The sequence below is a fragment of the Python bivittatus genome, unplaced genomic scaffold, assembly GCF_059951505.1.
Source record: "Python bivittatus isolate LINGU-HERP-01145 unplaced genomic scaffold, Pbiv_v1 ctg000220_np1212, whole genome shotgun sequence".
NCBI classification, from domain to species: domain Eukaryota; kingdom Metazoa; phylum Chordata; class Lepidosauria; order Squamata; family Pythonidae; genus Python; species Python bivittatus.
In genome coordinates this window covers 38,203,791-38,447,583 of record NW_028277048.1, presented here as the reverse complement: position 1 = coordinate 38,447,583, position 243,793 = coordinate 38,203,791, and the positions used below count along the sequence as shown (strand labels likewise).

Sequence of the window (243,793 nt, the reverse complement as noted above, 5' to 3'; positions counted from 1 at the left end):
AGTTGTGATAATGTCTATTTCCCATTCAGTCATCCCAGTAGGGCCTCCATAGAAAAGATTCCTTTAATTAAATTGTATTTTATGTGACAGGTCAAGTGGTTTTTGTCCCTAGAGGATAAGAAGTTTGCTTGTACTGAGTCAAGAGACCATTGGTCCATCTAACTCAGTATTGTTGGCATATGGTAGTGGCTTTCCAGGGTTTCAGTCAGAATTCTCTTCCAGTTGAAGTCAGAAATGCTATAGATTGAATTGAGACTTTTCTGCACACATAGCATGATCTGCACCATTGAACTATGGGCATAAATCAAACTATCTATTTCCCATCCCCAGATGGAGACCAGAATGCAAGATCCTGATTTTATAATAATATATATAATCTTCTCTTTAACAGGAGCATATTAACATCCGCAGACATTGTCAGAATATTTATCATTAGAATAACAATAATAATTAATAATAACAATAATAATAATAAAAAATGGTAGGAGAGGAAGAGTGAGGCAAGTCTATAGTACACAGTCCTGTGAGGGCAGCATAGCCTTTTGGAGACTCCACTGCCATGTCGTTCAAGTGCCCCCTTCCATATTTACACACTTGCCTGGCGTCCACACCCCCAGCTAAGCTGGAGGGAAAACAGTGCATTGAACACAAAATTAAACCCATCAAACCCTCACCTCCCACCCACCCCCTCCCCAAACCTGCCTTTTTGACTTGTTTGTTCCTTTTCCATAAAACTTCCCATCAGAAATACATTATTTACACATAAAATAAATAGAGCGGTAACCTGATTTGTGTTTGGCCTGCGGCAAACAGTCAGAGGTACTAGGGAAAGTATGGCTTGGATTCAACTCTGTACAGAACCGTGTGGGGAACCGGGATCAGCCTGCAACCCCGGCATGGCAAAGCCGGGCACCTTGCATATTTCAGGGCCTTGCATCCAACTGCCAGGAAGTAGTATAAGGAGACTGGCCCCTTCCACTGTCCCTTGGCCCTTCTGCCCTCCCCAATAGCCATTTTCTGGCCCTAGAGCAGTGGTCGTGTCCCACAGTTTCAGCACAGGACAGGCACACCATCTGCAGTTACAAGCCGGCCTGTAGTGGGGTCATAACTTCCTGCCAGGTAGTAAAGATCTTGCCGATCCTGGTATTTCTTGCTGCGGGTCAGCTGCTCATAGTGTTCACGTTCAACCACCTGGCACTTGTGAGAGATGGTCTGGACATCATTCTCATCCTCATGGCATGACTGGTACAGCGCATTCTGCAGAAAGATCAGAAAAGGTATGAAGAACAAAAGTGATGACCTGGCTCCACTATTAATCCTTTGCAAAGACTGGTGTCAGCCAGCAATTGCCCAGCATGGTGGAAATTTGCCACATTCCACACACGAATGGAATTACAGACTTGTTGGATCAGGTATATTAAGTCCACCACTTTATTCTCATAGTGGTCAACCAGGTACCTACTGGAATTCAACTATAGAGCATAAAAGCAAAACTGGTCTCAGGCTCTTGTTCCCCCAAAACTGGTCCTCAGAAGCAAGCTGCCTCCATACTGCTGAACTAGTATGGCTGACAGACACCGACAGTCTCCATTAATTGGTTTATCACCTTTCAAGCAAGCCATATTAGTGTCTGTCACAATATCTTATAGCAGTAATTTTTATCATTTGCCTATGCACTCTGTCAGGAATAAGAGACAGATACTGCAGGACTCTCACCAGAGTTTCCTCATTTTGAGCTGTATTGGGGGGGGGGGGATGGCGGCTGAACCTGCAGCTATTTTTATTTTGTGGGATAATCTTGGGTTTTAGTATTATGATAGAGGAAAACATCTCCTTCTCCACTGTCTTCACATCAAGCACAATCATATTCTTACCTCATTTCCTCCTCTCATTTATTTTCTCTTATAAATTCCAAACACTTAAAATTTCCCTTATAGGGAATTTGCAGAGTGGTATGCAAATGGTTCTCATCTACAAATCTTTCCTTGGTTGTGACCCAGTTGGAAGCATTGACCAAGTAAACCAGAAAACCAATTAAAATTGATGTGCATGTGTGGCGTTGGGGGAGTTCACCCAATCTTGTCAGAGGATGCTGATGTCTTGTTAGTCTTGGCTTTTCCCTTGTAAAATTGTACACGTTGCAGTAGGTGAAGCAAAGGTAATGTGAGGAACGAAGGGAAAGGCAATAGAACTCGAAGCACTAGTTCTATATGCTTCGTTCCAACTGAATTCAAAGGGACTTACTCTCAGATGTACACAACTATAGGCTGAGAACAGTAAACTCGGACGCTGCTACTAAGGAAGAGATAATAGGTTCGTTCCCCCCAAGATATGTCCTCCATTGCTCCTTTCTGCACTCTTGTAACCCAGGCAGGGTTAGGCTCACAGGAACAACCTCCCTTTTACAAGTACCACAAAATCAACCAAGCAAACCCCAGAGTAAATGAGTAGAAACAAAGAGAATCCGTGGCCAAGGCAAATTACCAATTCCACTCCCTAGGCATATCTAGGGATGATTTACTAATGAAAGCAGCGGTGTCCGTTTGAATTGCTATAGATCAGAGATACTGGCCGCATCATTTAAGAGGAAGATTCTATAGAAGACCCTGCTGTGGTCATTAAGGGAAAGCCTTGTTAATTACTGCAAATCATCCAGTGATCTATCTGTAGGTCCTGATTTCTGTTCTGCTCCAGCTCATTATGCCTTTTGATCCAGCACAAGAGGAGACCCCTGCTTGCCTCCCCCTCCACTCCATTTCCTGGTTTCTCCCCTCACCTTGCCGTCGCTATGTCGCTTGCCCAGCTTTGTCTCCTCAGGATGGTAGAACCATTTTACTTTGACAACCATGTTGCTGCCCCAAGACTCCCACATGCTTTCAATGCGGCCAATGTAGGGCAGGTGGGGTCGGCCAGCTGACAGGAAAACAGCACAGTCGCCAATGCGCAGAGTCTCCTTGCCCCGTACAATTGCTTTGTAGAACAACTTCCGTGCTTTCCCCTTCATGCCACGACGCTGTAGGAAAGGGACAGAGCATGCAAAAGCAGAATAAGCGGCAGCCCGCGTGACACCCAGGGTGCCCCTGCCTCTTGGCTGTAAGGCCCTTGGAAGATCCTCGAGGGAGTCTGTGGGTTGCCATGGAAACAAAGCTCTCCAAGGGGGAGCCTCCAGATAGCAACTGAGCTTAACTAAAGCAAAACCAGGCTCTGCTACCGAGATCCCAACGCTTTTGCTTGAGGAGGCCCGAGAGAGGATAACCAATGAAACACAAAGGGGGTTGCCCAGTGCCTCGTACATCCTTTATGAGGTACTGTTGTCCTCAGGGGATTTACTGACATGGAGTGCAGCCCAGGACTAAGACCCACAGAACGTGTCTGGCGCCTCAAAGGAAATGGCCATGCCGACTGTCCGAAACAGCAAGAAGGGGAGCCCACTGCATCTGCCACAGCCAGGTACAGCTGCAACAAACGGCCCCTGCTCTGGAGAAAAACGATTCAGAAGAGGCTGTTAGTTGGGAAAACTCTTCCATCCTGCACTTGCAGCACGTTTACAGAATATGGCCAATGTTGGAAAATTCCTGTTTAAAACAGGGAAGGCTGCTGAATATCAGCTACTAAGCCATAGACCTTGTTTGAACAATCACAGCTTGGTTAAATAAGTCAAAATATGAACAACCCTTCCTCTCCTGCACACAGCTTTATTCCTTTTTTTAATGCAAATGAGTGAATAAACAAGCCTGGAAGTGCTAGCTAACTATGATTTCCTTTTTTAAGGCTTCAAGACATGGTCTGAAGATGTTTTCCCAACGCCATGAAGGTTTCCATAATAGGAAATGATAGCTAAAGGAAGATTCCTTGGTTTGTTTTCTGTTCAAAAGAGGCGCAAAACAACTACATGCAAGAACACAAGGCTCATTTGTATCGTGGGTGCTGAGCAATTCTGAGGAAATGTGCAGCTGCTTTAAATGCATGCACATACGAGCACTCCAGCGTGCTCTCAAGTGCCTTCCTGCATATGAGTCCAACACACTGCACAGCCCCAATGTTTATAGAAGAAGCAAATCTGCTTGTTTTCAGTGGGACATCCTTCTGAACAAGGATGCTGAAGACTGGAGTATTAGCATTTCAATTAGCCTTAAAACAATGTGAAAACAGGAATTCACAGTTCTTTTGTCAACAACTAGAGAAAGGGAAATCGGTCTTTCCTTTCTGATCAGCAACAGGAAGAGAGTCTGAAGCTGGGAGGAAGCTTCCCAAGTTTAGCCTCCCCTCCTGTCAAAAGTCACAGAATGGCTGGGATCAATAACCAAATGCATGAATCACTTCCTTCCAGCATTTCCTTCCAGCTCTGTCCCAAAAGTTCAGGCCAAAAAGCTTCCAAACCACCTTCAACAGTATCATCTTCACTAGCAGACAAAGCAAATTCAAACAATTTCCCCTGGCTTGCATTATGTAGTCCAGACCCATCACGTGGAATCCTGACATTTCCCATACCTGAGTGGGGTTCCCAGACCATTTCCAAAGCTGGCGTGCTGGCAGAAAAGCAGAGATCTTTGGCCGGTTTTCCACCGAGGGCAGCCGCTGCCGGCGGGAGAACTCTTTGGCTTTAGAGAAGCTCAGAGTTTCTTTGCGCCTGAGCTTGCTCTTGGCCCCAGTGCCAAAACACCTCTGCAAGGTGCTGCTCTTTGAACGCAGGGCTTCAGACTGAGCCAGCAAGGCAGGAACTGGGTGTGTAAGACAGGTCTGCACAAGCAGTGTGGAGTCCTCATCATCGGAGCTATAGGAGGAGTCCTCGTTGTCGGAGGAGCAGAGGCTTGAAGTGGAGCCTGAGCCAGAGCTAGAGGAGGTGGACGATCCAGAAGATGATGATGAGACGGAAAGCCGTGTCAGAAAGCGGGACGGGACGCTGCCTCCCAGATCATCCACCTCATCTTCATCCATGTCTGAATAAGAGCTGTGACAGTCACTGTCACAGTGCAGCCCATACTCAGTTTGACCAGTGTATTTGCGTAATGCCAAACCCATAGGCAGTGTGCTCTTCTTCTCTTTGATCCCCAAGGCTGGGTGAACATAGCCATGGCCAGGCAGTGACCCAAAGTCCTTGTCACTCATCAGTAAGGCCTTGCAGTTTTTGTTTTTGGGTGACGTCACACCCTCATGATCCAGCTTGACCAGATATTCACCACCAACTTTCCTACGCCCACCCTTACCCAACTCAGTGTCCAACCGTTCAACTTTCTTGGCACGCAAAAGCTTCTGAGCACAGGGCAGAACCAGGCCAGCATTTCCAAAAGCAGAGTAAGAGTTGGCAATGCGGCTAAAAGAGTCTGAGCCAAAGCCATTTCCGAATATGGGAGCAGCAACACTATGCACAGGGAAGAGCACCTCTTTGGCCCGCAGCTTTTTGCTGCCACCATTGAGCTGGAAGAGGTTTTGCCGCAGGGCTGTGCCCTTGCTGGATGTCTTGCGCTTGTTCTGGGTCACAGCTGTCCAACTTAGCAGGGGGCTGCTACGACGGCTCAGGAAGTGATCTCCAGGCTGGGCTTTTGAACTTGAATGCAGCATATCAGATTTACCTGCAGGGAAAGGACAGGGTTAGAAAAGTACTGGTTAGGGCTGTCACCTGGGCTATGGAACTTGTTCAAATCTGCATATGCCCTTCCCTAAACAGCTTCTTTCATTTCTTATGGTTTGGAATTGGCAAAACAGATTGCAGAAGGGGAAGCCCAGATGTTCTTAGGCCTGATCCTAACCCTTTCCTTTTTTCCCAGGTCAAGCCCTTGATTTCTCTGACCCTTCAAATTCCATTTTGAAACTAAAGATGTTACATCTCTGGAGCAATTATGATATAGATGACAGATGATAGGTAGGTAGGTAGGTAGGTAGGTAGTAACTACTTAAACCAAGAATTCTACATTTTACTACAGATCATTCTAACTGTGTAGGATGTTTTAGTGGCCAATAGAGGATGTACTGCTTTCACTTTAAATGGATTTCATTTTCCCTTAATGATATGAGCAATTAGCCAAGTCTGATTGGTGGATCAGTGTTTTATCAAATCCAATACATGATCCCTGAATCCAGGCTGGAATCAGCTGAAGATGTATGAAAAAGAAATAAAATCATTTATTGAAGTAGTCATTGTGAGAGGGCAAGGAAATGGTTTTGAACAGTTATGAAAAGAGGTTGATTCAAGGCAATTGTAATTTGAGAAACAGTGAAATGCTGGTGAAGAGTTCACAGGGACTTGCTTAAATATTTTCTTCCTTGCTGCAATTGATTATTTTCCCTTAAATGCGTTCTAGATCTTCTGCAATTATAGCTTTAATTTCCTTGTCTACGTTTTCTTTAGACATTTTCCCATCAAGTTCTTGTGGCATATTGGATAGGATCTTGAACCTGAGAGCCAGATAGGTTTGTATATTTTGTAGCATTGTAGGTTTTTGGGATTTTTCTGTTTCACTGTTAGCAAAACTATGTTTTTGCTAATGTTCTGGTTGTTTATTTAATAATTTGGGGGGTATGGTTTTGTCTTTATTATTTGTTGATAGTTTCTTAACCAATATATACATGTGTACATAATAGAATATTGAATTTTGCATGACAATTTGTTTTTACATTATATTTTTCATTTGTCTTCTTTTTTACTGAATGAGGATTTATTCTGGACTGGAGATGCATTTTTTGTCATTTCTGTAGGCTGGAAACTGCTTTGAATACAGCAATTAAAAAGGCAATATACAAATTTAAAATAAATATAAAACCCAGTTTCTGACCAACTATAATTCTCAGTATATGATCCTGGACCAATCACATTCTAAACTGAATTAAGTTCACAGGCTTCTGGGAGAATAAGATAGGATGATAAAGCCCTTGAAAGAAATACAAGAGAAACTGACTTACCAGCCTTTTCTTTGCTGATCATCTTCTTACTTGTGCTTTTGGTTGACTCAGAGACTTCACATCCCTCAGCACAAAGGCTTGGTGCTGATTCACTGGAATGGGGAACATCACTGGAAGACCTTTTATTACGACGGCAGGAGGTGGAGACTAATAATGCAGGAGAAGGCTCTGTGCCTACAGAAGAAGGATTAAGTTAGAAGTGTCATGGACAGATTCAGATGAAAGATCATTGTCTCATCTCATTTAGATCTCACTTCCCTCTGACTTCTACTTTTAAGCATATTCCTCTCTCTAGCCTACATTGTGGTGAAATATTCTCTGACCCACAAAAGATTAACGCTATAATAACTGTATTTGTCAGTTGTTAAGATACTACTTGAGTGCTTCTGCTGCATCAGACAAATACCAATCTCTCTCTTGAAACTGCTAAATCATCTCCCTTTGCCTCACAAGCCTTCTACTCTGCTAATATCCACATGAGACTTCCCCACCTGAGATGGGCAAAGTCCTTCCCACTCCATTGCACAGAATGTTAGATACACTTTTGCGTCCAAAGAATGGCCCTTAGAATCTTAGGTAGTTTTTCAGGTAATTTTTAAAGGATCCCAGCAAAAAAGTACAAAATAGAATTACCAGTAGATAGGCTAATGAGGGCTAGGAAAGCATGGTAGCTATAATTCTAGCATTAATCCATTCAAGCACACTTACACTGGATTTTGAAGTCTGGTGGCAACATGCGGATATTAGACACTGCAATGTGGCCAGTGTCTCCATCATCAAATTCTACTAACACTGACTCTGCATCCTCCTCCTCATCACTTGAAGACCCTGTGGGCAGAAACTGTGTTACCTTTCAGGCCAGCTTCACTGTAACTGTGGAAGAAGCTCTGGCCCACTGATTTGGTTGTCTACAGTATACTTGATTCTTCCCCATTATGAGATCACTATTTACCAGTTTGCTCACCTCGAATGACATTGCCTGGGTAGAGGCAGCGAGACTTCTGGCTCCAATAAGCGCAGACCCGGGTGCCAGGTGGGAGGCTGCGACTTGACTGTGGCTGCACATCTAGAACCTGGAAAAAAACCAAGGGCATGGTTAGCATATACAGTAGGTCACCATGTTCGTAGCTAGACACTGAAGAGATTGTCAAGTACCAACTTTAGTGTATTTTAGGTCATTGTGCAATTATGGTTACAATTAAGCTTGAGCAAAACCAAGAAGAATTGCAGACTGCAGTGGTTTTGTTCCTTCCTTTGGCATCTGCCCTTCTCTCATGATTACCAAACAACTACTTTCACTTTTGCCTTTTGCCTAGACATCATTGAATGTATCCTATTTTCTAACAAGAAGGTTTCTTGCTCCCCAAACTGTATGTTCTCCAGATATTTTGTTGGAATAAACATTTATTAAGAGTATCTGCAACCAAATTCATTGTCTTGCTTTGTATGTTTTATTTTGTGCAATGGGTTGATGTGCTCTGTGCAAGAACTTCTTGGCATTTGACTACATCTGACTGTAAGACTGCCTCCTCTGCCAAAGGCTACATCTGGGAAATGGGAGCCCTGCATCTCTCTGTATACTTAATGTGCAGTATGATCCACAAGTGAACACACAGAAGTGTGTATGAATATCCTGTTCCCCAAAACACTCTGGCACTGAAAGCAAGAAACTGGATGTGACTACAAATCACACAGGCTCCATGATTGCTCTCACCAGCTGTGAGGCTGCTGGAGAATCAGTTCTGAAAGACAGGTCAATTAGAGCAACTTGATCCACATAAATGTACATCATATTGTATTCTTCTCAGAATGTGTTTTTTTCCCCCCAAACTACCTAATCTCTACTATCCAGAAGGCATGATCCTTCCAAGTTCTCTCATTACAGATAGTCCTTGCTTAACAACCATTCATGCAGAGACCCTTCAAAGTTACGATGGTGCTGAATGAATGGTAGTCACGACTGGTCCTCAAAGTTACAGCCATTGCAGTGCCCCCATAGTCACGTGATCAAAATTTGGGTGCTTGGCAGCCCGCCTGCATTTACAACTGTGGTGTGTGCTTCAACTCTCCCTACCCACTAATTTCCCCCCCATCTCTGCCCTTTTGGCCGCCCTGCACTCTGCCCCCTATCCCGCCATCCCTTGCTGCCTCCAGCTGACCCTCGCTGTCTTCTTCCTCCCACTGCTGAGGTGCACCCAGCCAAGACAGCTGCTGACCCTTCACAATGCCTCTTAGAGACCTTCATGATGCCTCCAGAGGCATCATGAAGGGCCAGCAGCAGCCTCAACCACAGCCAGCTGGGGGTGGCAGGGGTAGGCAGCAGCAGTGGAGTGCACAGCAGCCAAAAGGGCAGAGATGGGGGAGAGACAGGCAGGTGGGGGGAGTTGAAGCAGAGGCGAGCATGGCAGGGCAGTGGAGCCTCGTCTGCCGAAGGGAGCTTGCTGGGCCCAGCCAGGAAGGCGGCAGCAGGATGGAGCTGGCAGTTTGCGCAGGGCAGGAGAAGCACGAGATCCTTGCCTAACAACCACAACCAGGACTACCGTCACTAAGCAGTATGGTCACATGATGTTTCACCTAATGACCACTTTGCTTAGCGATGGAAATTCTGGTCCCAATTAGGGTCGTTAAGCGAAGACTACTTATAAAAACAAAGTAACCTTATGCCCAATATCTTGTGTAGCTAATCCCTGCACATTTGCAAAGGAAAGCCACACTCAGTAGGTATTACTCCCAGCAGAACTGAGAGTCCAGCTTCTCTCCCCCTGCCCACCCCACTGCCAGCCTGATTAATCACAGGCTATGATCTACTGAGACTTACCGCCTCCTGCAACAGCTGCTCTTGGGAATAGATTCTCTGTCTATTCCCTCGCTCTCCCTCAATGACAATGCTGTAGCTGTGGAACAAATAAGTGACAAGCATTTACACAGATGATGACCTGAAGGGATAGAAGAGAACCTAGCTTGGTTAATTTTGATAGATGTTTAACAAGATGTTCAGTTCTTGATTGGCAGGAGCTAGGCTGTTGTTCTTCCCTTTTCAGCCAGCACAGTACAATAAAAGTGCATAGTGCTGACTATTTCATTCCCAGATCAGTAAGAGTGTTAGTATATAAGTGTTCAAACTTTAGGAAGAAAGAAATGTTACACCACTGTATTCTCCAGATGTGCTGAATTGTAACTCCCACTTACCGAGCCACTGACTGAGAGCACTAAATAGTGCTAGTACACAATTTCATATATATTTACTCATGCTCTTTGCCCTGAGTCTCACTGAATTTAGTAGGATTTACTTACAGGAAACCCCCCAGAGAATTACATTGGAATATTTTTCATGGATCATACTTTAGAACCAGCAAAATGCTTTGACTTCCATGCATACTACAGTTTCCTTTTTGTGATGAAAGGCAATAGCTTGCCCAAGATCATAAAAGAAACTCATACAGAAGAGGAATCGGAATGCAAGTCTTTCCAGACTCAGTCCTTGGAACCAGATGGACTCTTGAACAAATCTATTTTTTGTTCTGATTAGTGGAAAGGGGAGGAAGAAGGCCCAAGATCTGCACTGTAGAGTTGGGAGAGGATAGGGCAGAGATCACCAATTAACTCTATTTGCAGATGAGGAACATGAATGATGAATACTGCAGTAGGTGCCTTTGGGTTTATTACTTTAAGGAAAAAGTACCTGGGTTTCTTGTAATCAGTTACTGTAACTGTCTATAAGCATTATATAGAAATGGGATAATAAGGGATAGATGAGAAAGTCCTGGAATGTAGAAAATGTCCACAATTCTAAATAATGGATTCATTATACAGTATCAACAGCAGTGGAGCCCCTTGATATTGAAAAATCTCTCTATAGTATCCTTTGTCCATGTTTATGGTTAGGTCCTTACATGTCAGGTGGCTGCAGACTCTTTACACTGCCAGCATAGAGCAGACTGTCCTCTTTGGGGATGAGCACACGCAGTCCATCCTGGAGATCTTCTTTGAGGATGGTGCATGACTGGGCTGCAAGCATAAGACAAAGCATGAATCTACAGTTAATTCTCTTCCTCATTTGTTTGTATTTGCAAACTTCATGGAGAGATCAGAGCTTGAAGAATTCAAGCCTGAAATAGGGACTATACTGCACCTTCCAGATTTGATCTGCACAACCACTCCAATCTTCTGAGCTACTCTTATCTTGCCAAGGATGCACTTCAGAGTTCACTTGGGCAGCTGTACAATCCCACTATATTTCACCTCTAATACTTCTTCTCATCATTATCCTTGTGTATTTTTGTTCTTAACTCCTGCTATGCTTGACTGCTATGGCTAGTGGTAGTTCTTTCACCTGGAATTCGCTAGGCCTTGTCAATTGCTCCACCAAAGGATAAACTTTGGTCCTGGTGTGTGCTGAGACTTACCAGAGGTCATATCTTGCTCTGTGCCAGTGGGTGGCATCTCTTCCTCTTCAGAGAAACTGCTATTATCATCAAACTCAAAATGATCCTCGATGGCAAAACTCTCCATCAGCCGACTGACTGCCCGGCCTTTGCACTGCGAAGCAAAGCAAAATGTATTTTCTTGCTTTACAAAGGCATGCCTCTTACGCACAAGACAAATGTTAAACTGGCTAGGACAGGAATGGATTATACAAGAGTATCCCACTGCCTCAACTCATTCTTAGTTCACAGCATCACTCTGGCCTTTGACTGAGGGGCTTGGCTTGGAATAAAAGGAGGAGGATGCCATGCCAATGACATTTCCATGTAGAATCTATAGGACCCCAAAATATAATTGTTTTTTAAAAATTAATAGCCCACTTGTAGAAGTTTTCAGATAAGAGGACTGAAATCTCATGAGATTTCAGGGATGAAATTGCTAAAATTTCACAGAGTATGTTGATACTGCATTTCAATTATTTTTTTTAAAAAAATGTTTTTCGCCAGTGCCAATGCACAATGATGCCTGAAAAATATCCTGAGCCCTGAGGAAGAGAGATCACCTGCTTGCCTCCTTTATTCTGGATAATAAAGGTCAGCTGTTTCTGACCTATCCAAGACCTGCACTATAGCAGTTATTTATAATTTCCTACCTGCTTGCTGACCACCTTGTTCTTAACCTTAGACAGCTTCTTGCCCTTGCTGAGGATGGCCTTGGCATTGCGAGGAGAGAGGGTCAGTGCACCATTCTTTCTCTGCCCAAAGTAAATAAGGATAAAATAAGCAAATACAAAATGCTCTGGACAAATATTTACTATACTACAATGTACCTAAACTGACATTTACAGCTGGAAGAAACACCCCTCTCCTCTTTCTTAGTGGCACTTATGATATCAATTACGTTTCGCCAAAACTGTTTTGTGGAGGAAGGCCTGCTGTTACCCACCACATCCCTTCTTGACTCCCAAAGCAGATAATCCCAATCCTCCTTCCCTGAGGACCATATCCAGCCCCTCTCTCTGCCCCAGCTTACTCTGAGAGCTGATTGCAGTACTTTGCTCTTGCGTGTGGCTTTCTTGAGGCGTTCACTGCTGAGCTTTCCTGCCTCATCACGGTTCGCAAAGGAGCGGGCCTGGCTGCTGGGGAAGAGCCCCTCATTGGTGGCTGATGTCCCAGGTCCGCAGTGAAACTCCTTGGCCTTGCTCTTTAGTTTCTTCTTGCTGGAACTCTCACAAGATCCTGCTCGGCATACCGGCACCTTTTCCAACCTCCCTAAACCTGGCTTCACTGGCCGCCGCTTTATTTTTACTTGGCCTTCAGGACTGGGGATTCGACAGGGCCCTGGTAGATCCAGAGGTTATAGCAATGAAAAAAATAGGCAAAGTAGAGCATGAAAATGCCTCAGTGGATAAAGCCAGTACTTTCTTTGCTTACACAGGCTGCCTTTTAGGCAAGTATAACATGAATAAGCTTATGCAAACCTATTTTGGGTAGACTCTTATCAATTAGCAATTTGTGAGCCTGCCCAAAGTCATCTTTTTTTAGAAAAAAAGAGTTGTGGCTCAGCATGTAATAGCAGAATCTGGCTCTTATAGATCCCAAATGCCCCTTTAGCTTAGAGGATAGATACTTGGAACAGTAGGTTCCAGGTAGATCTTTCCTTGTCACCTTACGTCCACCCTCAAGCACAAATCAAACAAAATTATATGATAATAGGTGGAAGGGCTAGATATCATCTCAGCCATTTCTTCACAAGGTTCATGAGGCTTCATTCCCTTCCCTTCCTCAATTTGGATAAATTCAGCAATTCACCAAAAGAGCTTTATTTCTTTTCATTCCATTACCTAGCAAACCCTGCCTCTCCTTTTTCTTCTTTGCCTTCTGATTTGCCTCCATTTTCACCACGGAGGAAGGAGAAGGGCCAATTACAGCAGGATTCACTGTTACATGCATGGGGGAGCTGTTGTCACTCATCAAGTCATCACCACCACCACCACCATCGTCACTTTCATAGTCTCTGTGGTGATTGTCATCTGTAAATGAAAAGAAGAGTCAAGACAAATTCACAGCTAGGGGAAATGAGGACCCACTTCAAGATTAGGAGAGGATTCTGGTACTCTGCTTCATCGTTCCAATGTTATAGTGCACGTATTTCTGCCATTGAAGTAAAACCAAGGCCATCACTGCATTGTTCCTAAGGTCAATATCTTAACATGGAGCTATCAAGAGAATGAAGCATGCAATTGAGGTTTTTTTTAATTAATCTTTGCTGGTAGTGTATCAATCCACCAGTTAGGATTCACTGGCTTTGGGTATTGCTGCAAGGCCTGATGTATGAGGATTTGGTAAAGCTGGATTGGTATGATGTGTAAGAATAGCAGAGGAAAGATTACTGAAAAATCCAACCAACAAACCAAGAACTCTGAATATGTTTTGGCTGAGTTACTCTCTCCCTCTACGTCAACCCCACAGTTGAACTGGCTATACACCCCCCTTCCAATCGTGGCTTCTATATCCTGATTCTTGCCCCTTTGACAATGAGTCTTTGTTCTTTTGGCTTTGGGGAGTGGAAGCAGGATTTCTGTCTCAGCATTGCCTTCCTGATAAGATGCCCCAGGAGCTTCAGGGGAAGCCATAAGCCTGCAGTCAAACAAGAGCGGACATTGGCCCCAGTAGAGGACATCATGTGCAGCTATTTTTAAATTCCAGAGCTTCCTCTGCTTGCCAGCAGGAAATATGCTATGTGGCAAGCTCCTCACCAGAGCTGAAGATAAGAGCTTTGCAGAAGGGTGGATTCGCCTGGGAATGGGCCTGGGAGAAGCTAATTGTACTAGCACTTCCTCAGTGGCATGGTGGAGAGATGAATACCTGGGAGGCATGTTACTGGCTGGGAGCTCAGAAAATATCCACTGGACACTAATCCCCTTTCTGCTATGCAGGTAAACATCAGTTGTCCCAGGGCCCGAGTGCTCTTTTAGCAGCAATACACAGAACACGCTCACAACTGCAGTGTTACGAATAGCGTCTCTTGTTTCCCATTATCATCTTTCCTTCTCAAGTGCCAACCCTTCCCTTCAGTCTGAATCTGTACCTGCATCAGCATTCCCTGTACTAGGCTTGGCCTCCAAGGGAGTGAGATCCTGCTGTGGGTATTTGGGAGAGGTTGCTTTGGAGCTTTTGGTTCGAGAAAGCTTCTTCTGGATACGGGTGCAAGGGATAGGCTCTTTCCGACGGAAGGGGCCAATGCTTGTGGGCAAGACTTTGTTTTTGACCTTCTGCTTGAGATGGGAGGCCTTGTGCACTACTGTGGAAGCCAACTTGTTTTGTGAACCACTCTTCTTGCAACGAACCTTCTCCTGCAAAAAAAGCAAAAATGTTACCACTGGTAGAAAAGGTACAGTATTCTTACTGTCTGGCATCTCCCTCTTGCTCAAGGAGGGAAATATACGTTAGAATCAGGAAGTTGGAAGAGACTGAAAAATCTTACCTGACTCTTTCACCGACAGGGAGGACACTGGATTCCCTATAACTAAATCTTGTCTAATGCTGTCTCCAAGGAAGGAGATTCTGAACCTTTTATCAACTGCTCTGTTGGCAAGAAAATTTTACCCTTGTGATCTTATCTGCATACACCTAGTTTCTATTCTGTACACTAACAAATACTTGTAACCATTTTTCTTTTAAGGCAATAAATACTTGAAGACAGTGACCAATGATCTCTGAGCCTCCTGAGAAACTTAAGATCAAGTATTATTTTTATACTTGTTTATTTAACAGTTGGACCCCACAAATTCTGTAGCGAGGTAAATAAGTATAACTCATCTTACTAAACAGTGGGGGAGAGGTGTGCCATTAAATGTGCAATAAAATGTAAGATGTAAAAGTTATGAATATTCATCTCACATCTGCTAAAAGAGCATCTGCCTATCCAGCTTGGTTCATTTTAGGAGCCTAAATCCTCATAGCTAATGTGAATATGACCATCTGATTGGTTTTAAAACCAGGGAGAGAACATGGCTGACTTGGTTTTCCAAAGATAGCAAGCTATTACTTATCCAAATGCAATGTAGACAGAAAGATAAAGTTATTAAGGTATATTCACCTGGGAACTTTTGATGCCACTGTAAGTTGTTTCTGATATTTTCCGTTTTTTCTTCTTGGGCTCCCCCTCGGCCCTCAACTCTGTACACAGTAGGGATAAGCTGTTTTTTACAGACCTGTGAATGGAAAAGAATGCACAAGTTGGAGAAAGCCCCATGGATGGATATCCAGTTCATTTCTGTGCAGGAGAGGAAACTTGTGCAGATGAGGTATACAGTTAGAGGAACATACAGGCACAGGATCTAAGCATTCTTGATAGAAACAGCCCCCAATAAATATACTGCATACCTCTAAAAAGACCTGATCTCTTTTAGTTCCATTTGTTTAAACGTCTATATTTCAGGCTGCTAGATCTCTATTTACAGCCATCCATGGGCAATCTGATAACTATGTGATGGGTATACATTAGATATTTACTCACACATATTCTGGGCCTATAAATAAGCAGAACTGGCTCCCACTGTTGTGGGGATCAATATCCATTATTATTATTATTATTATTATGGTGATCTTTTACTTCCAACTAGATATACTTTCTCCTTGTCTATGGATAAGGAACTTCTAGATTGATCATTCTTGAGATACCACATCACATAAAGAAACACTAACCTCCCTGTCTGTCAACATACAATAATATGTTACAATGAAGAACAATAAAGCAGATCCATACTTCAAAATTCAAATCCCAAAAAGTTGGGATAGTATATTTTCATCATAACAGTAGTCATAAACATTTCCCACATGCTATAAATCATGATTTTGTTAACTAATGCATTCTGTCTTTCTACTCTGATGAACTTTACAAATTGCCCAAATAGCCCTTCTTCAGAAATAAATAAGTATACCAGTTTAAATGCCCTTCTTTCCATTTTCAGAGTTAGGCCTTGGAAAATGCTGTCATGCTTAGGAGTCAAGCATTCTTGCTTTTCTTCATTCACTGCCTTAACTCACAGTGAGAAGTGTTGTAAGATCTGAATGAAGAAAGGAGGAGTTGAACATGACAGCACTTTTCCAGGCCTAACTGTAAAAATGGAGAAAGTAGCAATTGAACTTGTGCATTAATTTATTTCTGAAGTACAGGTATTTGAAACAAATTGGAAACCTGGATAGTTTCTAAAAGTTCAGCATAGAAGGATGATATATTTTATTTTAGAAGATAACGAAACAATTAATAATAGGAAGGAAGGAAGTTATGTTTATTGTTAGTGCGAAAACATACCACTCCATCTTGTTTAAGAATTGGATATTGAATCTGCTTTACTATTCTTCATTGTAAAGTATAATTGTATAGTCACAAATACCATTTTGTCACTTTGTATGCTTGTGAATTTTTTGTTGTGAAACTACAGGGTCTAAAAGCTCAAGCAGTATGTTCCCTCTATACTGGAGATAGGACTGGGCGTACACTAAATACTGCTTTGGCTGGCTCCAGACATTCTCACAAGATTTGGAATCAAAGTATACTGTCACAGAAAAATGAAAAATATTTCCATAAATATTACCAAGTATGAGCTATAATTTTGCTTAATTTTTCCCTCCTCCTGGTAACTGAGATGCAGATGGGCCCAAGGGCTCCTGGATCTCCTATACTTGGTAAACTTCTCCTTTCTCCCTTTATATCTGACCCCTGCACAGACATCATTTTGGAGAAAGTTTACCATGGGTGGGCACCCTACAATCAGTTTTCCAGTCATGACATTCTCTGGGCAGACTGTTATGACTGTATGAGGAAATGTGCTACTTAGTCACTTTTGTAGGGTAGTAATGGCCTGTCTACCCATCTAGGCCTGCTTATCTCCCACTTACTTTCTGGATGCATCCTCTAGCTGCTCCTCACTTATCCTTCATTCTTTTATATACACCACAGTCCACATATTTTTGGTCAGGGGGACACATTTGGCTTTAACAAGTTTACATAAAGAACCCTGTTTATGTTAAAATGTGTCTACCTTGCACAATGCACTGTAAGATGAAACTTGGAAGTTGCCTGATAAGAGTCAGCCCGAGAAGTTACTGCCTGAGGCAAAAGATAACAGACACATCCCAACTTCACAGACTGACTGGACTGGTATATACTGGAATGATATTTTCCATCACACCTGAGGTTCCAGGTCAATTTGAAAGTTCAGGACAGGTGATAAGGCATATTCTGCTCCATTCCCCACCAAGGGGAAGCTCCAGAGAGCTGAGGGGAAGTGGCTGGGAGGCTTGCCACTGCTGGCTCACCAATATCTGCAGCCTGTGGTAGTTGCTTAACTCTGCCTAATAGTAGGGCAAACTCGAGCCTTGATCCTCAGGAACTGGGAGTTTATTTTTTGGAAACAATGTGAACATGGTCTACTGCAATGGTAATCCCTTAAGGTTGTAGTACAGTATATGAAGGGAATGGGCTGGGCAGGTGTAACTTTTTACAGCTTGGTGCCTTTCCCTTGATGCCACTGCCTTAAGGCTTGGTATTCACAGAGATTCTTATTTCTTCTGACTTTCAAACACAGAACTCGACCCCTCTTCCTCCCATCTCTCAGGAGCAAGAGGGCACAGCAGGAATGCACTGCCAAAACATCTGGTTCTATTGAATTTTACTGCTTCCTCAGGAAGCAGCTTGGATGAAGATGGAATTGTGATAGCTGTGGAAAAAAAAGGAGAACAAATTTCTCCCCACACATATAAGAATAGTCAGAATTACTAAACAAGTGTGCACAGACATACATTTACTCTTTGCTTGATCAAGATCCCACATGAGGCAGCTCACCCATTTTTGCAGAAAACTGTCCCTAAAAATTAAACTGCAATTTTTGAAAACATAAAAAGTGAAGAATTATATGGTGCAGTATCCCAACTCTTTCTAAAGAACAAATAGATTTCCAGGATTTTCTGTGGCACACAGAGACTCAAAATAAACTGGATCTCTTGAAACACTGCCCTGTAATGGTAGATCCTTACCAGAATGAATGTTCCCACTTGGCAAATTATACTATTTTTAGAGAAGGAATCTGAAGCAAGCCCTCTCTTATAGATCGCCTACCGTATAGAGAGGCTCACATGGAGAAGATGTTTCTAGGGGGATAGCCACATAGTGATGAACTCTCTTGCTTAGAAGAGGCTAAACAGATCACAGAGCATTGAGCAAACACTCCTTTACATATTTCTCTGTGGGGGAGGAGGAGAATATGGCATAATGCTGTATCCCTCCCACATGTCCTGTGGCTGCTCTAAGAAAGGGAGGAGACATTCCTAGACTTCTCATGCCTTCCAGCAACTTTTTGGCTGCTGCTTTTGCTGCAGCTCATTACTTCACTAGCTATGGTGGGGGTTTTGGGACAATCACCCCTTTCAGCTGGGCTTGTCACATTTTACATGCAAGGAGACTGCCAGGGGAACGACAGGGTAGTGCCTATTCAGGCAGCTCAACTTACAACCCCAGAAGTATTGCCCTGTTTGGGGCAAGATGCATTTCCGCTGATGTGGTTGGAGAGGTGCAGGTTTTAGGTACAGACACCAGTGGTTATTTGTGTTGGAGGAACCAAGAATGTAGGAGAAACATCAGAGTGTGTGTGTTGCTTTATACATGCAGTGGTAAGGTCTGGGATTTTGGATGTAAAATTTCCCATAGTTCCACAGTGCTGAAACCCATTATTTGATAAATAAGTAAATGATACTCACTGTGCTATTTACTTCCTTCTCTTTTCTGGATACTAACCATTTTTTTCTACTAAGAAAGGGAAAATGTGGTGGGGGAAAATTGTAGAGAATTCTGGAAAAATAAGGGGCAGAGGATAGGTTGTTAAAGGGAAGGACAGGGATACGCAGTTATGGCAAAGGACTGCAAGAGGTAGTAAGTTATCTCATCTTGACCAAGCCACATCTCTTTTCTTAAGTTTATAATGAAACTCCTTGCAGATTATCACATGTGATATGAGTAGGAAGTCAGGGATCACCATAGTTTCTCAGCATATATATTCCAGGCCTATGTATATCGGCATATAGGATAGCTTGAGTCTGGCCTGGCACACTGTGCATTAATGAAATGAAAAACTCTGTACCACAGAATCCAAAGCTAGTGACCTATATACAGTAAGTCATGCAAATTGATCATGTTTTGTGTGATCTTATTTTGTATAATTTATTCAAGAATAGTTGTTATTTTACATAGTTTTTCTGTTTTTGCTGTTCATGGGGAAGAATGCAGAGCAATATAGCATCATGAAATCCAGTTCCTACAATCACTGCAAATCTTGCTTCTAGGATATGCATTACTCATAGAGTTTGAAGTCTATCTTTGCAACCTAAGTGCCAGAAAGTTGTTTTTTTAAAAACAAAAATATGAGCATAGGAAAACTAAAGGTCTGAAACATAAGATTTTGCCCTTTTGCACTCTTATTGAATCCTAGCATACCCGAAGTCCTTTTCTTATGGTAGTTGCCTCATAGGCCCCTCATACACTATAGGGTTCACAAAATCTATAGAAGGTAAGATCCAACATTCCCGTTACTAGTACATTGCCTATGATTCCACTTCCAAACTCTTCCTGTTTCTTCAGGGTCATTGTGTAGCCAGATCAGACTGGCTTAGTGGAAAGGATGGGAGTAGGATTAATCCCATCTGGTGTATTGAAAGACAAATGAAGGGATATGTGGCTTGATATTGAGAGAAAGAAAAAAACAACAACCTGGCAACAACAGCCGATTGTACTAAGTTGCAATCAGCCCAGATAAGGAAGGGGAAGTAGAGAGAGGTAGTTACTCCCAATGACAACAATTACAAGGAATTAATTTTGGACTTATATGGGGTGACTCACCTTTTGACACCTTCTAAAATATTGACTTCACATTGCTTTGGCACTGCTCTTATAGGTGTCCTCCTGGCATAGTAAATAGGAAGTGAATTAGCACTCTGAAAGCTTTCTCCACCCCCCATGGCTGGCTGGTTGCCCATTCTGACCTCCTATGCTCCCCAATCCTAATTGCTCCACTCTAGCACCCAGGTTCCTAAGAAGGGCCTCTTGTTTGCTCCACCCTGGGAATGCAGCCCAGGATTTGAAGCTGCACAAACCCCATCTTCCCAAGGCAGCCTCTATTCACACTCCTCTCTTGGGCCTTGCCCCTGTACCCTCAACCTTTTGGCCCAGTCTTGACCCTAGAGCTGGTGCCAAATTCCAATTTGGCAGCTGTAGCAGGAAAGGAAGGAGGGAATTCCCTGGTTAAGCAGAGGGAAAGGGAGGGAGCGGAGCACCCCAAGGGCCATAGATGGGAAAGAGAAATGGGCTGGCTTAGGAACAGCAAGCGACTCCAGGCTACCCATAATGCCAAGTCCCCAGCTTTTGCACCTCAGCATACTCTGAAATAGGGAATTACCATGGCTCAAGGCCACAGCTCTGTTCCGGGGAGTGGCTGGAGGGAGGCAAGCTTGGCAGATATCTCAGCCTAGCGTGGGAAGTTCAAGAAACAGGAATGTTCCCGATAGGAAGGAGGCCAAGGGACCGGGCTTGCAGCTGCTCTGGAAACACGTGTTGGTTCAGTGAGGCCAAAAGCCTCCACCTGACACACAGGGAAGGGATGCCATGATGGCTAGGAGCCCTGACTTGGCACCTGACCAAGGAATCCTTTGCCATGGCTGTTTGCTCGGGCAGGTTTACAGGGCAGACATACAAATGTGCAAATGTAAAGGAGCAGAGCAGGAAGTAGAGAGCATTACCATTCAGGTGAAGATTTAAGTCTGAAAGCAGTATATGTATGCCAATTGTTCTCTGGGAGCTATATGATTAAGGGACTCTTCTGTGATAGTTTGATCTCTGACAAAGGGTCAGCTTGACAAGTGCTCACATGTGAGCATTCAGAGAAACGGCTGTATGAATGTGCACTTGCTTTATTGCCTTTTGGAACGACATCTTTCACATTGAACCTATTTTGGCACATCAAAAAAAGCATCAAATGCTAAAGCTCAGAGACTTTTGAAAAGAACAGAGCAGGTGATACCTCAGACAGGCATAATTTCACTTGTGATTAATTAATGCAAAATAATCCATAACTACAAAGCTTAGAAAGTTGGAGTGGAGGGGAAATTAAAAATAACATGTAAATCCTTCTAGAAACTATGGCCAACTAGGACCAAGTACAGAAAATAATAACTTGTCAGAAGCCTTCAGTTGGTGGAGCAGCTATTGACCATATTACAGAGTATGATTTTTCTCTCTTTTCTGCTATGGTCCTTGACCAATCACATTTTTAGCATATTTTTAAACTTTGCAAAAAATCTGACCAGAGACCACAGCAGGGTACAACATGTAATCCAATGCCTGTCAGATGAATTGGACTACACTTCCCAGCCAGTTTGTCTAACTTTAAGACTCATCGGCACAACCCTTTTTCCCAGGTGCAAAGACACCTTGCTAACTGTTGGTGGAGGATATGCCTTTGTCCTCAACCCATCCCCAGCCCACCACAAAGGCAGCTTCTGCTCCTCTTTCTGTGCTCCACTTCCAAAGTCACATTTTTCACTTCTGCCAGTGCAAGTCATGCCAAGTGGTCAGCCTGCTGTGAATTGTCAGGACTCTTCCTACTGTCAAAAAGCCATCTCTCCACTTCCCTTGCCAGCTCATGGATGGCAAGCAAAGCAGGAAGAGGAGGGAAAGCAGGGTTTTTTTGGGTGCAAATTCTCCTGGCATGAAAAAGATTCACTTATCCTCACACAAGAGAGAAGAGGAGGAAGTGAGTCGTCTATTATCAGTTCTCCGATCTTTGTGGGATTAGGGAGCCACAGCAAAGAAACTATTCCCGCATCTTTCCACCTGCTCCCATTGTCCTGCCTCCTGGTGCCAAAAAGACCTGCTCTCACAGTGGAAAGTCTGCTTTACCCCAGTGATATCCTCTGCAGAATCACTTCCTCCTGTGGCACAGCTGCCTGCCCTGCCCTGCCCTCCCCCATGGCTTAGGTGCTGCTGTCCCTAAGCTGTGGGGAGTTGTGTTTTATGTCCAGCCGTCTTTTGGAAGTTGGTTAGACACATATCACTTTGATGTCCCAGTGCTATACCAGTGCATTGGTTAAAATCTCCCCTTGCAGCTTCAACACCGCAGAGCCAAGCTGTCTAGAGGCGTTACTGGCTGTACCACAGGGGTGCTCTGTTCTGTGGTACAGCAGCCCCTCTCTGCTACTTCAGGGCTACAGTGCTAAATGGGGAGAGGGGCACATTTCAAACACATGTCCAGTAGTACCCCTGCAGGGAATGTGGAAGGCAGAGTTGTTATCTCTGGGTGCAGCAGGCACTGGGAGTAGCTGCTTTTGTCACTCGCCTTCCTGCAAGATAGGATGAGAAGTTCCACTTCCTGTGGCTGGTGTGGGTCTTCCGGGCTGTGTGGCTGTGTTCTGGAAGTTTTGTTTCCTAACGTTTTGCCAGCACCTGTGACTGGCATCTTCAGAGTGCAGGAGCACAGACAGGAGCAGTTCTCTCTGTGCCCCTGCTCCTGTCTGTGCTCCTGCACTCTGAAGATGCCAGTCACAGGTGCTGGCGAAACGTTAGGAAACAAAACTTCCAGAACACGGCCACACAGCCTGGAAGACCCACACCAGCCATCGTATGCCGGCCGTGAAAGCCTTCGACAATCCACTTCCTGTCCTTCTTACCTCTGCTCTGACTCTGTGACATCTTATGGAAGATGGAAACAGGGACCAGGCCTCTTTCTCCACCACCCCTTTTCTCACCATGGGCAAAAGGAGAAGTACGTAGAGAGATTATGAAGGTGGGGGAAAGAAGCAGCAAAGCATGGGTTGTTTGGTGTCAATTCTCCAGTTCCACCCACGGGATCAGAGAACAGGCATCAGGAGATCCACTGGTCTTCTACTACCAGTAACTGGCATCAAAGGAGTACAGGTACTCCTCATTTAGCAACTACAATTGAGACCAGCAACTTGGTCATTAAGTGAAGCAGTCACAATGTTACAATTTTACTTCAGCTTTCTTTTGTTTTACAGACCTGTGAGGATCATAAAAGCAAGGATTGGTTGCAAAGTTATTTTTCATCACCATCACAACTGTGAATGGTCACTAAACGAGGCAGTTGCTAAATAAGCACTACCTGTATTCCCCATCTCACACCTCATATCTTTCCCCCTGACCTTATCTCTTGTGGACACAACCCCGATTCTCCTTCACTGCTAAGGCAGAATTGGGGTCCAAAATGTGGTCAGTGCTCCTTAGAACCAGCATATTTTTATGCTGGCTCCCATCCTGGATAACAGCACTTTGAATGCTGTTTTGGAATCACAGAAGCTCCTATTTCAGCTTTTAAAGATTTACTGGCAAACCCATCTGGGTGGGATGATTTTTGGACTTGTTCAGAAGTGGGGTTAAAACGCAAGGGAAGTGGAGCTTAGTGGAGCCAAAGCTGGGACTGTCTTCCCAATCAGCTAAGAATGGATTTCCTTTTATATTTAATTTTGCATGAATCCACACAGCTTTTCAAGGTTTGGAGCGAGAACAGGGATTGTACTTTCCCCCCAGGATAAATCCACATAAAGGACTCAGGGCGGAGAGGAATGGGAGAAGGCAAGCAAGTTCTCTAGTGAGTCCTGGAAGGTTTCCATGAGCCATATGGTGGAGCCATGTTGCAACCCAAAGCCAACACTAACTGCTTTTTTTCCCCCTGTAACCTTCACTACATTTGCTAATGTTTTGTGACATAAAACCTAGAGATTAATTTTTTTCTTCTGTCTTAATTGAAGGAACCATTTAGTACAGATTTAACTATTATTACCAAATCATCAGGATTGATGCAGCGCACACACGCGTGCTCCAATCATGTTTGGACTAGCTTGGAGGATTTATGCAAATGGGCCTGCCGGGAGAGGCAATTTGTAGCAGAGAAGGACAATTATACAGGGCCCGTGAGTGCGGGAATGACTGTGCCGGGCGGCTAATGGATAATCATAAAGCGCCAGCAGCAATGAACACCACTGCAGCGTGACCAATGACTTTATACAGCACAGATAAAGAGGCTTTTATGCAACACTGCCTTCCTTTTCAAAGAGGGGCAATTCTTCCCCCAGAGCAGTGCAGGAGGCAAGATAGACAGGAGGCAGGGGAGCACAGAGGAACAGGCATCTCTTTAGCCCTCTTATTCTTCCAGATCTCGATGACCACGATGATGGGTACGGGATTCACTGTGTTTAGTACTAAAGTGCAGTCACCTCTGGGGTGGAGGCAACAGTAATAGCCAAGAACAACAAGCAATGCTTTGATCACAACATATTCACTGAACATCACCACCACCACCACCACCACTTTTTCTCATGCCTCTACCCAGTGTGGTCTGTAATTATTACACTACAGAGATCTGGGAGTCCTCTTTTTATAGTGTACAAATACAAAAAAGTACTATAAAGAACACTGGCACTATAGAGCCTGTTTGATGTAAAAAATTAGGCTGCCCCCACAGCTCAAAAAAAAAAAAGAAAAGAAAAGCTTCAATGTCTAAAATGTCCCTTAACACATACACACTTTCCCAAAATATAATTAGAGATCCCCAGCAACATACATACACAAATGCAAACAGACTAATACTTTGTCTCACTCACACCATTGAGCCTGGTAAATATATACAGAGCAAACACCTGTAAAGTGGATGGTGAGGAAATTTTAAAAAGGAAAATGAAGGATAGAGACAGGTGGCTAAAATCTTTCCTGTCATGGTCACTTTATCGTGCATGCCCCTCTTTCCAGCTAAGCTGTGATGTTGAAAATGATTCCAGTTGGAAGGGGGGGAAATCCAGTGGTACTAGGATGAAAGGGAGGAGGCAATGATGAGAACTCATTGCCTTATAGTCCCATTTGTTGATCTGTCTTTGCAGAAATGCACACAGCAGCACTTCCATTCATTACAATAAGCACACCGTTCCATATACAGACACTCCTTACAGCATCTACTGGGTCCCTCAAGCTTTCAAACAGACAGGCAACGTTGTACACATCTATAGTGCTTTCCCCAGCCCCAAGCGCCATAAGTCATGCCAGATCACTCACTTGACCTTCCTGCTGTCACTCTTGCCCATCGAACCCTGTCGCAATGAACTGAGTGTGCTGGAGTGCTTGCGTTTCCTAGGCCGCCCCGGTCCCCGTCGAGCTGGACTCCGGGAACTCTCCTCTCGCCTACAGGTAATAACCATATTAAACACAGAACAAAAAGACAGGAATGGCCCTGCTCCCATATGGTGAGGATTTTTCTGGATGTGGGCACCAGCCTAGTTTATATGGCAGGGAAGCTCTTTGACCAAGAGGATCATTTGCTGGTTTGGCCTTCAGATCTACAGTAAACAGACCAGCCTATAGATTCGAAGTTACTTCACCCCCTTACCATTCATGTCATTTTTGGTACCATTTTGCTTTACCCACATTCCTTCTCGCAAGTAGGTCAGGTGCTTATCCTAGAAACCTGTTGTGAAAACTGAAGAAGGCAGACACTCACTCGTGGTCATGCCGCCTCTGCAGTTTGACCAATTCCCGCTGTTTCTCTTTGTAGCGTCGCTGCAGTTCTGCTAGGCGCATGCGCATCTCCACTTCCTGTGTATCCAAATTCTCAATGGCTGCTTTCAGAGGGCAAACCTGTGAGGAGAGAGGAAAAGCCATCTCAGCTGCAGAGGAAAGCAAGAGGGGACAGGGTGCATATTACGCTTTATCCATGCTTTCACTTCTGATAGTTATACGTCCTGAGAACTATTTGCACTCTGGAGCTGAGGAAGTAGATTTAGAAGGCCAGTTGGTTCTACTTATGTGCTTCTAGGATGACCTTTAAAGGACTAGTCCAACGATCTTCACTTATGTTCAAGTGGGAGCCATTTTGGCCACCCAACACCTTCAACTACTAAGAAATGTAATTAAGATAAATTCATTTGAGCGGATTTCTGGAATTCAAAACAAAATTATAACTCAGTTCTCTCCTATTGTAAATTTATCTTTTTTTCTTCCTCTGTTTCTTCCTATTGCTGATTAACTTTTGATAATGATTTGATTTATCCCCTTGCTGCACACACAAATATTCAGAGATTTTCAGAAACTTCCCATTCTCTTAATGGACATTCTTGTCATTTAGGAACTCAAGAAGCAGCATATTAAGCCCACAAAATACTGCTGAACTGTAATCAGTTCTCAAGACTACCCAATCGGAAGCCTAACATTCCAGCCTCCATACATGCCAGCCAGCTAGCCAGCCAGCCTTCCCTATTAATACAATTATCAAAATCAGAGAGACTGACCCTGCAAAGCCAATCCTTCAAAGTCCATTAAAACAAGCCTTAATGATTTCCCCCCACTCAAACAAACAAACAAGAGTGGGAATAAAAAATACACCACAGTGCTTCAAAATCTTCCACACATTCGGTTTTTGCTTGTAGAATATAACAATCTGATTCTGTTGTCTCATCCATTCTGTTGTTTCATCATTCTGACAAAATCATGGCTTGCTCTGGATACCTCTATCCAGAGCAAGCCATGATTGTGTCAGAATGATGAAACATGCATTGTAATGTCACACCACAAGCTCCACTCCATTGCATATGACTGTAACACATGTACAAAAGGGGAGGGATTTGCACTGTGACTTCATGATGAATGTTTCACCATTTAATAATATTAAATTATTTTTAATATTTATATAACACTATATAATATTTATATAATGCTATATAAATGTGATAAATAAAAAAATAAAAATAAATTTGCTCCCCTTGCCCCCACCCAAAAATGAGACTTAAGGGACAAAAGAGAAGCCCTCAAAGTATGAACAATTTACCAGTGAAGTCTCAGTTGTTAGCTGTGGAAGTTGAGATCCTTCATTAAATGAGATAGTTGAATATTTTTGGTGGTATACAGTAGCAGAGAGCACATGGCTCAGGAACACACCACAAAACTATGTCCAGCTACGAAAGTGGAATGCTAGCGGGTTACCTTTCATTCCACCAGCTTCATCATTCATCTTGAATGCAAGAAACTTACAGGCTTGGTCTTAGGAGTCCAGATGTATTTCCGTCGGGAGACCCGCATGCGAGGGCGCAGATTCACACATGGTGCGGCATCTGCCAGACTGAGAAGGTCAGGTGGGCTGCTCTCAAAGCCAGCAGCTTCAACAAGGGCCCAGGCAGCAGCAAGGGTGGCTAGACTTTGCAGATTGAAGGCTGCCAAGTCTTCATCCAACACTGTGGAAAAAAGAAAAAGATACAGTTGGAGAAAGTCAGTTCTCATCCACAGAACAGGTTATTACAGTAATAACTTATTAGCTTACATTTCCCACCTAGGGCTTTCTATCTTACCACATAAAAGGAGCCAGTCACATTCAGAGCTTCCAGGCTGAATGTGCTTCCTCTCACATCTGCCTTCTTGGGGTGCTCCTAGATACCTCCTCTATCTATCGTAAGATGTTACTTAGTTATGGCTCCTTTTGCTGCTTAGCAGATCTTTGCATAGGAAGGAAAAAGGCAGAAGTAGCAGAAGGAAAACTGAGGAGGGTTGCAAATGAAAGGCCCTGTAAAGAGGACCCTCAAACTATTTCAACTAAATAAATAAAATAAACAAAAAAATAAATGCTTCATCTTGTAACACCTCTGAATTCATATGCAACCCCTGGTGACTGGGTGAAGATGTGTGTCCTGGGCTTCTGTGTGTATTTGGTGGTATCTCACAGTCTAGCCCCTCTCTTAGAAAGGCCCTCTTTCCTCTTCCCAGCCACACCGAGCTGCTTTTCCCCCTCTACTATGAAGGGCTGAGAGAGTGCCGTGATACAGAAAAGGTTGGCTGGTAAGCTACGGTCGTTTGAGGAGCAGGAAGCTCTTCACAGACCACAGCTTAAAACCATCATGCCCCTGTTTGTGTCTATTCAAGGCACACATCAGAAATCCTTTCAGGCAAAGTTGTTAGGATGCCACATGCCTCAGCCGGAGGCCTGAGCAGCCCATCTGCGCCCAGGGGCAGCAAGCAGAAGTTAGCATTGTCAGAATTTAAGGAAAGAGGGGCCTCATGAGATAGCATCAAAAGTAGGAGGAGTTTTCAGGAAGGAGGGAAACGTTTGCTCAGATGGGGAGAGTTGAAAGGGCAGCACAGCTACCTGCCTCTGCATGAAGATATGCAAATGGAAAAAGGGTAACCATGGACATAGATTTAAAAACTGCAGTATGCACGTGTGGGTGTATCTCTTTAAAGACTCGTACACTCATACACCTCTCCCTCATGGGTTGTTGCTCTTTGTATACAAGCGTATCTGCTTGTGAAAGTGCCTGCACACACATATGAGAAGGCACATAGGGGAGTCCTTGTATGCGGTTTCCGTTCCACTGTGGGCAAGAACGGTTCTGGTGCGTGAGCAATAACCGTTGGTGTACAGATGAAAAGCACAGACGTCGCTTAGCCACAGGGGGTGATAACCATCTGCATATGTGGGTTGGTGTAAACCTCGCCACTGGGGAGGCAGGAAGTAGGAGGCTTGAAACAGCAGCAGAAAGGTGTAGGGACTAAAAAGGAGGACTTTCACTACTCAAATGTTATTGGATTGTTGTGATTATTATTAGCATTAGCATGACCATTATTATTCGTAAGCAGAGAATGTGAAATACTTCTCTAGAGCTAAGACATTCTAAAAACAGGAGACATCAAAATAAAACCAGGCTGGTAACAGACCAGGTGAATGTGTTGTTCCCCAGGTTTCCAAGCGTACAAGGCCTCATAGTAATAGGCCAGTCTAGGATGCTTATAATAAGCAAGCCCCATCCGAAATTAATTCACAATTCAGAATCCCACAGGGAAAATCCCCCTGCTTTCTACACGCAGTATACAGTGATGGACTCCAAGGTTCTTGCTTTCTAAGCTTTTAGAATTAAGAAGGATATTGTTTCTGCCCCATCAGCAGGTTCTAGGCAAGTGTAACAATTCTACCATCTGACCTGATTTCATTTGATTGTTGGGCAATCCTCCAAATTCAGCCTCTAAGTGGGAATTTACTAGATTCCCTAGTGCTAGGCTTAAGTAGCCTGAGGGACAATTCTCTCCTTGCTAGTGAAAATTTTGAAAGGTGCACTATTGATTTGTGGGACTTCCAAGGACTGGGCATTCAAAAGAGCCCATATTGCCGTAACATGGTATATCTAAAACAATGACCTGCATGAGTCTGTGTGCCATTTTTGTTTATATACAGTAACTCACAGCTTCCAATTATTCATAATACCAGAGATTATGCAATTGGTAAATGCTGGCCTTGTAAACCCAGCTGGGCTCAAAAGTCAGAGTGAGACAATAGGGTATCAGTGTACAGGGTGCTAAGGAAGAATACAGTTTCTCTGTAGAAAGAAGTAGGGAGCATTGAAGAGGCAGTAGCTCCTGTCTGAATAGTTAACCATCTCTCAGCCAATCTGGGTCATGGTATGATTAGGATAGATATGACACAATCTTTGATCTATTTCTCTCAAAGGGAAAGAGGAAATTCCTTTCTAACCAGTTGTGTACCTGAGAGCAATATGTGATGATCAGATGTCTAATGGAGGGATCTGGAAGCTATAGTTGTAGTAGCAGATATTCTCCATCAATGATGGATTGGACTAGGTGACCTTTTGGGGACTTCCAGTGAAGACTCATGGCAAACTAGACATCCCTGATGGAGCAGGGACAACACTGAGGCAGAGATCAGCGGCCAGACAGCGCACTTTGCCTGGCAGAGTCTCTCTGGAAGAGATTGTGAGATCGCTTACATGTACTCCAGATAGCTGCTCCTCATGAGTAGACTATAGGAACTGAGGTTTTTGTGGTCGACTTGTGAATCGAGTGGCTGGGAGTCGAGAGATTTCAACCAAGCTCAAGCCATAACGTAGCCTATATTAAGAAAGTCCGCTGAGCCTAATTTCTTAATCACTTTTGGAATTACTTCTTAATTGCTTTTCAACTATTAGGAACCTTCAGATTGACACGTTTTATAGCATTCACAGGGTGAGTTTCCTTTAATCCTTAGTGAAAGAATTTTTAAATCTATAAGTTTTAAATTTATAAGTGTATGTGTGTGTGTGTATGTATATATATATATATGTATGTATGGTATGTATGTATGTATGTATGTATATATATATATATAGGAGTAAACAGCAAAAGGGGGATTAGAATATTGATTTTGGAAAGTTACAAATGGACTAAGGATCCAGATGGTTTTGAAATAAAATTTTGAAATTAATTATAAGAATGCTTCCCATGGGAAAATGCTGTTGTTTTGAATTCTTAAAAAAAAAATATGATAGGATGGAAATTTGAACGTTGGACACTAGAGGGAATCAGAAGGAACTAAAGATTACAATTAAAGGAGAAGAACACTTAAGTTTGACTTACTAACGCAGAATGGAGCAAAATACGTTAACACCAGATGTATTCGAGGATACTTGTGAGCAATGGATCCGGAAGTTAATCTTAAAAGTATCTGCCATTATAGGTAGACTGTGTTTAAAAGATGTTATGGAACAAGAACATGTTTTACTGGACAAGACTGAGACTTGAAATCTGAAAGTGAATTTAAAATGACAAGCTACAAGAATGATATGGAAAAAGGTGTTACATTGGATATACAAATGAAACCGGCTGATGTCTTAATAATTAAAATGGATATACAAATGGCAAACCAAAAGTGTGGCCTATAACTTTCTTGTATTGGATTTACAAAAGAAACCTGTTAGAGTTCTGAAGGATTTTGTGAGAAGGGACAAAGAAAAAATGAAATGAAAACAAGCTCTAGGACATTATTTGAAGGGATTTAAGATCAAGATTGTTAAAAGTAAATGGAAGGAATATAAAGTTGGTTTTTTTGATCAAGGTTAAAATAAATATGTTGTTATCTCTGGTAACCCTTAATGGACTTTTGCTGACCTGGACTGAATGATGAGGCTTTAAGGATTTGTTTATAGGTAAGAGATGAGATATGGGAAGAAGAGATCATTTGTTGTATTTTAAGAGATGATAAGTTATGAAAATTGTTTATATTTGTTGTGTTGAAGGGGGAAGTAATTTCTTTATATATTTCTTTTTTTTTCTTTACTATGTTCTTATTTTTTTTTCTTTTCTATTTTTCCTTCTATTTTTTTCTTTCTTTTCTGCACTATTTTTCTTTTTACTCTTTTTTTTCTTTAGGTTGCATTATTTTTTTTAAATTGTAATGTTTAATAAAATTATCATTAAAAAAAAGGATTAGGTGACCTTTTGGATCCCTTCCAACTCTACAACTCTGGATGGGGCTATTTGAGTAACACCCTATGGGAAGGGAGAACTATACATCATGCATTTGAATCTAGCATTTGATTACCAACTGTTCCATGCAACACTGAAAAGCTAATGGAAGGAAACAGGGGAGTAGGCCCTAGCATGTATACAAAATCATCTATTATATATCCCAAGAGGACAAATTTGGACATTTTTTTTCCAAGGTCTGGGAAAAGATTCTAGAACTTCTGGTCCCAGTCCCTAGACAATCCTCACATCATGAACAAATGTTCAACTTCCAGTTCATTACCATGTCTTCATGCAGTATTCCTTTATCAATTCCATGCTGGCCAGTCAGGAGGCAGCATTAGAGTATGGGAAAAGGAGCTTCTCATTCCTTTGTTGACATTTGATATCTGGCCCTGCCTTTGCCTCAGATGGGAGGTGCAATCTTTTGAGAGGCTGCCTCATGAGCTGAAGAAGCAAGCACTCTTTAGATATCAATAAAAACAGGTGCCAAGAAGTAAATGCTGATTTTTCCACCTCACTGTTCCCTGCTCTCAGGTGGAGGGAAGGAATCAAGACAGGATGACCTTTTGTTTCCTTACCTGAATCACAGTGCCGCTGACAGCGTTCCAGTTCAGCCAGCTCACTGAGCAGGGCAATGCCAGGAATCCCTGAGCTGCATGGAGAGGGCAAGGAAAAGGAAACTGCAGAAGATGGGGATTCCAGGTCTGGGAGTTCACCCAGGTTGATGCTGGCAGCAATAAGGGCATCCAGGCCATATGGTGCTACCTGTACATCAGTATGTGTTGATGGGTCATCTGGTAAGACAGCATTGCTCTCAACCTCCTGACAGCCAACTTCCAATGCTGCAGCAGGACTCTCTTCCATAGTCATCACTTCTGGGGAAGGTCCTAGCATGGCAGCATCTGACCTAGGCTCCTCCTGATGTTCTTTTTGGGTAGAATCCAAGTCATTTGAGTTATCCCTGACCAGCAGGGAGCAACTTGGAGTATCCTTAATCATCTCTGTGGAGCTTGGTCTCTGGGGATGGACAAGGAGATGTGGAGGGTGAGCATGGGTGGGTTCCACTTCAGAGTCCCCAGTCCCACTGGGTGGGTTAGCTTCTGCCTCGCAGCGTGGCTCCTGCTCTGGTGGAAAGGTGCGTGACTGTTCAGGCTCAGCTGCTGTAGAAACAGTTTGCATAGTGTCAGGATCAGCTGGGTCCCGGGGAAATGGTGATGCATAGCCCAGACCAGCCACAGGGTAGGAATAACCAGGGGGAAGATCTACAAAGAGAAGAAGGATCCCAGAGTAAAGCATGATAGGAGACCACACCACACAGCTGATTATCTCTCCAATCCATGCCAATATCAGTCTCAAATACAGAGCAATACTACCCAACACAACATTCATCTTTCTCTATGGACTGCATGACTACTTCCAAAAATTCTGTTTGTGCTAAATTACTCAGATTCACACGATGTATTCTGCCTGTTTTTGCAGAACTGTCAAGAGAAGAGAAGAGAAGAGAAGAGAAGAGAAGAGAAGAGAAGAGAAGAGAAGAGAAGAGAAGAGAAGAGAAGAGAAGAGAAGAGAAGAGAAGAGAAGATGCTGAGATTGAGGGAAATTGACTTTGAGGAAGGAAAATCCAAAAACAGGGACCAAAAGATGCTGAGGTCCCGATCTGAACAATGGTAATACTCCACAAGTCCCTCTGATTTCTGAGCCTACAATGCATACAGGCAGCCTGTGTGCCCATACTCCACCCTACTCTCACCTCCACTGCTGCTGCTGAGGATCAGCTGCAGGGGGAGTTTAAAGTGCACCGCTGCTTCCTTACACCCAACAGTAGCAGGGAAGCGGCAGTCTTCCACGTGCAAAGATCCCTGTTCCTCTGATAGTCAGGAATTGTTAGTAGGTGGAGTATACTTTGGTCTCAGCCACCTTAGGAAGGTTCCATCTCTATGAAAATTAACATAATCCTCCAAGCTCAAAAAGCTCCCTGTTTCTGCCACACTTGTCAAGCCTCTCTCTACAACCACAAGGTTTTGTATTTGCCCTATTTTGAACAACTTGGAACAACACAGTGCTATAAAACAATATTGATCCCTGGAGCCATGCCTTATACATTCCAGAACACTTACTAACAAGTAACCAACCCTTTCTTCAGTGTGATGTTAATTGAATTTAACTGTTGGATTACAGAAATATACCAAATGTTTGCTAGACCATTATTATCACTATTATTATTATTATTATTATTATTATTATTATTATTATTATTATTATTATTATTAATTTATTGGCTGCCCAACTCCAGTGGAATCTGGGTGGCATACAAAACTAGAGAAAACATAAAAACAGCTAAAAACATTAAATCAAACAGACAGCCCAGACTAAAATAATCTAATAGACAGCACAACCAACAAAACAGGGCCATTTCTCATCCCAGGTCTCAGCCTGCCCTGAATGAATCTCTACCTGGTTCCAGTGATTTTGGATAGTCCTGGGCTGGCCGCCCTTCAGGCTGCTTGTCCTCAGCTTCAGGACCCGTAGAGTTCTGTGAGGGCACTGGACTTACAGCAGGGGAGCGTGGCACCACAGCAGGGCAGACAGGTAAAGTGCAGGGTCCAGGGCATTTGGGTGGGTGGCAGCATGAAGAGAGCTTGACTGAGCAGGCAGCTGCCGGGGACAGGCCCTTTGGGGGTGCGTTTAAGGCAACTGCTTTGTGAGATGGTTTGAGTGGCTTTTCAGGACTTGGCAAGTCCAGCTCAGGCAGAGGCTCTTCAGGCTTCCGCTGTAAGTAGGTGAGGGAAGAGGAAGAGATGGATGGTCAATAAGTGCATCAATCCTCCATAAATGTCACAGACGGCAATAAACTCAATAATCGTGCTATTAGTATGCAGGTCTTAGACTTCCGTGTGGTCCCAACAACCTATAACCTAAGGGACTGACTCATGGTCCCTGACTATGTCAGTGTACCCTTTCACTCTCTTTTCTCGATATGCCTTACACAACACCACGTTTGGTATCATAGCCAACGTGCAATCCTATGCTTAGGCTGACTCAGAGGTCTTTTGGAGATTGTATCCCTCCAGAGCAAAAACAGGAAGGACAATTTCAATGAGCTCCACAGGGAGTCAGATACATTTGGGATGAAGGCTAGCTTATGCTTTCTACTCTACTGTCTTGGACTGTGCATGCAGGGACTGGGTCTGGGCTTATATGGCAAGTAAGCAGAAGTCTGCCTTAAAAGCATTCAAGTTTTGCAACAAAAAACTTACGCAAATTCAATAAATAGGGATCATTTTCTCCTCCAAAATTTTTAAATTGCTGCTACTCAATATGAAGATGAAGACCTACATGGAGAGCAGAAATCCAGTTCCCTGAACCTGGCAATTTTAACTAACCAGCTCTCTAACATTCATGACCTCTTTAGACATATCCCATAATTTTTCAAGAATATCTTTTTGGAAACTGGATGAACCAAACATACAGTATAATTGCATCAAAGGATCAACACAACACAGCATACATTATTTTGTTTTAAGTCTCAGCACAAGGTCTTAAAAGTGAGACTTTGGAATTAGGAAGCAAGTTCTTCCTCCACATATGATATTGGTTTCCATCATCACCACCTCATGAGTAGAAGCAGGATGCTGACTAGTGTAGATCTCTAGCCAACATCATTTCCTCTGAGATGAACTCAGGAGATAACTTTCTCTTTCAGGATCTGGCCAAGCACTACAGTTTGAAGCTTAGATGGGGTTTCTCATCATGTCCGATTGACTGGAAGATAAGTTCTCTATGTATTCATCTTGTCTTGCACATATAGGTGTTTTGTAAATGGCTAAACTATCTTAAACAATTACCTTCCTTCGATAAATCTATGTGTGCCTGCGCCATCCTGTGATCTGGACCGCATGGAACAATCTATATTAAAGGAGTTGTATGGTGGTCTGGACTATCTTGGAAAGAACAAGATTAGATCACAGTTTGCTTATTTATTATTTTAATTCAATTTATATGGCCACTTGGTTGACAAATAGCTCTGGGCAGCAAACAACAAATTAAAATCAGCAATACAAATGTCAATAAAATCCAAAATGCATTACAGCTGGGGCAGCACAAATATATCGACATCCACAACCCCCCAGAAATGGGCTCTCTCAACTTCCTAGCCCAATGTCCTGGGAAAAAGCCAGGGTTTGGATACCTTAAGGAAGATCATTGGTCTAATTGCTATGCTCTGATTATCCAGATGCTCATAAAGGTTGGGGCTCTTTGCTGTTTTTCCAAGTTGCCGGTAAGAGAGGTTACCAAGAGGTGACTTCAGTAATGCCATCTTTTCACATGCCTACCTGGCTGTGAGTGTGCCGCTGCACTTCCAATGCCTGTGCTGCACGCTGCTGCTGTTGCTGCTGCTGCAAGGCATAGAGTTCTTGTTGACGCAGGAACTGAGAGCGGGAGTAGACAGGGAGTTGTCCTGTGTGCTGCAGGTGAGAACCAGGCCCCCGGCTAGGATACATCGATGACCAGATAGATGCCTGATCCATCACCTCAGCTAGAGAGACAGGAGAGTTAATCAGAGGAGTAAACAAAGCCAAGAGCCCCTGCTGCTGCTTCTTACAAGAGAAGGTCCTTTGCCCGCAACCCAGGGAATATGCCACCGCTAATTCCTTCTGGCTTCCACTTACCCAGTGTGTGGGGGGCTCCATGGGCTGGAGGCTCAGAGGGCAGGATAACTAGCTGGGCAGGTGGCTCCTGTGATAGAGGGAAGACGGGTTGCATGGCACTGGGCATAGAAGCTGGGAAACCAGGTGGCAGGTTTTGATGCAGAGCAGGATGCCCGATGCCTGGAATGTGTTAGGAAAGAAAACATTTTTGTTGAGATGAGACAAAGCCCAATGTACTCCACCCATGTGCACAGCAACCCCATATTCTCCAGGGAAAGGATAGTTTTACAGGGACAAGTTTTTGCTTGTTCATGTTTCTCATCTAACTTCTCATAAGCTGAGTGTGGATTCATCACATGGAACAACATAGATAACCTATCGTTGATAGATTTTTAGCATCAATTTTGGAGTTAGTTTTAATTTGTATTTTTAACTTTTTATATTCTTGTGTTTCTTTTTACAAGGGTGTTAATTGCTTTGAGTACTCAACAGAATAGAAAGCCAAGGTATCAAGCAAATAAATTGGTGGGGTGTGTGTATGTTAGAAATCAAGAAGAGTGTTGCTACCTCCACCTGTCTCTCCCTTGCAGTCAGCTGAGATCCTGGCAGGAAAGTGTCTGTCTGTCTGTCTGTCTGTCTCTCTCTCTGCCTTTCATTATGCCCCTGAAGATGGCATATACAGCAATCCTTTCTCCTATTTTCCTCCACAACATCCACCCTGTGGGGCAGGTTGTGTAGTGAAGAAATGACAGGCTGTAAGACACCCAGTAAGCTTCCAAAGCTGAGAGTGAACCAGAATCAGAATCTCCCCAGTCCTAGTTTAACATTTTAACCACTTCACCACACCAGGTTAAATCACTGGATAGAGATGAATACAAGAATCCAGAGGGCTCATTCTGGAGTTTCTCTGTATACGTTATACAATTTTATACAGGAAATCATTTATGTCTATGCAGGTTCTTGCTGCACATTCATGGGATTGGATATATTATGATCTATACATTACTGCAGATTAATTTCCATATAGACCATATAGGTGAAACAGCCCAGAGTATTAGTTGGTCTGAGTAGCAAAGTTGCCCTTGACCCCAATAGTAGCTATATTTAGAAATTAAGGTCAGTTGAGATCTCTTATTATCACCCATTCAAGCAAAGCATAGGAAAATGGCAGCCTCAGAGCTTCTTCTTTGTGGTTCCAATGCTCCATACCAACCACACCAATAAATTTTGGATGTGTGATTGGCCAAAATCGGTGGCATGGATTTTCTCATCACAAGACACATGGAAACCTAATGTAAGGTCTAAAATAGGTATAACTCTAAAAGCAACAATACCTCCCACTCTCATAAAATTGGGAAATACTGGAAAATTCCATTCTTTCCCATGTGTATCATTTGCTCTGTCCGTGCACTCTGCCCACTACAAAATGTTATCTCTGTTCTTGGCCATCTAAAGATTATTCATCTCTGCAGAAAGCGGTAATAGAAGGGGGTGGAAAATGTAAGGGATGGGATACAACAAGACATGTTTTTGGAAAAAAAGAAGAGGTACCAGGAAGAACTAAACTGGACTGAAATCCGTGGGAGATCTGGGTTACAAGTGGTAGATCAGGAGTGAAGGCCTTCCAGGATAGGTCAGCAACAAAAAGAGCAAGCCCATGCAGCCACAGCTTAGATAAAATTCCAGTTTTGGATACAGGCTGTAAAGTACACATTTACTTGACTGACCATATGAATGTCCACCCATCCAAAGTGAAGGGCTGCGTGTCCGGGGCAACCAATGTGTATGAGCAGGATGGGTGTGGGCTGCTGGATCTCCTCCCAGCTGGCTGGTCTGCAATGAGGAACTGCCTGCAATCATCAGGTGAGGGGTAAGGTCTCCAGGACAACTGCTTGATGGATGAATTCGGGCAAACTCCACAAGATCTTTGTTATCCCTGACAAATTAGAAGCACAGATAAATGAAATGCAGGTCAGCTGGGACAAAGAGATCCCTTGACCTGGCCAAAGAATTACAGTATAGACCATCATACAGTACTGTAGAATTATCTTATTATCTTAAGCTTTCCAGTTAGGAAATGACTGGATTCCAGAATAACAAAAAAACAAACAAACCCTGGTTCTCATAAGGAAAGCTCTATCATTAGATAATTTTAATGCTAATTGAGGATGCCAGTGACAGCTTTTCTTCTGGGATGCAAGTAAGCTTTGCTAAGTGCCCTCAACTGGCATGCCCAGTCTAATTACAAATTATTACCAACCACTACCAAGACAGTGTTTAACACCCCTTCCCATCTCCTGTAGTTGGGCTGAGAAGGCCCTTACTGAAGCAGGAGGTCTCTCCCCGCAAGCCCCAAACGCTCCTCACACAGCCGGTTCCGTTCCTCCTCAGCATCTAGATCGATGACGTGCACAGGCCTTGCTGTACCAGCTGTGAAAAATAGAATGGGAGAGTAAAGATTAATAGCAACTTCTGGCAAAATGTTCAGGGATGGGAGTGGGGGGTATCCCATGCTCCTGGTGACATCAACAAGTATAGAGAGTAAAGATAATGACCTTGACAGAAATATGCAAGAACCATGATCAAGGCAAAGGGACTAAAACATTTTTTAAGCTCTAGGAAGCAAAATAATATTTGGAAGTGGCTCAGGAAGGCGCCTCCCTGATTCACTGTGGTATAAGAAGGGAGAGAGGGAGGGGGAGATACAGCACAACAATTCTTGCAAGATTCTGTTACTATAGCCTCTCTCAATAAAGGTAGCATTAGTCTTCCTGGTCTGGTCTATCAAACAGAGCTGACGACAAAGCCCAGAGGAAGAAGATGCACTAGAAAACAGGTCACAGCATGTCCCTTTCACACCCATTCTGCAGCTAGATGGGATCTGCACAAGAATGAAGATAGGGGCCAGGACATAACTTCCCTCCCCAGCCAAAGTCTTTGGCTAAATTCACATGCTGGAGATTTAATTTCCAGAATAGGCGGCCATGAATGAGTGGGAAGGAACTGGAATATAGTTAATAATTGGCTTCAGATTGAAGCCCCTTTCATATGTCCAGCATGAAAGGGGCTTCTTGCATCAAAGAGGCCAAGGTGCTGCACAGCTAGTCTCACCCCTGACAGACCTGGTTTCCTCCTCCCTAACATACAAGAAAGAAGAGAGGATCCCTCTTCAAACATACATACCACAGAGCACTTACAGTACTTATGTTCAGGGGGAAACAGGAAAAGGCACACCTATGCCAATGCTTGTGTCTCTCATAGTAGAGAGCAGTGGTAGGATTATGCAAGGAAGCAGAGTTTATGTGGTTGCCCCCCCCCAAATGACATGGTTTGTAAAACATCAACTGCCTATTGCTTCATCCTCTAATGTTTACCTTTGAGACCCATGGCAGTCCGGCCCTGCCGACTGGAGCTAGATCCATAGGCTGGCTCTGGCCGACTTAATGTATCCTTTTGACGAGCCACAGCCACAGCAATGCCCACTGGAGGCTGACGCACCTCACCATCTCCATGGCCAAGGTCATGGTCTCTGCTGCGGGCACAGTCTGAACGTTCCAGGTCCTGCTGTCCCTTAGTCCCCAGGAGTTTGCCCCCATCCTGATGAGCACAGCTGCCCTTGAGGCTGCCCAGCCCCACAAAAGGAGCCTTCTGGCCCACAATAAGTGCTTGGTTGCTGTATTTGAGCAAGTTTTTCATGGCTGACACTTCATCAGGGGGTGTCTGCATTTCCTGCGTGAGCACAGAACCCTGGGTCATGAGCGCAGCCTGCTGGAGGCTGCTGCTAAAAGGGTCCAGGTAAGAGCCTTTTCTCTCCTCTGCCATAGGCAAAGGAGGGCCCTGGCCCTGAACTGGCCATGGTGGCAAGTGGGGCCCACTGTAGCCCAGAGAGCTGAGCTCCATTGATTTGCGCTTGGATTCTGCATGAGTGCCTGCCTGCTCCATCTCTGTCTGCAAGTGCTGCTGGTGGCGGATGCGAGCCACTTTCTGGGTGCTGGGAACTGGCGGCTCCTTAGGGGCCTTGTCTAAAGTGCAGCAGGACTGGCTGAGTTTACACAGTGTCTCTTGGGAGTTGGGTCGGGCACAGTCTTGAGGTGGTATCATCTCAAAATGTCCACTCTTAGGTTGGTGGGGCAAGCTGCCAAAATGGCTGTCGGAACCAGTGCTATTCAGATACTCCAGCCCTTTCAGGCGGGTGCTGGGATTCTGTGGCCAGTCCAGCCTCCGCTCCACTTTGCCTTCTGCTTTGAGGTGAGAGAAAGGATGGTTTCCATAGGTGGGGGGGTGCTCTGGGCCCACCTCGTGGGGGCGTTCTTTGCCCTCACAGGGCTCAGAGGGCACCTGGAAGGAGCGGCTCTTGTCAGTCAGATGGCCTACCGAAGGCACAAAAGTGGCCCCACTGATCCGTAACTCCCGGCTGGCCTTGTCCTGCAGAGGACACATCCCATCTGGGCTGGAATGAAGCTGCAGGCAGGGGAAGCTGCCCGTTGTCGTGCTCAGGGCAGGGGGCCCAGCAGGCAAACTGGATGGGACAGTGTAGGAGACCGAGTGGTGCAACATTTGTCTTCGCTCCAGGCACTCACTGTAAGACTGAGGCGGCTCATGGTGGCCAAGTTCCTTGGCACAACGGCTCTGGGCACCAGCATGGCGTGGTAGAAGGCCTCCACCACAGCTGGGGAGGACAGCTTTGCCTGCGTCACCATTCAGTACCTTGGAGCTCAGCAAGCAGGAGGGCAGGTGTTTGGGCCGGTTGTCACAAGGGCCCCGTTGGGGAACCCCTTCCTTGCAGTTTGCTTCTGGTGTCATAGGCATCACCAGCTTGTGCCGCTCCTTGGCCTCCTCCTCAGCTGCTCGCTCCTTGCTCTCACCCTTGGCGCCTTTGTCCTTTGACACCACAAAACGCTCATAGTCTTTGTGGCACTTCTGTCCATGCCCAGCCTCCCGGTCCCGGCTGCAGGAGCCAATCGGATGACCAGGTGCTGCCCGGGCAATGCTGGGGAAATTGTGATTGGTTGAAAGCAGTGTAGGTTGAGCTGGAAGGTTCCGCAGGTAGAAATTGTCTACAGAAAGAGGGAAGTGATTAAGAAAAGTCTCCCAGACAACAATATGGCATAGACCACAACATGCAACACTGCAATCCTAAGAATACGCCAGCAGTTCTAATTGGCCATGCCCTGTGGCACAAAGTAATGCTGGGAGTAAAAGCTCCTCAGTTTGCAGAGGCACACTTATAAAGCAGTGGCTGAACTAGTGAATGTCTGGGGCCCACCTGGAAGACTTGGAGTTGGAGCTGGTATCAGACACACTTTAGTCCCAGAGAAATCAGCTCTTTTGCCTCCCTTCCCCTACTTTCTCTCTGCAGCTGCCTGCTAAATCTGTGTCCTTGGTAAGATAACAATTACACCATGGTTCTCCTGTCCCTTGAGGCAGACTCAGAAATACCATGTCGTCAAACCAATACTTGCCTTTCTGGCTTTCATAGAAACGATGCTGGCCATACAGGACATTGTTGTTTCCATGGTGATCCAAGTGGCTCATGGGAAGAAAAGTGGATGCTAAGCTCCCAGAGAACCTCGGGTAACCTGGAGCTAAAACAAGAGGCATTGAGGAATGACAGGCCAATGTCACAACACAACAGTCACAAAGCCAAGTCACTAGCTGGGCCTTAGTCTGATCTGTCTCTATGCATAGGTTGAAAGAGGATTGCTGGGGTGAATTCAAAGCCCTTTGTCAGATTATTACTTTGGCTATATTAATCACTGCTAGGTTTCAAGCAGCAGCAGGCTATGGGATGGACCATGGCTAAAAGTGTTGGTACTGAAGCAGAAAACTCCTCTGATGCTAGTTTGGCAGAAGGATCTCACAAAGCACAACTTGCAAAAGAAGACACCGGAAACAACAGCTACCAACTGAGGGAACAAAACACACTATTCCCTGATCATAAGAAACCCTTGATGGATATTGATCTCTGGTTTCTTCATAAAACTGAGGAAGCAGCTCTTGAATATCAGCTCCAGGATTCTGTAGAAAATTGTGTCTGGTACATAACAGAGAAAATAACATAGGCTAACAGGGCTGGGGCTGTTGTGCCTAAATATATCAAAATTCTGCACCCAGATGACTAAAATTCTGCAGACAAAATAAAATTATGCTCATGCATATATTTGCATCAATTTGCTCTTCTTGAAAACTTCACATTCTCAAATAACCTTTTAATGTTTTGGCAAGGGCTGAAGTGAGAACAGCTTTACTAGGAGGGGTATACACATGATGGCGAAGAGCACCACAAGCAAAGAACAAGGAGTAATAGAAGGACTGAAGATCACAACCTAACCACTGCAACTGCTGCTCTCAGTTCCTGACATAGTCTAGAAATGTAGCTCTCTGCTTAAAATATTAAGTGGAAAGCCAAGAATCTAGCTCATATGATCTGATGCATACCTGATTCCATGCCTGACACTCTAGCAAAAACAGATGAAATCTATATAGCCACTGACACCACTATCCTTACTAGAGTCCATCTTCTTGGCTTCCTACAGTCTTGTTCTGTTCTGGTTCTAGGTCAAATGCTGCCACTAAGGTTTCTATTTGGAAGAAAACAAGGAAAAGTCAAGAATGCTAAGATACGCATGACTGAAATTGTGGTCTCAAAAATGAGCTTTTGATCAGGGCTATCCACAGGGGTGGGGGGGTGTTCAAAAATGTCAAGATGGCAGCTGCAACTGCAGTCTTGAAGCCCCATCCCAGCTTTACATGTGTTGTGTGTAAAGAATGAAGGAGCTGAGACCAATGCTCAGCCATTCCACAGACTTCTTGAGCAAGTTCAGATCAATACTTCAGCAAAAGTTGCAAGTCAGTTTCATTCCCCATTTTGCAAAAGGAGGGGAACTAGTGATTCGCCTGATATTGTAAAGATCAGCACAGCAAGGTGTATTTTAAAAAGGGAACAAGCAAACAACAACAACCAGAACCCCTACAACCAAAAAGATAGGGAAAGGGTTGCTGTTACATCAGTTCAAAAATTGAAATTACCTCTTGCTGAACATTTTAAAAAGATACCGAATGATAGGACTGGCTTAAAAAACAAAAAAAGAGGTTGATTGATGTTAGTAAAATTAAACTAGAAACAATACAAATAATAATAATATTATTAACAATATTAAATTCCCCAACAAAGCTGTATTTGTTTCATTCATTTGGAGAATACTATATGTGCATTATTGAGAAAGACTGGAAAATGGTATCACTTTCCAGTATGGTATACTCTTAGGAAGACGAGGTTATGTTTTTTAAAATAGTTCAACATCTAAAAACACATAACCTCGTCTTCCTAAGAGCATAAAGCCTGAACACAGAAAACAAACCTAAGTTCTACACTGAATGTGTCCACGTGTGCGTGCTTGCATATGCACGTAGATGCACATATACCCCCAACACAAAACATGTGCACTGCCAGAGGAGCAGTCAGAGAGTGAGCAAGATCCTCATCCCCTCAGATATATTACTGTAGTTGAATCCAGAGGAACAGCTCCTCCCCCCGCCTCCACTTGTGACTCAGAGCTTCCCAGGCTAGAGGCCAAGCAACGGCCACGAGGACAGAAGCATCAGGCCAAGTCCTTCCTTCTCCGAGTTCCTCCCTAACTGTCCTGTTGACTCCTCTTTTTCTGTGGCTCCTTCACAGCAGGATGAAGGCAGCCTTCCCTGTGCCTGCCGGACTAATCTCCCCAACCAGCGGGCCGCTCCCCACTGCTTGCAGCTCTGCTGCCCCACCCCCACTAGACCGGCTGCCCGTCAGCATCATGCTGACAGCATTGCCTGCACCCCGCCCCCAGCAGACCCGACATGCCGGAAGCTAGCTGGCAGCCGTTCAAGCTAGCAGTCGGGCTGGTTGCCAGGGCACGGTGCCAGCAGCACCTTGCCGCTCACATTTTAACTTTCTGCATCTTGCAAGGAGGGAAAAACGCTGGGGGAAGGGCACAAGAAGAGGCCGCCGCTGCAGGAAAGAGAACGCACAAGTGCATTAAGAAAACTAAAAATAGTTGTATAGCCACCAGCGCAGCACAGTGGGAAGGGGGGTGCTGGGGTTGGGTTGGAGAGATCAGGAAGAGCAGCGACTTGGGAGTCCAAAGGCTAAGGGTGGGGAGGCAGGCTCTCCTGGGGCTGAGGGGCATGGCTGAAGCACACAGAGAGAGCTTTAAGTTCCACTGATAGGCAGAGAGGGATGTGGCAGAATAACTGCATTTGGGGACAGCCCGAGGAACGCTGGCTGAGCTGTGGAAAGGGAGGTCAAGCCCAGAACAACAGGAAGTTCCAAGAGGGAAGTGAGGCCTAGCAACCGAGTGGGGATGGGGACGGGGCATCCATCTATCTACTGCACAGGCCAGACCTGCTGCACATTCATTCTCCAAGTCCAAACACTTGGCCCAGCGGTCCTCTAAGAAACAAGGAGAGAGAAGAGAGAGCTTTTTGAAATATTTTCAGGGTTCCCGAAGCTAAAACAGAAAAGGAAAAAAAGTACCTCAATGGTAAAGAGAAACTGCAGGTAATTCCCTGGATCCCCTTATACTTACCAACCTACCCGCTCCCTCTCCAATGTGCTACCAGCATAAATCAGAAAAACAGCTCTAACTCTAGGCTGTGTGAAGTTAAATGGAGCTGTTTCATGTGTATGTGGTCAGGGGATGGTGATGGAAAAAGGGACTCCAAAAATCAGAGGGTCTCCTACCCATCCACCATATCAAAATGCCTCAGGGTGAGCATTTGTCAAGTCATTTTTATTTCTACTTCAATCCACAGCCTTCCCTCATCCCACTGGATTTTCTTCTTGCTATCTAACAATAGCCAGAATGCCAAGCAACTGAGACTTCTTACACCTGAATTCTTCTCTCTACACAGTCCTCTTTCCTAAGAAAACTGTAGAACAATGGGAAACTACGCTCATAGGGCAGGTTAATGAGATCTCCTCTGCCATTGCAGTTCAGGGCTATGTCTTCTATTATTCTACATATTACAGAATATTGACAATTTCAGTTCACTTAACATTTTTTAGACTGAGCCAGTGCCAGTGACTGTGAAGATGGTCAGACAGTATCTGCAAAGGCTCAGGCATCTTGAGATCTTGCACTTTTACATTCCACATGTCTACCCATCTGTCTTTTATAAAGGATACTTCTGTCTAAGACTATCCTTATTTAGAAATTGTACCACCTCACACAAGTGCCTCCACCAACCCTCTTTACCTTCATGTGAATGGGAGAACCAAATTTGAGAGGTGCCGGAGTGGGGGCCATGGAAGGCAGGTTCAGATGGGGATGACGCCGGACCTGTAGGATGCGGGGGTGCTGCTGAGCCCAAACTGCTGCTCAGGAAGCTGCCCATAAAGGATGAGGCAGGTGAGTTTCCCATCAACCCACTTCCTGCTGGATGCACAAAAGAAGGAAAGACAGTGTCAGCATATAAATGGACAGCATGATGCTCAGCAACCTCCCCATAATTATGCACATTTAATTAAGATTTTAAAAATCCTACTTCTGCATTATTTTGCACATAAAATAAATGAACATTCATCTCTAAGCAAAAATATATAATAGCATCATTGATACTTTTGCTTAAAACCCTAGCTGATTTCAATCGATCAAAAATTCTGTTTGTTTTAGGCACTGGGTTTACAGGAGGGAAAAGAACACATTCAGCAGATGTATGGCCCTCCTACATGCCCTCACACAGTGTCTAGAAGCATAAACAGTTTGCCACTCAATCTGGCAGCTCTGATGGGCACATATTATCTGGTTGCTGTTGGCTTGGGGAAGAAGTTGGCATTAATGAGAGTGCCCACAGAAGACCTCTCTCAGTCTCAGGCTGGCTAAGTCTTCCAAGTATGCCACATCCATGAAAGCAAAGGATAGGAGTGTCATTTTCTACAAATAGTTGTACATACATAAGCTTATCAGGAAACAAGTGATAGTACATATGTAAGTCACTGAGACTAAAATGCGGGTAGGAGCAAAGAACCCTTTGGAATACATGCCTGCAACCTTGTCAGCACTCACATTTCAACTCAACACCAGGAGTTTCAACACGAATGCATAAGTCCTGGAGGGCAAGCTAATGAGAACAACCCATGCACAAGCCTACTGAGTTCTTCCACTGCCATTCCAGAATGGTCTCAGTATGAAAAAAATTAACCATGGGAAAATGAACTGGGGGAATCAAGTTCTCCACAAGATATATTCAGAAACCTAAATGCAAGAACTATGAAGCTACGATATAGAAACTCTACATTGCATACATACATCAGAAAAATGGATTGGGGGGGGGATCCCGTCCTTCAATATTCTGAACCACTGAACCTCTGATTATGAAACTTTTCACTTAGTTTAAAGACAAAGAGTCTTCCAAGTTTCTTGGCAAGTAGCCCTTGCCTGATTTTGTAGCTCCATGAACTCTTGTTGCAATTACTTACATGTATCCTAACCCCACTTCCGCAATGCAGCTATCCTTTTGATATATTAATGAGACACCTGACAATTAGTTCTGAAAAGACAGTGGAGGTTAACTTGCACAGCAACACTATTGCTGTGCAAGGGGTTTGTTCTTTTGTGAGTAACATAGTGTGGGAACATTGAACTCATGTGAGACTGGCTAGTTCCTTCAGGGAAGAAAATGCAGTTCATGGAAGAAAGCATGTGATTTCATATATTCCTGTATTACATTACTCATGCAAGTAGACTGCTTATGTAAGTTTTTTTTCCCCCCAGTTTGTGATTGTCAGAACAAACATGAACTAAGAAATATCCATAATCTAGAGATGTCATCTGGGTCTCCAGTAACAATTAATCATTATTATATCCGCCTTGTGCAATATAGCAACTCCTGGAGGGAAATCCTTCCCTGATTCTTCTGTTTTCTCCACCTCTAATGTACCACAGGAGGTAAAGACTGGCCAGACCCACAGATACCAAAATATGCATTAAGTGTGAATGGGTATGCCCTAAGTTTGGTAGGGTTTCTATGACTTAAGCATCAGCACAAGAAGCAGACAGTCAGTGCCCTTTACATGCTGGTACCCACAAATTTCTATTTGTCACAACACTGTTAAAAATATGTGAACCTGCTAAAAAAGGGGGGAAAAACAGTAACCCTGTGACTATGCAAGGGATCTTACATGGCCTGCTAATAGAGCAGTATGCTATCTATGGGCAATGGGCCTAGATTTTTAGTCATTATCCCTAGGTATTTGACGTGGGCGAGTGCCTGATGAAGCATCCAACCAAGAAGCAGGAAGTTCTCACTTTAAGCCAACCCACGCTCCCTGGCTAATCCCACTGGGATGCCTCAGTGATGAGTATGGGGATGTGGTTACACAGCGGGGCCAAGGCCACACCCCACAGCTGGGGAGGAGATGGGAACTTAGGCACTAGCTAGGAAAGTCCCTTTCTGGATGCTGTGAAGTAGCCAAGTCAAATCTGAAGGGCTCTGTGTATGCCCAGGCTGGTGTTTCTGGAACCCATCACCACAGGTTAAGCAAAGAGATGGTGACAACCAAGAAGATTCCTCTGAAGCTATAGAATCTGCCCTTCTGAAACAGCCAGCCCCTGCAGACTTCCTTTGTCAAGGAGCATTCAGGTCTGAAGCCTTTATAATGCTCAGAAGAAATCACAACAGACCTCCTCCTTCCCAGGACACCTGTCTCCTTCATGCCTAGTTCTCCATCTCTATCATTGCCCAGGCCTGTAAATTCCTTTATGACCTCATAATTCCAATGCGGACTTGTTTTACAAAGCAGCCTGACTTGCTTTTATCCTTGTACCAATGTTCCCTCTAAACTGCACCCATGCAGAGGCTGTTGTGCACCCGCATGTGGGACTCAGTCTCCCGCTCACTGTCAAAGATGACACACTCGCGAAGTATATTTTTACAAATGGGTAAGCAGAGAAAAGAGAGAGAGAGAGAGAGAGAGAGAGGCAGGAGGATGGGGGGAGAAGAGGCGTCTCACACAGAAGCTAGGTGGAAGTCTGCAGAGCTTTTGCCAGCTTCCAGGCCCAAAGAGGGATTGAGCAGCAGTGGGAAAGAAAAGGGGAAGCAAAGGAACGGGGCAGGGAGGCTTTGTGCCCAGGAGCCATGTTGAAGCCAGCCCTGCAGTAGATCAGTAGTCTTGATTTTTAAAAGTTTTAAGCTTCACTATAATGAATCAGGGATGAAATGGATTAAAACATTGTATTAAAATTAGTTATTCCTGTTTAACTTACTTTTTAATATTTTTTGAGATGTATATTTTATGCAATGATTAGATTTTCAGTTGAATCAAAATATGTAACCTTGTTTTTTGTTTTTTGTTTTACAACTTGGGGAGCTTATACATGTAAAGTATATTATGCACTTAGCTGCCCCCTCCAGCCCAGGGTTGCTGCCCCCCACAGTCTGGGGTTATCCAGGTCAACCCGACGGCTGCTGAGAATACATCATGAGTTGTACATCTGCTTCCCTGGCTTAGAGGCAACGTTGCTCTGGACACAGTTGACCTCTCATGTATCCTGTCCCATGAAATTCAATCTACCATACATTCCCAAATCTACTTTGTCCCTTGAAACATAGCATTCTGTCTCTCTCTCTCACACACAGAGTGTAGTCTCTTCCAGATATATTGTCTATACATAGCTTCTTATTCCCATGTTGTCCAATGGCCAATGAGATAATGGGGCGTGGCTTCCTTGCAATCCCATGCACAGTACTCTATAAGCAAAACAGTGTAGCTGCACCTGCACAACGCTGGTTCCAATCCCACCTCAGCTATTAACAACTGGGTGGCCTTGGGCAAAACAAACCTCGTAACTCCCCCCACCCTGCCCTTGCAAGTTTGGCTGAAATAATGAAAGAAATAATTAATGGGCACAATTTTAAAAGTACAGGAAAGGAATCAGAAATGGCAACTTTTTTGTGCATACCAAAAACAACCCCAAACATTTGAAAACTTTTGTGCTGAGTCCCACTTAAGAATGTGGTTGATACATGGGAAAGATTCCTTAAGATTAGTGGGCATATTTTACCCAACTTGTGAGAAGGCAGAAGATGTCCATGAGTATGGAGGAGAAGAAAAAGGAAGAGGATTTAAATTTCCCTTCCTAGCAAAAGACTCATATATTTTCTTCCCTGTACAGGTCAGCTTCAAAATGTTGTAACTAATCCTGGAAAATGGAGCACTGAATCCTCTCTCTCTCTCCTTTATTTTACATACCCCTATTTATTGTATACTTACTATACACATTCTTATTGGAACATATCTCCCCAAATCCTGCTGTGCTGCCTCATCATGGCAGGGTGTGTATGTGTTCCTGGATGGGATGAGTGAAGAATGCCCGGAGTATATGCCAAAAGTATATGCTCCCAGCAGGGTCATCCAAGGTGTGAAGGTCATCCCAGCTGCCCAGCTAAAGCAAACAGTCATCTATATTGGGCAGCAGTGAAGCCAAAGCCAAGATCTCAGGAAGGAACTTAATAAAGAATTTCAGAAAGCTGTTACAAAAGACAAGAAGCAGTATTACAACAACCTCTGTAAAGACACTGAAGAGGGAAACATACATGGAAAAAGAAGGAAGGTCTTCCAAAATATCTCTGAACTCAGGAGGTTTCAGCCTCATATTGCTTTGCTAAAGGATGCCAATGGACAGATCTCCAAGAAGATCAAAGAAAGATGAAAGGAATATACTGAAATTCCATAGGTGTCAATATCCATGATACTTAGAAGATGTTCTCTACTTACAAATACCTCTAATACTAGAAGATAAAGTCAGATCAGTGTTTTATCTATGCTTTACCAAGTCAGAAGGCTACAGGAATTCATGGAATATCTATAGAAAGATGGCAAGCAACAAGAAGAAGAGTCAGTAAAGGTTTTAACTAAACTACACCAGCAAATTTGGCAAACAATGAAGTGGCCAGCAGACTGGAAGAGGTCAATCTCCATACCAATACCAATACCAAAGAAAGGAGACATAACTGAATGTGCAAACTATTTTACAATATCCTTAATTTAACACACTAGCAAAATAATGCTTAGGATCACCCAACACAGATTAGAGCCCTACATGGAAAGGGAGATATCAGATGTTCCAGCTGGCTTTAGAAAAGGCTGAGGAACACGAGACATTATTATTAATGCACAATGGATAATTCAGAAAGCCAAAGAATACCAAAAAGAAGTCATTATTGTGATTCATTGATTATAGAAAGGCCTTCAATTGTGTCAATCATGTCAAATTGTGGAATGTGCTTAGAAAAATGGGAATCCCAGAGCATGTCATTGTCCTCATATGAAAACTATACATAGGTCAGAAAGCTACAGCATAGACAGAAAATGGTGAAACAACCTGTTCCAGGTTGGCAAAGGGATGATTCAAGGCTGTATACTCTCTCCTTATTTATTAAACTTATGTGCATAATATATGTTGAAAATTTTAATAAATAAATAAAAATAAATAAATAAATATTGAGGAACACTGGATTGGATGAAAATGAGCATGGTTTTAAAATTGGGTAAAGAAACATCCATAACCTATGTTAGGCTGATGACACTATTCTGTTGGGTGCACAGTTGAAAGACCTGAAGGACCAGATCCTCATGGAGAAAATTTATCTGTGAGGTCACTAGGGGTCAACACTGACTGAATGGCATATAATAAATCAATCATTTGGAACACATGAAACTCTTCTGATAGAAAGCCCTTCATCCTACCTTTGCATATTTTCAAAAGATATGGTATCCCAGTTTTTGGAATAATTTATTTCAAGCCAAGGATTTCATTGTTCATGATGATGTCTTTATATTAATATATTAAAATATTGCTCTCCCATCTTGTTCCTAATGTTTTCTATGTCGAACAGGGTAGCAATATTAAATGTGATGATTCAAGAATTGATCAGGAAGTTATTCTTTTACTTTTATTTCATGTCAATTTTTTATGTCCTCCCACTTACATTTCTGGATGTATGTAGATCTGAAGGTCTAGGTGAAACAAGAAATAACAATACAGCTGATGACTCCACTCCTGGAATTAGCAATCTAACTCTCTTGCTCAGTTTGCTGTAGTTGAGCTGGTCATATACTGCTTGTATACTGGCAAGTTCATGCAGAATTGCTTTTGTACATGACTTTCTTTGCAATACAATGCTCTGTCTGTGTTCATCTCCATCCTGCAACATTCCATCTACACTGATTCTTTTTTTTTTTGAATTTTTAAATTCAGTTATTTAATTTACACTAAGGTTCTTTTTGAAACTGAGACATTATTGTATGACAACTTGGCTAAATAAATAAATAAATAAATAAGTAAATAGGCTAAAAGCACAATTCCGTATATTTGGGAATGTATCCCATTGAATTCAGTGAGGTCTGGGTTTTTTAATTGGCTTGCCCAAGCCCACTTAACACAGTGTTAAAATGTTATCAAGTAGCAGAGATTAATCTTATTTAAAATACATTAAACTGCTTTTCAATTAAGTATTATTGTGCAAATTTTTTAAAAAATTAGGTATTTTAAAACAACCAAAAATATAATTTAAAAAGTCAAAGGATAAAATGGCATCAGTAGAAAGGCAATAATGAAAGTATGTCAGGGAAGATACAGGGGGACAGTGATATGTTACTGTACTGTCAAAACCCTGTCTCTTAAAAAGATAGGGAAATATCACTAAGGAAATTTTTATCTATGGAAATTACTATTGTGTTCTTTTCAAATAAAAGTTGGTTTTCTGCAGCTTGCAGAAATGGGAGAATAGAAGGGCACTGATTTGATTATAACTTGTAAAACAGGAGTGAACAAACTATAGCTATTCCAGACTGAACATCTAGTGAAGGAACATAGCTAGAAAATGCCATAAATTAAGTCAACAGCACCAGACTTATTCCTCTTGATCCTGAAGGCCAAATGCCAGTAAACACACTTTTAAATATGATTCAGGGAAAATGCCGTTTATGGAACTACAGCCAGATTGCAGGTTCAAGGTCACGACGTAGTCCTGATCTTCTTTCCTTACACTCCTACCAGACATCTACAGTAGTGATGTAACAAACACTCAATGATCAAAAGCTCTCCCCCATCATCTGGCTACAGAGAATATGTTTGCATCCTCCTCTTCAAAAATCAGCTCTATTTACAGTCCTAACTTCAAATCAGGTAATTGGCTGTCATGCAGTCATAGCTGGTCTACCCACTCGGCCCCACAGTCTCAGACCACCCTACGTTCCATGGCCCACAGGTTCTTCTGTGGCCGGTCAGTGCTGTTTCAGACAGCTGCAGCAGCTACTCTTTCCTCTGCTGTTCCTCATCCCCCCTTCCAGCTGTGTGGCATACTGGTAATACTTCCAGGCCAGGCTGTGTTACTGAAAATAATCCTTCCCCTTGCATTAGGCCTCACAAATCCTGATGCCATCTTGGGGCAGAACAGTTGCCCTTTCATGCTAATCTGCCAAGGAGACGGGATAAATAGGAAGGAAGGGAACAGTTGCCGTTTCCAGACCAAGTCTATTTGAGAAGCCTAGTGCAGCCTTTTGGCTTGCATCTCCCTGAGAACAGAGCCCCGTGCCTCGTCTCTCTCACGCTTGCCAGCATTTCCCAGCCTGTGAGTCACAAAATGCTGGCAGCTCCTGCTCCCCTGACTCTGCAGCTGATCAGCCCCTCGCCAACTTCCCACCCCTTTCTCAAACTGCATCCTTCTTAGGTTGAGCCTCTCACTCTCTACTTGGAGCTCTCAGCTCTCATAAACTGTAATCCAGATTTGGGCAATTCCATCACCCGATACATCTGAATATTAATATTAATAACAATACAGTTTAAGCAGGAAAGTTTGCTGGCATAAAAACATGCTGCCCACACTTAGAATCCCTGTTGGGCCTTAGCAATGAAGCAGAATGACAGTCCTATCCTCATTACATGTAGCAGTGGAGAGGGAGGGTAAGAAACACCTCCTTTGGTGGCAGTTACCAGCAGCAGACAAGAGCCAGTTTGGCATAGTGGCGAAGGCATCTGGCTAGAGACCAGGAGACCATGAGTTCTAGTCTTACCTTAGGCACAAAGCCAGCTGGGTGACCTTGGGCCAACCATTCTCTCTCAGCCCTAGGAAGCAGGCAATGGCAAACTACTTCTGAAATTTTGCCAAGGAAACTGCAGGGACTTGTCTCTCATGTGTCGCTAGTGGGTCATGCAGAAGAACCCTTTGCGTTATTTTTTATATTTGTGACTCCAGGTTTTCAAGACCCCACTGTCTCAAGAGGGGGAGTGGGAAGGTTGATGCTGAGAAGTGCAAGCAGCAGCAGCAAAATACAAAAGTTCTGTAAATGAAAGACAATGTCTTGAATCCATTCATCCCTGAAGAAGATCTATGAAGGAGGAAATGTAATGGCACACATAAAGTCTCTACTGGAGATCCTATGACCCTATGTATGAGTAGGGATGGAGTGAATGGAGAACCTCTCCATTAGTATATACATTTTCAAAGCTTCAAAAGAGGGGAACTAACTGGTTGGGTTGGCTTGTTGAGGCTCAAGTACAAATGTTCCATTTTTTTTCTATATCTACTGTGAATTGCTAATTGTTTGCATTCCAAACTGTTCTGGGATTCAGCACTTCAAGAAGAGAAGCACCAGTCACTTAACAATGAGGACATTTTACATGCAGTCTTTGACTATAAAGTTTGCCTGTATCACATAGAATTCAGGTCCAGTCCTACTAATTCAGTTTGCTTTATGTAATGGATTTATTACAAGTTGTGGATAACAAAGGCAGAGAGAAGGGTGTCTATGAAAGGAACATTCCTTTACATACAAGAAAGGCTGAGAGAGCAACCAGTTCCCATGTCTTTCCATTGCTTCAAAACTCTCTTGTGGTTTCAGGGAATCAGATCTCTGTGGGTTCCTCTCTACAGGGGGCTTCACTCATCTCTGGCCACTGGAAGGCAGGAAAAGTAATAATCTGTGTCCTAATGAAATCCTCATAGTAGCAGACGAAGCTCCAAAAATCTTAGCAAGCAAATCATTAGGACTGGGAGCAATGCCATATAGCACAGTCTGTGGAAAAACTGAGTTGTGCTGTTTTCCTGGTCATTCAACGAGTGGCAGAAAATGGGAATTTCCACTTAAAAGAAGAAATATCTATTTCCTTCTTTTCCCACTGGGCAGGAATTACTATAATCTCTTTCATAATGTCAGTGTGTAGAGGCTGCAGTAGCTGTCTCAAGGACAACAGAGTATCTTAGCCAATAGCTTCATAGAAGGACATGCAATTGCATTCAACATTCTGTCCACCTCAGTGTATTTTCTCCTCTTTCATGCACAATATTCAGTGTTCAAGCTGAGACGTAGAGGGATCAAGCTGGTTTGGAAACTGTAACTCCAATCCTAGGGTCAAACTACACATTATTTCAAAGCAAGGATGAAGAACCCTGATACTGTTCAACTCCCAGCACCCCACAGTGCTTGTTCTGCTGCTTGGGGCTGCTTGGAATTGTTTAGCACCAACTGGAAAGCCAGAGTTTTTCCATCCTCTTTTAAACACTTCCTCAGTAGCTGCTGCTGTCTCCCCCCCCCCCCAAAAAAACCTTTTTAGTGTAAAAGTAAGTTTATCAAAACCTTATGGATGCTTTGCTCCATAATATACTGTAATCCCAATTTGGATTGGAAGCTCTGTGCATGCATTTTGCATTGAACAATGCAATTTGCATTGAACAGACCACTTTTTGACATTGCTGGACTACAACTGTAAGAGGAGAATTAATGTCTCCCTACACTGCACAATATGGATTAGGTCCAGTGCATATACTTTTGAGAGAAAAAAAAAGGACAGTTGATGGCTACATCATTAAAGTAGTATATAGCTTGACTTCTATAATTACAGCTACTGGTTACTATTATTTAATGATTAAGAAAAAAACATTTTGCAGAAATTTTTATTTACAGGTGGTCCTCATTTAGTGACAATTGGGACCAGCAACTCAGTTAAGTGAAGCGGTCACTAAGTGAAACTGCAACTGTGCTTATGATCTGACTTCAGCCTTCCTTTGCTTTACAAACCTGTGAAGGTTGTAAATGTGAGGATTGGTTGCAAAGTTACTTTTCATCACCATCGTAACTGTGAACAGTCACTGTACGAGGCAGTCACTAAACAAGGACTATCTGTATAGCAAAACATTCACTAGGTACCATCAATGGCATGCTTCATTTTTACTTCATATGCTGTAGTTTTAAATTCCTGATGTTGCAGACAGATTCCTGGGCTAAGTAGCAGCCCTGGTTATCACAAAGGTTACATATTCAAAATCAAAGCAGATGGCAATATAAAAGGAAAAAAGAGTTCATAAAGAGCTGTAACCATCAATAATATAACCAAAACCAACTTTCAAGATGGATTCACTCTCAGCATTAAGCCATCATGTGTTGAATAAATCACATTGCACTAAACCAGCCTTTCCCAACTTGGCTGAGAAATTCAGGGAATTGCAGCTGGGCATCAAGATGGAGAAGGTTGCACTAAGCTATAAACTAATGTTTATAAGCCATAATGGCTAGATTACCATGCTAAGTTACAACCAAACAAATCATATGATCACTTAGCATGGTGCATTACCCCAGCCTCAGATTCCCAAGGTTACCACCCTCGTTTCCTTCTTTCTGACTTGGTTTCCTTAATTGTAATGCTACTCTTCATGGCAAGGCAACACTGAGTATTTCATGCTGCATAATGTGAACAAGGTGTGCTGCCAAAAAAAAAGTGCCTGAATAACACTAAATGTGGAACCTAGCTCAGCTTTGGAAGAAGAAATTCAAATTTTCTTTTGAAAGGACCTGAAAAGACTTCAACATGAGTCCCAGAGCCTGACCTGCATGTAGACCTACTCCTCAGAAGCAAAATTTCTTTCTTTCTTTGGATGAGAGAAAGATACCCCACCCAATTTCTAGATGAAATTAAGTTCACAGAGATACATTGCTGATTTCTGTTCTAGGCAGGTTTTTACTAACCATAAAGAGTTGAAAATCTTTTGACCCTGGAGGCTTACAAATAAATACATATTGAACAAAGGGAAGATATACAGTAAATGGAATGGAACCAAGTGCTAGTATCTGCACATTGGTCAAGCTGGGAGCAGCTCTGTGGAATAAATACTAATAGAGAGGATTTCTCTTAAAAGTAGAGATCTGTCAGATTCAACTGAGCAGAAGAACAGTGTTCCCTCTCCCAAGCAGAAGCTGGTTCAGGCAACCAGCTATGCTCTGTAGCTAGAGGCGAAGGAAGAGAGCTTCCTCTGAGATACATTTTGTGTTTGGAAAAGCCCTGGCTACAGAGCTGAGCAAGGCCTTTGTTTGACCTGCTTTGCTGGTTTGTAATGCATGCATTAGGCTAACACACCTAACAATCTCTTGTTGTGAATTAGCAGAGCCTCTAGTGAATTATATTTAAACTAAAACAACTGGCCCCAGATGGGATACTAGATGGATGCTCATTTCTACCCTTAAATTTCATTCTCTTACTGCCTCCCATTTAAAACCTTCCATACACTACTGAATCCCAAAGTCAAGATGGGCCTTGTCTTTTGTTTGTTTTCCCCCAAGACATGAGGCTGAAGTATTCTTCCAGTCCAAAGCCATACGACTCCTTCATCTTGAACTGGTGCTTCTTGATCTTTCTGCCTTCCTACTTTCTGAGTGAGGAAAATATGGGGAATGTTAAGGGATGATCCCCTGATCATCAGAAATGTCTGTGGCTTTTGGTGAGAAAGTGATACTACAAAGCCCTGATTCTGAGATTCATCAAACAACTCAACTTACCCATTCTGTGTGAAAGGGCAGAGAATCATTTGCATTGATACTCAGAGAAAGCCTCTGGTAGTGAGATCCTCTTATGCTACATCCCCACAATTCTCTACCCCATTTATACACAAGCAAAAAACCCCAAACTCCAAGATGTCTATCATTTCAGATATTGTTGCTCCAGGGTGCTCTTTAGTCTGAGACTCTTACTGGGCAACCCTAATGAGGCTTCTGAAGGGGCACCGCCACTGCAATCAGGTCATTAATGAACAAGGAGCTAAATCCAGGTTGGCCCCACTTGCTCCAATTTACCAAGGCAACTAAATCAGTTCCAGGAGCATCAGCTGAAACAGCATATGCCACATATTCTCCACAGAGCTGGCCTTGATTGCTGTTACTGCAGTAAATAGCATCTAGCACTAGTCTCCAGACCCATCAGTCTGCATAGCTCACTTTTTTGGCCATCAACCCATCCATTATTCAGTTTTCTTGGTTCACAGCACATCTCCCTCTCAGCTAAAAAAAAAAAAAAAAGGTAGTAGACAACAGGTCTCCTGCTCAGACATCTGTGACTCATGTTTTTGGTGTGGGTTAGTGTGTATGGGGTAAGCAGAATGGTTTCTGGATTCTTTTCAAGAATATTTAATCCTGTTCCTGTCTAGAAAAGCTTGACTTTGACAACACGTGGCAAAAGTATTACTAAACGGAAATACAAAATAGGGGATGTACATCTTTCATTGGGCCAACCTTTGAGTGATAAAATAACAATTCAGGCAGCAAAAGAAAGGGAAGAACAAGCAACTCTGCCCTCTGATAATATATGGATCAAAACAGTTATAAATGCAACTGCTGATTTCAGACAACCGAAAAAGCTGTTCATCTACAAAACTATGAAGTATTTACAAGATATGGCATGTACACATACACAACTCATATGTCTCTAAACTAATTAAACACTAGGAGGAAGAATTTATTTGTTCACCAAAATGCAAAATGGAATGGCTATAAACAGCAGAGGTTCCACGGCTCCATTCATATTCAAAAGTGCTAAGTAAATCCTAGGGACTATTCTAAAATATTGTCCAGTGATATTTAAAGAACATTTAAATTGGTTTGAGATATCAGAGTGGATCTGTAGGTTGAATGTGCTGGAGCTGGCAAAACTACATGAAGTTTGCATTCCAAACAAGCTGTGACCTGAAGAGAAGCTGAAACAGAGGAAATCTGGAAACTGAACAAAAGAAGGGAGATATTAGGTTGTGCAACCTTTCGGATATGAAGGCAAAAAGGGGCTTTGGAGTGCAAGGAGGTGCTCACGTAGCACTTGTCTGTGACTCCTCAGGCTCCTGTGGTTGCCTCTCTGCAGCTGTTATGCAACAGGAAAAGTCATGTTTTGTTTAAAGGGTTGCAGACAGGTGCAGCGTGTGTGCCCTGCGTGCTCTGAATTCCACAACCTCAGAAGATAGGTGCATGTGCGTTGGGGGGGGGAGACATTGCAATGTGTGAACAGAACCAAGATGAATATACTGTAAAGGGGAGGGGGCAAATTGGAAGTTTTTCTTTTTATTTCTTTAACTGTGGTATTCCTATTTCAGTTTTTACACTATAGTTTTTGTCTGTTACCCACCACAAAATAACAAGAAACAGCACTGTCAGTTTTCAGCACTCACAGCCACAAAAAGGGCAGTTAATAATTGCCTCTCGCCCCGGGGCCACAGTTATGCACCCCACTGTAGAGTCAGTTCCTGTAGCGGCTTGGGCTTTGCTGTATTTATGCTCCAATATGGGAAGAAAAGAGAAGTGGCTGGAAAGGTGTAGCATAGCCCAGGACACAGGTCAGAGGTTATGCAAGATGTAACTGGAAGAGCTGGGTGAGAGGACCTCACCCAACCCCAGCCTCAGGAGTATGTGGGAAACGTTTTGCAGCTCCTAGTCTGGTTTCAGTGGCTGGAGAAGGAAACTAAATTCTTAGAAATAAGCCTAACCCCACACAGGGGCTTTGCTGGGCAAAGATGCAGCATCTAGAACAGGCTCAAAAAGCATCATCCGTTCCAGGCTCAATTGCAAAGATTCCTTCTTAGCCTACCTTCAGAGATTCAGGGTAGATCCTCTTTTTTTGTTTGTCCCACTGCCAGTACAGACTGCTCTCCACTTCTCAAGTGCAGGAATGGATGACATTGTCCTCCACTGATGCCCAGCCCATTGCAAATGCATCCCCTGTCCTCATTTTGAAGCTCTTAAGCCCTCCTGAGTAGATTATCTGAAGTGTTTCCTTCAGATCTAGTGTCGCCCCCAGCTCCAATTGGCTACTACTCCTGGCCCACCCTCTCCTTTCCAGCAGCTGATCACTGGCTTACGTGCCCATTTTGTCCTGGGCTGCTGGTCCTCTGCTGGCTGACAGCTACCCTTTTTTTGTTCATCTGGAGTTGATCCACTGATAGCCTGTTATGCCAGTTAATTTTCCTCACCCGTTTTTTCCCACCCCCTCTAGAACCTCATCACTCCATTCAACCCTAGACTGAAGTGAGGAACAATCAATCAGGTCCTGTGGTGGTCATACTCCAGACTGAGCACCAACCTAGCTCTGTGGTCAATCCACTGCAATCCAGACCAGAGTTTTTAAAGATGGGATATCCTATCATCTGAAAGAAGAAGAGCTTCCATGCCAAAATTGCCATAGATTCCTAGATATTTTAATACATCAAGTTCCTCCACACCTTCCCCACTCCTCAAAGTTAATACTTTATTTCTAACAGTCTCTGAACAATAGAAGCATTTCCTATGTGTCTGTGCTTAGAGATTAAAATCATATCCCACATGTTCAAATACATAATTATTTCACAAATTCCTGTTGAATCCTGGTGATGAAAATAGATTCTGGGGCTAGGCCCTGGCCTACCCAGCTTATATTAAGCCCTTCACTGGTTATTTAGTGCACATTTCTTGCCTCAAAGAAATGATGCATGCATACATATCTCTTGTGTGCCCTCACAATGAACAAACTATCCACCTAAAAGCCTGTCCATGAATGCAAAACCAGAAGTATAGCCAATCGTATATTACATCAATATAAAATTTATATATAGTACTGGCAGTAGAAGAGGGAGACTGCATTTAAATGGATGATGCTAAACAACAGAGATGCAAAGCTGAGGATAGAACAAAGTTAACATATGAGGAGCAGGAACCCTGAAAGGCTAAATACATCTCACCTCTTGTAAATATATCTCATACAATCTTGCTTAAGTATATTTCAACAGTCCTCAGAGGAATGCCAAGAATCGTGATGTACTTGATACTGTGAAATAAGTAGGCTTTTTTTTTTTTTTTTGCATCAACTATTGGATTGCTCTAGTTTTATACAATGAAGGAGACAGGCAAACCGACTCACCCACCCCTAACCATCAAATGCAGAGCATGTATCATTAGAGGAGATTCTCAGCTTTTTGTACTCTGAAAGTATTTTCTCCCTGCTTCTTTAGAGAAGGGTGGCTCAGAATAAGGAATCACTTGGCCACAGGGGTCTTTAATGAATTACTAGTACAGGTCCGTTTTCAGGCTCACTTAATTAGGCCCTACTTGAAAGGGGACTACCTTTTCTCTCTCTCAGAGCAAACTCTTTGGCCCCTAAGACCTGCCATAATGAGTCAGGGAATGGCTATGTAGCAGGCTGTGCTAGTGGGTGTAATGAAGGCAAAACTTGGCTCTAGTGTTAACAGTTATTAAATTATGTTATTTGGAGGAAGTTTTATGAAAGGAAAAGGCCTGAGAAACAGCCCTATATCTCCAAGCAAGTACAGAGGCCAGTTTGAAGCCAATACATTACATGCTTCAAATATCAACTTTCGTATATCACAAAAATGTATCTTAAGAATGGTTTACTGGCTTTTGTTCTTAAAAAATGGGTATTTTAGCCTAAATGCTTTTGAGCATATATCAAGTATAACTCTTTTTCCTTTGTTTTTTATTTATTTTTATTGCTTTTAAAATAACAGAAAAAGAAAAAAAAAGTACAAAGGTAAAGAAAAAACCGAAGTATATCGTTATAACAATTAACAGTTACAATTCTATATCTGCTTATCTAATGTAAATTAATATATACATACTTGAAAATTCTTTTTCCTTTCTAAAGGCAATCAGCCACTGAATATTTCTTTAACTTGTATACATACATTGGAAGATTAGAATACAATCAATTGCATAATACTTTAGACTTAGGTTCACCTATCATGTTAAGCTATATGTGTGTGAACCCAGCTACTGTGGTTAATAAATCCTACTTTATGGTGTAGTATATTGTGCAAACCCAGACAACTGTACTCAGTTCAATATACCATGCTGGACTAAACTATGGCTTACTAAATACAAACCAGGTCAAGAATCACATGAGAGAAGTGTTTTTATTTGTTCCATATAGTTTTGATAATGATGGAGGAGAAAGGTTAGTAAAATTCTGGCATGTTTGTAGTCAAACCCATGAAACAGTTTTCTTGAAGTACAGAATTCATGGATGGTTGTGAGATTTGAGAAGTTAAGTATGAATTTAAAACATTTATCCGAAGAGGAATGTTTAACCTTCACAAAAAAATGGTATAAAAATAAGTACAGCATTTACCCTAAACATTTAATATACAAACAAAAAGAAAAAAAGAAAAAGAGGTAATTATGGTGTTTAAAACTCACAACTTTAGCATTTATAATTCAAGGTTCCAACACACATTTGGGTGTGATTATCAGACTTGCAATACCAAGGCATTATCTGCTTTATATACATTTAAATTGCTCCTTTCTATGCTCCATGTAAAGAATTCCTGACTTTGGGCTCAAAGGGCTGACAACCTCTGTCAAGTTCTTATATTAGCTGCGTAATTAAATAAGTGATCCCAAGGTATTGGAAAATTAATCTATGAATTCTTTAAAGACCAACTATTGCTAAATGAAGGATGGGGACAAATGAGTGGATCACTAGTACCTTTATGGAAAGTTACCAGTTTCAGACTGGTAAGTGCTAGTGATAATATAGCCCACGTGCACGCATGTGCGCACACACACACACACAGGCTTGGTTTCTTGGCAAACAAGACTTGTTAGCAGCCATCAAACTTGCATTATGTACCCCTGGCATAATTCAGCATCAGGATGCCGAAACTCTCTGCAGATACACCGCCAGTTGTGCTATGTGCCCAGCTCTGGATTATGTAGCCAATTTCCTGCATTCAAAGGCACGTGAGAAGTTTTTACCTTTCCAAAACAAACAAATCATAAAGATTCCCCAGGCACCAACATGCTCTCCCAATTCAGATGCTTTCCAATGAGACCCTTCTGTGTTTATATACCTGGCGCTGTGAGAAAATACTTGAATACAATATAAACACTAACTGTCCAATTATGCCCCCTTTTCTTCTCTGGCATGGGGCTTTCGTCAGCCTCAGAACTCTTGTTTCCTCCCTTCCCAGCCTGTGAATCTCCTCTGAGAGGATGTCTTAAGCAAGGTCTATAATCAATGCCCAGCTTAATAGCTGACACTGGCAAGCCTAGGAGAAAAATAGCGTCAAACTGGCCCGAATTACTGGTAATTAATTGTAATTGGATACAAACCCTCACTAGGTCTTTTCAGACTGTACACAGGTTAGTGTGGAATTTTGATGTGTACATTTCAAAATTCCTCCCAGCCACATTAAGGGGTGCAAAGGAAGCCTTAAGCTCAGAAGTGTGATGTGTTGAACCCAATCCATCAGTTCCTTCCATAGCACAGGGGTATCTGGTCTTATAATAACATCATAACCCAATTTTAGAAAGGTGGAGGTTCCTAATCAGCACTGGGATCAGGTTTTACACTATTGCTTCTCTCGTATCCATTTTGGTAACTCCTGCTCAGTGTCAACATGAACTGTGCTCTGACTCAGTTCAAAATTCTGTAATAAGAATACTCAAATTCTGCGATCTGAATAATATAAATCAATCTGAATACATTCACTGATTGGTCAGAATTCTTCTTCCAGAATTCCCATTTTCAAAGGGGATGAAAACTGTTCAACAATATGCTCAAGGCAGCAACAGGCACAGGGGAGGGGAGACAGAAAAGCATTGAAATGGCAAACAGGTGGTCAGCAAGATAAAGAGAATGGCAAACCAACGGGGCTCACGCTATGGTAAAATGTTATTTGCTTGTTTGCAGTGGTTAAGCAAATCACAGTTTATTGAACTGTGTGATCCCCAACCACAACAATTTGGGAAAAGAACAAAGTGTTAACTCAAACTTTAAAGCTTTGGCACTTGCTGACTAATCTCCAACTCCAGTAATTCCTTTGTTTTTTGCAGCTTCACCAGACATATCCCATTAGCTATTTGCAGCAATTGCCAAAGCTAGAACTTGATTTAAGAAGATAGATAAGGCTGCTAATCCGATGGCACTTTACTGGACCTATGCCACATTATACACAACAGAGTTTGTTTTCAAGGAAGTATGTACAGGATTGCAGAGAGTTTCTTAAGATGTCAAACACAAGATTGCACATGAGTATATGAGAACCTAAGGTAATCGGAATACATGCATGTGGATCAGAAATCCTTTTTGCTCTTGTAGAAGGCCACCCATTTCAGCAAAAATAGGAAATACCAGGTTGCTACCATTTCCTCTTCAGGGTTCTTCTTTCTTCAACAGCTAAGGATGAAAAATGTAGCAGGTAATATTTCCTATCATGCTAATGCAATGGTGGTAGAAACAATTACCAGTTGAATGTCCACCTACTGTACAAAAGTTGCTGGATAAATTCTGCCCATTGTGACTATCATTAACTGGAGGGTCCCCACACTGGAGAAGACAGGTCTGAGCTCCTTTTTTTTTTCTTCCTCCTCTTAATTTCCTGTTTCTTTAAACAATTAAGTAAGGATTCTTTCCTCAGTATATTGCAAAACGTAGCATCAATGCTAACACAAAATTGCATCTCTATGGTAGTCTCCACTTGACTGTGGTTCTGGCTTTTCCCAAATTTCCATACACTCCCTTGTTAGGCAGCCAGATTACTTCTGGGAAGTCCAACGATCCCTAGAGCAGGTTCCTCCCTTCAAACAAAATGTTCCCTGGATGAGTAATTGCGTGCAGGGGAACTGCATGGGTAATGTAGCAGTGGGGAAGAGGTGACCAATGGAGGCCAAAAGGCAGAAAAGACATTGTGCAAACACAGTATGAGGTGGGCCAAGGGAGCCACTGTAGAGCACTTGAGCAGTTGGCTGCAGTTTCTCTTAAGTTTCTCCCTAGTTTCATCATGGATGCAAGACTGAAGCCAACAATAAGATACTCACTGCCTTATACAGGATGTTGCTATTTGGGTAAAGGTTTGTTGCATAGGATGCAGATGTTTTGTTTTATATACAACAGTTTTTTTAATTAAATGGATGATATCTCCTGGAATTGCTTAGAACAGAGTGATCTCTGAAAAAAGCATCTAATCATTTAATATTAGGCTGTGGTAGCAGATGCCAAGGCCATGAAAAGGTTGCTGGAAAATAAAACACATTTGTAGGAATCTAAATCATTTTTAGGGCCTGCGAAAGATCTAGTTTCAAATCCTAGCTTCTTCTTAAAGTCTTCTGTGTAAACTTGGTCAAGTTACTTTCTGACTTGGGACACTTGACCCCAGGGTTTCTCAAAAGTTTGCAGTACTGAAACACTTTAAAATGATAAATGAATCAACACCCCCCCCATCACCCCAAATAAAATGATTTCATTAGGATTAGAGTTGGGCAAGAAATAAATATACTACTTACTTTTAATCATTACATTTAATCTATATATTGCAAGAACTCTCCAATTTTGCAATAGTGTAACTGTGGACTTGTGCAGGCAAATTGAGGAGCAAAACCCACAACAAGATTTGACAATGCTCCCACTTTAAGTGTGAAAGCCTGATCAGTTTTCTTTTTCATCTGCCTTTTTACAGCAAGAATGGGCAGGCTTTCGAGGACCAAGGCTCAGAGTGGACAATGCAAAGTGGGTGGAGCCAGGATTTTCTGAGTTTTTCTTCTTAGGTTTGTGGTGATGGTGGGGAGTTAAAGGGCCTTCTTTGCTTTTTAAATCATGTAAATCCTATTTAAACCATGTAAAGCCTCAATAATGTTTAAGCATTTTCAATCTCAGAATGGCAGGAAACTATTGCACTAATTTTTAGCAAGTGAGTTCAGAGTTGTTCTGGATTTCAGAAAAGGTGTTCAGGGCTCTGGGGTTCAGGTTGCTACATGCTTTCTAGTAAGGGGCAATTTCATAATTATAATTTTAACAGAGAAACGTTTTTGTAAGCTTATTTAAAACAATGTGGAAAGAAGGATGCTCAGCAACTGGAATGCCCACATTCCTCATTTTCCCATTTCCTTGAAGGACCCCACCTTTACAATTTTGAGAGAGCTGGCTATTTAAAAGAGCCCAGTTACCATGCAAAGGGTGGCAGCATCAGGATAAGATGAAAGAAGACAAAAAACAGAAAATAGCAAGAAGAAAGATTGGAATAATCCAGCAGAGTGGCAGCAGCTGGATGGGGCCATTTGTGGCAAGAGATAGTAGAGACAGAGCACCACAAAGGACATCAGCCGAACTCCATCAAGGACTCAGGTGTGACAGAAAGATAGCCCAAGTGCTAGCAAAGTGACCAGAAGCCTGAACACTAGCAAGACTGAGTGGCCCAGAGCACAAGTTCCCTGTAAGCAGCAAGGCAGTGAGATGTTCAAAAGGCCAAGACACAGGCATCTTAGAGGCCAGGGGGATTACATTTCAATGAAAGGCAGACCAGACCATCTGCCACTCTACGAGCCATCAGAAGGGCCCAAAACTGCAGCTATAGCCTTCCAGGAACAGCTAAGAGACAAATCCAGCTCTCTGTCCGGCACTCAGGCATCTGTAGCCATGCAAATGACTGTAAGGTGGCTTAAGCTAGGGAGAGCTCAAGGATAGCATCTGCCTTGGGTTTTATCATTATGCTGTTTTTCTTTTTTGTCTGCTTGTTTGGCTTTTGTTTTTACTGGACTCTGCCCAGAGTCCTTCAGGATTAGGGTAGATTGCACGCATTGTTAAACAAACAAACAAACAAACAAATGCAGCTCCAGCAATGGAACTTTGGAAGCAGCAGAAGAGGACATGCACATAGCGAAATGCACCTTAACGGGATATGGACAAGGTCGCTTCATCGAGTCATAGCAAGGATGAATAGCAGCCATGACCCATCTGGAGAGAGGCTATAAAAACAGGGCCAGTCCTTTATGTAGTTCCTAAATACATAAGAACATAGCCTGTTGCTTCAAACTGAAAGCCACCATCCATCTGACAAATAGAATATGTAGTGATTATTCCAGAAATATTACTGTGTCTAAAAAGAAAACAGAAAGAAGAATATTCTGAGTAAGACTAAAATATGAAATGTACTTATGGAAGGAAAGAGATGCCTGTCCGTAATATCAATTTGCCCTTATGGAAAGCAAGGTAAGGAGATTCAGAGTGACCCATAATGAGTTGGTCTGTTGTGATGAAGTCACTGCAATGAAAAAGGAAGTCTTTCAAGAGAGCAAGTAGTTAACCTAAGTGGCCATTAGGTTCAAAATGTTGAGAGATAAACATTGATAAATCCAACAATACATTTCAGGTCAGAATAGGAAGGTGAGTGGGTACATGTGGAACAAACCTTTCATAAAATGCTTCAGCAATGAGTCCAAATACAGGATCACTCTCGAGGAAAAGCCATATCGTGGCAAAGTTATGAGGTAAGCATTTTGAAAAAAACAAGGTAAACTATCCTTCTTCAACTTCAGTAAGTAGGACTGAATGCAATAGGTATTGAAAATGATAAGATCAAACTATTCCCACTCAGCAAAAGTGAGGAGCAGTGCCATTTGGTTGCATATGTCTTTCTCACAAAGTTTCCTCATCTGCAAAAAATCACCGTCTACAATACTGAATGTGGAGGTGGTCTGGGAGTGAATCATCCACACTATGAGTTTTAAGGTCTGCAGGTGTCAGCTCTCCAAGGTAGGCCAGGTCAGGAAAGAGACTCCTCAAGAATGACTGGAACTAAACTTAAATTGATACAGGCTATCTTGAAAGCCTGACTGTGTTCTCTTTTCCTTCCCTCTTATACCCCAGAGAGTTAAGGCAGAGACAGTTTGAGTTTTTTTCTAATGTTTTCTTCTTTTGCCAGGCTTAAAACACGTTTTTGCAACTGTTGCCACATAGTTTCTCCAAGGTAATCTCTATGGCTCCTCACAACAGGTCTGGATGATGGATCCAAACCTCAGAACAGAGAACACAAGTTCAGAACCACTACAAGGTGGTTGGCCTCATATAGCGGAAATAAGGAAATTGTTCTGGCAAGACCATTGATATGTTACTAGAATGCAGTTCACATTGTCCTTCTGGATCTTCATGACATCCTAGTCAGGAGAATGAAAGGAAATTTAAAGAAGCAGGCCTGCCTAATAGAAGAGGAACAGATCCCCATGAACTGAAGCCAGAACCATTTTTGCTGCCGTACTTGCTGCACAGTCAGTTGTTGTTGGCCATGAAGAGATTCATAGCCAGAACACCCCACCTGCAAAAGTTATGAACCACTCATGGGAGATGGATGACAAACCTCAAGTAACTTCCATAATTTCTATCATGTGGTCATGTGATCATGCAGTCACTATCTTTTTGGAATAGTGTATTCACGTGTATAAACAGATTTATGGGAAACTTTTTAAATGTTAAAAATGTTGATGTAATGTTGAACTATATACCAAAGCTTGGGAATTTGACTGTTTATCAGGAATTATGGTTGTATCAAGCAGGAGGATAGCTAAAAAGAATGAATGGAAATATGATATTATTCCAGATGTCAAGGAATGGTTGCCAGAAATGTGCGATTCATTTTTTTGAAAAAGGCAATATTTTCTACTGATCAAAGGATGCAGCAATATGTGTTACTATGGCAGAGATTTTGTGGTATCTTACAATAATATTTTGTACTGGTCATATTACAGTAGTGAATTCATTAGTAAACCAGTGACTACTGATAAGTTAAAAAAAAGTAATTTCCAGTGGATTGCCTTTCCCAGCAAGTTGAATTGCCACCAAAGGAACTGTCCACACAGCATACAGCACACCAATTCTAAAAATACATCATGAGGTTTAACAAAGGAGTTGATCTCACACTATCTTGATTATTGGCTTATCCTGTAAGTGTAGTATTTTCTGATATTATATTCAATATAGTAGGAAACTCTTGAATGCCCAAAATGCCTTAAATACACCCAGAAGCAAAAGCTCATTCATGTAAGAACCAACTCAGTAATAGACCACACATCCCAAATCCAAAGGGATTGGCAATGAACTCTGCAATCTGTTATAGTTGCATTAGTAGTAATCATTATGGACTGAGATGGTGAAGCAATGGTATCCCTGTTATTCATAACAGTTCGCTAATTTTACAATGCTCTGCATCAGGTGCAGTGACCAAAGACCAATGCCAACTGGTACCGAGCATGGGAAGCACAACTGGCATAAGCACATCCAAAGGCAAACTTAACTGGGGTAGCCAATATATGGCTGAGCAACTAGAAATCCCAATGAATTGTTATCTAGCACCAAGAAAAGACCAGCTAAATGAGCTGGATCACTAGAGCCTTATTCCAAGGAAGGTAGGTTCTCTTTCTTTTGACATCTAGATCCATGCCAATTTATTTGATAACTTGCAAAGGAGTGTTAGACTCTTGATAGCTGACTATATTGAAAGCAATATTCTCTTAAGAGTTTTTTTCAGATTGGTCTACAAATCTAGGCATACCTACAAGCCGAGTTTTTGATGTTCCCTGGCAAGACTGTGCTTAAGATTCAAACACTAGCAACCAGTTAGCCAGATAAAGACATATACCATCTTGTTTGGTTCTATACATTGACTCTACAGGATAAGTAACCATCAGAGGGGAGAGGTTTGCTCTCACAAATACAACCTATTGTTGTGGTTTCATCCATTTAACAAAGAAACTGGCCCGAATGAAGGAAATGAATTTAAAAAGTCCATTGATAAGACTGCGCTAGAGAAAAGATACAACATGCTATTATTGTGATAGTTGAAAACAAACCAGGAACTGTGCCTAATGCATACATGATAAAACATAAGGTTTGGCTCCCACTAAATTTTGGAAAGTCTGAAAAGAGCTTTACATAAGCATAGAATCCATTGATTTGAACACCCTATTTCACTCCAATTATATTAGTTTTCAATTATAATTCATGGCCACTGTGAAAATCATGGACCTGACCTAAGTCATTGAGGGCCCAACACATACCAGAGGTCACACATTAGATCTAGTTATTGTCTCAGGGCGAGTGTGACATGATCTGCAGGTGGAGGACAGCTGTTGGGTTCCAGAGGAAGGGTGTTGGGGTTTTCCTGAGAATCTGACATGCAGTTTGATTGAGCCCTTAGTCTCAGCCTGGAATGGGCAGGTAACAAGGCCCTTGGATCAGATTATTCCTATGCAGCCTCTCTCTTTGTTTGATCCCAGAAGATTCCTTGTTTCTCCAAGGAACTCTGGGAGATGAAATGACAAAAGAAATGCCTAGATCCTTGTTGGAGGAAGATAAAGAGTGATGAAAAAGCTGATGTAAAAGCCCATGTACAAATTTTGTTTTTTTATAGTTTTTTTTTACTTGTAAGCCACCTAGAGTCACTTGTACAGTGAGATGGGCAGTGTATAAATTTAATTAATAAAAAATAAAATAAAAAAATAAATAATTAGGGATTTTATTATGGAGATAAGAGCGATAAAACATTATTTTCCCCTTTTTGTTGCACAGTCACCCTCCAGGGAGATGGGTAGCATACAAATTCATTAAATAAATTAATTAATTAATCTGCAAGTAGCCATTTAGCAGCCATTTTAGGGTAACCCATTTGTTGCTGGCAAGGGACAGGTCCCAGGACCATCCAGTGAGCTGCAATGAACTTTAGGGATCTAGCAGATAAAGTCACTCACATTCGCTTAGAGTTGAATTCTGACTGGGCAGGCCTATTTGAGGTGACAGAGGAGCAATATTGCTTGATTAGCTGGGGATTCTTATCATGTGACTTCTGAGGAAGTGAACAGGGTCCTAGGACTGTTGGCCTGGCTATTTGTTAGTTAGATCCATGTCCCTCCTGCTAAGTGAAGGTCTTCAAGGAGGTTGATGTGTGCTTGGGTCCATGCAGTAGTGTTGGGTTCTTTGAAGGAGGTGGTGGTTCCAACTACTTTGAAGAAAGTGGTGGTATGTCCCCTCCCCAAGAAGCTGTTGCTGGATGATTTTTTGTCCAACCTCCCTTTCTGGGGATGGTTGTTCAAAAGATAGTCAGACTGCAGCTTCGTAGGGCCTGAAGAAACAGGTTCAGTTGGGTTCCAAGCCAGGACATAGTACAGAAACGGCACTGATTGTGCTTCTTGATCACCTCTGGAAGAGTTGCAAATATCCTGGCTTTCCTTGATCTGCAGGCTCAATCCTAGCAAGACCAAGTAACTGGGGCTGTTAGGGCCATCCATGTCTGAAGAACTTCCAGCTCTAGTTCTGGATAGAGCTGTACTTCCCAATTTGGGACATGTGCAACTTGAGGAACCTCCTGGACTCTCAACTCCTGCTTGTTCAGCAAGTGGCAGCTGTGGCCAGGAAGTCTCTGCACAGATCCACTTGTTCATGGCTTAGGAGGTACTCTTTACATTTATTTATGCTTGGTCACCTTTTGTATGGACTACTGCAGCACACTCTACATGGGGTAGAATGAATACTACTCAGAAACTGCAATCGGGCCAGGATGTGACAGTACAAGCAGTAATGGACATGCCTTGGTACACCCATGGTAACACCCCTGCTTTGTGAGCTCCACTGGTTGCCAAGAAACTTCCAGATGCAGTTCAAGATGCTGCATTTATTACCTATAAAGCCCTAGACAGCACAGGCTCTGGTTATCTGAGGAACCATTAGCCTGCCATGGTTTCTGCCAGATTCAGGCTCAATCCTAGCAAGACCTAGTAACTGGGACTGTTGGGGCCATCCACGTCTGAAGAACTTCCAGCTTTAGTTCTAGATAGAGTTGCACTTCCCAATTTGGGACTTATGTGTATTTTTTTCTCTGATAAACTGTTTTTATACTCAGTTTTTATTGCTGTTTACTGTCTGGAGTCTGGTGGCCTTGGTATACATATTATTTATAAATAAATATTTTAAAATTATTATTTCAGAATTTGGATATCCTAAATAATCAGTAGAACTGGCTCACAGTAACAACCTGCACTACCAGATTACTATGGGATTGTGAGACCTTGGTTCTACTTTAACATTATTGTTATACTATAAATTCCTTTATCTCTTAAGACTAAAATTCTATACGTGTTGTGATACCTCTTAATATTACTGTTAGTTTGTTGAATCACCCTATGACTGGGAAGAGAAAAATACATGCCTAGTCAAAATGGGTCAACCTATCCTGAATGAAAACAAAGTTTTCCCCAAATCATATATATGGTGTCCATTGCTTTGCTTTTCAAAGGTGCAAAAGGCTTCTGCTTTTAAAAATGAATGTGACTTATGATTCCTGGTCCCCAGGACTCAATTTCCCATCTGTAAAATCACATTAAATATCCTTTGGACATGAGCTTAGTTGGAAAGTAATTTTAAGAAAGGGGGAAAAAAAGGGTTAACTTTGCATCACAGACTACTGTATTTTTTAAAAAAATTAAAGGTGTGTATAAACACACACACACGTTTATATACATACACACAGTACGTACACACACACACACACATATACACATACATACATACATACAAAGAACAGTTCCTAATTTCAGCCATCCATATAATTAGCTTGTAACAGAGATATTCCTATTCCAATTTTACAGAGAGAAAATACTAAGGTTTACTTAGAAACAACTAAGTCAGTTCGTAGCTTGATGGATTGGAATCCAAATCTTACCAAATCAAAAGCATTGCTCCGGTAAGCCCTCATGTACCTTTCCAGTAGTTTTAAACTACACTAGATGTCCCCTCAAATAGGTTGGGCTTCTTTCTGGCTAAACGAGGTAACTCTTCAATAAGTGGAAGAGTTCATGGAACCAAGTGACAGGAACGCAACAGGAGGAATAGAGCCCACAAAGACGGCCCACTCTATCTATAGGGAGAAGGATACTTGAACAGGTTTAAAGCCTAATGCTGCATTACGTTGACTCAGCATCTGTCAGGTTCAGCCCAAGAACCACAATGAGTGGTTGTCCAGTGCAGTACAGTTCCTTTATTATTACCTATTAGACAGAATCTCGCCAGACTAAACTTATCTACAGCTACTAGAGAATATACTCCCTGAGGGTCTACAGAGGAGCCAGCCTCATCCTCTTCGTTTTCCCACAGTCTTGTTGCGGGCTGAGGAGGTGCTTGCCCTTGAATGTCTCTCCCCCCTCCTGACAACCTTGAAGCTCCATTCCAGAATCTTCCCTGCTCATGCCATCCATCACATCATCTTTATCTATATTGGATGCTCAGAGGTACTGTCTTTTCAATCCTGATACAGGTAGTCCTTGACTTACAACAGCAATTGGGACTGGAATTTCCATCACTAAGTGATGCGGTCATAAAGCATGAGAGGAGGAGAGAGGAGAAAAACAGTAACTAAATGAAAATGCCAGTGACTCAGTTGACTGCTAAAACAATCCAGAGATGTATCGCTTGGTGGATTACTTTGGAATTAAAAACAAACAAACAAACCATAATTACTGGGGGAGGGGCTAGGGGATGGAAGCAATACCAACATTAGGAAAAGCAGTTCATTTCCACAGCTTTCTCAGATGATAACACTATGTTTTATTGAGACAATCTCTTTAAAGTTTTGGCCCTAAAAGTGTGAAATGGCCTGCAGCGACACCAGCAATCTGCCAGCTCCCTTTGCAAACAGTTTAGCAGGTGCAGTAATAGGAATGGAAAATCCAACAGTTACAAATTAGCACCCAAGTAGCATTGTAAGACAGGCTAGGAACCCTCCCGCCCATACCTCCCCCAACTCATAAGATCTTTTAAAGTATTTCCTTTTAAGCAATGCCTTTACCCCATGTAATCTTACCCTGTCTTGCTTAATCAATCTATCTATCTTATAAAGCCCTCTGACATGCTGAAATATCCAAAGAAACATCCACTTCATCAGTTTATGCAAACAGAACAAATCTCACTTGGCTTCTCCAAATATTGATTATGCTTCCTAATTTATAGCAAAATAATAATGACAACAATGATTACAATAATAATAAAAATAAAATTAGAAGAAATAGGGGGAGGTGACCAAGGCAGGACAAACCATGGAACTAGGGTATCAGTGTGGGAGAGAATGAGACCGGAAAAGCAGTTGGCAACTGGAAAATAAATTGCAACCTAATGAATATTTCGTAATAAATTATGGGTATCAAACCAGAACAAGAGAGGAACACAAATGTAGAGACAGAATAAAATCTCTTCCAGAGCCTAATTCATACCACCCAACCCAGTAAGGTAAAGTAAGCTTTGGTATAAAAATGGAAACTCCTCTTGGTGCTTCTGGCTGGCCACCAGGACTAAAGATTGATTCATACTCTGCAAGAGCAAATCTGGGTGTGTAAACAAAGGTACACATAATAGGGGACTAGAGCAAATCACAACTCATAAACTGATTGTTTACTTATTCATTTAAGTAAACCAATACTTGGTTCTTTTCCTTTTTTTTTTAAGCTGGCAGACTTCCAAAGCACTTTCAATGAAAATCCATCACAAGATATAACTTAAGTACTTCTAGGAGCCGTGAAAAGAGGCATGTCATACAAATCAGTTTGTCTATACAGGGTTTTGGGACCATGCATGTATTTATCAATGTATGTGTCATATTCCCTTTCCAATTTCAGGTACATCTTTGTAAAAGGCTAAATGGTAGGTTTAAAATATAGTTTATAAATAATTATGCCTTTTAATAGAGCAGGACTCTAAAACTCACAGCCAAATCAAGTTTTCTGCAGCCTGCAACTACTTTATAGGCACTGAGGATGCAGCCCAGGTGCAGAGGGCATGTAGATGTACAGGCACTCCAGGAAGAGGAGAGACATGGCAGCTTGCCTTGGCCTAACTCAGCAGGTCTCCTAACAACAGAAGGGCTTGGTCAATCAGCTGCACAGTTGATGTTCTGAGGCCTCTCGTGCCAATCAGCAACTGCCTGCTTCCAAGCTCTGTGGTGGTCCTGGACTCCAGAGAGGGGGAATACAGGGGGAGGATGAGACTTGGCCAGGGAAGATGCACTGGGAGGCTGGGGCTGCCTGATGGATGGAAGGAAGGAAGAACTGGGAGAGATGGGTGTGGCTGCCCCACCATGAGGGTCTCTCTTCCAATGAGTGGGAAAAACAGTTAGCAGCCAGGCAAGGAAGACCTCTGCTAGGCGGAAGGAAGGAAGGAAGGAAGGAAGGAAGGAAGGAAGGAAGGAAGGAAGGAAGGAAGGAAGGAAGGAAGGAAGGAAGGAAGGAAGGAAGGAAGGAAGGAAGGAAGGAAGGATTACCAACACAGTGGTAAAACCAAATACTGTTCTGCTGGCTAATGAAAAACGTTTTGCCAAGTAAGTGGCCAAAGTGAAACAGCTCTGCTTTGCAGCTCTGTTTCACATAAAGATCTATTTCACGGCAAAGTTTATTTCTTTACTTATCTGTTCATGTTTAATGGCCATCCTCATACAGCACTTGGGGCAATTCAAGTTTGAGAACCTTTGTAACAGATAATGGTCATCCTCATATACGTTCATAACATAACTACCCATTATAAATTCATGGAACAGTGAAGGGGACGAGATTAGACTCCTACCCTGCATTCCTGATTATCTTCTGTTTATTATACCACCAAACAGTTTGAAATCTATTTGTAAAAAACTCAAAAGAAAAGGAAGCATTAAAAAAAAATGGGGTCAAATGTCAGCTTCCTAAAGTGTGTTGGAACTGCATCTCCCACAAGTCTGGGAGTTGCAGTCTCAATACATCTGGAGGACACCTGGTTAGGAAAGGCAGGTATCAGATCAGGCTTACTCTCACCAGATGTTCTCCTGCTGCATCCAGCAAGGCCATATCATGTTGCTTGGAGATAGTGGGACTGATATTCCAATGTATCTAAAGGGCACCAAGCTGAGGAGAGTGATTTAGATTAGGAAAAATCCATATTATGCTCCTACCTGCCCGCCTTTGCTCAAGCAATTATATAACAACACAACTGATACAGCTGGATAAACACCTCTGTCTGAATTATATGACTGTTCCCAGGATCTTTTTGCATTTACTGGAGAAACAGGGCAGAGAAATGTTCTCAAGAAAAATCCAAACTTGTCCTAAGCCGTCTTCCAAGATCTTACCCAAAATATACCTAGAGGCATGAAATTATCTGTTTTGCTAAACACCATTGTTGGTTAATTACATGACTATTTGAGTATTATGTAAAAATCTTTGGAAATATTACCCAGACACTAACTGAGCTGTCATGATGTTGCAATACCTATTTAAAACTTTAGTCACCGATATTTATTTACTACATTTCTATACCATCAATAGCCAAAGTTATTTTCATAAAATATCCAAATATAGGATATCTTATTTTTTAAAACAAAAAGACTTGCAAAAGAAAACCAAAGTAAAATCCGTTGTCTTAGAGAACTTTGAATAGCATAGGCAGCCTTTTTTTCCAAACTGAAGATTTAAAAACTCTAAGAGAAAACAAAATCTTCATGATGGCGGTGCCATGCAACCTTTCCTGAGAGTGTATTCCACAACTGGGGTGCCACTAGTGAAAAGGTCCTCTCCGTTTGGTAGGAGTCTATGGAGACAAGCCTCTGTAAATGGTCTGTGTCACACCAGGTTAAAATGTTACACGAAGCTAGAATACAAGGCAGGATTACTACTGTGATTACAGCTACAAGAACCTATAACCAGGAATACAAAAGGCTGTCTTAGGTTGGAACATTTTTTTTGTTACCCAGCCCAGTCCTGCCTACTCTGGCAATTGCTCTTCTCAAGCAGAGATTGTCCCCATTATCTGACTCCTGATCCTTTAAATTGGAGGTGCCAGGTTGAAGCAGGGACCTTCTGTATGCAACACAGGTACACCTGGTCACTGAGTTATAGTCTTTTCCCATATTGGCACAGTCAAGACTGGGAAAGTTTTTCAAATGACAGACTTCAAATTTTGGGAACAGCCACAAAATGCCAAGCATATGTCTTGAACATGGAGTAAGATGGAATTCTCTGACCTGTTGCAACTAGGAGTGCTACTAGATTTGGGGAAAAGTTTAGAGGACAAAATGGCTGCCATGGAAGGGGGAATCACAAAATGGCTGTCAAAATTTATGACTGCATCCAAACAGAAACTTCATGAAAAAAGTTAAAAGGCTCATATAAACATAGCCCATCAGTAAAGCACTAATGTCGTCAAATGATAAACCAATCTCCTTTAAGTAAAGTATTTTAACATTCCCCCAACCATTTCCCCAGAACAGAAAAAATAACTGTAAATTATTCTGCCCTAAAATCCCACACCAAACACCCACTCACCTACCCACCACCACCCATCTCTTCTTTCTCCATCTCTTGAATCACTCAAAAACATTTTATCTCTCCCACACACATACTCCATCTTCTCAGTCACAGGACACTGCACCTCATTCAACCACCACATAAACACAACCCCCTTTGTCCATCGTCCCCCATCCCCAGACTGCTCCCCAGTTGCTGCTCATTAGCTTCTCCAATTGCCTGCTGGCCTCTTTAACCCCTTCTAGCTCTCTTTTGGTCTTTCCTCTAGCTGCTTTGTTGGTTTCCCCAGCCTTATCTGTAACATCTCTGGTTTGTTCAATCTGGGCCACGGGTGTCCCCAGCCCTCCCCAGTTCCTCAGTTAACCTCCCAGCCCTCCAGATCTCTTCTTCCAGCCTTCAGTGTCCCTCATTCATTAGCTGGATAGAAACTGCCCTGCCCTCTTCCTTAACATGTATCATGTGGAGGCCCAGAGGCATTTCAGGAAAAGGAAAGGGGGGGGGGTTGGTTGGTGTGATGACTGGCTGGCAAAGCTTTGCTGCTTCCCAGCCATTAGTTTATTGTTGTAAAATAATGTTCAAAATAAAAACTAAATCAGATAGAACAGGAGGCTTTGGTGGGTATCCACAGAAGTCCCAGGTTTATCATGATACTTTTCAGAAATGTAGTTAAAGAGCTGAGGTTAATACAACCTGTGTATTTGCAGCCCGGGAAGATAAGCTTTACTTGGTGTCCTTGTTATATTGCAGACCACTCTTTAGCCTTCTGTACACAAGTCAGACTGGCTGCGACTTTTTATCAACAACCCTGTTTCTTCACAAAGGAGGATGTCAACAGAAGAGGGCGCTTGACCCTTGGAAGGAAGAGAAGCCATACTGAGGAGCAAGAAGGCGGGATCAAGCTCTGACTAGACGTCACCACAGATCACCTTACTGATATGGTGACCAAAAAAATCCACTTTGCACATGTTCAAAAGCATCTCATTATTTCTTTGCATATTCCACTGAGCCCTTTCCTCACTTCTGGTCACAAATTAAACCAAGTCCCTGTTCAGTTTAGATGCTGCTGCGGTTGAGTGTTCTGAATCTTCCCTCCCCACATTAAAATTTCAAAATACCACAGGTCGGTAATGGCTGCAGCAAACATGCAGCAGAAGGTAAACAACTCCAATAATGGCCCTTCTTATGCCCAGAATCTTTGAGACATACAGTTAATGACAGGAGACAGAAGCCCCTATCTGTCACAGAAGGAAAGGAGGCTTCCAGTTGGCCACTTGACCCAGCACTTCAGTTGCAGCTGAGGGATCAATTTCAAACTGCCTCCAGGGAGATCTTTCCAGCAGGGACTCTTGTTCCCCATGCATGCATCCTCAGTGAGGGACCAGCTTAGCAGTTCCTTTAATTAATGGTCTGCTACAAGTAGGGACAATGTGGGATCTTTACCATTCCAGTGACCCACTGCTGAGATACTTGGCCTGCTCCTACTCCCAGTCAGGGTCTAGCTCCTTCCTCAGACAATACATGGACTCACTAAAACAGTGAGACTGACATGGCATGACTCCAGTCCCCTCCATTGGCAGTTCTTGCCATTCTTGTCTCCAAAGAGGGCTATATCCCCTTCAGGAGGGAATAGCTTCTAACAGACATTTGTCTGTCTATATAGATTTAAAGATTTAGACCTCTGAGAATTATTTCGATTTTCACTATAATTACATGGGTCTAACTGGCTGCTGGCCAGCAAGGAGTGGTGGGCTCAGCCAATACTTCTCTTCCTAAAATAAACTCTGAGGGAACCTTTGGGACAGAAGGAAACACAGACACATTCCCCTGGTGCCACTCCTAAGATCTCAGGCAAAGGAAGCCAAAGTCAAAACACCAGCTTGGGTAACGACTCATGATACTTCCTTTCAAATATGCAGTAACCAGAGCTAATTAGCTATTCCGAACTTTCCCTGTCATTGCTGCATGATACCAATGTTGCGTTTTCCCCTCAATGTTGCTGAAACCGGGGGCTACACCCAATATTAGGCAAGACGACTTCTGCTTGCCACAGCTGGACTTCCCCTTGCTCTCTTCTCCCCTATGGCTGCTGCCAAGTTGCTCTGGAAAGTCCCCCAATCTTCTGGAGAAGATATGGGGGATGCCCAGGTGGTGCAGAGAAATGTAATGTGTAAACTAGACAAACGCGGCTACAGGTCCAGCGATGTTTAACCTGCAATCACATATTTTATAGCTGTGATGGTTATAGGCATTACTGCAAGCTTATATCCATTCTTGCTGAAATGTCATTTTCCTTTGCATGTCTGTGTATTTACTAAAGATATTCAAAACCGTTTGCTTTGCTTAGATGTGAAATTCACTCCGCGAACCAATGCCATTGCAGACTGAAAACAGCCACTGTGTAACACGGCCAATGGCTTGTATTGCCTTGCCCATTCCTACAACACAGACCAGGAAAGTGAAATGGCATTTAAAAAGTTTATTTTTTATCACCTTTCTGTTTCATAATCAGAAGTTCTACCCCCACTTTTTAAAAATGTAACTTATTCCTCCACTTCAGTCCCAAGTGTGTTTTATGCAGGGGTTGGATAAGGGACTTTCTGTTTATTTTGTTTCTGTTCTGTTTCCTGTTAGGACCTCCTTTTTAAATATCCAGCAAATAGGAAATAAATTCCACAGAATTCTCCCTGTATTATAATTTAAGTTTAATCCATATTGTTATGGCCCTAAATAAATGCTGTAATATTGAAATGCAGTTCAAATTTGCTTGACGGAGTGCCAGAAGCACAATTAAAATGTTATCCAATGGGTAATCACAACCTAGTCTGTACGTTATAAGTGCCACTTGCAATCTGTCGCCTTTTGACAGAGGAGGAGAGGGAATGAGGGAGCGGGAGAGAAAGAGAAAAAATGCAGAGGATATATCTAATCCATGGCAAGAGCTAAAAACCTAAAGCATATTGTAAACTCCAGTAGGGCAAAAAATATTCTGTACAGAATTTGTGTAGCAACAAGCTAAGTTAGAGAACAGTCTTTTTCAAATACCTTTTCAATGCTCACGACGACATGAAAGAAGCCAAGCTGGGTACCACACGCACCCACTCTCTCTATCATTTCATGCATATTTTTGTAGTTTTTAAAACCCGTTTGAGTTCAGTAAGATAAAAGATATATCTATACATTGATGCAGTGTGTACAATTTAAAATTGGTATGAGTTTCCAACCTGAAAACCTTCAACCTAAACAATCCAAGAAGCAAGACTATCATCAGTGAATTAATATGTGGGACTGACCTCAGACTGACAAAGCCCACTTTGTGATGGATCATGTTCCTATTTCAGCTAAATGGATGAGTAGTGTTCCCACTGAGAGGTGAAGCTGTAATCTTTAGTGGCATCCACAAGAACATTAAGGAGCTTGGCCATCAATTATCATGCAATGATGTTATCTAGTATTGTTTTGAAAATCTTACAACATTTGGGGAAAGATAGGTAATCAATTCTATGATTCTATTATATGAATTTTCCTAAATTATAGGAAAGATGGTAGGGCTCTGCAATGCTTCAGATTTGATTTCAAAATATTGTTCGGAGCATGGGGGGGGGGGACTCTTTAAAGCAGCTATGTCATTTCCTAGGATTGCAAGGCATCTGTGAAGGGCAGCCACATGATCTTGGGTTAGGACATAGCTGCTTTAAAGGGTTGAAAGTAGGGTCCACATATGTGTTCCTACACAATAATTGTTTTCATTATTGTTTTTGAAGTGCTACACAATCCAACTACAGTATGTTTATTTGTTCCATTGTAAAATAAGCAGCATTCTTACTCCTAGAGGAAAGGAATCAGAACCCTAAAATTTTCACCTATCTCATATTCTACTTCATCCATGTGTATCCTCTTGATATACGTAGGTGCCTTGCAACATTTGCATAATATCCTTATCGAGGTGAAGAGATGAGTTTTTGTCTGCAGCCTTGACTTTTAAAGATTGGTGTAATCAGGGGATCTTGCAAAACCCCCCCACACAAAAATGCTCTTTATTTGTATTGCTAAAAATTAATGAAAAATGTTGTCGGAATAACAATACCTTTATTATTCTTCTATTATTAATAATATTAGCTTTATTATTAGAAGAGTGAAAGTAAAAAAGCATACTTCTTTCCATTTGTTTCAATTTGATCTAATTAGATAGGATGAATGGTTTCTAATTCACAAGATAATAAATAAACAGTAAGAGTTTTGTGGTACTTTGCAACCTATTCCAAATCTAAGAAAAATGGGCTTGCTATAGAATTGTAGCATTAGAAGATACGCTGTAATCTATATGTTAGTGGTTATGTTGTTATCATCATCATCATCATCATCATCATCATCATCATCATCATCATCATCATCATGCTTGTCCTCCCAGAGGAATGGAGAGGAGATCTTTAATATCCCAGAGGCTTCTGAAAATAAGGGAAACAAGATCTAGCCTCAAACTACATCTTGAGTTGAGAAATAAAACTAATTATATTAATGTTTATTCAAGAGTGAGGGCAACTGATGGGCAAAGCAAACATCTAAGAGTCACTGCAATTTTGCATGTTGCAAAATGTAAAGCTTTAGAAGAGTAATATATAAAATGCCAATAGGTTTTGCAAGACCTAGAGATTCCAGTAATTGGCATTCTGAAATGGGCCATATCAGAAGATGGCTGGCAACTCATGCATCAAGGACTGAGAGCCACCAGGGCATTCTGAAAGCTTTGGAATTTCTGCTGCTGAAAGCCAGAAAAGTGAACGTTATGCACTCTAGAGATTTTTTTAAAGTTTAGTTGTTTAGATTTTTGTTTTTAATAAAGCTCATCTTACAAACTTCAGATAATTCTCACAGCTGTGCTTCTTCAGATACAGGCTTCCAGGAATAATCTGTGGTGTGCACTTGCGTATGGGCACCTGCCTTAAACAGAGACTGCCTTTCAATAGTCAGTAAGTAGTGCTTATGCTCAAACTTTTGGGTTGTAGATTATAATGATAATTACGTAGCCTCCAACCTTTATTTCATCTTGCAGTAGGGTATCATATCTAATGAAAATAGAGTATGTTCATCCTGTATCTATAAAGTTTTCTTACATGGGTTTCAGCTTGTGATTGTTCCCTCTTCACCCTAGGTGGTATAATTCACACTCTGCAAGGCCAAGTGTAAAATACTGTTACTGTGATGCTGGTAAGTTTCACACCTCCTTAGCAGCACTGTGAGCCAGCACAAAAAGGAAAGGCACAAGATCTTTTTTTTTTTTAACCTTCTATCCCCATTCTTTTTGTGAATCTATACCCCCCCCAAGAATTTCAGAATGAAGACAGATGTTTTCTTTGGGTTAGCACATCAGGACCTTATCCATTGATTTCCAGAAGTAATGGAAATGCGCAGGAAAGGTGCAGAAGAACTTTCAGGGGAGGATGAATGTTACCACCCATTATTGCCTAAAAATTTGATCCATCAGGCAAGACACTAAGGAAAATAGAAATTGGTTACATGGGTTGAAAGGGAGAAGTTGGCAGGCCAAAACCCACGCAGGAGCCCCTGGTGGCCTTGGATGCTTTTGGGATTCTACCCTGAAAAAACAGACCTTCTGAGAGCAGGGTGGTGCTCCAGGGCTATATTCCCTCTCCCTTGCTAAGACTAGCAGAAATAAAGCAACCTATACAACCTAAACAAATCCATAAATGTGTGTGTGCATGCACATACACAAAGTACGAAACCTAGCCCTTCATGATAGCTTTTTGATGCTCCCATTTCCCCGACATGGCACCTTCTAGGTGGAAGTTGCAGCACCCAGACTTTCCAGTCAGCCTGGCTAGGGGCTGTGGAGCTCACAATCATAGTTTCTCCAGCCCATTCTGTCTCTGCTGTTCGGCAATGCTAGCTGGTTACTCTGGAAGCTGCATTCATAAATATTCTGGAAAAGGCTGGACGTCGGAAGGCTGCTGTTGCTTAAATGCTGTCAATGGCCATATCTTCTCTTTGCTTATATTTATTGCTGCCTGCAAGCTAACAATATAAGCCAAAGATGGCCAACTGGCAACCCAAAGATGCCTAAGGAATTTTATTTCTCTCTTGTGGTTCTGCCAACATGAGAATCAGGTTATAGTAAACCATTTCTCCATGGCTGTTTTCATGGACAGCCTGGCCACAATTCGAGAGGGGAGATAATAAACACTGAGACACCATTCTGGTAATGTGGTAGCCTTTGCCAGGGTAGAAGTTGGCCATCCACAGTGTGGGCTACAAGCAAACTGCGTTGTCACTATTATTTTGTTGGGCTGTACAAGACAATTGGATAGTGTATGCCAAATGCAATTGCGTTTATGTGTTTGGCTCACTCATCATTTTTAAATCAAAGCCAAATCCTTCAATATTTTAACGTAACTTTCTCATTCGGTAACTTGACATGGGACCAACTTTCTGGGAAGCATGGGTTCTAGGCCTGAAAGAAATTCTGCAAATTCACAGAATAACTGGTGAGAATTCAGGAAGTTCCCAAACTTTTAAATAAAACAAATATGATGTTTCCTACACCTTAAATAAAGACCTCTCTGAAGCTTGGAATCAGGACACTTTTAATAAGTTAAATTTAACTTCTGTAAAAGACTTTCAAAAAAATGTCTCATCCTGCAAAGAGGTACCTAACTCCAGTGGGCGGCTCTTGCTTTCTCCCCTCCACCCCCAAATCAAAGTCTCACGTGGATAAGGGAAAAAAAGAGAATGGTTATAAGAAATTACCAAAACAGAATGTAGGTAATAAAGCAAAATTTATAGGTATATGCTTTCCAACCACCAGTAAGATAAATATTGGTTTTATTCTATGAATCCACTTCAACTTTAAGAAGGGAGCTTCTTCATTGCTGTGTTATTTGATTACACACAGGTAGATGAATGAAAAGCAAAATACAAGTGCATAAAGTATAACCAGATTTGGAACAGGGATATGTAACTGGGAAAGAATGCAGATACAAATGAATTAGAAGAAAACATTGCTTATATTGAAAACAGAGGGAATAAAAAGGAAACCAGATTTTTTTTCTCTCCTGAAGTACTTAATGGTTCAAAAAAATTATATAGGCATGTGTATAATATTGGGAAATCTGCTACTGGATTTCTTAGATATTTCTTTTGCTTTAGCAGAACCTACCTACCTACCTACCTACCTACCTTCCTTTCCATCCCATCCCATCCCATCCCATCCCCAACAGAATCTTGCTGCAGTTGGTTCCACAAATTAACCATACTTTGGAACACAGCAGTGGTGCTGGGTGTAAAGTGAAGATAGGAATGGGGTATGATTAGCATAATATGCTATAGGGTAAATTTAATTTGCCTTAATATGGACATTTTTGTCCGTGTTTTGAGTAGGCATATTGTTTTCCATATATATGCAGTTATATTTGAACTAACTTAGCTGTTTCTTTGAAGAGAAGGAATTGCTGCAGTAGGAAGAGACAGGTGGTTGAGAATGAGCTCAACTTAAAACAAACAAAAAAAAAAACTGGCTAAGATTTGAAATACAAAAAACAAAAAAAAATCATTCCATCTCATCAGGGTAAGTCTTATGTCTAAGTAAACAGGTATATGAGTTGTTTGGGAGGAGTTTTACTTTTAAAGGTGGCCAAAAACAGGTAAACAAATAGCACATTGTATATTTCATAATCATGCTAGACACTACAACTGAATATGCTACGTTATAGTTTATGTCATATAGATAGGCAAAGAAAATGTAAGTTTAATTTAAATAGTAAATATTATATTTATTCAAATTTGCCCCAAAATTTCTTTTCTTCTTTGCTGGGGAGAAGGGAGGAAAGAATAAAAAGCTTTTCAGTTCAAATTTTTCAGAAGCATAACATCTTTACAAATAGATAGAATCTCAATATCAGCAATATCTATATGGGGTGGAAGGGGGTGTTGTATTTCAGATCAGCCTTTTCTAATCTGGTATCTTCCAGAAATAAGTTGGGCTACATCCCCCATCATTCTCTTCCCAAATGGTTGTTGACTATACAAGCTGGGAACGATGGTAGATAAAGTCCAATAGAGAGGGTGCCAGGTTGGGAAAGATCAATATAAACAAAGGGATTCAGTGGAAACTTTGAATGTTTGCATTTTAAAAGCTTATGAACCATGCTTTATATTTATTTATTTTTATTTTTGTTTTAAAGATATAACAGTGTAGGTAGATATAGATGAGGGAAAATTTACCTGTTTACTGCTGACACACATACACATGTCCAAAAACTCTGATCAAGCACATACAGACAGTTGGCAGGCTACATTTATTCAAAGCTGAGCATGTCCTTCAAACATTACTAAGTATGAATTAAATAATGTTTGCCTATTTCTGATTTGTAAATTTAAGAGGAAAGTTAAAAGGAAAAAAGCAGATCCCAACTTAATGATCTGGGCAACTATTCTGTCAGTTTGAAGTTGACTTGATCCAGGTGAGCAGGCAAGTTATTTTCTTTAAAAAAATACCTTTTGTTGTATGTCTCTGAGCTTACACATTTGCAAAACATGCAAACATCAGATCATGTGTTTTTTCTCATTAAAAGAACAAAGGAAATGAAATTAGGATCCAGGATTTTTTTTTAAAAAAATGTGCAAATCCCAAACAAAATTTTAAAAAATCATCCACCACAAATGTGTAATTTCATGGACATCTATTCCTGTCCTTTCTATTTTCATTTTATTTCAGAAGATGAATGGGAAAAAGATCCATGCCCCTACTGGCTGGTTAGGGCTACTTGGGAGGTGACATGTGGGTGGGTCCAGGTGATGGTGAATTCATCCTTGAGGGAGGGGGTGTTCCCAGCCACCTTTAAAGAGGCACTGGTGCACCCCCTCCTCAAGAAACCATCACTGGGTCCCACCATATTGGACAATTTTCATCCAGTCTCCCACCTCCTCTTTTTAGGGGAGGTGGTTGAGAAGGTGGTGGAATTGCAGCTCCAGAGAATCCTGGAGGAAATGGATTATCTGGACCCTTTTCAGTCAGGTTTCAGGCCAGGATTTGGGACAGAAACCACACTGGTTGCACTCATGATCTCTGGTGGGAGCGGGATAGGGATAGTGCATCCATCTTTGCTCTTCTTGACCTCTCAGCGGCTTTAATACCATCGACCATGGTATCTTTTTGGGTTGACTTAGAGAGTTGGGAGTGGGCGGCAGAGTTTTGTGCTGGTTCTTTTTCTTCCTCCAAGGTCGATCCCAATCAGTGTTGATTGGGAGCAAGAAATCCAGCCCGTGACCCATCTACTGTGGGGTGCCGCAGGGTTTGGTACTCTCTCTGCTCCTCTTTAACATCTACATGAAACCACTGGGTAAGATCATCTGTCACCGTGAGATGAGGTATCATCAATATGCAGATGATATCCAGTTATACATCTCCATCCTGGGTGACCTGAGTGATGCTGTGACCATCCTTTCAGTGTGCCTGGAGACTCTGGGGGTCTGGATGGGGTGCACAGGCTTCAGCTGAATCCTAATAAAACAGAGTGGCTGTGGATTGGAGGCCCCTCTGTATCCAGGAATTTACCATCTTTGGTTTTGGACAGGGTTGCACTGCCCTAGACAGACCCAGTGTGTAATCTGGGGGTCCTCCTAGACTCATGACTCCTGCTCAAGGAGCAGGTGGCAGTCATGGCCAGGAGGACCATTGCCCACCTTCGTGTGGTGTGCCAATTACGCCCTTTCCTGGATCAGGAGGCTCTCCACAGTCACGCCCTGGTCATCTTTTGGTTAGATTACTGCAATGCACTCTACATGGGGCTACCCTTGAAGAGTATCCAGAAGCTACAGCTGGTTCAAAATGCAGCCGCGCAGACAATCTTGGGTGCCCCAAGGATGGCACACATAACACCTCTGCTGCAGGAGCTGCATTGGGTGCCAGTTTGCTTCCAGATCCAATTCAAGGTGTTGGTTATCATCTTTAAAGCACTACATGGCATGGGTCCAGGTTACCTGAGGGACTGTCTCACCCCCATCACATCAACCTGTTCCACCCAGTCAGGCAGAGAAGGCATGTTGTGGACCCTGTCAGGAAGAGAATGTCGGCTGGCGGGGCCCAGGAGGGGAGCCTTCTCTGCCATTGCCCCGGCCCTTTGGAATATTTTTCCTCCCAAGGTGCAGTGGGCCCCTACCTTCCCAGCTTTCCAGAAAGGCCTAAGACCTGGCTCTGCCAGCTTGCATGGGGCAATAAAAGCTCTAATCAATCCTTGGGGTGGCTAGTCCCCTGATGACGCTCCCTGAGCTACTCGCCAATTCCATCCATTCTTGGAATTTATTATTTAAGATTGCTTTATATTGTATTTTAATTGATTTTATCTTTTCTGTAAACCACCCAGAGTAGCTTTTTAATGAGATGGGCAGTGACAAATTTGATATATAAACAAATGAAATAAAATATATCAAAAAGGCAGTGTGTCTGAAACCACACTTTAAAATATTCATGGAAGTTACCAGTCCATCTATGAATCTCTTCAGTCACTATGGGCACAACATGTTGGATGTAGAAAAAATCTAATTAAGTTTGTGAAACAACCTCTCTCTTCTACCTTCTACTTACACAGGACAATCCCAAACTCAACTTCAGTGAATGGTGATTTTCAAGTCTACAACGTAGCTCAAAGAAAGAGAGAAAGATGAAGAGACAGATTGTGAACATTCCCCTAGAAGTTACTTCTTCTGCCTGATGCTGTGCATGTCGCCTCTGAAGTAAGTGTCACTAGGTTCAGGAGAAGCTGACTGCACAGGACTGAACCCTGAATCTTGGCAAGTTAAAAAAAGAAAAGAAAAAAAACAAATGAGAAGACATATGTAGCCAGTAAATATTGTTCCCTGGCATAATTATCAAATCTGCTGTAACTTGCTATTGCTTCAGGGTTTTTATATATATATATATATATATATATATATATATATATATATAAATACACACACACACACGTACATGCACACACACACAAATGCACCCACTTTACTATTAAGATACTTGCATCAGTTTGAAGGACACCATTTCAACACAAACATTTGAAATGAAGCCCTGATATGGATATCAAACCATCAGGCTAAGGCACATCCAATACTCCCAACTCTATATTTAATTTGGGAAAAATCAGAAGCTGGAGTTAGGGTTATCTAAGTCTGTTCTAGCTATGGAAATGTCCTCAACTGCATCACCCATCAAAAAAGGATGTAAGAGATTAAGAAACTCAGTGGACAGTAAACATTTATTTTTGTGGAATTTTAGGATGTAACTCTCCTTAATAAGCTCTGCTCCAAATGTCTGGTTTCCTAAGGTGGCCAGCTAGAACGCTGCGCATGGTAATGGCATACTTCATTCATGTTCACAAGCAGTTGGTATTGAGAGATCTGTGCCAACACCAATGGTAGCATGTTTGGTGAACACCGAGTATGCTCCAGATGATTTTAGAGCTTACTCTTCATTGAATGGTAGCATCATAACCATATCCTATCAAAGCCATTCCCACAGAGTATCTTTTGCATACAAGCTTTTAATTGTTTCTCAGCATGGAAGAACACATCTCATGCATACAGACATCCATCAGAGGCCCTGGCAATATACTTCAGGAACCCATTCCTCACACCTCTCCCTCGCCTTCTCTTTCCCCTCAGCACAGAGGAAAGGATCAAGGGAAATCTGCCTGCCAAAGATGAGTTCACCCTTTTTCAAGAGACAGCTGAGTCAGCCCTCACAGAAATGAGCTGTCATAAATATGCTTCTGAAAAGTACATTTTAAAAATGCTGCAATACCAAGATGTTTTAATATTTAATTAGAGTATCACCACACTGCACATGGGCTCTCTCATTGCCTGTGTGCATGAATGCATCTGTGTCTATCTTCCCACAATACACAAACAAAACCCACACAATATGAAGTTGAATCTGAACAACACTTCTGAAGTGTTGCAGAATGAAGATATTCTCAGTGTTCAGGAGAGATTTTTTGTTCTGTTCTGCCTTGTTTTGCCAGAGCATTTATCTACTCATTCTCCTTCTGGATTTTTAAGTATTCAAGTAGCCTTGTAGTAGTATAAGCTTCCAGTGCTCAATCCTCTTCATGTCCAAGCATAGCCCTGGGATATGGCATTATTTCGAGAAGTTATCCATCATTGCCATTTATACTAGAAAAAAGCTTCGGTGTGGTGATGGCCTCTTCCTGGTCAAAGGCATGCAAATGACATTGTCTGCTGCTTCTCAGGGCCCAATCATAAAATTTGCTTAAAATGAATAAGAGAGTCTTCCTTTTAATGTTACATGACATTTGCGCCTATGGTCCCTTCAGTTTAACTCTGACATATTGTTGGATATGTTGTGGAATAAGTGATTTTTCAACTGCAGCTAACAATGTTGAGTTTAAAAACTAACTTGTCAGATCCAAAATTTTGCTTCCCAAAAGCTCTGGGAAGAAGCAAGACAACACGGAGAAAATCATGTCTTGTCTATCATAGCTAATGTTCCAGGGGTACTACCTCTGAAAATGGCACTTCCAATTAACTATCATAGGTAATAGACAGCATCCCCTAGATCAGTCTTTATCAACCTAGGTTGCCCCAAATATTTTGGTCTACAATTCCCATCAGCGGCAATATAAAAGTATAACCAAATATCAAGAGTGGGTGGAAGCTGTTATTTAAAACATTTAGGGCAACTCAGGTTGAGGGAGGCTGCCTGCTATTTCCCTGAAACATTGCTTGTTCATGTTAAATTCCTTACCTGAACCTTATCTAGAACAAGACGCACTGGGGATATTTGCTCATGATTTCCTCGTTGCCCAGTTCAATTACTGTAATAGTTGGGGTTGCCCTTGAAGACCACCAGGAAATTTCAGCTGACTATGAAGTTACAAGCACCTATATGTTTTTATTTTCATGATTTAACATAATGCATTATTTATTATTATTTTAATATCTGTAAACCACCTAGAGCCCATCAGAATTGAAGCAGGGGATAAATGGCAGAAATAAATAAATAAACAAGCAAACTTCCATCAGATTAATTTCATCCAGCCTTCAGCTCAACAATTGAGATGTATACTCTAGTTCCATATTTTCATCCCCTTAATCACTGCAAAGAAGCTTCCACATGCCCCACTTACATAAAGAAGTGTATACAGTTGCAGAATAATTTTTTTACCCCAGAGTAATATGAATAACTTATCTCCCCTCACTCATCACAAGTTTTTAATGAAACTGACTTGTACTACCAAAGCTATCTTCCTTCCCTTGATTTAACAAGCAACTGAATGCTTCAGGAGCAAGCTATACAAATATGGAAGTGTTTGTTATTAAATTAATAATTGTTTATTATAAACATTTTAATAATGTATTGCGTATTCTGCTTCACTGTCTCTCTACTGTAGGCAAACATACTGCTTCAGATAATGGATTGGATTATGGCAGGGATGGGAAACCTTTTGCTGGGCAAATGCCACACTTATCACAGGAGAGGGCTTTAGGTTGCAAGGTGAGTGGCACACATCACATATGAAGGTGGGTTTGGGGAGGTTCATTTTTTTAAATTGAGAAATGTCAGCTTTGGGTTTCATGGGCTTCTCCAACTCAAAATGTTAGGAAACTGTACTTTAAAAAACTAGAACTCTAAATCCATTAAGCAGATCCTGGTGCAAAAGCATTTATTTGAATGAGAATTCTTAACCCAGAAATTTGAGTGCTTAAACCCAATGGAAGTCATGTCTTTTTACACAAAACTCAACACCCTGTAATCCAAAATATTTTTCCTTTCAGCAGCATAGTATAGAAGTCATTTTAAATTACTATTGTTAAACTGGGAGCCCGAAACTCTTTTTAGAACCACCCAGTGATCTACCAGTAGATCCACATTTACCTTCTGCCACCTCTATTGTACATCAAATGCAACTGGTTGGACTTTCACTATGATAATGACTCAGTTTTACAACAAAACCTTGATAATCAGAGCTTTCTGTTGCTAAATCAATGGCATTTTGGAACAAAGCCATAGGCTTTATCTTCAACCAAATTTTAGGAGATAGTGATGGTCACATAAAAGATGACCCAAAATTATTCCTACCTATCCCACTAACCTCTTGCAGAGGCAAGCAAACAGCAACATGTGCTAGATCTAAATAATAAAACTAACAAGCTGGCAAAATTATACAACTGTAATTCTACAAGACTTGTGTTTCTCAGTGTTCTGTTTTCTTTCGGCCTGACATGTGCCTTTACCTCCCTCAACCACCCTTACTCTCATCCTTTTTATAATCTTCAGAACAAATGCCACTAATAAGGAGAAGACAAGTAAAATCTCAAATTCTGTTTTAACTTTTACACACATCTATTTTCTCTCTTTTGAGGAGGGAGGGTGAAGTGCACAATTCTTTTTCTGGGGAATCTGCTATACTGCAAGAGGGAGGGAGATATCAACATGTGAAAGAAGTACAAGAATGGAAAAATAGACGAGTGTGTGCTTTGGGGGAAAGCTCCTGCCAGGATGATAAATAGCTAACTGAAACTCCAAGCTTGCTCCATAAACAATGATGGGTGATCATCTCACACTGCAGCTACCTGGTTTTAACTTGGAGTGTATGCATATTCTCAACCCATGCTTCTCTAACAACTAAGATGAAATCTTAAAGGATTTTTTTTTTAAGTTTAAACACAGCTTGCCTCAAGGTCTATTCACTCCCACCCAGGACTGCTCTTGTTTCTTTTTACCGTGCTCAATGTCCTTGCATTGGAGATACCGCTGCATTGCACTATAAAAGAGAGATCAAGGGATCCTGCCTCTCAGAGCCACCACTAGTCTCTGGTGACATAGGCCCTCTGCTGCTGTTCAAGGTCTTCAAAAATTAAAAGCCACAATTCTCCCTCTTAATATTTTAGAGCAGGATGCAATCCCACCAGTTTCAGTCCTGCCAATTTCCCAGTAACATCATCACCTCACCATCCATTTAAGCGGCTTCTAATTCCAGTTTGGAATTCAATCCATTGAAGGGGAGTCAGTTGAAACTTTGGCACTGAATGCAATCATTTGACAGGCAAAAAATTTTTAAAAATTACCAGGAAGGTTTAGCCAAAATAGAGCTGACATGATCTCCTCCTTGTCCAGCCATTTGCTTACACACTTGAGACTGCCTGTGCAAAAACTCCTATTGCTTCTTATGCAAACCTCTTCCCAGTAAAGCAATTTGCTGCTTTACCCACAAGTATTATTTATTATTATGCTGAACAGAAAGCATAGTTGAATATATAGAATAAGAGCACTGTACATGGTATTATGAACAGTAGCATCCTATTTCTTTGTATGCTCTAGAGGACATCCAAATTGTAAGGATAATCAGAGCTTTGGAGAAAGGGGTGAACTATTTACATGTAAGTTTTGTTAAAATGGAATGATATACTCTTATCTACTGTGAGATTTGACAGTCCTGAGCTTCAGCTTTGAAAATGGAGATGTTCTCTTTACTGCACAAAAATATATAAAAGGGATAAAATTCATTCAGGTATATTAAATTTCCAATTCTTAGGACTCTGTCCTTATCCTGGTCTTTCTTATTTATGTGTTCATCCAGAGCACTGAAGTGACATTCTAGAATAAGGACAGACACCCCAGTAAGAGTATCAGAAGAAATCTATAGTAAATTTTGCTAATTTATCCCAACTAAAGTTTAGCAGCCTCAAGGCTTCTGCCTTTATATGATATCCCTCTATCTATAAGGTGATTGTGGGCTTGCCGTAATAGCCCTTTTTAGTCACTTGAGAGAATTTTAATTGCTCAAAGGCTTTAGTACTAGTATGTGCTATTACTATGACATTCTAATTAGATGCATCAGCTATTTCAACTGTTTTAAAAGAATAATCAAAACTTGGCCCTGTAGATCTGGAAGCAGAAAAAGTGTCTTGTTTGCTATTTTCACAAATTTTCCAAAGGAAAAAATATCAGGAGAAAAGTTATATTGGCCATAAACTTCTCAGGAGTATACCGTTGCTATATGCTGGAAGCTAACATTCTGAGCATTTAAGGTTAGAGCATATGCATCAGAAGCAAACCTTGAATTTTACCTCCATCTGCAAACTCTGCAACTATGATGTGCAAGATTTTTGTGTTTTGGCTTAAATATATCTTTTACAGGGAGGATTCTTTGCTGTTTAGCCCAGAGACCTAATATTAATCTTTCTGGCTTGCATCCAGTTGGTATCCCCTGGCTTATAGAAGACTTTTGTACGCTGGCTTTTGCAGCTGAATGGCTGCAGGGGGAATCACCAAAAACCATGCCTCTCTTCCACTGCCAAAATTTCTGCTAAATCAGAGCATTCCATCAGCAGAGGAACACCATATATATCACCTGTATACCACCCCATCTACAGGCTGTATCAGCACAATATACAGTATTCTCTGGTAATATGATCTGAATGCATCAACATTAATGGAGATTTCTTAGGTATTACACAAATCAATAACCCACAAATTAAGGCAATTCAATTCAAAATAACACTGCATGTAAGGTTTATTTTGGGGGGGGAATTAGGGACTTGGAACATGAAGAGTGGGAAATGACTGAATGAGTAAACAACTTCAATAACATTACAGAAATAAGAATCATTGAACTACTGTATTCAGACTTATTTATTTTTAATGTTCTCCAAGTATGAAACAGAGCATGAAAACAACTATCTATAGGCACACAATCAAGTTTTATGGGCAATTCTGATCAGTTCTTCTAACTTCACCTGTACTTTGATTCAATATTCATATCTCTGGTCTGAAATCAGTTAAGTACTTAATATTTAGCAGAAATGGAAACTCCGAGAGAAATTTATACCCACACACACACACACTCAGAAGAGTTATAATTCAGATGCCAACTTGCACTCCTGATTCTGATAATGCTCTATGCATTTATGTGTAGAAGTGCAAGGGAAAAACTGTATAGTTTGTGATAACCCCTGAATTACACATCAACAATGAACAAGGCCAAGGGAAGTATGCAATTTTGCATCCTCAGGTGACTGAGTGACTTCAAGCTCATCTAAATAGGAGATATTGAGCTACATCCTTATTACATAAGCAGAATTCTGCCAGCACAAGACTTTATCTTGTACAAGGCAGGTAGATTTTGTCTCCTGTGCAATAGTGTCAAGATTTCTCTCTCTCTTGCACACACACACACACAGAGTTCCATGAATTACAGTACTACAAAGCCCTTTCTGATGTTCACCCATAAGTCAAAACTGATGGTTTTATTCTATTATTTATTGGGAATTATTGGTGTTAATTACTTCAGTCTAATTATTACATACCACACTTTAAATGCAAGTCTCCCCTACACATTGCACATAACACTCTATCTCCTAGTTTTACATACCAAAGGCAAAACATTGAAAAGAATGCAATGTGTGACATAGTAAAGTAAGAGGGAAGCAGCATTCACAACTAACAGGATTGCCCTCTTTCTCTCATGCATGCATACACATCTGCATGTGCGCACACATGCATACACTCACACAGGGACAATCCATAGAATCAGTTTGGTACATTCAATAATCTCAATGCTTTCCTGTTTTAAAAGCACCCATCTTGAAAGGTCTACTCTTAAAATGGAGGAAAAGAAAAATGTTGGATTCTTGGCTCTGAAGACCCCCAGTTTAATGTGTAAAGGGCATTTTTGTGAATGGGTATTGCATGGAGAATTGAAGGGTGAGGAGAGGAGCTGTGCTTTCACATTATTTATGCGTGCAGTCTGCGTTAATGGCATATGCAAGTTGACAGCATACATCCTATCAACTTGCTGAAGTGTATCTTGATTGTTCAAACACACTCTTAAAGGTGCCCGATCATTTATCAAATTAAAATAACTGTGCTGTGTTCCAAAGGGCTTGGAATATCTAAATTGTATGCCAGCATTCCTGGTACCCCCTACATTTCTACATTTCACAACGAATCCTACTTTCCGAAGCACTGAAGATGCAAGGCGGATACGTGTGGCTGGAGTGAAGAAAATTAAAGAAGGGGAAGGAAGGAAGGTAGGAAGAAAATAAGACTTCCTCTCCTCACAACTTCCACCTAACCATGTTTGTCCAGAAATAGGCTATTTCATGATTCTGGTTTGGGGTTGTTTTTTTTGTTCCCTTCTATGTCACAAACTTCAATACAAATCTATTAATCCAGCAGGAAATGATGGACTCCAGAAGCCTGACCAATTAAATTTAGACTCATGAAAAGTCATGAATAGCTTGGTGGCTAGTAAATTACAATTTTTATTAACTTGAACAATATTCCTGTAAGAAGTAAGTAGTCTCTTTCCCATGAATGGTACTTATATAATTTATTTAACTTCATGGGTCTTGCCAAAGCCTTGAACATTTTTAGATCTTTCTGTTCTAGGATTTGGCATTTCTTTCTTTTTTAATATAAAAGTGTGACTTTCTGAAATGATATTTTTAGGCTTCTGCTTGTTATTTTAAACAGTCTTCCTTGTATTTGGATTTGCATATGTTGAGCGCCCTCTGCTCAGGGTTAGGCCTGTTTTGAAGATGCAGTAGTATAAATTTTGCACTGGAACAATTGCTTTGCACATGGAAATACAGCTATGCCTCTAAATCAGCATCATAGTCAAACATGCACACACAACCTAGTTGTTCCTGTGGAAAAAAGATCTACCTTTTATATGAATAATTAGACATGATGGTGGAGCAATTCCCAGTGGGACAATGTACATTTCAAAAGTGAACTTTAATTTCTCTGTGTGTGCATGTGCGCGCGCTCACTCATGTACAACCACAACTGCCTTGCGTAACCATGTGCGCCTTGCCGTTCTTGTGCAAAAGATCAGCACTGGCAGTTTCTAGCTGTTATCTCTGCATTGCCTTTCATGTCTCATGCTACTTGTCATTTATAAGTAAAGATGGTTAGAGTCTTTAGAGCACACCTTTGAACAGTAACTCGTTTAGCACCTACTCAATGAGAGCAACTGTGTTGCAGAAACAGCCACTGGTGTCATAATGAAGTATTTACTAAAAATTATTTTTTAAGTGGTGTGGGGGCCTAGGAGGAAGAATAATTTGGAAGTGGGGGAGAATCTTCTTTAGACCCTTCATCTCTAAAAATCCCTGGTCACTCCCCCTTACTTCATTTAATGATAACGAAATCTACTTGAAATTCTAATACTCTCCAAAGCCCCCCCCCCCCGCAAACCTAGAATTACTGTGTCCATTTTCATTCAAACAAAATGTCTGAGATCTTTTGCCATGCTTACTGAAGCCTATGTCCATCCTGGACGGTCATAATTCTTCCTTCTTTTTAGTTATCTGGGCTGGCAACCTGTATAGATGGGCAAGCTATTTCAAATATTTCATTTCCAATTTACTACCAAAAAAAAAAAAAAAAAAAGAAACCCTAATAATGTGTATATACATAGTTGGTGGGATGGAATAGTTTTTGGGTTTTCCTTCCACTATCTTTCTTTGGTAAGATTCTTGCTTGCATATGAAAGAATCAACAGTAATGTGAAAATCCAAACAGCTTCAGGCAGGAATAATGATGAATAATACTGCTAATTCTCTCTCTCTCTCTCTCTAAAATTTTCACAGCTTTGACTTTGGACCATCTGCATGGGAGACGCATGTGTGCGCACGCACACACATACACACACAAATCTAATGCACAAAAAAATAATGAGACAAAACATTTTAATTGCACCTTTTGTGACAAGGTTACTAAAATAGCACTTTACATAAAATTTCTACGGTGGGATTATAAAACTATCAGCACTCTGCTATAAGAAAAACAATTTGCTGAACATTAAAAGCTAACTTCAAAAATTCAAGGTCTCTATGGCCAGCTTTAAAAAAGAAACTGTTCAAGGGTAGGGATAGGGAGGGTACAAGTTATCTCCATAAGGAGAGAATTCTAGGGAGGAGGAAGTGTTAGAATGCATGCTTGATCAATGAATGTATGCCTTGTGGAATTTTGTCTGAGAACACGTAAAAATTAAGTCCTTTCTTGTACAGCACTTTGCGTTCCAATCTACTCCCAATGGATTTGCTTTATATCCGGCCTTCTGGAGCTCTGCTTTTAACATGTTTTGCTTCTTTTACTTCCTAAAAACGTTTGCAGGTATCTACAATGCAGGCTACAAAATGAGCAAATCCTTCCCAACTATTTTCTTTAACAAGTAGCCTTCACATATTTTAATATATCATGAATATCTTGAACCAGGGCCTTCTCCTGCATATCTTCATTATATTGATCTACGTTACAGAGATCATAAACATTTTGGCTTAGGAGACGTTAGTCAGCCACTCTTTATATAGTAACAAGAACAATAATATAAAAAAAATGGCTGCGATTCACTGTAGTCTAGTCTGTGTGTTCAAATATTTCAACCTCTGGTTCTGGAGAGGACTTTTCCATATTATAATTGTGCATCAGTGTCAAGATATCATCAATAATTTATTCTATTTATTGTCAGTTTGCTTCTTGAATGTAAAAGAAAAAAATGTGTTCAACTAAGCGCATGTTCTAAAAATATAAAAGATCACAGCAACAATTTAAAAAATAATATTTCTAATTATGAGCTTAATAAAAAGTCCTATTTAAAACACACACAGTGGAAGAAAAAAATTAGAAAGCATAAAACAGATCAATAAAAGGATTTCAAATGGCTTGGAAGCAGAAGGCGTGTTGAATCCAGACTATGGAATAAAAGCAGAGTGATTGACACAAATCATACTCCTCATCCAATTTGCCCAGGTTTGCATTTTAAAATTCCTTTCTTTTTTGTTGCTGAATGCAAACAGATTTTTTAAAGATTTCACTCTAATGAGCATCTTCTATTTTGTACTGGGCAGGTAAGTAGGTAGAAGAAAGGTAGGTTAAAAAAAATAAAACTACTAAAACTCTACAGAATTATGATTCATTCATTTTGAATAAAGCACAAAGTATGTGTAGCTTGTTGCATTTGTTAGGAATTTTTAAAAACCTCATTATGCTAAAAATTAATTAATAACTTGCAGCTGGATATGCCATTTAAAAAATAATAATAAATGTCTGCACTCCTGTTTGATCATTTTTATCCATTCTGGTTTATCTCATGCCATTCTTTTTAATCCATATACTAATTGTAATCCCATTAAAGCAGATATAATTTTATTATCATTCATAGTTTGTCAAGCTAGCAATAATGATGGCTGTTACTGCTGAGTTTAGAGAAAAATAAAAACTGTCACACATTTTCCTCTTCTGATGTTTAAAGTAACTTGTAAACAAAACTTAAGTGGCTGTGTGTGGTTTTGTAAATCTAAGATTAAATCCATACTTCCATAAATATATATCCCATAAACAGCCTGTACACGCAAATGAAGGTACATACTACATTGGCCGCAGAATTTGAAAAACTCAACCATATGAGAAAACCCTTAAGGACAGAAATACATATAGTGCCTGGGTTAAATAGAGAAGCTAGTTAAGTTACACTGGAAACAAAGTCAAACATTCATGAAGAAATAAAATGCTTCTAATACCAAACTATTTAATCCAGATAGGTCTTTTAAAAATTCAAAAACAAATGCAACAAGCCTAGATCAGTCCTGTTAAAACACAATGAATCTAAGGCATTCTGAAGCATAGACAGAATCTTAAAAATTTCACCACCTCTCATTCAGCATGTATTACTTTTATTGCGAATTTTTGCATTCCAGCTTTGAGGTGTATGTGGAGGGTGAAATTGTTGCTATTGTTTTGGTATTTCCATATTGATATATAAAACCTTATTCTAAATGGCTGATACAGATCTTGCTTCCAAAAAGATCTTAAATTAGGGATGGGCAACTTGAAATCCTGAGCTGCTTTAGCATACAATGGCTGTCCCATTTTGTGCATGTGTTCTCGCTAATGTTCTGCAGTCAACACCTGCTATTTTGCACACCCTCCCCGTCCCAGGCAATTAATTGATTAAAAATGGATGCCATGGACAATCTCTAAAGAACCTGGCACATACCACCTCCCTGATTTTTCTTGCCAAACATTGTGTCTTCAGCAAGATACCACGAGCACTTGTTAAAACTAACACATGCACTGCAAACCCATTCTCACCCTGACACTTCAGGGCTTTATATAGAAACAGGATTTTCTAGTCTTATACCACCCGCTCTATTAATGCTCACCCTGCATATACAGCTACCCCTAATCTGAAACAGCATAGCCGGCTCCTGGGTGCTCACCCTTCCCGGGCAAATAACAGCCTTTTTGTTCAGAGAGAGAGAGAGAGAGAGAGAGAGAAAGTGCCTTGTTTATGCAAAAGAATTTCTTAAGGACGTTAATGCAGAAAAAGGGTTTCACCCGCCCCCCCCTTCTGTGGCTTTCCCTTCAATCCCAACAACTAAGGGGCAAATGGTAGGGGGAGGAAGCTGGAACAGCCTTTATTTTAGCCCTCCCCGACTAAAAAGAAAAACTCCATCGGGAGGAGGAATTTGGGGACGTGGGCCTTAGTATTTTGCTCCTTACTAAGATGAAATATTCAGAATTACCAAAAATACAGTCTCTTCTTCTCACACATGCCCAAAACAAAGCTGCGGGTGTCCTGGGAATTTTGAATTCTTAGCCGGGGCAGAAAGGGTCACCTCCACTACACTTCTGAGCCCCCCATTCCGCAGAGTCCCCATAAAGGACTTGGGAGGAATGGTTTCTTCCTTCCCTTTCTCTCACCCTCCGACCCTATTAAATCACGAGCAGGCGGCTTTTCCCTTGCTCACACGCGTGTATCTGCTGACGCAGGCCACGGGACAGATTCTCCGCCTGCTAAGACTTTCAGAAATTATATCGAAATGTATTGTCCAAGGAGCGAAGAAGAAAAAAAAAACACCACTAGGCAATTAAAAACAAGGTAGCAAAAAGGGGCATTTGCAAAGCAGAGCCAAAACCTTTCCTGCTGGTGCGCTGCTTCCTGGCTATTTTTATTCTCCCTTCGCAGCTCCTCTGTCAGCGGTTCGCGTAATTCTGCACACTGATACAACCGTAGCAAAGATCGATCTGCTGCAATATCACCCTTTTTCCCCTTTCCTTTTTTTAAACAGCTCAATCGGGCGCCCCTCCTTCGGTGCTCGCGACCCCTCCCTCGCCACTCTGCAGTCAGGGCGCTCGAGCCTCCCCGCAGCTCTCCAAGGCCCCTTAGATCCCCTTCGCTCCTTTAACCCCGGCGCTCCGCACTGACCTGTGTGCGTAGCCATGGAGATGGGCGAGGGGAAGTATTTCCCGGGCTGGAAGTGTCCTCCGTGCTGCACTGAGTTGTGCCCGGCGGAAGCGAGGCGGCTGGAGCTGTTGCGATGGCCCCTCTCGGCCAGGAGGGGAGGCGGGGGTGCGAACTCCCGTCCATCCATACCGGGGCTGCACTCCCACAGCCGAAGCCCCGGCAGGGAAGGGGCTGCGGGGCGGCCTTGCAGCGGGCGGAGATTCGCCCCCTCCCCAGGAAAGGAAATCTGCAGGCCGCAGGCGCGGGGAAGGAAGGGCTCCCCTCAGCACGAGGCTAATCGTATTCCTCCAAGGGGCCTCCGCTTCTCGTGGCACCGGGGATCCGGCCTCATTCTCTGCAAGGGAAAGGAAGAAGAGATCAAGCGCGTGAGGAAGCCATTGGGGCTGGACGGACGGATGGACGGACGGACGGACTGCGGGCGCAGTACCAGAGGGCGAGAAGCGGCGGCCCCGTCCTAGAAGCCCCGCTGATGGGTGCCCCCCAAAACGAGGCCGTGGAAACAGACCCCCGCCTTCTGCGTCTCTTCCTTTTTGCCGCCTGCATCCCTTTGTGCGAACGAAGCAACTGGTTTTTATGGATTGCATGGCGACCACCAGATTTAAAACAAATACATCAAACTCTTCCAAAATCTAGGCTGAAAACAGAAAATACAGCAATGCGGCGCTTCTAGGCCTTGTAGTTTTTATCACGACGGGGGAGGGGAAGGGGGAGAGATAAGGATAGAACTGACAAAGCGAGATCCGTACGGATGAATACAGGAGCAGCGCCTCCAATGTAATTCGGGACAGCGAGGTGGTTGGAAGAGGGAGGAAACTTGGAAGGAGGAAAAATAATACATTGAGAGTGAAGTTTTTATTTGCCAGTTGTAGTTCTGTTCAACTATGTTATTTATTATTTTGAACTGCTAAATGTTCTCCAATGACTACTACAATCATTTCCTTGCTCTGGTATCTATCTGGGCAAACTAAATCTTCAAATGGATGCTTTTAAAAATGTTATGATGAGGCTGGAAGGGATGGAGGGTGTCTTTCAGTTGCCCCCCCTCTCCCTGATGTAAAGTGTGATCCTTTGCTTTAGATGTGTGTGGGTGGGAGGGACCGGGATTATCTTTGGTTTGCTGGCTTCCCAGTTTACAAACCAGTTGCCTTGATGCAATCCAAAAGAACGCCTTCCTTGCACGGACCCCAGACGAGGGGAAAAAAAGAGCTTGCTGTGCTTCAATTGCTCAAGCTCAGAAATAAATATTTCACTGCAGACACTTGAGTGGCAAAGTCCTGCATTCCTCCTTCAAGGGCAGGGGTTTAAATTCTACAACTGTATTCTTAGACAAAACAGTTATGTAAGGTTCTTCCTGTGCATTCATTCCATTTACACATAAGGGGTTTCTGGCTTAGACCCAATGTGGGTAACATTAGGCCAAGAGGAGGGGGGGATAAAAAGACCTCCCCCCCCCCCTTTTTTCCTTCAGATTTACCAAGTAGGACTGTGCTGCACTGAAAGATTTCCACTGCCCTTTGGCTACAAAAAATGTGCATCTCCCATATAAACAAAGTCACTGAGATATTAATGGGAATCTAATGCATCTACAGTGGGGGAAGGAGGGGTATCCAAATTATTTTCTTCCTATACAGTGAGGCAGCTCATCCTATATATCTGTTCTTACCTGGAACTCTTACATTGTCTGAAGGATCCACAGCCCATTCAACCCATAATGAAAGTAACTCCATACTGAACGTGCTTACTGGTTAACAATCCAGGAGAAAGAGAAAAAACATTTGCTTACCTTAATGTGCCATGATTAGAACAATGAAACAAATTTTTATTTACTGAATACTATTTTAAATAGTTAGATGCAAAGCTTTTAACTCTTAACATTGCTCTACTACTTCGTGTTTGATTTAATCTATAACTGAAAACAAGGTATTAAATGACTACATATTTGCACAGCGGATAAGATTACACATGCACACATACACATGTGTATGTGTGTGCGCACATAGGTACACAAAATAGAGGAAAAGAGAAATATGGAGAGCTTTCTATTATAAGTAAATGGAACCACTATGTACAAAAAGACAAGTTTCTTTATTACTGGAGATTTTAATCATCTGCATATTAGCAATATTTTATATTTTGTAATTGGGGGAATTATAAGAAAAATGTGTACTATCATCACCTCCCCCCCCCCAACAGTAAAAATCTTCCCAGAGAGGCAGCAGAAAAAAATAATGAGCTGGAGGGAGGAGGTCGTGGAAGAGTTGAAGCCTGGAAGACAAAAGCGAAATTAGCAGCTTCAGCAAGTTTGGGTTCGATACATCAACATGAAGGGAATGCTGTGTGTTGGTTTACCTCTCCTCCCCCTTCTTCTTCTTGAGATTTTTTTTCTATATATGCATATTTAAGGGGGAAAAACCTGTACCCGACTGAAATAAACCAGCCGATTGGAAATCCTGATTACAGGCCGGTGGAAAGTTTTGGTATTAGCGTTCCAAGAATGAATACTCGCTACCACGTACTGTGCAGAGGGTTTGCTCTAAGGTCGTGTCCATTTTGGCAATTGCTAGAGTCGAAAGAGGAAAACTGAAATCAGCCTTTCTCCCAACTGGTAAACGGGCTGAAGGGCAGCGCGAGGACCTCCGGATCCAGTCGTCAAAAATGGGGACTTGAACGACCTGCCTTCGATCTTCCTTGGCTTCTCTTCGGCGTGGCCGAAATTAAAAAGACGATTCTTTACAGTATAAAGACGCGTCGCCGACGAGAGTGAGGTACGTTACTTTAAAATCAATCGCCGAACCTCGGACTTCCAAAGGAACAAAAGGACGATGTAAATTTGCACGGTTCGGTTCCAGTGAGCTACGCCCCCTCCCTTGTTTTGTTTTAATTGGGCAAGGAAAGAAACCCGGGGGGGGGATAGAATAATCCAGCTGTAAGTTCTCTGGTCAATTCTACTGAGTCGCCGAGGTTTTGCGCGGACTAGAAATATGTTCTACTCTCCAAGAGGTGGACGAAGAAAGAAACTGAAGATCCGGCAGAGTTCAAACGCTTCGGCGCACTGCTCTCGGGCCTTGTCGGAAAAAACAAAAACGGTGAAGAAGCCTCTACCGTGCTAAATCCTTCTACAGCCCAGCAAAGATCTCTCGAGAGCGGCAGCCATCAAAAGGGTCTGCCGCTGCTACAACCTGAGGGCTTCCACTAGGCAGCAGCATGCTAAAAAACCTCAGAGATCTCTCCCAAAATGTGGGGTTTTTTCTCTCCCAGCTAATACATTTTGAACAATTTTCTTACACATCCTCTTGTTTGCTTCCCCCACAATCGCTTTTTTATTTTGCAAAATAATAATTATTGTCATTAATGAAAAGGAAGCTAGGCTGAAGTTGTTTCAATATATTGAGCTAAGCAACAAAGCCACCACCCAAAGCGTTCAGTGCATTTTAAAATCAAACGATTATTACAATCATTGCAAACAGGCAGAGAGATTAAAAGAAAGAGGAAACCGAGAAACAAAAGCGTGTCACTGAATTATTCAGTTTCCAGAAACCTTTTCCGTCCCTCAAAAAGCAACTACGGTTCGCCGTTTTAAACTGAACCCAAACAAGCAAGATGGATTTTCTTCCTTTTTAATTTTAAAAAAGCCTTATGATGCATCCTAACCGCATGTTTCTCTCCACGGCAAAACAGAGTTATCTTACTGTGCGGAAGATCAGTATACTTGCGCACACCCCGGTGGGTAGATAAAATGCTTCTTTTCTTTATTGTTTTCATTTTTCGTTGTAATTCAGAACCCTTAAGAGTTCAAGCATTTTCTGACGCAGATCTTGAGGATTCAGCAGGAAGGAATCAAATCCATAAAGATCTTCTATTATGATTCATTTTAAAGAAAAATGTAGACTACAAATTTACATGCATTCCTTTTGCCACAATGCCTATTTGTTTTCCTTACAAAGCAACCATTTACAGTTCCATTTAAAAAAATGCAGACAAACTGATTACAATTTCAGGTAAGAAATGTGTGAACAATCATAGATTTTGTTAGCACTACCCGGAGCAGCGCACAAAATTTCCAGGAAATAGGAACTATTTAAAAATAAAACACGAACATGCATATATCTCATAGGTTAGCATTTTGCTAGAAACAATATGCATCTCCTTTTCCAAAGGAAGTTTTTTTTTTAAGGATATTCAATTTAGTTGAGGAATGGATACAATTGTTACATCTTTCAATAGCCAGGTACTTGCATTGCTTTAAAAAATATATACAAGGATATTTTTTTGGCAGCAGTGATTTTCCTTATATATATTAGAACTGACCATTGTGAAGATACAGATATTAACAATAAATAATTTAACAACAAATCATGAACGTTCAAGATGCTAAATAAATTTTAGTTACTTACTGGAGGGAGGGGTGTTCCTTTGCACAGAGGGAACGCAATACAATTAAATCTGTGAGTGGGACTTTGTTGTATTCCTATTGGTATTTGCACTGTGCTGACTGTTGCACTGTAAATGCACTGGCTGCTGCTCCTTGCAGAAAGGAAAAAAGACCCTGTCGCGAGCTTCAGCTTCCCCAGCCTCGCATCTCAGTCCTACAAGCAACTCTCCCTGCATACTAATAAGCTCGTGCCACTCACTCAGGGTGAGCACGCTCGCTGATTGGACGCCTTGTCCTCCACGGTAATAAGCTCGTGCCACTCTCTCTGCGTAAACAGGCTTCCCAATAGGTTGGCGTGGGGCCAGGGAACTGCCAATCAGAGAACAGCAGGACTACTACTCAATCCAATGGCGCCTAATTCAAGTCCCTACAGTTGCGCAGCTCCCCTCGCGCAGCTTCCCTTTGCTTAGCTGAATGGAGATGCGTAGCAATGCGAAGCGGGAGGGAGGAAACAGAGAGAGAGAGAAAGAGAAGCTTTGCAGAATGGGGAGGTAGGGAGTCCCACTAGAGAGCCGCTTCAGCTCATAGACCTGAACTCACTCACACCAATCAGCTGGGTAGCGAGGGATAGTTTTTGGTATTCCTTTCGCTTTGATAAATTGGACAATGCGCTACAACTGCAAAAGTGAGAAATCACAGTACAGATCAGGACGTGAGAGACTGCGTTGCCTGCCCTCCGGCAGCTTTTAAGAGTTACTTGACAAACGAAATACCAAGAGATTTAGAGTGGTTTAGGTCCTAAGTATGCTGTTATAGTTCACTGAGTCTTCAGCGCCTGTGGATTTGTCTTTAAATAATTCGAATACACAAATCGCTTTGCCACCACCTGAACCGGGAGTTTTGCAAGCTCAGGAAAGTCCCTTTTCTGAGTTCTTGCTCACAAACACGTGCAAAATCCTCTGTGGTTTTCAAAACTGGAGATTTATTTGTAATCAGGTCGTTTTTTCCTTTCCCTTTTTGTCTCCCACGCTTCACATCTCCGTTAAGACTCCCTACACACACCCCACCTCCGCCGTTTGCACCAATATATGCCGCTCTCGGTAAATTGCCATTTTTCTTGTAAATAGGACAGTCATGTTCACGTTTCCTACCTGTATGATATCATCACTCTTAAGACCAATTTTAACCAGAAGCCTTCAACCGACTTTGTACCGGCAATTGAGAGGTTAACCGCATAGGCTTTAGTTTCTTCCCCCCCCTTCAGTCTTTCCTTCCCCACTTCCAGGAGACGCCTTGATTGGTTGGCAGTCCCCCAGCCCGCTGTCCATCACCCAGTGTAAACAAGGCGCTGATTGGCTGCTCGCCAGTCCGCACTGGGCTGCCTGAAAAAAGCAATTACTGGCCCCGCGGTTTGCAGGGGGCCCGGGGCTGGTTTGATGAAAGGAGATAAGCTGGGGACTGTTTCCAGCACACACACACCCAATACACTCCCCCCATCCCCCGAGGCAGAGCCTACCGTCCCTTGAGCCAAAAGAAGGTCAAAGAGTGGAGAGGATCAAAAGGAGTAAAGAAAAGGGGAAACGGACTGAGTCCCTATTAGCGATTTTGAAAGTAAAGCCATTCATTCAAGGCAGGTTTGGTGCATCGGTCACCGAAGGGATAAGGGGAGGGGGGCGGATTGATGATCGGGGACTCCTCCCTTTACAGAATCGGGGACTAAGGGTTCTCGGTGGTGCAGTAACGAAGGATGAGTAGAGAAGCCAGGAAATGTATCGCAGTTAAAAGGGACAGGGGGGACAGGGAAGAGAAGGATGCGAGAGAATGACGGGGAAGATGCAAGCCGAAGAAGCTTCTTATATGTCTGAGTAGAACATGATGCTCGGGAAAAGTCGATTTCATATGCCCCATTGTCTTTACAGCCTCGGTCCAGAGCTTCACAGATTTCAGACAAGTGACTCAACTGGATCCATCTTGAGTGTGCAAAACTCTACTCCGGGAGAACGTCCTGCTTTGGCACAGGCAGAATCTACAGCGAAGCTAACCAGGAGAAATGTCAGTTCCAGTGATCGAAGGAGATTGAAGGATGTGTGTGTGTGTGTGTGCGTGTGTGTGTGTGCATGCGCGCCCGCGATGCCATGGCAGCGGTTGGGAGGCCCAGAATTCTCTTCAGCCCCCCTTATACTCGTGATTACGATTATTTTTAAAAAATTAAAAGGAGCCTAATTGATTTAAAAATGCAGAATAAATCAAAATAACCCGTAAGAGATATTAGATTACAATGGACCTATTCATTAACTAGAGGGGTGAATTAAATTAAAAAGCAGTGAGTGAATATGTGTGTGTACACTCCGTGAGAATGTGTACGCCTCAGCTGAGGGAGAGAGGACTTGCATTTTGCAAGATGATGATGATGGGGATGGGGTTTACTGAAGCACACACCCATTGAATACCCAGAGGGGGGAAAAATGATCCCAATCTGCCACCCACTATGTCCTGGTAAAATATTCACAGTTTGGGTCAGCCCCTTCCAAGTGGTGTTTCTTTCTTTTTCGTTTTTCTTTTTGGTTGTTAATACTATGCTGCTGTTTATATCAAATTGTTAATGGATTAATTATTGTAAGTAACTGTAGATACATATAAGCATCTACACTTCACAGACTTGCACCCAAGCCAGTAAGAGAGGGTCTTCGAACAAGAGGAAGCCCTGAACATGCTAGGCCCCAGTTACTTTACAGATATTTTAGATACATGGAGACCCTGAAAAACATAGATGTTCTGCTAATAAATGTACGTTCCAAGAAGAAATTACAAGCATACAAATACAGAATTTTAAAAAACAGGCGAGGGCATATATAATTCTGAAAGGAACCCTATTTGTGGCCAGAGGGAGAGAGGGAGCGGTTCCTCGAAAGGCAAGTTGAGGCTCTTGAATTGCTCTCATAAAAAGTGACAGTGGAGAGGGAAGAACTGAAAGCAAAGGCGCTTTTCAACTCACTTCACTTGGAGGTTGGGGAACACAAGGTGCCATCGGGGGACCTACAGGTTTCAGAGTGGAGATTTGAAATAGGAGAGGCCATTCGGCAGGCGAAAATTAAATGGGGAAAACGACACTCGCGACAGCAAATCCAATACATATACGCATACACGCGTGAGAGAACGATAAGGCTCTGTGCCTGTATGTGCACGCACGTGTGGTGGCCTCGAAGTCTTCAACCCGCCGATCTTTCTGTTTATCTAGGCCCTGAGCCAGAGCATCGGCTGGTAGGCGTGGGAAGGGGTCAGAAGAGATGTGGTTGGACCTGTCTGCAACACAGAGAGTGGGCCTTACAAAAAGTCATAACGCTGGGATGTAAAGTATAAACGTACACACATACATGCTCCCATAAGGGAAAGTCAAACTTCACCCCTAAGTTAGGACAGAATCTAAAAAACTGTGGGGCAACTTTTGATTCATGTGGATTCTTCTGGGGGACAGGAGCAACGGTGCGACCGAACTTCTCTGCCTAGATGATCTTAGGCGGTATCTTCTGAAACCCAGAGGAAGAATGGGAACTTGGAGTTTTCATCTCGTCATGCTGACTTAACTGTTTCTTTAATGTGCTCTGTATTCCCATCACTGGATTGCCTTTCTGATCCTTCTTAAATTCTCACTCACCAGAAAATTTCTCACACAGTTAGACAATGGCTTCCTAGTCATATCAGTCCCTCATCCTGACCTCACCTCTGCTTCTGTGGACCGAGAACATGCCAGTGTCCTCACGTTGGCCCTACGACAAGTATGGGATATATTGTACAAGAAATCCTTGCCAGTTTCCAGGGTTTTGAGTGTTAACCTTGAAGTCTCAAGGAAGACTTTTAGTTCCATGTCTGTAAAGCAAGAGAGGAAACGCCATCTCGGGGTATTCTGTCTTTTTCGATAACCGCTTCAGGTAGCACAGAAGAGAATTAGCACTGTTCAAATGTTACAGACAAACTGCAACATGTGAATGAGAGTATCCTGCTTGAGCCTAAACATATTTGCCTGGAGTAAGTAAGGCTGGCTACTTTGGGCTGGATTTATTTATAGTAAATCTTGGAAAGAAGCACAACAGCAGGATCCTTATCTCATTTACTGGGAAGTAAATGCCGACTGGCTGGGAATCCCTTCCCAGGTCAGCAAAATCATAGTGCCAGTATCACTCCAGAGGAAGTCACTTGTTTTGGGTTTAGGACCACAGTTTTAAAAAGCAGAGATTGGGTCTAAGATGCACTGAAATCGTAACTTTTCCCCAGGCAGATGTGGCTGGCTTGTAGGAGGTGGCAAGTTAATTCTGCTAGTTTAGGGCGCAAGTCTCCATGATGGCCCGATAGCAAACCCTGTTGCCTTCAATAGGTTTTATCCAGTAATGTACAGGAAGGCTGCATGACCAAATACTACTTAGGCAGATTTTCACCAAAGCCAATCTTCTGACTTTGAAAAGGATAGATTTCCTAGCCATAGTGCACAGGATTGCTCCTCTCGGTAAACATTTGGCAGGAACATTGATTCAGGACAGGACTCCTTTCACCGCCTTCATGGGGGGAGGGGTGGTGTTATCAGTTTGTTTGTTTCGAAGTGAACGGGGAGGCTCGTGAAACTTCCAAGTGCAGAATGCTACAGTAGTTCCAGAACTCTTTTGTTGTGAGTTGGGGCGGGGAGAGGAGCGGTTTAGGGGCCGGGCTGGTGTTCGTTCTTTCAGGTGGTGTTTGGTCATGAATGCGCCAGGTCTCCGCGAAAGCAGCAGTTGCCCTGCAGTGGTGAATGGATGGAAGGGTAATTAATGCAAAGTGAGTGATTGCTCTTGAAGAAGGCCGGTCCAGCAAAGGGGATTGTCCCTGGTCACCGAAGCATCGCATGATTGACACTCTCTTTTCTGTCTCCCAGCCTAGGGTAAAGTACCCCAGCGCTGCATATTATCACCGGTTTAGGCCCAGAACGGCAAAATCTCAGATTGTTCTAAAGCTTGTTTTTATTTTTATTTTAAGATGACTATATTCAGTCTAATTAATATTGAACTAGGGAATTAAGTATTACTTTGTTTGAAAATTAAAAACAAATGCAGTGAACACATGAAACCAAAGGTCCCAAATTAAGAAATGGGGGTGGGGGGTGAGAGAGAGAGAAGCCAAATGTAGGCAAAGAAGGCAGAGACGGTCCTTGGGACAGATGAAAGCAGCTGAAGAGAAAGGAAACTGGGAAACTGGCCTTGGGTTGGTTTAATAGATAGATAAATTAGCCACTCCGTACTTCTTGTTCTTGTAACCCTTTTAAAATTTGGATTAAGGAACAATCTTTGGATTCTTCCTTTTTAAAAAAAGTTGGAAATTAAAAATTCCATTCACCCCCAATTTATTCTTCACATTTAAAAAAAAATGGAAGACGACTTTAGATTCTGTGGCTATTGATTATGTTCTGTATTTTGAAAGCCCACTTCTTTTGGCTCTGCAGTCTCCTTCCTTCCTTCCTTCCTTCCTTCCTTCCTTCCTTCCTTCCTTCCTTCCTTCCTTCCTTCCTTCCTTCCTTCCTTCCTTCCTTCCTCCCTCCCTCCCTCCCTCCCTCCCTCCCTCATAACTTTAGACAGGAGTGCTGTATAAACCAGGGGTCTGTTGGCAAATTACCAGTAACTCATATTCTGCCTGCTCACTTACACAAAACTGGCGATAGGGAGGGTTTTTTTTTAAGGCAATCATTTTGTATTCCTGAAGTGAATGGTGCCACCCGGAGGGAGGGAGGGAGGGAGGAAGGGAGGGAAACTCCATGGAGCTTTTTGATAGGCGGAGGGACATTGTCAGCAGAGGTTAGAGCTTCTCCCTTTCCACTATTTTTTAAAATCTGTCCAGGGGTAACAAATGTTTTTAATTTAACTGGAGCAGAGCATCGGTATCTCTCTGGCTTCCTCTACAAGAGGCAGAAGATAATGCAGTTAGAAATAAATATTTAGAGTTGCATTCAGAAAAATCGCCTGACCCAACCCTACCATCCGGTGTCTGTGGGGGGGGGTGCGTGCGCATGCAAATGGTTTGTTCGGAGGCCCCCCCTTAAGCCACGCTGCTTGGGGGTTTGCAATGTTTAAAGTGTGGGGTGGGGGAAGGTTAAAAGTGTCCCAGGTTCAGGGTGAAGCACTGAGAGAAGTGGATGCTAGATGTCAGGTCACCGAAAATCGGTCTGGGCTCTTCTTGGGGGATCATGCTCTGAGCCTCTTGCCCTCCCGCGCAAGTCGGTTTGCGTTCAGGCAGTGGGTGCTTACTCAGAAGTAAGGCTTGCGTAAGCTTGGCTTGCTGTTTGGCCCGGTTTGGTGCTTGGTTCCTTGGTTGATCTGAACTTTGCTTATGCCGGGACACATTAAGAGGCTTTGGTTCCCCTCTTACGGCGAGACTGAAAAGCCAACCTTCCCCGCCCTTCTTGGTAGAACTGAGGGTTGGTCAGCAAAATCCCGCCTGTTTTTTAGAAAGCGCGCGAGCTCTCAAGGAACTAGACTAGAACCAACTAAGCAAAGGTTCTGCTAAGACACACTGTTTTCAACCATAAAACGTGACTTTGGAAACCGTAAAGTGGATCTGGAATGGAATGATCCAGAGCGGGAGGCGTGTGAAGCACATTTCCTTGAAAGGCAACCCAACTTGCTTTTCAGTTTTGTTTGAATCCACCAGACTGACTTTCTAGGCAACAACTATGTGCAAGATTTGGGTTTGGTGAGCGAACCATGTTTCCTAAGGAATGATTTAGAAGAAAAGGCTTCCGAACCCCGTCCCTGCTCTCAGACCTCTGGCCGTTGGATCCTCAACCTACAATTTAAAACTAATCGGTGTAACTGCATTGGATTTAGTCATCCCACCAATGTCTCCTCACTAGCAACAATTCCACTGGATGTTGTTCGGGGACAGGGATCTGTCTGAGCTCTCTTAAAGAGTATTCAGTTTCCACATTATTCAGGACTATGTTCAAGATATATTTTCCTATTTTTGTAAATATTTACTCAGTGACCAATTTATACCTTCCAAGTTGTAACTAAAAGTACAGGGAATGAGATTCACCTAAACTCCAGCTTTTAAGCAAGGTGGCATGGAAAAAAATAACAGAATCTCTTCTTAATTTTGTTCAAAGTAGCCAACATGGAAACATTCTTTTCATGTCTAAATGAATATGCAATCATTTTAAATTCTCAGACCTCAGCTAACCTTCACACTCTGGGGAAATGTGTTAAAATATTGCAATTTAATATCCTTCCATCTGGAAAAATGGTGTGGGGGGGGAGAGAAGCAGCAGCAGCAGCCAGGGCAGGAGGATCCTCCCCCAGTATGTTAAATAAAATTATGGATTAACGCAGCACGCTAAATAATTGCCTAATAAGGGCTAGGGAACGCAAATCTTTACATTTGGGTAATTGTATGTTGGATGCCTCGCTTAATGCAATCGTTTGGGTCAGGTTCATTGTTCCATATGCTATTTGGTCAACGAGCAAATTAGAAACAATTTCTTGGCTTGAAAGATTTACTCCTAATTTTTCTAGCATACAAAACATTCACTGGAAATTGGGAGGTGGCGGCCAGGAAGAGGAAATCCGTCCAGTTCATACTCGTGTTCTGGCTGGTGGGGGGAATGCAAAGCCTAAATGGCTCCTATCCTAAATTTACACGTGTGGGTGCTGCGTTGTAACAAAAGTGCAGCTTGCGGCCAGGCCTCCAGGCCAATTGCCGGCTCCAACTGAAAAAGGATCAGCCGAGATCTGCTACTCTTTCCACCAAGCAGCAAGAAGTCAGTTAAAGCAAGGGACAACCTTGCGATCCCTTGCTCGCCATTCTCCCCCTCCCAATCCTTTTCCTAATGGGGGAAGGGAACCAAGCACGTGCTGTGCCTTTGCTGCCAATAGCCCCGTGCAAACATGCCCTGTTTTCGACGACTACTGAAAACACAACTTCTGGTCGATATAGAAAGTGAGAAAAGAAGCAAAACCATCTCCCCCCACCTGCCCCATTTAAGCCAAATCAACTTTGGCCTTCAAAATGCTTCCTACTGGAGCGAGGTGGGGGGGAGGGTAGGGGTGGAGCAGAGAAAAGGAGAACCAACAGAAACCCTCTTCCCACGGTGTAGCACAAGCTTCACCTGGCTTTGAACCCCCCAAAGCCGGACCCGCTTCCCTCCCACCACCCAATCTTCACGGACTCAGTTTTGGGAAGGGTGTTGTTTTTGTTTTTCTCAAGAGGACCCTGGCTGCCTTTCCTAAGGCGATCCAGGAGGCCTGCTCTCTCACCAGTGGGGCTAAAGAGGATCGCCCTTCCCTTGGCCCAGTGTGAAAATCCAGCTTTCTTCTGCCAGACCTTCTTGCCTTGTGTCGCGGGCCGATTTTGGAAAACTGCCCCCCCTTTTTCCCAGAGGAAAAAGGGAAATTCCAAATTAAGGGGCGCTTTGTGAGCTCCCTCAGAGCAGGAAAAACTCTAATGCTGCTGTTGCAGCCAAAAAGATAAATCTTGCCTTTAGGACAGGGTGGGGACAGTTTCTTAAACAGAACACCTTTAGCCTCAGACAACCACCTTTTATTGCGCCAGCTCAGGAAATCTTTCTCTTCCCCCTGCAACCCCGGAACACCGTTCTCCCCCTCCCCATTAAGGGGCAGTCCAGCCCATGGTTCCATTTTCCAGGAAGGGACACCATTTGGTATGTGAACTGGCTTTTTGCGAATATCTCCGTGGCTGCACCTTTGAATACGCTTGGACAGAAAGCAGAGTTGCTAACTGCTCTTTCATATCCTGGTTCCCCCCCCCCCCCAAAAAGTCCTTTTAGTAACTTCCACAGAATAAATACCAAAACCATGCAGCCGGGAGCCAATTCTTTTGATTCCTGACTCTCTCTTATTGTTATTGTGAGGCTACGGTTCCAGAGGAAGTTCCATCAACTCTGGCAAAGGGAGGCTGAATTAAAAGCAGAGTGTCATCCCTAGATCTCTTCGAAGATCTACGCTCCCACTCCCAAAGCAATCCTGTAGTCTAAATTGTTCAATTGTCATTATTATTACTATCATCTTACTACATACTACTCTTATCATCATCTTCATCATCATCTTGCAAAGAACGGCTGCAGTTTTTCATTGCCTGAAAAAGGTTGTTTCTCTGGCATTCCAAATTGACCCCCATGGGGGATGCCAACAGGATAGATCATTTTATTTAATCTTGTTTCTACCCTATTATTCCCTCAAAGGAAAGCCGGCAAGGGCCAAGAGCATTCAAGAGGCTTCTGTTCCAAATGGTTTTTCCTCCAGATTTCTTAAGTCCAGTATTAGCCCAAGGGAAAAATTCAAACCTTTTTAGAATTCCTCCAAAATAATAATAATAATAACAACAACAACAACTACTACTACAAGTATAGGAAGATGAAACCTGGAAAAGTTAGCTAGTGCAAGAAGAGGGGGGTCTTAGCAGGAACAAGGATTGATTAAAGCAGATTCTGCATATCTTGATCTGGACAGTCCAATCAAAGTAAAAAAGAAGGGGGAAGGATGTGAGAATGGGAGAATCCCAAATCCGTAGCTGTTTTTTCTGCTGATCCTACCAGGTCAAGGTATCTAATTGGTTAAATTCCTCTTACCCCTCCTCCCAAGACAGATGTATTTATTTTTTGCACTGAGGTATTTAGAATGAAGCAAGATGGTCCTGGTCAGGGAAGGGATCCTCACCCAGATTCTTTATGTACCAGGAGAAACTAACAAATTTGTTAATCAAATAAATCTAAACAGATAAAAGTTTATAGTGACAGACAAACCAATATTGCAAAGAGCTTACTACACATTTTAATCTTCCAATAGCAACTGTGTTCCTGCCTGTGCGTTGCACACAGCAAAGAGTGATTTTTCAGCAAAGAAAGGGTCAGTCTTTACTCAGATAATGACCACCTATAATTACAGAGGATTTTTTTTGTCCGTATCCTACAAACATATGATATTTATACACCAATCCTCACTAGAGTTTCCACTGTGATTTCTCCCCAGTCCCTTGAAACATGCACATTTATTAGTTGCAAACCTAGCAGTTTATTAATCACACCCATACTTTCGCACACGCTAGTGCACAGACACGCTTTATGGTAGTGAGATGTAACCAGTCGATCTAGTGTGGATTTCTCTGCCCCAGCCTTTCTCCCTCAAAGCAAAGATTTTAAAAGTATCCAAGAGCTTCCTTTTCAACCCCCTAAACCTTTAGTTAAAGCCCTGTTAAATGCAGAATTGTAATTTGTAGCTAAATATATCCCAGTGTGTTCACACACTGAAAGTATAATTGAATGTGTTTGTTGTGTGAGGTTATCAAGGAACTAGCCCATCTGGGTTAAATTAAAGCAAGCTTAATAAACGATGCCAGGCCTAGCCAAATCTCTTTTGCTCTTTCTTTCCATTACAGGGATTGGATGAAGACAGATAGAACATTCATTCCAAGGAATCCTGGAGTTTCTTCTGCAGATTGGAAGTAGACATAGTATTTTGGGCAACCATTATTAAAAGGGAATTATGAATGTTATTTTCAGAACTGAAATAAGCCCTTTTCCCTCCATATTTTTGGGAGCAGCAGAGAATCCCTGCACCTTAGCATGAGATGTACTTCTACAGATGAACAGATATTTGCACACATACACACACACACACATGCTTTTCTCTGTGCCCCCACCTGCAAATATAGAAACATTCATACTCAGATCACGCTTGTCATCCACCATCCTCTTTATAGCCAAGAGACAACATAATCCAAACAAGATTTAGGAATGGGTATGGTGTGTGTGTGTGTGTGTGTGTGTGTGTGTGTGTGTGTGTGAATGAGAGGCCGTTTTCCCGCAAACATGTTGTGACATGTCAAAAGGGTGCCTGTTTTGATAAACACATAATTAGTGCCAGGATGTGTGTGTGCAGCTGGGTAGAAAGGCATAACTTAGATAATAGCCACGGCAGCACATATCCAATCGGAGTGGATTTACAAAACGGAACTTTTAAAGCGATCATTAGAGCCTCTTTGGCTGAATGGGGGCGAGCCGGGTTGGTTGATGGGGGGGGGGGAGGAAAGGGGAAGCATAGAGGGAAACGTGCCGCACACGCGAGCGCGCGCACACACAAAGAGAGAGATCGAAATGCAAAATAAGTAAGTGCAAAAATACACGGGGAAATTTGGGTGTTTGTGCGAAAGAAACGGAGGGAGGGAAGGAGAAATGCTTGATTTCTTCGGAAGGCTCAGCCGGACAGGAAATACTGCTTGCTGGGAAGGATAAAACAGCCTTTTTTCACTCTCTGCCTTGTTCCCTTTGGGTTAAATGGGGAGGGGGAGGGGGAAAAGGTGGTTGTTGATGCCTAACTACTTTTATTGTTGTGTAAAGTGAAGGCCCTGAGGTGAAAGAGTGCGCGCGCGCGTGTGCGAGAATCTGTGTGTTTGTGAGAGAATCCGCGTGTGCGCGCGTGAGAGAGACAGAGAAGGGGGGAGTCGCAGCGAGTGTGAGGCGAGACCTCCGCTTCCCCAGCCGCTCTGCTGCTATTTAGCAGGCAAAATCCCCAGCCACTCCTTCTGGTTTTGTGGAGGATCCAGAGCCTTTGCAAAACCGTCCAGTCGGACTGTCCTTCTACGAATGCTGACCAACCGAAATCCCAGACCACAAAAGAGGGAGCAAACTTTTGAGCTTCCCAGAACTCTCCTCGGGGCCAGGAAGACCTCCATCCCTTTGCCAAAGGGCGCCTTTCGCTTCATCTCCATCCTCTTCCAGAGTCGTGTGAGCGATTCCGGAGTCCCCGCTAGCGCTGGAAGTCACCAACCGAGGGGGAGAGACGCCTGGGGCGGGGTGAGCGAAGCTTCTAGAGACGGCCCTCATCCCACCGGTGCGCCGCTCTGTAAAGGACGACTCGACCACGTTCCTTGCTTGGATCCCGCTCCCCGTTCCTGGCTGGGTTCTCAAGGGACTGGAGGATTGGACTGGAGGAAAGGAGACCCTGGGGTGGGATTTCCCTTCTCTCTTCCCCTCCCTGCTTAAATGGCGTTGAGACCGTGTAGTTCCCCAGAGCTGAGCTGGACTTTGGGGAGACTTGCTCTCTTTTGAGGAAAGTCTAACACGCCCAGAGGATTCAACACTCAGGGGCCAGAGGAAACAGGAAGAAGCCGGCCAAGAGTTCGGATGCAGGCTCCTACTACTGACTTTACATCTCTGCATTTTGCTCCCCGCAGTCCAACCTTTTCCTCTCAATTAACTTTTAGCCCGCTTAACTTCAGGGCCCTATAATGGGAAAGGCCAGTGAGGGTCTTGCGGTGGTTGCTGGGGAAAGACGAAAAGCCCCTAGAATGCAGTCCTGTGGTGGTGCACACCACCGCTTGGCCAAAGTTCCGGGCGTTCCCGATTTTCTCTCTCTAAAGATCCTGGATTCGGTGGAAAGAGAGGGCACGTGTGTGCGGGCCAATACGTGTTATTTCTGAAAGCTTTGCCAGTTTCCTGCTGATGAAATGTTTGTCCAGCTCTCTCACTTGCCATTCATACACCATTATTATACTAGTTACATTACATCATGTAAATCTCAGTGGGGGGGATTTTTGATTTTGCACGTTTTCCTACTTCAAAAACATGATATTAAGGCAGAGGTTTTGGGTTTGCAGATGACTTTCCAGACTATACACCCTCTTCTCCCTCCCAACCCCCAGAGGGAGGAGGAAAGTTATCCATAATTTCCGCCTTGGCCCCCTCCCTCTTTTAAACCTCAGGTAATAAATGAATGAAATATTGCCTGTAATTAACCCGAGAGAGCCAGATTCCATCCAATGCTCAGGACAGAGAGCGATTATAATTTTTAAAAATTCTTCCCCTTCCTCATAGGGTATAGAACAGAATTTTATTTTACATCCTCGGTTTCAAGAACTATAGTAATGGAAGTTGGGGAAAGAAGCTATAGTAAGGGGAGTATGTGAATCAGGGAGAGAAGAAAGGCACAATTCGATCCTTCCTTTAGGAATAGAGGAAGGCTCCTTTTTGCTTTAGGCTTCTTAATTTCCGCGAACTTCCTCCCTTTGCGCCCCCCAAAAGAGCTTCTAGTTTCCTGTTGCAAAGGGGCGGAAGAAAAAAAAAATCAATCCCCGCTCTCGCCGGGCCCAGAAAGAGCACGAAAAGGCAGGGAAATTCGTCAGTTCCAGGCTGGCTTTTGTGCTTTCTTTTGGCCTCTGCAGACAAAACAAATCCCCGCCTCTGTCTTCGCGAGGGAGTTCCTGCGACCGAAGAACCAACCCCACCGACTTCGACTCCCGCTCCATGCGAGGTGGAAGGAGCCCGACAAGTCTTTCCCCCCTCCTCGCCAGCCCCCGGCGGACCCCCCATCCAGGTCCTACTTGGGGCTCGGACCCAGGACTTAAAATCAAAGGGCTCCTCCGCTGTACCGGCCAAAGCGAGAGAAGACCGCTGCCTCGCTTCCCGTTGGCGCGAAGGCGGCGGAGGAAGCCCGCTTAACGCCCGGAGCGGCAGAGCTTTCGTAGCCGGAGAGGAAGTCGCCTGCTGCAGACCCAGAGCACGTTCTCCGCCAGCCATCTTCCTTGCCTTCTTCCCGCTCCGACCCACGCCCTCCTTTTTCCTCTTAATCCTCCGGGAGGGGAAACCGTCTTCTCTTCAGCTTCCCGGGCTCAAGCCGTTCAAGGAGCAAAAGGTCCGCGGGTAGGTTGGGGAGAAGAGGAGCCTCCATCTTCCTTGCCTTCTTCCCGCTCCGACCCACGCCCTCTTTTCTCCTCTTAATCCTCCGGGAGGGGAAACCGCCTTCTCTTCAGCTTCCCGGCTTCGAGTCGTGCAAGGAGCAAAAGGTCCACCGGTAGGTTGGGGAGAAGAGGAGCGAGCGGGCAGGCCTGGAAGGGGGATTTTCCCAGCGCCGCATTCCTGAATGGGAAGGGCCGGCCGTCTGGAGCGGAGAGAGGGGATCCCTTCCCGCATCTACTCACCGGCAGGGCTTGCCCCCATTTTGAAAAAACCAAAACTCTGAGAACGATCTCCTGATCATTCTTGGGGATCACATTGTTATCAAAGCATGGAAGGGGGGAAGGAGGAAGAAGGAGACGAAGCGCTTCCTTGTTACGGTTTCCTTGAGAAAAGGTAAAGGCGGCGAAAGGGACCCCCGGAAACCATAGAGGAAGAGCAGCAGACAAGACAGACCCTTCCTGGCTTTCCCAATATTCTTGGGGCCCTCTCTTAAGTGCACCCGGGCGATAAGGGCCCTCGGGGGTGCTGGGCACGCGCGCGCCAGAAAGCAGCAGAGCAACGAGGGCGGGCGGCCTTTGAGCCACCCGACAGACCCAGAAATCCGGGCGCCTCCAGAAAGATCTGGAGCGGAGCGCGAAAAGGCGGCCCTGCGAGCTGCTCTAAGGGACTCTGGGCGAGATGCTTCCCTCTTCCAGCAGCACCTAAAGCTCAAGACAAGCGGGGCCTGCTCTTTCGCTCCCTCTTTTTGTTAACGGAAAGTCAATGCCTTTAATTAAAAATCGTTAAATAAATCCATCTCTTTACTAGCACAAATATACTTTCTGTACCGAGTTTGCAAAAGATATCGACAGAAACTCGAGCGGCAGGGTCCGGAGATAGTTTGATTTCACAGAAGAAAGGAGGGATGGGGAGCAAGAAACAGTGCTTTATATTCACACGCATCTATGTATCAGGTTCTTTTAAAAAGAGAACTATTCCTCTTTATACCAGCATATACGGCTTTCTCCTTTTAAAACGATTTTTCCTTTGTATCTTGTTTTTCACAGGACGGTCTTATGCATGTTTACTCGGAAGTAAGCCTTACTGTCTAAAATTAGGCTTACACCAGGATTGGTGTGCTATGAGTTACAGTATAAAGCTGCTTACTTGCAGTGATATTTAATAAAGCAGATCCGGGGTGGGAGTCAGGTTTAAAATATGTCTTGGAAATATTGCATTTGTGACTAGTAAACCAGGAAACGGGTTTGAAAGGATTTTTTGCAGGAAGCTTAAGATCACAGTTTTAATTGTACAAAGAAGGAGATGGCAGCAGCAGATGACTTCCCATTTGATGCAAAGACAATCTTTGAATATAATCTTTTCTGCAAGGGGCAGCAAATTCTATTTCACTTGGGCTGCAATTCTTCTGATTTCTTCAGAAGGTAAGTGGGGCACCTCGAATTTGAAATTTCCAGGGCAGGAGGCATTTGAAAAGCAGAAAAACATGGAGTCTTAAATCTGTAATTCAAATTTTTTTAAAAAATCAATTCTAAACTAATGCTCTATCCAGGAGCCTGCACTCTTTGATTTCAGAACTGTAACAAAAAGGGTAATTTATTTAATTATTTGCGATTATCTGTGATTTGATGGAAGCCTGCAAAAATATGTGGGTAAATCCCCAACCATTGGATTTCAAATATATTTAAAGATAAATGAGGTGATATCCCACTGGGGAAAGATCTATGAGGCTTCATTACTTCTTTCTTTAAAAAAATGCTTAGAAAAGTATTGTATATAAATTCTTCCTTCTCTTTAAGTACAGTGCTGTAACTTGGAAGCAATAAATTTGTTTTCAATTAATACATTTTTAGAGTAGTATTAAAGTAAAAATGTCACAAATAGCATCTTGGAGTAAATGCCGAGCAAATTACGTTTAAAAGAATAGTACTGTATTACTCTTTTTTTTAAAAAAAAAATCCCTTGGAAAGAAGGATTAGAAGCGATGCGGGTTTTCAGCAACAAAGTCCAAGCAGCATATTGAGTTACATGAAAGGAGATAAATGCAAAAATCACCCCAGGAATGGACTTGCTGTAACAAAACTACGTGCAGTTGTGGGATGGAAGAAAAGGCGACATTTTTCCCACTTTAGAATTAAATCGGCGGAAATGCTGGGTCCTAATAAAAAGGGATATCAAGATAGACAATACATGAAAAGAGAAGAGAGGGGAACATTTCACGCATGCAAACAGAGCAAAATCGGACGCAATAATTACTTACAGATCGCTGCTTTCCTGGGCCAACGTTCTGTTTTAACACACCACAGAAACCAAACAATCCAAAGGAAACACCAACCTCCCGGCAAAAAAGTAAGGGCGCCCAAATAGCAAGGGCGCCCAAATCCGAGCCATGGATTGAAAAAACGCTGTCTTAGAAAACGGGCGAGAGAAATACTCGCGCGCGCCTAATATGTTAAAAATCTGCTTTTCTTCCCCTCGGCTCTCTTTTCCCGGAGCTTCCCTTGGCCGTCTCTGCCTCTGGAAAGCGGAAACTGAGGGCGGCTTTTGCATGTGCGCGCCGAGATCCCTGCTCCCCCACCCCTCCTCCCTCGGCCGCCGGGGTGTTTGAGAATCTGGTTTTACGACGACGGCCCCGGCTCTGCCGCTATTATGAATTTCGTCTTTCGTCGGTAGTATTTTGCTCCAGCTCCAAGGTCCCCCCTACCTGCCCGTGTGGAGTAAATCCATTCAATTAGGGCACCAAGACGGAGCTGGAGGCTCTATAATCACAAATTTATGGCCGGATGACGTGCCTCTCTCTCCCACAATGGAGACCAGTGACATTAAACAGAAAATTGATGAGAGAGAAGCGAAATCTAATCTCTTCTTCCCACTTCTTCCACGCCATCGCCGCTGCCGGCTTGCCTTTTTTCCCTTGTTTGCGGAGGGAAAGGCGGGGTGCTGCTGGTGATGGTGAGAAAGGATTTTCGCTCGCTGTTGGTGGCAATGGGTGTGAGGAGGGGAGCGGGATAGTTTAGGTTCCCTCCCGAACCAAATGCCGTTCTCCCCAGTGTTTATTCATGACCCGTTCGCGATCCCTGTACAACTGAGGCAAGTGTTGGGCTCGGGGAGATGAGGATCACCTTAGTTCCAATTTTCTCGCCCCCCCCCCCGCCCGAGGCCGCCAGGGGCTTTAAGGACTTACCTGATTGGGCTCGTGCTTTTTAGTGCGGAGTTGCATTTTCTTCCCGGGCAAGAACTACTGGTCGGGGTCGCCTGCTTTCGGAAGGCGAAAAGCAAGGGCTCCGCGGCTGTGCCACGCTTTGTGGGGAACAGAAAGGAAAAGGAAGCCTTCCTGGGCAAACCGGGGAGTCGGGGGGTCTGCATTTCACCCCGGCTGCATTCCGCCGTGTTCGGAGAGAAGAACTACCTCGACATCCAACCCGCACGCACAGCACAGGGAGAGAGGGGGAAGGGGGCGGGCGGGGAGCCCTCGCAGGATCTCTTGGAATCAAGACAAAGTAACGTCCCTGTTGCAGCTGCGAACGGCGCGGGGGAGGGGAGGAAATCCCGGCTCCTCCGCGTTCCAAACAAGAGAAGGAAACCGAGACTCACAGTTCTCGGGCTACTTCCCCAAAGTGGGTGCGCGCGCGGGGCTTGCTCCGAGCCCGTCTCTAGTGCCGCGCCGCCGCCGCCGCCGCCTTCCAGCGCAGAAGCCCTCCGGTTCTCAGTCCCGGCTGCAGGCTCCTCTCCATTGCATCGCGCTCTAGCCCGCAATGTAAACCACCTACGACAGCTGCGAGAGAGCGGGGGAGGGGGGCACACGGGGAGGGAGAGGTACACTGTCCAGAGCTTTGCCATTTGCCTTCAACTTTTTGTGTGTGTGCGTGTCTCTCTCTCTCTCTGTCTCTTCCCCCCCCCCCATCTCTTCGTCCTTGTCTGGAACAAGTTTACAACTCCGCTGCTGTTCCCGCGCCTCAGACATAATAGCGACCGAGATGGATCTTGCGTTCTCGCTGAGTTTGCATTTTTTAAAGGAGCTCCCTGGTCTTCTCTCTCCACCCCCCCCCTTTCTGTTTAAGCCTGGAAGGTCACTGACCTCACAAGGGTGGAGTGGGAGGGGGGAACAACCAGCAGGAGAGCGCATGCAGCGTCACAGTCCTGGCCCCCATTAGATCTGCCTTTCATCTCGCTTATTCTCATCACATAGGCGCACGCACACACAAGCAGAAAGAAAGAAAGAAAGAAAGAGTTCGGTAATACAGATCTTTTTCTTGGGTTATACTGTATATTAAGGGCAACCTTCCCCAACAGAGGCCTCCAGGTATGTTTGGAGGATAGTGATAAACAGGCTGGCTAGGAATTATGGGAAATATAGTCCTGACATATAACACTCTTGCCTTGTCCTTCTTATTGGTCCCCTAAGTTTGTCTTTTCCACACAAAGACAGTGAGAAGGTGACCCATGCTTTCCTTGCATTTGAAAAACCCACGTATGATGCATAGTCATTCAGAATTGGATATACAAGTTCTCTTCACTAGAAAAGCCCCATGAGAAAGATGCGATGCTACAAGTAGTAGGGGAGCCTTCCGCAATCAAAGGGAAAGCGTTTCAATTAAACTCAGCTCCTGGCAATTTCACAAACATGTCCAGGCTGTCTTCTGGCAACAAGATAGAAATGCTTTGCAGCTTCTTTCTTCTGGGATGTTTTGCAACTTTCCAATCTAGCCAACAGCCCTGGAATTCCCAGGTGGTTCCCTACCCAAGTGCCAACCAGACTGGACTGCAATGACCAAGAGCCACCGTTGGCTGAGGACGTTGGCTGCTGCAGTTCACTAGGTCTGGCCAGTGCCTAGTTGCAGAAAGCAACTAACAAGAATTACAGAAAGGCCTTTCATGGAGTACAGAGTAAGAAGGGTCTCAGTGAGGAACATCCTTGGAGAAGTTGGGATTCATATTGGATAACACACTGCCCCAGCTGCATACAGTGTTCAAGCATGCTGGTGAGGTTTCCACATTGTTCCAAGTCACAGTTTAACCATCTTTTGCTGAAAAGGCTGCCACTGGCAAAAACTTAATACAACGTGCTAAGCCAAGCTATTCAATTTTTTCTGGGCTAAAGGATGGATTGGGCTTTTGAATGGAGGGCTGGGGGCCACATTCAAAAGGGAATGGATGGGAACATGACAAAATGAAATTTGATTGAAAATTTAAAAAAAAGCTCGTAGGGTTACTCTCTAGTCATCTGTTTGATCATTTTCCTCTTCTCTCACATTCTGGAGGTCTCAAGGAATGTACCCAAAGTTCAGGGGTACATACAGCTGGGGGCCTCAAATTGCCTACTCTTGCACTAAGTCATAAACTGTGACTTTCCAACTCCAATATGTAAGTCAAAACCTAGCAATAGCATGGCTTAGCAGAATGTGTAAACCTAGTCTATATTTGCTTAATTTCTTAGACTGTGCTCCTGCTTGAAAAAAGGTTGATAGTTCTCTGTCCCTTTTAACCTTCTCCCTTCTTTTCACAGTCAGCAGTGCCTAGACAAAGAACTATTTATTAGTACAGGAGAAGAGCCCCCCTAAAGCATGTGGTTGGTTGGCTGCCTGCTGAGAAGCCTGAGTAGACAAAGTTTATCTTTTGTTTCTCTAAAGGCCTCCTCCATTGAATCCTTTCCACACAATAGCATAACTGATGAACCTAGTTAGTGCCTTTAACATTCCATTATAAAGTGGTTAGGAAGGTGGGTTCAGCCTTGAGATGTGTTCCTGATTGGTTGGCTTAGTCCATTACATCACATGTGAAACTTTGCCCTGATTGGGCAAAGTAACACTCAGTATCCTCAAAGAAGCTGACTTACAGTTAGCCACCATGTTTTTTCAAATTTTGGAAGCTTTGGAAACAATTCCAAAAAAGCGCTTCAGACCACATCTGAGCACAGTCCCTCTCTGTTATTAATAAAAGCAGCCATGTTTTTTCAGGGTTCCATGAGAGCCTGAGAAAAGATGTGGCTGCTTTAAGAGTTGTATTAGGGAATTGAGTCATTAAAACAGCATCATCTTTTTTCAGGTGTGTGCCAAAGCATGAACAGTGAAGAGTAGCTGTACTTGTGCAAGATCTGGAGTGCTTCTTTGGAATTATTTTTGAAGTGTACCCAGTTTAGAGAATAGTGCTTAGAATGAAGGACAAAAAAAGGAGGAGGAAGAGGGCCAGTATAACAACATCTAAATGATCTCTCTCCAGCTATCCTTCCTGCAATGAACTCTGGACAGATTCTGAAACCCATGCATTGATGCAAGCAAGTAATATGTAATTAATTTTGGTATGCTGATTCTATTGATTTTATTTGGAACTCTCTGTAGGTGATTGTTGCCTTCCCCTGTTTTTCCAGTATTCACTTTTCCCCCCAATGACCTTTTGATATCTAGAGATTAGTTGCATTGGTTAAAAAGGAATTGCCCATGAAGACCTTCCCCATGTACAGGACTACATAGTTACATAGGACTCTTCCACATGGCAATGTTAAAGAGCTGTTGCACAAGCTGTCAGGAAAGGCTGCTGATATAAACACCTACTGCTGCACTTCCAACCCCAGCTTGGCCTTTGTAATGAAGCAGAATAGGAGTTCTGTCCACAAGAACTGTGTGTGTGTGTGTGTGTGTGTGTGTGAGAGAGAGAGAGAGAGAGAGAGAGAGAGAGACCTCCTTTAGTACCAGTTACTGGGAGCAGAAGATCCATGGGTCTTCTACTTATGGGTCTTCTACTTAATTCTCCAACTTATGGAGATCATTCCATGGAAGTTGAGAATGGCATCAAATAAGCCATTCTCTCCCACTTCTCTCCCCCTACTTTTCCTGCCCCATGGCAAGAGAAGCAGGAAGGGAGAGAGAAAGGGAAAAAAATGTTTTAATGCCAGTCCTTCCAGCATCAAAAGATGTGCTTTCCCCATGCTTTACCACACAGAAAAGCCACTTTCTCAATCTTCACTTTGCTTCCCCAGACACTTCTCCAATTGCACAGAACACCTCCATAGATTAGGAATTGAAGAAGGGATGGTTCACCCTCTCCTTAAGAAGCCATCACTAGAGTCAGTGGAACTGGACATTTTTTATTTGGTCTCAACCTTCCTACTTAGGGAAGGTTGTTAAGAGGATGGTAGGCTTGCAGCTCCAGAAGATCTTGGAGGAAGTGGATTATCTAGACCCACTTCAACTGGTTTTCAGGCTGGACTATAGTACTGGGATGACACTGATTACACTTACTGATGATATCTGCTTGGGACAGGATGGGGGTAGTGCACCTGTCTTGGCCCCCTTCAACTATCTTTTACTGGCCTTTAATGCCATTGGTAATGATATCCCTCTGGACCAGCTTAGGGGTTTGGGAGTGGGGGCACAATCTTGCAGTGGTTGTCCTTCCACTGAGGCCAGTTGTACTTGGTGTTGGTGTTGCATTGCAGAGTGCCTCAGGGTTTGTCTCTCTCTCTCATCTGGGTGAGGTCATTCATTGGCACAGGTTTAAGCATCATCAGTATGCTGATGATACAAAACTGTATATCTCTGCCCCAGGCCTTGCAAATGATGCTGTTAAGGTTCCTTCCTACTTCTAGATGGGGAACAATGGTTTTAACTTAACCCTAGCGTGACTGAATGGCTGGGAGTTTTAGAGTTCCCCAGACCTGGAGATTTTCCATCTCTGACTCTGGATGGGGCAGTACTCCCTCAGACAGAATTGGTGCATGATTTAGAGGTCCACTTGGATTGATAGCTCTTGCTCAACGAGCAGGTGGCAGCCAAGGCCAGAAGGTTTTTGCACAAATCCATCGTGTGTGCCAATTGTGCCCGTTCATAGATCAGGAGGCTCTGCTCATGATCAGTCATGCCTTATTCACCTCCCAGTTGGAGTTTTGCAATGTGCCCTGCATGGGGCTGCCTTTGAAGAGCATTCAGAATCTGCAGCTGGTCCAGAATGCCATGATATAGGCAGTTTTGGGCACACCCCAGTATGATCCTATAATACTACTGCTTCATGAGCTGCACTAGTTCCCATTAGGCTTCCAGATGCAATTCCATGTGCTGGTTGTCACCTATAAAGCTCTGTGGAGCCACCTGTCTCCAATTGTCTCTGCCCCTCCCACCAGATCCAGCAGGGTGTCCATGCTCTGAGTCATCTAATGGGACCCAGGAAGCCAGCCTTCTCTGTTGTGACATCAAGCCCTCAGAAGCCTCCCCCATAAGATTCCAATGGTCCTGACCCTGTTAGCTTTGTAGAAGGCCTTGAAGGCCTGGCTTTTCCCTCAAGGTCAGGATGTTAGTTGAGCCTGGTATATATTGTGATGAGCTGTGAGGTAGTTTATTAGGAGCTTTGGTGACATTATATTATTGTTTTATTTTATATTGCTATTTTATACTTTATGTACTGTTAGCTGCTCAGGGTCACTAAGCTGAGATGGGCAACCATATACATACTTTACATAAATACAAGGTAGCATAATTATATTATCCTGGAGACCCCTTCAAGGAAGGAAGGAAGGAAGGAAGGAAGGAAGGAAGGAAGGAAGGAAGGAAGGAAGGAAGGAAGGAAGGAAGGAAGGAAGGAAGGAAGGAAGGAAGGAAGGAAGGAAGGAAGGAAGGAAGGAAGGAAGGAAGGAAGGAAGGAAGGAAGGAAGGAAGGAAGGAAGGAAGGAAGGAAGGGCAAGGCTTTCAATTACCACCTCTCATAGTTTGTAATTCTGGTGCACTACTGACATGTTTATATGACACAGAGAGCCAGTTTGGTCTAGTGTTAGGGCTCCAGGCTGGAAACCAGGAGTCCATGAGTTCTAGTCCTGCCTGAGGCATGAAAGCCAGCTGGAAGACTTTGGGCCAGTCAATCTCTCTCAGCCCAACTCACCTCACAGGATTCTTGTTGGGGAGAAAATAGGAGGAGGAAGGAGTATTAGGTATATTCGCGGCCTTGAGTTTTTTATTAAAAAATAACAAAGCAGGATAAAAAAAATCCAAATCTAAAAAAATCTATGTTCCTTTCCTACAGATGAAATGTATGTTGAAAGTAAAGTGGGATTATTCACACGAGCAGGGACGTTACAATCAGCCTAATTTTGCAGTGGGACCAAACTGGAAAATTAAGTGCAATATCTCTTGCAATCAGTGCAGTACCACTTTCTAGTCACTTGTTTTCTGCAGTTTGACTATTTTACTTCAATTGCATTTGAGTCCATAGACTGCAAAGGCCAATATGAAGTTCCATTAAAAACTATTTTCATTCAGGTCTGCAAAGTCTCTGAAATTCCATTATAAGGCCTCTGGAATAAGCGAACTTGATCACTAAGGCAACTAGATCACTACTACCAGGAACTGTTGAGTGGAATCCAGTGCCTCTCAGCATTAAGATAATCCTCTGAGATGTAAGCTATGCTGCTGTGCAGGATAGCCTAGTGTCTGACTGTACCAAGAGATGAGGGACTGGATTGACAGATTGAACCAAAGATTTGATAACTTTTTTCTTTACTCATAAAGGAGTCTAGCCAACAACAGTAAAGAAAAAAGTTATCAAATCTTTGGTAGAGCACAGCCTGCTTGAGGTGGGTGGCGCCAAAGCTAGCAATGGTGGAGCCAGAACATGAAGTGGGCAGGCACATTTTCTTCTTTCTGCTACTTCAATTTCTCTTTCTTTGGTTCACAACTTCATAGGAAATAATGTCAAGAGGCATAGGTTGCCCATACCTCCTATAGATACTTTCTTCAAAAGGTATTTATACAATAGAAGAGAATGTATGTAGCTTAGGGTTGAACTGTGGAGTCCTTGGGGTTCTCTGAGCTTGGTTGTTTTCTTGCAAACGTTTCATTACCTGGCTAGGTAACATCTTCAGTACTAGAAGGGAGTGGGGTTTGCTCTCTGTTTATATACAGTAGCTTGCCCTGCCAGTATTGGTGGGGGTGGGGGTTTACCAAGAAAAAAAAAACCTACGCCCCTATCAACACTGGCAGGGCAAGCTACTGTATATAAACAGAGAGCAAACTCCACTCCATTCTAGCACTGAAGATGTTACCTAGCTGGGTTACAAAATGTTTGCAAGAAAACAACCAAGCTCAGAGAACCCCAAGGACTCCACAAGTATTTATACAGTCTGAGGTCAGATTTCAGTTCTGCCTTCTTACTTCCCTTTGTGTACATTTTGTTTCCTTGACCTTGCCTAACTTTACTGTTAAATTCATTTCTGCCCTGAAGATTTCAATTTCTATCCCTTTGCTTTCTAGGCTCTGTTTCAGTCTGCAAGGATAGTCAAGAATTCATTTCTGGATCTCCCACAACCTGTTGATTCATTCACAGTGTACATTCCTCCAATGTGGCTATATTGGTACCTGTCACATTATATTCTTACTGAGCTACTAGGGAAACATTGAGAGAGAAAGCGTATGACACACTACTGGATAGCTTAGATTTTCAGAAATGGAAGAATGTCCTACCAAGTAGCACCCAGCCATTAGATTGGTTGCCTATTTTGGCCTGTGGAAACAGTGAACTGTTAAGTCCCTGATAGACCCAAATAGAGGAATGGGGAACATCTGCTGAATGAAAGGCTGAAAGTCACCCAATGAACATCTGTACCTGAGGGTAGACTAGATCCTGGGTCTTAACCATCATACCATATACTGGAGCATCTAAACATTTCAAGCAAAGCCAAAATGCTCATATTAGTTCCACTTGTTAATCCTCATAATGTCTAACTAACAACATTATGATTTAGTATGGTGCATGAATCCAGCTTTTGTCTTTAGAACATGACAAAATGTTCCATTGAAATAAAGGGTTGTGATGTGAGGCAAGGAAAGAAATGGTTCTGGGTACTATCCTCTTATTTAGCATCATGGCTTTTTGCATAACTTCTGTGCAGTGTCTTTGATAATATTTCTTGTCTTATCTTTCACATGTTACTTACTCTCTTTCTGGCCATTTTGGGTGGCCCATTTTCAAAGTCAGTGTTGGACTATGCCTGGTACACATAATGTTTTCTGAAGCCTGAAAACTTGATATAGATGCAACTGTTAAATTTCAATTGAAACTAAATCAAATTCATGTTCTGCTAGGACAATTAGTTAAACAGCATTGAAATCTTCTTCTTATTTCCATTTAATCTAGATGTGACCTGAATTAATCCAGACAGTGCCTAAGATTATTACAGGAACTAACCAGAAAAAGGAAAAAACTGGATCATTTATTTGAAACCCCATTGATGGGAATTTCTTGTCTGGGTGTTTCTTTTTTAGACATAAAGTTTCCAAGAAGATAGATTGCTGTAGGGACTCTATAACAATTCTCTACTTCCCCAAAAAGTCTGTTGGTGGTATGAGATGGGAGTGTAGGAACTAGAAACTTGAAATCCTCTACAGAACATTTATAGCATTTTTCTTGAAAGGCAGTAGAACATTGTCCTTTTCTTTCTGCATTGCTGGTATTCATTTATAGACTCAAGGCAGATTACATGCAAATTTTCCCACCTAGTGCTGTCCAGATGTGTGGGTTTCCCAGGGATGCCTCACCATACCAGCTAGGAATGTTGGGAGTTGTAGCCCAACCTTACCTGGAGGGCACTGAGTTGGAGAATGCTAGCTTAGAATGTGCTCCACAGACTAAGGAGAACTATTTTTAAATATGCTTTGTGTATCTGATAACGTGTAGTCCATAGAACTTATTAGTGATAATATGTTTTTTAATCTTTAAGGTATGACCAGATTCTTTGTTGTTTTGGTTGCAAAGGACTAAGCTGGCTATCTCTCTGGAAAAAGTTCAAATCCTTGTTCAACTGAAAAGGTTACTAGACTTGGAATAAATCAGCCAGATACTGGTGACAACCATCAAAATAATTGTTTTGCAGAAATGCTGTTGGGAAAATATTTTTAAATTGAATTTTTCTCTGGAATAGGTATAGATGTGTTTTTTTAAAAACATACTTTTGTTTCTAGTTAAAATCACTATTCCTAGGTCCTCTGAGTGTCTTAATGATAGAGCTGGACAGGTTTCAGGTTTGTTACATTGACTATATTGTGCTTAACCAGTACTAAGGTTTACCAATCAAAACTAGGAGAAGTAGAAATAACTTGGAATTAGGCAAGCATAGCTTTGAACATATTATGAGCCTTGAGATTTATTTCACCACCAGTACTGGACTGAGCTCAGCTTGCAAATGTACCTCTCTAGTTACCATAAAGTCTATTTCAGCCGTCTAATTTGGATGGAATGGTTGTTGTCATTGTTAATTTGCAGCTGAAAATGTGCCCAACTACTACAAATCATCCAGAAATCTACAGGTAGAGTGAAATTTACCTTTTCCTACACCTTTGTTCCATTATATAATTGAGTTCTTCTGCACCTACTGCTGGTGTGATCATATTCTTTTGACCTGTGGATGAAGTGCTAGAGCATAAAAGCTCTCATTGCACAATGCCAAGCCTAAATTGGATCTTCTGTGCCCCAACCCTATTTCTACATGCCACATACAAATAGTGGGATTAACATGGAAGGCTTGATCTGTGCTGGCAGAGACATAATAAGTGGAGAGTCCAGCTGATCCAGGTTAATATCTTACAGCAACTCCAAATGTCTAGTTTGTTATACTTATGTGGGTGGGTGTTGTATTTGGGGCGCCAGGATTTGGGGGGGGGTGTTGGCTTTTATGTTTTTCCTGTTTTATTATTGCTTGTGAACCACCCAGGGTTATGTTACATAAGATGGGCAGTTTTTAAACGAATTAATTAATTTCAGCAGCACAAACAATGGCTGTGTTAAAGCCAGAGCTAGGATGCCTAAGAAGCCCAGAAGGGCATCCTTTGTTATAAGCATCTCTCATTTGGGAGATACTGTAGTAAACTTTTCAGAAGAAGAGGCCAGGGCATGTATGGAACCTTCTCCTTTGGTGACCTGGCAGAAAGATCCCTTGTTGCTTTGCATTTCCACCAAAGGCTAAGAAATCCAGTCTTTTTGGGAGATTCCTCACTATGTAAGTTGTACAAGATAGCTACAGGAGGGGGCCAGCCCTGCCTCCTGGGGATGGCCAGTTAAGACCTGTTCTCAGCAGTGAGGCTCACGGGGCACCTCTCGTGATGCTCATATAGGCAAACTTGTTCAGTTGTGCAGGCTTGTGAATCCTTCCTGTGCAAACTGTGCCTGCCATTGGGGTTCATTCTCAATTGTGCTGTTTTTGTGCTGCTGCATTTTACATTTGTGTTCTTGTGGGCTCTGAATTAAAAAGAAAATCCTTTAATTTCCATTATTGATATTTATTGGTAAGCTCCATCTTCATTTCATTTCATTTCATTTCTTTATTGTAATGTTAAGTATGTGAAAGTGGACAGATGAACTTATTACTGGGCAGGGTATAACTTGTGGCCTCTGGGCTGTCTGCTTTTCCCAAAGCTTATTTTACTTATTTATTACAAAAATGTGCACGTCAATCGATTCTAGGCAGCTGATATAAATTCAAAATGTAAACACCCCACTTTAAAATAAACCACATTAAAAAAAATAGGCAATTTAAATCACCAGTAAAAACAAGACTGAGCAAAATGAAAACTGGTCAGTGTGTTAACCTTAGGTTCAGAACAAATGGCCCAGCAAGGCAGCCTTTGTCACCTTCCTAAGTTGTTACTCCATTGTGATTTTTAATGTGACAGAAGGAAAAAATAACTCAACGTCTGATTGCAGAGTAATCCCATGAACTATATTTAACGTATGGAAAGATAAATATAAGTGAAATCAAATTAAATGTTGTTTCATCTCAGGAACCCCCACTGATTTCTGGGGTGTGGTCCCAGCATGCCCCTCAAGGGCTGAGTTGAGGCTTCAGCCCAGAAGAGTCCAGTGTAAAGCCACCTGATGAATAGCTTTATCTTACACATCGCCTGTTGCCAAATTAAAATCTTTGTGCAACACACTAAGGTTCATTAAGTTTAGAATATTTTCTTTTCCCTTCCTAGTTTCTCATACAGTGCAGAACACTGCTGACAACTCACTTTTATGAATAATTTTTTATTTGCACGTTTCTCTTTCTCTCTCGCTTTTAAATGAACTCCTGCAAGTGATTCTTGTTAGAAAGATAAATGGATGGGAAGGTTGCCTGTGAGTGAAAGGACAAGGAGAAAAAGAGTCCCGTGAAGCTGGAAAACGGATGGCAAAACTGAGGGAAACACTATCTGTCAATAAGAAGGACAAGGAAGTGGTATTCCTGCCTTGGGAATCACACCAGCAGTAACAGGCAAAGTCTGAAGACATGACCATGCCCTTTGTCTCCTTCCTGTATTTCAAAACCCATGTTGTAAAAGAAGAATCCAGGCTCTAAGTGAAGACAATACACTTAAAGAGGCTGAATTTGCATAGCATATTCAAGTTGCAAAATATTGTAGGTGACTTTGCGGAAGTCATGCCAGTGATCAGAACCAAGCTGATCTCTAGGCAGTAATCACCCTGTTTGTGAATTAAACTGGTACCCCTTCCTGTTTCCTTGTCTGGTTGAGCCCCTGCTGTTGAACAGTTTGGAAGGTTGTCAAACTGTGTAGGCCCAGAATCTCTCCTGGAGTTTTAGCAGAGGCAAGTCAGTGTAAGGCTCAGAAAGATGAACGAGCCTCCAATGAATTTCGGGAGTGGCACTTTCATGCATACATATATAGAAATGCCCCTTCTTCATCGTGGAGCATAACATCTCTGGACACAAGCACTTGATCTTTCAAGGTTGCATTTGTTCTTCTCATTTAGGTACATGTCCCTGTTATTCTCGTCTCTGATGAAGAATCTGATTTTCTGAAGGAAAGTTGGAATTTTTGCAGACATGATTGCTGAAGGCAGGACTACTGTGCCCTTAGTAATTTCTCCCCTGCTGCCTTGCTATCCTGTTCCCACACCCTGCACTATCCAGCTGGTGTTCTCCCTTCATATTTGCTTTCAATCATCTCAGCCTTGTCATAATATTGGAATTCTGCAAACCTCTAAACATATTAATTAGCTGGAATTAGGCAAGTCATTTTCCCACTGCTTCAATTCCCTATCTGTTAAAGAAGGAACAGACAGAAACCTAGGGGTATTTTAAGGAGAAAGGACAAGGAGAACTAAACGGCACTCTCCTTAAAGGCAGTCTGATATATTCTTACCTAGGAGTCAGACAAGGGGACGTACTGAGGAGTAAACCCACACAGAGGTAAACAGTGAAGTTATGAACCGTAAGCACATTCCTATCCTTATCTACTTGAAAGCACCCTTTGCTGATCTTAGAAGGTCTTACTTCCCTGAATTAGGGTTGGCCCACTAATGTGCTAAGGTGACTGTGCTCAAAGAAGCAATGCCAGTGACGGTTGATGCGTCTTTACCCAGGGGGAGGCGGCTTCGCTCCCATTGAAGTTAATGAGAATGGAGCAGCCAGGCTGTACCTAGAGACACTGCCAGCGTTCATAACTTAATGTGAACGCTGCACTGGCTTTCCTCCTTGCACCCAAATCATATGGATTTCCTATGTGGCCCATCCAAACTTTCTGTTGATCCTCACGGCAGGGCTTTCCAGCTGGGAACTGGAAGGCCAGACCAGTTGTTTCAGGGTCTCCGGGTGGCGCCCTGGCAAAGTGAGGAATAAGAGATTTTCTGCTGGTGTTTTTTGCATATAGCCCTAACTCCTTTCTTTTCTTGATATTAACTGTCCTGCTTAAGCATTTCCTGCTGACACACGCAAGCCGAGTTTGGCAGCATCTGTGACCTGAGTTTTGGAACAAGGGTTGTGGCCCCAAATGGGGGTCAGGAAAAGAAAAAAAGAACCAACTTAACGCCTATTAGCCACTGCCATTGTATCAGATGTGTTAATAATCGGGTTTGCTAATGCAATTGCTACCACGACGGGAAAATCCGACTGGAAAATGTATTAGAGCAATTATCCCTCTTACTACCTCAGCCTGGTGTAGCATTAATATTCAATTTTGATGTGGAAGTCCTATTATGTTAATGACTTTTGTGACAAAAGTCGTTAATGTAAGACTTTTTTTCCTGAACAGCACAGCGTTAGCTAGGTTGAATACCAACGTGACATTGGGTAAGTCTAATGAGATAAAACAGAAACATACCATTGGTGCCCCACGCAGTTTCTTAACGTATTCCAAAGATGCTAGCAAGAGCTGCCATTACCTGGCTACAATGGGGAATGATATACACTACAAAGTCAATAATTCGACAAGACTCTGCCTTGTCTAGTGAGAGCTCCAGTTCCTCAAAACCACAGCCTGTTATTAGCATCTCAAATAAAAGCCTGTGGCAAAGGCAGTTTGTTGCAGCTCTATGATTATAGAAATAGCCTGTCCAGTTGTACTACAGGGCTGTTTAATTTGGTGTCCCTTGGAGCAAGGCTTACAAGCTGTGCCTCATTACAAGACATATCAAGCTGTTTCTTTAACCCCCAATTTCTGAGCCTCCTGCGTAAGTGTGCAGGGCACTGTTCTAAATTACAGGTGTTCCAAAAGCTGAATCAGGAAAGGAAGTGATAGATAGGGAACCTTGTAGATAGCTCTGAACTACATGTTAGATTGGCCCATTAGTCATGGCCTGCCATTCACTTGCCCTGCCCTGCCCTGCCCTGCCAATGGAGCCCAACACTATTTTGGATGGATGGATGGATCTCGCCCTTTCAGAAATTACTACTGAGGTAGGTATAGGGTGGGGCTGGGGCTACGCTGATGGGCTTCATTATCCCAAATAGACAAAGCCAAACTCTTGAAGGAGAGGTGGAAGTTTCTCCATGAGATTTAAACAATGGTTAGCCAAGTGTTGAAGTCAGACTACTTCCTGAAGCAAAAACGGCTGGGAATTCTTCCAGGCTTTCAGTTTTTAGTGGACATGGAATTACTTGCCCCAACAGATTGGGAACCCGAATTTGGTTCTTATATTTAAGGTTGGTGAAGACCAGCTTCATGGGAACATTGGCCATCTTTCCCTCTTGTCCTCCTTACTTCCATCTGGAAATCCATCAGGTGTGACGTATTGTGCTGGCTTGATGGTCACAATCACCTAAATCCTAAGAGCAGGAGCACCATGAATTCACATATCCTACTGCAGCTCTCTGGGAATCTAGGAAACCATTTTGAACCAAGGTTTGTTCTTTGGCCCATCTAGGTCAGGATTACCCGTTCCAGTGCTGGTAGGCCAAACTGGCTGGCAAGGATAGGAATTCAAGTCCAATAAATTTGGAGGACAAGAGATTGGGGAAGTTGCTTTCCAGGGTTTCAGATAAGGAGTCTTTCCTCACTAAGAGATGCTAAGGACTGAATGTTTGCTGGAAAAAATATGTTCTACCAGAGGAACCAATAGCCTATGATCCATTTCTGATTTTTGTGTGTGTGTAAGAGAGAAAGAATAATATAAGTTTGTAAGTAATCCAAGCTTGCACTGTATGCATACATACTTGTGAATATGTGTATTGGAGTGATCAAATGGGTATTTTACTCCACTGTTATGGCAGTTAAAATTAGCTGTGACCTCACTGGAAGAACAGTGCTGCCCTGAACTTGGAGAGATTCATCACATTATGTCCTCCTCCACACAAAAGTATTCTTGCTTCTTTGCTAGAGGAGGAAAAAAAGTGGATGGTGGTTGCAGAACCAGGATCACCTGAATTCTGGTTTCAAGCAGCAGACTCTTCAGTCAGCTGGCAAGCCTGGCCTCTGCTAATACTCTTGGAAGCAGCTTGACAAATGGATTAGCGCACAAGGTACAGTAAATAGTTTTGGAGGATAGTGCTAGATCTGAATCCAGTGATTTTTTTTCAGATTTTTTTTATCCCACCTTTATTATTTTTTTTTATAAATAACTCAAGGTGACGAACATACCTAATACCTCCTCCTATTTTCCCCACAACAACAACCCTGTGAAGTGAGTTGGGCTGAGAGAGTGACTGGCTCAGTCACCCAGCTGGCTTTCATGCCTAAGGCGAGACTAGAACTGACAGTCTCCTGATTTCTAGCCTCATGCCTTAACCACTAGACCAAACCGGGTCTCCTTATTTTATTTATTTATTTATTTTTTAAACATTGGAATTTGGAACGTTGGAATGGATTGTGGAACATTGGAATGGATAAAGACAGTTACCTTATATTTAGAACATTGGTCCATCCAATTCTGTTTTGTCTATTTGCCCTGATTTATAAGAACCCTTTGGGATTCATACAAGGCCGGAAAAGACTCCTGTCCAGAGAAGTCCAGGTGGGAGACTGCCAAAAACTGAACCTTAAACCTTTTGCCTACACCATGTCTGCTCCACCAATGCACTAGGTATCTCCTCCCCTTGAACCTAGCAAGGCATTTTAGGCAGGAATAGCTTCCACTATTTGAATGATGACTCTGCTTTCTCCTTCCTGCCCTAGTTTTGCATGCCAAAGTGGTGGTGGTGGTGGTAAGGATGGTGAGAAATGGCATTAGGATCCTTCCCTGTCATAAGAGTGCTCTCCCCTATGTGATAAATGAAAGAAGCCACGTGGCATCTAGATCATCAAAGAAGAAAATTTGGGCCTATGGAGAACAACCCATTACAATGTAAGCCTTATCAGAATGAATGAGAAATATGCAAGGTCTCCCAATCGTATGCTTCTTTGTCTGTTCCTTTCAACAAGATGTAGTGTGGGCTGCAGAAATTATTAGTGGAATGAAGACAATCTTAACTGATCAGCATAAATATTTTACTTAGGCCAATTGTTACTTCAGTATGGAAACCTAGCCTTTAAGAAACCCAGTTGCCTTACTTGAGCTAGTATTTGGTGATCCTGTATAGCAGCATTTACCAACTTGGGCATTCTCTAAGTATGTAGACTTCAACTCCTAGAATTCCCAGCTAGCATGGCCTCTGGTGAGAATTCTGGAAGCTGAAGTCCATATATCTGAAGGATGCCTAGGCTAGGGAAGTCTGCTACACTTTGGAACCACCTCTGGGAACAGCTTGTTGCAAAAGAACAATCCTGAAGAATTTTAAATGGAATAAAGGAAGAGAAGGTGCAAAGGCAGTGGAAATAACTTTTAGGTTTCTAGAACTGTTTGTGATAAACCACAATGATGCCAAATTGATGCCAAATTGATGCCACACATGCAGTGACATCATCATGAAAATGTCACCATTACATACTCATAAGTATGTAACTCTCTGCATTTGTATCATTATGTCATTTTATCATTTGTCTCCCTTGCCCCTCCCAAATACCCATGTGACTTTCTCTTTCAATTACTGATCCCAGTGATAGTTAGCAGTGAGTAATCAATGCAGAACGTGGCTCATGGACTCCCTTCTAACCATGCCCTTAAATTTCGATGGCACAATTGCTGAACAACTGTGGCTTGGTATGCTGCCATTTTGCTATGGCAGTTTATATATGACAGCCTGGATGGGTGGCTGGGCAGATCAAAGATCTCATGTTGTATCCACAACATCACTGCTACGATTCTCATCTGATGTGCAAATGTAATGAAACAGGGAACAAATCAATGTGAAGTCTCCCGCCACCTTCCCCCACTGCCTGGCTATCTTTGCTTGTAGTATGCTTCACTGTGCATCTTTCCAGACATTTTAAAGGTCAGTGTCACCCATGCAGGTCTGGGAAAGTTCTGAGCGGTGTGGCAGAGCGAGGATAATGTCCCCAATTCATTATTCTGACTCAGGCCCTTTTCATTTCAGCATTGAACCATCTCCCCCGCCCCCCGCATAAGTCTCTTCTATTCCTGCCTCTTCTTCATCTTCGGGGTTCTCCTCCCCCCAACCCCAAGAAACAAAACAGATATGTGTAGCCGGTAAGATGAAGTGCTCTCTGCTAACGTCTGCTGAGGATTCTGCCCAGAGGGCTTTGGCAAAGAGACTGCGCTGAAGATGCTCCGAAGGAAAAGAACATAAATGAGTTTAAGAGACACCTTGATTTATTTCTGGAGTGGAGCCAGAGGGTGAGCTGGGAACTGGGAACTTAGGCGTCTGGTGGGAAGTTGAAAGGGGGGCATTGAAGACTGGGGAGGGACAGATGGTAGCATTTTTCTGTTTCCAAAAGTATGTTTTCTTCATGATTGGGGTGGGGCGGGGGGAGAGAAGCAGCAGCAACAATCAGCCACGAGCCTCCTTTGACCTATTTGAGTCTCTTTATTCACTTGTCTGGATTTTTCCCAAAATTATCCCAGGATCATATCCATCCAGCTGGAGGCCAACCAATTCTTCAGTCTAGTCCCTGCTTTTAGCTGCTGCTGGAATTGCCTTCCACAGTCGCTGCAAAAAAGTCAGCCAGCAAATAGGCAGCCAGGGTTCTCCTGAAGGAAAGGAGAAGAATGTCGGCCAACAGCAAACTAACCAGTCATGTGTCAGATCCCATTTTTCTCTCTGGATGCACACAGAAGTGCTTACAAGAGCTTTAGTTTTGTGGGGACAGAGCACCATCTTGCTGGAAGAGGGATTAAAAAAGGTGGGAGGGTCAAGACAAGTGTCCTCCCATGTTTTGTTCATCCTGTGATGATTACTTGTGAAGATAGGTGTTTCTTTTCCCCTTCCGGGCAATGCCTGCATACTGAGTAACTATTGGCTCATGCAAGTCTTTGAGTCAGAGTATTAGGTATGTGAACTAAAGCAGAAGTCCACAACCTGAGGCCTGCATGCAGCCCACCCAAAGATTTGAGTGCAGTCCCATAAGATCTCCTGAAGTTGCTATCGAACTGTGGTTTTTAAAGTGACAGAAGGGAGAACAAACCTTGCCTGGAAAGCAATTATCTTAAACCACCTTTGAAACCGTTCCAATACTTTTTAAATGTGAATGAAATGATACAAAATTGATTTTTGTCCTGGCTCCACCTACTACTTTTTTGCAGTGCTATCCCTAGCATGCTGCTCAAAAGCCAAGTGTGATCCTTAGTCCAGAAGACATTGTAGACTCTAGGTTAAAGGAACAAATACCATAAAAATGGGAGGGGGATGACCTGTGCTGTTAATACTACTCTTTTTAAATGAGGCATCAAAAGATAGCCACCACGTATAGCATGTATGCAGCTTACTAATGGATACACTCCCCAGGAGTGAATCTTTGAATCTTCCTGAGAACCTTGGTCGACTATTGAAATCCTTGGGAGAAGGAAAAGGGGATGGACATCTGAGCCATAGTCAGACAGTACCGCTTATTGGCAGCTACTAATATCCTGACTGCTTTGGGATGGCTCTACATGATGAAAGCTAAATGATTCAGCTGAATAACAATGGGATGCATTTGGTATATAAACTTCAGGTCTCTTGCAACTGTGATCCCACACTGTTCCTGGTCTTCCCAACTATATAATTCAAGACCTAACATACTTCAACATCTGGATGGCCTGTCTCATGCAGTTCTGGGGAACACTCAGTAACCTGTTGCCTCTGTCCTAGTACAGAAGTTTGACTTACAAAAGCAAAATGGTGGGAAGAAGTTGGCTTTTCTCTGGATCTTTATCTCAAACATTTTAGATAAAAGGAAACCAGTAGAAGAGAGAGCCACACTAGCAAGTTGCTGCAGTTTTGACTTGTGATTGAACTGAAGCTGTAATTGAGTCATCAGCCCCAATGAGATTGCTTCCTAATATTTCTTCAAATAAGCAAGAGAGGAGATATAGAATTTCCATAGCCCTGTTCCTATTAGCATGCAGGTTTTTTTACCTGTGTTGCTTGCAAATTCCCACCAGTGAACAAATGAACATCAAGGAAAGATCATAAATCGTACAAATATAATGTCTGCATAGACCTGTTAGCAAGGGATGTTTGTTTATTGTTCTTAAAATGAACTTATCAGTGAAATGGTGAAATCAAACCAACACACACACAAATAAGCTATAACAGGCCAAATATTTGAAATATTCTTTTTTCCTCTCCTCCAATACTCAAAACAACATAAGGCAAAACTCACATGCGCTGACTCCTTGGTTAAAAAAAAAAGAGGACAAAATAGAGTCTTAGGAAGTGATGGGCAGATAATGTACTGACGTTTGGAACAAAGAAGTGCATTCCTTTCTGTAAAGGACATTTCTCTTCTGGACACTCCTCCAAAATGACTACAAGAAAGGGCAAAGTTTTACATATAATATGTGTAAGTTAATTTCATTTAGAGACAGAATTTTAAAAATATAATCAATATAATCTTTACATGGTAGAGAAGAATTCGCCCAAGTGGGCTGCCAGCTCAAAAGCTGATAGGCAACTTCAAGGGTCCCTGTCTTTCCCTCTTTCTTAGATTAGATTTGCTCTGGACAACCCTTCATGTAGGGGTGTATTCTGTTAAAAAAAAAAAAGGATATATGGATTCCCTGCCTACTATTACTCAACAGAGGATGTTACACATACTGACTTCTTGCATATAGCCCCTGGGAGAGGATGCATAAGGTGAGACCTAGTGCCTCAGATTTTCTTGACTGTGTTCAGAACCAGAATTCTGACTTATGACAGGAAAATTTCCCTTTTCTAACCCCATTACTCTTTCTGGATTCCAAAACCAGCTCTTCCCACTACCAGAAGTTCTCATGTTGGGAAGGCCAAAGCAAAGGTATAATGTGGGTGAACAGGCAGCCAACTAGGGGAAGGAGGCAGCCCCTCCAGACCTTGGCCAAACTCTCAGACTGGAGAAACATTAAACTAGCTTAAGACTTGATTTGCCCTTCCACTGCTCATACTGAGGGAGGGAGGAAAAGAGCAGATGCAGCTCTATCTCCTCCCTCACTTCTACCAATCCAACTTGCTGCCCTCGAGTGCGTTGAGGTTCTTAGTGATTCTGAGGTCCAAGCTCTCTGAGACAAGATATAGGACTGGGATGCAGATACATATAAGTAGAGAGATCTAACATTATACAAAGTCATGTGTGAGAATGTGATGCTGCTGAAACTGATAGATGAAACACCTGTAAATATCATGTATAATAGAGTATCGATCCTGTAGAATGTTTTTGCATTACAAAATAGATTTAATTTTTTTTTAAAAAGCAATTGTTCTATTTTTTAAAAATCTTACATTCAGTGGAAAATGTATTAGGGAAATTATTATTATACTGTATTATGCTGTAGATTGTAATGTATTATATTATTGTAGATTAATTGCTATGTTTTGTATTTGTACACTGCCTAGAATCCCTTGGGACTGAGGCAGTAAATAAAGCTTGTAAATAAAGGAAGAAGGCAAGAAAGGAAGGACTAGGATCAGGCAGACCCAGATTCAAGTCCACCCTCAGCTATGAGGGCTCACTGGATGACCTCGGGCCAGTCACTTTCTTATCCCAATTTACGTCATATGGTGGTTGTCACTCTGAGCTATTGGAGAAAAGGTGGGATCTAACAAATAAATAATTAAATAAATAATTTCATCTGTAATGGGTCTATAAGACAGCATTTCTATTTCTTACACCCACAAGGTTGACCCTCTGTAAGATGGAAAGAATGGTGAAATAGAGAAAAACCTAGGTCCTAACTGGAATATTATAGCAACAGATTTTATGAAATAGAAGCAATGGTTGGTATTGTTGATTTGGGTGATGAACCTATTCAGGTGAATATGATGATGGCGGTATCAGTGGAAGTAGTAACAACCAAATAAACAAATACAACCCATATTGGTTGGTCAGTATACTGGGGGTCACATGTTAGATCTGGTTTTTATCTCAGGGTGGTGGCAATGCGATCTAGAGTGAGGGGATATTGCCATCTGTCCCTTGTCATGGACAGATCCCTACCTATTAGTCTTGGAATTTTCTCTGGCTGCCACCTGCCTCAGGGAGGTGGGACCTATTCAACTGGTGCACCCTAGGTGCCTGATGGACCTGGCTGGGTTACTGAAACTCTAGTACACAGTTCGACTGAGGCCTTAGTTGTGACTTCGAATAAGCAGGCAGTGGGGGCCTTGGATTGGATCACACCTAAGCAGACGTTCTGTGCATATGGATCCCAGAGGGACCCTTGTTTTTTGGAGCAGCTCCAGGAAATGAAGCAGCGCAAGAGATGCCTAAAGCGTCGCTGGAGGAAGACGACGAGCAAGTCCAACTGAGCATAGGTAAGAGACTGTATTAAGGACTTCTTGTGAAATGTGCTTATTTCTTCACCCTTATTGCATCTGCAGACAACAGCCCAGCAACCCTGTTTCAGTTTACCTGGTCTCTTCTGGGTAAGGAGGGGTTGGGGGATCCCTTGCAGGGTTGTTGTGATGATTATGCTATGCATCTGATGGATAAAGTTACTTGCATCCACTCAGATTTGGACTGCAACTGGGCTGGTCTTTTAGGGGTGGCTGGGGTCCAGTCTTGCCCAGTTATCTAGGCATTCAATCCAGTTACTCCTGAGAAGTGGACAGGATCCTTGGGATGTGGAGTTCTGCCACCTGTGTGTTAAATCCATGTCCTTCCTGGTTGGTCTTTCCCTCCCAGGAGATGACATGTTGCTGGGTTCAGGTGGTGGTAAACACCTCTTTGAGGGAGGGGTTAGTTCCGCCTGCCTTGAAGGAGGTAGAGGTTTGTACCCTCCACAAGAGGCCATTGCTGGACTCAGCTGTGCTGGACAACTTTCATCCAATCTCCAATCTTCCCTTTTTAGGGAAGGTTGTTGAGAAGGTGGTAGGCCTGCAGCAACAAAGGGCCCTGGAGGAAGCGGATTATCTGAGCCCAGGCAGTTGGGGTTCAGCCCTGGGTATAGCACTGAGATGGCATTGATCATGTTTGTTAATGACCTCTGGCAGGCTTGGGATGAGGTAGTGCATACATCCTGGCTGTCCTTGATCTCTCTGCAGCTTCTGATATCATCAATCATGGTATCCTTCTGGACCGGTTTAGGCGGGCGGGAGTGGGAGGCACTGTTCTTCAGTGGTTCTCCTCCTTTCTCCAAAGCCTGTTCCTGTCAGTGTTGCTGGGGGTGGGGGACAAGTCCAGTCCTAGACCCCCGCTTTGCAGGATGCCACGGGGCTTGACTCTCTCCCTACTCCTATTTAACATCTATATGAAACAGTTGGGTGAGGTCACCCATGGGCATGGAGTTAAATATAATCAGTATGCTGATTATATTCAGTTATACATATTGGCCCTGGGCCAGCCAAGTGATGCTGCCAACATGTTTTCCCAGAGCCTGGAGGCGTGTGAGTCTGGATAGGGAAGAACTGGCTTTGGTTCACCCCTGAGTGGCTGTGGGTTTTTAGGGTCTCCTGGGTCTAGTGACTTTCCACTGTTAACCTTAATGGGGTTATACTCCCCCACTCAGAGTTGGTGTGCAACTTGGACTCATGGCTCCAGCTCAAAGAGCAGTTGGCAGTTGTACTTCACACAAATACATCTAGTGTGCCAGTTGTTCCCATTCCTAGATCAGGAGGTGCTGCTCATGGCCATTCTCACCTTGGTCACCTCCTGAATGAACTATTGCAACATGCTGTACATTGAGCTGTCCTTGAAGAGTGTTTGGAAGCTTCAGCTGGTCCAGAATGCAGTGGCATGTACAATTTGGGGCACATCATGGTATGCCCATGTATCACCACTGCAGTAGTTCCCAGTAGGCTTCTGGATGTAATTCAAGGTGCTGGTTGTCACCTTTTAAGGCCTACATAGCATGCAACCAGGTTACTCATAGGAATTCCTCTCCCTAGTGATTTCTGCCCACCCCACTAGATCTGACATGCTCCAGGTACCATCTATAAACAATGTCATCTAGTGGGTTTCCAGAAATGTGCCTTCCCTGTTATGGCACCTGATCTGTGGAACAGCCTCCCTCCTGAAATACGGACGGCCCTACTCTGTTGGCCTTTTGCAAGGCTATGAAGACTTGGCTTTTCCCCCAGGCATTGTTAGTTGTTCATTTGGAAGCTCTGGCATTGATATATGTGTCCAGTGGTTTGTGTTTTTACTGAGTCTCGATACAGTTTTAGTTGGCTTTTGTTCTGATGTGATTCTCTGTTTTTGTGTGTGCATCGCCCAGAGTTTCTTGGATAGATGGGCACCATATAAATTGGATTAATGAATAAAAATAAACTGTTAATTGCATTATAGAATAAGAGTAATGGCTATCCTACTTTACCATTTTAAACTAGGCTGGCCCAGCCAGCCACCATCCTATGGATCCTGGGGATTGTAGTTAAAACTGCCTAAGGAACAATTCTTAGCATCCCTGTTTTAAAGTGTATTGGAAGAGGAAATTATGATAGTTAAATCAGTTCCATGCCACTTTAACATGTGTTGTTTTAAATTTGCAGTGGTGACCACAGTCAGGCCATGTAATGTCCATCCACCAACATTCTCCTGGAAACAATTAGAGATAAAACAAAGCACAATCAATCAAGGAAAATTTTTCCAAGGACACCATTTTTAAAGCTTTTGTCTAAGAAGCTCACTTTGAAATCAGAATGTTTTTAAGAACTTATTGTGAATTCCTTGAGGGCTGGGCTGTTTGTCTGAATTCCCATTGCTACCCTTCACATCTGCCTCCGATCATGCTCATAAAATAAGGTTCTATAAGGAAACACAGCTGCATCATTGTATTTTGTTGCATAAGGATAAATGACAAACACACCATGAGGAGTGGCCTAGAATCAGCATCCTTATCTTTTAATAAGTTTGTGGAAATTACTCACTCTGATCATAGACTTTCATTTTTTTTTCAGTTGAGGTTCTGTAGAGAGATTGATTCATCATTCTTAAGTATTCCTTGCTTAAAATGCAAAATGATGGGCTTCCTGCGTATTTAATAAACATCTAGAAACCCTTTTGAATTTTGAGAGTACAATTTGGGTGCTCTCCCAAGATGGCTGCCAGGGTAGCTATGGCCCATCACAGATGTCCCATCTCCTAGAAGGCACACTGTTGAGAATGCTTCTCAAGTTCCTCTCTAAGGTCCAAACAATACTTCTGCCCACCCCAGATAACTTGTCTTTTTTTGGGGGGGGTACATGGCCTAGCTTCCAAACAGAACACTGGATAGCAGCCACCTCCATTCTGTTTCTAAAAAAAGCCTATGGCCTCAATAAAAATGAAGCATACTTTCACAGCATGCCAGCTTTCCATTAATTTTTGTTTAAATTAATCATTTCTTAAAACACGGAGACACAAATTAAATCAGAAAGCCCAGAGAGCATCAAGGGAGGTGTCTTTGGGCATATTTCCTATCCTTGCTTTAACTGTGTATGAGGTGGGCTAAGCCAAAGCCATCATGGCCTCTGGGGCTAGTGGGCTCCAGTGGACTCCACCCTGACACTGAACATTTGTACACACACATGTACACATGTAAAATGCATTCACAGAGGCAGGTTTTTCTACAGTGCAAAGAGAGCTATTTTATGTGCAACAGCAATGCAAAGCCTTTTTTAATATACTCATCTCAGTAGAAATCATATTTTATACTTTGCCGGAAGCAAAAACATAATACTTTTTCCATGACAGAAAACTCAGATACAATCTCCCATTTATTACATCACCTTTCCCTGCATTCAATATCAGGTATAAACACATACAGAAACTCTTGCAAGTACATAGAGATACATTACAAAAGAGAGACAGACTGGGTTCATCTATCACATTAGCTTAACCACGGCTTAAGAGTAGAAGCCCCAATTAACTGGTTTCACTGATTACATTAAGCAGGAAACCACAGGTGTTGAGCTACTATGCTAACCCTAACAATACACTAACTAAAAACAACCAACCTCATTATGGGCTAGCACACTATGTGAAATCAGAGACTGTCTTTATCCTCAGAGAGGATGGTAGAAGATCACACAACAAACTTGAGCAAGTCAGTTGGCAACCTGAATTGTGCCAGTAAAAGCTTTCTCTGATGAGTTTGGGATCTCAATTCCCATTAGACCTATCTAGCATGACTATGGCAAGGTATCATGACAGTTATAACCCAACATCTCTGGAGTGTACCATGTTACTTATTCATGTGTACAGGGAACTATTTAGCAGGACCAATTTCTTATAATGAGTAAAGATCACCTCCTGAAACTCCTCCTTCCACATTTTTGCTCCAGGTACTAGAGCTCAGTCCTTCTCCCCCTCTATTTGCCCTGAGTTCTGACCCCATCAAAACCAAATTTTTCAAGAGTGGGGAGAACTGCAAGGATCTCACACGGCCTGGGCCATAATAAGAAGGCATGTACCCTGAGGAACAGATTTTGGAAGGAAAGATCAAGTCTGGGTGACAACTTTTAGCCAGTTCTTCAAGGGTGGAATCATCACTTCCACAGAGCTGATAAGAATCATAACAACTGCCCTTAGCTTATCCTCAACAGTGGCTTTGCACATGCATTTCACATGCTAAATCATGTCTTATAAGAAAATATGCAGGGCATCGAATTAGCTGGACTTATTATGCCTCCAAGGATCACTGCCTTTTAGAAACATGGGATTTGGAGCCAATTCATTGCATCCTCCTCTTCCTCCTCCTCCCCCTCCCTGTTTTTGCTTTATCAGGTTTTCAGAGCAAAAATAAAAGGTACATTTTTATTTATTAAGATTTTCTTCTTTATTACATTTAATAACCATTATTTTATTTATTAAACTTACTAACCTCCCACAAATAAAACTACCTATTTCAGTATGTTATTACAGGAAATGGCAGCTAGTGTCTTCCAATGTTTTAGACCTGAGTTGTATACAAATCTCAGCTAGTATAGCCAATGGCAAGGATTGTGGGAGTTGTAGTCCAAAACATGTGGTGCCTGCTATATAAGTATTATGTGACAATGTAATCTAAATGAATAAAGCAAAAACAATAAAGCCAATATATAGTCCATTAATATATAATGTTTAAATGAAAAAGCAGCATTGGGGAAAAAAAGGGAAAATAGGAAAAAAAGGGAAAATCTCTTTCTCTCTTAGACACACACACACAAACAATTGAATGAAATTAAAGTAGAAAGTTTGAAAGTCCTTTTTGTCTTCCCATTTTAAAAAAAGGGTGATTAAAATTTTGACAGAGAATATCTACCAGCTGTCTTCCTCCTTGGCTACATACCAGGTGCTATGTCCATAGCTCTGGATATGAGCTTAGATTCCATTTCCTGGGGATATATTCATTGCAGTTGAATATGCCACATGGTAGGAATATGTTCACATACATGTGTTTGTGCATACACATACAGACACACACACACACACACACACACACACACATATTTCTCTTGTCTGAGAACTATATAACTGAGGTGGCTGACATTGGGAAATCCTACCAATGGCTGGAAAGGGCTGGACTAAAAGACAGCACTGAGGCACTGATCCTCAGCACAAGAACAGGCACTAAACACCAGATGCATAGAAGCAGGGGTCTACCACACTAGACAGGACCCAAGGCACAGATTGCGCAGAGAGGCCTCAGAGACAGTCCAACACATAGTGGCAGGGTGTAAGATGCAGGCAGGAACAGCATACACTGAACAGCACAACCAAGTAGCTGGCATTGTGTACAGGAACATCTGCACAGCTAGACCCTCCCAAGTCCAGACGGGAGATTCCACATAAGGTCGTGGAGAATAACAGGGCTAAGATCCTGTGAGACTTCCAGATCCAGATGGACAGGCAGGTACTGGCCAATCAACCAGACATTGTGGTAGTAGACAAGGACCAGAAGACAGCGGTGGTGGAGATGTAGCAGTGCCAAGTGACAGCAACATCAGGAATAAGGAGTATGAGAAGCTGGAGAAGTGCCAGGGCCTGAAGGAAGAACTAGAGAGGATGTGGAAAGTCAAGGCCAAAGTGGTCCCAGTGGTGGTAGGAGCACTCGGGGCCGTGACTCCTAAGCTGGGAGAATGGCTCCAACAGACCCCAGGAACAACCTCAGAGCTCTCTGCCCAGAAGAGTGCAGTGCCAGGAACAGCTAAGATACTGCGCAGAATCCTCAAACTCCCAGGCCTCTGATAGAGGACCCGAGATTGAGGAAGACACATACCACCCATAGGGGTGAGAGGGGAATCTTTTTATTTTTTATAATATGTACTGGAGTATAAGTCTGTCTGTCTGTCTGTCTGTCTGTCTATCTATCACCTATCCTTCCTAAAGCATTGTTGATGCTTTTCCTAGAAAAATTTGAACAGATTTTCTATAGTTTTCAAAAGAGAGCTTTCATTACCTATCTTAACAATTCCTGTTCTGTTTAGGAATAGGACTGTTGCGGATTGATCGATTAATTGAATGCATTTATATCCCACCTTTTTACACATATATGTACTCAAGGCTACTTATAACATTTAAAATAAAATACAAAGTTTAAATGTTATGTGAAAATGAAAACAATAAAAATCCATCCATCATTAAAAACCTAGTATAAGGTATATTGGTGTCATTTTCTTAAAAATATGGGGATAATGAAGGCCAAACACACTCCATGGCCCGGGAGCATTCAGGAGAAGGGCCTCTCCTGCCAATTGAACCAAACCCCTACCAGAGGTGCAGCTTCAAAGAGGCCTCTTCTACTGATCAAATGGACTGGGAGGTTCAGAGCGGGAAAGACCGGGCCTAAGCCATTTAGGTCTTTAAAGGAAAGCACCTACACCTTAATTGTGCCTGTCGCACAACAGGTGACTTGTGCTGATCTTCCAATAAGGCGTCACACAATCCCTGTAGTTTCCCTTGGCTGACAGCCAACTGCTGCACTTAGCACCAACTGCAGTTTCTTGACTCTTTCCAAAGGGACCTCCATGGAAGCTCATTGCAGTAGTGCAAAAGGGGTGGAACCAAGGGGTGGATAACTGTTGCTAAGTCCAACTGGCTCGGGAGCTGGTGCACTAGTTGTGATTTTGCAAATATGCTCATTGTTACAGTTGCCACCAGCAGGGCCAGCTTTAGATATTTTGGCAGCCTAGGCAAAGTCATATTCTACACCCCCTATGCATATGGAAACAACTCTGCGAAATTATATTTAACCCTCAAGTGGGTGTGCTGACACACAAAGTACACAATTACCACTTTTCCAGGTATAACTTTGATAAGCTGATAGGAAGGCACTGAACAAGTGAGTGGCATGACTATCAGACCTTTGTCTTGCTTTGGTAACATTACCAGCTTCCTGAGGTCCATAGCTGTCATAATAATTTCTTTTTTGTGACTTATAATGCCTGGTTAGTGCGCTGTTCGCTACCACTCAACTGACTTTGTGGGTGTTTTCAAATAGCGTGGAAAGAAAAAGTTGTAAAGCAATGAGGAAAGATTATCAGATTTTATAATCATATTGTGTATTTCTTGTCAATTTTACTGCCCCCTAAAATTTGGCTCCCAAGAATACTGCTTAGCTTGTCTAGGCCTAGAACTGGCCCTGCCACCAGTCCATATGGTGACAGTGGAGGATGAAAGAGCACCCCCAGACCGTGGACCTGCTCTTCTGAGTGAGTTTAGCCTCCTCCAAAATAGTTTCACCTTGATCCGCAAATCCATTTTTCTCGTTACCAAAGAGCACCTCATCTTCTATGAATGTAATTTCTGCTTCTTCTCCCTCATCTGGCCCACTATTGAGGCTAGGTAACAATTGTTAATAGTTAAACAGCATAGGGAACAGAACCTGTAGGATACCATACAACAATATTTTCCAGGCAAACAGTAATCCCCCAGTATCATTTTCTGGACATGGCCTGACAGGAAGGACTGTCTTAGTGCCCCCAGTCCTGTCAGGTGATTCAGAAGAATAGATCCAGGAGAACTATCAGGGCAGCACTCCTCACATGTAGTTTTTGGTGTAGGTCATGCAGCAAGGTGACCCAAACAGTCTCAATCCCATATTGTGGATGAAATCTTGACTGAAATGGGCCCAGATTAGTTACATCCAGATATAAGTAGAGATGCAGAACTGTCACTTTCTTGATTAGCTTCCTTCCCCAAAGCTGGATGATTTGGGACTTGAGCCATTCTGGATCATGGAAGGTTTTTCTCAGAAAAGGTCTTAAAACTGTCTTCTTTAAGTAGACAGGAACACATTCCACCCCCAGGGAAGTACCAATTACCTCCCTTAACCATGGGGTCAGTCCCAACCTGACCAACTTAATCAGCCAGGAAGCGCAAAGATTGAGCAAGTAAATGGTGGCCCTCATCTCTCTGTAAACAATCCATATGAGCAGGACAAGTTGTTGCCAATGTCACTGTAATGGTATGTGGGAAAGACCTTGGAAGACTGGACAAAGAGACACTGCCAAGGGAATGGTCAGATAAGAGACAGCATAGCCTTTAGCTGCATAGTGGGCGGGGCAAGCGGCTCAGAAGAGATCCTCCCCAGTTTCTCAGGCTGTAAAGGAAAGGTGGGGGGAGAATTGTACTTTCAGACTTATAAGATTCTGTCAATGTAGCTTTACAATAAAGTAGAATTACCTCATCTGGTTGTGATTCTTATCTGGTTTACCATGAGAGGCCGACATCAATCTTGCAAGTCTCCTACTCTCTTCCAAAGAGAGGAATTTCAAGAATGGTCTCCAATCCTCAAGGAACTCCACTATCTGCCAAGCATCTGGCAGCAGCGTTGTTGCAACACCAGCAACAAATGGATGCACAGATGACTAATTTGCAGTATGCTATGATACAACTAACGCAACAGCCGGGGCAGAATTTGCCTCAACCTGTGGCAGCACAACAACTTGCGGCTCAGCCAGTGCTCCTGTGTTCCCATGGGAGCTTGCCAGAGAAGTTTGGAGGGAACCAGGATCAATTCCGGACATTCACAGCTCAATGTGAAATGTTTATGGCAGGCAGGCTGGTGGAATTTCCCACTGATCGCACCAAAGTGACTTTTGTGCTGAGTTTGTTGAAGGAAGCAGCAGTGAAGTGGGCTATACCATTCATTGAGGGGAACAATCTGGTGCTGGACAACTATCAGGACTTCATGCGTAAATTCAAAGGACACTTTGGGGATCCCGTACAAAGAATCACAGCTAGTCGAGAGATCTGAAAGTTCAAGCAGGAACAGAGGAGAGTAAGGTCATATATTTCGGACTTTAAATTACTTGCTGGCAATGTGGAGTGGAATGATTGGCGCTGATTGACCAGTTCAGAGAAGAGGTAGTGAAGGCTGCATATAAAAAACGCAAAAAATGCAGATGCACGCAGACAAGAGGGAACTGGAATTGCAGAAGGGGATTTGGTGTGGCTTTCTACACCATTTCTGTCTTCCGCAAGGCCTTCCAAGAAACTAGACTCGAAATTTATTGGTCCTTTCCCAGTGATTAAGCAAATAAACCCAGTAGCATTCCAGTTGCAACTGCCAGCCTCAAAGAAGGTTCACCCTGTATTCCATTGGTCTTTGCTAGTAAGAGGCACCCCCTGCACTCTGCGTTAGAGGCAGCACCTCTCATACTGGTAAACGGGGAGGAAGAGTATGAGGTGGAAGTGGTGCTAGACTCTGGATGCATGGGGAAGCAGGTTGAATACCTGATGCACTGGAAAGACTACCCGGAGTCGGAGAGCTCATGGGGGGCAGCAACAGATGTGCATGTGCTACAATTGGTGCACCGCTTTCACGACCAATACCCTAACAAACCCTGTCCTTGATAACTACTGGCCTTGCCGGAGTTTGGCACTGACCAAAATGAACAGGAAGGGTTCTTCTGTGGGATGGAAGGCACCTCAGGGATAGCAAGAGACCAAGTAGGGGACATGGGAAATGACCCACCTCCTTCCACATGAGGCATACAGGGCATGAGGAGGGGCAGCAATCATCTCTATAGGCACAGCTGAGTTACAGACACCTTGTGTGATCTTGGGGAGTTACTGGCAGAAGAGGGGAGTGACACAGTTGCATTTTGTTCTCACACCCACAATCAGTTTCCCCTGTGAACTTGGGAATAGGGGGATGAGTCTGAAGGGGAGGGTGATGCAATGCTATGTGTCTTCTTTAAGTAAACAGGAACACATCCCACCCTCATGGAAGCACTGATTACCTCCCTTAACCATGGGGTCAATCCCAACCTGACCAACTTAATCAGCCAGGAAGCACAAAGATTGAGCAAGTAAATGGTAGCCCTCATCTCTCTGTAAACAATCCATATGAACAGGACAAGTTATTGCCAATGTCACTGTAATGGTATGTGGGAAAGACCTTGGAAGACTGGGCAAAGAGACACTGCCAAGGGAATGGTCAGATAAGAGACAGCATAGCCCACAACTGGATAATGGGCAGGCCAAGAGGCTCAGAAGAGACCCTCCCTAGTTTCTCAGGCTGTAAAGGAGATGGGGGGAGGATTAGGGTAAATAATATCATTGACAGATGAAGCAAGAAACTCCCCAGGAACTCTCAGGAACCTTCTAGCTCGATCAGGGGCCTGGGGGAAACTGTTTTAACCAGTCAACCACCCTTGCAGAGATATATAGCAGCTGCTTGTCTAAAGCTCACCAACTTTATTGGTGAGAAGGAGAGACCCAGGTGCAGGCTGAGAAAGAAGAGTTTATAGCATTCTTGACTATGAAACCTCAGAGTAGCATAGCACTGAGGCCAACTGTCTTTTCTGCTATTCATGTTGTAGATGTACCCATAAAGATGGAGTGAAAAACTGTCAAGAAAATGTCAAGAGGAGAAGGGCTTTTGCAGGGAAGAATCATGTGACAGGAGTGGATTCTTAGCCCATCCTCTAACTCCTGCAAATATTCCCCAGTCAAAATCTTATTCTTTCGAGCCAGGGCCTCAGATCAGAAGAGTCATGCTTGCAGGGGGAAAGGGCCAAAGGAAGCATGGGAGTACTGCTACTCTCTTCCCCCTTCCCCCTCCCACAAATGCCCCAGTCAACAAAAATAGAAAAAATAGGAGAGGCAGGTTTTGGAAATATGCTACTATTGCCTAGTACTGTAACTTAAACACTGAGTGTGATGAACAGATGTTTGGAAACATCCCTATGAGAGTAAATACAGGCAATAGGTGTCCTGTCCTTCCTCCCCCTGCCTCCATTCTAAGAACCTGCTGGCTATCTGAAAATGACTTGCCTACCTCCCCTCTTCCACCCCCTTTCATCTTTCCATCTCTGGGAGGTTAAGCACAGCCACTTCCTTCAGTCTTTTCTCATCAGAGCTTTTTATCTAGACCTTTTATCACTTTTGCAGCTGCCCAATGAAGCCCTTCTAGCTTGTCAGCACCCTGGAACTCTGAGGGCTTGAGGGCGTCACTAGATGTATTCAGAAACACTTCATGTGAAGCTACATTCACACTATTTTTCCATATCTGCTGAAGATCCCAAAACAAGAGTCCTCCCAATGAGACTCTATTACCTGCTGCTGGATGTGTCCCCAGTCATTGCATGAGGCTGGTAACAAAGCAGCACTGGGGTCCTACCAACACTGAGAAACTCTGCTTCCCTGGCACCCTTGCCAAACCAGCTTCCTTTTCTCTCTATTGCTTCAGCCCCCACATAAATGCATGTTCACCAGTACTTTGCATTTTCACTGGGAAGGCTTCTTGCCATGCTCCCCTCATATTTCAGTAACCTTGGGAAAAGCCAACAAAGACACAATGCACCCACGTTCTGCAAAATACACCAGGTAGTCATTTCTCTTTTGCTACTAAAGGAAAAAGAGTTGCTAGTATGTGTGATGGACATAAACATGGGCAGAACTTTGATGGCACTGGTGCAGTTGTCATTTTGACTTTTTGAGCCTTACGCTGCAGACACCCCTGGTTGCTAGTTCTTTTGAGGAAACATTGAAAATGGGGTGGGGTGGGGGTGGGGGTGGTAAGGGGAGAGGCAGTGACCAGTCAAGCAATGTGTTTGGAAACTTCAGCTGGTGAACATGTCATGGGGAGAAGGTGAGTTGACTTTGTATCTCCCCAAATACATGTTGCAAACGGAAGTGATGATGATGCAACACAGCTCTAGGACAGAGTTGCCAACATTTACATAATGGCATTATTTTTTTTAAAGCAGTCATTGTGGACAGTCATTTTAGTACAGTGTTCAAACTTGGCCACTTTAAGATGAGTGGATTTCAACTCCCAGAATTCCCCAGCCAGCCATGGGGATAATAATAATATAATTTATTATTAAATTATAATTTATTAAATTATAATTTAGCAATTATAGGCTAATCTTCCATGGATAAGGTGATCAGGTGGGTGATAGTTTTCCAGCTGCAGGGAGTCCTGGAAGAAACAAATTATCTCAATCTATTTCAAGACTGCTTTGGTCATCTGGATGGGTGATTGGGCTGGCTGGGGAATTCTGGGAGTTGAAGTCCACCCATCTTAAAGTAGCCAAGTTTGGACAACACTGTTTTAGTATCACTTTCCAAACAAAGTAATTTGACAACAACGAATAAAACCAGCAAGGAATTTCATGGGGCAATCCATGTCCCAAGGATTTAATATAAAACTTTTTCTTTTTCTTTTTCTTTTTGTATGAATGAATTGAAGGTTGAGATGACGCATCATGCTAGCCAACATGTCGGCTAGTTTGTGGCTCAGCACGCTGTGCAAATCCAGTCAGAATGGTTAGGTTATGATTTAGTAAAGCCAGACAACTCAGTTAATTTAGTTAATCATAATTTAGTTCACTGTGGGTCAGCTTGTTGTGTGAGCACAGCTGAAGTATCTCACTAGGCAGAAACACCACTATATAGGGGATTTGCCCCACCTTACCACACTAGATTGCTGGTGAGTTGGGCGCACCCCTTTGCTTCTGCCTCTGTTTCCTTCCCTGTTCTGTGTTGTTTCCCTGCATGGCATTATAGATTGTAAACTCTTTGGAGCAGAGACTTGTCATACACATCGATAGCATGAACCCACAAATTAGGTCATGGCTTAAGAGCTCAGTTTACAAAAGAAAGTTAGTGGCTTTGGTACTTCATAGGGAGAAGATTACTTTATGAATATGAAGAAAAAATATCAGAGTGTAAGATTGGAACAGGAGAAAAAGGCTTACCAGAAAAAAAAAGTGGTGATGGGGAGAGATATGAATTACAGGTAGTCCTCGTTTAGTGACTTCCTTGTTAGGGTGACTGTTTGCAGTTACTGTGGGGATGAAAAGGTAACTTAGTAACCAATCCTCGCATTTATGACCTTTGCAGGTCTGTAAAGCAAAGGACAGCTGAAGTCAGATTGTAAGCACAGTTGTGGTTTCACTTAGCGACCACTTTGCTTAATGACCAAGTTGCTGGTCCCAATTGTGGTCGCTAAATGATGACAACCTGTAGTAGCCCTGCTTGGATCCAGAGCCACCAAGAATTAGGGTTAGAAAGCTTCAAAGCCAACTGGGCAGGCATATTTGTGGAAACTCTGCCCTGCCTTTCAGTGATATTAGCCAATGAGTGACATAATCACAATTGATAGGGAACTCATGGGAAAATGATGCAGTGGAGAACAAGTTAGAACCCCTTGCATGCATCCAGTCTCTGGAGACTTTCTCATCTTTTTCAACCCCTTCATCCTCCTTTTACATCTGGCCTTTTTGGTAGAGGCACAATCAACAAATTGTAGAAGTAAAAACTCTTATTTCCTAGCATAAGCGTAATGCCGTGCCAAAAAAAAAAAAAGTTATATTTTTCTGCATTGAATCATACCAATAAAGTCCAGCGACAGTGCATTTATATTGTGATGGAAAGAACCAGGTTGGGGCAATGTCAGCCTTGCAAAACAACCCTGATATGACCACCTGATTATTTAGGGCAGAGTCGAGAGTAATTTGGACAACCTTGCAGAGAAATCCGGTATTATTTCCCTTTTCCTGGATAGCTTTCTTTTTAGGAAACACCTTTGGAGGAATTGTTAACTAGATTTTAGCAGCAACATATTGGTGATATATTCATGTTAAAAGAGGGGGAAAAAATAACAAGAGGGAAAACTGAGAATAGATACCTAGTTTGTGTTGATAACAGTGTCATAGTTATTATGAGAGAAAAAGGAATAGCCACAATAAATGTTCTTAGAATATATTGTTTGGGTTGTTTTTTTTAAAGTAACACGTTTAATATTTAATATGGTTAAGAATGGGCATTTGGATTGTGATTGCGTTCAATATGAAATCTGGTTTGGCTACTACACCCAACTGAAACCCTTTGACAGGTCTTGCGTTAAGATTAATACATGAAAATCCTGCAGCCATAGGAGCTAAACTCGTTTGCATCTCATGAAAGCTGAATTCTTTCCATAGGTTAGGGCTGGTATTGGAGGGCTGGAGGGCTCTTGAGCCTTTAACAGCAATGCAGTTATTCAACTGTTTAAACCCTTCTAATATGGAAGTATCTATGCAACAGGTATTAGCTCTCCTTGACTGAGTTCAAAAGAGCTAAGTAGTGTCAGATCTGGTTAGTACTTGGATAGGATAGCATCAAGAAATCCCAGGGTTATGCACTAGAATGGGAAGTGAAAAGAAAACAATCTGGGAAGAAAACAGTCTAAAACCACTTCTATACTGTTGCCACCAACACAACATGGGTTTCTCCATGTAGTTAGCAGGAAACTGAGCTTGATCCAAAGGAGGCTTTATTTACTCTATGCAAATACAACCTTTGTATGTATTTACTCTGTATACTTTGCACCTTGTGATTTTTGGCGGTTCACAACAATAATAAAATACAATCAAATATAAATACATTAATCATGGCGAAAGCTTTACCTGCTTATATCCTGCCTGCCTGACATCTTATTGCTTCTCTGAACAGCCTCTGTTTGGGGAGAAGGGGTGAGCCAGTGCCCCGAGCAGGCAACCATTTCCTATCCCTATCTGAAACTTGCCAAGAAAAGTTATCCAAATGATAGTAAATGGTCCCCAGACCTAGCCAGAGTCCTCTGCGGTGAGATACATTGTATAGCTGTTTAAATAATAGCAATTTGCCTCTGTATATGCACATAGGGAAACATTATGCAAGTATTTTTGCTTCAGCTAACGCAGAGTTCTGAATTCACGTTCAGTTTACTAGGCCTGCAAAATCAGAGGGATCAGTGGATGGATGTGCAAAAAATATAAGAACTACTAGGAAATAGCAGGTTAAAGATTTGGGGACAGAACAATATATTTGCTGAAGGTGCCCAAGAGTGGCAAATAAGCTGTGCTGATAGAAGAAGTTAGAGGTTGAAATGCAACACTAGAGCAAAAATAGCAAAGAGAACAACGGTCAGGCTGTGGTTAGCCTGAATTTCTATGATTAGTGTAGGAGAAGCAACAGCTTGGGCATTTAGCTGGCTATACCTCTCCTAGAAGGAAAACAAGGGTCTGTCTTTTTAAGGAAGATGACAGGGCTCTCTGCAATACCAACTCCAGCACTTATAGTTGGATCCCTCTTCTTGGTTGGTGTAAACCTCCAGGAGATAACAAGAGACTGGGTAAGGGTGGTGGTTAATGTATCCTTGAAGGAGGGATTGGTACCACCTGTCTTGAAAGAAGCAGTTGCGTGTCTCCTCCTCAAGAAGCCATCACTTTGCCCAGCTATTTTGGAATCTACTAGCCAGTCTCCAACTTCCCATTTTGCAGGAAGATTGCAGAGAAAACGGAGGACTTGCAGTTGCAAAGAGCCCCGGATAAAACAGATTATCTGGATTATAATATTATGAATCATAGTATGTTTCTTGACTTTCTTCAAGTGTTGGGAGAAAATGGCACTGTTCTGAAATGGTTCTCCTCCTTCCTGGGTGGTGGTTCCAGTTGGGAAGAAAGGGTGAATCCTTGAACTCTCCATTGTGGGGTGCATTAGAGCTTGACCTTCTCTCCCCTCCTATTTTACATCTACCCAATCTGATCTATGAAGCCACTGGGAGAGGTAATTCATTAACATGGGGTTAGGTATCCCCAGTTAGACTTCTTGAGGAGGGGGTGCACCACTGCCTGTTTCAGGACAGGTGATACCATTCCTTTTCCAAGGATGTATTAACTACTGCCTTATCCAGCTTCCTGTAATCTCCCTGGGGGCTTTCACCAACCAGGAAGGATAAGGATACAATCCACACATGGCAGAGCTGATGTTGCAGAAAACCCTGTCATCTTCCTCAAAAAGACAGACCCTTGTTTTCCCTGGAGGAGAAGTATAACCAGTTAAACGCTGAAGCTGCTGCTTCTCCTACGCTAATCATAGAGATTAGACTAACCACAGACTGGCTGTTGTTCCCTTTTGCTATTTTTTGCTCTGGTCTTCCAGATCAACCTCCCACTACATGAAACCACTGGGAGAGGAAATCGACTAGTATGAGATTAGGTATCATCAGTAGGTTGTTGATATCCAGTTGTATATCTTGACCTCAGGCTGAACAGGAGATGCAGCAGAGGCTCTGTGCTAGTGCCTGGAAGTTTTCAGAATGTGGATGGAGCAGGTTTAGGCTTATCCTCAACAAGACAGAGTGACTGTGGGTATGGAAACCAACAGAAAAAAGCTCATTAAAACAAAAACAATGGTTTGCAGGGAAAAAGAAAGAAAAAGCAAAACAACTCAAAGTTGACCAAAAGTTGGTTTACATGTTAGCCTTCCTTGCCTAAATTTAGTGACTTTGGTGGTGCTGTCTTCCTTCTCTTGCTTGCAAAATCATTGGAGAAGGAATAGGACCAGTTTCAGACACAGATTTGCCTTGTCTATTGGAGCATCTTCCAACCACTTCCTAATATTTCAGTGCAACATTGTATCACACTCTAATCTGATTGAGGAAAAAAATCTAGAGTAACATTATAGGCTTTAGGTAAACTGGCTTGGCTTTCAATGGCCAAAGTCACAGAAATCTCTAGGGACAGAGAACAGTCCTGAAGGGTGTTCCTGAACCCATTCCTTTAGTACTTTCTCCCAGGTAAAATACGCTTATTGTTCTATATGGAAAATGAAAGTTGTGTTCCTGGAAACACCATGGTTTACAAAAAGGGAAAAATCTGCCATAGCATAATCTAGCCCTCCTTGGCAGTAAGGACTGCATAATTTACAAGCTTTTATTTCCCTTTTCCACACACAAACACCAGACTGCACTGAGAGATATTTTGCCACTGTATTAGAAGAATACAGACAAATAAAAAGAGGAGCATTTCTTCCTGAGAGAAGCAAAGCATCACTTGCAAGAGCAAGAAGAATTCTAGGGTTTCCATTCTTGCTGCAAAAAAGCCAGAAAGGATTTAAAATCATAGGTTTTCCCCCTCCACGAACAAATAAATATGTGGTAGATGTGGGTCTAGTTCAGAAGTATTCTACTCGGATTTGCGTGAGATTATTGCCTCACCATTCTGTTCCATCTGGCCCTGTTGGCTGGAGCTGATAGATCCAAAATATCTGTTAAGTATCAGGTTGCTTATTCACAGGCTACTCCCTCATTGCATCTGTACCTATGCCTGTAGCTGCACGTTTATATTAAAAAAAAATCCCACTGAATTCAATTAGCCTTCTTCTTGAGCAGGTAAATATAGGATTGCTCTAAAACACTTTAAAAATGAACATAATTCCCTTAATGACTTTTAAAAACCATAGTGGACTAAGAATCGCTTTAACCAAACAATTAACCACAAAGCGTTTTAAGCAAATAGTAATTAAAAGTTCAGGAGGTGAAATGCTCCTTGGTGTTAAAATGCTGAGGACAGAAAGGTAGAATGTTTTAAAAGCTCAACATTAAAGACATTTTTTTCCATTAACCTGCTATCGTACAGGTATTTTAACAACATCAAAATATCGATGAAAAGATGTTTTGATGCAAATTAAAAGACTGATGGAACACACTGATAAAATAGTGGGCAGTGTCAGCGTGACGAAGGGAAGCAGATGTAGCATAACAGGCTCTCTCACCCAAGAGGGTCTGGCATATATCAAAACCACATATCTTTAAAATGATGGAAAAGTGCTTATGCAACGGAGTCTGTGGACTGGTCTGATATTCCCCCCACCACCCAAAAAAGATTTTTTTTCTGGTCCAAAACTCGATGAATTATGTGATCAATGATGACTTTATCTAGGTGACCTGGAAAAGATGAGTGGATAAGGTATGGCAGTTCCAGAATAGATGTCTAAACAGAAGCACCCCTAGAGGTCCAGGGAGTAAAGGATCTTGCTGAATTTACCCATATAAATCACTGGCTATCAGTAGCTATTCCCTGTCTATAACATGGGGATAGTAAGTATTGGTTTCACAGGACTGTTGGGGACATACTGAATAAAAACAGCGACATAAAGCATTATGCTCAAGGCAACGTGTGGTTCAGGACTGCATGGTGCAAGCACCGAAGATAGTCCTAGGAATTTATATTCTTGTAGCATCCCTGCCCCCTTATCAAACTTTTATACTTTAAGACAGGTCTGGAGTAACAGACTTCCAAGAGCGCAAGAAATGCATCTCTCAAGCCTAGAAAAATGGGAGACGCGAAACAAGATATTCAGTTCTCAAGGGAAGGAGTTCTCCACAATTCTAGAATGTTATTTTAGTCCTCCCAGTCATCAACAGGAGCAAAATAAATGATACAAAATAATAAAATGCCACAAATCTGCTTAATTATGCAGAGTTCCATTTTTCTCATTGCAGGATTTGGGACTGTCGCATTTGATTATACTTTAGCAAAGTATACCCAAAGTGATTTTAAATTTGCCATAAATTGTAATATTTTTAATCTTTGGGGTTCAGTTGTGGAAAAGAGTATTTGAAAATTTATGCACCAGGCTTTTCCCACCTAACGTCATTTCAATATATTGGATAACAATTTCCTTTATCAGTTTATTTTTAACACTTTTTTATCCCACCTTTATTATTTTTATAAATAACTCAAAGTGATGAACATATGTAATACTCCTTCCTCCTCCTATTTTCCCCACAACAACGACCCTGTGAGGTAAGTTGGGCTGAGAGAGAGGGACTGGCTCAAAGTCACCCAGCTGGCTTTCATGCCTAAGGCAGGACTAGAACTCACACTCTCCTGCTTTCTAGCCTGGTGCCTTAACCACTAGACCAACATTGCTGGGATGCTGGAAGCTGTAGACCAACGTATCTGAAGGGTTTTTAAATTACTGTTTTTACATTACTGTTATTACACTTAGTTCTTTGAATCCATGCTTGCACACAGTTATAAGAGCTCGAAACCTAACAGAAAAATGGCATAGATCTTTTGGACTGTTTTATGATAAAAACCTTCCCCCTGTTGCTCCTGTGCAACTTCAGCCACACTTCCTGGAAGATTATCTTCAAAGGAACACAGAGAAGAGAGAATCAGACTAAACATATAAACTCCATTTCCCTGGAAAATAAAGAAGAGGGATAACTTGTTGGTCTGGACTATCTTATCGGAAGATTCAGGGAGCAAAATAGAGGCCAACCAGGAAATAGCTAGCGCCTGATGAGATAGGTAATTCCTCTGTCTAGAAGATGGCAAATTCTCAGGGAGGGGAAATGAAGCCGAGGACTGCCTTCGCAAGACTAGATGAAGTGAAATGACACTGGTCACTGAAAGCACTAATAATGAAGCTAAAGCTTAGATATTTTGGACACATAATGTAAAGGCAAGAATCACCGGAGAAGACCCTCATGTTTGGCAAAATAATAGGCAATTGAAAAAGAGGCCACAGAACACCAGGTAGTTAGATACTGTCACTGATGACACAAGCATGAGCTTACAAGAACTCAGAGAAGCAATTATGGACAGAAAATCCTAATAAAATAATATCTATTGAGTCATGAAAAGTCCAAAGTAATTGAATGACGCAACAACAGAACTGGAACTGTGCTGCAGTAAGATGAATGGACATAGATGGCAGAAAATAGATATAAACACTTCTAACTCCTTGCTGCCATCTTGTGGTCGTCAGGACTTTTGCAGCCCAGGCTTGGTAGCTCTAATCAATGGGGCAGGGAGCAGAGGAATGTGGCTTGAGTGGTTACTCCAGTTGGTGGGATAACCCTTGGGGGATTAACTGCTGGACTCCTGATCCTGTTCTCTTCCTCCCCATCTGCGTTTATTATCACTGCAGACATTAATTATCTTCTCCAACATCAAAAGCTTCCCCACTTGTTGAGCGACTCAACAGAGGGCCTTTTCTTCTCTTTGCCACTGGGCAATTTCCTCCCTTCATTCTCAAGGGCAGTTTTTGCCCCCCAGTGAAACACAGAAAGTGCTGACATAGGGCCTTTGTATCTCTTCCGCTTTTCAAATGGCCTGGGCTATCTTTTATTTCCATTGATTGGGGCCCTCCCCCAACTCCCACCCCCAATAGCATGTATTGCAAGAAAAGCCTACTGCAAAAGGCTAAGAACTCATGGTCATGCTCTGTTCATAGGACAGAACTGCCTGTGAGATATGATTAAGCAGAATGACACCCTAGTCCCTCTGTAAGAAGGCTTTGTTATAACTCTATGGAAGGGCAAAGAATGTATTGCAGTCCAGCTATTGAGGGACCAAAGACACAGGAAATATTCTCTCCCTACAGACTTCTTCTGTTTCTGCTTTGCAACCAGCTTGGCTTCTTCATTTCCACAGCTCAGAATGCGATTCCTCTCAAATTCAAAGGGATTGACTTTTTTTTTTTAATTGATTACAAAAAGAAGAAGAAAAATACATAAAAGTAGTTTAACAAAAAAGTGAAAAAAATACAATAAGAGAAAAAAGTGTTATTATATCATTATATCAATAAACAATTTCAATTCTATATATATTTATCTAATACAAATATTATTCAAGTACGTATATATTTCTAATAGATTTATATGACTATCATGTTTTTTTTAACCTACTGTATTTTGTATAAATGAGTCCCATATTTGATTGTACTTGTCCATGCAAAGTCTACGCCTATAGACAATCCACTCATACAATGGCAAGCGCAATCAGGTCTTCAATCCATTTAATTAATGGGGCCATACATTTATCTTTCCAGTGCTGCAGTATCTGTCTTTTGGCCATAGAATCTATTTACATTGTCCAGATGTCAAATTCCATGTACTAGGTATATAGTTCAGAAGAATATTATCCTCTGAAAAGTTTAGCTTTTGTCACACAATCATATTTATATAGTCTGCTACTTTCTCACAAAACTTGGTAAGTATAGGACACTGTAGAAACATATGCTTTAAAGAAGCATTGTCCTTATTATATCTCCAACAAAATGCTGTTTTTGACAATCCTTTTTTATATAGATGTAGTGGAGTCCAATAAATTATAAATATTATTTTTTGGCAAATCATAGGGGCTTTCAGTGGTTGCAACTCATGATGGCTCTTTGCCATTTCCAACAATAGAGACAAAATGCCACTAATTCCTTGTTGCTGGAGAACATGAGTGGGAGGGTTGCTTCACTCATTTGTGTTTGTGGGCATCTGGAGGCATCTGGCTGGTGAGCAGGAAATTGAATGGTAAACTAGATTGCTCTGATCCAGCAGGGCTCTTCTTCAGAAACTTCTCTGCAGAAATAAATACCCTCTTCTGTGATGCATGCTATAAAGAGATTTCGAAGGTCAGCCTGTTGTAGAGGTACGCAGTGGAGAAACATACAGAATGAGAAAATTGTTTAACACTTGCTAGGTTTGGGAATGGTTCATCTTCCCCTCTTGCGTGTTAAATTGTAGCATCTTTCACAATTCTTAATATTGTTCAAATGCAGGGAGTTTTTTCAGGGGGTCAGGTGACTGCTTCCATAACTTACAATCTGAAGTTCATAAAGGTGAAAGTTCAGTGGAACGAGAGGGACCTGGAGGCAGTGGTATGGCATGCAACAAGACCAACCTTCCTCAGCTCTTGTCTATAACTGACTAAAAGACATGACCTATGATATCTATAAGTAAAAATCTGCAATGCTACACATTTAAAGGTAGCTTTTTTTCTTTGCCTTATTCCAATAATTCATCTCTTTGCAAAGTATCTGCACCAAACACCTAAAAGAGACTTAATCAGATCACCTTAGGTTATTGGTTGCCCAGCTGGAACAACTACCTTCTCTCTGGAGTTTTCTGTGAAAATATGGCTTAGTCTTCACAGTTGCAAATTGAGGGCCGTTGGCTTCTGCAGCGCCTGGAACTCCGGCGGCCCAATCAAGGTGCAAATTGCATGGCTGACTAATGCCGAGGCTGGAGTTCCCCAATAAGCAAGCTTTGCTTCATTGATTCTGAGTTTCATCTTCTTTTAGAGAAGTGACTGGCCTTTTCTGAAACAAACAAACAGACAAACAAGTTCAATTCTTCAATAAATACATTCAACTGGAAATGAACTGATTGAACTGTTTTGCTCAAGATGAAGTTGGCCTTACTCTCACCTGCAGGGCTGCTTGGCACAGTCCCTGCCAGCCTCTTTTTTGCCAACAAAGAAAGTTCTGCCCAAAGGGCCTTTCTGTTTCCTTCAGGGCAAACCATGTGTCCGAACCGTCCATGTGTTTAGACTGGGGCTGCTGCCTCTCGCTGGGATTCTCTGGAGATGATGGATTGCAGACAGACAGAATTCTCAGCCAGCACGGTTGTAATCCGACATATCCCAGGACACCAGTTTTGAGAAATCTGGGCCAATGGTTATTATCACTGAAAGCGTATTGAATACTATTTTGCAGGAGTGGAGGGAATATGGGAATATTGGAATGGAAACATTGTTAGCTGCATGTGACTGGAGGGGATGGGAAGATGGGAGCAGGTTGCCACATAGGCCGAGCAACCTGAGGCTCCTGGGCTAATTTTAAAACTGATTTGCAGTCCATACCTCTAGTAAGATATATTTGTTCTTCCTTTGCCCTCCCTTGCTTGGAAAGAGGAAGCTTATCACAAAGATGAGGAAAAGGGATGTCTTAAAGAGGTAATGAGTGTCTCCTTCAATTGAAAAAGGGGCTCCCTTCAGCTTGGAAAGTATGCAGCGTGGCCTCTCCTAAGATCTCCCTGCTCACCATAGCTGTACACCCTTCAGAACCAGTTGTGGGTTTAGAAACTACGCCTGTTTCCACACATGCACCCGTGCCCACACAAAGCAAAGCATTCTTTGCTTTCCAGTGTATAAAGATCGAACTGGTGTTTTGTCGAGTGTGTCTGTGTAAACTGGCAGCATCAGATCCTAAAACTTCTCCGTCTTCAACTGTGTGTAAACATTTCTTGTTTTAATGCTTTCTTATGCTACAGTCTCCTTTCCTATAGGGCATCATGGATCAGAGAGACAAACACTGCCCAGAGCCACGTTTCGTGAAATGGGCGGCCCTATAAAACAAACAACCAAACCATCATGTACCTTTCTTGCTAGGAAGTTATATTTTTATGTAAAGGGAAATTTCAAACATGTGATTCTCCAAATGGAGCCTCAGCAAGTACAATCCTTCCCCCTCTCCAAAGTGCATCATTTTCTTCTGCTAAACGTATAAACAAAGCGTCTGTCCCCAACTTCCCGAGCGAATTCAAAGAAGGGAATTCGCTGTCAGAGGTGAAATACTATTTATTTCTCACTCATTGTTAAGACGTGTAGTAGATACAATAGAGATTTCCAAATTTATTCCAGTAATGTAGTTAATCAGAGTTTAACCGAGAAGAGAAAGCAAATAAGAGAAGAAAACAAACTTAGGACAAGGGTAGATATTATACATTAGGTGTGATGGGAACGGAATCATAATCGGCCTGGATATTCCATGGCTCCCAAAAGTGAAGCTGATACCTTGTATTGGGTTACTGCCTTTTGGAAATGAAGCATGCAAAGGTTCAAACAGCACAGGTCTCTTTAGTCTCTCCCAGGAGTTCTCTTTAAACATTGACATCTGAAAGCTTCTGTAAAATTCTCTTACAGCTGAGTCTAGTCCACCGTAAGCCGTATATCACCACCAGTATCAAATCTGCAAGACTTCTCTTTCAAAAGTAATTAAGATTTGGCTGATTATTGGTGCACGCGAGAAGGAGACACGCCACCGAGGATTTCTGAATTTCTGCATGAAAACCTGTCTGGGATGGAGGAACGGCAGAGGATGGGTAAGGCATGTTTTGCACACTAAATGTATTGGGTATACCCTGAAATATTGGGAAGAGCCAAACTCTGGAAAAAATGTAAATCACAACACATTAAGAGAAACAGAGCTCCATCTCAGCAGACCCCAGATAGAAAACTGGGTTTCCTGCAGGGTAATGTACAAAGCGGCCCTTAATGGATACAAGTTGCATGCTGAAGCTTGCAATAGTGAATAAAAAGGGTGTGTGTATGTGTGTGTTTAAAGACGCCTGTCATTAGCACAGCCTCAGGGAAAAATTACAGCAGGAAAGCTACTTGTCATTCTCTCTGGAGTTGTCCAAAAGCTCCTTTGGGTTCAGATTAAAGGAAGTGACCCTTATGTGGATCAGGAAGCCCCATTCCAGGGGAAGCAAATTTCCATATATGACGGGGAGTTGGCAGCGTGAAGTGGAGCTTTCCCTTTGACAAACAGACCAATCTGGAGCTCTGAAGGGGATTTGAAAAGTCAAACACAGGAGTCAGACGTCAGCTGTAATGGCAAAAATTACATTGCCCTTCACCTTTTAAAGAAAGGACTCATTTCAAACGGCAGTAACTTCCAGGATCTAGTCTACAGAGAATTATTTCATATATTAGCTTTACCGTAGACACGCTGCAGTGATAGGCAGGTGCATGAAATGTGCTGCTCAAGGGATTTTCCTTAGGTTGTAGTGTTCAGGCTGGAGTGCGGTTTGCCAATAGCAGGCCTTTGCAGGGAAAAACATGGAAATGAACGCACAGCTCCGGGGCTGGCAAAAGTGGAAGCAAGCGGTGTTTCCCCAGCTTTGGGTAAGAGGAAAATTATACTGGAGAACACCTGGATGTAGTCCCAACCTCTTGGTCCCAAATCCTACAGGTTTGGAAAGTGTTTGATGCTTTCCAATGAACAGTTCAAAAGTATATTAAAGCCCTGAGTTCAGGGCTGACGTAGGATGTGTTCCTGCCTGGAATATGGCAGAGATGGTGGCTGCTTCCTGTTCCCCAAAAAGAAGACAACTGGGTCAGCGCTTGAATCTTACAGCAAGATTAGTGGCACAGTTTCAATTCCCACTGACCTTTTCACAGGATGTTAGTTTGTGTACCATAGAGGGGGCAGGCTGTAGGTTGGACATAGTTCTCTTAAATTGGAGCTTAGCTTCTTCTGCCTTCTAGTATACCAAGCCCTGTCATGTACAGTCTGAGAATATTCAGCTAAAATAGGGTTTTTACCCTTAAACCTCAATGAAGCCTAACCCAAAGCCTAATTTCATCCTTACCGCAATGCAAATATCTACCCTAACCCTTGCCCAAGGATTTAATCCCAACCGTAATATTAAGCCTACTGTGCCATTAAAAACTCTCCCTGAGGCAAATCCTTGCACTAAATTTAATAACAGGCCTTAATGAAGATTAGCCTAACTGTACCTTTTCCCTAATACCAATAGGAATATTTACATAATCCTAACCTCAGCACACATTTCCAATTGCAACATAAACCTAAAACTATCAGTAGGCATAAAATCCATTTCCTAACCCTAATTACATTAAATTTCTCCTTAGACCTCAGTCAAGCTTAACACTAGCCCCAACTTATATTAAGCCTACTGTGCCATTAAAAACTCTCCCTGAGGCAAATCCTTGCACTAAATTTAATAACAGGCCTTAATGAAGATTAGCCTAACTGTACCTTTTCCCTAATACCAATAGGAATATTTACATAATCCTAACCTCAGCACACATTTCCAATTGCAACATAAACCTAAAACTATCAGTAGGCATAAAATCCATTTCCTAACCCTAATTACATTAAATTTCTCCTTAGACCTCAGTCAAGCTTAACACTAGCCCCAACTTCACCCTAATGCCAATATGCAAATACTGAATTTAATCCTAACAGCAGAATTCACTTCCAGCTGTAATGTGAATCTAACTCACACTCAACCTGGTGTCTCACCTAACACTAAATTAATCAATTAAACCCTTAACTTAATACTGTAAAGGGTTGGATTACATATTTGCATTGCTTTTAGGGTGTTTAGGTGCCCTAAAAGTCTACTCTAAAATTTAGTGAAAAGTTAACTTTAGGGTAAATATGATAGTTTTACACTGATGTTACAGTTTGGATTAAGTGCTGGCCTAAATGTTGGATTAACTATTGGTTTAGCATTAGAGTGAAGTTTGGGTTAGGGTTAAATTCTTTAATGTCTATAGTAAAATTCAGTATGAGGGCTTGCATTAGGCAATAATGTTTTTGTGGTTAGTGGTAGTCTTAGGTTTATGTTATGGTTTGGAACAAGTGCTGGTATTAAGCGCTAAGGTCAGGATTAGGGAAAATATACATATTAGCTTTAGGGTTAGGTGTCTTGATGTCCATGGTAAGTTTTAGTGTAAAGGTTAGCATTAGGAAATAACTTTTAGGGCTAGTGGTATTCTTGGGTTTATTTTATGGTTTGGAACAAGTGCTGGTATAAGGATTGGATGAAACATTTGGTTTGACATAAAGCTGAAGTTAGAGTTAGGGTTAGGGCTATGGTTAAGCTTCATCAATAGTTAAAGCTATGTTTCATGGGATGGTTAGAATAAAGGTGACTTTTTATGATTAGTTGTAGTCTTGTGTTTATGTTATGTACGGACTAAGCACTTATTTTATGGTTAGGGTAATTATCTGTGTTGCCACTGGGATGACATTAGGGTCAGGTTTCAGCTTCCTTGAGGTCTATGGTAAAATTTAGCATCAAGGTTAGTGTAAGGCTGAGTTTCCATGATTAGTGCTGGTCTTAACTTTATTACATGGTTGAGCTTGAGTCCTGCAGGTTAGGCCAACTATTGGTGTTGGCATTGGAGTGAAAAGAAGATTGGGGTTAAGCTTCACTGAAGCCTATGGTAATATTTATTTTGAGGGTAATTCTGTCCCAAGCATTCATTCCCAATACACCATAAACCTAATACTAGCACTAACCCTAAACACTCAGCTTAATTCTAATCTTCACAGAAAATTTTACCAAAGAAACAAAGGAAGGTGAACCCTAATTCTAATTTTACCCCAGGATCAGTATAAATAGGTAACCAATTCTTACTGCAGCATTCACCATTTACTGTAACATAAATGTAGGACTACCACTCACCATAAAAACTCACACTAATGCCAACTCTCACACAAAATTTTACCATAGATTTCAAGGAAGCCTAACCCTAACTTCATTCTAACACCAATATAAATACTTACACTAACTCGAACCTGAGAACTCACTCCAACCATAACATCATCCAAAGACTACCACTAAGCATAAAAATTCACTCTAATGCTAATCTTTATGCTAAATTTTATTTTAGACATCAATGAAGCCTAACCCTAACCCTAACTTTAACCTAATGCCAATACAAATAGTCAACCAAATCCTTCCAGCAGCACTTAATCAAACTGTAATATTAAACTAAGAGTACTACTAAGCATAAGACTCATCTTTATTCTGTCACGCAAAATTTAATAATGAACCTCAATGAAGCCTATCCATAACTTAACTTCACCTAATGCCAATAATAATATTTACCCTAGCCCTAACCTAGCATTCATTTCCAAATGTAACATAAACCCAGCTCTACCACTATCCATAAAATTTCACCTTCATTCTAACCATCACACTAAATTTAAGTGTAAACCTCAGTGAAGCCTAAATTAACCTTAAGTTCATTATAACAGCATTACAAATATTTTTCCTAAGCCTTACTACAGGAGTCATTCCCAGCTATAACATAAACCTAAGACCACAACTAACCATAAAACTCACCTTAATGCTAATTCTCACATAAACCTTTTGCGTACATATCAAGAAATTGTACCCTGAATCCTAACTTCACTGTAATGCCAACAGAAATATATGCTCCAATCCCACTCAGTGTGAACAGGAACATAAACCCAAGACTACCAAGTCACCCTAATTCTATTTCTCACAGTAAATTTGGGTCCAGATATCAAGGAAACCTAACCCAACCGAAGTCCACCCTAGCATCAGTTCAAAGATTTACCCTAACCCTAACTCCAGTACTCATTCCCAACTGTAATATAAACCTAAGCCTATCCTAACCATTCAAACACACCCTTGAGTACCCAAAGTTGGGTTCAGGAAATATGGGTGCTCTCAGCCATTGAACTGGGTCCTTATCTACACACTAGAAGGACTGAAATCACTGATTTCCTGTGATCAAAATTTAACGTGTTATATTAAATTGTGCTGTATAATTTTGAAAACACATATAGTTGCTTTTTGTCTTTTATTGTTTGTTTTCCTTTTTTGTCCTTGTTTTTTGTTCCATTAAAGCATAACATTAAAAAAATGCCAACCTTAACACTAGATCATACCTAAGTCCAGAAGGAAGTCTATACCTAATCCTGAATCCATTCTATCACCTCTACAAATGTCCACCCTGACTTGTAACCCAGCAATCATTCCTAACTGTAACATAAATCCAAGTTACCACTAAGCAGAAAAGTCCAGTCCCAATGGTAACCCTGACACTAATCATACATCTGAGGAAGTTTAACTCGAATGCCAACTTCACCAAAAATAGTTCCCCTAACCAGAATCCCACCCCTCATTCTCAATCTAAGCCTACCACAAAGTAGAAAAACTCATTCTAATGCTAACCCTCACATTATTTTTTTTCATAGACCAGGAGGAAGCCTACATAATGCCTACTATTACCCTAATGAGAATAAAAGTATATCATAACCATCATCCCAGCTGGGGAGTATCTAGTTCCTTTACGGTAGCCCATCACAGAGATTAAGATTGGCTGGCCTCACCAGAATGACCTTCCTGTTGTTATAGAAAATGGTGGAGGGCCAAAAATAAAATAGTGGCAGGTATTTAGTGATATTGGAAGGTAGGACCTATGTTTGGATCTGGGTGAGAAAGGTTTTTCTTTATTAGGACTTTATTTATTGAATAGGGATAACCCAGTATGAATCTTCTCCTACCATTAGATGAAAGAGAAATAAGGAAAACTTGAATATCAGGATTGAGGATGTTCATGGAAACTTACTTTCCTATATTCATGTAGTTGTCCAAATCTTGTGATTGCTAAAGCCAACCAGAAACAATGTTAGAAAATACCAAGCAGCATTCTCATTAGAGAATTGCTGGTCTACAAGCCTTGTAGGAGGAGAGACATTTCAGTCTGTGGTGGCAAAAAATCCAGAGGAGTCTAGCAGCACCTTTTCTGACTAACACATTTTATTAAAAGCTTTTGTGATGAAGCTTACTTCCTCTGATAAAGTGAGCTGCAACTCATGAAAGCTTATGCTTTTTAATGAAATTTGTTAGTCAGAAGAGGCGCTACCAGACTTCTCCTGACTTTCAGGTCCACAGGCAGAGAGTGTTTGGGTTATGCATTTAAACTAGAACTTGTAGTATAAGGCACAGAGAGATTTGTGCTTCACGTGCTCTCCCAGGAACTACCAGTCCCAAAATTTCTTGTGCATTGGAAGGAGAAAGAGAAAGAAGGCAGATTGTGATGGAATGGTTTAATGAAGGACGCGCTCGGGGAGATAAGCATTTCCTTAGCCCCCAGCAGGAGCATGGGAAGGTTAAGAAGATGAGGCTGGCACCACCCTAAGGAATTCATGGTGTTTTGGCTTGCTGGCTTGGGAAGTTAGATTCAGTCTGGAGAGATTCTGTCTTGGAGGTGGAAGCTAATAAATGCAACAGAACTATATCTGTACTGTCTCTTGGAGTTCTTTGGGCTGAACCTGACACAGATAGTTGAAAGGATAAAGGTCTATAATGATCAAGAACTATTATTCCAGGGACAGTGGGAGCCAATACTGCTGATTTACAACTCCACTATATGTCCATATACAGTATAAGTAAATATCGAATTTATCTCCGTTTCATACTTTCATGTCTGCTATACTAATATACATTCCTTTCTCCAAACCGTCCCCAATTCATCCAAATGCTACTGCACCTTCCTTTGTTTTGTCCCCACCAGTTATGGCTTCCAAGCACTGCCAACGTGGAAGAAGGATCTTTCAGCCATGGGGTTGCACTGGTCCTAGTGAACTAGTGAGCTACCCAACTCTTTGGAGAAGGAAGGGGTTCTGCTATACTTCTGAGGAGTTTGCTTCACTTCATCCTGAGGAGAAAGAGGAGCTGGGCAGAGGAGCATACAGCAGGTCAATTTGGAGGAACATCTGGCTGAGCCTGAAGCATGCAACCCCCCCAAACTTAGTCACCAGGAACTGCATTTTTTTTCCTGCATCAATCAGATAGTAGCCAGTGCTGTGACAGCATCAGAGCTCCCTATACTGTAGCAGCAAATGCAGAGTTTTCTCCATGTGTGGTAGACTGCTATGAATGCAAATCAGTAAGTCAGAAGCATAAAAAAGTCAAACAAAAAGAACTAAAAAGAGAAAAAAATCTAGCCATTTTGTCTATGTAAATTTGCAAGAGAAATTGAAGATGGGGAAAGGATTGATTTTGTATTGAAAAATATGCTGGAATATTTTTTTTTAACACAAACTGATATATTTTTAATTGTTATTAGGATGATGAACCAATAGGAACTTCTGGCCTGCAAAACCTTTGCAACATGCACTCTAAAGCTTTATAAACCAGTCGGCTGTGTAGGACTCCTCTTTACGCTAAGTATTTAATGCTAGGTTAAATATACAGTATATATCAAAAAGTATGCTTGGGGATATGGTTAAAAAAAAGACCCAGTGTTGCAGTACAGTTTCAGAAATGCAAAGAAAATCTAAATTCAGGATTAAAATGTGAAAAATTGTAATGCATGAGATTGGATTTGTGGGAATTGATCATGGAATAGCTGATAGGGAAGCCTGTTACGACTTTGTTCTATTGCAATGCTTTTCTTCTACTTCTACTGACATGGACCTCAAATGCACAGTGCTACTCCAGTTGTACTCTGTTTGTGATTTTCCATAGGAATCCTTTTGTCTACTATGAAACAGGATGCTGGAGTAGATCATCACATCTTTCCAAGTGCATAGATAGATCACTAGTTTGGTTCAGTGTAATGGCTAGGAGGCAAAATCTGCAATCTTCAGAACATTTCTGCCCCTGCTATCAGTGAGGTTCATTTTTTAGTCAATAGGAATAATTCCAGGAAGCTAATGTAACAGTGTAATATACGTTTTGTACAAATCTAGAAACAAAAAGAGGCATGGCTGTACATCTATATTCTGGGGGTAAAATGAAAATGTACTTTTATTTGCTCTTGCCTGATTAGTGTCTTCTTTTGTCCCACATTAAAGACAGGAATTATCAATGGGAAGTCAAGAACTTGGTAAATTTAATTCCATAGAGAAGACATCAGGAGCAAGAAAAGCCATTTGCAAGATGAAGAAGCAACTGCAACTTCTCTACTTGATTGTTAGCACTGATTAAATACAAAACTATTTCAGTCATCCTCAGGTACCTTCCAGATTGGTGATGTAGCTGGGAATGATGGCAGCTGTAGTCCATCACATTTGGTAAGCACCAGTTAATGCATTCCAGTTATTGGATCTGTTCAGAGGCAGAATTTGTTTCCAGCATGGATATAAACTGTTTCATCAGGACTATTTATTTATTCACTTTGATTGCTAACTCTTTAGTTTTTTTCTCCTTTAATCTCAAAGACCAGGCTCAAGTAATTTAATTGCAACAGGAGAAAACTTGTTCTCATGCCTTGGAATCCAGTCATCCCTGGGATGTTTCCTTGTAACAGCTTCATCATATATTCCTCTTCTTTCAATAGTATGAGCACAAGGTCTCCCATATTTTGGCCAGTGGGCACACAGGAATTTTGAAAGCATGTATGGGAGCTATGACTGCTAGGGTGAGTGGGTTGCCTGTTCATAATATGCTAGAGTGGGCATAGCTAGTCACAACTGTAAAGATCAGATGAGGCAGAAAGTCTGGTGGTTGCCCAGAGAAGTATGTGGGGGCAGTTTTGCAAACATGCATCTAGCAGCAGGAAAAGTAGATTAAATAGAATGGCAGTACGCTTTAAATAGAGGACTAGAGTTCTGAAGTAATAATGTTTTGTCTACTATGAAACAGGATGCTGGAGTAGATCATCACATCTTTCCAAGTGCATAGATAGATCACTAGTTTGGTTCAGTGTAATACTGTAATTTGTATTTTGTATTTGTATTCTGACGTGGTCACAACATCTGGGTTGGTTTAAAAGGTGTAGATGATTGTGAAGCTCATAGTGGATTCCCAGCATGCTAAAAAAATCCTTTGCTAAATACACAAAGAGGACTGCAGCAAACATTTGGAAAACATACATTAAGCAGAGAACAATGGTCTTTGGGGGCCAACCTGTGGGAAGTTTACAAAGAGGTGAGCTGTAGAGAATTAGAAAGTCCAATGACTCTGATGATGAGTTTACTAAGAGCCAAGGGTCGAAAGACTGAATGGACAGCATCTACCACAAAACTGGCCTAGAGAGTTGCGACTGGCACAATACCACTGCTGCCAGGCAGGCTTGACCGTTATTTGACCTGGCCAAATGCTGGTTTCTCCACCTACTGGAAAAGCAGCTAGCAACCAGCTGTTACATCTCCCAGAATTGATTAAATGGACCGCTTGCCCGAAACAAAGGATCCTCTCTCTTTGGTGGCTCCTGGTCAACTTCACCCTACTTTCCATTGTGTTTACCCAGCAAAAGCAATGTTTGGTGCTACTTGTGAGCACTGGGTTTTATATGCTGCACTGTCCCTTCCATGTTTCCCCCACAATCTGCACTGCTGGGCTAGCGATTGCTAGCTGACGCCATGGCCCTAGGGCTGCAATATTTCCTTAACGACGCCTTGCGAGCTTGTCGATACAGAAATGGAAATATATGTTTTTAATGAGATGCAACCTCATGCTGGGTCACAGGTCACCTCCTTTGGGGTTGACCCAGCAAAGCTGCTTTTCATTGTCAAACATGTCAGAAGAGTGTCACCAACTTAACCTCTCAAGACAAGTGGGTCAGATTTTGAGGCTTGCTACTGGGCCTCCTTCCTTTCTGGCTGATAACAAGGTCTGCCCCATTGTGAGTTTCTCTGGTGACCAGAAGCTACAGCATTCATTTGCAGGGTGGGACACATTCATTTGTGTTTTCTATGGAATGCTGACTATAAGAACTCATCTTCCCCCTGTCTCCCCTCCTGCCCTAGCCCATTTTCAACCTCCCAGCTCTGCATTATGATGAACGTTGATGGGTATGGCCACTTCTTGGCAAGGAGCTGTCTTTCTGCAGCCAGCCATCCTGAGACTATAATGAAGAAGTTCCAAAATGTATTAGCAGGTTTGGGGGCTGAAAGGGATCACACTGATAAGCGAACGTTTAGTAAGATAATACCAGAAGCCGTTTAAGTTGGGGGGCCTGATAAGATTAGCCATTGATGTTTTAAAAGCTACCAAGCCTCAACTAGGGTAACTTTCCCTAAAGTTCAGCTTTTACACCCTTTTCTTCCTAATTTCTTGAACTCTCTTCTATTTTTCTGATGGCATCCAAGTTTCTAAGTTTAGACATTAATCTGGAACTTTTTAGAATTTTAAAAAAGCTGGGTCAAGCCTACCTTGCTGTCAATACTTGAAGCTCAGATATGTTACACTACCAGAAAAAGCTATTCGACTTGCTGAAATGCATGAAGCGTCTTTCTAAAACGATATAAAAATGTTTTTAAAACAAAATTATTTAAACAACAAGTTTGGATATTTTCTGAGCAGTTTTTCATACTCTATACATTGAGCTAAGCTATATGTGGGTTGTTTGAATTTGGTTTGGTATAAAGTACAGACTCAGTTACTGTGCTTGTAAATCTATGGCTTGTGACTTAGCATATAAGCACAGTGTCTAGCTGAACAAACATTGATTTAAACAAACCATAACTGAATGAAACCACCTTGTGCTTAACACATTATTTTCCAAAATTAATGAAGTCTTGCATGAGATCCAGATTACTATGTTACTTCCAAATAACAATCCTACAGTAAGGAACGGGCATTCTTCTAAGCTGTTGGGCACGTGTGCTGTTTCATGAGCATATTGTGGTCGCTCTCACAAAATGGCTACCATGCAGGGAATGTTGCCTATTCCTAAAATGTTTGATAGGCATGATCCGTCACAAATATTCATTCACCAGAGGGAAAACTGGTGTAGTTTTTGTATCTTTCCTTTCTTTCTGGGCAGCTGGACACAATTTGAAACAAAAGAACAAGCTGTAGCTGCCCACCATTTTATTTTCTAAGAATTCCTACTGGGCCATGTGGAAACCAGAGTAATTATCATAAATAATGATGATGGAGGGTTGGCACTTTATGTTGCGACTTGCCCATGTTGCACATTATTATTTTAATTAAAAGAAACCAAAACATTAAAAAGTCAGTGGGGACAGAGTGCTTGGCAGGCACCATAGGAGACGTTTGTGACCATAGCAGCTTCCTTAGATGCCACATTTCTTATCCCTCCTATAGCACACAATTTGCATTTTCCAAGCAATCAAATTCTTAGAAGCTGAAGAATGCAAACTGTTCGTCTTGTTAATTTGGCTTCCTAATCAGAATGCCATGGGGTACTTTTCAAATGCTTTCCGGAAATCAGAATATGGTAGCTCTCAAGCATTCCCACTATTTACTAAGGAAGTTATTCAGCCAGTATAAGGTTAGCCTTGCAAGGGTTGTTTTTAAGAAATCCCTGTCGATTTCTAGCAATTGGCATACTGTTTAGAAAGTATTTTCTAGTAAACCCCTGACCCTCCTTTTTAAAGACAGAGACGTTTGCCCTTCTCCAGTCTTCTGGCATGTCTCCTGATCTCCAGGATTTCTTAAAGACAGTGCTTGAAGGTTTGTCCAGACCATCACCAAATTCCTTCAATAATCCAAAATGCAATTCATCTGCATTTGGAGATTTGAATAATTCAAGATAAATAGGCATTCTTTGACCAGATATTCTCTGACCATGCTTCTATCATTCTCAGACTTCAGTCTTGTTCTTTCATACTGCTTTCACAATTGTCTGGTGGAACTTGTGCCCTGTTGTCAGAAAAGACTGAGCCAAAATGGGAGGTGAATAGTTCTGCCTGTTCACTGTTACGTCTTAGCATTTTGCTAACTTCACTAAGCAGTTGGTATAATGATACTTTTCTCTTCCTTTTATTTTCAGTATGAAGCAGCTCATTTTATTCTCAGCATCCACCAACCTCAGCTCATTAGCCTTTTGGATACCATCTCTATCATTCCAGTCTACCTGTTTATCCTAGTTTCCACCTCATGTGTGTCATTTTTAGATTCTAGATTTCCACTAATTTTTTTTTGTGTAGCCACATTGGCTTCTTCTGCTGTCCTCTTTTTCCTTATTCAAATTGCTTGTCATTCTTTTTTTAGAATCTCCTTTTTAAGGAAACTCCTCATTTTGAGCTTATTTCCCTATTAGTTTCTCTTGTCAGGGAAGTCTAATTAGAATCACTCTAAGTTTATTAAAATGCACTTTCTTGAAGTCCAAAATATGTGTTTGATTAGGTTGAGCTTTAGTTTCCTTTAAAATCAAGAACTCCAGCACTGCATGGTCACTTGCCCCAATGTTCCTGCTACTTCCACTTCCACGACTAAGTCTTTCGTACCACTTATATGGAGTAAAAAAATATGTGATTTTTTTGTGCCCTTGTACCCTCTAAAAGTTGCTAAGTAAGTCAAGTCAAGAATTTCCTAGGACCATGTTTGATGGAGTTTGTCTTCAGCTGTTGGGGTGATTAAAGTCCCCCCTTATTACTTCTTGATGCTGCTTTGAAAAATTGGTGGTTTGTTTTAGAAAGCAGTATCCACCTCGTCCCCTTGCTTAGTCAGGTGATAATCAATTCGAACTACTGTATTGCTTATTTTAACCCAGATGCTCTCTACAATATCACCAAGTTCATTCACTTGAATTTTTGAGCTGGTGTGAATACTTTTAATGTTCAGTGTAATTCCTCTTTCTTTTGTTTCTATTCCCTTTGAACAAGTGTTATCCTTTGATCGTGATATTCCAACCATGAGAATCATCCCGTTGAGTCTCCTTTATTGATTTCATTAATTTAATGATATTTATAAGCCATCCCAATCCATATGGACTCTGGGCAACATACAATAGTGAGATATACAATGAAAATCAAAACAACTGAAATAATGATAACAATCAGCTCGCTATAATGGTTGCCCAAACAAAATTAAAGGCTAAAAGCTCACTGCAATAATACCAATTTAATTGCTTTCTGAAAGCAAGGAGAGTTGGGGCCATCTGTATTTCCATGGTAAAATGTTCTATAGGGTAATGACCATCACTTTTTCTGGTCATTCTCCTGTCTTCTGCCTGTTGAAGTTTGCTGCAAAACTCCTGTTAGCTTATTCATATGGCCCTTGGCCAAATTTCAAAAGCCCTCTGCGAGAGATTATATTTGCTTTCTGACTAGAATTATCTGTCTTTTCTTCAGATGTCTGAAAAGTGGGGAGAAAAAGGGAGAGAGAAAAGGAGGCTTTATAGAGAAAAGTGGCGCTCCAGTGTGGCTTTAGCCCCACCCATCAGCTGCTCTGTCATCACATACAACTGATATGCAGACCCTGATAAATAATCCCAAAGAGAATGTGATCTTTGATTTAAATTTTAATAATACCAACATCTGAGCTGTTTTTTCTTGTTAAGTTTCTTGAAATGGAAACTAATTGGGGTAACCAACAGTGGACTTGTACATGAAAGCCCTGCTCATTTTTGGTTCTGACAACACATTCATACATAAAGAATATGCTCAAATGCACCTTTAAGTCCCTGAGATAGCCAGATTGTAAGCAGTTGAGGGGTATTAAAGGTGAAAACCAGCATTTAAATTGTGCCTGGACTCAATTGGCAACCAGTGCAGGCCTTTTAACGTGCATATGCATCTTCTGGTTGGTTGATGTTGCAGTTCTCATAAAAAACAAAAACATGCAAATCTACTAAGTTTAAGTTTTCCATGCAAATCCCTGTCATAGAAAATGTGGCCAGTATGATGCAACTTTTTTGTTGTTTCTGAGGGCTCTTAAACCCATTTTGGCTTACATCTGTATCTTAGTCTTCCTCTAGAGTTTCAATCCTGGGTGTAAAATACTGTAGACAGGAAGATAACAGCTGCCCTATGTTTAGTGGGGTTTCTGGCTGAGCACATACCTAAATCCACATTGGTTAATTCCTTCTTGTCATAGGAATTAAGCACTGTGTGGATCCTAGAACCAACTATACAGATTTTGAAGTACAAAAGCTCATGTTGCAATTTGTCTAAGATGTCTGCTGTTTTGTCGTGGCACTTTGAGGAAGTTTGATCAGTTGACTTGGAATTTGGCAGAGGAACCATGCTTGAAGCTCCTCTGGCCACCAGTAACCGACCTTTATTTTCTAGAGGAAGAGTCCATCACAATGGACCAGGATACCATCTTTCTTACTCACAGCCAAACTGAATCTCTCAACTAGTTCTAACAGACCAGTTTTGTAGTGGAACACCTTTCTGAAGATGTCATCATGTGATTTCTTGTAGATTAAATTGATTTAAGATTCACTGGAGTTTTTAAAATGCTTTCAGGATCCATTGTTACTTTGAACAGATGAATTAATATTGTAATCCAGTGACCATCTGACCATCAGCAGTGTTTCCTTGGTTCCTTCATTGCTCTGATTCACACATTAGGCTATGCAAGTGGTTCATCTGGTTTTTGACTTAGTGTGTTGCATAAATTCAGTCATGTTATTGCTTATGTGATGTGTAAGCTTAGCCACTGTAGCTTATTTAACAAGCCACTGTTACATAAAACCATGGTTTACCATAATGTGTAACCTAGCCACTGAATAACCATAACAGCTTCTGACAAATAATAGCATCAAGTTTCCCTATTCCCAGACTGGACAACAAACTGAGCAGACTTAACTTCTTGGCATTTGAACAAATGAGGCCCAGAAGAACTTAAAAAAAAAAAGGCAACCTAAGTGTTCAAATGGCATATAATAGTCAAGCAGGTTAAGCATGTTTAGATGATTAACCAACTTCCTTTGTTTAATCAATCATCAATACTATTACAGCAGCATGGTAGGTCTGCAGCCTTTACTGAGTAATCAATTAAGACCACAGTCCTACGCAGACCTGCTGCACCCACACAAAACCCCAATGTACTCCCGTTTAAATGAATATGCAGGTAGATACAGGAGGGAATGTAAGATAATTTACAATTTAATAAACAAGCCTACCGCTTACTGGTGGAAGAAAAGGCCACCATCAATCTCTTCCTTTAAATTCCCTGCTATAATATTACATCAGAGGCAAAGCAGCCTCAAAAAATAAACAAACAAGCCTTTAACCAGAGCTCTAGTGATTATAATTGTCCTGCATTGATTAATCAAGTAAAGCTTTACTTGTGCGTTCTATATACCAATTACACCGGTTAAAAACTTGCAGCACAAAGAATATTCTTTCTTGCAAAGGAAAAGTGCCCCCCGCCCCCAAGCTGGTATAAGCACTTTTAAATTATTTGTTATTTGGTTGGCTGTTGGTTTTTGTTTTTTGCTGTACAACTGAACTTCGTGACACTGGCTTCTCTTCCAGCTTTCGGTCCTGGGGACTTAAACAGAGAGCAGCGCCACTTTGGGCTGTGCTCCTAAGGTTCGCCCCTGCGAACGAGTGCCAGCCAGGGTCTCGCTCCTTCTGAGACCTGCTACTGTTCTGTCCGTGCGGCAGCCGTGGATTTCTGGAGGGTGTGGTGTGGTCGGTTGCGAAAGTCACGGTGAGATGCAGCAGGAAGTCATGACGCTCTAGCAGGTGGCATGCTGCCATGGCTGGAGGCGGTTTGGATGTCACAGCAATTGTGGTGGCTGCTGAGGGGCGTGGCGAATTGTGGTGCTTGTGATGTGGTGTTGGCACACAGGCTGGGCTCCTGCAGAGGGCTGGGGATGGTTGCTGCGGTTGGCGGCGGCGGCGGCTGCCTTGTTGCTTGGAGGAATATTGAAGAATCTTTCCTCACTGCCAATGGGAACAAGGCACTCGTTTCATTTTCAGAGTGTCAGTGTCCGGGAGGATCGATGGGAACACTGTGTTACAAGTGGAGACGAGGGGGCTGGCTGTCAACCGTTGTAAATCTCTGCTCCACTTGCACAGATCGTTTGCTAGGAGGAATGACACGCAGCATGCAGTGCGGAGAATCGATGCAGCCAAACAAGACGTCAGCACATATAGGTCTTGGTCAGAGTCCTGTCGTAGGTGTCTTTTGAACCCGGTCAGCCCTTTCAGAGGCATTTGTTGCCCTTTCCCACTTGCTTTGAGAACTAGCTGTTTGGAAGGGTTAGGGGAGTGATTGCTTCTGGATTTGGTATGCTGGATGGCAGACGAATCAGGAAAGAAAGGTTCAGCTCTCACCTGAAGAGTTGATTTCTTTGGTAATAATGTTTTGTTCCGGGTGTGGGAGGGTTTAGAGCACAGGAATGAAGGCTGAGTAAGCATGACCTGGGAACAGCAGCAGACATATGAGCTAGTGATGCTAATGACAGAGGGACAGCTGTCATAACTTTGGGGATCTCTTCCTTTCTAGAAAACGCTTAGCAGGTAATAGCTTAGAACAAACTGCTTAAGACTAAAGATGCATTTCAAGGTGATTTTAGACAGCAGCCACCAAGTTGCCCATTTGTTGTGTTGTCTGCCCCTGGTGACCATGGCACGCCAAAGCCCAGTGAGATAGCCATTTTCCACAGGGCACCGTCCAACATAAACGTTTTATCTTCAGTTTCCTGCTTGTAAGGCTGGTGATGTGGTGGCCCTCCTGCAGATTTGTCTAGTTGTGTGATAGCTGGATTCAGTGCATGTGCTCTTTATAGGTCACGTGGCTGCCGCATCGGTCCCAGTGCTGAATCTTTGGATTTCAGATTTCGAGCTTGTTGGATTGAATTTCTTGCTGAGTTCTGGAACCCATGAATCAGAATCTGATGCAAAGTGCATACCCTTTGTGTTAAATTATTCTGGAGCCTTTTGGATCTCAAAGTGGGGAAGAGCTGGCAATCCTTTCAGGCAGAAAGCTACTTCTTTCGTTTCAGCAACATACAATGGTGTGGGGGGAATAATCTTTTTTATCCTTATGGTTAAACATTAGACAAGAAGCCAGAAAGTGCTGATGTAATCTACTTTCTGCCCACCTATGCAGTTGCATATTTGATGCAGCAGGATGGGTGGGAAAATGTCAGATCCTGCAGGGAAACGTTTCACTTAACATAATAGAGCATGCTGCCTCTCTTTTTGTTTTTATTTTCATGTTTTAATCTGATACCTAAGTATCAGGGGTTTGTTAATATAGGAAGTTCCTGGGCATGCATCTGCTTCATCCTCACTCTGCTAAAGATGAAATGCAGCACAGTCAGGATGCTTGCTAACAGTCCTTTGTAAAATGATTTAGCAGCCTATCTTCGATAATTGGGCAAATGAATTCATATCTAGATATAGAACGCTCCATTTAGACAGGATGTTCATAGTCCATGGAAGCTAGCAATTTGACCATTGGACAGTATCATATACTTCCGTGAGCTCCACAGAGCGTTATAATGGGGATTACATTACAGGTAGTCCTCATTTAGTGACCACAATTGGGACAAGCAACTCGGTCGTTAAACAAAGCGATTGCTAAGTGAAACTGTGACTGTGGTCATGATCTGACTTTAGCTTTCCTTGGCTTTACAGACCTGTGAAGGTTGTAAACGCAAGGATTAGTCTGAATCCTAGTCTACTTTCTCATCACCACCGTAACTGTGAATGGTTGCTAAATGAGGTAGGTGCTAAACGAGTACTTATATCTTGAAACTCCACTATAGTACTGGATTATCTCCTCTTAAGAAGGTTGAGTTTGTCACTAATATCCATTATATCAAGTCCTTTTTTGGCATCCTCCACCATTTTTGGCCTCAAGGATGTCCAATACCAAATTGTTCCATGCATTGACTTATCCCTAATGACAAAAATATTTCCTTTGTGAGGGCTTCATCATCTTTCTAAAGTATGCTATATAAAGAAAGCAATAGCACAGTCTCTACCTTTTTTATAGCATTTGTTTTACAGAGTTTCAAAGCCGTGTAAGAATTTACATATGATATTTTAGACAAGGCAGAATCCTTTGGTAGCAGCTTATAAAACACTTCCATCTGACAGTGGAAAGTTCTATTGCCTATCACAGACTTCTACGGTTAGTTTAGACACCATTACATACTTGCAATTTGTCCTGCAAATAGTTGGAGTGCCACTGAGGGCCAATGAGATACGATGGAAAGAGAGCAACAGTTCCCAGGTCCTCAGATAAATTGAATTTATTATGTAAAAGTAATTTTATGATGTTATCCTTCTGTTCACCCACAAAAACATAGCAAGTTTTTTAAAAAGTGAAGTATCCAACTTTCAATAATTCTCAAATATGTATGTATAGCATTAACCATCTCAGGAAATTATACTTCTAGGCAATCTAATCACTGCCACGTAACACGGCCATTACAGTATGGGAATGGTACTGGGGGCCACAATGTCTCCAAGTGTAATTTGAGATGCTACTTGCTACTTGCAAAGCCCTACATGGCTCAGGATCCAGATATCTGCAAGACAGATGCCTATCCCAGATAGATTCCTCCCACCCAGCCTGAGGGAACAGAGAATGCCCACCAAAGGTCCCCACCTACTGTGAGGTGCAGCAGGAGGCATCCTGGAAACCAGCATTCTCTGTGAGAGCTCCCCTCTTTTGAATAGCTTGTATCCTTCCCAAAACTAGGGTCAACCCCACTTATGGCCTTCCAAAGTCTGAGACCTGGATGTTCTGGAAGGCGTTCAGAAATTGACTGACACAGATATCAAACTTAGCTGTTTTTATTTTAAAAGTTTATATTTAATGAATTGTTTGTAATAATACTTTGCAGTGATACACTGATACAGAGAAGAGCTGCGTCTTCTGTCCTACAGCTTAGATCAAATGGTTTCTGCAGTTTTGGAAACCACCCAGTGTATGTGTGAACACACCCAAGTGTATGTTTCAGGATGGAACCGCTTCATGATTTACTAATTTATATTTAATTCATGTGGGAGCACAACAATAATAACTATTACTATGGAACATAATCTTTACCACCGCCATGATGACTAATGCTCCCCACCATGTACATTTACTTGCATGTTATTCCATGTATTTTAAGAGATGTGAGAAATCTTCAGAAAACAATGAAGAACTGGAAAATATTATTCTCTCCCTCTTTCTTTTAGAAAATGACAACTAGAAGTATTACAACATCGCCTTTCTGTTCAAGCTCCAGGAAACCTGATGTCCTCCATATGTTTGGGGCTACAATTCTCATAATTCCTTCTTTTTGGTCATGCAGCCTTGAGTAAACAGGAGTCAAAAGGCACCAGGTTGCCCACCTTTCTCGTTAATACTAGCTTCCCATATGGAATAGCTAAATCTGAGATGATCAGATGGAAAAGGGGAAAGGGTTCCTGCAGCTTTAATATTTGTACACAACAGGGGATTTCAGTCAGCACAGCTACCCATGGGCTAACATCTCTTCCGGTACACAAATATTAAAAGTGCAGGAGCCCTGTTCTTTTTCATTTCTGCCTTCCATCTTTTTATCCCTCTAACACAGAAGTATTTAAGGGCACTGAGCAATTTGTGCAAAAACATCCAATGCTAAAACAAAGTTATCTAATTTGAATGGTTGTGCTCTGCAATGGTTTCTAGACATATTAAGGCTGATGAAGCACTGCAGTGTATTTATGTAGGATTACCATATGTGGGCTGCAAAAATTCGGATGATCATGAACAAGAGAGGGAAAACACTAGCTCTTTGCTACCCACTTGTGGTCATCTGGATTGTTGCAGCCCAGATGCCCTAATTTATGCCCACTGATTTCCCCAGGGAAGAGGAAAAGGATTGTCTTAGGTAAGTGAGGCCTGGTGAAGACAGAATGGGGCTTCCACAATTTAATAACTGAGAAATGGTAAAGCAGAAAAGAGCAGATTGTATGAGATTTTGACCTGTTAATTCTGACAGCTCTGGTAAGGTCACAAAGGGGCTATATGAGTACATAGAATCACACATCCCATTAAACTATAATGAGACATTTGTTTTGAGCTTAGCATGCTGTATGAATGCAGCAAATGTCAAAGGGCTGCTCAGGATCCACCACCAATAGCTTTCTACTGATTGGCCATAAAAATCTTTAGTTCACAAGGTGGACTTCCAGGGAAGAAATGGAGAACTGAAGGCAGCTCCACTAAGGATGGAGCCAACCACCATGGTAGAACGAAGAGCAGTGAATGGACCAACTCTTTGTGATTCCTCTCCGGACAAGGAGAGGACTGGGCTTGCCCACAAGTGCTTCTGACAGCTGCTGTTGTGGGTTTAGAGCGCTGGGAAACAAGGGAAGCCATCATAGCCCAAACTGTGGTTCAGTGCCTTTAAAAAGGACACAGAGTTCGTAGACTTCCTTTCTTAATTACTTTTGGAAATTGCTTGTTAACTGCTTTTTGGATATTAGGAGCCTTCAAAATTGCAAGTTTTACTACACTGGATGTGTTTCCTTCAATTCTTAGAAAAATAAGTTTTATACAAGTTTAAGGACTTAAAAAAAATTTTTTTTTGAAGAAACAGCAAAAGGATGATTAGAGTGTTGATTTTGAAAAGTTATAAATGGACTAAGGGTCCAAATGAATTTGAAATACAGGTAGTCCTCAACATATGACTATTGGTTTAGCAACCGTTTGAAGTTACAGCAGCGCTAAAAATGTGGCTTATGACCAGTCCTCGCACTTATGACCATCGCAGTGCCCCCACAGTCATGTGCTCAAAATTTGGGTGCTTGGCAACTGGCATGCATTTACAATGGTTGCCACATCCCAGGGTCACACAATCACCATTTGCAACCTTCCCAGCTGGCTTCTGACAAGCAAAATCAATAAGGAACCACATGATTCACTTAATGACTATGTGATTTGCTTAACGACCACACGATTAACTTAACGACTGTGGTGATTCATTTAATGACCATTGCAAAAAATGTCATAAAATCAGGTACGGTAATGTGCCGCCTTGCTTAATGACCACACCACTTAATGACAAATTTTCCAGTCCCTATTGTGGTCATAAGTCAAAGACTATCTGTAAGATTTTGAAACTAATTATAAGAATCCTTCCCAAGGGAAAATGCTGTTGTTTTGAATACTTAAAGAAATATATATGATAAGATGGGATTTTGAAGGTTGGACACTAGAGGGAACCAGAAAGAATTAAAGATTACAATTAAAGGAGAGCAGCACTTAAATTTGACTTACTAATACAGAATGGAGCAAAATACTTTAACATTGCATGTATTGAAGGATATTTGTGAACAATGGACCCAGAAGTTAATTTTAAAAATGTCAGCCACTGGATTTACAAAACAGATGGTTAAAGTTGTGAAGAATTTTGTGAGAAGGGACAAAGAAAAAATGAGAAGAAATCAAGCTCTAGGACTTTATTTGAGGGATTAAGATTGCTAAAAGTAAAGGGAAGGAATATAAAAAGATCAAGATTGTTAAAAGTAAAAGGAATATAAAGTTGGTTTATTTGATCAAGGTTAAAATAGATATGTTGTTATCTTTGGTAACCCTCAATGGACTTTTGCTGATCAGGACTGAATGACAAGGCTTTAAGGATTTGTTTATAGATAAGAGATGAGATATGGGAAGAAGAGATCATTTGTTGTATTTTAAGAGAAGGTGATAAGTTACTAAAATGGTTTATACTTGTTATGAAGAGGGAAGTCATATATACATATACATATACATTCTTTTCCTTTCTTTTCTGTATTATTTTTTTCTTTTTTTAGTTTGTATTATTTCTGATCTTTTAAATTTAATATTCAATAAAATTACTATATAAAAAAGAAATCTTGAGTTCATGATTGCAGACACTAACTTTTTATAGATCAGCTGGGCAGGACTGCAATGCACGTCTGGGAATCAGTATGACATGAAACTATACTTGGCTACTACTACATCTTCAAGCATGCGGATGGCTAGCCCCATAGAGGCCTCCTGTCTTCAGCCTCAGATTTTTCATCTTCTTGGACTCTCCTTCCCCTTTTTAGTAATGCTTTTAACTGATGTTTTATGTATTAATATATATTTATGTTTTTAATGTTTGTTGTGAGTCGCTCAGAGTTCCCCCACTGGGGGGAGATGGGTGGGTGAGAAATTTAGTAGTAGTAGTAGTAGTAGTAGTAATAATAATAATAATAATAATAATAATAATAATAATAGTTGTTCAATGCTGGGCACCTGGAATGAGACTGGAACAGGGTGGGTGGGTGTGATTTTGAGCTAGGGTTGATTCCTGGCAACTGATTGAGCTAGGGTTGATTCCTGAACTAGTCCCTGCAGTTTTCTTGTCAATAGGTCAGAAGTGGGTTGCCCTTGCCTTCTTCCTAGGGCTGAGAGAGAGTGGTTGGCCCAAGGTCACCCAGCTGACTTTGAGCCTAAGATGGGGTAGAACTAAGAGTCTCCTGGTTTCTAGCCTGGTGCCTTAACCACTACACCAAACTGGCTCTCTGACTGGAACAGAGAGCAGTTTAATTAAATAGTTTCATCGCCATCCAAAGGAATTGATGAAAAGGAGGTGCAGGAGAAGATACAGGAAGAGGAAGTAGGTCTTTAAGGTTATTGTTTCCTGGTCAGAATTCACAAAAAACAGGCGAACATCTGCTTTAGTATACCAAATCAATAGTTCATATCTACCTTCCTTCTCAGGAGTACTATCCACCCTATCTTGTCTTGTTTTTCCTAACCAAGCTGACTTTTTACTTGCCTTCACTGTCTTCCAAATTTGGGTCAGTTTAGTGAACAAGTCTATGACAGTATGGCAGAAAAATCCATGATGTTCCAACATGATGGGAAGAAAAACATTGTAACAGTTAGTGATTAGTAGGGCCTAGAGGCCATGCTGATGCTGTACATAAAAGATTCTGATGCTTTCTGTCCTAACCTATAGATTAACACAAGTATGAGTGGGGACCAAATATTACAGCACAAAGTTCTCCAGATCACTCTTCTAGCCGGTTAATCATGCTCTCTTTTTGGAATCTCTCTTCATCCACCCCAGCTAACACATGTGGCCTGCCACTGAGCACACAGAGTCCACACTGAACTATTTTTAGGGTTTTCCCCCAAGCTTGATGATATCTCCTTTCCTACGTGTGCCTGAGCTTTTGATTTGTAAAGATCAGGATTCAGAGAATATACTACACTGCTAGTAGTGTGTAAGAAAGCAAAGACTTTTGTTCAACCTCATCTTGGATTTTTATTATGAAATGGCAAAAGCTTTCATAGGTTATACCTCAGATAAGGTGTCATTGGACAAACACTCTGTTATCTAACATGGTGTTTATATATGGGAGAGACACAGGATAGTGAATAGTATGTGGTCAGGTATCTTTAGAATCTGACTGAAAACAACTGCAGCTGATGTGGTCAATGGTAAAGGGGTGAGGAGAGCAGCAAATAAACACTGTCCAAGAAGATCACATTCCTCACCTCTAGAAGATGTCTGGAATAAGAGTCAAGGTGAATTAGCTTACTTGTGTTTTGGATAAAGGGTTAAATGGTCCCAGGACCAGATTTTGTGCAACAGAATTCTAGAGCATTCCAAAATTTACACAGTCCTTTGAACCATTTTGATCAAACCTAATAAAGATAGTGCCTAACCACATATTTTTGGGCTTGTTATTGTTTAATGAACCAGAATGGCTAGGATTCTTTTTAAACGGTGTTTGGTAACCAAGAGGTGGGCGAAAAAGCTGCTAGACTTCAAGTGGGGAACTCTCCTGCTTTGGGCACCTCCAGGTGTGATTTTAGTGCTCATACCAGATTTACTCGGGGTGCTCCAGCTCAGTTTCTCCCCAGCTCCCCGTAGTGGAACATTTTGGAGCCTGGTTGAGCCTATTTCCTGCTAGCATTTCTCTGCTCTTTTCAATGGTGTGAAGGGTGGAGACTTTGGTGGCTATACAATTGCGAATGTTTAATAAAAGCATCGAACAAAACAATCCATGGACATGGGGTTCATGATGCTTTTTGCCCCTTCCTACTGGTCAGCTAGAAGCTGCGCTGCCCCATTCACCCTCCTCGGTTTGTGGATGTAATGGTGGGGAGCAGCCCTCAGGAGGTTTGGGGAAAGGAAGCAGGGCTGACCTTCCCGTTCCAGGAAGGAACCCCTGGGAAGGCCTCGGCGCGGGCTGTGCCCAAATCCCCAGCAAGACCTTCCGGACCCCCGCAAGCCGCTTCCCACTCATGGGGCAAACCAGATGGCCTCCTCCGAAGGCTAAAGGGTGCTCCAGAGCGAGGGCCCGTGCAATCCTTTTTCTGCCGCTCTGCGCACAAGATGCCTCGATAAATGGCTCTCCTCCTGGCCGCGAGTTCTCAAATATTTACTCATGCAGCGGACGTGCCACGCCCCGACTGGGTCTGGAGGGCTCTCGGCAGCCCAGAAGAAAGGGAACAGCGCGTTCGTGTACTGTACCTATAAATAAAGTTCACTGTCTAACTCTCCTGGACAAGCGGCTGAATTCCTTGGGAGTTGATCTCGCGGCCCTCCCCCCGATCTAGGAGGGCGAGGCGAGCTGCTGCAAGGACTTTCCTCCCCGCCCCCCCCCTCCCCGCCGGCGGACACTCTCTGGGTGAACCTGTCCTGCGGTTATATTGACAGCAGGGCAGGAACAGGAAGTGAGCATTGTAAACTGGATAGCCTTTCAAGTTCTTGCAAATTCCGCAAACAAACGGAGCGCTGTGCAAACACGTGGTGCGCCGGCGAGAAGCTGGCTGGCTTCGCCGACTCTTTCTCAGATTCCCAGGCGGGCACGTTGGCGCGTCTGCTGGGATGCAGGCGCCCGTGGCGTTGGCATCAGCGCCTACCCACAGGTGTGAATACGTCCCGGGAGATTCCCGCTCTCCCCAGTTCCCCCGAGGCTGCATTGGACCGGGGCCAACTGGGGTATCGGTAGGGATGGCGGCGGCGGCGGCCTCTTGGCCCAGCTAGAGACCCTGCAGGACCGGCCGCGACCGAGAGGAGCAGATGCGCTCCAAATGCGGAGCTGTTTTTCCATCCGCTCCAAATGGTTAGCCGCAGTTTATCAGCCTCCCGGCGCGGCTTAGCTGCTCCTAAAAAACCGGTGACGGAGAGAGCTTCTGTGTCTTGGTAGGCTGGCTTTGGGCTGTTCGTGCGCTCCCCGGTCTTGAAGCACTTTTACATTCGTCAGATGAAGCTTCGTGACAGTGTTTCTGTTTGACCCAAGAGGCCGGGGAATGAGAAGGGCGATTGCTCAAGGCCACAAGATGAATGCACGGAAGAGGTGGGATTTGAGAGATCGATGTCGACTTATTTATTGGGGGGGCGGGTTGTCCTCAGGAGTCATGCTCTGCATAGCTTCCAAGGTGCTTCCAGACCAGGCTTTTATTTTGCAATCACTCCCCTTCAATCTTGGGATTGTGCTTAGCTGCAGAAGCTGGCCTCTTTCCTCCTTTGTTTTCTTAGCAGTTCTTTTCCTCTTTTTTCCTTACCACTAAAAAGCCATTAAGGAGGGAATGACAGAATAAGCTGTACAGTGGCTCTTGACTGGTGGCGCTAGGAACCATCCATCCACAGGCACCTCAAATGGAAGCAGTCCTCAAACATCCATGGGCCCTTTCTGCATTTCTTTGGAGGAAGACCTGCCTCTGAAAAAAAAAGAAAAGAAAAGAAAAGAAAAAAACTTTCAATTGTAAACTACCTACTTGTGAACAGTTAATGGGAAACAGAGCAGCTGGACTACATGTGTTGCCCTGCTTCAGCCTCTATAACCCTTTCGTTTCCAACTGATTCCAGCTGTTCACTCCCAGCTGCTACATCCAGACATTTTTGACTCTGACTTGCACTCTTTCCTTCAGTTTCATTCTGCAGGCCATGGTATCATTGATTGTTCCTTATGTCTTGTATACTGCAAGGCTTATTACTAAAATGCTTGAAGAAGCAAAAGACCATAGGAAATATCCTTGAGAAGTCCTTGGCTAACTTCATCTGGGCTGACAAAAAAGGCTAGTCCCATTGCTGTTTTATCTTGGCTTGTCAACAATAATTTCTGGCTTTCTGACTCCTAATTGATCCCCCTTACTGAAATTCATCATCTCACGCTTGATCCATCACCATGACCTAGCCTGTATTAACTTGGTTATATGAGACCCAACAGTAGGAGAGAAACTATTCATATGTCTTTTTTTCCTGCTGAACTTGATACAAGGTGTCATTGGAAAGCAAAAACAAAACAAACAAACAAAAAACCCTGATTGCTTTACTGGAGAGAATCCATAGATGAAAGGGACATCAATACAGTTGTCATGCTCAGTATCTAGAGAAAAGCTACACGCTCAAATAGTGTGCCTTTTATTTTCCAAAGAACATCTGATTGTAATGTCTGCCTTCTATTAAATCAGAGTATTGTTCCCATACCTTATTGCTACCTTCTGAACTAACGGAAGTGGCTTTTTTCAGGTTGGACTCTTTCCCTGCCCTACTTAGATATGTCAGAGATTGGATTGTCCTGGGATCTGCTGAATGCAGAGCATGTCCTCAAGCACAGAGCAATGACCTTCCCTATGTGATGTGTGATTATAGAGATTCATACTCTGCTTTACAGCACTAATCAGGGCACAAACTTTACCCATTCTTTTTCCAAAGTGACCTTGATCCTCATGCCCAATGGCAATTGAGAGACTCAAAACTCCTTCCTCAAATTTTCATTCTACAGCTTTAATCACCACTTAACCTTAAGGAGAGCAGAGGCTGGTGCATGTTACTTCAGATCTTGCTGTGATGAATCAGTGCAGGCATGCTGGCAGACAAACCTGTCTAGGACAAATGAAGACATCTAGGAGAAAAGCTAAAGTAAAACCAAGAGTTAACCAAGTCAAAGGGATGAAAAAGCATAATGAGGAAATGGTAACAGCTGAAATGACATCATGATGTCTATGCTGAACCATATGTACTGAAGGTTGCTAGCTGTGAAACAAGAGGCATAAAAATGGACCAGGGTAGAATGGCTGGCTTTTATTGTGGTGTCCTGCCAAGCTATTGGCTTTAGCAGTTTTAACATAAAGCAGAAATGTGAGTGATAATTAATCCATATTCATGATCCTGTGAATTTTTGCTGCATAGTGTCTTAAAGTGACAGGGATGTCATTCAACAACCAGAGAGAGAACACTTTCTGATTTCTTTTTCTTTCCCTTAGTTCCAGCCCATGTTGTGTCCCCAGTGCACAGAAGCAGAGGATTGTTTCCTCCTGGCCTCAGTGCTAATCCTGAGAAAGGTCTTATTAAAGACCAATTCAGTGTGGCCCAGCAGGCTGGCCCCTCTCAAACTTAGTGCTTGGAAGCTGAGCGATGGGGATTATTTGCCAGAGAACAGGAACCAAAATATAGGGGAAAGAAGAAGAAAGACTTTCATGGAGAAACTGAGATCACTGTTCTTTGATTCTGTCCCTCTTCCCCCTCCTTCTGTGTGGCTGATCAAAGAGTCTGATTGTATGCAATGGCAATGGGAGAACAGCCTCATCTTGCAGCTTGCTTGGGATGGGAGGAAGGGTGCCGGGGGGAGGGGGGGGGCAGGAAATAGGCCAACACAGAGAGGACTGTGCAGCAGCTGAACTCATATGCAAAAAGTAAGGAAGAGCAATTAAAGAATGAATCTATACTTTATCCACGCTGGGCCATTATAATCATATATATCAATTCTTTTCTATGTCTGGTGCTAAATTATAGTGCTTTGCTTACAACTCCTGGAAGAACATTACTCCTCGGATATTATCTAAGAGATGAAATCATTACTTCCTTTTATTCATGGAGGACTGAGGCAGGGAAGTCAAGAAATAGGTGTGAGTGGAAATTTTGTCCCCAGAAGACTTGAACTATTTTCTTCACCTGGTCAGGTATCCATTAGTGATCTTCAGCTTTTAAAAAATGAGGTTGGAAGGAATTCAGAAGAAAATAGTGTGGAAGAAATAATCGAATACTTGGAATGAATAATCAGTCGTGAAAACTGAAAGGAAGCTCTGGAGAAGAAAAGTCTGAGGTGGTGTATCGTAAATCTTAATGCCTTTCCCAATTGTTCTTACAATGATAATTGCAGTGCTATTATTCAATTGTAGTCAAGGCACCAGAGGTATTATTCCAAAGTCAAGTCATAGAGTTGAAAAGGACCTCAAATATATATGAGACAGAAAACCTTTATTGCTGCAGAGTATCAGGTCCCTGAGAGGTGATAGCCCATAACCTCTAAGGAAGAAAAATCTACCACTCTCTGACTCATTCTGTACATTGTGGAAAAACTTGTACTATCAGAAATGGTTTCTAAATGTTTGCCTAACATTATTTTCTTTATAATTTGAACTCACTGTTTCAGATCTGTTTTCTGGAACAACAGGAATAAATATGCTTTATCTTCATGAGAGCTCTTTCAATATTTGAAGATGGCTATCAGCTGGTTTCTCTTTGTCTTTTCTCCAGACTAAATATACCCACCTCCTCCAACCTTTATTCATAGGACATATCCAGTTTTTTCTAGCATTCCTATTGTAATGGTGCATCTGTTGTGATCACAAATAGCATATGGAATATGACTTTATAGTTAAACATTGACAGGTTAGTGGTCATAATAACATCATTCCATCATCAGTAAGTCAATTCTTCTATTATGTATCTGGTTTTAAAAAGGTTCCTCACCAATACACCTCTGGATATCATATCAGGGAACCTACAAAAAAGAGGGTTCTAGATGTTCAGTTACTAGTGGCCTAGAGACATCTGGCTGGTATTGGAAATGAGATCCTAGATGTGGTGTGACCCAGCAATGATTTTCTTCTATTGATTGAAACTTGTTGTCCCTCTGTTATCTACCGCATCATTTAGCAAATATTTGGCTCCCCCACATTTTTAATTTAACTTTTGAAAACAGTATTTGTTTCTGCCAAAGTTCATGTTCCCAGTAGAGTATATTGCGATGTCTGTCTCTAGACAGTAAAGGAAAGGAAAAGGCATTATCCTCACAGTATCTCAATAGACATACATTGTACATTACTTACACTCTTATGGTCATGTCCAGCTCCCCCCCCCCCGCCTGACTCACTTTTGAGGGAGAGTTCCAAATACTGAGGTGGGGGGGATATTAGGGGTAACACACTTCCAGTTATTCAAATGGCCTCCCTTGCCTTTGTTTTTAGAAAGTCTGTGAAGGCTTGGCAATTTCATCAAGCCTTGGGGAGAGGGCTGCTGTAACTATCCCCCTGGATAACATACCGGTTTTGTTGGCATCTTGAATGTTAATTCCCAGTTTTTATATGATCATTTTTACAAGGTATGTTTTTAGTTTTAATCTGTCTCATTTTTAACCCAAATTAGAGATTTGGGGAGATGTATACACCTCAGAGTCAGTTGATTGGAGTCGTTTATAAGCCCTGTAAATAAAGTAGAACAAATAAAATAAAACAATCAACAAAATAATTCTTGTGCTCAGATTTGGGGAAAGTTTAGGGTTGTTTAATCAGGAATTTTAGGAACAGGGTAGGCCACAAGAAAACACATTTTGTGCCTTCGTTCATGTATGCTGTTTGTTACTATCTTTGTCTCAGAAATAGGTGCCTTATAAATTAAGTACATGCACAGAGGCCTATCTCTATAGCTTGCTGTCTACTGAGAATCTGACTCAGAGTCCTGTTTCCACTAGCAAACAAACAATGCTGCTGCTGAAAATTAAATGTAGTGTCAGAAGTAGAGAATGTAGTACCAAGCTTCTTCCATTTTCATGAGCTTTTTCAAACAGCAATTCTGCAGTGCATTGTTGGAACAAGTCCCATAGGAGATGCTGAGCAGCACACACAGGCACACTGGGCTTTTTCAGGGCTGTTTTGCCACTTGCCTTTGGCTCTAGCATGACCTGTAATGGGGAAAAAAATAATACAAGAGACTTGCATTGCAGGGGTAAATCCCATTGCACACAGTGGGTTTTATTTCAGAATAGTTATATATGGAGTACCCTGGCTGAGAATTCTAGGACTTGCAGTCCTAGCACATCTGGACAATAAAGTCAGTGCCAGCTGTAGGTAAGCCTCACCCATAGCCTTTCATTCTGTCAGGTCGCTTGAAGGTTTAATGGAGTAGAATCTGTTTTCCTTATAGTTGTTATACAGCAACTGTGGACTACAAAGAGGGGCCTAATTTTGTTTGTTCCCTGCAGCCTAGAAAACCAGATATTCCCCTGTTCTCTCTGTATTACAGAAGTAGGTTCCTTTTATATATCTGTAGCTACAGACAAATTCACTTTGGACAATGGAAATGATAACCTTAAAATGGTGTGTGTGTGTGTGTGTGTGTGTGTGTGTGTATTTTTTTAAATGATATATTTTTAGCATTCAGTAAATGTATGTCTTCATCTCCAGACAAGTAAAACAGTTTTGGTTTTAATTTGATGGTTTCAAGAAATGTAAAATGTACAGAAAATTGGCAGAAACAGGCTTTCATAGTTATTCTTACTTTTTAAGAAAGGGGGGAAAAAAAACCCAGCCCTTCCCTGACTGCAAACAAACCCACATTGGATAAAAGCTCAGAATTCTTCTCCTTTCAAACTGCCAGTCATAGAGACAAAAGAGGCTTTTGTGGAATATAAATGGCAGCCAAAACCTCGCAAGCACCTCTGCTGTGCTGAAAGAGTTAATCCTGGCGCCCACCCCATTTCTCTGTCAGGGAATAGCTCCATTAATTGAGCAGGCCTCTCTTGTGTGATCCATCACTGAAGGGGAAACATGGGACGGATGGGGGTAATAACAACAAAGTCTCGGCTAATTTGGGAAAATTGCTCTGATTTGGGAAAATTGCAGTGTTTTCCCCCAGGTGATTGACGAGCTTTGGAGAAAGGAGGCTTTTGGGCCAGGTGCCTGTTTGTGGGGCATTCACTGTTGGCTTCCCTCCACTGCCTCTCAGAATGCTGAGTTGGCAGGGGCAGGCAAGGCTGCTTGGAAGCCAAAGAGACTCTAACATCATCTTTGGAAAAGGCTCCAAGCACCGGGGTTGTTCTCCACCCTTGGTTGGGCACCCCATCTCTGGCCTCAGAGCTGTTTCCCAAGCTGAATGTCCTTACCTTCTTTGAGGTGTCAAGAGTTTGCTGTTTGGGGCTACTGGAAAGGAACCAGGCTTGTTTAATCGAAGGCCACAGTTCTTCATTGCTGGTCCATGGCCAAGTCTTTCCCATCAACATCCTGGCTGGGTCTGGAACAGTTCCCTCAGCTGTAGACTCATATATGCACTGCAGAGACCCATGGCCTCTCCTCATCTGACTGAAGAAAACTTGGAAGCAGGCAATAGATTGCCGGGCTCACTGTTTCAAATTTCACTGAGGGATACAGTGCAGATATCATACCCACCAAGGTTCAGGGGCCAGTCCTTGATCCGGTTCAGAGTTAAACTGTGAATCACCTTTGTTAGGTACATGTCGGGGCCAAAAGTTTGCCTCTCCCTCCCTCCTTCCACCTGTTAGCAGGAAGCCTATGAATATCATTTCAGTTCTGTAAGGTGCTTCAGTTGGTCAGAGCGAGAATGTGTAAATGAGCTGTGCAGTGGATTTCAGATCCACGTTTCTGGTTATAATTTGTGCCCTCTTCTGTACTCACACAGTAGGAGCTCGGAGACCGTGCAGTGTAATAAGAGAGCCTCAGTTTAAATCTTAGTCTTGATTCACTTGATAGCCTTGAACCAGTCACTCTCAGTCTCGGTTCTCAATATGCCTTCATGTTTTCAGCTGTATGGATTTTTGAAGTGGTATAAATGATTGAGATAATGTAGGTGAGGGGTGCTGAATTAAGGATGGTGACTTTCAGAAGCAAAGTCTAGTTCACCTAAAGCTCAAAAGAAACGGAATTGAGAGAGAGAGAGAGAGAGAGAGAGAGAGAGAAGCCACTTGTCCATGTAGTGCTGATATTGGTGAAATCAGATAGATTTGGGGGCTTCTATCTGATACACAGGTTGTTTTTTAATTTGCAGGATGATGGGTGAGGGGGAGTTGGCTTTTCTTCATGCAATTAGCAGAAATGGTTTTACCACTTCATTTACTCTTTATGGGACAGCAATGAGGGACAAGCCAGAGATGAAATTAAGACCTGGAGAATGGCAAATTGGAACCATAAGAGAAGATGCAATACAGTACTGGTATATCTTTCTGTAAGCTGTAGGAAACAACATAATCGGGACAGAGGAAGAGAAATCATTCTGTGCAGCCTTAGAAAAAAATATTTCCATGGTGACTTGCTTCTAGCGGGTCCTCTTCCCCAATGAAAACACAAAACATGAAGCAAGACCTGGTTAGACGATTGAAGCTGCAGTGGGGGTGATTCAGAGAGAATCCATTTAGCATAGACTCAAGCCATGGAAAGCTTTAAACTCTGACCCAGTGCCTGCAATGGGCATGGGGTTAAGCAGCAGTGTAACTAGTACAACATAACTCTGTACTTAGTCTTCCAGTTTTCATAAGGAAAAAGTTTCTAGATCACCTTGAAAAGCAGCTGGGCACTGAATGTTATAGTCATTCAGCTTGGAGTTTCCAAAAACGTGACAGTATTGTCTACCTTAGTGCCTCTAGAGCAGTGTTCCTCAACCTTGGCAACTTTAAGATATGTGGACTTCAACTCCCAGAATTCCTCAGCAAGCATAGCTGGCTGGGGAATTCTGGGAGTTGAAGTCCACATATCTTAAAGTTGCCAAGGTTGAGGAACACTGCTCTAGAACACTCTAGAGCAAATGAACTTTAAAGGAGTAAAGGCATTGGTAGAGAAGGTGGAAGCCCCAGGGATGGCTCATCAACTTTCCATTCCCATTTTGCTGTTTCTTTCAATAGGGTTCTCTTAATTCTTCCACATTACCTTACCTCCCTTCTTGAACCGTCTGCTTGTTTCAGCTGTTCCTCACATTGTGCTTGGAATTCCCCCTCCCACAATCCTATCTATTCTTTGGGAAGAATCTCATTTCCCATGAGATAATGGTAGAGCTAAAAAGATACAACTGGGATCTAATGGAGGTAGTCAGGTAAACATTCTTGGTCTAATCTGGGCAGAGCAATGCCCCAGAAATAGACTCTGAAGGAAAGTAATTTCCCCAGAACTACAGTGGTACCTCGGGTCACAAACGCTTCTGTTCACGACCAATTCGGGTCACGAACAGCACCATTCGCAAAATTTTGCTTCCGTTCGCGAACGCCGGATCGGGTGACGAACAGGATCCGCGGCCATTTTCCCTCCCGTGACACATGGTCGTGGCTTCCTGTAGGGAGGGGGACTCTCCCTCCAAACAATAACCGCCTCCCCACCCGCCTTCCTGTCCTCCACGCCAGAAGTCGCCTCGAGCAAGGTTAGCGTTCTCTCTCTTCGTACTGCATTTTGTTTCATATTTTTGTGGTTTAAAAAAAAAAATACATATGGTTCAGAACGGATTAACCGTAATTACATTGAACCTTATGGGAAAATTTGATTCGTGACGTGACCAAAATCAGTTGGCGACCAAATTCGGAGGGGTCAGAACGGATTAACCGTATTTACATTGAACCTTATGGGGAAATTTGATTCGGGTCGCGACCAATTCGGGTCACGACCAGAGTCGCAGAACGAATTAAGTTCGTGAACCGAGGTACCACTGTAGTTAGATCAGTCATTTTGATCTTGTAAGAAACAGCTATTTTTCTGGCACAATTGTGCCCCCAAAGCAGGAGTTTTAAAATCCTTCAGGTCACAGAACCTGTTAAAAAAAAATTAATGGAACCTCCCATCAAGAGGCAAAACTCTAGTGATAGAAAATTGCCTAAGTTTGAGTAAATGTTTTTCTCCCTTGATGGAACCCCATCAAATTATCACAGAACCCTAGGGTTCTGCAGAAGATACTTTGACAACCCTGCCCTAATAATCTTCCAAATTGACCCTATAGTGAAAGACCTAAATAGAAAGCTGTCATACTTTGTTTTTCCCAAAGTCTCTTTTTATACAACGGCATAACTGGTGAAAATTATTTGGTGCCTTTTATCAGCCAGGATTTTTAGAAAAGTGGGTTCAGCCACCAGGAAATCTTCTGAATTCCTGGTTAATCTCTTTACATCAGAGATAGAGTATTTTGCTTAATTGGGCCAAGCAACAGTCCTTCTTCCCAAAGAGACTGTATTTCCCTTGTTCTCCCCATTCTATAAAGTTGGAGGAAGAAGGAACAAAAAAAAGCACTTGCTAAATGATATCCAAGCAGAGACCTTCCTCTATACAATTAATTTTATTTGTGTGCTGACAGCCAAGATTATTCTCAAGCAGGTACTATGGAATTAATTGTATTGGGTTTATTTTGAATTATGTGTATGTGACTGTTGCCCCATTGTTTTTCCTGCATATCCCCTTTTCTAATAAACTACTTCTATCTGGAAATTTGGCATCATTGGTTTAAAAAGATAATTTCTAATTGAAACCTTCTCCATGTGCAAGACTGCAGTCTGCATAGTTGCATAGCTTCTTCTTGTGCTTCAGGATTAGAAACGTCTTCCTTTCTGTTGGGCTGAAATCCATCTCAGCTGCATTAACTGGGGTGGTTCAGGAAGCTCAGCTTGGCTAGTGGCAGCCTGTGATAATGATCTTTTATCAGGGAATCCTTGGAAGACAGGGTCCATCAGAGAGTTTACATTATCCCCTCCAAGCTCATAACAGACCTGTACCTAGCAGCCATCAAGTGAGCCACAAAAACTTTGTTGGGATGTAACTCTTTCTCTTTTTCCCTAAAGAAAACAACAAAAACCAGCTGAGGATATGAAGAATGTGACAGAGGTGAGCAATTCTGAGCATGTTAAGTCTAATGGGCTGTTTTCATCGATGCTGCTTTTCTTCTTTGTTATCCAGGTATCTTCATCCATCTTCAGATCTGTCTCTGTTTTCATTTGTCCATCTGTCAAGGACTAATTGGGTCTGCTTTTCCTCATTTAGACTAGATCCTGCATAGTCAAGATTGCCTCTCACACTTTCCTTCACCTTTTCAAAGGATTTATGCTTTGAACATCATGATATTCAGACTTCAGCAGATGGACTTATTATGAATGCATGTTAGTCCAATAAAAGGATATACAGACTGTTTAAACTTCCATGGCTCAAAAAAATTTAGAAAGGTTTGGATTATTCATCATCCTTAAAAAGAATAAGAGGAGACTCCAGTTTAGTTCTAACATGGCTTCTATTTAATGTTGTAGAAACTCTTTTATATTTTATATTATTTAAGTATAGTTTAATTAGGTTGATGCATGCTTACTTAAAACAGACCTCAAGAAGCAATATGACTGTCATTTCAGTTAGAGCTCCGGGTGTTGTCGATATAATTTGTAAATTAACGCTTAATCCAGGAAAAAAAAAACCCACCAGAAGTCCTTATGGCAGATAGTCCATCTTCCTTGTGTTCTGAAGAAAGATACTTTTCTACTGAAAGATCACACCTGCAATTTGGAGATGCTCTTGCATCAATCATTGTTCTGGAACACAGTTGACCTCAGTGGCTATGAGAACCAAATGGGTTGGATTAAATCTGCAGGGTAGAGGAAGAGTTCTAGAGAACTCAAAAGGTTATACAGCTTTTGTTGTTGTTGTTAAATTGGTGGGTTTTCATAAAGGCCTCACTTTGCTGCAGCTTTGGGATTTGTTGGGCATGTGTTTAGGACTTCTATGGAGAAACTTCTTCAGATGTCTCTGCGAAATGCCCACAAGGGAAAGTTCATTCTTAGTTTCAGAAGCCCACTTAGGGAATGCTCTCCCCAAAGAGACTTGTCTGGAACCTACCCTACTATTTTTTTTCAGTGCCACACTAAGATAATTCTCCCAGGTATTTTTTTATGATAGCAGTTTACCTTTGAAATGTGTTTACTTTATAATGGGAGTATGGTTTTAACGTATATTCTTTTGTTGTACTTCTAATGTTTTTATTACTTTGAAAAGTTTTGTGATCCACTCTTGTTATTGGGTGAATTAAAAATATGTTCCTATTTCTGAACTACACTATTTCAAACTGCAGATGGGAAATAAAATATTTGAATGTTCACCCATGTCACAGACTCTCTAGAGTTTTGCACAATAAACATGTTAGGAGAAAAGATACTTCTCCCTGACATGTTAATTTTCTTGGCATAGGGACTGTTTTATGTGGGAAATATTCAGATTTATGAAAGTCCCTCTTGTATTCTTAAAAAATGATACAGCTAAGCAGTGGATATATGGATTGCTTTCCCATTTTGGAACATAGGAAATTGCCATATACCATGCACCCTCTTTCATAATACAGAACCCAGCTGTCAGCCAATAAAGTTGAATGGTGGGAAATTAAGGACAGAAAACAGGAAATATTCTTCACACAGCATATAGTTAAAATGAGCCATTTGTTTTCACGAGATACAGTGATGGCTGCCAACTTGGAGGGCTTAAATGGGAACTGGACAGATTAATGGCAGTTAATGCTATTAATGGGTACTAGTCATGTTGGCTATATATTAAATCCAGTAATGGAAGTTGCTAAATTCAGTTGCCAGAGAACATGGCTGGAAGGGTGCTGCTGAGCTCATGTCCTACTTGTAGGCTTCTCCTGCTAGATCTTAGAGGTATCTAATTGGCCATTTTAGGAACAGAATCTAGACTAGACTAGAGAGGGCTGTCATTGGTTCCAGCACCAATTATGCTCTTACTGTTCCTGGAAGCAGTTTCCCCAAGCACAGGCTGATGGTTTTTCACCTCAACCATTTGCTCCCTGCTCATGGCTAAGACATGTAAAGTATGTGCTTCTCCATTGACCTGTCCACGAAGGAACACATTGGTTTTAGCTCTTCATGTGTATGATAGCGCTGGGAAACCATTTTCTATGTACTTGTGGGAACTGAGCTATTTGGATAACCTTGGTTCTGAAAGAGAGGCCCTGGCTCGATCCTGGCATATATTTCCTCAAGAGCAAAAAACATTCTGAACAGGAATAGCATTCTGAATCGAGTCAGGATCTTAAAATGAAAACATAGTTTCAAATGTGGAAGTACTTTGCCTGTTTACACTGTTGGCACTTTATTTAATTAACCTGTTGATTTGAATTTTGTCCACATCTTGGTTCAAGTGCTGAAGCCAGGTAATCTTTAAGCAGACTATTACTAAATTTATCTGTGAAACATTATTTGGGTAGGAAGATGAGCTGAAGGTTCTGCTTTGATACCTCGTTCCCGAAAGAATAACTGATGACTCAGGTGAGGAGACACAAGTAAGCAAGAACTGAAGTACAAGATATGGTGAGTTTCAAGCTCTGAAAACTGAATCACACCCGTTGCCTAAGAAAATAATAGCAACATGTCCTAGAAGGTAGAATGGTGAGGGAGACAGGAGAGCACCAAGGTAGCTTCTGCAGATGCAGAATTGCCCATGGCCTGATTGGTCCTGTGTTGGAAGCTTCAGATTTGAGCGACCAGAAAGCTTTCCAGAGTTTCAGCCAAGGATGTTCCTTATCCCTAAGCGGCGAAACCAGGATCGAGCCAGGGTGTTTTGTAACCTTACAAACTGTGTACAGAGCTGGCTTGAATTTCATAATTATTAGCTTATGAACATCAGTCCCTCTATGGAAAAGAAAGATGCTTCCAGGTTAATGCAACTGTGTTTGTTGAGTAGGAACATACTTCAAAAATAATACTATGAAACTTAAATTCAATATTTTTTATGTAAAAGGCATTTAGTGCCTGCCTACTAATTGTTCTGATTTTGATTCAGGATTCTTGACTTCTGCAAGATCCTCTCTGCAGAAACAGGCTCCATTTCTTTTTGTTTATGTTTATATATGTGTTAGAGATTTCTGTCCCACCTTTCCTTCAGGAGTTCAAAGCATCTTATCTGAGGATCTTCTTTCAGATTATCCCCACAACAATTCTGTGAGTTAAGTTAGTCTGAGAGTGATCAGCCCAAAGACAACCAGTGCATTTTCATGCCTGGTGATACACTTGTCTCCTTAGTCTGGCACCTTAACCACCACGCCTCACCAGCTCACTTTCTTTCCCAAATTCCTCAGTGCACAGAATGAATGTGAGATGGGTTTGCATTGTCTTCAATAATTCCTTCTGCTGGCTAATCAAATAAGGTACTGATGAACTTTTATCAAGTGCAACTTCCTTAGAACTACTTGTTTTACTCCTTCCTTGTCTGAATACAATGAACAAGACTGCAGATTTCCATAAAGTGCCCCTAGATGTCATTCTTTCAATAGTAAGGATTTGCCTTTTCAGAAAGATCAACCACAGTGGCTTATTTCTGCCATAGAAATAAATTACTGAATTCATTGAAATGATTCAACAACTTTTTAAACAGTTGGCCCCCTAGTTCTGTTAGGTGTTCTAAAGATTTGCATTTTTGTAAGTCATTATGGTTAAACAAATTTGGCATTGGGAATTATGAGAAAACGGGAAGACATTAAACCAGCAAGTTTCACAATACTTTCATATAAACCTCTTCTGCAGTCACGTTTGAGCCAGTGTACAATTCTGGAGATTTCAGAAAGGATATTACAGATCTAGACCGCTATTGAAAAAGGTGACTCAAATGTCAAAGAGGGGGGACACATCTTGACAGTGAAAGACTGCTGGGGTAAGAAAAAAAAATAAAGAAAATAAACACAGAAAGAAAAAAGTCTCCTTTATGTAACCATATTTTAGTATGATTCATAATAATACACTTAGATGTTAGCCTGAGTATAATGACTTGGAATCACGTGTGTTTTGCGCTACAAGGAGAAGTACAAATTGGAACCAACACTCTTTTCCCCCTCATTCTAAGAATTTTGTATTGCTACATTCAAGCAACAGATTCCTCCAGAAGGACATCTGGGATTTGGGTGGGTGAAAATTATGGGCTCTTTCATCTCCCTATAATATGAATGGGAACCAGATTTTTATGAAATTATCTTCTTTTACAGTTCTCTAAACCCCCCCACTATGATGCATTACCCTTCTGTTCATGCTACTTGCCAGATACTGTTGAAACATTCTTGTATCACATAAAATGACCATAGAACAACTTCTTTGTGCATTATTTAGGATTTGCTGGGGGAAAAAAAATACCCTGAAAGAAGCATTAACATTGAAGTAAGTGGGATTGTTGACCTGACACTATCAATGATAATCCAGACCAGAACCTTTGAATTCAAACCAATCTCATCATGCTTGCATTGCATCTCTTCAGGACAAAAAATACAGAAGGTTGGGCTCATGCAATTTTCTGATTCTTGTTCAGGTGCTATACAGTCAGACTAGCCCTGTAGGGTTTTCCAGCATGGTGCTACAGACACTGCCTTTAGCACCTGCCAGGTCCTATGCCCAAGGTGATCTTTTGCTTTGTTTTGTTTTGTTTTAAAGGTTGTTTTATTTAATAAAATTAACTGGCAAGCTGGCATGTTGTAAATCCAAGTAGAGTACCAGCCTCCAGCATCATAATTATTTTTATGTATATTTTCAGGCTCCAAATGGGCCCATAGTCATTCTTACAAAAACAAATGATGCCTCTAGCCCAGTGCTTTGTGTAGAAGGGCACGTACCCTCCCCCTCCACTACAAAAGACATAAACAGACAGACAGATAGAAGAGAAGCTTCAAGGGGCAGTATTCTATGGGAAGAGCATCCTCACATTTTACCTTTGTGTAATCAATATTTTATAATTAACTGTTTCTACTATAGCACCCATTTGGTGAATATGCAAATGGGCAAGATTTTCTCCTGGCACCCATTTTGTTTGAACGCCATAGCATGCTGTCACCAGCTGCAAAAGTTTAAGACACCTGTCCCATCTGGCCTCTAGCCTTTGTATGTCCAAATCAGTTCACCAGGAAATGTTTAAGTTACTCTCCCGTAAAATGAGCAGCTCAATTAAAATTGATGAGTGGATAGGAACGAAATGTTGACTTTGTTTCTGTTTATGATGTTGCCCTGTCCGCTACGGTCTTTGTCCCCCAAAATGGCTAAATGACCCTTGGACATCAACAGTTTGTGTATGCCAGCTTCTCTACAAAAAAGAACTTCCAAATCATGAAAGGACACATATACTAATAACTACTAATCATAATAGCTGCATTGATTTGCATTCTTTAGAAAGTTAAGCAGCAAAGCAATAGCAATAAGAATAACTTCTTACAAAAAAGGAAAGGCAAATGAAAAATAACTAGTATTCAGTGCCAGATAAATTCCACAAGGAAGCGTTTCAATGATATAGTAATAAAATGGAAGATGCCTTGCCTATTCTTTGAAGGCAGAGACACCCCATTAATGAGTTCAAAAGATTATCTGAATATTTGGACATTTTCCACAGGGGTGGGGAACACATTTCTCTTGGTTGTGGCTGTCCAACTGTTACTGATTTACATTTCCAGCAGGTCCAGCCAGCAAGATGGACAGCAGATAGTGAGGAATGCTGGGTGCTATAATTCAGTGGCATCTGGAGGGCCACAGGTTCCTTACCTATGTAAAGATAAGTGCCTCTTAAGATATGCAGGTCCCAAGTTGTGCAGAGCTTTAAAGGATAAACTCAGCTACTGTCTGCATATGGATGTAATCTACATTGGAACACCAAATGCTGGAGATGAATAACATGGCAAGATTGGAGAACCTTTAGTCCTCCAGATGTTGCTAAACTTTGGTCAATATGGCCAGAGTGAAGGATGTCATTTAGCAAAAATTAGGATCTACATAAGTTTCTCAGCCCTGCAAGATGGAATAATCACAATAATCTGTTTATTTCTATGTTTCCAGCTTCACCTGGCTAATTGCTGTAGGAAACCAAATGCTGGATTGTAAATGTTTTTTCATGTGACTGTGAGAATCCTTAACATTCTTAAACCAGAAAGTGGAGTCCTTGTGTCAGACCCTAACTGAGCCATGGTGCACCAGAGTCTGTGTGTAAAGCAAGACAGAGAAGGCAGGGTGGAAATATGCAACTAAAAGGAAAAGCTAAGCCAGGAATCATGTTGTCTTTTGGTCAGAAACTGGGAGATGAAAATCAGAGATAGGAAGCCACGGGAGCTGTAAATCAAGTTGAGGTTGGAGTAAGAGCCAGAAACAGGCTAAAGATCAGGAAGACAGCTGGAAGAAAGAGCAAGGCAAGGAGCAGGAAGAAGAACCTGAAACTGACATGTGAAGCAAATGGTTTGTGGCTTTCACACTCTAAACTGGAGAACCCTAACATTATACAAACAACTTTTCTTGCAGCCCAAACCTTACACAATGACCTTTGGCAAAAGCATGAAGCCAATCAGGATGCTGAATCTCATGTTTGTGTTGAGACTGGCCAAAGGCTAAGTCCAGCTTCCAAACATGAGTGCAGTTATAGTTGTTCATTTCCATTAATTTGGCTGATGCAAAATCTAAACTAGATTTCCCATATGCTGCGGAAGCCGAATTGCTTCCAAATATGGTCACCCTGCTGTCTGGGAGTTATGAGGATTGTATTCCAACACATCTGGAGAAAGTACCAGGTTGAGGAAGGCTACTGTGAGACATATTAACCTTTACACATTTCTCATCTCATTGCAACACGTTCAGCAGGCAGATGGAATCCACATTGAGATTGAATTTAGAAATTAAAAAATGGTATATTAAAAAAAATATTTTAAAAACTTTAGTAGCAATGATAGTGGGTTATTCTGGAATCAGTTATCTTACTGCAAGAAAATTCAGCATAATGAAACCAACCTATGGACCCGCTTCCCTTATTTTGAGAAAATCTGTAACCTTCTAGACCATCTAGAAAATAGCCTGAAGACAAAAAGAAAGCAGGACACAGCCTTCTTTCCTGAACCCAAAGGACAGTCATACCACATAAATGGATCATGTTGGTTTCAAGGAAGTCCGTTCAATCATTAAAAAGGCACTTAGCTATAAACCCCTTAAAACCAAAGCCAAAACAAAGAAATTAGCTATTAACTGGGAAAGAAGCTAAGGAGAATCTATTAGCTCTTCATTGCAGTTCAGATTTGGAGCATGTTCGATACTTTTGACACATAACTTAACCAATCAGGTACAAAAGTGAGTTAAGAAAAGGAAGTAACACTTAAAGGGCAAGAATAGTTATAAGTTGGTAAGCAGCCTGAGTCAGCCATGGAGGCAGAATAAATAGCCCATCTAGGAAAGTTATGTGAGAAGGTATTCGTGTTTTTGGAGGTAGTGGAAGAGACTAAAACTTGGCATGATTGGCATCCTCTATACTGATGCAAGAAAAATTCTTGAGAGCTTATTGTGTTAAGACGAAGTACAGTGGTACCTCGGGTCACGAATGCTTCTGTTCACGACCAATTTGGGTCATGAACAGCTCCGTTCACAAAATTTTGCTTCCATTCGCGAACGCCGGTTCGGGTGACGAACAGGATCCGCGGCCATTTTCCCTCCTGTGACATGTGGTCATGGCTTCCTGTAGGGAGGGGGACTCTCCCTCCAAGCAATAACCGCCTCCCCACCTGCCTTCCTGTCCTCCGCGCCAGAAGTCGCGTCGAGCAAGGTTAGTGTTCTTTCTCTTTGTATTGTATTTTGTTTCATATTTTTGCGGTTTTTTAAAAAAAATACATATGGTTCAGAACAGGTTAACCGTAATTACATTGAACCTTATGGGAAAATTTGATTCAGGACGCGACCAAAATTGGGTCGCGACCAAATTCGGAGGGGTCAGAACGGATTAACTGTATTTACATTGAACCTTATGGGAAAATTTGATTTGGGTCGCGACCAATTGGGGTCGCGACCAGAGTCGCGGACCGAATTAAGTTCGTGAACCGAGGTACCACTGTATACTCAATAAAACTTGTACTGTAATACTATTGTTAGGTGCTGGAAGACTTTTATTGTTTTTGCTGCAGTAAGCTAGGATGGCTACACTTCTGGAAAAGGTTCTCAGGTTTAAACCAGCTTTCCCCAACCAGGTCCCTTTCAGATGCACTGCACTGAAAGAACTCCCAACATCACCCACCTGATTATTCATCCAGAGGGCAGAAGGTTGTAGAAGGCTGTGCCAGATACCGGCCTGGAAGCAGATTCAGATATCACGTTATGTTTTTTCATGCAAAATATTGAAAGAACATATGGGCCTCACTGAGAGGTATTTTCTGGATTCTAGATTATAAATGTTGTCTCATCTAACAAGGACATGTTTCCTGAAATTAGGGAATTGCTACTACAAGTAATAGAGATCTGCCACATAATTTGTGCAAGTTCTCCTTTGGGAATGGTTAAGTGCCCTCTTTGCTCCAGAAGGAGAAATTATGTCTGAACCAACTGTTGAGTATGAATAATCAAAATAGTTGCTACGCTGCACAATCACAGTCTTCCTTTAGTATCTGGATCGTGTCTCTATGGGAGGTAGAGCCCGCCTTACTACTATTACAGTGGTTATGTTGATTGTTGTTGACGTTTTTTTCATACCTTGGCTGCGGATTGTGTTACATGGTTTTTATATTGCATTCTGTTTTTATATTGTTTTTAATTGCTGTGAGCTGGCCAGAGTCATGTATTTGAGATGGGCAGCTATATAAATTGAAAAAGAAGAAAGGAAAGGAAAGGAAAGGAAAGGAAAGGAAAGGAAAGGAAAGGAAAGGAAAGGAAAGGAAAGGAAAGGAAAGGAAAGGAAAGGAAAGGAAAGGAAAGGAAAGGAAAGGAAGAAGGCAGGCAGGCAGGCAGGCAGGCAGGCAGGCAGGCAGGCATAATCAGAAAGCTACTTTAAGTAGGTGAATTTGGGTATTATGAAAAGAAAGCAAAGTTTTAGATACCAAATTGTTATTCTTGCACTTTTTCTTCCTAAGTGGAGAAAGCTGGTTGTGAGATTTCTGCCTGAGGTATCAAAATAACTTGCTCATCGTGTCTTGCGTGCCAGATAGCGAAACGTTTTTCCTTCTCCTCTCCCACTGAACTGGGGATAGGAGGTTCAGTTTAGTGCTCTGTTGGGTTGACTCACTTCATTATGCTTTTACTCCGAATAGCCCCCCTTCTTCATGGAATTCATAAGGGTGTGGGTGCAGATTGCCAAACAGGACCTGCTTAATGGCCTTTTAACATTCATTTCAATGCAAATCGTTTGGGATGGGTTGGACTTACAGAGGTTTTGCCCAACCCAAAGATTCCAAGATTATCCTAGTACATGCAAATGAGGAAAGCAAAAAAGGAAAAAAAAAACAATCAGTAAGATGAAACTAGCTATCCAGTTAGAACACTGAGGGTTTCTTTAGATCCCTTAAGAAATATAAATAACATAAAAGCCAAGGAGCAAATTACTGGCTTAATTTTTTTTTCAGTCATCCAGAACAGCCATCACCAACTAGAGGCCTTTTGGATGTATTGGGCTACAACTCTCATCATCCCCTGCCGGTATAGCCAATAGCCAATGGCTATGCTGGCTGGTAGGGGTAGGAATTGTAGTCCAATATTCTATAGGGTGCAAGGCTAGGGAAGGCTGATCCAAGACAAAATTAGTAATTCAAACAAAGTGTTTGCTTAATCTTAAACAAGCAGCTAGCACATTAAAAATATGCTCATGCTGGAAATGTCTTTATCTACTTACAAGATTGGTACTGACAGCTACACACACATACACACACACATAGACACACACACGTGTGTATGTATGTATCCCTGTAGTATTTCAGTTTGTTGACTTTGGCAACTTTTTCTGAACAATCCATCAATGCAACCCTGAAAATACTGAACTGATTAAAAACTTTCATTCAAATGCCAAGGGAGATATTACAGGCTCTCATCCATAGCAAGTCTCGGGTATGCTATGATCTGGAGGCCAGGAGGTGTGAAATGACCCATTCTGTATCCCTAAACTACAATGTGCTGTAGTTTCCAAAAGAATAATTGTGTTTGCTGCTTGCAGCAAAAAACATCAAATGCTATGGCACCTTAAAGAATAGCAAATGTATTAGGATCTAAGCTTCCATGGACTACAGCTTACTCCATCAAACATATGAAGAATTGTCATGGGCAAAAACATATAGACATCCAAGGTTGGGCTGGTGGGGTAGTAGACAGTAAGAAAGAACTCAATGAGTGTCTTAGGCAGGATCCCCCAATCACTTACAGCATCTTCTAGCATCATCCAGCCATCCCTTGTACTGACATCAGAAATGAGGATGGGCTTGATATTGCTTCAGTGATAGTTTGGTGACCTGAGAAGATGCTAATGAAGAAAGAGCCTTCACCAGAATTTCATTGTGCTAAAAGTTGGTTTCCTCACTTCTGAAAGTTTTCTCCATTTTCTATGTCCTCAGATTGATTTAGAATTTCTTTAGAATTGTTTAAATCCTGTTTTTGTGGTTAGCTTATTGTTACAATAAACTATTGTATTATTGTTGCTGCTATTGGGTATTGATCCCTTCCCCCTTATTACACATCTCTTCATCATTCTGCAGCCCCCTGACTGTCCCCTAATTTCCAAAAGCCCAATGTAGAGTTGCTTTAGAAGGCATTTTCTGGAGATCCAGTTGGAACGTGGGAAGCCAGAGAAGCTGCAAATCACTGAAGAGTTGACTGTGGGATGAAAGACAGGATATTGACATACCACCCAGACACTTTGTAAGTACAGTAAATGCAGCAATCGCATATTCTGCCCATGAGGTGCCACTGGGTTTTTTTCCCCTCCCTTCTCTTTTGAATTTATTATTTTTTTTAAAAAGCAATTTATTTTCTATCAAATTGCATGAGCTTGAAAAAAATTGCAGAACAGTATTTTGGCACAGCTTGATCTGTATCACCCCTAATAATTATTTGGAGAATGTCCACTCTCAAGAAGGCAACTGTCTATGCCTTCATTCATCTGATGAAGTGGTCTGTAGTATATTAATGCTTACGCCATAATGCATTCATTACTTGTTATTGGGCTGCAAGAGATTTAATGATTTGCCATCTTTTGCCACATCCAGGGAACATCTACACTGGGTTAGATATATTATGTATAGATTTTCAATGGCATGTTTTAGAGTGTAGTGACACTACGGTTTTCCAGGGTTGGGAAAATACTTCAAATTCCCAAGAGCGAGCATCAAATATTTAGCGAGCAGCCCTGTACAAAACTGAGAAAATATTTAAATACTTAGGAAACACCAGCCAATAGCTAATCTCCAAAGTGACAAACTGTCTGGAATTGTTTTGCCAGTCCTGGTGCTTCCAGTGCTTAATTTCTAAAATAAGAGGCAGCTGCTGTGTGGATTTGAGAACGTATAGCCAATGATACGTTTTGTGTATATAGCTGTACATATAGACAGTAATGATACACCCAACAGCAGATGTTGAACAAGTATAGCCAAAGACAGCTTAAGACGTTCTGGTGCCGGAGGCAGAGAATCCTAATCACCATTCCCACTAGTATAAAATAAAACATAGACACTGAATATTTGCTGCTCCTTAATGATATCCAAGATTCTCCTCTGAGACCAGCCCAGTGCCTTGCCTGGTCCTAGCTCTAACTACTCTAGGCTGTCTACATGAATCTCAGTCTGATCATCCTATTGGTATTCCTTCAGCACAGAATTATGGAAGTTGAAGTCCAACACATCAGGCTGGGGGGGAGGGGTTGCACTCTGGATTAACATGATCAGTGCCTTGACCCAATTTCCTTCTGCTGTAAATAGTTGGAATAAATGCTTTCTGAAGTTTATGGTTGACTTCCCCACATCATGTGGCTCAGATTTGCTTCAAGGGTGAATTCCAAACTACCTCACCCTGGGGAAAATCTGAATTTGGCATGAGTACCCCCAGAAAATGTGTGCAAAGGCAATAATAACATTGACATAAATGGAGTTAAGGCAGGTGATCCCCAACTCTGCTTATTGAAGGATGACAGTACCGAGTCAATATCTCTCTGTCAACAGCATCAAACTTTGCTCTTTTCTATTCTGAAGCATGTATACAGGAAGTAGGTCTTTGCATGGCTGGAAGACTGGCTTCACGCCTTCTGGGGATAATTAAAGAGCAAAACTCAGGCTGATTAACTGTGGATTTCTTGGAATGTTTCTGTATACTTGGTCTAGTTTCTCCTGTCCTCCCCCACTGTTGTGAAGGAGTTTTTTAATTGCACTATAAGTAATTTGGGATCCAAATATATGTCAACCTCTATGACATCTGATGAGATGATCAGGAGTGTCATGCAATCCTTCACACTTTTACTGAATTGAATTTAGTGGGTGTTACTTCCAGGAAGAGTGTAAAGGATTGTAGTCTGAACAGAGGCCTTTGCTTTTGAAGAAACATGTTTACTCAAAATCAAATCCCCTTGTCTCCAGGGGGGTTTATTCCAAGATGAGTTTGAATCAAACAGCAACCTTTCCCTGTCCTTCCTTTTATGTGGTACTCGCTGAAAACAGCATTTGAATGTCAGGTAAAATCAAGGCAGTATTGATTCAGCAGCACCCATGATGACTAATAACAAAGTGAACCTATTGTCAGGTGATTGGTTTATGGCCTTGTGTTTGTACCAATTACTTACCTATAGCTAAATGTACTATGGCTTTCTCTCTTGAACATTTTTGGGGTTCACATGGTATGTAGAAACCCAGGCCCCAAATAACACTTTATCACAGAAGCAGCAGGTGACTTGGCTATAGAGAATACAAATGGAAGTCAAGCTGCTTTTTTGGTAAAGACCCTCCTTGACTTGAGCTTGACATTAACTTAATGGACACAACCAGGCAGTTTTCTTGAAAGCAGTATGGAAGCAGCTTACTGTTGCCTTTTTCAATTTCATAGTCTAGCCCAGTGTTTCTCAACCTTGGCAGCTTGAAGATGTGTGGACTTTAACTCCCAGAATTCTGGCTGGGGAATTCTGGGAGTTGAAGTCCACACATCTTCAAGTTGCCAAGGTTGAGAAACACTGGTACCCTGAAGTCCTGGTATTGCCGAAATAATCTTCCATCTGTGTACTAACCATGCCAGCCCTGCTCAGCTCCAGAAAAGTTGACAAGGTGCTGTCACTTGCTTAGATGCTGCATTTTGAAGAGGCTGTCCTAAATTAATTTAAGTTCCAGTTCTATGAATACATATTTAGAAGTAAGTGCTAGTGAAATTAGTAGAGCTTACTGTTTAATTACTGAAAGTCATGTTCTGTAGGACTTCATGGATTTACTTCTCAGTAAATATGTTCAGGTTTCCCTTGCTAGATTTAGTGGACGTGAAGCTGCAGAATTACCGCAAAACTGTTCCTTTGGATTTTACATTATATAAACACTATAGCTATATATCTATCATCTATTAATCTATTTCTTGTTTTTAAATATGTAATAACATGAACATAAAAAACAGGGAAGAGCATTCACTTCTTGATATTTTGCTTATCATAGGAAATAAAAAATGTATTAGTCAACAGTAAAATTGTATACTTTCCTTCATATGACCTAAATGCTTTTTAAAAAGTTTTAATTGGTTTGTAAAAGAGGAGCTTTCATCAGACTTGCTCGGAATGTCACTCTTATTTCGATGCTTGTTTTCACTGATTAAGGCTATACATTTATGCCCATTTACCAGGGAATGTCCTATTGAAACCAATCAGATCTACTTCTGAGTAAATATTTACAGGACTGCACTGTTTAAGAAACTGCTAGATTTAAAGTTTGCACCGTGTTGTTTTTCTTAAACACACACAAACACACACAACTCCTAGAGTAGGGGATAGACTAAATTAGAATATTACCCAGTCTTTAACTTATAATTTTTTGGAATGGGCTTGATTTGGAGATGACATCACCCTTCAAAATAAAGAGAAAGCCAGCGCGCGCGTTTTCTTCGTTTTGATCCGACCAGAAGGGTTCAGCCGAGGGCTGGAAGGTCGCCCTGAGGAGGGCGGCTATAAAGGAGCGCCGATTTCACCCCATATTACTTTTGCAACCCGACGGTGTGGCCTCTTTTAAGAGACGTATTTGAAATATCAATCATACGGTTCCCCTTGAAACGCTCACAGATTGCAAGGCCTGTTCAAACATTATTGCCCTAGACAGACGGACAGACAGCCTAATAGCTCCTTGGATGAGTTGAGCTTGAAAGGCCAGTATAAATAAGCAGGGCGCGGGAGACTTCGGCCCCGCTAGGAAGGGCATCCCCGAGCGCAAGCTGGAATTTCAGAGCACGCACACCCAGGCAGGCAGGCCGGCCGCCGATTGGCTCAGCCGCCGGGCCTCCCCCCCATCCCCCCTCCGCAAACAAAGAGCGAGAGTCATTCAAGGGAGGCGAAACGTCTCCCTGATTGGCCGAGAGCCGGAATGTGTGAGGAAAGCGCGGCGGCGGGGATTTAAGGTGGACGCGCGCCCCGGGCTGCGGGCCTGAGCTCCGGCCGGGCCTTGCTCCGCTCTGCGGCGGAGGGAGCGCGGCGGGGCCCCGCGCGGGCTTCCCCGGCAGGCGAAGGAAGAGCGCGCGCCGCACGAGTTGCCGCCGACCAGGCGCGGATTTGCGGACCCAGCGCAGCCGTCCCGCCTTAAGAGAGCTGCGGCAGCGTCCCCATTGATTAAACCTCAAGCAAGGGGGAAGGGCAGGATCAGGAGGCAGTTTCCAGCAAAGCCCCCCTCCCTCTGGGTCCCCCCTCCCTCCTTCCTCCCGCCCCGGGCGCTCCTTCCCGCAGATCTGTGGCTGTTTCTCTCGTTTCGTTGTCCCTGGGGGTGAGACCTGAAGCAGAGGCGGGCCGCGAAGGCTCTCGGGCAGCGTCCAATGCAGATCATTATTTATTATGATCTATTATATGCACATAGTCGAAAGATAATTCTTCTCCTTTTGCCCTGAAGAAGTCGGCGTGTATCCGGAGCTCTGCAGTGCGATGCAGCCGCCGAGGATGGCGGCAAGAAGGACCGGGGAGCGGGGGGGGGGGAGGGAGGAGGCAACCCGAAGGGGGCTCCCGCTCTGAAATGAAGAAAGAAGTCGTGGACCAGATAGGGAAGTGTCGTAAGGCACGGGCGGAAGAAAAGCTGGCAGGAATCGGTTGCTCGAAATAACTTTTGTTTTCGCCTGAGGACGCGGCGAGAGGTCGTTGGAGGAGTCGCTACGCTTCGGCGAGGCGCGGAGGAACCGCCGCCGCTTCGCTTCTTAAAACGGAGGGGCCGCTTGCCCCACTGAAGCAGGAACGGCTGCTCTGATGAACCCGCCTCTGCTTTTGTGGCTTTCGGAAACCTGCACCGCGCCCACCCAAAAGGAAATCGGCCCTGCCGCCACCGGGTTAGGACCGACTTGCGAGCGCGGCGCTTGGGCGGCTGGAGACGGGCTCTGCGATCGCGGAACGGACGACCTGGACCCGACAGGCGGGGCGGCAGCTCAGGCGGTCCCGCGCTCCTTCCCCCCGGCCGGCCCCGAACTGAAAGCCGCGGAGGAGGCAGGCATCCCCGGATGTGCGAAGGCCGGGGGCTGCACAAGCACGTGGCGGTGGGAAGGGAGCGGGTCGGATCAGCCCTAATTATGTGCGCGGCTTCCAGTTCGGCTCTCCCCACCTCCCAGCTGGAGCGGTAAAATATTTTAGCCGGAGGCTACAGCCCAGCGCCAAAGCAGCCCTTCCCGCTTGAAGGTTGCGGAGCGAATCCGCGCTGAATTTGCATGTTTTCTTGGAGCAGGGAGGTGGGGTGGGAGGAAAGGGTAGGCGACCGCCCCCACCTCGTGCAGATTTCACCCCGCCTTTCCCGAACCTCTTTGTGTTAATGGCTCTTGGGGGGGAACGGGCCTGGCGCTCTGGATTTGCAGGTACGTGTTCTTATTTCTCTCCCCCTGTCCTGGCTGTCATCATCCACACCCGAATAGCTCGTGTTTTATAAAAAAATAAATTTTAAGGAGGTCCCTTCAGTGAGTCGAAGTGGGGGGCTCCAAACTTTAAGGATTGTAGGCAAGGTTTTAATACTGCGAATCGGTATGGCCATCATAAAGCAAAACAATACAGTATTCTCTATTCCCGCCCCAATGTTAGGATTATATTCAAATACAAAATAGAGCCAATTAGAATTGCAAGATTTAGAAGACATCCATAATCAGAACTTTAAAATTATTTTTGATGCTGGTGATCGAAAATAATAGTTTTGACTTTTAAACGATGGTTACAACTTTGTAAAGACTGGCTTAGAACAGATTTTTTGCTGTTCATGTCCGAGCATTTTACACACACACACACACAGATGTACAAACATATAGTCTCTGTGTGCATGTGTGTGTGTGTGTGTGTGTACACATACAGTGCATTCAGAAAGTATTCAGACCCCCTTCACTTTTTTCAATTTTGTTATGTTGCAGCCTGATACAATCGTTCAAATTCATTTTTTTTCTCATTAATCTACACTCAGTACACAAAGTGAAAACAGAATTTTAGAAATGTTTGCAAATGTATGAAAAAGGAAAAACTGAAATATCACATTGGCATAAGTATTCAGACCCTTTGCAACAACACTTGAAATTTACCTCAGCTCAGATCATTTCTCTTGATAGTTGCTGAGCTGTTTATACACCTTGATTGGAGTCCACCTGTGGTAAATTAAATTGATTGGACATGATTTGGAAAGGCACACACCTCTCTATAGAAGGCCTCACAGCTGACAATGCATACTGTATCAGAGCAAAAGCCATGAGGTCAAAGGAACTGCCTGCAGAGCTCAGAGACAGGATTATTGCAAGGCACAGATCTGGGGAATGCTACAAAAACATTTCTTGTTGCACTGAAGGTTCCCAAGAGCACAGCGGCCTCCGTAATTCTCAAATGGAAGACGTTTGGCACAACCAGGACTCTTCCAAGAGCTGGTCGCCTGGCCAAACTGAGCAATCGGGAGAAGAGCCGTAGTAAGAGAGGTGACCAAGAACCCGATGGTCACTCTGACTGGGTTCCAGAGATCCTGTATGGAGATGGGACAAAGTTCCAGAAGGACAACCCTGCACCCCTCCACCAGTCTGGGCTTTCTGGCAGAGTGGCTAGATGGAAGCCTCTCCTCAGTGCAAAACACATGAAAGCCCGCTTGGAGTTTGCAAAAAACCACCTGAAGGACTCTCAGACTGTGAGGAACAAGATTCTCTGGTCTGATGAAACCAAGATTGAACTGTTTGGCCTCAATTCTAAACGTTATGTCTGGAGGGAACCAGGCACCGCTCACCACCTGCCCAATACCATCCCAACAGTGCAGCATGGTGGTGGCAGCATCATGCTGTGGGGGTGTTTTTCAGCAGCAGGGACTGGGAGACTGGTCAGGTTTGAGGGGAAGCTGAATGGAGCAAAGTACAGAGATATCCTCAATGAAAACCTGTTCCACAGCGCTCAGGACCTCAGATTGGGCCGAAGGCTCACCTTCCAACATGACAGCGATCCTAAGCACACAACCAAGACAACACAGGAATGGCTTAGGGACATCTCTGTGAATGTCCTAGAGTGACCCAGCCAGAGCCCTAACTTGAACCTTATTGAACATCTCTGGAGAGACCTGAAAATGGGTGTCCACTGATGGTCCCCATCCAACCTGATTGAGCTTGAGAGGATTTGCAGAGAAGAATGGCAGAAAATCCCCCAATCCAGGGGTGCAAAGCTTGTCGCGTCATACTGAAAAGGACTCAAGGCTGTAATTGCTGCCAAAGGTGCTTCAACAAAGTACTGAGTAAAGGGTCTGAATACTTATGCCAATGTGATATTTCAGTTTTTCCTTTTTAATAAATTTACAGACATTTCTAAAATTCTGTTTTCACTTTGTGTACTGAGTGTAGATTAATGAGGAAAAAAAATGAATTTGAACGATTGTATCAGGCTGCAACATAACAAAATTGAAAAAAGTGAAGGGGGTCTGAATACTTTCCGAATGCACTGTACATACATATACACAGTACAGTTATCAAGTGCAAGGGAAGAAATCCCTAAATGCTGGTTTGGGAATGTTGCCTGGCCAAATTTTGAACCCAATTTCAGCATTGCTAGTTATGCTAACAAGGTATAAATAAATGGTAACATGTAGATGAGCATGGGCCTTTTGATCTACTTTTTATTCCCCCCATTTTACCCTTAGAAATGATCAAAATAAATTGAGAACAAGGGTAGAGAGAGCTGCCTGTGTGATTAACAAAGGTAAAAATATTTTGGAAGCTAGAGGTCTAATGCAAATACTTCTCTAAATAGGCTCAGATTATTAATGTATTAAATATAAAACCGGTTTTCTTAAATTGAATAGAAGCAATTTAATGAGAGGCTGGTATTCTAGGTAGCCTAGAGATTCCCTGAATTTAATTGAAAGTACATAGGCCCGGAAAGGGATATAATTTTCTGGAAGACCATTAGTTAATTTTTTATTCTTGGTATTAAATGAGTAGAAAGAAAAGAAATATTGTGTAGGTCTTCCTTTTTTAAAAGGCTTTCAGAAGAGTTGGTATTTATATGCAGTGCATTCATCCATGCTCACCTTTTGTCTTTGGAAGCTGTCCACATTTTGCTTCCGAATTTTTTGAATAAAAATGTTAATTGTACGCCCAGCAATTTGCAAATATTTCAGCCTGTCTTTCTGTTTTCCTTTCTGAATCTTTTCAAGGGATAGTCTTTCCTAATGGCAAGGAAAAATCTGCTCAAGTGTATTTCAGTCTGAAATTTACAAATACTCAGTATTACTAGAATTCTTCAGTGTTTGCAAATTGGAAGCAGGCAGTCTGCTAGAAAGTACATTATCACAAAATAAAAACATTTCAAGTATAACATGGTATTAGCTAAACACGTTAAAATAAAAATATTTTTATTGCACCAGATTTGACTAGGCCACAGAGAATTTAATTCCTCTTTTTTAACCAGACTAAAACCCCATTTTAAGTACAAAAATGTACAAGAGTGGAACTCGTTTTTTTTTTTTTTTGCTGTGGAATGTTTGTGAGAATTTGAAAGCATGTAATTATTTTTATTTTAGTTTATGGTTATCACATTCTTTGGTTTTCTTCCCTTCCTGCAGTTAACAGTACATATTTAAGAGCTGCAGTTTCAATTCTATATACTTTCTTGGGAGTGAACCCCCCTCCCTCTCCAAAAATCAGTAAAAATTGTTCCTCAGGAGTAGAGTGTGTATAGAATCTAATTACTTGGAGATAAAACCAGTTGAAAACATGAGTACAATTTGCTTCCAGTTGTAAGATGGGATTGTAGATACTATTTTTTTTAAAAAAACACTTTCTATCTCTATATTTTTGACCCAGAATGCAAATGAAGCTAACCGTCCTTTGCTTTGTTTTGTTCAAATGATGGATCTGTTGACTCCCGCCCTTTTCTCTCCCCCGAAAGGTAACACATTTTCTGGGTGCCTTTAACAGAATGAAATAAATATAAAATTTTACTTTCAGTTCTATGTGGTTGCAACTTTGTCATTGTTCTTCAGAGCCATGCATGGGGAGTATTAAGAACATTACACTGTTCTGCAAACATTTTGATTGAATTAGAAAAGGTGTTTCTGTACTGTCCTCCATTCTTCCTTTTATGCCAGTCTCTGCTTTCCATTTATTAGCCTATGTAATTATTTTGCAAAGTTTTTGTACCTGAATTATTCCTTAGGAAACCAAATCTTCGCTGCCTGCCCTTGGCTACTAAGTGGCTTCCTTTTATCTATTTTCCTGGCTCTGCTGTTAATATTGCCTACTGTCCTGGGCTCAAGCTCTGCTTCTCACCCCCCACCCCCAGGTTTACCCCTCTCTATTTAAATTTATTTTGTTGATCTTCCCTTCCTTACCCCAATTAGATATTGCCAGGATTGTTTCCAGAAGCCCGGGTTAGTTTTCTGCAACTGGGCTTTGGACTTCCAAGACTGGAAATTTCTTAAGTGTTCAGATGGGCGGTTGTCCCCCTCCCTATCCACCCCCTCCCCATTCTCTTTCTGTTTCACTCTTTCTTAAGGCATGAGTTGGAAGTGGCAGGGCAAAAAAATAATTAGATGAAAATAAAAGATTAGACTAGGAAATCGGGTAGGGCTTTAGGAGGATAAAACACTGGGGACATTAGCCACACATTAATAAATCTTTCTCCCAAGATCTGACAAAAGCTACATCCAACAACCCCCCCCCCTCCCTTTCCACCTCCTTCTCTCCTTCATAGAGAAACTTTGGATCTGCTTTATAATTATTTTTGCATCTATGCCTCGATCTGGAGCTTCTAGACACTCGGTAATTTCCTTCTGTACTGTAAATTTCTTTTGAGAGGTATCAGTGTAAACTATGGATGGATTTGGGTGTTGTTTTTTTTCTTTTTCCGGAAAGTGGTTTAAAAAAAAAAAAAAGATAAAGCCTGGAGCCAGATTGGAATTCTTCTTCTCCTTTTCCAATATTCAAGTGTTGGGGGGTGGGGTGGGCTTCTCTTCTGTCTCCCCCCCCCCCCAATTATCTTGTGCTATATAGGCACTGGCTCCTTTTAGGCTTTAAGAATTCCATGATACTTTTGTTTTCAGGAGTCTTCTACTGCTCCAGCCAGTAAATCAGTTTTTTAAATTGGTCCCTTTTTTGGTCGGTTAAATTCCATTCTGCAGTCAGGACACTCCACTGGTAGCCATCCTTGCGTCGCCATGCAGTTTCACCAAATTCCCAGCTCTGGAGAATTATTCGCACCTTTCTTGTGGGTGACGATCTATATATTTCAGCCCTTTTGCAACTGATTTGTGTGTGTGTGACTGAGTGAGTGAGTAAGTAAATGGATGCTGAGGTATAGGAAAGCTGGGTTCCAAATTAATCACAGAACATCGGTTGTGAGGAGCTGGAATACTTTCCTATCTTATGTTTTCTTGTGTTATTGTTCCCAGTTTATGACCTTTTCATGCTGTTAAAAGAGACATCTTGCCACATTTAATTTTGGTTCCAATGAGATATGGGGAAAAAAGGGAGGTCGGCGTTTTTAAGTAATTTGATAAGCCATCCAGTAACAAATCTGAACTGGGAGGGGGGATTCGGGTAGGGGGAGATGCAACTGCTTCAGGTAGAGTTTTTCTTTATAACCTGAATTTACAATGAAAGCATTCTCCTTTATGGATATAATAGATTAGATTTCACAACTTAATTCAGCGGAATGGTAGCGTTTAAGGATCTCCGGCTGATTTTATTACGCTGAGCCAAATTGGATGTTTGTGCTTTTAAAGGGAAAACGGTTGTGACATGAAGATATATAATTTTTGAAGTAAGGAAAGTAGACGGAGGTGGAGGTTGGGAAGGAAAATCTAGTGGCCCGAATTGTCAGGACACAGACAACTCCAAGGGCCGCGGAGCAGGCGAGAGGCTTTGAGCGGCGTGTGGGCCAGGGGAGTGAAACTGATGCGGGCTTTTCTGAGGCGCCCGGGCAACTGACCGCCCAGCGCCCCAATTTACGGGATCACCTCGCCTTTAATTTCCCCCTTTTAAAGAGGCGCGGAATGTAGCGATCCCTTTTTAAATGGCGTGGAAGTAACGTTTTAGGAAAGCTAGAAAGCCTTTTTTAAAAAGTCATTTTCCTGAGGTTTACGAAAATAGCAAGTTGCTGTATGTTTCTGCGTGTGTGTTTTTTTTTAATAGTAGAAGCGTGTAGAAGAGAACCGTTCTCTCCATGCCTCATTTACGTTTCCTAGAAGGAAATACCTTTTTAAAAAGAATCCGAGGAGAACCCAGCAAATAGCGTTCTTTTGGCCTCTCTCCATTTCCACCTCAACTCGGCTGGGAGGTGGGGAAACCTCCAGGCCTGGGAATTTCCAAAAGACCGGCCTAGTGCTTCAACTGATGGGAAAATGCGTGTTTGCACGGTTGTGTGGATTTTCTAATCTTATTTGCTCGAGGAGGACGGAAAAAAGTCTTAAAACAATGGGGGGGGGGAATCCTTAAAAACAAGACTTCCCTAGTTGAAAAAGACGTGTAATACATACGTTGGAATACCTTTGCAGTCAGCGGATTTAAGAGAGATCACTGAATCTACCTCGTGGTCCGAACTGAACCTTGAATGGGTGGGAACAACGTCCCTTGGTACGGGTTTTAAACTTCCTTTTAGCGTTCTAATCTCCGCATCTCCGCCTTCTGAGCACGGAGAGAGCCGCGATGCCGGGGACCACGAGGCCGGCAGCCTTGAGACGCCCTCCCTCCGTCCCACGCGCTCCCGCGTCTCTCCCGCCCTCTTCCTTTGTAAACAAAGGCTCGGGATCGGAGAAAGTCCTGCGCGGTTCCGAGTCACCCTCGCTTGGCTACGTCTCGGATCCAAGGACAGAAGCCGCGGAGGTGACGGCAGCGCGGAACCGGCGCTAAGCGCACCGCTGACCTCGCCAGAGTGCCGCCGCCGCCGCCGCCCCCCAGGAGCGAGCCAGCTCGCGCCGAAAGGCCCCCAGCCCGGCAGCCTGCTTCCAACGGTGGTCGGCCAGATGCTTCCGAGAAGCCCCCAGAGGAAGTCGCGGAGGCAACCGGCTTTCCCGAAGGAGGTGGGGAGCTCTGGGCTAACGGCGCGGCCCACCCCCACTCTCCCGCCGGCGCAGTGCGCCGACTCAGTCCGACTCCGCCGTCTGGGGCTGTAGGGCTTTTTCCCGCCGCGCCGCTCGAGGGCTCGCCGAGCCGCTTCTGCCACCGCCTCGCCGGGCTCGGGCCGCGCCTGACCTCCGCCGTCGCCCCCGCCGCGGGAGAGCGGAGCATGGTCTGCTTGAGCGGAGGGACGCCCGCCAGGTCTCTGATCTATAGCCCGGAGGCAGGGACAAGCGCCTCGGCAGCCGCGCGCGGAGCTTTCGGCTGCCCGGAACCCGTGGCCCGGCTCGCACAGCATCCACGCCCGGGAAGGGGGCGGCGGAAGAGGTCTACGCGCTTGCGACGGAGAGGAACAGATGTCTTCCCTGAAAAAATGCCCGCCTGGCCAGGCATAAGGCAGGCCAACGCCTCCGCGCTCGTGTGAATCCGCCAGCTTTCTTGCTCTCTGTTCAGTTGCGCCGTCGCTACCCCCCCCCCTCCCCACCCGTAACAGGCGAGGCTCCCATTGAATATTTTTAGGGCCCTGTTGAGCTGAACGAACTGAAAACCGAAATTTTTGGTGTGCTTAATTTCACCCGCGACGAAACCAGATTCTAAACACTTCATAGAAAGTTGCCATAGACAGTGCCCCTTACTGAAAAACAGAACTGATGTGCGCTGCCATTCTCTGTGCGTTGCAAAGGCCAACCCACAAGATTTGAGATTCAGTCCAAAAATAAGCAGAGTCAGATAAAACAAGAATGTCTCCCACCTCGATGTCTTCTGCAATCCAGATACTTTGGGAGCTCCAGTGAAACTGCCCTTATTTCCTGTTCAGGCTGTTTGGCTTCCATAGCCTATTAAAATCTCAAAATGTTGCCGGGGTGGCTCCTTTTCTTTGGAGGGGGGGGGGGACACAATTTTTATTAATTAATGACACCACCATAAATAATCCTAGCGGAGGACATTTAGACACACAAACATGAATGTGTACGGTGTGTATATAGACACGATTGCATCTTAGAATTTGCAGACACGCAGGCATGTTCACATATATGCGCTGGCCCTTTTTTTGCAGTTTGCAGTTACAGATTCATGCTGATGCTGAGCTCTGTGCAACATATAAAGTGGAATTGGAAGCGGGGGTGGGAGGGGAGGACAGAGCCAGGAGAGGCTTCCCAGCATGTTTGCACTGGAGAGATGCTGTTAAGCTTGATGCTGGAGAATCCTATCAGTTGCCTGCCTGCCCTGCAGTTCTATTGAATGGACACCAAAGTCAAGGAGGAAGGTGGACTCTTGGTGCTTCTAACCAGCCCAGTGGGCTGCCAGTTCTGCTGAAACCCAGAGGGAATACTGAATGTCTTCTGAGTCGCTCTTTCATGGTCTTCCAATAACTCCTTGCTGACCCTTCTCCCGGTTTCTTTAGACCAGTGTTTCTCAACCTTAGCAACTTTAGGATGAGTGGGCTTCATGGCTGGCTGGGGAATTCTGGGAGTTGGTCCACTCATCTTAAAGTTGCCAAGGTTGAGAAACACTGCTTGAGACACTCCCAAAAGCCTGTCTTTGGATTCTACCCCTCAGACATGCATATATAAATTCCTTTTTCTAAAAACTTGGTCAACCCTCTCAGGCCTCAGTCTTGCAACCTCCCTCAAGTGGCTGCAGGCTGTGGCAGCTCCTTTGCAGAAGGAGGGGAGGAAGAAGGCCTGAAGCCAGGGCATGTCCACTCTGGTGTGCAGGAGCAGGGAAACCCAAGAGGTTTTACTGGCCAGGCCAGCAGAAGGCCACAGCTTCAGTCAGCTTTCATAGCTTTCCTCTGGCCAAACCAACAAAACACTTCCCTCCTTCAGAGACACCACCTGAGCTGAGACGCCAATTCTAAACATACAAAGAAATTAAATTGCTGCCTTCTATAAGAAATCCGCCACGTTTACTCCTTCAACGTGAAGAGAGATGTCTCTGTGAAAAAAATGGGGCTTTAAAATTCCTTTGCTCTCCAATCTCTGGGACCATGCCCTCTCTTTCTTTCTTCACTTGGTTTGAAGAAGAAGCAAAAGAGACTGCTACTTTCCAGGCCAATAAAAAATAAATGAATTCTTTCATTTTAAAGACTTGTCTCTGTCTCCCTACCCCCCATCCCAGTTAACTAGACTTCATTAATTGGAATAACTTTATTTTGAAATTAGCATTAACAGGTGTCATTGGCTCTTGGTTCTCCAGGTTTTCACAGCTCTTCTTTGAAGATACAACTTCAATTTATCCTAAATGCATACAATGATCTTCCTGCTTCCTCAACCTCAGGGCATATATTGCACTAAAATAGAATTAGTTTGGGTGTTGGAAAATGATGTCAGGTAGCCAGGTATTTAAACTTCAGAAAGAGACTTAGATTATAAACCTACATATATTCTATCTTTCACTATATCTTCTTTAAGTCAGGTAATATGCTGTATGATATTCTGCATCTTTCCTAACCCAGTATTTGTTTCTCCCAGCTCAAATATTTTAGTTTGTTGCTATTTGAACTTGAAGCACAAAAATTTATCATGAATGTATACACCAAGTTCCACTAGGATATTATGATTTCATTGTGATTCACAGGTAGAACTGAAGCATCAGAGACATCTTTTACTTGGACAATTTTTATGGTGCAATTAATTTGAGGGCATCCACAAAGCAGTAGATTTCAGGGCATCCAGAATGATCATGTACCAAAGTCTATACTGACCCTCCAGTTCCTAATCCTAGGATGCCCCTCAAAAAGTCACCTCCCTATCCTACAATCAGGTTCTAAAATAGCCTACCTTAATGGAATTTAACAACTAAATCCAGTGTGTATGGTTGAGCGAATGAAGAGTGTGCCTGTGACTGCTGGAAAAGGCGTTGGTGACCACACAGTGTGGTTCCCGTGCCTCTTTTGAGCTGTGGTCCAGCCCACTCCAAGCATGTAGTCCCTGAGATGCCTGGAGTCAATCTGACCCTTGGCCCAAATAAGTTCTCTGCTCTTGTCCTGTAGAGGCAGTGGTGTTGCAATGAACAGGGAACATTGCTCTTCCTTTGCATAGACTTTGATGTAAATCCTACTTCATTTACTGCTTCCCAGAATGCTCCTGAGTCATCTCAAAAGTTTTCCACCTGTAAAATGGGAGTCATCATGATCTCCCCATCAGGGTTGTTCTCAAGCTAAAGAAAGTTCTTTGCACGTTGCGGCTTGAGGGCTATGTTGCAATCAAAAGCCAAATGGAAGGGAACACTGGAGAAATTATTAATATTCTCTATGGAAGTCAATGGGGCTTAACTTCTAAATGAATATTTTTAGAACGGCTTTGTAAAAATGTTACTGCAGCAGTTCTTAAATTTTGATTCTGTGACAACCTAAAATGATGCACCCTATGTCCACACTTCCCCCACCCTCAAGAATAGACTAATGGTTTCACTAAAGTTAGTAATACTCCAAAGTCTGAGCTGGACTACTATGCCATTTAAAAAAATAGGACTCCCTTCTCGGCTGTTTATGACTCCCTGAAGGGTCCCGACACACAGTTTGAGGATCTCTGTGCTAATGCAAATGTCATTGAAAATGCTTGGAGGAGGAAAACCATACAAGATATGGTGCCATCACAGCAAATGAGGAACACACTCTAGATTATTATAAACTTGCAGTGGAATGTACTTGAATTTTATTTGCCTAAGCACATTGTTCTTGTATATAATTTGTATGTGTATAATATAAACTTCATAGCAAAGACTTCTTTTGGCAGAAGACTGACAAAAGCTTCTGACAGAGGCCTGAATATCCGTGGACCACGACTGTGCACACGGACGTACACACCCACACAGTTATCCCATCATCTGGTTAAACAGGTTTGGCAGGTTTTTGAAACAAAATAACAACTTGCTGATCTTTTTCTCTAAGAATCAAAAGTTCCCATCGCTCAAATGGTCCCTCTTGCAACAGTCTGGGGAAAAGGGAAAACCACCAGATCGCCTATTTCCAGCTGTAGTTCATGATGATATCCAGCTTCTAAATGCATCAGTAGAAAAACAACTTAGTGCCTTTCATTGGAGCTCCATCAAAAGAGGTCCACTAGAAATGACTGCAATTTGAGGCTTCAGTTCTGGTTGATCAAAACCAGCAGGCCCAACCCTGATTGGTTACTGTCTATCTTACGCAACTTCACGTCCTCCAAATGTGTCCCCAGTTTGCTTTCCTGCTGCAAATTGTGGGCTTTGAAGTTCAAACACAAGGAGGTGAGAGGCTGTTCTGGATCCTCACCCCCCACCCCGTTCTGTCTTTAGTGCACAGGCAGAAGAATCAGCCTTTGAATCTAGGATGGTTTGTTTCCTCAGATTAAATTGGTCACCAAAAGTTTAATTTCTGGGTGAGGCAAAATCCCAACCATCCTTTTGGAGTATAAACTAGAACAAGATGTATGTCTCTAGACAAGACAAGCTGATTAAAAAAAAAGAAAGCTCCCTTTTCTTTGCAAGGCCAAACTGGAGTGAACCTTAATATCACATGTTAACCTTAGTATCAGAGTGAACATGATTTGTTTTGCAAAGGGCTTCTGGGCCTGGCTTAAATCAAACCATTTGGGCTCCTGAACTGGGAAATCCAGACTCAGCCTCCTTCCCCTCTCCAGTCCTCTTGCCACTCTGCCCTGCCATCTGTCTATGGGGTTTGCCCCATTCTTCTTGATGGTAAACTCAGCCCTGCCAGCGGCTCCTTTTCATTTTAAAGTTTGGGGACTGAATCCTTGGGGTACGTTGCTATGCAATGAAGTCAAAGCTTGAAGAAATGGGGGATCTACCTGATGAGTGCACCTGTTTCAAGCAGCTGAGCATCCTAAATGGATGTGCACAAATAGACTTGCAGGCACATTTTCTTTCATTGCACACCTGTTTCTGTTTCACTTAGCTAGGTTGCAGCCAATTTTAAATGTATTCGCTTGCCTTCCTTCTTAACCCTTTATGGGGTACACAGGCTTTGAAAGTGCAAAGACCAGCCCAAAATATTTCGTTGCCTAAGGCACAAGGAATCTGCTTTCCACACCTCCAGTCTATACCTCAGAGGCGATTGGTTGAATTTTATTTCAGCGGACAGAGAGTCCGTGGTACCTTCAGTTTGCAGACTGTATCAAGGAATGTAAGGTGAGCGTTCCAGCCCCTGGCTACCCTTCCCAGGCCAGAAACTGCTCTCTGACCCAAATGCTAGATGGTAGAGCCGGCTCTGATTTCTAGTTCCACAGACTGGGACTTCTTCAGAAAAGCACTCTCCTCTTCCTCTTCCTTCACTTTCCCTCTGAGGAGCAGAGTCTCTATACCAGATTGCCAATTCACATGAGAAACTGGGTCCAAATCGACATGGGAGATAAGGCATCTAGAAGGCCACATGAATGCCAAAAATACAATAAAAATGACTCGGGGGGGGGGGGGAAAGGAGCTTAGAGATTTGATGTCCTTTGCTTAATCCATCAGATGACACAATTCTTGGGCAGTGCCGACAATGGAAGATGCCTCAAAGTAGAGGCGAAATACAGGGATGTCTTGCAAGGAAAATGCCCCAGCGATGTGAGCAAAACTCTTCTTGCAAAGAAATGGGGCTCTGGGTCTTTCTTTTCCTTTCTCACAATGGCAGTAAGTAACTGGGTGGCTGACAATCCCCCTTCAAGGTTTTATTATTGCCAGCTAATATATCCCACCAATTACTGATTGATAACTGAGACAGACAATCTGCATTATGCTTCCCTCCCGCCCCCCCCCCTTGGTAAAAATAGAATAAGTAAGCAATTGCTGCTCTTTAGGGATTAGTGAACAGTTAGCAGCACAAGGTGCAGGTGACCTCTCTGTCCCTTTTTAGACCCCCACTCACATCCCCCAAGTTCAGGCCATCAAAAGCAGTAAAATAGGTTTAACTATTTTACTTAAAAACAGCCTACCTGCAAAAAAGGCTTTAACGTTCAAATCTGTCAGCTCGTATACCCTGAATTAACACCCACCCCTCAACAAGGCATCCCCATCCCTAATGCACAAAGTTGTTGACTCAAGCTTTTGTTTCCCAAAATGCAGTTTGAATTCATTAAATAATTTAAATAATTAACAAATAAATTAATGCCTTGGCTTGACTTTTGGACCACCAATCACCAAGGACCCTGGTGGTGTACAAAATACCCAAAACCAAGTAAAAATTTTAAATAGATAAAATATTAAAAAAGGTAAAATCTTACAAAATTGTCGTTTTGGTCAGTGTTAAAAAAATGGAACAAACAATTAAAGAACGTAGGTCAATTGACAAAGATGTGTTTTTAAAGCCATCTTCAAGGCCAGTGGGGATGGCAGTCCCCATATTGTAGCAAGAAGTGAATTCCACAGATGCAGCACAATCACAGCAAAGGCTTGACCCTACATAGCTGTCAGAAGGACCAGGATCTGTTGAAGGTGAGCTTCCATGGGTGATCTTAGTGGGTAGTAAGAATCTTGCAGGAAAAAGTGTTCCTTTAGATGTTCCGGACCCAAGCTGTTTAGGACTTTAAGAACAGTAAGCAACATTTGTATTGTACCTGGAAACAAATTAGCAGCCAAGTTAAGGATTTCAGAACAGTTGTAACGTGGTCTTTATGGAATATTTTCAGAGACCAAGCTGGCTCTAGCATTTTCATTAGCTGAAGTTTCTGAAAGACACACAGAGCACATAACTGAAATCAGACTGGGAGGTTATCAGTAAATGCACCTCTGGTTTTAGGTCATTATTATCTAAGGATGGATACAGCTGGTGTATCAGCTGAAGTTGATAAAAAAAAAAGAAGTGCTTCTGGCCACAGAGTAGAAGGATGAAGGTACAATCTAGAATTACTCCCAAGCTGAGTACCTGCCCTTTCTGGCAGAGGGTGAACCCACACTTTTTCCTGCAAGATTCTTACTGCCCACTAAGGTCACCCATGGAAGCTCACCTTCGACAGATCCTGGTCCTCCTGACAGCTATGTGGGGTCAAGCCTTCGCTGTGATCATGCTGCATCTGTGAGTTCACTTCCTGCTATAATATGGGGACTGTCATCCCCACTGGCCTTGAAGATGGCTTTAAAAACACATCTTTGTCAATTGACCTACGTTCTTTAACTGTTTGTTCCATTTTTTTAACACTGACCAACTCTAGAACATTCACAGTCCTAGAGTTATGGCCCACCACCACAAGTACTTCTGTCTTACCTAGATTTGTTTTCTTTTGTCCAGCCCATAACCATTTAGGGAAGTCATGCTATTGTCTCATGATGCAGGCACAGAGAAATGGATTTGATGTCACTAGTGTACTGATAACAGTTAATTTACTGAATCTCCTGACGATCTTGCCTCGTGATTTCATTAACTTGTTAAAAAGCATCAGAGTCAAAATGGAGCCTTGAGGCGCACCACCTATCAGCTCCTGCTTTGTGGAGTGCCAACCCTTGATGGATACCATCCGGAGCCTTTCTGACAGATGGGAGCAGAACCATTGCAGAGCACTGCCCTCCATTTCCAAAAGTCCAGATGAAAAGGATACCATGGTCAATGGTATTAAAAAGCCACTGAGGGATCTAGGACAATGAAGAGTCACCCTCCTGTACCTCTCCCCCAATAAAGGTCATCCATCAAGCTGACCAAGGCAATCTGACCCTGTTCCCTATCCCAAAACCAGTTTGAAATTAGTTGAGAGAATTTCTTTGACCGGGCTGCATGCAGCTGAGAGGCCCCACCACCTCAATGATTTGCCTGACCATGGAAGGTTGGAAACTGGCCTATACTTGCCCACGTTTGAAGGATCAAAAGAGAACTTTTTCAAAAGTGGTCTAAAAAGTGCCTCTTTCAGATAGGAAGGCAAACTTCACTCCTCTAAAAAGGCCTTAATTATATTGACCAGACTATCTTTAATGGGGAACTGCAACAAATAAGATGTGGGGGTCTTGCTGCTGCCTTCCACAAGGAACCTTGTGTTTGTTTGCATAGAATGGGGGTGTGGCAGGGCAGGAGCTTCATTGGTGGAGTTTGGAGAAAATGGCCAAGTCCATGCAACCAGCGGGGTTCTATGGTGAGAACCTTCAGTCAAAGGTTTGGAACTCAACTGCTTCAGGGCACAATGGGCTGGGATGCTTTCTAAGTCATTCAAATAAGGTATGTGCAGGAGGAACTCAATCCAGAACCTTTCTTCAGCGAGGGACGAGCAACAACATTTGCCCAGTGTTCTATAAAACAGGAGGGAGAATTTAATGCTCCTGAAGTCTGATCGCACACAATCTGAAAGGCAAGGAAGGAGGGCAGGCAGATCCCCCTGCATAGAAAGGACACCTCCCTTTGCTTAACCTTATTCACAGGGGCAGAACCCCTCCACTGAGATATTATATTAAACATCAGACAGATAAAGGCAATTTATGGACTCATTGGTTGGGGATAGGGAGAGACAGAAAGCATTCAGTCAGCAGTTCTTCGACTTCATTTTAGAAGTGAGCTTTTGTAGACAGGCAAGCTAACAACCAAATAAATGTAGCTTGACCAGTCTCAAGGACACATCCAATGCTGCACATCCTAGCACCAAAGCAAGGACCTTTTTCCCTGGGATTCCCCTGAGAACAGGCAATTGGCCATGCTGACTGGCTATGCCAGTGTTGTCCAAACTTGGCCACTTTAAGATGAGTGGACTACAACTCCCAGAATTCCCCAGCCAGCCATGCTGGGAGTTGAAGTCCACTCATCTTAAAGTAGCCAAGTTTGGACAACACTGTTTTATGGGCATGTGAAGGACCCAAACAATTAGGATCATCATCATCATCATCATCATCATCATCATCATCATCATCATCATCTTATCCAAACTTTGAGGTTGTCTCCTCAAAGATCTAGAGCAGTCGTAGGAGAACAAATGAGCAGCTTTTACTGGTTGACTAAGAGTGGAGGGCTCCTCTTAGCTTGTCCCAGGTTCCAAAGTCTTGGGCTGAAGAATGGGGAAAGGGAATCTCTCCCTCCCTCCCTCCCTCCCTCCCTTTGAGGTAAACGTAGCAATGGTTACAGAGTGGTTTATATGAAAATGCTATTTTAAAACATGGACCTGAAACATTAAAAGTAGCAATGCATGAAAAGGATTGGGGAGAAAAATATTTTTCTTGGCTGCCCAAGAGACAGCCTTGGTGTCAAGCAAATGTTTTTGGTGGCAGAACTCCACAAAGAGAGCTTGGCAATAGAGAAGCCCCACAATGGTCTAAGCATGCAACCGGGGGCAGCAAATAGATCAGAAACAACCATGTAAACTTCCTTCTATACACCTGCCTGTTTCTCTCTTCATCCTTGTGGTCTCTCTCTTGACAGTTTGAGTTTGTAAGTTCATTAAGACAGAGACCTGTCCTTTTTAAGTGATATTTATAGCAAGTCACAGGAGTGATTTACAAATAAAAATACAGGACACAAACCACTCATACAATGTTAGTATTAAAACGGTAAGCATTGATCAAATCCTATTAGCAGCTAAAGACACCAAACCAACTTTGGCTGATTTCAAAAAGCTATGCAGGGTTAGATATGGTTATCACTTGGATAGGGGAATCACCAGGATATACAAAGCTATAGGCTACACCGGGAAGTTAAAAACTAGTTCCAGGAAGAAGACAACAGCAAATCATTTCTAATTTATTGCCAAGAAAACTACATGTCTGTGTCCAGTAAGTCACTATTAGTCCAGATGGATCTGAAGTACTTTTATTAGCATAAAATTATTCAACCAAACTCCAAGATCTAGTAGGAGAAGCAGTAACAGCAATACTACTACTAACAATAGAAGAAATAATAATAATAATAATAATAATAATAATAATAATAATAATAATAATAACTGAATAATCTCCAAATATACCCTCACTATGGATACAGGAAATTTCTTTCCACAGGTATCTATGAAACCAGCATAACTGTCCTCAATACACTCCTTAGGAAAGGCACTCCACTGGCAAACATATTTCTGTAAATAAATAAGTAATTTAACTCTCCTTCATTTCTTCCTTCTGTGCAATGGTCCACTACTCAGCCACCAGCTTTTTGCTTTTTTTTTTTTTTAAACTGGCTCTCATCTTTCGGCTTTGATAGCATTTCTGAAGTGCAGCTATTAAGTGTGCAGGCGTAGCTAATATTAATTTTTAATATTTATTTGTCATGCTCAAGATGTTTCATCTTCATGCTGCCAGGAACTCTAACCACAACCCTGTAAAGTAGGTCAGAATTATTACTCCTCTATTGCACTATGAGGTGCAAAATAGGAGCTTGTTGAAGACTCTCTAAGAAGTTAATGGCTAGGAGAAGATTTGAAGAAGGGCCTCTAAGCTTTCCCCTAGAGACAAATTAAAAAGTTGTGGGATTTGAAAGATCTCCATTTCCTTACATCACTGGAAGGTCAGTATGAATGAATCACTGGAGAAAACATAGCCCTGAGAAACTCAAGCTCATGGGAAACTGTGAAAATGAAAGATGACTATTATCTAACAAACGATGAAGAAAACTCAAAATTAGCCATATGATGATCTAAAGAACTGATCTTAACACATGTCCTAGATGGAGCTGGCAATAAAAACTACATCTGCCACCGTGGCTGAAGATTTTTGCTTCTAAAATGAGAAATTCTCCCTTCTGCTAGAAATATCACCAGGTGGCTGCCTCATGCCATTATTCTAAGTGCCACTTCCAAATTCTAATCTTATGATTTCCGGGAAAGAAATGGCAAACTGATGATGGCTCTGCTAAAAGCGGAGCAGACCACCATGGCAGAATGAAGAGCCGGCAAGTAGACCGGCTCTTTGTAATTCTTCTCCGGACAAGGAGAGGACTTGAGATCACCCACAAGTGCTCCAGACAGCTGCTCCTTGTGAGGAGACTGCACGACAGTGGTCTCCGGAGGGTTTAGAGCTCTGGGAGACAAGGGAATAACCACCTTGCTGAAATGGCAGTTGGTGCTTTTATGGACACTGTTTTTCAGCTATCCAAAACTTGGACCAACAGGTTTTACAGCACTGGGTGAATTTCCTTCAATCCTTAATGAAAGAAGTTTTAAAAACAAGTTTAAAGACTAAAAAAAAAAGGGGGGGGGAGTAAACAGCAAAAGAGTGATTAGAATGTTGATTTTGGAAAGTTACAAATGAACTAAGAGTCCAGATGGATTTGAAATAAGAGTTTGGAATTAATCATAAGAAACCTTCCCATGGGAAAATGCTTTGGTTTTGAATTCTTTAAAAAAAATGATAGGATGGGACTTTGAAGGTTGGACAGTAGAGGAACCAGAAGGAACTAAAGATTACAAGTAAAGGAAAAGAACAGTTAAATTTGACTTACTAATGCAGAATGGAGCTGCATTACTAATACAGAATACTTTAACATTGGACGTATTGAAGGATATTTGTGAACAATGGACCCAGAAGTTAATTTTAAGAGTGTCTGCCACTATAGACAGACTGTGTTTAAAAGATGTTATGGAAGAGGAACAAGCTATACTGGTCAAGACTTAGACTGATCTGAAAGTGGATTTAAAAATGACAGACTACAAGAAAGATATGGAAAAAGATGCTATATTGGTTATACAAATGAAACCAGCTGTTGTCTTAATAATTAAAAGGGATATATACATAACAAACCAAAAGAGTGACCTGGATAATTTTCTTATATTGGATTTACAAAAGAGACTTGTTAAAGCTTTGAAGAATTTTGTGAGAAGGGACAAAGAAAAAATGAAAAGAAAACAACTTCTAGGACATCATTTGAAGGGATTAAAGATCAAGATTGTTAAAAGTAAAAGGAAGGAATATAAAGTGAGTTTATTTGATCAAAAGTAAAATAGATATGTTGTTATCTCTGGTAACCCTTAATGGACTTTTGCTGCTCAGGACTGAATGATGAGACTTTAAGGATTTGTTTATAGATAAGAGATGAGAGTGAAGAGAAGTGGAGAGTGAAGAAATGCGATGAAGGAGAGATTACCTGTTGTATTTTAAGAGATGATTACTAAAATTGTTTATACTTGTTGTGATGATGAGGGAAGTCACTTCTTTAGTATTTCTTTTCTTTTTCTTTACTGTATTCATTTTTTTCTTCCTTTTCTAGTTTTCTTTCTATTTTTTTCTTTTTCTTTTGTGCACTTTCTATTTTTTCTTTATAACTTTTATTTTTTTTACTTTGTATTCGTTTTTGTCTTTTTAATTGTAATGTTTAATAAAATTACTATAAAAAACCAAATTCTAATCTTATGTACAACCCAATATGAAGTATGCAATGTCATTATTAAAAATATGCATGCAATCTCTTTAAAGATAAATATCCAATTGTCTTCTGAAGCCTTCTGTGAGGTCCACATCCTAGATACTCCCATTTCACAGAAGTGAGGTGGACAGGTTTGCTTGGCACAGCCGAGCCAAATACTGCCATAAGATCTGGCAATAGCAGAGGTGACAGGGTTAATATTGCCATCAGAGAAATGTGGCAGGCAAACTGGCTGCAAGAAAGTGCTTGTGCAGAGCACATGGAGAGAGGAGGGCTTTTCCAGACCATCTGAAAAAGATTCCACACAGACAGTGCCATCTCTGCATTATTTCCGTTAAAGGCTTGCCCCAATGTAAATGGAAAGGGAGATAATAGCTTTCTTACTTCATTGTTTATTTATTATCTATTAATTATTTGTTCACCCCTTTCCTCCAGAAATGCAAAGGGGTGTCCATAACAATCCCTCCGCCAAAATTTCACCACAACAATCTTGTAAATGAGGTGGGGTTGAGAAAGAGTGACTAACCTTAAGTCAACCAGTGAGTTTCCACTGTTGAGGGTTGACTTGAACATGGGCCTCCCCCCTCCACCAGCCTATTAGCCGGAGCATACTTTATCTGAATTGTCTTGTCATCTTTTTTACAACAGACTCATAAATCTGACATACTAAAGAAAACCCACATTATTTTGGCCCCTGTATTTGTAGTGCAGTTCAGAGAACAGAAGTTGTTTGTCTGTGGCCTCATTGTATCACTTGTCCCATGGGGTTCTGGGGCCTCCAGCAAGATTCTTCTTCCCCTCTAAACTTTACCCACCTGCAGACTGAGTCTACAAGCACCCAGAGGTTCCTGCAAATATGGCTTTGTCTCAGCCACCCAGTACTTCCCTGAAAGGGGAAGGCAATAGGTCGTCTCTTGCAGAAGTTCTAAGTGTGGTTGCTTGCAAAGGCAACTGTGCTTCAGCTGCTTGTCCTTTTCCCCAAACAGGGAAGCAGAAGGCTCTCCATGCAAGGTAAGTGCAGAGAGCTTTGTGTTGGTTACAGTGGAGAGTAGCAACTCCCTGTTTTATCCTGCAAGGAGACTTTTTCCCCGTGCCAAAGAGCACTGAGAGTGATGGCTCCCCATCTCTCCTGGCATAGAGAAAAGGAAGACTGCCCATCCTTAAACTTCACCCCCTGACATCACCCACTGAATTTAGACAGATTAGAGATTGGATCTGGCTCTTGGATCAGATCAATCTCCATCCTTGCTGTGGCTGGGGTAGAGAGCCTGACGCTAGTTACAGTATTTTGTTTTCTTCCCTATCCTACTCCAGAAGGATGCAAGAGGGAAAGGGAGAGGAAGGAAGAAAGGAGGGAGGGAAGGAAGGAAGGAAGGAAGGAAGGAAGGAAGGAAGGAAGGAAGGAAGGAAGGAAGGAAGGAAGGAAGGAAGGAAGGAAGGAAGGAAGGATGAGGTTTTTCTCTTTGTACTTCTCACCGCTTTTCCTTTGGGTGATCCAGCTAAAGAAATCTGTACACGGAAGCAGAGAAGGACCAAAGCATATGGTTTGTGTGCAAAAAGTCCCAGGTTCAAACCTTGGCATTTCCAGTTAAAAAAGATGAGTTAGCAGATAATGAGGAACATACTTGCCTAAATCTCTGGAGAGCCACCGTTATGTCCCTTCCACATGGCCACTGCTTTCACTTCCTCAACCCTCAGGAACAATTTTAAGTCAGTCCATAGTCTTCTACACTTCTGCTGACCTAAAAGCTGGAAACAAGGAGCTAAGAATGTCAACAAACTACAGTCTCACTTCAGCTACTGCAGATCTTGACATTAAAAAAAAGACTCTCTCCCATTCCATATAAGAGGGAAATAACATCAGTAACCACCACCATGTCCTACTTCATGTTGAGTGTATATGTCTGGGCACATTAAAAAAAAAAAAAAAGCAGTTGAACTCTGAAGCTCTCAAACCAGGATTTCCCATGAATGAAGTGTAAGCTCAGGGGCTGGGAGTGGAGTTAGGCAGTTTTCTCCAGTGGCCCACAAGTTCACTGGAATTGCAGTGTTTGAAAGTGTTGCAAAAGAAAATACTAGCTTTGCTTCCACTTCAGCTGCACCACAGCTGAGCTGGAAATAAATTGCCTTGATAATCTAACACTGTCAATATAGTAGGATCACAGAGGTCTGGAGCTACTTTCAGACTGGTGCAGAATGCTGGTGTGTTGGTGTCCTTAATTAGAAGAGAAACACTGGTCTCAGTGGACATCATTCTGCCAGTCTAATCCAGGGTAGGAAGTGTCTTCCCATCTTCCATGCAAATGTCTGTATCCAATGTATCATCTGTCCACACTGCATCGCCTTCCAGTTAGATGCACACTTTAAAAGAAAAATTCTGCAACTTATAAACTGCTTTTCAGTACAACGACTTGCAAGTCAGGGAATAACAAACCAACCTGAATGCAATCTAATATGGGCGTTGATCCATTGGAAGACCTTGACAGCCAAAGGCACCATATACAGCAAACAAGAAAATCCAGTTAGATCAAACTTATTGAAACATCAAGACTAGATTGAAACATCAAGACTAGACTAGGCCTTCTGGCCTAACTTACTCTGAACTGGTGCCTCCAGGTGTATCAATCTTTAGTTGCTGCGCCACACTGTTGGGAATTGTGAAGGTTGTATCCAACAACCTAGAGATCTTTGGGCTGGGAAAGGCTATTCCAGAGTCCCAGTTTGAGGACTGCCTACTACAGTCAACATCCAAATATATATTATAAAGAACATGAACAAAGGATTTGGGTACATACTTTTGTGCTCCTTTTTTTTAAACTGGAAAGTAGACACACACACACACAATTTCAACAGATGCTGGGGACAGTAAACTGGAGACATGTTTTCAAAGCACATTCCTCCTTTCTTCAGGCTCTATGCTAAAGGAAATCAAGCAATCTTCAGGTTCTCCCCCATGCACAGGTGACAGGCCCTTTTTCTATCCCTTTCTTTTTCTGTGACCAGTCTGGCCACTTGCCATGCACCTAAAGGGGATAAGAGAGTGTTTGAATTTCCTTGGGTAGCATTTCTGGGTGGACTTCTTTGAATGTGAGATGGCAGAGGCTTTTGTTACTCACCTCTCCATCCCTCTGCAGCTTCTCCAGCTTTCCTTGCTTCCTGATTTGAAAAAGCCCCACAGGAGGAGCCCCTTCTGCAAGTCTTCCTTGGGGATGGTTTTCAGCATGGAAGCTGGAGAAATGATGGTGCAGCGATCAACCATAGCCACAGAACTTTGCATCTTTCTCTCTACATGTTTTTCTTCTTTGAATCAAGATTTTGTAAACCATTTCTTTTCTGACAAACTGAGGATGGTTAGGAAAAATAGGGCTAAAATTTCCAGCACAACACTAATATTGTCACATTTCCAGTCTATCCAGTCAAATGGGGAGTTACTGCAGCATCAGGATACTCTTTCAGATGTCAGTGGAGATGGGGAAATAGTTTTAAGCTCTGCTAATTTCAAAGACAGTCCCCTTGACACAGAAGGGACATCCAGGAAGAGTGATACAAAGTTCAAAGGCTGAAGCTCAGCTCGATTCAAATCCCCATCTGCCCTGAGGGTGTATCCTGGCCCCATCAAAGAGGCGGAAGGGGATGGCTTAGGAGTGCTATGTACAAGTGACTATTTGTCTACAGTGAGCGCTAGATCAGGGTGTGTTCATTCTAAACACTGTTTGTTGTGGTTTCATTTTTTTATAGGTAGCAATGTTACCAACACATGGCAAACAATTACTTTCTTTTAAAAGGCAAAACAAAGCAAAATGATTTATGCCATTGGCAGGCATACCTACTTCCTTAATTGTCAGACAAGGTACCAGCTAGAAAAAAAATTGCTCCTGAGAAATAATTTATGAAGTCTGAAACATTGGATGGATGTTGGAGAGAGGTTTTTTTGGCTGGGGCGTGGGGGGGGGGGGTAAAATAGACATTTTGGCCTTGATCTGCCAAGTCTAGCCCTGCTATTAGATGGGTTACTTCAAACACTGGGCTTTGAGTGTTATGAAAGCCCCACATTTTATTCATTTTTAAATTCATTTGGGGTGGGGGGAATGGGTAGGAAAAGATGCTGGTCTGGTCTTCTGCCCCTAATACCAAAATAACTCCAACAGCTTTGGGTCCCCAGCACCATAGCTAGCAGCATGGGGCAGCCATTTGTTGCTCTGCTTTAGGTAGCAAAATCTTAGCGGCTGTCTCTCCAGATTAGGTGTTTGCCACAAAATACAGAGTGCCACGTATCCGCTTAATTCTCTGGCATTAGTTGGCCTTGTGAAACTGTCTTTTATTCCTCCAGACGTAGAGCTGGTCTAAAGGTAGATCTGCTTTTGCAACTCAACTTTTTCCCCAGAAAAATAGGAACAAACGTAACCCACGCATATCGGTATTAAACAACGGGCTATTTTAATTTGAAATAAGCTGCAGCAAGTGAGTATTCCACCTTAGTAATAACTCTGTTTTGTTTGTTTGTTTGTTTGTTACTTTATTTCAAGTAGTCAGTTACTCCAACCAGTGTTTCTCAACCTTTGCAACTTTAAGATGGGTGGACTTCAACTCCCAGAATTCCCCATCCAGCCATGGTGGCTGGGGAATTCTAGGAATTGAAGTCCACATGTCTTACAGTTGCAAAGGTTGAAAAACACTGCTCCAGACATTCATGCAACGTGTAATGCTTAACCTTTAGTAGAAAAGCATAAATAATATCATATCTTAATTTGCAGGTTATTTCTATTTTCTTGAGGCAGACAAGTGCGGCTACTTTTTCAAAATGCCTCGTAAGTTTCCCATTCCCCGCTCGCTCGGATTGTTTGAACACTGCGATAGGAGCTCAGTCTGAAGATTGGGAGGTTTACTTCTGCGCATGTCTGTGTTTTAAAGACCCTTTTCCAAACAGCAATCAACATTGTTAAAAATTAAACAAGCCGCTCAGCCTTGCTGAGGCTGGTCTTGGAAGGCCAGCAGAGATAACAGGGCTGGGCAGTTACCATTTGGGCAGCTCCGCTCCTTTAGCAAAGAAGGGCCCCTTTGTTTTGATGTTAAACATTACAGGACTTGCCCCCTTGGTGGGAGAATCTTTGCAGAGATACAAGGCCCCTGGGTGCCCTTCATGTTGATGTTGCTAAGCCCAGAGGGCAGGAGGGTGACCATCCTGGCAGGGAAAAATAAGGGAGGATTCTCCTCCCCTTCCCTGCCCCCCACCCCAGGGTTAATCATTCCCCCCACTCCAAAGAGTCAAGGTGCACAGTTGCTTTTCTTGTTTTGGAAAACTGAAGCTATGCCTCTAAATGTGATGTAACATTACACAGCATGAGATGGCTTCCTTTGGTTAACTGTTCCTAACTTCCAAATTTAGAATGTAGGTAGGTTTTGTTTTCCTCCCCAAACTTTCCAAAGATAAGATGGAGTTGGAGGAGGTGGGGTGGGGAAGTTGACTTCATTTCAAGTTCTTAAACTTCCTTTTGGAAAAAGACAGTTGTAAAATCAGGGAGCATGATCATGAGATCTTTGGAGGAGGTGGGTTTCCCTCAGAAGCTGCTGCATAATATTGTTAGGAAGGTTGCAAAGCCTTCTTGCCTTGGCTGTCTTGACTCGCTGGGAAAAATAGCTCTAGCTTATCCTGAGATTCCATGAGGAAACAAAACCCATCGCACTGCTTGTTCTCTGTCTGGGATCATATATGGGTGGGTGACTCATTTTCCTGCAGAAAATAGAACGGAGAGATCCCATCATTCAAGAATGCTACCCCTTGATTGTGCCAACCCTGCCAAAGGCATGATTTCCGTATGCTTCATTGGACACAGACTCTATCAGAAGGACATCTTGTATAACATCTCATGTATTGTATTGCCTCAAATGTAATCTATCTAGTTTATTATGTTGAATGTATTGGACATAATGTACTGGACATAAAGCTGAACATGATCAGTTTGTGATGGAATGGGTACAACTGTACATTGTGGAGCATAATGCACTTCTTGTATTTGGTTATGCGGATTAGACCTGTCATGTTTAAAACCTGATTTAATACATCTATAAGCAGTAGGCACAGCCTCCGTGTGAAGCAGCAGATGTCATGAAATAAGAACCGCTACAGACTGTCCAGCTTCCTCTCTATATTTGGTTGTTTATATCAGCATTCCAATAATGGTAGGTTTGGGGATTGTTTCTTAGCAATGAAAAAAGGGCTTACATTTTGTAAAAATAAAATTAAAAAACAATTAGCCCTGTTTACCAACAGGAAAGAAGGCCTGACACGCACAGCTGGCCCTGGAATGAGAGGAATGTAGGCAGAAGGAGATGATTGCCTTTCCTGGCTCTGGTGAGTCACTAATCCTAATGTGGCCTCGTGTTCACACAATACCCATTTTGCTGACCAAGACAATCTGTGGGTGCAAGCAAATACATGATGCACATGACAGGGCAGGGAAAGGCAGGGAAAAGGTGACGCCTTCACTCCTGGTGCCTTCATGATGTGCACAGATCAAAATCTTCTTGACATGATTTGCAGGGGATGGACAAGCATTTGTGACTCCTACTTGTTGAATTTTAATGCTCTGGAATATCAAGAACAGCAAAATGACCCTCATTTCCAGATTAGAGCAAAGATAACCGAGAATGGATTTTTTTTGTGGAACGAATGTGGGTTCATCTCAGTTCTGGTGCTCAAAATAAGCCTCTGTGTTCAGCAACTGCTCTGAGACACAATGTTCTTTCATTCTAAATGTGCATTTTTATAAACTGTTGGATTTTAGGGTTCAAGTAGATCCTGAAAGTCTGCCCTTTCCTGGTTTACAGGGGAATAGTGTCTGATGGGAGAGCCAGTTTGGTGTAGTGGTTAAGGCACCAGGCTAGAAACTGGGAGACAGTGAGTCCTAGTCCTGCCTGAGGCACAAAGCCAGCTGGGTGACCTTGGGCCAGCCACTCTCTCCCAGCCCCAGGAAGGAGGCAAGGGCAAACCGCTTCCAACTTCTTGCCAAGAAAACTGCAGGGACTGGTCCAGGCAGTCTCCAAACTGACTCAAAGGCAGCCCCACCCCCCACAAAAAAAGTGTCTGACGGAGAGGATATAGACAGCCATACAATTCCAATGCCATAAAAGGCGTCTAACTTTATTTCTTAATAAAATATGACAGCTGAGAAACATTCTGCTGAAATTGGTTGGAAAATGATTCAGGACAAAAGTGAGAACTATTTCCCACAAAGCATAGTTAACTTAGAGAGTTCAGTACTGCAGGAAGTGGCAATGGCCTCCAGCACAAATGGTAGGTATGCATGTACGTATTTATCAAATGTATACCCGCCACAGTCAACCAGATTCTTGACAGTTTACAATAATTAAGAGCAACAACAAAACTAAAGCGATCAAAAATTAAAACATCCGCGGTAGGCCACATAAAACCTGAAACTGTAACCATGATGATAATCAAACAACCCAGTGTGTCCCGTCACTCGCCATAGCAATAACTCAGTTTCTAAGAGTTTACAGGGGCCAACCTGATTTCTAAAGCTACCCCGTGGGCACTGGAAGCACCACCTGCACACCTCAACCTCATGCACTCCTGCAGAAACAGGAGATCCCCAGTAGTTTCTCCCAGAGCTCAGTAGCCAAGTAGGTCAATTTATTTATCTATCTATCTATCTATCTATCTATCTATCTATCTATCTATCTATCTATCTATCTATCTATCTATCTATCTATTTATGGGACTTATGTGGCCACCCATCTCATACCATGACTCTCGGCAGCTCACAGCAATCCATAAAAACTCAGATAAAACAGATAAAAGCAGAAGTACTCTTCCCCCCAAGGCGCCAGCCCAAGCAGCCGCCCAGCTCAACCCCCGTCTTAGCCCAATGCTTGGGGGAAGAGCCAGGTCTTCATGGCCCTCCAGAAGGCCAAAAGGGTAGGGATCCCTCAGATCTCAGGTGGGAGGCTATTCCAAAGGGTTAGGGTGGCCACGAAGAAGGCACACCTCAGAGGTCCCATCAGCTGGCAACATTTAAGGGAGGGGACCTGGAGCATGCTCACCCTGTCTAACCTAGTAGGACAGGCAGATATCCTCAGACAGAGGTGGTCCCAGTTATAACCTGGCCCTGAGCCATGTAGGGATTTAAAGGTGATAACCAACATCTTAAACTATACCTGGAGAGCAACTGGGAGCCAGTGCAGCTCATGCAGCAGTGGTGTTACTTGGGTGAACCACGGGCACCCAAAACTCTGTATGCTGCTGTATTTTGTATTTTTTGTATTTCGCTTTAGTTTTGTTGTTGCTCTTAATTATTGTAAACTGTCAAGAATCTGGTTGACTGTGACTCTGTATGTTGCAGCTTCTGGATGGTCTTCAAGGTCGGCCCCATGTAGAGGACCTCAAGAGGTCCTATTCTTGCTCCAATATCCTGAAGTCCCAACTACACTTCTTATTTTGTTTTTCACAAGCATGATGGCATCTTCTATTGGAGTCCGTACATTAGTCTTGGGCATGTGCATGGCCCATTTCAATGGATCCAGCTATTATAAAAATGTTTGCTAGTGCTTGTGTTTCATTTTTATTTAAGAAAAAAATCCTGGTGCTGCCTAACCACCACTCTTTTATATAACTAGGTGGTCTATATAGAGCCCATTCTCTCATTTTTCTAATAGTGGCCATAAATTTATTTACATTTCTAATATGCCAGGTACGTGACTTGAGACACATTGCATTTTCTAGTGTGTGCTGAAGATATGAACTGAACTTTAGTCTTTGAGCAAATAAGGCCCTCTGAAACTGGTCTTCATTAATGGTTGTTATGCAATAAAACAATAGAACTATCCTTATTTGTGATATAAAAATGCAATTTGTTTTAATTTGTGTTGGAAAATCTTTAGTGAGCTTGTTCAGGGGGCCCTGCCAGGCATCTTCCTGACACCGGGAGAATTGTGTGCACTGAGAAAGAAATGATGAGCAGAAAGGCTCTGCAACAGATCTGTGGAGTAGCCTGGCTTGCCACTGATGGCTTTCTTCTCATGCTTGGGGAAGACAACAGGTTGCTGAATCAAAGAGAAAGCAAAAGATCTCATGCGCATGCACACCGTCTCGGCTTTTCTATAGCCCTGATGACAAAACAAGCAGAACGAAAGACTGCAGACACTGATATTCCTGGTGGAAGCCTTGAAATGTAGGGGCCAGCAGCTTCCCTGAGCCAAGGCTTTAAATAATGCTCAGTTGCAGATACAGGTAAGAAAGACAGTTGGCTG

General features: G+C 42.4%; 1 protein-coding gene and 1 long non-coding RNA gene across 8 annotated transcripts; one reads left to right on the top strand and one right to left on the bottom strand.

The window, feature by feature from the left end:
• Positions 1 to 353: 353 nt before the first annotated feature.
• BAHCC1 (BAH domain and coiled-coil containing 1) lies at positions 354 to 121,789 on the bottom strand. 7 transcript variants are annotated; one of them, XM_088138367.1, is made up of 29 exons: positions 121,215 to 121,789; positions 102,473 to 103,020; positions 99,918 to 100,290; positions 45,551 to 45,730; positions 41,777 to 41,899; positions 39,689 to 41,371; positions 38,639 to 38,744; positions 38,042 to 38,250; positions 36,336 to 36,494; positions 36,000 to 36,202; positions 34,120 to 34,435; positions 32,241 to 32,924; positions 27,409 to 27,608; positions 25,883 to 26,019; positions 25,441 to 25,566; positions 15,427 to 15,541; positions 14,416 to 14,680; positions 13,169 to 13,357; positions 12,358 to 12,665; positions 11,978 to 12,079; positions 11,307 to 11,439; positions 10,794 to 10,908; positions 9,719 to 9,794; positions 7,865 to 7,973; positions 7,609 to 7,728; positions 6,901 to 7,074; positions 4,492 to 5,573; positions 2,777 to 3,013; positions 354 to 1,257 (listed from the first exon to the last, which is right to left on the bottom strand). In XM_088138367.1, exons 3-29 carry the CDS (start codon positions 100,081 to 100,083, stop codon positions 1,051 to 1,053), a joined length of 7,524 nt encoding a protein of 2,507 aa, XP_087994493.1. In that variant the 5' UTR covers positions 100,084 to 100,290; positions 102,473 to 103,020; positions 121,215 to 121,789; the 3' UTR covers positions 354 to 1,050. The 7 variants fall into 7 exon arrangements, with proteins under 7 accessions (XP_087994493.1, XP_087994490.1, XP_087994491.1 ...); XM_088138364.1 differs by lacking the exon at positions 121,215 to 121,789 and adding an exon at positions 104,351 to 104,567; XM_088138365.1 differs by lacking the exon at positions 102,473 to 103,020.
• A 58,731-nt stretch (positions 121,790 to 180,520) lies between these two features.
• On the top strand, positions 180,521 to 186,634 carry LOC112540254 (uncharacterized). The gene is made up of 3 exons (XR_003084322.2): positions 180,521 to 181,019; positions 182,488 to 182,575; positions 184,045 to 186,634. It is a non-coding gene; the product is annotated as an uncharacterized LOC112540254 (long non-coding RNA).
• Positions 186,635 to 243,793: the final 57,159 nt, after the last annotated feature.

Coding starts and splice junctions, on each gene's coding strand:
- BAHCC1 (XM_088138367.1), bottom strand. CDS start 100,083: ATGGATGGACGGGAGTTCGCACCCCCGCCTCCCCTCCTGGCCGAGAGG. Junction 38,745..39,688: donor GACTGCCATGGGTCTCAAAG/GTAAACATTAGA, acceptor TATTTTTCACAG/CTGGTACAGCAAGGCCTGTG. Junction 7,974..9,718: donor AGCAGCTGTTGCAGGAGGCG/GTAAGTCTCAGT, acceptor GTTTTTTTCCAG/GTTCTAGATGTGCAGCCACA.